The sequence below is a fragment of the Bemisia tabaci genome, chromosome 3 (assembly GCF_918797505.1).
Source record: "Bemisia tabaci chromosome 3, PGI_BMITA_v3".
Taxonomy (NCBI): Eukaryota; Metazoa; Arthropoda; class Insecta; order Hemiptera; family Aleyrodidae; genus Bemisia; species Bemisia tabaci.
In genome coordinates this window covers 48,392,641-48,636,433 of record NC_092795.1, presented here as the reverse complement: position 1 = coordinate 48,636,433, position 243,793 = coordinate 48,392,641, and the positions used below count along the sequence as shown (strand labels likewise).

General features: G+C 39.7%; 9 protein-coding genes across 20 annotated transcripts in view; 4 read left to right on the top strand and 5 right to left on the bottom strand.

Annotated features, from left to right (window-relative positions):
- Nucleotides 1-547: 547 nt before the first annotated feature.
- On the bottom strand, nt 548-106,996 carry LOC109030562 (uncharacterized). Of its 7 annotated transcripts, none has more exons than XM_019041578.2 (14): nt 106,837-106,996; nt 81,105-81,310; nt 78,898-78,945; nt 71,003-71,182; nt 69,077-69,238; nt 67,716-67,772; nt 33,307-33,421; nt 32,050-32,223; nt 28,201-28,292; nt 27,469-27,628; nt 25,962-26,140; nt 10,535-10,862; nt 4,674-7,589; nt 548-1,054 (listed from the first exon to the last, which is right to left on the bottom strand). In XM_019041578.2, exons 2-14 carry the CDS (start codon nt 81,201-81,203, stop codon nt 876-878), a joined length of 4,689 nt encoding a protein of 1,562 aa, XP_018897123.2. In that variant the 5' UTR covers nt 81,204-81,310; nt 106,837-106,996; the 3' UTR covers nt 548-875. The 7 variants fall into 7 exon arrangements, with proteins under 7 accessions (XP_018897123.2, XP_072154579.1, XP_072154583.1 ...); XM_072298478.1 differs by having other exon boundaries at nt 27,469-27,625; XM_072298482.1 differs by lacking the exon at nt 69,077-69,238.
- Nucleotides 24,654-138,124, top strand: LOC109030563 (cGMP-dependent protein kinase, isozyme 1). 5 transcript variants are annotated; one of them, XM_019041586.2, is made up of 18 exons: nt 24,654-25,089; nt 39,522-39,598; nt 69,919-69,971; nt 94,538-94,638; nt 117,058-118,422; nt 123,304-123,476; nt 124,159-124,301; nt 124,942-125,079; nt 125,819-125,988; nt 126,648-126,750; nt 126,928-127,066; nt 130,000-130,118; nt 130,722-130,938; nt 132,208-132,439; nt 133,113-133,276; nt 134,071-134,256; nt 134,828-134,894; nt 135,304-138,124. In XM_019041586.2, the coding sequence occupies exons 5-18, from the start codon at nt 117,250-117,252 to the stop codon at nt 135,397-135,399; spliced, it is 3,120 nt and encodes a 1,039-aa protein (XP_018897131.2). In that variant the 5' UTR covers nt 24,654-25,089; nt 39,522-39,598; nt 69,919-69,971; nt 94,538-94,638; nt 117,058-117,249; the 3' UTR covers nt 135,400-138,124. The 5 variants fall into 5 exon arrangements, with proteins under 5 accessions (XP_018897131.2, XP_072154584.1, XP_018897132.2 ...); XM_072298483.1 differs by lacking the exons at nt 24,654-25,089; nt 39,522-39,598 and adding an exon at nt 49,313-49,803; XM_019041587.2 differs by lacking the exons at nt 24,654-25,089; nt 39,522-39,598; nt 69,919-69,971; nt 94,538-94,638 and adding an exon at nt 111,266-111,969.
- LOC109030515 (ionotropic receptor 21a-like) lies at nt 91,684-95,718 on the bottom strand. Its single transcript, XM_019041512.2, has 2 exons — nt 95,291-95,718; nt 91,684-93,812 (listed from the first exon to the last, which is right to left on the bottom strand). The coding sequence occupies exons 1-2, from the start codon at nt 95,702-95,704 to the stop codon at nt 93,240-93,242; spliced, it is 987 nt and encodes a 328-aa protein (XP_018897057.2). The 5' UTR covers nt 95,705-95,718; the 3' UTR covers nt 91,684-93,239.
- A 1,386-nt stretch (nt 138,125-139,510) lies between the features above and the next one.
- On the bottom strand, nt 139,511-158,260 carry LOC109030542 (vitellogenin-like). Its single transcript, XM_019041544.2, is given in 21 exon segments — nt 139,511-139,830; nt 140,361-141,098; nt 141,641-141,922; nt 142,338-142,570; nt 143,151-143,448; nt 143,990-144,060; nt 144,063-144,159; nt 144,522-144,665; nt 144,953-145,110; nt 145,530-145,670; nt 146,291-146,522; nt 146,813-147,110; nt 148,056-148,302; nt 148,540-148,786; nt 149,195-149,411; nt 150,359-150,969; nt 152,488-152,656; nt 153,197-154,497; nt 154,982-155,524; nt 156,200-156,369; nt 158,195-158,260. Coding segments are annotated over 21 exon segments (6,375 nt in total). The 5' UTR covers nt 158,226-158,260; the 3' UTR covers nt 139,511-139,683.
- A 5,350-nt stretch (nt 158,261-163,610) lies between these two features.
- Nucleotides 163,611-170,422, top strand: LOC109030706 (uncharacterized). Its single transcript, XM_019041801.2, has 3 exons — nt 163,611-163,840; nt 165,647-165,819; nt 168,529-170,422. Exons 1-3 carry the CDS (start codon nt 163,775-163,777, stop codon nt 168,944-168,946), a joined length of 657 nt encoding a protein of 218 aa, XP_018897346.2. The 5' UTR covers nt 163,611-163,774; the 3' UTR covers nt 168,947-170,422.
- Nucleotides 170,423-174,986: 4,564 nt separating this feature from the next.
- Nucleotides 174,987-179,956, bottom strand: LOC109030673 (uncharacterized). 2 transcript variants are annotated; one of them, XM_019041759.2, is made up of 2 exons: nt 179,807-179,956; nt 174,987-176,164 (listed from the first exon to the last, which is right to left on the bottom strand). In XM_019041759.2, the coding sequence occupies exon 2, from the start codon at nt 175,876-175,878 to the stop codon at nt 175,270-175,272; it is 609 nt and encodes a 202-aa protein (XP_018897304.2). In that variant the 5' UTR covers nt 175,879-176,164; nt 179,807-179,956; the 3' UTR covers nt 174,987-175,269. The 2 variants fall into 2 exon arrangements, with proteins under 2 accessions (XP_018897304.2, XP_072154577.1); XM_072298476.1 differs by lacking the exon at nt 179,807-179,956 and adding an exon at nt 177,695-177,819.
- Nucleotides 179,957-186,739: 6,783 nt separating this feature from the next.
- Nucleotides 186,740-191,839, bottom strand: LOC140224275 (uncharacterized). Its single transcript, XM_072298475.1, has 2 exons — nt 189,896-191,839; nt 186,740-187,400 (listed from the first exon to the last, which is right to left on the bottom strand). Exons 1-2 carry the CDS (start codon nt 190,010-190,012, stop codon nt 186,837-186,839), a joined length of 681 nt encoding a protein of 226 aa, XP_072154576.1. The 5' UTR covers nt 190,013-191,839; the 3' UTR covers nt 186,740-186,836.
- Nucleotides 191,840-196,882: 5,043 nt separating this feature from the next.
- Nucleotides 196,883-214,343, top strand: LOC109030544 (vitellogenin). Its single transcript, XM_019041545.2, has 21 exons — nt 196,883-197,010; nt 198,808-198,834; nt 199,903-200,048; nt 200,797-201,339; nt 201,876-203,269; nt 203,679-203,847; nt 204,399-205,009; nt 205,363-205,579; nt 206,136-206,379; nt 206,698-206,950; nt 207,501-207,798; nt 208,157-208,388; nt 208,780-208,929; nt 209,333-209,490; nt 209,820-209,963; nt 210,318-210,488; nt 210,780-211,077; nt 211,468-211,706; nt 212,096-212,380; nt 212,794-213,567; nt 214,139-214,343. Exons 1-21 carry the CDS (start codon nt 196,980-196,982, stop codon nt 214,283-214,285), a joined length of 6,531 nt encoding a protein of 2,176 aa, XP_018897090.2. The 5' UTR covers nt 196,883-196,979; the 3' UTR covers nt 214,286-214,343.
- A 24,225-nt stretch (nt 214,344-238,568) lies between these two features.
- The window catches only part of LOC109030564 (insulin receptor), a 380,809-nt gene continuing 375,584 nt past the window's right edge, over nt 238,569-243,793 (top strand). Inside the window, exon 1 of the mRNA XM_019041589.2 lies at nt 238,569-239,926. Within this exon, the coding sequence (XP_018897134.2) occupies nt 239,410-239,926 (517 nt within the window). The 5' untranslated portion in view covers nt 238,569-239,409. The remainder of the gene's footprint in view (nt 239,927-243,793) is intronic.

The window sequence follows — 243,793 nt, the reverse complement described above, 5'->3', positions numbered from 1 at the left end:
CCCATACAGGGTGGCAAGTAGGTAAACCCGGCCCTGACTTTAGATTTAGATTTATTCATGATACCTACACAGAAAATCCATGCCTCCGCAGCTGCTCCTAGATTTGATATATATCATGCCAGGGTATCGACCAAAATCAGTGACATGAAATCAAATTTGAACTAAAATGTAGGTGCCAGGGTGCCTACCTATTCGCATCAAAGGAAAAATGACAAGGTGACTGTCTTCTGAAGAATACCTAAGTGATATTAATGTACCTAATCTCAAATACCTGGGCTCTGAGTTCAAAATTTTCCTGCTCTAATAGCTGCATGATTGTCTCTCGTTGGTCGAGTTAGTATTTCAAACCTGTCTTTTTCTTTCATTTTTCCTCATATTTTACTGGAACTGCATCTAATAAGAAAATCGGTCGCTTTGGAACTTGCCTGTGAGATCGAGTCAGGTACAAACCTGTGCACAGAAAACTAGCAAGCCAGATAGCTAATTAATCGCGAGATATGCTGTTTGCCCCTGGTGCATGTAAGAATAATCAAAATGATAGAAGACCTTGTTACATCGAATACACGACAATTTATTAAAATTACAATTCTTAATATTATTTTCCACAAAAAATCATATCTTGTCTGGAAAGTAGAGATACTTTGATCGTGGCAATTTAAATTGTTCACAACCAGTTTTTTTGCACAAGCAGAACGCAGTAAGTACTGCTGTTTGATGCAGAAAGCATTATTTATCATGATGGGCATGAAAGGGTCGATCTTCTTCAGGAAGCTTTTAGGGACAGAGTCACCAAGCATTTCAACGAGAGGAGTTTGTTGACTTTCTTACTATGGGAAATAGCTTGAAAAAAGTCAAAAAGCTCGCAAGTCGCGGGTTTAGAAGTCGGTGTAAGCGGCTTGAGAGTGCTGATTTCCGTTGACTAGAACCGGCCTGTAGTAGTCCATTTTCGGGGCCCAGCCCCGTGCGGCGGTGTTGTACGTCTTCATGTTGGAGTAATCTTGGAAGGTCATGCTCAGCCACTTGGGAGGCTTGTCCCAATTACATGTAGCCACAACTGAAAACAAAAATGAACTATTTTTAGAAAACTGGCGAAAACTTGTAGAAAGCCTCTCTACTGCAAACCGATAAAACAACTTACAAAAACATTTGAACTTTCATCATTATATCTATCTATTGAGGTATGCATTATTACTGGTACATATCGACGGTGTGAGTCAGCAATCACATAACTCATTTGCGGTGTCTGAAAATCTCCGCCTCTGCGTTATTTTTTTAAAGGAGAACAAGTTGACATCAATCCTTGAAGTTTATGCAGAATTTTCTTCGCTCAGAGGAGAAAAATCAGGGCGCAGTTTTAAAGAATTGCTGTTGAGTACAGTATTCCGTCTAAAAAATAAAGTCCCTGGTAAAAATTGGCAGTAGAATCTGTGTTCCAAAATACCATAGACCTACAGCCGGCTGTAAGAATTCCAATAGCTCCTATAGCCGGCAACACAATTTCTTACAGCCTTTTATAGCCGATGGCGATTAAGCAACAGCCTGGCGATATAGTGTGTGCTAAACGTTAGTAATTACGGATGCTAGGACTTAATGAGTTTTTGGACTACCGCTCTCTTTTTGGGCCGTAGTATCTTGATTTATTTTGCAGGTAAAGCTCCGTACTTTTGAAGGATGCCTGCCATTCCTAGTATGTTGAAGCGCCTTCAATTTCGTATGATACTGTGCAATACATCTGGTGTGAAATAGTTGCTACAAGCGCCGTGGTACGCAGCGGCGCGGCGCGGCGGGCGGGCAGCCAGCGCGAGACGCGCATTGGCGCCTACAAACCTAACAGGGATACTTCACGCATTGCGTAATGCGTGAAGTATCCCTGTTAGGTTTGTAGGCGCCAGTGCGCCGCCGCTCCGCTTTGTGTAAGGCTCTAATATTTAATCTCGTGGAGTCAGCGTTTTTAAACTCATGACTTTGAAATGTTTGCACACTCTGTATGGATTATTCTCATTTTAGTTGATGAAAAAAAATATGTAGTAAAGGAAAATATAAAGTGCGTTTTGTAAATATTAAGGTGATTTCGTACAAACTTAAGGATTTACAAAGCACACGAGTTTCTACACAATTTCTTATAGCCTTTTTTAGCCGATGGCGAAAAAACAACAGCCAGGCGATAAAGTGTAAAGCCCGGCGATAGGAACTATAGCCCGGCTATATAATTTTTCATCGCTTCCTGTAGCCCGGTCGTATGATTTTTTCCACTTTCTACAGCCAGCTATATGATTTTCTAACGCCTTCTTCAGTCGGCTATAAAAACTCCTATGGTATTTTGAAACGCAGCTCCTATTGCCAATTTTTACCAGGGGTACGACAGGAAGTCTGCGAGGATGCAAACCGAGCTATGTGATTGCCGACTTACACCGTCGATATTCAACTGAGGATTCAGACATTTTGGTTCAGTCAAATGAGTTCGTGGGAGTAGATTTTTTCATACGCGAGGGAATTAGAGGAAGAATCTATCTACCCCAGATGGCGGAGGAAGGAAAAGTGGTTGGGTCCAAAAAGTGATTATTCTCTCCCACCCTTTTTCTCTCTCTTTATTGCTCTCTTTCTTTTTACTCTCCTTAAGGTTTGCTGAAACAACAGAGACTAAAAGTCTTTTGATACTATCACCGATAAAAACATTTGGCATTAAAAAATAGAAATGGTCACGAAAAAATGCTAGGGATCAATTCACTCCGTTTCCGAAAAACGTTTAGTCTCAGAAAATTGTATTCAAAAACGCTCTAAAAAATTGCACAGGTCTCTTATAATTCGTGGCACAACCCATCTAGTAACCGAAAAAGGGTTGCCCCCTTCACTCCTTCCTGCTCATTACTAAGTGAACCTCACACTGTAGAATATCTCGCAAAAATTTTTCCTTAAATCATTTTTGTCTTCTTTTACTCCACTTTTTAAAAGAGAGTTAACGAAAACGTCACGCACAAACCGCTGAAAGAATTTTTTTCGTGATACAGAAATTAGACACCAAAAAAATTCTCGAAATCTTTGTTTTCTTTTATAAAAACTTTAAGAACTTGAGAGTAAAAAGAGGAGACAACATGTAAGTAAAAATACATACAGGGTGATCCAAAAGTCCCTTCCACCCCCTCTAACTTTTTACCTAATTGAGATAAAGATTTGAAACTTGGGGGATATTCCTAGGTCAATGGGAGCTACTTTTTGGCCCCCCTCAAATTTTCAGGGGGCCCCCCTTGGGGGGCAACGGCCCCCAACTTTTAATTTTCAAATGGGAAGACCCCCTTTGTGATAGCTCGTTCGCAAGAGCATAAAAAAATAAAACTTTTCGCGCAAACCCGAAGTCAATATCTCAAACCGTTTCAAAATGGCGGCCGGTTAAAGTTCAAAATGGCCGAAAATTCACACCGGTTATTTGTCGATGGATTTGCGCGAAAATCGGTGCGTAGGGGTATTTTGACACGAGAAAAACGAATTTGACGTTAGATTTTTAAAAAAAACCAAAATTTCCAAAATGGCCGCCAGTTAAAGTTCAAAATTACCAAAAATTGATTTCTTTATAAATCCAAGTTCAAATTTGTTTATCTTATGCCAAAATACTCTCAAATTCCAAGTTTTAGGAAAATCCATCAGGAAAAAACCGAGGCGAAAATTTTCGTCCATTTTAAACCTTAACCGGCGGTCATTTTAGAAATTTTGGTTTTTTTGAAAATCTAACGTCAAATTCGTTTTTCTCGTGTCAAAATACCCCTACGCACCGATTTTCGCGCAAATCCATCGACAAATAACCGGTGTGAATTTTCGGCCATTTTGAACTTTAACCGGCCGCCATTTTGAAACGGTTTGAGATATTGACTTCGGGTTTGCGCGAAAAGTTTTATTTTTTTATGCTCTTGCGAACGAGCTATCACAAAGGGGGTCTTCCCATTTGAAAATTAAAAGTTGGGGGCCGTTGCCCCCCAAGGGGGGCCCCCTGAAAATTTGAGGGAGGCCAAAAAGTAGCTCCTGTTGACCTAGGAATATCCCCCAAGTTTCAAATCTTTACCTCAATTAGGTAAAAAGTTAGAGGGGGTGGAAGGGACTTTTGGATCACCCTGTATAAGGACCAAACTGAGTTAAAGAAACTAAATTTGGAATTCAATTGCAGTGATTTTCAATACAACGAGGGATAGGTTACTCTAAATCAAGAAATGTTCTCTGAGAGTAACTTGAAACGTGCGATGCTCCCGTTAAGTCAGCTACTTTTAGGTTTATACTTAGAGTTTCAAAACAGTTACGATACCAAAAGGAATTAAACACAGAGAGGACACGAACACAAAACCAAACATCCAAGCAAATAATAACACTGACAAACTTCAGAGGGATTAAATCATAAAACCCATCAATCTTACCAAGACGACCTAATCTATACATGCACTGCTCATGAAATTACTACAGATGAGACATGATCCCAACGAGATGAACTAACATATATATGTACATTGTAAGGGCCTTTCGCAAAACGGAGGTTGGGTTTCAAAATCGTTCGCTCCATGCTTTGTAAGTAGGTACGGTCAGGAGTCCCCTGCAGTAAGACAGATTTCAGTCGTGTTAAGCAGGGCACTAACTCCCCGTCGGTTGCATAATTCACAGGGGTCACTGGATGCATGGAAAGGTAATCTTGCCTGGTGGCGGAAACGGCTCAACAGCAGACTCTCCGCTTTGCTGAGCCCCGCTTTGATCAGCCCCGCCTTGCTGGACACCGTCTTGCTGAAACCCGCTTTGCTGTGCCCCGTTTTGCTGAAGCCCACTTTGCTGTGTCCCGTATTGCTGTGCCCCATTTTGCTGTGCCCCGTTTTGGTGTGTCCCGCTTTGCTGTGCCCCATTTTGTTGTGCCCCGTTTTGGTGTGCCCCAACTCTATTGAGTCCGCTTTGCTGAACCGCGCTATGCTCAAATGTGTCGATAAGCTGCTTGATAGGTATCGGGTCAGGAATCTCTATCAATTTCTCCGCTACAAAAGTTTTCGGCTCCTGAGAAGTATTGCCGGCGCAAACACCATCATCCCGTCGAGAATCGTAAGCGGTTTGGTTCGGCGCTACAATCGGCTGAGTCGAATGCTGCTCGATAGCCCCGATCCCAATCTGATTGCTCCCCACATTGCTCCCGTAGACGCCACCATCTCCCTGAGGATCGGATGCGCTTTGGTTCGAATGCTGCTGGTTAGCGTCATTCCTAATGTAATTGCTGTTGACGTCCGGCTGGTAGGGTTGGAATCCTTCCTCCCGAACAGCCTCGCCCTCAGCGTTTGGATCGGCATCCTGATGGTTGGTGCTCCTCTGGTGTCCGGGGATAGGGAGCTGCTCTTGGAGCTGCTTGTAGCGCATGATGGGACGCGCGCTTTGCTCGAAGGTGCTGATGAGGTTCTTGACAGGGATCTTGTGGTAGGGTTCGCCATCTTCGTCCGTCTCCGACTGAGAGTACGACAGGTCTAATTGAGTCGGCGTGCCGTAACTGGGCGGCGGCTCCCTCTTAGGCGAGGCCATGTGCCGCGGATCTGCGTTCACCATGAAGTGGTTCGGAGGGGTTGCTTTGGGCACGTAGACGGCCGGCTTCTTGACTCCGGCCTCGGCTGAGGGTTGCGCCTTGGAGAAGCTGGTGAGGTCGTTGGGCGTGTAGACGCTCCCCGTCTCGATGGAGACCCTGCCGTTGTAGACGACCTCCTCGGTGTTGTGGTAGTAGGCGGACACGAACTGCTTCTCGCAGAGGTTCTGGACCTCCTCGTCGGCGGCGATGGACTGCGGGCGCTTCTGGATCTCGCGGCGCTCCTCCAGGTGGCAGCTGATGACGAGCGGTTGCCCCGCCTGCTGCTGGGGGTCCAGTTGGATCGTGCTGCTGATGTAAGAGCTGTTGCCGGCTCCGTTCGAGGACCATGTTTGTTGGACGTTCGCGTTCGGGTTCTGAGCGCCCTGGAACTGGGGGTTCTGGTACGTCTGGAAGCTCGTCTGGACCGAATGCGGGAAGCATCCGGCATTCTGATTGGCCGGGGGCTGGAACGAGGGTTGGTACACGTTCACTTGAGGCTGGGGGTTCTGGTAATTTGGTTGGTTCGGTTGAGCCTGGAAACTAGGTTGTTGGGGTTGGAATTGACCGGGGTTCTGGAAAGTTTGCTCGTAGCTCATTTGAATGACGTTTTGCGCCCCTTCATGATTGGCCGCTGGTCGTGGACAGGACTGCATTTGAATGACGTTTTGCGCCCCTTCGTGATTGGCCGCTGGTCGTGGACAGGACTGCATTTGAATGACGTTTTGCGCCCCTTCGTGATTGGCCGCTGGTCGTGGACAGGACTGGTTTTGAGGCACAGATGGATGCCACTTACTCCCCAGGTCCAAAACCATCGCGGTTGTGCGCTCGTATAGGTGTAGCGGGCTGTTGCGGGCATCGAACTGAGTTGTCGTCGACGATTTCACCGTAGCTTCGTAACCTTGTTGTGGAGGCTGTCGTTGCGCGGGTTGTGCGCTCTGTTGCTTTGGAGGTGCGCTTTGACGTATACAACACATCCCCGGAGTCTGCTGTGGCTGCTCTTGACGTGGCTGCTGCTGTCGATTGTTGTACTCCAGCTCCATGTTCAAAACCTTGGCGTTGGTCTTCTCGTACAAGTGCAACGGACTGTCTCTGGCCTCTGTCCTCGGCGCGCTTTGAACTACCTGTTGTTGATTCGTCGGTTTTTGAGCCACAGCCTGAGTTGGTGTGTACTTGCTTTCCATCGCTAAAACTTTCGCGGTTGTCCTCTCATATAGCGACAACGGACTGTTCCGTGACTCTGGGACTTGTCTCAGCATGCGTGTTTCAAGCGAGGGCTCGGAGGACTGCTGTGAGTAGGAACATTGAGATGTTTGTGATGGCTGTGGTACTTGTGATGGTTGTGGCACTTGTGATGGCTGTGGTGCCTGTGATGGCTGTGGTACATATGATTGTTGCGACGGCGGCGAAAACTGTGATGGTTGAGCCTGGAGTGGAGGTTGGTAGGTGGTCTCTATTTCGAGGACCTTCGCCTGTGTCTTCTCATACAGGTGGAGAGGGCTGTCCGCCTTCTCCGGCTGGGGTTTGTGAATGGGGTTGATACAGTTTTCGAGGGTGGAGGGCACGAAGTTTCGGGGGAGGTCGTACTTCATGGGCTGCGGTTCGGGCTCCGGTTGGGGTTCGTCGACCATGACGACTGTGGTCTCTATCTCGCGGACCTCCGCTGAGATCTCGACCATGTCGGGCGCGGGCTGCGTCTCGATGACGCGGGAGTTGGCCTCGATGTTGTGCTCGAAGGCCTCGGAGAAGAGCTTGTTCTGGACGAGCTCGCCGGAGATCATGCTTTGGTTGACGTCGGCGAACTCGTTGAAGGGGTTGTAGAAGCCCTCGGTGTACTTGGGGACGGGCGGGGTGGTGCAGGTGTTGGTGGGCTTGTAGGTGGCCGGCTTGTGGCGCGGGTCGTGCTTGGCGATGACCTGGTAGTTGTCGTCGGTCGGCGTCCGACGCACGATCAGGCTCACCGGAGACTGGGCGCAGCCCCGGAAGATCTGGTCCAGCTTCACTTGACCTCTAATGTACTCTGAAAAATGTCCACGCCGTTAGCAAAAACAGTTTTACATTTTCATAAAAATTTTGCCCTTCTAAAATTCATTAGTTTAATTCAATTGGTGTAAAAACTGACGATCTGATCAGATTCAATGCAAGTATCAGTGAAATTTAATCGATAGGTTTCGTATTAATACATCGATTCACATAAGCTAGAGATCGGTTTCCCCATTCAAACATTTGAATCATTTTTCTTCATTAATTACTGAGGAATTTGATTCCACTGAATCAAATGAAAAAAATAATTAAAACGAATATTAATATTCGTACCAGTAGGAGATGCTATACATTTTTCATAATTTTCCTTTTCTCGGTGAGCTAATTGAGTCATTTTGAGACATAGTTACTTTAAATTTGTTTTTGTGAAGAATTATAATGAATTTTTATGCGTTTCAGAGAAACTTTATATTTTCCAAGTGAAAAGAATGAGTCCAAATGCTTAATTGAATTTCAACTGGTTAATAAATTGATCAATGCGCTATAATTATTTAATTTAATAAGGTATTTTAAGGAAGTCTCTCTGATAAAGAGCAGTAATTTAACGAGACAGCTTCGTCTTTTCAAGTAGATTGGCTGACGAACGTTAAGTACGTACCAAACGCCTTATTCTATACATGCAACTATTCCTACTCACCGGCTGCCTGCGTTGCATAAACAAAAAAATGAAGGCGTTCTAACTTTATTTTTTTGGCTTCCTTGTCAAGCTCCAGTAAAAGTCGCTAACAAGAAGTTGCTCCTAACTTCCGTGCAAAATGTGTATCTGAAAGAACTTCTACTAGCTTCACCATCAGAATATTCAAGATATAATTTAACTCTCAAGCTTCTCTCTCATAAAATCAACGAATGTCCAAACTTTTGGTTATTAATATATTCACATACATCCGGCACGCATAGTTTAAAAAATAATTTTCTTAAAAAATTGCGTTTATTGAGGACAGATTTTGTTGTTTTGTTCCGTTTCACGATGGTTCCATTTACGAAGTTAAAACAGACGTATAAATTGCGGGACTTAAATACGGAATTAACACTTCCAATCAATTGCATTTTATTCAAGAGAAATGAAGTTTCCCCAAAAAGTATACGAGCACCTTTATCAATTAAGCACTCATGATTGCAACCCCTCCGGGCAACTTGACTTTAGGTATCAGACTCGGCTTCAGAATCCGAGGCTCTTTTTTCAAGATCAGATTTACCTACAAAAAAGCATTCATGTCATAGAACAGATGGAATCAATTAATCGCGCGATAGGCGTTTGAAAATCAGCTTTCCAAAACTTGCTCTACTTACAAAAACTAACTTCAAAATACAAAATGCGAAGCTCAGTCACAAGCGCCGTATTTATAAAATCAAGCTATGAAGCGAAAGCACTACGAGGCTGTATTCATAGTCATCCTTCAAAATGGAACCAATTTTTAATCATCCCGATTGTCAGAAATGCAACTAATTATTTGAAACTTTATATCGAAATAACACTGAAAGCATTTCACCAAATGATATAACCCAGCCAGGTTCTAAAGGGAGTTTTGCCAAAATCTCTCGTCATCTATGGAGATAATGAGAACACCATAAGACTGTAAGTAAAAAAATTGCGAAGAGTCCATATGGCTTTATTGAAAATGAAAAAATAGTATTTTCAGTTTGTTGGGGGTTTTTTGAAGGATAATTTGAAGTACGCCTTTAAAGTATATTTCACTAACTTACAGAAGCTTGAAAGCACAACGGAAGAAAAGCAGTACTTGAATGCGAAACGTAATTAGGGTAAGAAAAAAGTTTGACACCAAAGTCCGAACACGGGAGAGTCAGTAGTAGCCTGGTTCAAAATACGTTATTTTTCATTTTACAACAACGGTAAAACTTAACTAACGCAATAAGCTGTTGTCACACGCACAGTTCGAATGAGAGTCACGGAGATGACAGAGAATCGCCAGTTCTCCCATTGAAAAAAAAAGAAGGTGCAAGGCCATTTTACTTTTGGGGCCATCTGTATGAAGTGGAAGGGTGAAGCCAACAGTAGAGCGGTAGAGGGTGGGTACAGAAGCGGAAGGTCTGCGCGAGGGGTCAGGGTTTGTGACGCAGAGCGACACAAATGAAAAATCGGTCCCTTCCTCCGTTTTTTCTCGATGGTGGCTCACTGCCGATTTTCGATTTTAAGCGCACGCCCACTCGCACAGATTGCGCAGGCGGACTGCGCCGTGTGACAACGGCTTTGAAATAACATCATACTGATGTTCTGCCGTGACGGCAAAGAGAGCAGTAAGTGTAAAATTTTCGAAATTGAGTTTCCTTCAAAATTCGTCTTAACTCTTTTAGATAAAATCACTGAAATTGCTAAAACAGCAAAATTCATCTTAATTGTATAAAAACGAGACATAATGAGAAAGCTGTAGGTGCGCAAAAAATCTGTTTGAAAATTTGACTGAATTTTACCGGCAGCACGAATAAAATTCCGTGAAATTTTCGGACAGCTTCGTTGAATAATTTCTCCGTAAAAAAAAAACCAAAACGGCGGCGGAAATTTTGTAACGTCGCATGGCACTTGTGATACTTTGGCCGCAAGGTGAGTCTGTACCTCCCGACAACAAAGATCAGTGTATGTAATGATCGGCGCACAGTGGATCGACTCAATAGGCGCGGTCGGACAAAATTTGGAAATTTGAAACGCTTATAACTTCGTTTATACAAAACTTTGAGGCTCTAAGAGCTGTTCCATTGGTTTCCTCATGAACTTTCCTTCGGGAAGCACCCCTTGTAATTTAAAATGTGACGAAATCAACATCAAAACTTCCAGTTTTAGTCAAAAATTCAAGTCCGACCTATCTAATTGACTCGGTCCACTGTGCTGCGTGATCTCGTGTGTGATCGAATTCCCTAAAAATGTTTAAATGCAAGAAAAAAAGGATGGAGGAGGGGGTGGCTCACCGAAGTTCTGGGGCTCGTCCGGCCTCTGGTTGGGGTTCCATCCCCGGGCGCATTTGTTCTTGTAGGCGGGGCTGGGGGGCGCCTTAGGAGCGGCTCTGGGTTGTTGAGCGTTCGGGGGTACGTTCTCGCCATGGCCCGAGCCCGGATGAGTCGGTGTCTTTGCCCGGAATATCTTCTCCATGGTGGGCGGCGTGGGCGCCACTATGTATCCTCGCGGGGGGAGGAGGGGGGGTCGAACCTCTTGGAAGGCCGCCTCTACCGAGCCTGTCTCCAGCGCTGACTCCCATGGCGATTTTATTAGTCTTAACCTTGGTTGATTGAAACGCTCCTGAAAACAAAACGGTATTGTCATCATTATAGAATAGGGAACACGGAAAAAATAGGGTAGTCGACACAACCAGCGGCTGGTTAAAAATGCGCCAGCTACCGTGCGGTAGTTACGATAACTACCTCGATGGAGATCACTACTAACCCGGTAGTTACATCGACAACCATGAATGTTGGCCACCTACCGTGCGGTAGTTACGATAACTACCGCACGGTAGCTGGCGCATTTTTAACTAGCTGCTGGTTGTGTCGACTACCCTATTTTTTCCGTGAATAGATAAAATAAATAATAATGAATAACAGAATAAATAAAATAAAATAAAAATCGGACAGATGGAAACAGAGATATACCACTTCAAAGAAACGCTTGACCGCCATCTTTAACGGTCGCCATCTTGGATCCTGCACGAATTTTAACGTAGTTCTGTGGGCAAAAACAACTGTTTTTTCAACTAGTATGACCTATCGAAGTGGCAGTTGCCGATAAAAAATCGTCGGTTTTGATCGTACCCACCGCACTGTTGCAGGTTTCTGAGGTGTAAAACAGGCAAGTATGTAACTCCACACTAGAGGACATTTCGGGGAAAGAGACACTTAGATTTGAACCATTAGCAGCCGATAGTTTCCGACATAAACTGCTATGCTAGGTAAGAGCGTCGTATTAGCTTTTAGACGTTGCCATATTTCCCTAAATAAAAAACCAATTTATTGGGCATATTGTGATTTCCTTCGAATTTTTCGGACTATTTTGTTCGAACTTCAACAGGACCGAATTAAGGGGGTGGCCACATGGGCCGCGGCCCATGGCGGCAAATTTAGGAGGCGGCAAATTTTGCATTTTTTTTTAATTGTAGGTATAAAAAAAATCGGATTTAGAAAAAAATTACAAACAAAATCCCTCATTTTCTGAGAGTATGGTAATTTCTAATTTTGTCGTCTTTCGGTGATACAAGAGACAGCACCTTCAATTATTAATCGAGTTATTAAGAGAGAGACCAAACACGCAATTTAGCCAGGAACGGCGCGACTGAGAGAGAAATGATGACGAGGACTTGAGATGAAAAGGAGAGGCCCTCGGTGCGGCAATCGGTATATAACACATATTAGCGCCCACAAGACTGCAGGAATACTTCACGCATTGCATCAAACACAGAGCGATCACTGCGGTCAGCGTGAAACGGATAGCGCCTACAAGAATGCATAAATACTCCACGCATTGCGCCAAACACAGTGCGGTCAGCGTGAAATGCATAGCGCCTACAAGACTGCGTGAATACTTCACGCATTACGTCAAACACACTGCGTTCAGCAGCGGTCGTCGGCGTGAAACTTATAGCGCCTACAAAACTGTCGGAATACTTCACGTGACGATGAAAAAGTTCCCACAAGATCTGTCAACTCCGTCATGCGCCACGCGGGGCCTGGTTCGAGGTCATCTTTCGGTCATCGTTGCTCCGCTGACGTAAGGGCGTATTTTGATTCTCACGTGAGCCCTGATTCATATATAAATCTATGCTTTCTAGAGCTCATGCGAAAATCGAGATACGCCCTTACGTCAGAGGAGCGAAGTAAAGGTGAGCGAAAAAAAGAGTAAATCATAATAATTCATTAACAATTTTTTTCTACGTAGTGTATACGTATACTACTTCAAAGCTACTGAATTTCACATCCTGAAATATTTGGAGGTTGCTCAAAATAACCGATAGAATTATACTGTGATCACCCTCTGATACTAGCATACAGTCCCTAGCGTAATTGCACGTAACAGTCAGACCAAATACAAGAGGCAGATGTTAAGATATTATTTTACAAAATTCGTGTACTTCAATTTTATCACCTTATCGTATGTGAAAATCCTTATTTTCTCGATTGAACAATGACTCTCTATGGAAACTAAAACTTTCTCATTTCAAAGCTGAAAGTTTTCAATTTGACAGCATTTGACTCTATCAACGGATTCACCATACTCTGAACTATCAACCGCACAAGACCATAAAATCTGGTTTTAAAAACCTCTAAATTTACGCTTTTACCGTTTTTAAAGACCGAGAGCCTCGATTACAGAGGTTAATGTACTGCTTAAAAATATTATTCCGGTGCATCGATAGCTCTCTACTTTTTCACGGGCAAATCATATTAATTACTAGCCAATAAATAATATAGACAGTGCCAAGGGGACTCAAAAATTCGACGAAGGAAAGGGAGACGGAGGGGGCCGGGCATGTGTTGAGCCTCTTGGATTAGCAAAAAAAAACGATCAACTCTATCCAAAACGCCAAGTTTCTGCGTCCTCTTAAAACAAAATGGATGACGTCATTCACAGCATCAGTGTCTACCACGATTTAATCGGCCTCATCAACTGGTGATGAATAGTACTCTCGTCGGATTGTCGTCGTCCTCCTGACGGAAGGGCATACCTCTGTCTCTAAGTGAGCCCTTAAACGCATTCAGTTATATGTAGGACAGGGCTCATAAGGAAATAGGGATACCCCCTTACTTCAGACGGACGACGTTATGACGAACGTCGAGGTTGAATCTCTCACCTATCCCCTGACCTCGCGGTGCAGATCAATGTGTTAAAGCACATGTACATATTATCGCCTACCCTCTAGGGGCAACTTGCCAGGCGGCAGGAATACAACAATCGTGAAAGGGCGGCACAGCTAGGGCTGAAAGGAAGTCTACCACTATCCATCCGGGATAATATCGCCTAACTTCCGGGTGCAACTTGAAGGACAGCAGGATTACACCTATGTTGGAGGGAGAAGGGAACTTAAGAAGGTTTCACTAGGGGCTGGTGGCTCGAGAGAGGGATGAGGGAGGGAGGGAGGCTGTAGAGTTAAAAATTTGCTGCTCACCCTTTCCTGTTTGGGGATATCTTCCATAAACCGCTGGACGACTCAGTCTACTCGAAGGGCAGTGACTCCACTTCACCAACACGAAGTACTACTGGGCCAGGCAGGCGTCCCGGAATTGAGAAGGGACAGTCGCGTCGCGGCGCCCCACGGGGGAGGGGGGAGTGGGAGTGGGAGGGGGAAGAGGGGGCCACGGATGCCATTTGACGAGTCGGATAATCTGATAAGACGGCGTTCTCGCGGATTGCCGAGCGTTTGTCATCATGCCAGTAGTCGACCCAGGCTGCCGCTTTTACTCTCTCGAAGATTTCGCCATCTCTATCAGCGATATTTTCCTCGCAGGTAAGAGCGTGGTGTTCCTTCATTTAGGCAAATACCACACCTGAGGGACGGGCATAAAATTCGTGACGTTCTAGGGGGTGGAGGTTAGAGCCTACGTTTACGGAGGGAGGATTGACGTCCAGGGTCGCGTTACGTTTTTGACACGTTCCGCCGCACCTTTCCTTCGTCAAACACCTGTCAGGCACCTCCACCTACATCTCTCCCGATGACTGCAGGCGTAATTTTTGGACGAATTCAAATTGAAGAATGGGAAGGAGCACATTTTCCAGTATACGAGTCAAGATTGAAAAAATTGAGCATTTCGTCGACTTTGAGTCTGCTGCTCTCTTATGCATGTAACTGTAAATTTTATAATACTTGTGCATATGGTTGCTTCATTAACTGTTCTCCGAATTGAGTCAAACGTTGATGTAAGTGTCAATTACTGCCAATTGAGGGCCTGTATAATCGTGTGCTCCATCGTCCACTTAATTTTATCTTAAAATCGTTATCTGTAGGTACACATTATTCATCTGATCTCTCTGACACAAGCTAAAAGTTCTCATTGAAAAATATAAACCCTTTATAAATACACGCGATTGAAATTTAGTTATCCCATTTCTACCCAATCGCGATCTAAAAACGTTCTGCATACCGTGAATGAGCCTTTGAGTATGCTGGAAGGCAACGGGACAAGTTAATCGTGATGAGAATCATGAAGCTGCCAAAACTTTACTAACTCCTCATAAGCCACTTTTTGGCAACAAGGGCGTCAAGTGAGAGGGTATGGGAAGTAGAATGTCGCCTGAATTTTTAAAATTGTTGCTGCTGTTCATATTTGTATTTGCATCTTGCTCTGGTGACGACAGTTGCAATAAGCAAATACCGACATTGCGCACTATCTAGTTGATGAAGCTGCTAAATGACATTTCTGCAAAAATTGAGAAATTGGTAACTTTAAATAAAACTTGTTTCAAAGTGAAATTGCCAAAAAATGGACCTTTTAAAAACTCAAGTTTTTAGTTCCACCGCGTGTCAGAATCATTTTTCAGCGTCATCGGACTAAACGCAATTTTTAAACTCTTACGTTGGTTTTTTCAAAATTACAAAAAATGTAACAACTCAATTTCTCTAATGCAGTGAACTAAAATGGATTTAATTTTCAGCGATGCGAATCTAATCCGAATAGACTCTTCCAACATCCAAACCTATGTGTGATATGACCAAAAATAAATTTCGAAAAAATAGAGTTTTACCATGGTCTGGGTGACTCTAATTGTTGAGCATCCTTTGTTGAGTTAAAACTTGTCTACCATACAGGGTAAAAATTAGATAACGTTCAAAGAATATGTTACACTGGGCGAAACTGCCAGGCCGGACACCGGGCAACTTTTTTGTCCCGCCCTTGGACAGGTCACCTGGTCACCCCCATTGCCCAGTTCACAAATTTGCCGATGTTCTTACTCATCCCGTGAACTGGGTAGCCAGTCGCCGAACTGGCCAGTCAACAGTCTGAAAATTACACCAATGGGTCGGTCGTTCATTTTAATAGCAATCCATACGCTTATCGATGAATGTCCCCCACCGACAGACTTCCGACGAACTAAGCGCAAGATTTTTTAGGGGATCGGGAAGTTTGAATTGAAAAACACCTATAACGCTAATTTCTCACATACGAACTGAATCTGAACTTTCTGATTTTCCATCGAATTCCACGTAACTTCACTGAAAAAAAGAGGTTACGGGTTATATGGACATACCGCCCGTTTAAGGCCCAGATGCCGAAAGTTCCGGGTGCTGGAGCCGTAGCTTGGCTTGCTCCGGGTGCTGCACTTAAAACTTTCGGTCTCTGAGCCCGGAACGCGGACGGTATGTCGATATAGTCCGCTAGTACCAGGGTTGCAATTTTTCATGAAAAATAAAATATTGAAATGTCATGTGAAATATTTCATGACATTTTAGACGAATATGAAAAATTTTTCAATATTTTTTAAAATTAAATGCAAAATTAAATGAAGAAGACTTGGTTTTTTTTTTTTAATTTTTCGTGCTTTTTAGTGCGTGTTGCATACCGAGCCCCTGAAAATATGTTTCACATTTTCCCTTTTTTTTTCCCCATAACTTTTAGAAATTTCATAAAATATTTCACGGAAACTTTCCATATTTCATATTTTTCATTTCATCCGTGCAACCCTGGCTGGCACGGATATTCCACGTCCGAATTTAATTTTTCAGTGTTTTTGACGAGGAATCATGAGCTGTGATGTTCAATTTCTTACCGTGTATAGTAGTCCACTATCACACTTCTTGGCGATAAAGTTTTGTATGATGCCATTGTTCCCGCAACATCCGCGGAGGTTAGAATAAGGTGATCATAAAGATGCCCACCCATGTGGGAGACACTCGGGGAGCAGTGAGCGTCCCCTCTCGGTCCGCGCAACAAGTCGCTTGGAGCCCTTTCACCGCCAACAACCTCCGTTTGAATGGGCTGGCAGCCGGTGCCAGTGCCCCACTGCCCAATTACCTTCGGCTTGTTCGGATCACCGCCACCGCGTGTCCATTTGGTCAGTTTTGATTAATTTTCGGCCGCTTCGAGAGCCCGCGCTTTGTCAGCCGATATAATTAGCCCAAAATCCAGACGAGGTAAGGAAGGCCTCGACTTAAATTATGCTATTATACGCTGCGGAGCTCGGCCTTCCCACGTATTCGCTTCGTGCGATTTTTTCTCGATGTTACGAAATGTTTCTTTGCTTTTTTTTCTTAGCTGGTGTGTAATTAAAAGGTGGAGAGGTGGCTTTCTGGGAAATTGTTTCATCCTCCCCGCCAAAGCTAATTTGAGCCAGAGAATGGTTGCGATAAATAGAAATGTGAATAATTAGAATATGATAATTTGGGAGAATGAGGTACTTTGGCGGCTGAATGTCGCAGAGCGCCAAAGAGCGCTGTAAAAGCTGCTTATGTGCATGTAATAATAGAAGACCAACCTTTTCAACATCGAAAAGATACCTGTCTCCGTTGTAAAAATCCCTTCATCTAACCAACAGTCCAGACCTATTTTGGATTGCATTTAGTAGCATAGCCAGAATTTTGGGTAGGGGGTGGTAACATCAAGATTTACTCATACAGGAGGGGGTCAATTCATCAAATTTTCTTACAAATTGTACAAATTTACAATTTTGAAATGTTAAATTTATGCAAAAATGTCGAAATTTTTGAACGAAAAAACGCCCAACAGAGTAACACTAATCTTCTACATGTATTCTTTAAATCGTGACATTTTTTACTCGGCAAAAAAGTGTATTACATATCTACACAGTCGAGAGTGTGCATTCAGAATGTAGGTGTGAAGGCATCTCCTCTGTGGAACTATGCCGCATAGCGTGACAAATCCACCGATTGTTACCCGGCTCATGTCATGGCCCTCCTGCGGTTGTGCCGCGCTAACTCAGTGCTCTCTGAAGCCGCCGATTGGCAAACTGTGAAGGTAATGGATGAAATGTCCAATGATGACGCGAGAAAGTCACGCCAACTGAAGAGACTCGCTCTCATAGTAAATTTTGAATAATTGTATCACTCTTCTCACTTAAACCTTGAGGTTTTTAACGGTTTTCAAAATGTCTAAGAACACTTTAAAAAGTGTTTAAAAGTGAAGCCACTTTCAAAAGTCTCTGAAAGATCAATTCTCCTCACTCACATGGATTGAGGTTAGCGCCGGTTTCAAGAACCCGACTTTTCCGTGTCCACGCTACCCTAAAAAAAGTTCGCCTTCAACAATCGAGATGGCAATTTGAGCGGCTTTAGAGCACGAATAGTTGTATGCAGTAGTTTTGCTACTTAGGCTCAGTCCCGGCAAGGGACACACGTCTGTCGATAACTCATTTTAATGCGTGTTTCTCAGCCGTCGAGTTTGCCTTCAATAATTTGGATGACAATTTGAGCAAATACAAAATGCACAAGAAACGCAATACTAAGGGTTTTGCAAAGAAGCTACTCAACGTTAGTAAACGTTATAGAATAATTTCTTTTGTATCTTCTATTTTTTGTAGTTAGAAATGATAGGTGCAATTCCTTGCAAGGCTCTATTTCCAAAGATTCCTTGTTGAATCCCGCTAGGAACTCATTCACTGTCTTTTTTAAAAGTTTATGTTAAAGGTTTCTTCAGAAATCCGTGCATGAGGGCTATTTCAATTGCAATCTTCCGTCGCATTTCTAAGGCGCAATGATACAACTATTTGAACTCTCCGGAATGCGTGAGGTATCTCGCCACATTTGAAGGCGTTTTCAAATCCGCCAAGTTCCGATACCCGGATTATCGTTTTGCACAGTTCATATTCTTTTGTTATATTCCGTACCACTCGTCTATTTTAAATCCTCGTAGAAAAACCACCCATTTGCTAAATACAATTCTAGCTGGAGCGCACCTCAGCTATGCATTCACCAGTGCAAAAATTTCAGAGGAAATCGACAAGCCCAGCGTGCATGGAGGCTATTTCCATTTAAATCTTTCGTTACATTCTTACGGCGCAATGATACAACTATTTGAACTCTCCGGAATGCGTGGGGTATCACGCCGCATTTGAGGGCGTTTTCAAAACAGCCAAGTTCCGTTATCGGAATAATCGTTTTGCATAGTTCATATTATTTTGTTTCCATTTCTAACCACTTGTTTAGTTATAATCCTCCTATAAAATCCACCCATTTGCTAAATACAATTCTAGCTGAAGCGCACTTCAGCTATGCATTCACCACTGCGAAAATGTCAAAGGAAATCGACTCGCCCAGCGTGCACGGAGGATATTTCAATTGTAATCTTCCGTCACATTCTTATGGCGCAATGATACAACTATTTGAACCCTCCGGAATGCGTTAGGTATCACGCTGCATTTGAAGGCGTTTTCAAAACAGCCAAGTTCCTTTATTTGAATAATCGTTTTGCATAGTTCATATTATTTTGTTTCCATTTCTAACCACTTGTTTAATAATAATCCTCCTATAAAAACCACCCATTTGCTTAATACAATTCTAGCTGAAGCGCACTTCAGCTATGCATTCACCACTGCGAAAATGTCAAAGGAAATCGACTCGCCCAGCGTGCACGGAGGATATTTCAATTGTAATCTTCCGTCGCATTTCTAAGGCGCAATGATACAACTATTTGAACTCTCCGGAATGCGTGAGGTATCTCGCCACATTTGAAGGCGTTTTCAAATCCGCCAAGTTCCGATACCCGGATTATCGTTTTGCACAGTTCATATTCTTTTGTTATATTCCGTACCACTCGTCTATTTTAAATCCTCGTAGAAAAACCACCCATTTGCTAAATACAATTCTAGCTGGAGCGCACCTCAGCTATGCATTCACCAGTGCAAAAATTTCAGAGGAAATCGACAAGCCCAGCGTGCATGGAGGCTATTTCCATTTAAATCTTTCGTTACATTCTTACGGCGCAATGATACAACTATTTGAACTCTCCGGAATGCGTGGGGTATCACGCCGCATTTGAGGGCGTTTTCAAAACAGCCAAGTTCCGTTATCGGAATAATCGTTTTGCATAGTTCATATTATTTTGTTTCCATTTCTAACCACTTGTTTAGTTATAATCCTCCTATAAAATCCACCCATTTGCTAAATACAATTCTAGCTGAAGCGCACTTCAGCTATGCATTCACCACTGCGAAAATGTCAAAGGAAATCGACTCGCCCAGCGTGCACGGAGGATATTTCAATTGTAATCTTCCGTCACATTCTTATGGCGCAATGATACAACTATTTGAACCCTCCGGAATGCGTTAGGTATCACGCTGCATTTGAAGGCGTTTTCAAAACAGCCAAGTTCCTTTATTTGAATAATCGTTTTGCATAGTTCATATTATTTTGTTTCCATTTCTAACCACTTGTTTAATAATAATCCTCCTATAAAAACCACCCATTTGCTTAATACAATTCTAGCTGAAGCGCACTTGAGCGCATTCATGACTGCAAATATGTTAACGGAAATCGAAAAGGCCAGCGTGTATGAGGGCTATTTTAATTGCAATCTTCCGTCGCATTTCTAAGATACAACCATGAGCCATTGAAGTCTAGGATGCCCAGACTGGAGATTTAAATACCTACACGGCGTTTTTCCTCAGCACAGCACGGCAGCAGTAAGTTCAAACATTAAGTGCAGCTCTCTCGCAGTACAACATGAATCTCAAAATTATCGACATGTTCGCACCAAAGACAAGAAACCCCCTCCCCCCACTGGCATCTTGGCAATGGTGGTAAGCTTTTACTTTTGGGACTTCAACATTCAACTATGTTGTCCCACCTACTGGGTGGATAGTTGACAACGTGCTGGGAGTTTTGCTTCGTAAACAAGCCGAATTTTTGGAAACTTTTCCGGCTCATGACGTCACCGGAAGCTCGTCATCCATCTTGTATGTAAGGAAGTTGCATACTCCCTTAGAATTGTTCATAAGAAAGTGCTGAATCTTCGAAAGTAAAAGCTTCCACCCGTCGCCAAAAGGCCAGTGGACGACAGGAGGGTCCCTTGTCTCTGCCTGAATGCTCAATGACCTAACCCCAAAATTACCGACAAGTCCGGCTCACTCCATAGTTACTGTTGCCTCACTGGGAAAAAAGTTATGAGCTGTATAGACATATCGTCCGTTCCGGACTCAGAGGCCGAAAGCTTCGACTGCTCCGGGTACTGCGCCCAGAACTTCGGCCTCTGGGCCCGGAACGTGGACGGTATGCCTATGTACTGCCGTGCTAAGGAAAAACGCCGTATGCCTTCTAACGTATTGCCAAGTTTTCTCCGTTTAAAACCGAATTTACTGAGAACATTGTGAAACAAGCAGTGAACTCCAACACAATGTGTTGATAAGGCGCGTCATTAACTCGCACATATCAACCCCTTTAGTTTTCATTTACAGAGATTTCAAAAAAGGCAAGCAGCACAACAAGAGAATTTACGATCCAACAGTGCAAGGTCAACGACGCACCTTGACGAGACCGTGTATTGTGAATCTAGAAAGCTATTCGAAAAAATTTAAGTTTTTTGATCTGCCTCAAGCAAAATCTTATCAGATTCTTGAAGAAAAGTGCTATGGAAAAATTTAAGCGAAGAAAGGAAAAATTCTGTCGAACTCCTAGAAGATAAAGTCGATTTAAAGGTATTTTGGGGCTAAAATACCCAAATCACCGGTATTATAAATCCCGTTATATTATTGAAAACAGATTTACTCGATATAAATGCAATTGTATTAAATATGTCTTGATTTTTTTATTTTAAACGTCTTTTCATGCAAAGAAGCTTAACCATGTCCATGCTTTATTCATTCATGAATTGAAAGTAAGCAATCCACATCCCGAAAATCTACCGATTTGCCGTGAAAAATTGCAGAAACTTGATGTACCAGGTCGATGTACCCACTCTTTGAATTTACCAATCGATTTAGTGAGTGCACGTATGTGAAAGTCAAAATGCTATAGTCATTTTGGGTGCATTCATTTTTCATGAAACAATTGTAAGTAATTTCAATCCCGAAAAACCATACATTTTCCGTATAAAATCGAAAAAATCAAAATATGTCGACTCCCTGACGTGAAAATTAAATTCTACGTGTGAAAATACTTATGTATCGATATGCTGAACAGAATGCCCGCCTCTCCTCGTAATTTACAAACCGTTCCTATACTCATCTCAAAATTTTTCTCAGAGCTTTGTGTTATTATCAGCTTCCATTTAAACCCCGGTTTGATGGCCGAATCGGCTGCCCAAAAAGCAAGCCATTTTTGAAGGGCTCTATGAGAAATTCGTGATATTATCAGCTCTCAGGAAATCACCCCATGGGTAAAATTGCTGGTATAAATTTTCGAGAGCTTAAAATAATCGTATTCAAGAAACTAAGGCATTAAACTATGGAGTCAATTTCGTTTTAATAATGTAACGGGATTTACTTGTCTTCAGGTCAAAACTCATACAAGGAAGTCCCTTGCAAGAGGCTAATTTTTTGTAATTTCACTCAATTTTTTCTCCTTTTTATAATTGAATTGCTTGTCACATTCTGAGGTCAATCATATTAAATTGTAATTTATACATTTCTTTTTTTCCCCCTTCATTTTATTTTTTGTTTGGAGAAGTTTTGTTGATTTCTTCGGATTTCGAATACTGTAACTTCTCTTCTATTTGGCCGATTTTTATGAATGAGACCTCTTTTAATTCGTGTTTCAACGGAGAGTAAGGAAAAAATTGCTAAAAACTCGCGAAACAATTTTTTTTGAAAATTGGGCGAATCCTAGCGTGACGGTGAAATGGTTAATGAAGCGTAAGTAATTGGGCGAGGGGCTGAGGATCCCGGCCTAGCTTGGCGACCGTCATTAGCTATTGTTCGTCGAGACGCCGACGCAGTGATCAGGAGCGTGGGGAAGAGAGGGGTAAGTGGATTCCTGTATGAGCCACGTTTAGCTAATGGTCTAATGAGTCTCGAGGCTCATCACAGATTGCACTTACACAGATTGCACTGTATTTCTTAGTTTTAATAAGAAATAAAATATAATTCTGTAAAATTAGTAAATAAATACCAAGACAATTATTCAGGATGTCAAAGACTGACTGAAAACTTTTTATTAACCTCATATGATAAAAATATTATTATCAGCTGACACTGACATTGTTGTCAGATGAACAGCACTATCAGAGCACGGGTACCAACTTTTGAAAAGTATAACAGAGGTGTGGAGATCTGTCAAAGCAACGTTTTGAACAAAACGGAGGAGTTAAATTCTCATTCCGAGAGTGCCGACCTGCTCAGCCATCCTCGAATCAGTTCGCTTGATTCTGCTTATATATGCATATTTTAAATCAGCGCGTCGTACTCTTAGGCTTTTTTTAAGAAAACCAAGTAACGTAGACTCTTGGTATTCACTGCACATAAACTAGAGAGCCCCAGAATGAGAAACAACTTTAAATCATAATTATTGACGGATAAATAAACTTTTTACACGCTTTGGAAAATCTCAGAAGTTCGCGGTAGTCACTTTTCGGTAAGGAACTAAGGGACTCGGTTATTGTATCGAGCAGGGTTCGAAACGATCGCAAAGGCGGTATACTACGTATACGCGCCAAAATTATTTTCCCAAATTTTCAGACAATTTTGTACGCAATTTAATCTAAAATATCTGAAAATTTTAAGGAAAAATAATCATGAAAGTTGTCAAAAATACATGTTTTATCGGGTGGAATTTCGCAACCCTCGAATGTTCATACGGCGTTATTCCTTGGCACGGCAGAATAGCCCGTTTTTACGGCTTCCACGGCTGGACTTTTCTTTTCAGTGCTTCGATAGGACGAGAGATTAGTGAGGGAGTCCGACAACAGCGCGGCATGGCGTTTGCGGTCAGTTTTGACTCGGGTAGCGGGTCCGGCGCGGGTTGGCGCGAGCATGTGTGAGTGCTCGGACGGGGCCGGCACACACACTCACGAACGCGACTAATTATTATTTCGTCCTTACCAGTTACCGGTTGCGGGGTTTCGCGGCGAGGAACCGCAGAGCGAGCTCGGGGAGCCACGAGCCATCCGCGCGGCGCACCGCGCACGCCCCCTCCGCTCAGCGCCGCGACGCCGCATAACATATGTCCCAATCCGAGGCCCCCGTTGCCGTTTCCATGGAAACTCACGTTCTCAAGAGCTTTTCTTCCAAATACATCAAACAGATGAGATTGTATCGATATCGATTGGTTCAGCATGTAAACAGGCTCAAAAGTCAATTGAGTAAACTGAGGGAACGGGTTTCTCGTGATAGATTTTTGATTCTTATTGGTATAAAACGGCGATGAAAAGTGAAATGGGTAGAAGTATTCTCATGTTCAGTAGAGTACCTGTAATTTTCAGCTTTTCCTACTTAAATCCTAAAATTTTCGTTTGAGGTTATTGTTCTATTGCTTGAGCCGAACGGTACATCGAACCACTATCGATACGATCCATTGGAGGTATAGATCGTATTCGACAGTGGTTCGATGTATCGTTTGGTTCAAAACAATAGACAATAACCTCAAACAAAAATTTTAGGATTTAGACTGGAAAAAGCAGAAAATTCGAAAATTCTTATCAATTTCACTTTTGATTGTTATTTTATACTCATCAGTATCAAAAATCAATCATAAAAACCCCGTTCCTTCAAATTACTCAACTGACTTTTGAGGCTACGTGTACATGTTGAACCAGTCGATACCGAAACAGTCTCAACCTGTTTGATGTATTGAATACGATCCATTAGGATCCGTAGGGGTCTACCGATATGGGGGAGGGCAATCGATGTGTCGGCAAAAATCACGGCATCGCGGCAAAATATCGCATTTTCTTAAGAAGGAAAACAAATTTTCAGGACTTTGGAGGAGGAGGGCCCATTCCTCACCCATACATATGCCGCCACTGCATTTTATTTTATTTTTTATATTTTTAATCGTCCTAAAACGGAGGAAAAGCACCAATGATCGAGGTAGGCAAAAATCAGTCTTTCAGATGGGAGAATCGGCAACTCGGCGCCGAATCAGTCTTTTCGACTGTTTGAGTTGTTCCGCGCTGCGCGGGCGCGAGCTCATCGCGGCTGGTCGGCATTCGGTGCGCGTCCTGTTCGCGTCAGTGTCCCGTGAGGTCTGCGCCTGCGCTGTCGTGCGTCTCCACGTCCTCTCGCGCAGTCGCAGTCGCAGTCGCGCCGGCAGTTTTCGCTGGTCAAATATGTAGTGGGCCGTTAGTTTTGGCCCCGCACTCTCTTATTTCTCCGACTCTGCCCACCTGTTGATTTTTTCGGGACCCGCGCGGACTCCCTGTGCCTCGTGATTTATTCGCCGTTTATTTTCGAGAAACGAGGGGCTTTCCGAGCCCGTTTTCGGTCCTCAGCGATCACCGAGACCCGATTGCGTCATTTGCTCGTGTTCTTTTTTTTATGTGCCGTTTTAACATTTTTCTGTTTTAATTTTTGAATAAATTAACGTTGTTGAATCTGTGAATTTTTTGTGTGCTCCATTGGATTTTGGAATCTCAGCGCCGATCATCGTTTGTTTGAGGTGAGTATTTCATCATGTCTTCGTGGATACAATCTAAATAAGATGACCGATTCAATCATATGAAAAAAAAAAAAAAGAATGTAAGAGGCTTCTTGACTGTCTAGCGATGTATCATTTACAGATAATCTAGTCGTCATAGTTTAGTTCCTGACGGTGCTTACCATGCGCTTATTAGATCAACTCGACGCATGATTAACACTGTCAATGATCGATAGGTAATGCCGGCTACTAGATTCCCGGGAGCATGCGTATTTCAATCTAGTAGCCACAACCACTAACCACCCAATCGAACCACCACTCAAATCTTACAGCCATGTGGTCTCGAGGTTTCATTTATTTAGCTTGTTCATCCTTAACACTTTTGGCCGATACCACTGGAACAGTCCGTGTTTGTCGGTCAAAAATAGGTCCAAAAAAATCAGACGGGAGTATTTCATCTCGATGATTATAACCTTGGAGTCATTTAGATTGTTAACTAACTGAATGTGGGCTCCATCGGACTTATCTGTCAGAGGGTTCTCTGCTTTTCGTAATCCTTTTGATGGGTTAATTCCACTGTTATTATGTTGTTGCTACGCTTCATCCCATAACTGGCTGTCTGCAAGTTCTCCATACTTTAGACCCTCTTAAAAACGCGACCTCGAATCTCCAAACGATTTTTTAGTATATTTTATTAATGAGTATGTTACGATCTTTCAACAATTCTGCGAACGTAAAATGCATTCTTTTCCCTGTGCTTTCCGTCCGCTTCATGCTACATGAAAAAAGAAGACATTACTCGTATGAAACTGATCTTAAAATACAAGTTAGCCTGTTTGGAACGTCAAATTAATATTTTTATAGTTCAAAATGATTATAGCAGGTGATGTTACCTGAATTTCATTCATGCGATGAATGTTCTCAGTACGAACATGGGAATCATGGAGGTAGGTTGGCGGGGGTTGGGGTGTTGTGGGAGTACGTTGTTGGAACTGGTTGCTATTTTTCACATTGTTCTCATCCACTATAAACTGCTCACATTTTTTACGCCGTTTCGCAAACATTTCCGCTCCTGTAATCCGAACCACAACATTTAAAGGAAAATCCTAGTAGGCACAAGAGGTTTCATACATGGATACATACAAAACGAAAACAAGAATTGAAATCGGCAAAAATCACCCCCCAATTTCAGCACCTTTGACATAAGGTTTAAAAAATCAGTGCATTCAGCGTTCACTTTTTGGAATAAAACCCATTTTTCAATTCGCGTAATCGAACGCACAGTTAATGTAACCAAACTTCTTTCATCAGTTCTTTCAACCTCATAATTACAGTTATACGAACTAAGAGTTGAGTTTGACGAATCAAAAAGCTGGAATGATATGAAACACTGTGGTCTCCTTCATTGTGTGGACATGCAATTTTATTTTCTTGGGAGTCAAAAAAGCAGTATCGTGTGTTTCTCCCCGTCAAACTTTTCTACTCTGCGTTAAAGTCTCTGAGTCAGCCGAAAAGAGACCAAGCTCTTTTTTACTGTCGTGGATGTACAAGAAAGTTTTGCTGCTTCATAATTGGAAGCAGAAAAGGGACCAAGCCACATCAGCTATTGCCAAATTTAATCCGGCAATTTAATTTTTTACATGAAAACGGTTGCGAGGATTTTTGTGCAAATTTCAGTGAATTTTTTGCATAGCACGAAGCAAATCCTTTATAATTTTCCAAGAAATCCGCACAAACGTTCTCTTGTAAGAAATTAAAGTGCCTAGTTTAATTCGGCAATAGCTGAAGTGGCTTGGTTCTTTTCTGCTAAACGCGGTCGAACGAAACAATTGAGGGAAGCGCCTGCGAAACTCTAGAAATACTTCAAGCATTGCACCGTGTGCCCGAGCTGCGAGCACGCGATAGAATGCCTGGGACAGCGCGCGTATACAACTTCAGAGTACGTACGCAAAAATGAAGAGCATCTTGATCAAAATGAAATACCATCATTTCATACTATCCATTACTCAAGGTAGCCTACGCAATTTGTCCTCTGCCTAAGCAGTTCGCGAACGACCTATTGGTCATTGGTTTGTAAACATTTTTGCACCCTTGGACGACGTATGGCTGCCTCTAAAGCCCCCTTTAACACCGATGCATTTAAATTCGCTTGCTATTGACTCAAAATCAAATTATATATTTAATAACCAAAACAAGCATCTACTCTCTAATTTATCATGGATTTCAGTTCACTGAAAAACGAGAAAATAATAGTCTTCACTCACGTTATTCTATCCTCTGAAAAGTTCTCTCGGTAGAGCTCGTTTTTTTTTTTTTTTTTTTCTTACCGACTGGAATCTAGATTTGCCCAACATGAAATTGATCGTACCTTAAGATATAATTAAGGGAATTGGAGCATACCTTTTCCTGTAGGAGCATTGAGATGTGAGACAAGGTCAAAGGTTTGAGGACTGAGCGGCGGTGGCGAACCATGGTCAACCTCGTAGCCCTCCCGTTTCAAAGTCTCCAAGTCTCGTACCTTTCCGCGCGGGTCCATCACAAGATTCAAAATCGGCTTCTGCTGAAAACAGTTTTTTCAAAATTAATCGAAGCAGTCACGAGCGCCTTCCAGAGGCGTGGCGTGAATTGCGATATTTCGATTGTTATGCCATTTAAACCTATGGTAAAGAATCGATTGCTAAGGAGTTCGCTGCATGCGAACACCCTGTTTATCGATCCTTTTCCATAGGTTTTAATGGCATAACAATCGATATAGCGCAAAGCACGCCACGCCACTGGCACTGGCGCCTTCTAAATATATGATAACCAAGCCAGATGTAGCTTGATCTGAAGCATGACCATCTTGTTTTAATTTTAAATTTTAAAAGCATTTTAACCCAAAAATGGAAAAGTTTTACAGTAACAGACATCATATTGGATCAAAAAACTGTCTGAACTGTCAGGTGGTTTGAGAAATAGAGGCAATTTATTTGTTCAGTTAGTTTTTTTGGTTTCTTGTTTTTGTTTTTATTTGTTTCGCTCACGCAACTCACAATAAGGATCCAGATATTTTGTATTCTCATATTTTAATGAATGCTACAGTGGTTAAACGAGGAAAATTAACTCAATTATTTCGTTTAAAATCACAAGTACCTGACGATTTGAATAATTAGGCTCTATGTTTTCATTCTGCGTTGAGTAGTAGTTTTGATACCCATTAACAGATCCGTCATGCTCCGCTCCAGCTAAAAATGAAAATGAAATATAATATGGTAATAATAATTAATAGAACTTTCTTACAGTAATAATGCTACCTATTTTAATAATCTGTAAAATATGTTCATTTATTAGGTAGTATAGTATGTCAGTCTACTTGGTACTCTACTTTGGATTAATGGTTGGTACACATTATCAACTTTATACTACATTGAGCCACTTAATACTTTTTTCTGGGAAAACCCTTCAACTTGAGTGAACTCAAAAAAAGTTTACGTACATATGTGACTGTTAGATAATTTAAAGAATACTTTTTTATCTATCATGCTGTCTTTTTACTTCTTTAGATACAAACCACATGAAACTATATTTCCTAGCTGCAAACCTGAAACCGTTTTAGCAATACTACAGGTAGACATTTTTGAGCTATGTTTGTGCCCAAAGTGCCCTGATATCTTTTAGCAGTGGTGCCGGTACTTAAACTATGTTGAATTTTTTGGCGCTGAGGCCTCTATTCCATGGATGGGTAATTGGGTATATACGGAGGAGAGAAAATGGGCCTCGAAAGAGAATTTATACAACTTGACTCACGCAAAAGAGTCAATTATCACCTATTTTACTGCAAATGAAAGTAACACGTGACAAAGGTTGAAAAAAATCGATAGAGAAATTCGTGAACACGTCATTCAAAAAAGATGTTTTAAAATCTCCGCTTCAGCTTAATTTTCGAACAAATACATTTTCACAGAATTTTCTGAACAGGATAATGGAAAACATTACAAATTCCAATAAATAGTGCCCTTTGGTTTTCCATTGAAATCAAAAGTGGTCAGGAAACTGCAGTGTCATAAAATCGGTAAACGTATTTATCAACTTACACCATCAATTTATAGATTCTGTGTCCTTTTTCTGAGGTAAAAAGGATATTTATACTTAGGTGAAGCAATAGTTACTAACTGGAAAAACGCATCTCGCGTGCTGTTATGATAAAGATGAGGAAAAAGTATACCGAAACTCGCAAAATATGGTTGTTGAAGAATAATTTATTAGCTTGGATGCATTTCAGGCTTAGCCCATCTTCAGCAAGCAGTTACAAACACAAGACACAGCTAAAAAAGTTAATCAGAGAAACGAATTGGCAGTGTATGATGAAGAGGAATAGAACAAGAGACGAAACGAACTATGACGCTAGGGATCTGGTCAAAATTTGAAAAATGTTAAAAAATGTTTAAAACCCAGTGGGAATAGCTGATAGAGTATGGGTTAGAAGAAAAACATAGTAAACAGCAAAATGAAGTACAGAGTGAAAGTCGCTAATTTTAAATAGGGGTATGGCTACCTACCGCAGCTAGGCAACCATATTTCGCGTGTTTCGGTATACTTTTTCCTCATCTTCAATATTTACTCATTGGATATTTTCCTATTTCTGAACGGTTCCAATAGACCTTACATGATTTTTCCCTCCAGAGAAAAAGGTGTAATAATTTTCTTCACGAGTTGGGGTGCGTGTTTACTGCAGCTAAGAATTAGCCGTAGGCTCATTGCTATTACCGGTGGACTCACGGGGTCAACTACTCAACATTTGACACGCGACTCGTTTAACAAGCTGTTTGCGCCTCTTCGCCGTAGAATTTCGTCTCACTAATGGTTCTACGTACCACAGACCGTTTGTCATCAGTCAGTTACAGCATGCATGACAAGAGAGGACTCGTGGACCAACAATACTGATAGAGTAGCCAGCTCATAATTCATGTCTTAGCGGGATCCTCATTCAAAAATTCGGTGGTTCATTGACAAGTGTATTGTCTTCGAGGTTTCGAAGACGCAGAAGCATCTAGCGAAGGTTAGATTTCACTACGTCTGCATATTCAGATGCAATCAAGCCGCTTACGAAATGCAAATATTCCATTATGGTAGTTCGAACGAGCTAAAATTAGGCAACTTTGATATCTTGGTACGATGATTAATCGAGTTTTAAGTTCTGGTCCTTCTAAGTTGAGGTGATTTATAAGTTTCTCACGTCGCAGTGAAATTGACGGGTGTTACAGGACCTCATTTGTAACGGCCTATTCCGAAATTTTTTGGGTTCTTCATTTGTCTGAGAATTGAAGGAAGAACATAATTTTTCTTTTTGTGATCGGAAAAGTGAGTCTTGAAAATTTGACCAAGATTACTGGAAAACCCCGGGCAGCCAAAAGCATTTTATTTTGTGTCCAAGATTTTTGACAAAAATTCTCTGGTATCGGTGGTAGAAAGGCAATTGTGCAATCTATTAAAACGGTTGTTTGCACACATCAGTATGCCGTACAAGACCTCTTTTCAATAGGTTCGGTTATGACCATTTCATACTTACTTTCTTGGCACCATTAGAATATAGTGCAGATAACTATGGCACGTTTTATGCTTTACATTTTTTCTTTGTTCTCGCGTTTTGATTGGTGATATTACGCTCGTAGGCAAGGCATGCCTGACTGCCCGTTAGACCGAATTGTTGATTTCGGTCGTGCCGTCACGGTGTCATTCAAAATGATGGGAGATTATTATTTGAAACGTGTTTGTTTTGGCAATTTTCCTACATCGTCTCAATGGGAGGACTCAGATCCAGGCTTAACAACAATTGTATTACGGTGCTATAGGGAGCGATTTGGAATCGTGAGAATGCCGTGTTTAATTTTCGAACTAGCCCATGTTGGCTACTCCGAGCAATATATATTGCTGGTCGCTCAAAAGCTACATTATGCTAAAGACAGCGATGGATTTATTTTCGGTATTCGGTATGGACAGCGTTAATTTTACCGTTTGACCGATGCATGCGCCATGCTATCACTTAAAGCGTGTAAGAAGACGTGCTGAAGACGATCTTTTATCACAAAAATAGAATTCACTCAAAATATTTCACCAATAAAATGAAACGACACACTTTACGATCGTTAAAGGGGTGATGCAAGCGAGAACGCCTTCAAGTTCCCGATTATGCAACCCACACATCCATGAAGAACGAATAGTTGTATTTAGGCGCCGCGCCAGCGCCGTCAAAATTCATCACATTAATGTCTCGGCGATTTAGTGGTGGGTCGGTCAGCCAGTTTCAATAACTCAGTATGTCATTTCCATTATCGTGAAAAACATAATCTATTTTTCTATCCTCTGCGTTTTCTTCTCTTTTTTCTGTGTGCGAATTTTTGCGTTGCAATTCTTCGGAATAAATCTACATGTTTAAAAGTTAAAAAAGCAGGACTTCAATGGCCGTAGCGCAATCCTTCACTTGTGTGGAAACGTATGAAAACTTATGCTTTCTGGGGTTGGTAATCTAGATATGTTTTCACGTCAGAGGGACGACGATTTGCTCGATAGAAGACTGTCTGATTATTTTGATGTCTTTGTCTTTGTACCTACAAAACTTCCATCGAAAAAAAGGAAAATGATAGAGCAGATAGAAACGAAATCAAGAAGAAGGAGGAAAGGATCAAAGTTGAGAAGAATAAAAAGAATAAGAGAAATAAGGAGATGACAAAGCAGGAATAGAACTCGATAATTTCTGTCAAATTACGTAAATAAAACAAAACGTTATATCTATGTCCTGTTCAAAGGCGCAACTAGCGTTGAAACACTTTGATGCAATTATTCGTGTTCTACGGATGCCCGTGTTGCATATGCAAAAAATTGAAGGCGCTTCTTTTTTCACGCCCAATATTATGCTTGTCAAACAAATTTCTCGGTCGATAAATTTTTCAGTTGAAATTTTGATTAGCACAAAGAAAAGAACCCTGAAGTGTGAAGGCATACCTCCGTGGACCCACTTAACGGACCGTTTTTTACGGTTGACGTACATGGACTGCCCTTTACTCTGCTGGTTGCTGATGTCGGACAGTGAGTGAGAGATCCGCCTGGCTAACTCTACCTGCTCATCCATCGTCGGATGATGCGGAGAGTAGAAACTGCTCGACGAGTACATTCGCCCTGAATCAGAATATGAAAATTGTAAGTACCAAATTCGTTATCATTAGGCCTTGTCGACATGAGCGCGCGAACTTGTTTCAAAAACTTATTAAAACTTGGCTGACTTGTTCTGCGAAACCTCAGTTCGTGCGGAACTGATTCGCCCAAACTGCGCTCGTGTGGATAAGGCCTTAGGGATAAAAAATTACAACAACGAAAGTGGCGTTTATTCCACAGAATTCTTATCTCTCGAAGACTTCACAAGGAATTTTCACGGTCAACCCTACATAGACTTTTAGAGGTGCACTGAAGGAATTGCCAAACCTTAATTAAGATTTGCATTGTGAAACATGCAAACTCCGGTGTTTCCTGTCCGATCGTGGCTTTGAATTATCAGTTAAGATTAATTATGAATGTTTTTTGTCAATAGAATAAAAAATTCGTTCGAGTTCAAAACAAGTTCGGATACATTGTTAAAGTTCAGGATTTCTCTAGCTTTTATTTGTCTTTGAAGTTGCTTAATTCACATGAATTTTGTGAATCGGTATGGATACTTTGATGTCACAGATTCTTTCGAGGATTTTCACCATTTGACGATGATTTGGTTATGTATAATTTAAAAACAATTTTATTGACAACAAAGATAGTTTAACGAGTTCCTTCTGATTTTCAGCGGATTTTTAAAAAAAGTCATTGATAATCTGAAAGATTTCATTGGGTAATAGGAAATATAGAATGACGAGCAGGCTTTTTAAATGTGTAAGTATATAACATGACAGTCTAATAGAGAAAGGTCTATATCTGAAAATGATGAAGGCAAATTCCGAGAAATGACTAAAAACTGAGTTCATCATAGTTTCATTGCTCATATTTAGGGGAAAATCTTACTCTTCGGGATTATGTATTAGAACACAGTTAATCAGTACTATGTGTCTTGTCCAAAAGTTTGTGCTCGCAGTCAGAAATGTTTCCCGCGGTAAGAAACTGTGTGATTGATCAAAACATTCATGAAAAATATTGTCGAGAATCATGAAGCAGGAAAGAGGCCCTTGATGAGAAAATTGTTGAGAGAGCGTACGATGGGCTGACAGACAGCGGTCTTACTTTGTCTGGACGGCGTGACCTCGCCCGAGTCAGATGCGGGGGTGAACAGCTTCTCCAGGTCAATGGGTCGCGGGTCCAAACCATCATTTGTGTTGATTTTTTGACCGCTCGCTTCCTGTAACACACCGGAAACCACAAAACAAATTATTTAATCCAGTTTCTCATAGCAATGACCGGTACAATCTAAAATTCATCTTAGAATTTGTAGATCTGATAAAAGGGAAAAGTACGTACACAACAGGAAAAAAATCAGTTATTTATGTAAAAGGGGAAAATTATTTTGATAAAAAAAGCACAGTTTGCATACAGTTAAAATGCAACAAATATTCTCAACGAAAATTCAAACACATATATTTGATGTTGGATGGGTTCTCAGCAGTTAGCAGCTTTTCAAGCTCTGAATCGTGTATCATCGTCAGTGTTCTCAAAAATTCAAATATTTTTATTTTGTTTGTTTTTGAGGTTTTTGTTTCAACTATGATTGAGTTTTAACATGCATATGAATGACATCAATAATAATCTATAGAATACATTAGGTACATGAGACGATTCCGCGTTGATTTCCGCTTTTTGTAGGAACTTTTTACATGATATTGGGATGGCTCATTATTGTTTATATCAAAATTTATTATTGGCAATGATCCGAAGGCCAAAACAAATGAAAGTATTATGAGAATTGCATATATGAAAAGATTTTACATATTTTATTCCAGCTTCGACACATATTGGGATTATTTACACAATTTGAGAAAAACTAGAAAAGATCAATATTTCAATTTCTTTAAATTTTTTCTTTTTAAATCACAATCGAAATGTTTTGTAACAACCGAAGGAACAAACAAGTAATAAGCACTTATTTTACGTTGACCCTTGAAATACGCAATATTTAGCTTTTTCAAATCGTTCCCCGCACACCTCTACTAAGTTTGCCAAACTTATTTGTGGTCATACGTGGCGAACAATGGGAGAGGCGTGGGTGACTTACATCATTACAGTAGAATAAGACGTCTTGTGAATTCCTAATGAGGGCTTCACTCACTTTCGAGGTGCACAACGACCACAAATGGCTAGACGTCGAAATAATTACAGTGCTGGAATTAAAACCGTTAGAACATCATCCCTAGCTGCCTGTTTTCATCCAGACAAAAATACACAGCTTTATCGCTGAATCCTCTTCGAGCTGTATGCGCTCAAGTATTTTGCAATATCAAAGCTAGAATTCCTCCAGTATAACATTATTGGCAAAAACGCGCTGTTAAAGTAATTTTGTGTAAATTGACTCCCAACAGACCACATAAATGAGCAAAATATCAGGATCTGTTCGAAGGTACAAGGGCTCAGGGTACAAGGAACCCCCACAAATAGGTAACTTATGCGATCCTTCGAATAAAATTCGTATGATTTTTAAGCTTTTTGGTGCCGCTGATTTTGAATTAGTCAATCGGCTTCCGGGCGAACCTGAAAAAATTTATTTGAGTTGGGCTCAAAGTTGAATGCGGAGTCAACTTAGGCGAATATTTTGAAATAATCATGTTCGGCGAACGGAACATAGGATGAGAAGTACGATATAAAACATTCGGCGGATACGAAACAGAGCTCAATCCGAACAGGCGACATAAACAGAGCTAAAGCTTGCGGAAGCAAATAATGACGTAAGTTCCAAAAACCAATGAGCCCTATATTCTTTTTGTACTAGAAGCCATAACACTCACTGGTCTCCTGCTCTTAGGTCACCATTGACCTCATCCTTAGTTCCGCTCCGGAACATTTGAGTCGAATGTATTACGATTAAAACAACGATATTGCACGGTTCAGTCTCATTGGATTCAATTTCTAATCCAACCTCATCCGTGTTGATTGCAGCCAATAAAGTTGATTATGCCGTCGTATCGAATGTTGCTCGATGGAAAAAGGCTGCGTGTAAATTGGGCTTTATGGTGCTCACCGACTGCTCACCGTTTGAGACTCGTTACGAAATCCGTAAATGCCTCCTCGTGTAGTCGGCTGTATTGACGACGATACGAGGAAAGAGGCTCCGAAATGAGATCGCCAACCGAAATGAGATCTTCGACAACGTTTCTCTCGAATGTCAGCTATTCTAGTTTTAAGGCTAGAAAGCTCCTCCAAATTCATGGATTTTTAACAAATACGATTTTGCTTTGGTCCTTATGTTCCATGCATCATAACACGATGCTACGACTCAATTGATTTTTGCATTGATTTTGTGAATTCTAAAATCGTCGATTTTGTAAACCCTTCCTTTTCAAACAATATACATGTTCATTTTTTTTCACAGTTCGTTCTAAAGATCTGCTGGGCCGATTTTCATGATTTCCACGGCTTTCAATCGGAAATAGTTTCTAAATGAGCCCGAACTATCGAAATTAACCCACAGGGATCTCATATGAGGACTCAGGTACTTCGATTCTGTATGTTCGCAATTGGATTGGCACTTCTTTGGTTTCCCAAAGAAAATTTTCGACATTTTAAAGCGTTTAATTATATATGCAGTTGGAGTAAATCTCGTCATAAATAATTGCCAAATATGAGCGTCCTTTCCTCTACTTTTCTCCGTTCCTTCATGCCCTCTTCCTTCCCCCTTTTTTCCTCCTTTCTTTTGGGTCTTACATAGAAGCGCGCGCCCCCTAAGGCTTAGCCCCCCTTTGAATCCGTCTGAGAGGGCCTCGCAAAGCGGGGTAAGAGGCAGCGCAGCACCCGGGTTGGTCCGCCTAGTGGCCAGCGGGCTGATTATTGAAATTGATAGACAAAGAAGACAAAAGGGATATAAAGCGCCCATCGGTGGAAGCAGGTGCTTGTATAGACGAAAAAGGTAAATAATAGACAAAATAAGAGCAAACCAAGAGAGAACCTACGGTTAGTCCATCGTTTTCCCCCTTAGTGGCCCTCAGTCTGTAACAACCACCCGTTTCAACCAGTAGGATCGCTCCATGGCTCCTATGTCTTCTTTGTCTATCAAATTCTATTATCAGCCCGCAGGCGCACTCCCAATTAATCTCCTGACTGAATCTATGCTTGTTGTAGTGGGGAATCCCTACAATGACGTCATTCGAGAGACAGTCGATGATTTAATGGCGAATCCCTTGCGTGACGTCACAACTAACAAAGCCTGTAATCCGAAAGAAGAGCGCAAGCCTGGGTCGGGATAATTTGGGGAGCGCAGCGGGCGGACGGACGGGCGTCGTCGGGCGATATTAGCATATTGAGGACAGAATTGGACCTTGACGCTTGAACGCGTCGCGACGCTAGTGGCGCTTCGGACGCCACCGCCGCCACCGCCGCGCCGCTGTCGAAATCCTGCCGCCTTTCCTGCTGGCGCGCCTTCGCTCGGGTCGCTGCCGCGTCTTCGGCCTGGCATGTATCACTGCCACGTTACGGAAGAGCCGTAAGGGCGTAAGTGCATTCTAGGATGAGCCTCGAAACAAGTAAGATCATGTGCTAACCGAGGCTCATACGGAAATACAGATCAGTGCCGCATCCACGGGAGCATTCCCAGCTGCGGAAGAGGAGAGAACCCGAATGAGTCACCGCTGCGTCAAGCCAACGCGGCAGCTGCATCGCTGACCGCCGAACGAGAGGGGGGGGGTGGTGGTGATGTCGCGGTCCTTTGCAAAAGTCGTCGAGGCACGCGAGAAAGAAGAGAGAGAAAATTTCGCACTGAGGTGATTCGCCTTGGGCTTCGACTGAGGTCGAGCTGGCGTGAATTGGGTCGTATCGACTGGGTTAAAATTTTCGTTAATTTTGATTTTAAAAGAAAAAAAGAAAAAATTCAAATAAGAAAAACGCAATTGTGTATTTCCTTCGGCATTGGCGGATCCAGGAAATTGGCAACATTGTCTTTCCTCCATTTAAACCTAAGGAAATATATCGATTCTTGGAGGGGCCATGTGCTCCTCCAAGAATCGATTATTCAGCATGGGTTCAAATGGAGGAAATCCGGTATTGCCAATTTACTGAATCCGCCTCTGTCCTTCGGAAAATACACTAAAAATACAGAGAAATGCGAATAGCGATCAACCTTCAAGACTGAGACATTATGGTAACTTTTTGACAGGATTACGAAAATTCGAAGCCAGCCCGGTAATCTTTCTCCGGCAAGGAACCAATAAGGTACTCGATACATTGTATTGAGGGGGGGGGGGGGTCGTAACGACCACAAAGGTTGTATACTACGTATACGCGCCAAGAAACCCCGCGCACGAAATTTAAGAAGTAGTATACTAAAGATTATGGGGAAAAAAGAGATGGAGGAATCTGGTTACAAGTATTTCGCATTCGAAACGTCAGAAATTTTGCAGTGATACTTCAGTAAGAGAAAGATTTCAACTGACAAATCATCCTTGGCGCACACAAATCACCTATTCCCATAGAAGGAAATTTTTCAAGATTTGATTTGTTAACGGTGCTCACACCTGTCCGAGAACAAGGAGGAATCATTCAGTGGTTTTGTGTGCAATTGGGGACTATAATTTCCGGCTCATCCGTAAAAACACTTGTGCACGTTGGGAAACTAATGGCACATACGTCGTTTCTGAACTGAGCCAGGAATTACAGTTCCTGCTTGCAAAATGAAGTTCAGTTGATGAATAGTTTCTCAATTTTCTGCCTGTTGGCTGCATTGAATCCAAACACTTTACTCCTTCCACGAAAGAGGTAGTAGTTGGAATATGATACTTCACTCAGGCCGAGCTCTATTCGATCAAAATAGACATGACACGTGTTGTGCAGTTTGTAAAATAACACAAATCTCGACATTACACCGATGCTTGACCACATGGACGAAGATCCGAACCCATAAGCTATGAAAAACCGCTGAATCCTCACTGATCTATGCACGAGGTTATGTGCTTTCTGCTCGCAAGCATTTGGCCACCATCCAACAATCATCGCTGTAGGGAACCGGTTGCCCAGCCGCACAATGGTTCTAAATCATCGATGGTCGTATTCGTAGATGAAAAATATGTTATTTGATCGCAAGTTCATATCGCTGGTAAAATGTAACCGACTGATTCCGATTCGTATTTTTTAAAATTCGAACTGAATTCTGATATTTATTCCATGAGAAAATTCGTTTATTCCCGAGTTTCAATGAGTAGAGAGCCTCTATGGAGAGATAATGGGCTTTTGTCAACAATTTCTCACTCATGGAGCCTTGGGGGTCTCAAAATAATGACTACTTTGAATTATAGTACTTATATAGGAAAAGTGCAGACATATCGGTAATTTTGAGGTTGCCGGCCAGGTTGGCCTAGTGGTCAGCGCGTCTGACTCTAGGCCAATAGGTCCCGGGTTCGAATCCCGGTGGTGGCGACAAATTTTCATGGAACTGACGAGTGGATCTGCAGAAACACATTCCACTCGGCCTTAATCCCTGAAAATTTGAAAGCCTGCAGCATGGATGTGCCTAAATCCCATGATGTCTAAGGACAATAAATACTGCCTATCGATGGCTGTAGGTTCCAACGGAATATAAGCCACTAAACCAGCAAAAAAAAAAAAAAAAATTTTGAGGTTAGGTCATGGAGCTTTTAGGGCCAAAAAGGTAGCCAATTTATGAATTCAAATCGTTCACTGTGATTTATTATTACAATTTTAGCCCGTCGTTTGTAAAGCACATATCTGACTTAATTTTTGCATAAAACTTATTTTTGCGGAAAAATTCTCGTTTATGATCATTTTTGGCCATCTTGGTTCGATCGGAATCGAAAGATCGGCAGTGACATTTGTTGTATCCAAAGGTTGACTGCCTTTTTCAGCCCTAGGAGCTCCATATTCCAACATGCCCGATTGCCCGCGCTCTCTCTACATAGGTACTTTCAATGAGCACTGGAAAAAAAAAACACATTGGATCTAGAGTCCAGACTCTTAAAAACATCGACTAGAAAAAATACTCTTGATTCGATCAGATTTAAGCTTAAATCAAGAATCAAGCCAGTTAATTTGAGCGGATTTCCTTTTGATTTAAGCTTAAATCTGATTGAATCAAGAGTCCTTTTCCTTGTCAATGTTTTCAAGAGTCTGGACTCTAGATCCAATGTGTTTTTTTTTCCAGTGAGGAGGGAATTGGTGCCTACCTGTTACGTCTTACTGTACTCCTTACGATTCGCAAGTTTATACTTTTGAAGCTTGTATCCTAATCATGTAAATTTTTTATCAAAAATATAATCTAAAAAAATTGACCTCAATTTTTTTTCCAGAGAAAGGGGCCATTACACGATCGCAGAAACTCTCCAAAACACCTCACCAAGCGATGGACGCATAACCCGCTGTTTCGGTGAGTAATATCACCATACATTTTTCTCAGCGTATAATATGAATTCAAGTTTCGAAAGATCCTGAGCCCCTGGGCGTCGCGGCCAGTGGCGAGGCGTGAATGATCGATTATCGATATTCCCCATTTGAATCCGCGGTAAAGAATCGATTATTAAGGTGTTCGCTGCGAACACCCTGTTTATCGATCCTTTACCATAGGTTTCAATGGCAGATCAATCGATATCTCGCAAAGCACGCCACGCCACTGGTCGCGGCGCTTCGCGTCGGCTTGGATCAGATAAAAATTACCGTGAAAGAGACAGCAGCGCCCTCTGCCGCGCACGTCCGCCGTCGGAGCGCTTTTGATGGACGCTGATAACCAGCAGGTAGCTCTAGACCTCTACGCCAGGTAAGAACCACCTAACTCGAGTGAGATTCCGGATGTCGGTGCGCGGTTTTGGCCTAGCATGACGGGAGTAATAATGATGTTGGGCTGGAGCTGCGAGTCCCCGCTCGCCGCGTCATATCGGCGACGAGTATGAAAAAAATTGCACAAAATAGTGGTACACGTCGTGATTATTTACGCTCCGTGCTGAGGATCGTTGGGTTGCATGAGTATGGTGTCATGACTTCATAATTAGAGCCGCTTCCGTGGATGTTGGACGACCGGAATGGTATTATCAGACTGTGGTGAGTGGTTGTAGCGCTGGCCCTATGGCTAAGAGATCCTGGGATCGATTCCCGGCCAGCGGGCTGATTGTTGAAACTGGTAGACAAAGCTATAGACAAAGATGACAAAAAGTATATAGATGGATCCTATCGGTGGAAGCAGGTGGTTGCGATAGACAAAGGCGGTAGGTAGTAGACTAAACGGCAACTCACGAGGGATCCTTTATTAGTCACTCAGTTATTTTCTCCCTTGCTCTACAAGAACCACCCATTTCAACCTATAGGATCGATCCATACTCCTTATGTCTTCTTTGTTTATCAGGTTCAACAATTAGCCCGCAGAAGACCTGAATTTGATGATTTCAGGCAATGCTCACCTAGGGCTGAGGTAATAAGCATTGCCCCATGGGCTATTTGAAAAAAAAAATAAAAAAATAAAAGGATACTCCAATGAAATCCGGTGACACCGAATTTTTTCCGTTTGGAGGAATTCTTCAAAAATTCTATGCTGCCGCCTTGCGCATAACTGAAGAGACAGAATATACCTTGTCACATTAGGCAAGGGATTGTTCGTACATTGATAAAAATTTGGGAGTGAAATTCTATGCCCAAGTGTATATAGTACCTAGAAACTCCGAGTGATATGAATAGGAGGTGAAATTAGCACCCTAAGTGTATGACAATCCACAAAAAGAGTAGATAGTGCACCCAATTCCGTAACCACTGTCCTCCTATTGGCGGGAGGGAGGACAGTGCTTCTACTAATATCAAATTTTCTTATAGGGGGGGCGGGGGGGGGGGGTTGCCCCATTCAATGAGAATAGTAAAAAAACGTTATGCTTTATAAAGATCACCATTATAGGTACACATTTCCAACTTTCTGTCTATATAGTAGTAGGCGGCATTGTGATAAAAAACATGCAAATGCATAAGAGTGGGAGGCTCGTTTCCTTTTGGCGGTACCTTTCCAGTAAATTCCACCAACAATGGATTAAAATTTAATGCCAGCTATTAAATGCCTTGTTCCTCCTGGTCCCAGCAGTATATCCGGGTACCGTTAATCTGTAATCCTTTATCTTGCATCAAAAAACGCTTTCTCCATGAATAGATTCCAGCAAGAAAGAAGCTCTGAAACTATGACGAATAAAGTTAGATGAAACGACGACAGCTGATCGTGAGTCGGTCAGCAAGGATGCGGCTTTTTGCGAGCGATCGACGGGCAAATGAGCGAAAACGTATGTATTTACATGTAAATTGGCGAAGGAAGCGAATTGGCCAAGGCGGGACGGTTATTCAGTATCTTTTACGAGTGTTATGACTTTGTGATATCACCGAATCCTTAATTCAGTTGCGCTGCGATGTTGCCGCAGCTTCGCCCGATTCGTGTCGACCCCCAGGTTAAACGGGAAACCGGTCTTCGATGATAATTAAGTGCGGCTGATCAAGAACCTGTGCAAATCATGCCACGAATTTTGATACTCATTCCCTGCTTGACTGTTGAAAAAAGAAAAGAATGAATGGTGAACTTTCCGAAAATACCAGTTTTTTTGAAACCGCAAAACTATGAGATTTTTTGGAATCAACAAATTTTCTTTGATGGTTTTACAAATCATCTGTGCAATTACAAATAATTCAAGGTTGTTTTAGTTTGCTACTTTTACAGTATATGCTTTTATCTCGCAACATGCCTGCTATTAATTGGCTGATTTCTTAGGTATTTTTAATAAATCAGAAATTTTCCATTACACTCACATCCGAAAAGCTAAAAATATCATCTCAATTCTACATTTTTGGAGGCAATACTTCGTTCTAATAAGTCTGTATGAACCACATACATTTTTTTTTACATACATACATAAAAGCCGCTTTCATAGCGCTCTTTTGGCTCTCTGCAACACCCAGCCGCCAAAGTCTTCTATCCTCCCAAAGCCTTTCGGGGCAAATTTTTTCCAAGCAAAAAATTCGAACTTGGTTTGTGACTTTCAAAACTTCCTATCATACCTCTTATTTGTGGGATGACAGTTATGGTCTGGTTTATATTGCCCGTTTAAGAGTATTCTCTAAAAATTATGTACAAATATGTGTCAAGTGATATCCTGCCCAGAGAACAAAATAAAAACAGAAATTTTGAAACACAGCGACCAAGATCTATGTTTTTCTAGTTTGTTTCACCGTTGGATATGAAGTAGTACCGCGGAACCCATCCTCAGCATTGATTCACGAGAAGGCATTTGTCTGATGAAGGGTTCGACAGGTGGTTCTCGATTTGATTCCACATCCCGATCGTTCGGATTGATTTCACGGTGGCTCGCTGCGCTGGGAGTTATGCATTAATTTATGAGCTTTTCGGAGAGATCTGGTCGCAGCGAATATAATTCCACAGCGCGATGCATCGCAGCTTGCGTCGGCGTCCAAGTTGCCTAAAGCTAGAGCTCCATCCGCGGCACGGGTGCATTGCCAACTTGCCGGGATAAAAATGCACCGGCCAAGGCTCCGACTTAATGGAGCTCCCAGGGAAACAACGGATCAAAATTCAGAAAAGAAATCAGCCTCCAAGATTATCGCCAACATAAAAGTTATATGATCGCACGTTAGTGAAGATTTAAATGCGACTTTTTGATCGCTCATCAAACGGAAGGTGAAATACATAAGGCGCTGGCATTTCAAATGCGACGATATGGTCCCCTTCAGCGACGATTTTGATGTCCGTTCGATATGTGACATCATGCTCCTCGTAAAACCTTCAAGTACGGTCCAACTATAAAATGTATTAAGGAGCGTTATGAAGTGCGAAACTTTCTGCCGTTCTGCGCTTCTGGTCTCTGTTTTCAAACAGCTTTGATCATATTTTTTATCCAACCTGAGACGCCTTTATGGGTAAAACATTCTCAGAAAGGAATGAAATTAAAAAGCAAAACCACAATTATGTTTGGGAGCAGATGTTGGATTGACACAATCAAACTGTCGAATAATGTAGCGACTAAATTTGCAATATTTTGAAATTAGGAATGGCCATAAACTTAATTGCAACGAAGAAGTTCTTTTACAGCTCTCTAATTTTTACTGAAGTTGTAACTTCAATTGAATCCGCAAGTGCTCGCAATATTATTTTCCTTGTCGATCAAAATTCTTGAGCATCTCTTAGACGTATAGATCAGGTTGGTCGAGGTTTAGATATCTACCTTTGATTGAATGGGTCAGTTGCGCTGGTCACATAATTGTGTTTTGATGTTTGATTCTTGTAGATCAGTTGCAAGTAAAAATAATTCCCTGAACAGCAACTTTCTATAAATTCAGTATTAACCGAGATTTAGCGCTTTGAAAAATTCGGTTTATGACGTCATCCACCGCGGTAGTGACACCCTTGGTTTCTCCCACCTTGCTCTCATCAATCAGTGAGATTCACTTTTGCACTGGTTACTTAACGTGAAACTCGGATGAATGCAAATTGGAAGAAACCAAGTGTGTCACTACCGTTGTAGATATAACGTCATGAACAGAATTTTTCAAAGCGCGATATCTAAGTTAATATTGAACGTATGAAATTGCTGATTGAACGGATCGTATTATTTTTAGCTAATCTACGAGAATCAAGCATCAAAACACGATTCTGTGCCCAGGCGGTCAGACCAGACCAAACCAGCGAAACTGGACCATTAAAAAATTGAGAATTTTCTAATTATAATAATGTGCGTAGTAATTTAATTATTTTCAAATCTGTCTTGTTCTCATAAATGCTGCCTCTTAAAGATAAATCGCGCTAAAATTGAATATCGTAGGATTTTGCCCGAATTTTGGTTGAATGCAATGAGAATTGACAAAAATGTCAACTGCTTGATTGAGCAACATTTCGCTCGAAAAAAAACTAGAAAAATAGCGGACTTATTATCGGAGCCAAATTTTTCAACTAATCTAGCAACTCTTATTAATTTGTATTACTAATCAATGGCCGCATGCGTTGGAATAGGTCATAGTCTTCATTGAATGGGAGGGAACCCGAGAAGAATGAAATGTCAGTCGAGGAAGGAGTTCCCTCAACGCGCGAACGCCGATGAGTTGAGGTCACTGGTGTTGCGAAACGATATTTAATTTCCGTCGAGCGCGAATTGGCGAATTACATTTGCAATTCTCACGCATGCGTGGTAACGCTAGAATCAGCCCGGAATGGGGGGGGGGGGGGGCGCTTCAAAGGCCTGCCGTGCCGCTCTGTTTCTCACCGAAAATTTTGGTGAAGCCCCGAGGGACGTTTCGCAAGAATGCCTCGTTTCAATGCCGTCGCATTACGTAAGAAAAGAACCAATATAAGCTCAAAGGTAAAATGTTGAAACATGCAAATGAAAAAATGAAAAAAAGTTCAAAAATGAATGATTCGAAAGTAATTGTAATGTTTTATGCGCCCTTTCGTTTATTCACCTTTAGGATTTTCAGGCGTCATAATTAAAGGAAATGTCAAAATTGCCTCCTCACGACTTGAAAATTTGATGAATTTTTGGTCACTCTCAGACATTGACGACTTTAGACCGTCACGTAAGTACACGTACGCTCAAAATGGGCGTGTGAAGAAGCGGTGTGAGGGAACATGCCCTGTGATTCCTAAACTCGGAGATCCTCTCATTAAATTTTATAAAAAATGAACCTATCCTGGATGCTCCGACAAAAAAACCCGTTAAAATAATCGATTCAGGGTTCTCCTTCTTGTTCCAAAAATATGCAGTCGCCATGCAAAACCACCAATGATATTTAATCAATTTTTTTTTACAACATTTTTTCCGTCAGCACTATTTATCAATCTCGTCAAAGAATTTCACCCCCTAATTTTTTTAGGTAATGCCATTCTTCCGTTGCTCTAACATGTATCAAAACATAGAACTATCTGAGAAACCATGATAAACATGTAACATGTAACATGTATACCTCCACTTGATATGGTACCGTAGAATGTAGCAAAAGTGATTAGGCACGGAACAGCTAGGGCTTACAGAACTTCATTGTTGCGTGCTTATGGTTTAAAAATGTATGTATCGTAGCAGTACAGCAGGATCCAGGAAATATTCAGTTCTTAAAAGTCGCAGAGAGACACATTCAGGCGGTCTCCAAATGGTTTTGTCAAGACCTATTCCTCATCGTGAGATTAGTACATAATGCGATGAGTATATATTTTCAACAATGGAAACTGCATAATTCGAATCTATTGCGGAGTCCATGATTGCCACGGCGGCCGTGGCAATCATAAGCCAACAATAAAATCGCTTTTTGGCAAATTGTCCATATTTTACGATCCGTTTATTTTCATCTGAAAAATACCTATGGCAGTTGGGCAAAGAAATTCTTCTTTGCGCCCATGTTCTCAGAGCGTCTGAAATGCCTCCTCAGGGTCAGGTTATCCTATCACGCGTGCGAAATTATATTCACACGGCATATCCATGCAGCTCGTGGGATGTGAAGGCGAGCATGCATTGTTTCGGGAAGCGTAAATTTTCTAACTTCCAGTATATCAAATGACAAAGGCTTCGAATTTGAATTTTGCAACACTGGCGTGATTGAAGCATGCCGCCTATTTCATGGAGGATTTCAATAGATAATGTGTTCGTTAATATACCGCGCGATGGTCTTCGTCTCATGCGAAAAGGTCATAAGTGTGGTTAGAGCGATTTACGGGGGGTGCTCTGGCCCCCTTTTTTGCAGACGGGGTAACGGTGTGTTCCAATACGGAGAGGAGTTTTGTGGGATCTCGTCTCCTTGATGCACTGAGACTATTCTCTCGCAAAATGTAGCCGTATGTTAACTGAGATTGAGCTCTAATAATCATCTTCAAAATACATTTCGTCGTTTTCCGGACGGAGGAACCTAACTCCATTTCAAGGTTGCAATATTGACTAAAAAAAATCAATTTTTTTTTTACGAAGGTGTTTCTGCACAATTTTTGTCAAAACTTTTTCTGATTATTGTAAGAGATCAGAAGATAACTCAGTAAAATTTTCAGTTAGGAATGTCCAAATGTGCGATTTACTCTTTATAAATGCAATTTGCGAGAAGAAATTGCAGTTTGAAATGTACTTACGTTCTTACGTTAGGAAAACGACAATTTGTATAAATTTGTTTTCTTTTACATAGAACACTATGTCATAAAACGAGGAAATACCGTTTTTTAACTATATTCTTTTGGTGAGTTAACTTTTTAGGCGGAATGAGATGATACTATTCCATATTCCAAAAGGGTCTGGTCCGGCTCCTTATACGGTAACACGTTTTTCGAAAATATACGCGGTGAGACTGCTTAGTGCTCGTCGTACTGTACCGACTTCGAGGCAGTTTTACCAAATTCTGGCAGTCAGGTCTGACATACCTGGCTCTTCGGCTGCTGAGCTTGTTGGAGTGCGATTTCGGAGGAAACATGTTTCCCGTGCATTTTATCCAGGCTACCTGTTTTCTAGTGATATTTACAAATGACCTATTTTCCGCAAATAGAGAAGAAGAATAATCTTCACGGCAAAATATTATCAGCAAAAGTTACGGCTCTGACAGCGGCAGGTGCAGCGCGGGCAGGAGTTGTCAGAACAGACATCTTCCTTCTTGCAAGTTGTCACGACTAGGCGCTAGAATCGTTGAGTCTAGGCGCTCATTAACTTGAGAAATTATCACATTTCATGGCCGTCATAAAACTGGAGAGCTACCATTTGCCTCCTGAAGCATTCCACTAATAGTTCGGATTCCTGCACGGGACTCGGTTAATCACTTTATCTCTCAATCAAATATTTAGAATGAGATGAACTTATGGAGTGTGCGTGTTTTATGGCGCGTGGGCGTGAAATGTTTAGTGCTCCGTGCGAGAGGGTGAAATTAACCTGCCATAAACTCATCACACGAACGAGCGAGCGGCCAGCTCGCACATGGTCTATTTCTCTTCGCTTATTTCTTCAGTGAACACGTTTGGACGAACTCGACTGAATTACATCTCGTAGAGACGTTTCCGCATGACACATTTTTTTTATGGAGACATCTCTTTTCACATTTTTGTAAAGAGACTTAATTAACTTTTTCTAAAAAAATATCTACTATCTATGGGAATATGGAAAAATTGTCACTAAACTTTGACGAACAGGATAGAAACACCTGGAAAAGTGATCATGTTAAACTAATGAATTGCGGTTCGCTTGTTCACACGGTAAGTTTGATGGTATTTTTCTCGATGAGTTATACATGCCCCTTCGCACGATTTTGATCCAAGCTTCTCAAATGTTTAGAACATTTTCTTGAGTAAGTAGTAGATGTAGAATATCATAATAAATGAGGTATTATCGATAAAAATTCAGAAACATTTTTACTTGCAAGAATCCAAACAGATGATTGAAAATGAGAGTCGATTAGTTCGACAAACGTTTTATAGGATGGGATGAAAGACACTTGCAGTAAACATGGTTCCGCATTGAACTCGGCTAAATCAAAAGTTTACATCATCGCCGAGGCTCTTTATAGAACATTTCACGAGGCAAAAAGCTCGCTCGGTAAGTCAATTAAAGTTTGTTGATTCCCTAAAATTAATCAAAACGCTTTCGTGTGGGGGCCATTTGCCGGAAATCGAAGCGAAGCGTGAAGGAATGGACAAAATGATTGAAAGGTTAGCCGAACCGGGATGCAAGCCGCAGCGAAATCGTGCAGAGTAAAATATACGTATCCCCGTGATCATCGAGTCATTTCAGAGTTTACCGGCCCCACTTGGCGGTTGGCGCAAAATTAAAGAACAAATAGTTGGCAAAAGTCGGCGGGAAATCGCGGAAGGCAGAGGAATGACGTCATGAAAGTCATCTTTGTTGCCAGATCGTATCGCAGCCTCTGTCGTTTTTTAAACTAATTCACAATGGACTCGTCAATTGCGGCAACTGCGCTTGGTGTCTTCAGGGTTGCAAGTTTGATGGGATTTCTCGGGCATTTATTTCTCGTATCATTAACATAACAATGGCGAATCTGCAGAAATACTTATCTCGGATTGCGGCGTTGCAAACCTCCTGCCATATTTTATTCTCCACGGAAAAAATACTAATCGTCACTTCTTGAAAACTCCGGTGATTATTTTCCTTCTCTGTGTGAAGAATATTCTGTGCAAATTTCAAGCATGCTTTTTGTTCGGTCTCCTTTTCAAAAATAAAACAGAGGCGGAGATTTTGAACCATCGCAGCCAAGATACGCATTTTTGCAGTTTGACCGCAAATATGTGCAAACCAGTGAACTTTTAAACATTCACTGTCCGAGGATGGCGCTTTAAGGGTGGTGAGAAATGCATTTTTGAATTCAAGCGCTGGGTGCAGAAAGAGCATTCCTTGGTTGCGCCGAAAACTGAAAATTTCTGAAAATTCACCAAATAGTGTCCTCCCTAAAATATAAATTAGCAGTGGAAATTCTGAAACACCGTAACCAAGAAATACCCTTTCTGTACCCAAAGCCTCAATTACATTAACAATAACTGAGCACTGAGTCAAATGAAATGCGAGTTTAATGCACAAAATAGAAACATTTTAAGCATGATGAAGCATAGAATCACGATAAGGCAACCTTCATGATTGCAGCAGTATTAATTATCTGAAGGTGGTGGGGTGAGAGATTCTCGAGTCGAGCCGACGATGCATATGGTAAGAACCAAAGGGCAGGGAAACCTAAGAAAGTGCCTTCGATGTATGGTGTAGGCAACATTTCTTGCGTAACATGCACACGATTATCATCCGCTTGTCCAACTCTATCCACAATTTATTGATAAATATGGGAATCCGCAATAGTGTCGTTCGATTTAGGTTGCTTCCCTCCTCCTGATAAATCTTGTATCTTCACATTTTATTTTTATCGCGCTCCCTCCATGCACACTTCGCGGATATGGTGGAGAGAGAAAGTGGTGTTTTTAGGAATATTGCTGTTCGGCAACTCAGCTTAATGAGGGGCATATTTCCTCCGTTTTATTGAAACAAGCTGTTCAAGCTGCTACGATGGAGGCAATATTATAGGTGACGTCAGGTGATAGCGGAGTATCGCACCTTGATTTATTGCACGCTTTGAAAGTAACCAAAGCCGTTTAGGACGGCACCGCGGGCTCTAATACATATCTCGTCTAATTTTTGCAAACATTTCGATAGCAGTGACTAACGTGTGCGTGGTTTCAGTGTTCTAGTGCATTCAAATAGTTCATTTGACTCCTAATAATGTACATACTAGTTTAAACGTACCACTATTGTAACAAATTACAGTCGGTATAGATGTAGGTACTCGAGCATATTTTATTTCGACTACAGTAATTATTGATTTTCCTATAAGAATTCAAATTATTAGGAACGGCTGTCATTTTAAAGTTTACATTGAAGTGCTGAAAAATACTCTGATAATTGAAAACTTTTCACGATATCATAATGAAAAATAGTTCGCTAAATGAACATCATTCATCCTCGGTTGTTAAAATGATCTTTTGTGTTGTTAATACGGATTTCTTCACACATGCACTTTAGCCTGATTCATAAATGAAGGATGTCTTCAAAAGCCACTAAAATTGGATCAAAATATTAAAAATATGTGCTGGTGAGTACTGATAATCTATATTATATACATCATCTCTGTAAACTCTGGCAAGCGTCATTTAAACGCATTTAATGCTAAAGCTATGATTTTTTCTATCTAAACTCTAAACAGCGTAAATAAGGATGAGGCTTGCTCGACTGTATCAGTATCACCATTCTGTGGAAAAAACAATGTTAAGCGTAGGGTACAAGCGTGTGTTATTGCAAGTGAACCACACAAGCACCGGTTAAGATCCTTTTTTACCGAAATGATATAGAGTATACCTTTGGTTTAAATTTCTGTATCAAGGATTGTGGTCAAGATTATAAAATAGAGAGAGTTTTTTTGTCGAAAGACAGCGAAAACTGTCAAGACTGGTCCATTGTTCGTTAAAATAAATGAATGAATGAATAAAAATTGAAATAAATTATACCTTTTTTGCGAAATTGGGGAAATTGGGTCCTGCGTCGGAGCCTGGGAGGCAGAGTAGCCTCCCCTCCTCTATCTCAGACTAGATCTTATCACAGCGCACACGGCTTGGTACCTCGCGCTTGCTAATTAAGCTAATACGTGCCGGTGAGTGGGAACCATAATCAAAACGCCAATTTCATCCGGCCGTAGTTTGAGGACGGAGGGTCACGAACATAAATCGTCCTTTTATTTTGCGTAAATCCATTCTCGGCTCAAAGGAAAGGTATACTGGGAAACAGAGGGGGAGCTAGCTCAGGTGGCATTGTTCGGACACCCCGCAGAGCGCGTAATTGAACATTTAGAAACATTGGAAAGTGCAACTGTTGCGCGGGCTTTTGTCGAGGCTGAAGCTGGTTTCGGAGGTGACAGAGACTGATTTCAAATCAGCTCACTCGGGCCCTTTTAACCCGTTTTAGAGAGGATTAAACGACGACGGTTTTGGCCAATAGGTTGGGCCCACTGTCGGCCGCCTGGAGCGAACTCCGGACGTGACGACAAAGCGAAAAAACGTCATCTAAATTTCGGCATTAGCCCTCGAGCATACAAGAGTACGCTGATATTCAAACTCAAGAACGATGGAGTCAATGTAAAATTCACACGCTAAAAATGTAATCAGGTAGCGGCTTTCGATGTGAAGACCAGGAAAAGAAATTGACAGGAAATTAGTTATGGCTCATATTTCGGTTTTCTGGACTTAAATCATCAATGTTTATTTCGATTTTCGACTTTAATGCAGATTATATGTACTCGCAGATATCGTCATCAGCATATTCATGCCACAGGTCGTTTAATCTTCATGACATTCTAGTAAGGTTATAAAGTAGGTTCGCACATCCTTACAGATCAGGCGGTGCAATTTTACAATTTTCCCTGTCAATTACAAACTGAGAAAAAAGCTCGGTTATATGCGCACCGACCGTTCATTGTTTATCACCGTTCGTGCTATTCGCTATGTCAAACTGAACTTGCCAATCGTTAAACCGTAACTATTCCTTCAGTTCAGCTTCACGTGTATTTCCGTTCATACGACGAAAAGTTTCATTTATGTAAGCTGAAAGTTTGCATGACATCTACCGAAAGTTTGGTTTGACCAACGGAATATGGGGGGCATATTGAACTTGTTCAGTTCGCATGACCTATTTCCCCCACTTTTTCTCGGTTGATAATTCGTAGAATGAGGATGTGGGGGAGGGGGGGGGCGACGGCTTATGAATGCGGAGCAATAAATCCATCCTAATTACGTGTTTATTCTGACTTTAACGTCACTCCTGGAGTTTTATTTTACAAGATCGCGTTAATTGCATTATTTTTCAGAGTAGTTTCGGTAGAGAGACACGACATCTCAGCATCTTGGTATCATTTGATCATAACTCTTGTCATTTTGCTTTTTAGACAATGTAACAGAGGTCGAATTTCGTCGATCCTTTCAGGCTTCCACCGCACTAAGGACGACCTAAGTAGTATGTAGTCCTAAGTATGTACTTAGGACGACCTTTGACTGCACTTAAGTTCGGTTTAGCGCTTCTGATTGGCCGGCGATGCGGTTTGGATTCGTCGATGGATATTGCTCCTCCGTGAGAGAGAGTCGAAAAAATTCGGTTCCTGGAGCAATGAGTCATTGATATGAACTTTCAGTAAACTGACCATGGCCTAGTAGTAAAAATAGCTTAAAAAGTTTATGTTTTTCGATCAAAATCATGTCAGAAATTACTATTTCAGAGAATTCTGAAAAAAGTTAATAAAATCCTTCGCAAATTTCCTTTAAAAAATTTGAACACAGTGAACGAGCATGATAAATACTGTTCTAATCGTGTATTCGTGAGGAAAAATTGACAGATCAAGTCATAGACATGTGTTCTCGTCAAATATGAGCTCTTTGATCGTACGATTCTTGGCAATGAGCCAGTGTGTGTGTCGCTTGAAATTTCACCCGATAAAATCATCGACCGAAAATTGAACGCTCTTTCATGGAAAGAGGTTTTTGAACCCACTCTACAATCGTAGGGGTCAGCTGCTTCATTTTCTTACGTCATGTTCTTCCAAACACGCGTGGACGTAGAGAGTAAATACTGCCCTACGGGGACGGATTCGTATGTGTTACAAACTACCTTATTTATCTTCAGTAACTAATACGATTAAAGATCTCATATTGCAATTTTTCACGACGCAAAGTAAGACGTTGCGTACTCAGTGCAAAATGTCAGATTAGAACCGCTTTGTCGTAGTTCTCCTGTCACATCTTTTCCCACAGTGCTGAATTTTAAGAAGAATTTGAAGTTTAAATTCTTCAACTTATTACGGACTTCTCAGAAAATTTTGGAAAAAATCTTAGAATGTTTAACTAGACTTATTTTCTGTTTCATTCTCTCTTGGCAACCCTTAGCTTTTTTAATACTTCAAGTAGGCTAAAGAAGTAGTTTTTGTCATCCCAAAAGTTACGATGCTGTTTGTTAGGATGAAATATTTACCTCAAAAACTTCAGCTTTCCACAAGCCAATGAATACAAAGTACAAGTGCCGGTCATTAAAGGAATCGAAATATTCTCTGCGCGACACAATTTTCTAAAATTCTATGATTTTAATTTTTTTTTAAAAAAAACTTACATACCAAAATAAAACGACTTGAAAAAATGTATCATCGAAGGTTATGTTACTACATGATAAGCAATCCGTATACTCGATACATTCCTAAAGAAAAACAATAAACGCAACTCCGAACTTTTATCAAATCGTCCGAAACATTAAAGGATGTTGATTTAACAGCATTTAGACTACATAGGTATGTGTATAAAATCACACCAGCTACTAAAAATCAACAGTAAATTTTCTGATACAATTTTGTACGTAACAGGGAATTTAAATAAACCGGTCCTCTTTTCCTACTGTCATTGGCCTTAGTTGGCCTATTTTCAGCACGCAGCACGCAGCATGCATATAAGGAAAATAAATCGGGAAAAGTGATTAATTCAATAAATTTTCGTTAAATAGCATGTTCTTACCAATGAAACTCTCCACAGCTTATGCGACAAAGAGGTTAAGAACTCCTTCTTCTGAGGGTCCTTTCTGTCGGAGGGCTTAAATCCTCTCTTACAAATTATCTCGCTATTGCTCCGTTTGATCGGGTGCTGCATCGAATTACTCCTCTGGAACTGCTGGTTCTGCTGCTGACTCTGATGGCTCTGCTGCCGTGGAAAGTCATATCCATTTCCGTTCACAGCCGAGTACGAGTACTGGTAGTTTCCGGTCCCGTTGCCGATTTCCGTCGGGAACGGCCCGTTTCCAGTGCCACTCTCGTAGGCGGAAAAAGCCGAAAAAGAGCACGGCTGCCCGTTCTGGTAGGAGCTGGAAGAGCTCTCGAGGTATTGTTTGCTCTGTTGGTAGACCTGCTCCGCGCTGAACGGCTGCTCGATGTAGCTCATGCTTTGGCACTTGTTCAGGCCCAGCATTTCGAAATTTTGAGGTTATGCCGCTTTTAAAATGCGAGTAATGTCACTTCAACATCTGCGATTTGTATTCTGGGTTCGCGCACCGAAAAACCCCGCTGTTTCCCACGACTCGGCTCGGTAGCGTCCGATCATAACAAACTCAACAGGAGCGCGCGGAGGTGCTGTCAATCATTCGCCTGAAATTTCACCATTTTTGAGCCAAAAGCATTCGCTTAGAATGCGTTTGGAGGAGAGAGCCATTCCGGCTGACCAAATATCGGTGCATGTCTGGCTAGGGAAACTGCTCTTTGAATTCTAACGGGATTTATCGGACGTGATTTGCATGTCGTCACCTTCTGGCCGAAGTATCACAAGCGCCATGCGACGTTTCAAAATTTTCGCCGCCATTTTATTTTTCTACAGAGAAGTTGTTGGTTGAATTTGTTGGAAAATTTCACTGGATTTTATCGGCAACTGAAGGAAAATTTAGTGAAATTTTCGGACAGCTTCGTTGAATAATTCCTTTGTAAAAAAATAAAATGGCGGCGGAGATTTTGAAACGTCGCATGGCGCTTGTGATACTTCGGCCAAAAATATGAAAGAGAAATTGCAAGCGTGTATATATCTTCAGCCGGACGCGGCTTAGAAAAAGCCTTCAATTTTCATAATGCAACACGCACGTCCACAGAACACGATTAGTTGCATTCAGGCGTTATGATCACCTCGCTCTGCCTTCGTTGGCTTTAATGAGTTTTGATAGGGGTTCCGTGCGGTCCTATTCATATTTCGAAGGCGCCGTTGATTGGCACTGCTCCTTCGTGCTTTTGTTGAAGTTTTAGGGAAGCTTGAAAGTTGATTCGGGCAAGTAAAAATCGAGGACGAAAAGTTGCAGTTTCCCTAACAGCGTTTCCCTATTTTTCATCCATTTTATTCTATTCTATTCTATTCTATTCTATTCCTATTCTATTTCATTCTATCATCGTGAACTGTTCAAGTCAAAATATGCTTCGAGGCAAAAAGGGAAAATCATAACAGTACAGGTGTGCGCTGGTTATAACCACCTTACGATGGTCATAAAGATCAGCTTTCGGCTTACCATCGACCTCGTGATAATTTTTCAGAACAGGATTATTATTAATGATGAAGACTCTAATTTGTGAGGTATACTACGAAGCCACTCCGGTTCACCGACTGGCCTAACCGGCGAGGCGGCATTGGGACAAGTAAGTCGTGATTGATTATCTCCCGTCGCGAGTTAGGAGGAAATTATTGATAAAGTCCTAAATTATTTTCACAGCATCCGGATGTTGAGTTTTAAAAATGGCCCAGGCTCAGAGGTGTCTCAAGTGCCGTCCATTAGCTGACAAGACTTCGCGTTTAATCCGACCAAGCTCGCCTCTGGGATTGGTGTAAAAACTAGCGTCTTAACTGTCATCGCAATGCGCTGAGCCGTGTGCGCGCCACGTTGCCAAATTATATTTACTCTTATTCGTTGCCAAAATTTATCTTATCATTAATGCCATGCAATTTTGTTTTTAGTTTATTAATCAGTATAAAATACCGTGTTCTAGATCGGTAAAATCATTCGATGAAAATATATCGATCAAGAACTTTTGCACCCCCTCCAACCTTATGACATTTTTGTGACGGAGGTCCCTATCCTTTAACACGTATAACAAAAAATGGCGTAACGCTCTCCTCCTCATCTCTACCTTTAAAATGCGTATTTTATGAACGGCCTCTTATTAATTACAAATGAAATTTTAAGTCACCGTCACTTTACGACTTTACAATGTAAAGTGGGTCCTCATGAAACTTATTTCTGTGGGTGCACTCACCAGATATGAACTTTCTTCTCGCAATCCTCTGATAACGTGCCGTGGCAAAAGAATGCCGATGAAGCCTAATGCATGAACTCCAAATTTCAAATTCTAATTTCGAGGCTGAATTTCTTGTGGCATTGTATTTTAATGAAGAGCTAATAAAAGTCACCTTTTTTAATCATTTGATATTAACCCTCCTCGTGCGAAAAATGTTTTGCAGGACCTCCATAAGAAACTTACCTAACTAGCTTTGGAGAAAATGAAATCGAAACGAGAATTTCGGAACCATGCAGTTGAGAATGCATATTTTTAGCAATTTAAGCCACCGCGTTTAATACTAGTTTCTGAAGTCAATCGGCATACGCAGGTCAGGTTTTTTAGCTTTACTATGCAATGCAGGTGTCACCGCGTTAATTTTTATAATTTAGATTTCGGCCCGTATGATCCTCGCGAAGGACCGCATTTCACCGTAAAAATAAGCAAAGTTGCCACTTATAGAAGAGAAATCCACACGAACCAATGTTCAAACCTCAGTATATCATAATAAATTACTGTAAGAGGAAATCAACCGCGGTAGCCGTTGCTAATCTGTTTAGTCGGTGCCAATGTGGACGAAAGCTGCGCTGCCAACTCGTTCTTTAAAATATCGCTATTTTACATTTCTTCTTGGGAGGAAAAAAGGTTGATTTTGCAACCCTCCTTACAAATTCACGCGGTTTTAGAAATATCAGGTGTATTTTCGTGAGCGCCTGGTATAGTCATTAATCACGCGGTGTTTTCGGGAACATGGGATTGGAAAGGCGGCAAAGTGGCTAGCGTTCAAGGTTGGTGCAGTTCTTAGAAATTTTTGTTTACGGTTTTTAAAGCTAGGAAGTTTGTCACTTCTAACGGGGGACGTGGGGAAAAGATAATCCTCATGTAGGTTTTACAAAGGATGGTCTTGAGGTTAAATTTGACTGATAATGATGACCCCAAATTTTTATCCAAGTATTTCCTGAAAGCGATTATTTTCACGGACGAAGTAAACGATCCCGTTTTTTTTACTTTCTCGCTCCCCTAGTTTGGATTGGGAATAAGGCATGACATGGCGATTCGGCAAATCTAAATGGAAGAAATATGTTTAAATAATGACTTCTCGCGTAGAAAATTTTCCATTCGAAACCATAGAAATATCCCATGAATAATTCTTCCACTGCAATTCTCATTGGGACACGTGAAATTTTTGTGAACATTCTAGTCGCCTTAGCAAGAAACTAGGTTGTCTCAATGAAAACTGAATGAAAGTTCTTTTAATTCAAAGGAAAAGATTCTTTGTGAGTGGGGTTTTCCACTGTTAAAGTCACGAGGATTAATTTCCCCCTAGAAATAATCTTGTCATGTATTTTGTTGAACTCATGTTGCTACTAACATCGCACCACCGAAGCTCTTGATGAGAAAAACATGATACCATGTTGACACCAACATAGTATCAACATGGTATCATGTTTTTCTCATCAACATGTTTTTTGTGGCTTGAAACTTGCTGAAGTATTCCCCCAGATTTTAAGGGTCCTTTTTTAGGTAGGGATGAGTTTTGTATCTTTACACCATATTATTTCATAAAATCAAGCTGGAAAGAAAACTTTGCAACATCGCAATTGCAGTTGGGCTGATCTGGGCTAAATCTGCCCGTATACAACCAAGTATGCTGTCGTGCTCAGGAAGAACGCCGTATGAGCCTTCAGGCGTTGCCAGATTTGCTTCAATTAAATCAGAAATAATTGGGAAAGTTGCTCATATTTTTAGTCTGATTTTTTAGGCAATTTTGTCAGCAGTTTCATCTACATCATTTGGAAATTTCAAGGAAAAATATGCATGACTCTCCTACAAATTACGTGTTTTTCCCGAGGAAATTCGGCAACTCTCAAATGGACTGCATTTTGCAATTTGGAACTATAAATTCTAGCCCGGTTTAAAAACAACGTACGTGCCGTTAGTTTCCACATGCACATAGGTGTTTTTTCAGATAAGCCAGAATTCATAGTTCCAAATTGCAAAATGCAGTCCAAATGTTCATACGGCGTTCTTCTTTAGCATGGCAGTATGGACCAATAATTTCAAACGATTATTCGTCCGGAGATTTTAACGAGCTCTCAAAGCAAGACAAAAAGCTCACTCTAAACCATCGAGAGAACAAACATTAAACGAGCTATTTTCCGTCGCGGTTGCCCCCGAAACATCAGTCAGAGGAAGGGTGTCCCGGGGGGGGGGGGGGGGGGGGGGCTGCGGTGCGGTCCAGTTTTTCTCGAACGCTCAACGAAAGACGTATGTGTACCCGCGCGAAGAGTGATGAGTCTGAGCCGGGAGTCGATCGAAATGGGTCAGATATCGGAATCGCATCGTCGTCATCTGATTCTATCGATCGCGGAGACTGCCAGAATTTCGAGGATTGGGGTCCTTGCCAATGACCAGGCGCTGCGCGGAATACTTTTTATGAGTCATTGGTCGGCCGAGGGTTTCGAGTCGGCCCGTGAGTCATAAAAAAGGGGATTGATCTCCGCTCGAAGCTTTTCCCAGGTGCTTGAATAGCCTTCGCGTCGTATTCGATATGTCGGTGTATCGTTTGGTTCAAAACAATTGAACATAACCTCAAAAAAAATGTTAGGTTTAAGTTAGGAAAGCAGAAAAAGAGGAAATTCCCAACAATTTCACTTTCCATTGCGATGTATTACTCATAAGAATCAAAAATCGATTACAGAAAAAACCCATTTCCACAGATTACTTGATTGACTTTTGAGACTATGTTTACATGTTAAACGATCGATATCGATAGATCTCAGCGATAGAACGCCTGTTTGATGTATCGAGTGCGATCTATAATTATCCACTAACATTGAATCGGGAGCGAAAACTCTTAAAGTGTTTGGGAAAAATAACTCGTAAAATTTAGAGGCGTAACATTTGCTTGTCCGTAAGAAAAATAAACAAGAAAATGTACTTTTGTTTAGAATTGGAAACTTTCTTGCTGATTATTATTCATGCGAAAAGTGCATGAGGCTCGGTTTTTGGGCATTAAGTAAGGAAGCCTTTATTATGAATTTTGGTGCTCTAAATATCCATGTTGCTGAGGAAAATGTTTCGATTAGTATTCCTCGAAATCTAATCATTTTTGAAAACCTGGAAATCCTTTTAAGGCAATGAGAGTTCTTATTTTTGAACGATTGAAAGTCTGTCGTGGAAAATTTTTGATGAACGCTTCTCTCGCTTTATTTTTTCTTGGTGAGCCGTTTAGAGTTTTCAACAATTACCGTATCGACGAATTAATTTTGCGTCACTTATTGTCATCACTGAGAACGCCCGAAAATTCGAAAAATTTTGAGCTTAGACAAGGATGGTTAAATTTTTTGGTTAAAAAGCAGCTGCTCCAAAGCAAACTATGATTTTGTTTCACCGTAGCTCAGTTTTCAAAGAGTATTGTTCTTAGGTCTCTTCACGATTATATCCCACGTACCTGACAAATATTTTGGCACTGAAAATTTGAGAATGGTAATGCTGGTCCTTCTACTTTTCCGCTATCATTATACATATTTTCCGGGTGAAAAGTTTTCTTTCCTAAGCTATTCACGTATTTTTTTCTAAAGTTAGATATGTCCATAGTGGAGAAGTAATTATAGTTGAAACCTTAGTGTGGAACGTCATAAATAACGTTCTTTGTTATGATAACAACAAACACAAAGCATATCCGTGGATAATCTAAAGAGGAGATTTATATGATTCCGCGCTATTTTTAGTCTACAAATTATTTTTAGCAACAATATATTTCAGACCCAATCTCATGAAAATTAACCGCTTTCAAGGGCAGTGAATTTGGCCTGAGAAAGTGGCTGGTTTATGCTCAATGTTTGTACACAAGATATCGTTCAAAGTCCGCCACAATTGCCTTTGAACAACTTCTTTTGCGAGTTTTTTCTTTGGAAATTTTTCTTAAATTCATATGTTGACTCTCAAAAATCATGTACGCAAGGATTATAATACTATATAACAATGAAAACTTGTCACTCTGAGACAAACTATATCAGATGAAATATTTAAGGCGTTGAAAAAATTGATTGGCTAAATAACTTATAGGTATAAGACTGTCAAAAAATGTATACTTCTAACAAAACGTCAGATTCAAATAAATTAGTACAGCCAAAGCCTTGGATAACATGTAAGTAAATAAGAAAAATTGAGCGCATGCTAAGTTTTAAAATTTATGTCCGTGTGTTTCATTGTGGAAAGAAATTCATATAGACGCGCAGTTGATTCAATATTACAGTTTTCACTCATTCCAATGTTCTGATCTTAATTTTGACTGTTTTGTTATCAAGTCGAAAACATTGAAGCATGGTTGCACCCGAACCTTATCGAGGTTTTTAACTTAGTGATTATATCATTTGTATTGTTCAGATAGATTCGAATTTTCCATTACCAACATCGTAAAAAATAAACAAAAATGCCTAGGCTTGCTAGTCCTATCATCAAAGTAGGCAAATCGTCACGAAGCATTTGTTTTACGCGCCTGTATGCAAGTACCTAAGTTATAATTTGGATTCCTCTGAGGAGTTTTGTCCGATATTACTAGGTGCCCTTTATTTCTTATGCAATATTTAGTGAAGCCGTAAAAAACGTCTTGAATTTTGAATTTTTTTTGCCAGAGTTTGAAAGTTCAAAGTATGACAACGGCGAAAATACTTTTGTATTGATCAGTCACTGAGCATCAAACGTATTGATCAAATATTAACTTTTTAAAGTAGTGATAAAGAAACTTCTTTATAGTGCAATGTTCCGTACAAAATTGACCATTAAAACTATTCAATTTGGGCACAGTGAATTTTTCACGTTAAATTGAGACAATAAATAAAAAACGGAAGTACGACCGCCCGTAACTTGCAGTCATAATTCATTCAAAATTATTGTACACTTCCAGACTCTTGTAATCGCCCTCCCGGGCCAGGACTAATGAATTCAAAAAGCAGGCATGGCACCGGCACACAGCTCAAAGTTAAGTACGGAACAAGCGCACTTAGGTTCAAAGGAGAGGCGCCGACAATAGGGCCACGGAAGAAATGGATGAAAAATAGGGGATTAATTGCACATGCACCGGCTCCTCTTATCGCCGGCCGCTCGCTCTCTGCAAAAGCGCGTGGCCGCCGCTCGAAAATAAACGCGCAAAATTAGCCGCAGAATTTTGACGGACAGTGACAAAACGCACTTTTGACCCACGCCGCAGACGCACTCGCAGGGATTATGAGAACCTCACTGGACAGGACGCGCAACGCACACCCGGAGGAGTATTTTTACGCGGGACGGATGATCACTCCGGTCGGCAGGGATAAGACCGATTTACTCGGGGCTTTTCTCGTCGCGCGTTTTTCGAAAGAAAACTGAAAAACGCGCGCCGCGAAGCCCCCGCGTGGCAAGTTAAGCTCCGCCCAAGGCTAGGCCCCCCCTCCCCTGCCCCCGCTCCCGCAACTATTTCCTACTCCGTTTTAGCTGTGCAATAAGGCAACCCTGCTTGCAAGCCATCCGCAGCTTTGATCGGGATTTACGTTATGTCGAGATGGTGGCTACCGAAAGGCTGCGAGCATGTCGACTGTGCGCTCAAAGAACAAAAAAGAAAAGAAAAAAACTCGGCCCTGCTCTTCGAAAGCGAGTCAAAACGCTGGAGGGAGCAAACATTCTTCCATATACGAGGACATTTTTAAATAAAAATTTGGTCCAACTGCGATTTTGTAAAATTCGTCGATCGATCAAATTTCATTTAATAAAAATGACATTTTACCCAATTTTAAGATTTAATGAAAAAGGCACCCGTGTGAAAAATTGTACATCCCGATAGGGGCTTTCAAACTGACGCGAATGTTTCCATTTCTCGGCCGGACCTGCACAAAGTTCTTTGAAAATCTCAAAATTGGATCTGTGATGTATCCCAATTACATTGATTACTCTCAAAGATTCGGGGCCGAAAATTTTTGAAAGGAAACAGTCAGCAATCACATTGATGGGCCTCTCTTGTAGCCTCCATTTATAAATATATTAAATTAAACGATGCAATAACTTTAATTGGACCACATTTTTTTCAATAAGACTGAACGTTTCAAGGCTCATTTTAGACATAACGTATGTATCTTTAGTTTTCCCATGCAGATAGGTGATTCTACAAATGAGCCCGAAAGAGTAGTTCCTAGTTGCAAAATGTGGTACAATTCACCCTTAATCTGTTAGGTATTGACCCTTTAGCTTTAGGTGGAGGAACGTGCCTCGAGAAAATACGAGTTCGTTCGAAATTTGAATGTTCGTTTTCCAGGTGTTCCAGTTCAGCTTTCAGGTATTCCTCGTCCGAACACGGGAATAGACGGGTCAACTGAGGGCAGCTTTGCGCTTCGCCTCTGAAGAGATGATGTCCCGATTCCTGGCTTCTCGCTCTTTGGCTCCATGTCAAAGCGTTTTCTTTCTCGCTCTTCCTCCAGTCATCTTCCTCCTCCTAATCCTTTGTCTCTCTCTTTCTCTCTTTTCTCACATTTGTCCTGTCCGTTGCTGCCATGTTGAGCGTTAGAATATTTTCCCTGGTAAAAATTGGCGATAGGAGCTGCGTTTCAAAATACCATAGGAGTTCTTATAGCCGACTGAAGAAGGCGATAGAAAATCATATAGCTGGCTGTAGAAAGTGGAAAAAATCATACGACCGGGCTACAGGAAGCGATGAAAAATTATACAGCCGGGCTATAGTTCCTATCGCCGGGCTTTACACTTTATCGCCTGGCTGTTGTTTTTTTGCCATCGGCTAAAAAAGGCTATAAGAAATTGTGTAGAAATTCGTGTGCTTTGTAAATCCTTAAGTTTGTACGATATCACCTTAATATTTACAAAACGCACATTATATTTTCCTTTACTACATATTTTTTTCATCAATTAAAATGAGAATAATCCATACAGAGTGTGCAAACATTTCAAAGTCATGAGTTGAAAAACGCTGACTCCACGAGATTAAATATTAGAGCCTAACACAAAGCAGAGCGGCGGCGCACTGGCGCCTACGAACCTAACAGGGATACTTCACGCATTGCGCAATGCGTGAAGTATCCCAGTTAGGTTTGTAGGCGCCAGTGCGCGTTTCGCGCTGGCTGCCGCGCCGCGCCGCAGCGTGCAGGCGCTTGAAGCAACTATTTCACACCAGAGGTATTGCACAGTATCATACAAAATTGTAGGCGCTCCAACATATTAGGAATGGCAGGCATCCTTCAAAAGTACGGAGCTTTCCTCGCAAAATAAATAAAGATACTACGGCCCAAAAAGAGAGCGGTAGTCCAAAAACTCACCGAGTCCCAGCATCCGTAATTACTAACGTCTAGCATACACCATATCGCCAGGCTGTTGCTTAGTCGCCATCGGCTATAAAAGGCTGTAAGAAATTGTGTTGCCGGCTATAGAAGCTATTGGAAATCTTACAGCCGGCTGTAGGTCTATGGTATTTTGGAAAACAGATTCTACTGCCAATTTTTACCAGGGTTAGTATTAAATTTTTCAGAGAACTAGGGAAACATAATAAATAGATGAGATAGGCATGCAAGGCATAGATGAGGAATATTCCTAAGATTCGGTTTGAATGGAACGAGTTCATCAGAAAGGAACCAACCCAAAAAAATTGAGTTAAGGATGTTATTGAGTTTCACCAGCCGTTTATTTTCTCCTCCCAAAAACTAAAAGGCTAAGCACAAACATTTTTTTTTTTTTTTTTTTTTTTTTTGAAAAGAGGGGTTCAAGTTTATCTCTTACATTGAGCCTTATGCATGCAGACATAAAATTTCAAACCTCTTTGTCTCAGTTTCAACTTAATGCAGGTTGGTTCCTTTCGTCATGTGATCATGATTACGGGAGAATGACTGCCAAAAAAATGCTTGTTTGGGCTCTCCTAGAGCGAGACGAAGGGGATACCCAGTGAAAGGTTGAAAAAAAAATGAGGGAATGCCAGCTCCCAGAGAGGCTCTGGGAGGATAAGGGACTTAGGCGATATGCATTGCAGAGCGCTGTTAAAGTGGCTTTCGTATATCGTCACCTTCCAGGCAATATATCCCGGGCGCCATGCGACGTTTCAAAATTTCCGCCGCCATTTTATTTCTTTCACAGAGAAATTGTTGGATGAATCTGTTTAAAAATTTTACTGTATTTTATCGGTACCACAAAGAAAATTCAGTAAAATTTTCAAACAGCTTCGTCGAACAATCTCTCTGTAAAAAAATGAAATGACCGCGGAAATTTTTAAACGTCGCATGGCGCTTGTGATACAGTGGTCGGAAGATGACGATTTGTAACTCAATCAGGTCCAAAATTGAACCAGAGTTGCATTCGAAAATCGGGTAGGTCGTTTTTAATTGAATCAGTGAGAACGAAAACACATCAACTCGAAAAATTAAAATAACCAAGACCCACACAAAACTGCACAGTAAGTATTAGAAGTTAGTCTAAGAAAAATATGTTTGGTGTCGAAAGACAAGTGCAAAGGACACCTTAAAGGTGCAAGTTTGAACAGATGCCCTAACTTCGATGACCTGCATTAAAATTGATTGTTTTTAATTAAAATTGAGCATTTTCGAGTTACCGAGTTGGTGTGTTTTCGTTCTCACTGATTCAATTTGCGATTCTTCCCTTTTCCTTTCTCGTCGATTGGCGCACGATTAGGCAGCGTTCCTTAAGTGTTATTTCTGTTGAACGGCCGCTTTCCGTCTCCACTCACCGGGACCGGGCCGCTGCATGTGTGAACTTCGCGTTTTTTCGGGCTAAAAATAATCCCTCCTCTACGAGGCACCCCCTCCCCTCACGGGACCCCTCCCCCCCTCCGCCCACGCCGGACCTGGCGAGAAATCGTCGCGCTCGCGGGGGAGTTTTCGGGTTTTCGGAAACTCGGTAGACGTCGGGAGCCGACGCCGACGACGTCTGATTAATCGGCGACAAAGACGACGGGCAGAGCAGCTCTGACCGTGAATTCGGGGGCTATTTCGAGGCGACACAACGCAACGCGACGCAAGAGTGACAATGTTAGCGCATCTTGCACCTGCCGCATCGGCAACCACACGTGCACGTCGAGGTTTCACGGCCGACGCTTGGCTTTCAAGGCTCAAAGTCGAGAAATGCACACTTAAGGAACTGTAGGTAGTTCTACGGGCTGATTGTTGAAATTGATAGACAAAGCGATATAGACAAAGAAGACATAGGAAGTATGGAGCGAGCCTATTGGTTGAATTGGGTGGCTCTTTTAGACCATGGGGATGAATGATGGACTAACTATAGGGTCTCTCATGGGTTGCCGTTAGTTAGTCTGTTACCTTCCTTCTTTGTCCATTGCAACCACCCGCTTCTACCAATAGGATCCATCCTTATCCCTTTTGTCTTCTTCGTCTATAGCTTTTCCTATCAATTTCAACAATTAGCTCAGTCTACAATCAGTCCACGGTTGGGAATACTGAGAAATACCGGGATTCGTCATGAATGGACAGGTTTTTGGAAAAATCGTGAAATTAGATGGTTACGCTAATGGCATAGTCATGTTTTGATGAATAAAGCATAAAGATAATCAGAATTGAAGAAGATCTGTCCAAATGTCAAATTTCTATGTCCAGTATTAACGAAGATACCGCCCATCTAAAAACACGATGTACGACGGTAGTGTATACTGCGGTTTCTTCGACCTTGGTTTCATCCTTGTTTTAAGTTAAGCAATCCGTGCAAATGTGTGCATCATTGATTGATGAAACCAAGGCTGAAAATATCATGGGATGCTCCACCGTGGTTGATGACGTCATATACAGCGTTTTTCGTCGAGTGAAATCAATATTGGACGTAGAAACTTGACGTCTGCACTAAAGTTGTTACTTTTTGCTAAGGTAAAAAAGCTGAACCCATGAAAATACAATTCTGCGACTAGCGCAAAGGAACCCATTAATTTAGCAAAGCAGGAATGTCGCCTCTTTTCAGATCTGAAACAATGTGTAACTATGCTCAGTGCACGGGGTTTTACTTTATGTTGTCTGAAACTTTAAGCCCCAGGGAGCACGGAGATTCTGCTATGACTGACGAATCTTTTTGCTGTGACAAGAAAATCAAGAATCGATGTGAAAATCAAGAATTTCTTCTCTGATTCTCGATTAGACTTGTTGCGCATTGCCGCAGAAAAAACCTCTAAATTCACAACAACTCACATGGCGGTTAATGATACCAGATCATACCAAGGTGTGTTTCTCAAACATTAATGAACACCTAAAAATTTCGATTCGTTTATTCCGTTTTGCTAGCTTTACTTAAATAAACATAGTGTTAAGGGAAAACCATTTAAAAATCTAGGCTGCTATGTTCCGGGCACATAATAATTGCCAAATTAAAACGTGCCTAAGCCTTCTTTTGTTACAAAAATGAGTTAAACAGCTTGCCACTTATTCTTCAAGATACAAGAGAGTTTTCCGACGAAATCTCAAAATCTGACTATTACAACTGACTTGAGAAAAATTCCTTCACTAAAACTTTTGTCTCCGTGGACATTCGCAGGTTATTGAAACTTTTGCAGTTTGCATGTCTTCATTGTTTACGTTTAAGGATTAGCTTACAGATGGAACAATGTAGGTTTTTGTTTTGAGAAAAACCTATAGTAAATCTTAAGATAGTCTGGCGGAAAAAGAGAGGAAACCTCGATTTTACCCCCGGAATTCCGCCTCGAAATATTAGGAAATGAGGAAATACAAGAATCTTAAACACCTCACCTTTTCCTGTTCGAACACCGGTAGTTAGTTCACGGATTGATCTATTCTCATCGCGTCAACGTCAGCAGGTCGGATCATTGCATTTGTATATTTTCATGTTAATCTAAAGCTTTAGGTACGTTAAATTTCGGCATTTTGTCACAAAATCGCGATAAAATTCGGTTCAAATTCAAGGCGTAAAGTAACTAGATGTAGGAATCACTTGTTCAATGATCAAGTAAAAATTAATCTAACTGTTTCAAGGAGGAGAATGGAGAAAATTTGCTGAATTAAGAAGTTAAAACCTACTCAAACGCTACAGAAAGTGGGTCAGTGATCTAAGAAAGGAAACTATCGCGGTTATGAATATATTTGTGTATGCTTTCAACAATAACTGTGAAGCGAAAATTGTGTTTTTACTACTAAGATCGAAATATTCTCTCATAATAACCAAGTACATTGCGAGAGCTACGTGAAGGGAACTGAAGTCTGTGTTATTGGGCTTAAACGCAACTCATAACAAATGAGTCGTCAAAATAGAGAGGGCTCCACGTGAGTTTCGTTTCGAGAGAAAACGCGCGCAATGTATTAGTAACTCAACTTGAGACGCCTTTCCTACAACCGTCGACAACCAAACGTACACGGCTTACAGTGACACACTTTTCACGCTCCGTTCAGCTGCGTTTAATAATTTACTCGCTGATTATTTTCAATCGGATGATGTATACCGTTACAGACCAGGTTTTTTATTTCCTCGAAGTGGCCCTTTTGAGTACCGAGCACCTGCTTTGGATTGGGCAGTACAGGAGTCGTTGAATGGATAGGGGGATGAGGGGTCTGTCGTAAACTTAAGAGTATTACCGATACAACATAGCAGCACTGAACGTGCCGCAGAAACGTGTTTTGTTGCTCTTATTGTTAGTTTGCAAATCAGTCATAAATAATGGGTATCGTCCAATCTTTAATATTCTACGTCCAATAATATCGTCGATATCTCCCTTCCAGAATACTCGGCGGTTGATGTCATTATCTGTGGTAGTGAATCCCTCTATTTATTACGTTGAATTCATTACTGAGATTATTTGTCTTAGTAAATCCCTTAATTTTTTACCTTGAATTCATTACTTACAAATGCAGTTTGCTGCGAATCCCGCTTTGCTGGATGGACAATACCGATCAAATAAGTAGGAGAAAGCCTCGCAAAAGAAATACCCTGCATTTTCAAGCCATGAAGCTGGCTTGCTCCTATTCGAAAAAATAAAATAGGAACAAAGATTTTGAAACACCTCAATGTAGATACGTGGTTTCGCACTTTAGCCATCGATGTAAGTGAAACGCGCAACAAGCTTACGCGCAATGCCAATTCTGTTGATACGGCATTTTAAGCCTCCCCCGCCCCGCCCGCCAAGTTTAACACCCCCCCCCCTCCCAATTAAAATGTTTGAAAAATTAGTGTTTACTCACTTGGATTCCATTTTGACCTTCGCTTTCCTTGAGTACGTGCTTCAACTCACTTGCGATCTGAAAAGAGAAACGCAGATCTATTAGGTAACTTCCACACCTCGGCCAAAATGCCCATCATTCGCCCTCGGACATTTAAATTCTAAACGAATAATCGAATACGGTCAACAGGTCAGAATGCAGTGACATCAATCCTGGCATTCGAGTGACATTAACCCCACCTCCGTTACGTTACGTCGTAAAGGAACGTTCGAGTATTCCCTTGGTATTGGTACACTCATAGCATACTGATTGCCTTGCTATAATATGATTCACCCATGATATGATGATGAGGGTGCTTACAATAATATCGGCTGAATTTTCAGACCGTCATCAGGTCATCCAGTCAGCCAAAGGACGCATGATCTAGCTCCAGTCAATATAATCATGTAATCTTCCTCTGAAGATATTTCGACCATGAGATCATTATAAAATCTGAAGTCAGGAGGGGTTTTGCTCGAAATTTTCGCGTATTTAATTTTCTTTCTACTTTACGAGAAAATCGGAGGGTTTGTGGGAATTTTGGAATACCCGAAAAATTTAACGTCGCAAATAATACCCGCCCATTGCCTAGTGCAGTAAATTTTGATAGCAAAACTGAATGTATCTACAGGTATGTTGGTTCGCGGCGTTCGAATGCAGATTCGCTGTCACATTTTGCTTGTTCGAAGGATGACAAATTTGTGTTTTCCCATCCATGAAATTCATCTTGTTTTTTTTCGCTCTATTTCAAAACTTTCTTTGAAAAGATATAGTGCAATATTTTTTTTTCTCAAGAATAAGGAACATTTCCATGGTGAAACTACAGAAATGCGTACCTCGGTTTCCGGCGTTGCAAACTTCACGTCATACTTATTTTCTACATGGGAAACCACTGAACGTTTCTTGATAATTTCATTAATTTTTTTTCTGTTTATGAAAAATATTCTGTAAAATCTTTAAGTCATGATGTTGGTTCGATCTCTCTTAAGGGATAAAATAGGAACAGAGATTTCGAAACACCGCAACCGAGAAAAGCATTTTTGCAGTTCCACCGTCGATATTTGCAATTAGACTGCATTTTTCACTTTGGAACTATAAATTCTGGCTCTTCTGGAAAAACACTTACGTGCATAGGGAAGCAAATGGCACATACGATGTTTTTAAACCGGGCTGGAATTTATAGTTCCAAATTGCAAAATGTAGTCCAATTGAGATTAGAGTTTTTCTAGCTTCACCATGAATCTGTTTCATTTGGTCCGATCTTTTCATTGATTTACCCATTTCCTGTAGAGATATCCCGCTTTTTCCGGTTTCGCATTCCTCAATTAGAAATATTTTGTTACCTGTAAACTCTGCCAGAGATGGAAGAGATTGGCATCTGATGGGAGGGACTGAGGCCTGGGTTTGAATTTGATCTCCTCGAGTTGGGACAGGAGCCTTTTCGTGGGTTCCGTGTAACCGTTGCAGAGAGGTTCCATAGGAGGAGGTTGAGGTGTCGTCAGTGACTGTAACAACATGCTTCATGCAATCACACATCTCTAATTCACATTTAAACACTCCACAAGTTTTCACCAAGTATACGTGTAATAGTTTCAAAATCAAATTGCAATTTTATTAAATGTTTGTCTTGTCAAAATTTCAAGGTATTACTTACCTTGAAATTTGAAAAATTACTTTTTGTTTAAATCATTTTTGACACGAAAACACATTTCATTGTTAATTACGTAAAAATATTTACACATATAATTAATTGATAAATTATTGAAAACACGCAGACCTATATTTGTACAGGGTGTATCTAGGGGGCTCCGTGCATGAACAGACAAGTAACATTTTTGAGTTTTTAAGAGAAATACATAGATTTAAGGTTGAAAAATTAGCGCTTATAGTCCGGAAAACGCTTGAATAGATTTTTTTGCGACTAAAAATTGAGTTCTAAGATGATATCTTTCATACATCTTATGATAATTTGGAACCAGCTCTACTTGCAATTGAATATTGTATATTTTTCCAAAATGTAACTGAACATGGCCATGCATTGGGCCTTTCAATGACTGAACGTTGTTTCCAGCAGTGTGGATTTTGTCGCTGCCGGAGAAGTTAATTTTCACATTCATGAATATGGAATATTTTCACCTAGACTATTGAACTTTGTGTGTTATCTTCTTCTTTAACTGTGTTTCAGGTTACTGGTGATAAGTTCAACGCAGGCCTGGAACTTTTAACGGCCAAAAGAAGGTAAGAGAATTCATGCATTGATTAATTTATTTTAGTTTGAGCGGAAAATACAACAAAATTTAAAAAAGAAAGGAACTATACCAATAGGATATAATCTGAAGTGTTTCTGTCGTTTATGACACATAAATGAACACTGAACACTGCAAGAGGCGCTATAATCATTCTTGCAGTTCAAAAATCAATCAAGAAAATTGTTAACAACTGTATATTTTTACATGTCAAGCATCTAAACTATATGTACACTGTGTGTAGTGTTCGTATATTCAATACGGTTTGCTTCAAAAGAGATTCCCTCAAGATGGAGTCGTTATTTTTCGACTTCTGATGGTAAAGCACGTCTGCTTGGGAAAAGATCCCATTTTAGTGTATCAAACTCGCTCACTAAGAAGTGTGTATGAGTTTAATCTTCTTGGAAATCGAAACAGGTATATCACTTGCTTCGCCTAATCTAACTTTTCTACTCAGCGTTAAAATCTCCAAGTCATCCGAAAAGAATCCGCGATCTCCTCCATTTCGTGGATTCGCAATTTTACCTACTTGGAAGTAGAAATAGTTGTATCTCGCGTTTTGTCCCGCCCATCTTTTACCCCATCTAAGTTAATACGTACATCATCCATCATTCAAGGTCGTAGCCTACGCAATTTTTTTTCCCCACTGCTTACGCAGTCCGTGAACGACCGATCGGCCGTTGGTTCATGAACATGCCCCTGGTCCACATTCTTGCCTCAACTGGACGTATTTCTGCCAAACAGAGCCATGTACATTTATACATGAGCCCTGAAACCGATAAGAATATATGCATAACAAGGCTCACGTCAAAATGTACATAGTTCCGTTTGGCAGAAGTACGTCCAACTTATCGGTCGACTGCAAATCTGACTGATTACGAGTTCATGCTTTTAAAAACTACAGATTATCTAGTCTAGGATCCTATTTCGGTGTTAAAATTACTCAAAGTTCGTAATACCATCAAACCTGGGCAGTGACAGGGAGCTTTGCCCTGAGTTTATAATTGACAAGGTTATACTTACAGTATTTGGGGGTTGATTCTCTTTTTCGCTTGATTGGAGATGATCCACACCGTTGACGCCAACGTGTTCTTCAATTTCAGTTATGATCTCCTTCAGGGTGGTTTTGATGTTCTCTTGTTTGATTTCTTTGTCTTGTTTCTCTCCTCTCGATCCAGGCTCTTTTTTCACGCAAAAATCCTCCTAACAACAATGAGAAACGCGTTTCTTCGTGCATGAATTGCTCGGGGTAGTTCATATAATATTTGTAAATAAAGTCACGTACTAATACAGGATTTTTTACTCTCATTTATCGTTATATTCAGAATAAAAAAAAATGGAACAACTAGTCGGAATAAATCATTTAAAACCATGCAGTTTCTTTCTTTTATTTGAGCGCTCAGAAGTCTTATGAGATTTAAAATATCGACATCATTTTAACCACAAACAAGATGAGTATCTTAGGATTTCGCAATTTCGCCTAGAGATGATAGCCCTGCGCATTTGGATACCTAATAGTCATGGAGAGTCAATTTGAAAGTGTGACAGCCGTAAGGGGTTTGATTACATTGCAACGCTGCAAAGGTCAGTGGAGATGGTGATTTGACTGGCATAGTGCTTCGCTGCCATCATTTTCCCGACATTTGGTAGCGTTTGAAACGCCTTGAATTTTTTGTACTTTTCCAAAGCGGTTTTCTCCAGTATATTGGCTTCAAAAATACGCAATTGATCACCACGTGATCTACTCACCTGGTGATTTCAGAATATTAAATAAAAACCCTAGGTTTAGTCTGCCGTGATAGCGAAGAGAGCAGTAGGTGCAAAAATAAAGTTTTGAGAAATCGGGCTCAGAAGCATCTGACCGGAAAATTTTATTGAAAAAACCCTCCGTTCTTCGTCAAATTGCCACTAATCATCCGAAAAACTTGTAGAAATAGTTTGGAGGATTACAAATACATTTTCATGTTAGGCTAGTGTTAGGCTAGTGTTTGGCAAGACAGCCGTAAGTGCTACCTTCTGAATGCTTTCGTGGTTGCGCTTTGGACACATCCAACAAACACATTTTCAGGTTATGGAAATTGGCAGAAGAGAGCACTTTACTTTAAAGTACTGTTTTCATTGGCTCACTGGAGAAATCATGTCCCTTTCGGCTGTTTTGCCTGAAACTACGTCACACTGGGGAAAAAACCACAATGGATCTAGAATCTAGACTCTTAAAATTATCGACAAGGAAAAGTACTCTTGATTCAATCAGAATCTAGCTTAAATCAAGAACCAAGCCTCTTAATTTAAGCGGATTTCGTTTTGATTCAAGCAAAAATCCGATTGAATCAAGAGTATTTTTCCTTGTCAATGTTTTCAAGAGTCTGGACTCTAGATCCAATGTGTTTTTTTTTCCAGTGCAGTTTTTGCGTACTGACGGCTTTCTCACATGTCTCGTTTTCATAAAATTTGGATGCATTTCACAGTTTTATATAGGTATTTTGATGATGTCATCTGAAAATACGAGATTTAGACGAAGACTTAGACGAATTTTAAAAGAAACTCGATTTCAAAAATTTGACACTTACTGCTCTCTTCGCTATCATGGCAGAGTAGGATCGGATCCTACTTTTCGCGTCTACACGCGCGTCTAGCAAGCAGGTGTATCTGAAGCTTTAACAGCGCGGCCGCGTCTGATTTTTGAGCCGGCAACCCGTCCAACGGACGCGCCCGGGAAGCTGTCAAAACGGAAGACAAAATACGAGCGCTCGGAGCTATCCTCAGAGTAAGCTCACCTCTCCGCTAATTAGATTAATAATCTCCATATTCCGGGCTTCACCTTTTCGGCCGTAACTTCTCACGCCCGGGGAGAGTGGACATGGGCGTCTAATTAGTACTGCGCCCGCCGCCGCGGCCCGAGTCATCCTCGAAAGGTCATCTCTAATCGCGGAGATTCACTCACTCCTCCTCGCCCATTTAACCAATCCTGTCGTGTACCCAAGTGTGCATTAAGTGAATGAGACGTCGGTCCCGAAAAGCTAAAGGTTACTGTCGATAACGTCCGAGATAACCGAACCGGCGGTCGCGGGCCTTTGATGAGGCAACAAGTGCACGGGTATCAGATTTAGGTGCAATTTACTGCTGCTAGTATGTCAGGAACCCGGTGCATGTCAGCCGCTGTTTCGGGGGATTCGTAAATTTTATATTTTTATCTTGTACCTGAGGCTTTAAAAATTAGGACCTCCCATTCTGCCGTGCTAAGGAAAAATGCCGTCTATACGTGTAGGCGTTGCCAAATTTCCTTTGATAAATCACGAATTTGGGGGAATAGGTATATATGAACATTTTTCTTGCGATTTTTCAGAGAATTTTGTTCGTAATTTGATCCAAATAGTGGGGAAATTTCAAAGAAAAATATTGACAGCTCTCCTCAAAAATAAACGTTTTATCGGAGGAAATTTGGCAACTCTCGAAGGCTCATACGGCGTTTTTCCTTGACATGGCAGCGCTGTGGCCTTAATTGGTATGGACCGAGTTTAACAAAAACGCGCTGAGTCGTATTTTGGGGGAAACAGTGAGTTAAGAGTAAGTCATAAACTGAACTACATTTTGCAATTAAGAACTTTATGTCTTGCCCAGTTTTGAAATAACGTACGTGCCATTACTTTCCCTATGCACATTACTGTTTTCACGGATAAGCCAGAAAGTGCAGTTTCTAGTTGCAAAATGAAGTCCAATTCTCTCCTGTCAACGTCTAGGAAACTTATTCCCAACGAGAAAATAGCCGCTTAGCATTGTATGTAATATTGAGTCCTATGGAGGGATATAGGATTTCAAACGTATTTTATCTTTTTCTACACTGGATACGACTCGGCGCGTCTCTGATTCACTGAGTCTATGAAACGATGTTTGCTTCAACAAATAAATTGTAAATTTTCGTTCCCCAGACAATGCAAGCTTGCAAAAAATCGAGGAAAATTCTTTGTGGAAATGGAAGGAAAATATTTGAAAATTTTCTTGAAAATTCGTGATTTGTCTAAGAAAATTGGGTAGCGTCTGAGGGCTCATACGGCAGTGCACCTCTGATGGACTAGAATATTCAATTATGTAAACGTTTAAATTCTAAAAAAAAAAGCATGTGCTTTCTCGACAACTTAAATTAGCTTAAAAAATTAAGGTCCATTTACCTCTTCCAGTGTCCAAATCCTGAGTCCTTCCACGCCATGATCGCCATCTTCTCCACCGAAATCACCATCAACCATAATCAGAACGCAGTATGATCCCATTGATAGGACTTAACACTAAATCGCTGTCACTGCACTGTGATGAGACTATTTTCTGCCTCATTGCACGTTTAAGTTACACACAAACTTAGGAGTCACCTCAGTTTAAAAGCGGCATTGAACTGCCCCGCTGGATAATGAGAGAGCTCAAAACAGAATCGATAATCTCTCAGCCTGCTTTAATTTTACCACGTCAAATGAGTCTCAATTACTCCTACCGATACTGAAACTAGAAAAACTTGTATTTTCGATCGCAACATCGCAAACTTCCCAACAAATTTCATTCCAAGACAGGAAAACATCGAGAAATTCTTTAAATGATTTTAAATAACTTTCTTGCTAACTTTTAAGTAACCGAAATTTTTTGCTCATGAAAAATCAGGTCTCAGAATATCGTCTTTGTTGCATTAGTGCCTCAATTCAGGACAACGATATTAATTTTGTGGGTTCATGACACCCCACTTGATGAATTTTGTACATCGAAAACCAAAAATTGATAACTTTATCTCTCAAATTGTGGGCAAATTATTCCGCTTCCTCTTTAAAAACTGACCATGGATTTACAAACTTGTCAAGAAACGATATTTTTATCAAATACTTTTCTTTCCAAGCAACCAGTGTTTTAGGCCTGACCGATCAATTATACCGCCCATAAATTAAATTACGGGGTAATTTTAATCAAAACTGCTGGTTGCTATCTCGATGTTACGAATCTGACCTCATAAATATCCTGTTTGTAAGTGAGCACAAAATATCAAATTATCCTCAAAAACGTTTCGTCCTTTAAGTAATCTAGTCGGCATCTAATTTCCTTTGATGATCGTTCTTATCCTGCTGGTAGGGTATCGCCCAATCCATTATTTTCACCGTCCAAGCAAAAAACTACGGGCTGCCCATCAAGAGATGCGAACTTTAGCTCATCACTTTGCATCACTCAACATCATTACACTTTTAATGTTTCATTATTCAAATCGGCTTTCGGGGGTCATTAATGTGTCATCAATGGCCTCGGCGCACGCAAGCATGACATCCGCCATAAAATAGTTGGATGGTACCCATTGTTACCAAATTTATGCGAAAGAACTCCGATAGGATTCTAGTTATAAGACAATGATAATTCCATAATATTATCTAGACGGTCCTCTCTCCCCCTCTCATTCTCAAAACTGGCCAAAGTTAAGCGATTGGGTTTATGTGTCGCATCAGATTATTGTACTCAGCAATTTTCATATAATGATAAGTAATAGAAGTTTGATCATCTAAACCATTTTTGAATGATTTTAAAATGTTGCAGATGTAGGTATGCACGTATTGGTGGGAACTTTATGAAACATTCATAAGTACATATATAGTTTGACGTTGTTTTCTCATCTTTCAGAAGCACCATACTGGCGAATTTTCCATCAAATTTTATTTTTCTGCATTAGGTTCAGCCTACTTTATTATGTTCTGAAAAAGGCCCATGATACACTCTAATCAACCTTTAAACATTCTTGAAAAAACTTTATGGGGATACAGTTTTCATTGTGAAACTTCCTGAGCCAAAACACATTGTATTTTCACAATCTTTTATTTTTAATTCTAGTAATTTTATTTATTTTCAGAGAGCAGTGAATAAAAAGCGTGAAAGTGTTTTAAATGCCTGCTTTTGAAAGTAGATTTGACGACAATGTCAAAGTGTCGCTGCTTTTGTTCGGTAAAATTTACCAACAGTTTGCCTTGATGTGCTAAAATCTCATCAGTCATCAGATCGCGTCATTGTGTGGCTATGTCATGCAATTGTCTCCCTCTATTCCATGAAAGAGTTCTCAATAAGTTTGTTGCAGCCAATTAGTAATTTAAGAGGAAGAGTTTCCGAATCAATTGTAATTTTTTTTTGTTCGTTTTTTGTTTTGTTACGCCACGCACCGTGTGCCATTGCATTAAGAGTAACAAGACGACAAATAACTATGAGAAATATTTATCCATGATAAATACGCTTACGGGGACTATGACCCACTGCTGTAAATGAGTAGTCAATTCATTTCGTTGCATTAGTAGATAATTATTGTTCCGTATCTCAAAATGAACGGCATATATTTCTTTAGGCTCAACATAAATAAATTTTTCCTTGGTTTTGAAGGAAAACAGCTGGAATAATTTTATCATTTCCTTTGTTTTCGATTAACTTAAATCCCTTAATTGCATACATACGCCATACGGATTGCGTACATAATCTGGTACACATTTTTTCTTTCATTAGAGTGTCTTGAGATGCAAAACGTAGGAATTTCATGAACATTTGAGAACTGTGCCGAAATTCTTTTAGATTTTTAATATTCAACCTACTATTCATTATTCATATTTTTTAACAGATTTCCACTGGTTACTTTCACAACTATTTTTACTTTTTTACAAAAACGGTTTGTAAACTGATAGATAAAAGGCTCTTCCCCTCTGCAAAAATGAAACCAATGGACAATAGGCTAAAAGTGCAAAAAAGACTACAGGATAGTATAAGAATTTACTCCTGTCAAGGTAAAAGATTTAAGTCTGCCATATAGCTCTCAGAAATCATTCAATTCATCTCTTTCATAAAACTTTGTGATATCGTAATCTTAGCACGTATGCATAGTAAAATATTTTCTGTGCAGTCGTTATTATCTTCCAAAAATTGGGAATTTTATTGGCCACACGTCTCGTTGAAGTAAAAAAATGCACGCCATTTGCCAATTTTGAAAAATTGTAGAAGGTCAATATCTCTGCAAAAGACTGCGAAAGAATGTAGAATCAAGGGTGTGTGAGGTGTGTTCAAAATGTTTCAGAATTGAAATACCAGTTGCTGTTTTGTTGTGGATGCTTGGAGGGCAATCACTGACTTTCCTTCGTTTTTCGGTTGCTTACATCGAGAACGAATACGGATGTAAGAGCTGCCTGCTAAGAAAGGATATTATGTAAATCAAACTTGCTCAGTCGGTATGATTTTTTTGACTCGCAAAGAAAGTCAATGACCGACCTCTAGAGGAAGAATTTGGAAAGCAGAAAGGAAAGACCTAAGAAGATAGACACAAACATTTTTATTCGCAGGAATGTTTAAATTTGACTTAAAAACCGTCGCTACACAGACGGCAAGTCGTGTGCTTGGACTGTAGCTTTCTCGATACGCATCTTTAAGGAATCTCTCACAGTACCTATTGCGCTATTCATGATCTCTCCTTTGAGTAAAATCTTCATGATACCTAAAACTCAAAGCAACGTTTTAGTTTATGTAAATTAGAAAAATTACTCCAAGCAAAGTTTTGAGAGCCTCTCTCAAGCTTTTAATTTTATAGTTTGCATCATCAAAGGAATAAGTATTCTCAACTCACACAATGTCTGCTCATGTTTCTGCTGTCTGTAAAAATAGTCTTCTTGTTTATCAAAATTTATATAGGTAAGACTGTTCACAGTCTTAAATATTGGAACGTAATCATCCTTCTTTAATCAAATTAGAGTGAAGCAGATTTGAGATGGGATGCTATACAAGCTGTGCTCAAAGGAGAGATGCATATGAACGTATAAACATTTTCTGCCATTAAAAACTCAATTCCTCCGTGACACATGAAAACTCGATAGACCCTGGTATTGTTAATGATAGCAAATGATATTCAACTCTGAAACACTTTGAGACCCTCTAGAAAAGAGGAGAAATTACAAAATAAAGACGCATTTAGATTTGCTTTAAAAAAATGAGAATAGCTTTTATTTAAACAAAATTTGAAAATTTAATAAAACAATGCATATTTTACTTGTATAAACAAACTTTTTTTTTAGAAAAAATAAAAACAAAATGAGCAAAATTCACCTTGCAAAATAATTTCACAGCTGGGAATACATATAACATTCCATCGGATAAAAATGCTTGTGAAAGGGGGGTTGAAAAAGTTGCAAAAAAGAGTCGGGTGGGGGTCATGCAAGAGTAAGGATTGCACGGACTGCAAAGTCGCTGTGTATGGTTTTACGTTGTGTGTGTTGCTGTGTTTTTGTAGATTTGCGTTCATAGAAATTACACAATTTTTGGTGGTTCTGTTGTAACTGTCATTCGCTAACTTCCAAAAATTTTACAAAAAAATAAATTCGAAACGTTTGTAAAAACATTTTTAAAAAATGAAACTTTGAGCAATCCACAAATACAAAAAAACGTCTGCCAGAATCCTACGTATTAAAAAATGCCTCGAAATATTCGTAGGTATGATTATAAATCTGATAATCCACAAAATTTTGAAAATTTGGCCAAGGTTTCGTGCTCATTAATTCATTATTCTATCTTATTGTATTCCGTAAAAAAAACTTAAAATCTGTTATTTTGATTCATTGTGATAAGACTATGAATGTCCTTCCGTCAAAAGCGTATACATTTTTACTTAGACAACCTGATAGTTACATATCCCAAGTTTTATAGTATCCCATTAAGTGTCTCCAGCGTGGCTGACTTCCGGTTGAGTGGTGATCGGAGGCAAATGAGACAGATCACTGCTGAATGGACTTTTGGGTGATAGACTGTACCTTTTGGGTGGACGTGGACACGGAAGAGGAGGAGGACACTTTGGTCGAGGACACTTTCCGGATGACGTTTCCCTCTTGGGTCTGTTTCACGGATTGCTCGACAGAGCGCATGCTCTCCGCCTGGCTTACCGTGTCTTTCGTCTCCTCGATGTGCTTGTTTCCCTCGTCCTTGACTTTCTACATTCAAATCAAAGAAGATCAATGTTAAAATTACGACTAAACGGACACTACACACTGAAAAAAAATTCTCGGCGTTTTTACCAAGGGCCGTTGGTACCTTTACCATCCCACTTTTTTTTACCAATTATTGGTAATTTTACCAAGACAGACTGGTAAGCTTACCTAAAAACCTGTATTTTTACTGTTTTTTCAGGTAAGAATACCACTTTTATTGGTAATCAATTCCCGGTAACTTTGCCATTTTGTCTCGGTAATTCTACCACAGTCGATAAAAAATATTGGCGTTTTTACCAAGGTCCAGTAAAATTACCGAGAAAGTTCAATAATTTTACCTAAATTTCTCGGTAAAATTACCAATCCCATAAATGGTAATTTTACCAAGAAAAAACTGGGATCAAATAGAACCCTGAATTCTTGGTAATTTTATCCTTTTCTTAGTAAACACACCGAGATTTTTTTTTCAGTGAAAAATATAAAGGATCTTCAGAAGAAAAAATATCTGCTCGTTGATAAATCAATTTTGATAATTAGACGTGTTTATGATAAAAGGAACCAGAGACGGTTGGGAGTATGTAGGAGTGTGCTCTGTATTTGAGGGTAGTAAGAATGAATGGGAATTATAAAGCGCCAGTGACGTCAGCGGCGACATGGAGACGATCCGAGTCGTTAACGCATGAGCCCTATTCACAACGATCTTGTCACATGCCCGCGGCTCATGAGTTAGTATATTTTGGCACTTAGCTCCTTTTGCTGTAATGTAAAATCCCGCTTTTAATCAATTTCGCCGAAAGGAATCTCGCCCCTTTTTACATTGTTTCTGAAGCAGCTCCATCTTTCCCACACGTCTTTAGTTTGTTAGAATGATTGCTATACGAAATGAGAACACGTCTTCTAAAATCCTCCAAATTTGATAAAATAGTCACAATTTTCCTCTACGCCCTGACATTAGTCGAATAAATAGGTAAAACTTTTTAAAATAATTTGTAGCAAAGTAAAAAAAAAACGACATACCCTCGATTAATTGAACTTAAAAATAATTGCAAATCAGTAGAGCAATTATTATCAAATGATAGTGCAGTGCGATCAGCACTCCTTTGCTTAAGACCTGTTGCAATGAAATTCTAAGATAATGAAAAATCTCCGAAAATTTGCTGCGATGAATTGCTGACAACTCACAGCGTTAGTCATCCTTTTCTCTGACGGATGCATGCAGTAAAATCTGGAATAGGCAACTATTATGCCTCTTCTGCCGCTTATTGCCTACACGAAGTTTTGAAGGCGCCTTTCACGTCGGTAACTCATCGTCAGCGTGTTTGTGCTTGCCTGCCCTGTTACATACTGCTCTCCGAGAGTGCTGCAATGATATTTTAACTCGAGAGGCACTTGTTACACAAGGAGACGTTGAAGATCTTTTACCGCGTCTTTCCTCTACTCTTCATTATGAGAGAAAAATTATCGTCATTGTTCATTGAAACTCGTAATTTTGCTCTCGTTTTATCGAATTGACCTATGTTTGAATCCTTTTATTCACGACCTGACCATTGAATTCACTCTAATCTTTTCACCCATAAGATACTTTATACATAGAAAACTAGCCGTTAATCTTTTTAAATATTTTTGAACATAATATAGTTCTCAGCGTGTTTTTTTAGACTAATTTGGAGAATGTAAAAGTGCATTCCAGTTTCGTTCCTGCAAAAAAATAACACATCTACATTGTACTTCATCGTTGATTTACTGTTTTCTGGCTAAGGAGGGCCCCGTGGGGGGATTTAGAGGGGAATATTGCCGTGCTAAGGAAAAACGCCGTATGAACCTTTAGCTGTTGCCGAATTTCTTTAGATATAGTACGAATTTTCAAGAAAATATGTGGATATTTTTCCTCCAAAATTTCGGACAATTTTTAACGCAATTTACTTCAAATTATATTAAAATTTCGAGGAAAAGTACGCTTGACTTTCCTTAAAAATACATATCTTATCCATGGAAATTTGGCAACTCTCGAATGCTCATACGGCGTTTTTCCTTAGCACGGTTGAATAAGTCTTGAATGTTTTATCAATTAATATGTTTTAGATTATGTATGAAGAATATTGACTTCAATTACTCCAGTATTTTAGACAGAAGAAAAATGTTGGGCGAACTGTTAAACTTACCCTTGATTTTGATTCCTCTGTGCATGACATTTCTTCTTTGGCCATGACTGTTCCGCTATCTCGTCCATCGGTGGGTCCTTTGTATTCAGCTACCTCCATCGTGTTAGTCGCTATTTCCTTATCTTTGTACTTGATCACCCTTCCACTTATTTACGTTGTTTAAAAACTTTCGCGATGATGATTCAGTTCTTTTGCCGGCTGTTTATCTGTGAACAGATGTTAGACGTATATGAGACATGAGCAGCAAAATTGAAGAGGAAACATAAATTTTACATGCTCATGTGCAAGTCAAAAAAGTCATTGGAAAATTGTTGATCGTCAAAAATAGGAATGACGATTACGGTGATATATCCTGAGACATCCTGCAAACATTGTAAGGTAGCGTAAGGTACACATGTAAGATAGCGTGCATTTGAAACGATTCGTGTGACTGTGACCGACTTCTTGAATATTCTAAAATCGAGGCCATAAGTCCATTTTCAGAAATGATGTAGAGAAACTTAGCAAGCAAATTATAGGGCTGATTATGTGTTGCGATCAAACCGTTCATTTCGTAAACACTGTCCTTTCCAGCTTTCAAACTGAAAGAGACATTAAATTTGCAAAAATTCAAAAGCCCAGCTGCAAAAAATATTACGGAACTTTATACCTACGTCTATTAAAAGCTTTTTTCTTATCAAAATTAAATAAGAATTTTGATGCGGCATATTTCCTTTCTTTCCTTACTTTACTCTGCCCTTTCTTACAATCTTCCTCTTTATTTTGGGAAACGGGGGCTTTTAGGGACAACCATCCCCCTTCCATCCCTTTCCCCGGTGACCTCCACGGCCACAATTCAATTTTTGGGGTAATTTCGTCTCTTTCGGCGGAAGATCCAAGCCGAGGCGCAGCCGGGCAGGCCGTCGGCATGGATGGAACGTGCGGCAAATTTAATCTAATAATAGCTTAATGAAATAATAGATGCCATAACCTGCACCGGCTTGTAACCCATAACCCGGAACAGACTTGCCAATTTTACTGCTAACTGCCTCCTTTGGGAGGGGCTTAATGATGGAAATACGTATATATTTTATCATCATTTGGCACTTAAGACCTAAGTCCCTATATCTTCCACTATTCTGTCTTCTTCGCTCCAAGAGAGCGTTGGTCGTTGGTCCATCACCCAATCCCCCCTCACTCCGCCCCATTGCACCACCAACTCCCTACGTACATACTGCCAATTCTTCTCCCGTATGTATACTCCCCCTCCCTCTCATGCCCCCTATTGTTCTCTTACTACTCTATTTAAGCAGTCGCTCTTGTCTTCTCTTGTTCCTCTCTTTCTGCATCGCAGCATGCGAGCTCCTAATTATCTGGGTTCAATTTATCCCTGTTAGCAAGTCTATATCCGAGACAACTTGCTGGCAATATTCATTATGAAATTAATTGATTTATGTCTCTATGTCACCAGGCGAATCAATTACGCGTGACGATATATTACAATTTAGGCTCAACGAAAGTTTATTCGAGAAATATGCACTCTGAGAATCCGTTGGAGAAGATTCTGTGCCTCGTTTATTCTCGCAATAGTTTACATTCATTACATTGGTCACATAATGTAAGATCAGATGCGCTATTTGCTCGAGGAAACGTTCGAAAATATTAAATTAAAGGAGAAATAATTTCATACGGAACGGAGAAAATTTAGCGATTCATGCGTGAAAAACGGTAAACTATATTATAATGTCCACACCCGTAAGGACTGAAATTTTTTAAAATGAATCTCAATAGAAATATGACCATGCAAAAATATGCGGTTTTATGGCGAGGATAATAAATTAAGGGGGCTAAAAAAAGAACAGTTGAAAACTGTAAAAAAATACGAATTTGCATAGTGACCATGCGAACTGCTCAAGCGTGAAATTCGTCCTATAGGGATTAGGGTATCCATGAATAGGCTTGGAAAACAAGAAAAATGGAAAATCTAATTCAAAAGGGTTAAAATTTGTAATTTTGAGAAAACCAAAAAGGTTACAAGAATGCGCTCAACATTTTGAAACGCACCATATTTCAAGACTAATATGGGATTCAGAAAACCCGCAGAAAAGGACTTCAATTCCTTCAGAAGTCCGTGTTGTCCCCGAAGCAAAAAAATAAATTATCTTCATGGAAGAAAATCACCGGTCTTCGCTTTATTTCTAGCAACTAGCTAGAGAGAGCAAACTAGTTAGTTATGCAACCCCGACTGCCCCGCCGATCGTAAAAAGAATCTCTCCAGTCCGATTTTGGTGAAAAGGATGATTCTCAAAAATTTTCCTTGCAGAAAATCTTGAGACCGTTTAATGAATGCAGCGGCTCTGTCCTCGAATAAGGAGAACAACTATCTGGACTCGAACCCGAGACCCACGTTTAAAAATTAAGTGAGCTAAACTGGACCATGAGACTGAGTAATCGGTTTGTTGACGGGGCTAATTTTAGACAATCCGCGGGAATCTTAGGCAACGGCGACGTCGAATGCGATGCTTGTAGGCGGCTCCGGTTGTTTTTAAGTTCCCGATGTCCATTGTGACGTGAACTTATTCACTGGACATAGCTGTGGTTGTCAAATGGACAGAATGTGAAGTCAAGTATAGGAGAATGCTTGAATTACAGTGAGGAGATCAAAGAATACATGCGACAAAAAATCTGATGTGCTATCAATGTCGAGTGCAATCGAGCTCCCAGTTATGGGATAATTTATTGCATACTCGCAACATCGTGCTTTAATAGTTGAGTCTCATCTCATAGGTAGATTATAAAGGCGCTAAAATCCGATGCAGCTTTCAAATGTTTAACAACAACAGAGATACCAACTTATGAAAAGTAATGTAGATGTCGTCATCCACCCCTGTAGTGCATGATCTGACGGTGTCTCACATTTTGATGTGATCTAATTAATATGTGATGAATGACACTTATTGCGTCTTTTACGGGGCATTTTTTTCTTTTTTGAAATTTTCAGATATGTTCAATTTAATTGCCTGAAAAATCCCGGTAAAAAATTGAAGAATTTTTCACGAAATTGTATGTTATCAGAGGAAATTCCACAAAATTAAATGCTCATACGGCTAGTTTCCTTATTACGGCAGAATGTCGCCACAAGTAGCACCACTTAGGCGAGTACAGCACTCTTAACATAGGCGGATTCAGACAGTTCGAATCGAGGGGAGTGGGGAGGGGGGTGGAGAGCTTCTCCAGATATTTGTCGAAATTTCAAAGCATCAAATATGCATTTTGGGTTACTTTTGACATAAATAATTACCAGATATAATTGTCCTTCCTTTTTCTTTCCCCCGTTCCTTCCTTTATCTATCTCCTCTTTTTCTTCCCTCTTAATCCCGGAAGATTGCGTAGGAGGCGCACATCTCCCCTCCCCCCCCCGGATCTGCCGATGATTTTTAATCAATGGCTAGACGTAAATGCTCGATTATAGATATTTTCCCATTTGAAGCCATGGAAAAGAATCGAAAATAAAGGCGTTCGTAGCGAACACCCTGTTCATAGATCCTATTCCATAGGTTAAAATGGCGCAGATCAATCGATTTATCGCAAATCACGCCACGCCACTGTCTTAACGTCAATCATGTCACAAATATCTTATGCGACGACGTCACATTATCAGGGGATTAGACCTTATTTTGAGAAAGAGAATATGAAGGTATCGAAATTAAAAGCACAATCTGGCGCTGAACTTCGGGAACAAACGCCAGCAGTGATAAGCGTGATGCATTGGGGCATTAACATTCCGCTCGGATCCGGAATATTTTTATTTTCCACACTCGCTAATTACACTCGCATTCGCCCCGCCGAATCCTAGGAATGCTTCAAAATGCCCCAGTTTTTGCCCCCATTCCCTCCCCCTCCCCCGTCCCCCCACCCCCTCCTGCACGTCTTCGCGCGCGGAGCGAACTTCATGCTTATAAATCTTATGCTGCGTCTCCCAAGTGTATACAAATTGTGAATGTTTCCGCCGCTGCGTGTTTTTTTTTTCACTTATGAAGTAGTGACAGTTGTGGACAAATCTGCGAAGACCGCAAAAAAATTATTACAGCCACTGCTGCAGGGATTAAGGCAGGGGGGCTTAGCTGAAAGTAAGAACGTGCTTGAAACAAATTTGTTTCGGCTGCACACCGAAGGAAAGTGAAGTTGATTTAACATTTTGGATGTGAGAAAAGTGTGCGAGAACTCACAAAATGCTGCATTACCCGCCACAACAGTTAGTTTTACATCTTTACTTCGCTAAGATAACTGATGTAGCGGTTAATTCAGCGTTGTGTGAGTTCTCGCACACTTTTTTTTACATCCAGAATTTTGAATCAACTTCACTTTTTTTTCGGTGCTGTTTTGAAGAGGAGATGTGACTTCTGTTTTGCCTCGTTGCACAGTCGTGAAATTTAGTATTATATTTGCGACACATTGGTCGAAGTAGATAGAGCACTAATCAACCTGAATTATTTGCTTCCTTCTCTGAACGAATGAAAAAGAATAGGAAACTGTCGGAAGTTAATTCTAATCGGCTTACCATTAGGGGTGCAATTCACATATACGTACATTGAACTGAAAATGGCTGCTGTCGTTTGTGTGCCCTAACTGGACAAATGTACGATGAAAAAACTGCGTACCCATGAATGAAAGTTAGAGGGGAACTTCGAAGGAAGCAAATCATATGAGCAAAGTTCCTTCCGTTTTTAATTCGTTTGTGCATCGTTCTTTTTATCATTAGCAAGTTCAATTATCAATTTATTTTTAAACTTTACATCTACTACTACCAGGGCCGGATTTAGGTGGCCACATATGCCGCGGCCTATGACGGCAAATTTAGGGGGCGACAAATTTTGCATTTTTTTTAATGTAGGTATAAAAAAAGTCGGATTAAAAAGAAAAAAATTACAAACGAGAAAAGGCGAAAAAATCTCTCGTTTCCTGAGAGTATAGTAATTTCTAATTTCGTCGTCTTTCGGTGATACAAGAGACAGCATCTTTAATTAGTCGAAGTAAGAGAGAAACCAAGCACGCAATTTGGCCTGGAGCGGCGCGACGCAGAGATCAATGATGAGGAGGACTTGAGATGAAAAGGAGAAACCCTCGGCGCGGCGGTCGTCATGTAACACATATTAGCGCCTACAAAACTGCATGAATACTTCACGCATTGCGTCAAACGCAGTGCGTTCAGCAGCGGTCGGCGGAGAACGCATAGCGCCTACAAGACAGTAGGAATACTTCAAGCATTGCGCTAAACACAGTGCGGTCAGCGCGGCGCGGCGGCGGAGGAAGTTAAAATTATTAATCCACATGTATGTTTGTTCCTCCATAATTTTTTCGTTCATTTCTTATAAATGGAGGGCCTTGTCCACACAGAAATAGGTTCCCGGAACTTAACTTTCGCAAAAAGTTCCGTGAAATTTTGCCAGTAGTATGTTTACAGGGCTTTCGCAAATATTGTGTCCAACACGAGTGTTGGACACAATATTCGCGGGTACATCGTACATTGTCGTACATTTGTCCAGTTAGGGCACACAAATAACAGCAACCACTTTCAGTCTAATGTACGTATATGTGAATTGCACCACTAATGGTTAGCCAATTAGAATTAACTTCCGACAGTCTCCTCATGCATGATTATTATTTTTCATTCGTTCAGAGAAGGAAGCAAATGATTCAGGTTGATTAGTGCTCTATCTATTTCGACCCATGTGTCGCAAAAAATACTAAATTTCACGACTGTGTAACGAGGCAAAACAGAAGTCACAACTCCTCTTCAAAACTGCGTGCGAGAGCTCACACAACGCTTGAATGATTGAATTCCAGAACAATTTTGAGATGATATTGGGTCTCAAAAAGGTGGCAAGATATCTCTGCAACCGAAGAGATCGCTTCACACATGCAAGCGTAAGTCTTTCACATCCGGTGCTGGATAAAACTTTAAGAAATTAGGCTCGCTGCCATAGCGCGCGTCGCTTTTCATCACTGACCGCGTGTTACCCCGCACACAGTCGCACGATTTCAGTGCGTCTTGACGTCATTCAGTGAAAGAGCTTTAAAATTTCAGTTTGATTTTGATTTCCGCCCTGTTGCGGATTCGGAAATTATTAATTTATAAGAACGATCTCAAAACCTAGCAATCGAGTCCAAAAATGGAGCACTGCAGTCGCTTAGTTGTTAAGACTGGCCGTGCGAGCTACGAGCGTAAATACTATCCACGCCAATCCATAGTTGTGCATTCGCGAGAGGATTTTCAAATTATTCCAAGCCTCCGCGTTACAACATGTGAGGTTTTTTGACGAGTTGGAAGCACAGCTATCTCTGAATCAATTTAGGTTGTTTACATTCAGTTGTAGTATTTAGAGAGGCACTCTGCATCCGGTAACAAGGCGAGAATGTAGTTTTTTAGCCTCGAGTGTCAAAATTAAAATCAAATCGTGGAATGAAACGGTTGTAAGTAGTTTGAATACTTTTCTACGGATAAAAAGAAGTTTGTCCGGGTAACATGAGCTTGGGTAAAATATATCTTCTTTGCCAATTGTATCATCGGGGATGGTTAAGAAAATTTACCTCATGGTATCTCATATTGACAAAGACTTTAGCTACTGTGAGTGAGGGACAAATGGACGTATTTCTGCCAAACAGACCTGTGTGCAGTAAGACATGAGCCCTGAGGTCCATAAGAATATATACATGACAGGTTTCACGTCATGATGCACATAGTTCCATTTGGCAGAAATACGTCCACATTCAGGTGAGCATACCACCGTTCAGTCATCAATTTCATACATTACCCGAAAATAATTACCGAGCAGTACAATTCGACTGTTGTTGCTTTTGCACTTCATAGAGAGAGAAATTTAGGCGTACGTGGCACACCAAATTCTTTGATACTGGTAACACCAAATTCTTTCATACTGGTAACACCAAATTCTATGATACTGGTAACAGAAGTTTTTGGTCATAGAAACCAAACTCCAATTCAAGTAACAAACGTTTTTATCACCTATACTATGGCACGAACTTTTTACTAACGTCCTTAGTTATCTTAATTGACGTTTGGTTCCTGCGATCAGGAACTTCGGTTACCTTTAAAGCACAGTATGAACTTGTCTTTGGACCTGGCAACTGAGGTTCTTCCCCGCATGGGAGGAAAATCCGAGCAAATATAACGCCAGAAATGAAGGCCACGTACAACCATTTTCTTACGACGAAAAAAGGATATTAAATTTCCACCGATGGCGTGTGTGGAACGTAGATTTAGGAAAGTAAAATTGAAGATCAATAGATGAAAAACATGTAACAGACCATTTCGATCCTTCAGTGGTCACTTGAAACTTAAGAGGGCGGGGGGGGGGGGGGGGTGTGTTTGCAGGTGTACCATCTCATTACTCCATGAAAAGGCGTGCCGTCAGCAATATGTAAATGATCTGCAAGTATTTTCCGCGTAGAAATTATTCCCCCCCCCCCAAAAAAAAAAAAAAATTAAAGAAAACCTTTTATTTGAAGTTGTAGAATGATTAATGTCAAATACTACAGTATGAAATTATAGACGGCAAAATGTAGACTGTAGGATCTTCTCCTGATTTTCCCTTTCATTCACCAGAATAATTAGTTATTGCTGGTCGTAAAAAGAGAGAACGAAACAAAAATATGAAGAAATATGCACGTGTTTTATAATGGCATTGAACCGGCAGAGGAAAGTCTTATTTTCCCTCAATTAAATATTAAAGTATCAATGATTTGTTGAAGTGAAGATCCCTCAGCGAGGTTATTCATCGGCCTGGATGTTTACTACAAGCGTTTGTTGATGGTTGAAGATGCGCCGTGTTCGTATCCCGTTGAGGTCGCACTTTAATTTTAGCTGCCTCCGCTCGGTGAGTGGGTAGTGAACACTCTCTACGACTTTCAGAACCAAATCGGTCCTCGCTTCGAACCCCGGTGTCGGTTTCACTTTCTCTTCGTTATTTGCTACAGTTCTGAGAGACACCCGATTTTGACGATAAATTTTGCAGCTCGCAAATTGAAATATCTACAAAGCTGCTTTAAGTCTTGGTTTGCTAATTTTCGAAAAAGAATCCATTGAATTTACGAATCAGGGTGTTATCTTTTAAGTGATTTTTGAAAAGAAAAAAATCATATGAAAGTTTTGGTGGACCATAGAAAGCTCCATCAATAATAATTTTGTGCAGAAATGACTCCAGTGTTTTGTACCACGAGGATGGCGAGCGCATGATTTGCTTAGAGAAAAGTTTGGTTTCTTCTAAATTGCGTGGCATGAAATAAAATAGCCTGACGAGAATTGGAAATTAAGCCCCAGAGGAGGAGATGATAAAATAATTTATTAGAACTCACCGAGTGTAATTTCATGTTCCCAGGGTGTAATCAAAACTCGATATTCCTTAAATGTAATTTATTATATGCCAAGAACAATATCATGTCTAGATCTGAATTTCTCTCAATGGATATAGAGAGTTTAGGCGTGTAAAACATTTTGCAGACACTCCTTAGAAATTATTGAAGCATTCAGAGGAATCATAGTAAACTCGCGAAAGAATGTTTAATCATTAAAATAAGAAGTTTTAAAGTCAAAAATTAATATATATTGGTATACATATGTCAGTGTGATTGGCCTCATTGACCTGTTCTCGAGTCAACATTACTTTTCATTGCTGAGGGCCTGGGAGCGGCCGAAGAATTTTCTTCAAAATGCATTCGATGCAGTAAGAGGTAGGCGGTAGGTTCTTTAGCACTCCCTTCAAAATTGTGTGCGTCGCGAGGAAAAGCAAAAGAACAGGAGGATTTGAATTGGCATGTTACAACTTAAACCTTCTGTCATCTCATCCACAAGTTCCTTCTTAAAAATGAAAGATTGGTTTCGTCTGCCAAAACACCAACGCGAGAGTGTTAACAAGTTTGTGTAAACAGCCGGTGGTCAATTCGCAAAAGAGAGTTGTTTTCTCTCATCACGCGTTGTATACCATGAACCTTGATTGTCATAAGCTTTCATGTCTTTGTTTACGTGTAGGTAACAGTGCAAAAACTATGATTTGATTACTAGACAATGGATATTCTGTCAGTTAGGCTTTACCCAAATCAGACTAACTGCATTTCACAAGATTCAATTCCGTCTTATGTTTTATTTTCTATTTTTTTCCTTCAAGAAAACAAAGCCACGCGATGCCTTTAAAAAAGTAAACACATTTTCTTCTTAGATCATGAAAAATACATCCACATAAGTTCTGCTGCTTTGTTTTCTTTTGAAAAATAAAGCATGAAAAGAAATTAAGCTCAGTTTTATGCACTTACGCTGATTCTCTTGAAACCGTTCGTCGGCAGTAAGAAACCGCGTTTGAAGAGCGGCGCCGTCCACGGAGAAAGAATAATCATTGCTTCCACAATTCTCACAGTAGATTCCAAGTCCTATCTACAATTCTGATTGTAGTTACAATGCTATTTTTGTGGCAACAATTACTTTGGTTCCAGTAACAATGCACTATTGTTAGCTGGTCCGAACTATTTATTACCTCAAAAGTATCATCCTAACTACGACTAGAAAAGTAGGTTGGAGCTGAAATCCCCAATGCGTATTGTGAGAGCATGTATTCTTTTTCTGCGTATCAGCCGTGATTGCCGGAGAGTGGCAGCTTTATTCATATGAACCATGTATTCATAGCATAAGGATTACTGCTGTGGTCTTTTGCCCCTCTTTAAGCCTCACTCATTAACGAACGATTTCATGTGACACACTCAACTGACCCATCCAACCAAAATGACAAGGCTCTAAAGTTTCCAGGTTGTGCAAGGAATTATGGACATTTTGCATAGGTTTAAATGAGGTAAATGCTGACAAATCAGCCCTATCTGGCAACAATGTATCTTCCTTTTCCCAATTAAAGTCCATCTCGCGGCCGCGACGCCCGTCGCTTCGAATCCTCCTACGAGCACATCAAAGCGATGCGTTCGCCTATGACGAAGATGAAAGTGGAATGATGACATCGATGCGCTCATCACTGACGTTTAACGATATCGACTGCTTGTTCGCTTGTTCCTACGACGCTTAGGAATTTGGGGCGAATAAATAATTGTCAACGTTTGATGGGTTTCGAGCTGTTCGCTGCCGTTTTTATCAAAACAAGATTGGTCCGACATCCACTTTTGCTCCGAGTATGAGAAAAACAGCTTAAAAAAATAATCGCTCGAATAAGGATGGGATTGTGTTTTTTTGTGACAGGGGGTGACTGCGACCATCCGCTTTTCGTTACGCACCCTTTCAACCTATCTTACATCTAACGTCAACGTATCTGACAACTTATTCTTCCTTCCTGCGGTTCCCTTCTTACACGATGCCCGCTATGAGGCGATAGAGTATTATGTAACACGTTTGAGGAGGATGAGAATGTTAGTCGAATTTGCGGTACAGGAGAGAAAAAGATAACGCAAGGGTTACGTTAGGAACGATAATTTTTTCTTGGGAAAATCTACATACATATACAAAACATGTCAAGTCATTTTCGGGAGAGGAGAAAGAAAAAACTAAAGAAGTAGAGAAATAAAGTTTAGCATACCTAACCGTCAACATTTTATGAATATACAATCACAAACTTTAAAAACCGGAACTACCCTTCGCCATAGTTGTAGTAATTGTGTCGATAGAGGAAGCGCAACCTCTATCGGCTACCGTCTGTGCAATATCCATGATGCTAGTTTTGACATTTGACAGTAGCTTGTATCATAGTCTCCAACGATTTAAAAAAAAAAATGTATCTCATGATGGTTTTAAATAATGTTTATTGAATAGATTCTGTGTCTTACAAAAATGATACGCGGTCATATTAAGTAAAAATTTACATTAACTGCAACGTCATCATGTCAACACGGAAAAGAAGAGGTAGGGCTCAAGTCCCAACTTTTGGATGATATGGACATTTCAATTTTTTCGTGGTAGTACCCCATTTAGGTTGCTTACCCTGGTAAAAATTGGCGATAAGAGTTGCGTTTCAAAATACCATAGGAATTCTTATAGCCGGCTAAAGAAGGCTACAGAAAATCATATAGCTGGCTGTAGAATGCGGAGAAAATCATACGGCTGGGCTATAAGAAGCGATAAAAAACCATGCAGCCGGGCTATAGTTCCTATCGCCGGGCTTTACACTTTATCGCCTGGCTGTTGCTTTTTCGCCATCGATTATAAAAGGCAATAAGAAATTGTGTAGAAATTCGTGTGCTTTGGAAATCATTAAGTTTGATACGGAACTACCTTAATACTTACACAACACACGTTATATTTTCCTTTATACATATTTTTTTCATCAATTAAAACGAGAATAATCCATACAGGATGTGCAAACATTTCAAAATCATGAGTTGAATAACGCTGACTCCGCCAGATTAAATATTAGAGCCTAACACAAAGCGGAGCGGCGACGCACTGACGCCTACAAACCTAACAGGGATACTTCACGCATTGCGCAACGCGTAAAGTATCCCTGTTGGGTTTGTAGGCGCCAATGCGCGTTTCGCGCTGGCTGCCCACCTGCAGCTGCAGCACCGCAGCGTGCCACGGCGCTTGAAGCAACTATTTCACACCAGAGGTATTGCACAGTATCATACGAAACTGAAGGCGCTCTAATATATTAGGAATGGCAGGCATCCGTCAAAAGTACGGAGCTTTCCTCGCAAAATAAATCAAGATACTACAGCCCAAAAAGAGAGCAGTGGTCCAAAAACTCACTAAGTCCTAGCATCCGTGGTGACGTTTAGCACACACTTTATCGCCTGGCTGTGAGTTGCTTAATCGCCATCGGCTATAAAAGGCTATAAGAAATTGTGTAGCCGACTATAGAAGCTATTGGAAATCTTACAGCCGGCCGTAGGTCTATGGTATTTTGGAACACAGATTCTACTGCCAATTTTTACCAGGGTACCAAAATGTTGCGGCTCTACCAAAATTAATCAGATATGCCCAAATCATCCAACAATTTGGGGTAGTATCACAATTTCAGCGGGCAACCCCTGACACTTTTTTCACGTTTATTTGTATTCAATATTCAATCCTCTGTGTTTCTAATACAAAGAAGATGCGACGTGGAGTACTGCATCGAAAAATTCTCTTTGACCACGAACAAATCCACCTCAATGCAAAAATTCAAAACCGGTCCTCGGAGCAAGATCCTGTTTCCGCTCGTTCCTCTGAACCTGCAAAAACGTCTCATCTTCAGGCACTTTACTGTCCGGCACTAAGACCCGTTTAAATTTCCGATACCTCCAATACTGCAACAAGACCTCCCCGAGAAACACAACACTGGCGACGCAAACGCCGGCTCCCAGGACGATGAAGGACGCAGAGAGGTCCTGGACGGTGAAGACCTTTTCCCTCTTAGCGCGACGGTCCTCGACGGTGCGGTAGGTCTCCAGGGTGTACTTGATGACGTCGGCGGACCACTTGGTGACGAGGCCGGACTGGTCCATGCGTCCGATGAGGGAGTCGATGCGGGAGCGGTACGGCGAGTCCTTGATGACGATGTAGGCCAGGTAGTAGGTGATGAGGTTCTGCGAGAGGGTGTGGAGGGTGCGCGTGGCGTTGTTCTTGAGACCCGTGAGGACGACGTCTTTGAAGTACTTGTACGAGTGGACGTTGATCCGTTGGAAGCCCGCGTAGTACCCGTCCGAGTCGTGCATGTCTTGCTCCGACTTCCACCGGTGAACCTACGAAAGCTTTGGTTAAAACCGTTGTCCTCTGACGTAAGAGCGTATCTCTATATCTACATGAGCCACGGAAAGTATAGAGTTATACTGCCGCGCTCAGAAAGAACGCTGCATGAGCCTTCAGACGCTGCCAAATTTCTCTCGATGAAGACCGAATTTACTACGAAAATTGTAAATATTTTTTTCCAAAATGGGTAGACAATTTTGTACACAATATAGTCTAAAGTATCGAAAAATTTCGAGGGAATATATGCTTAAATTGCGTTAGAAATATATGTTTTATCAAGGGAAATTTGGCAACTCTCGAAAGTTCATGCAGCGTTCTTCCTTAGCACAGTAGTATGCGGAGAACGGGGCTCACGTGGAAATAGAGGTACGTTTTTACGTCAGAGGAGCGACGAAGTCGGCCACAGACGTCCAGAAGGAGATTTTGCTAGTTGGCAACACTGTTTTTACTCCATTTAAATCCATTGAAAATATCGATTGAAAACAGTGGAAAAACAGTTTTGCCAACTTTCAGGAATCGCCACTGCCGACTTCGGCGTAACGATTCGTCCAGAGACGAGAGACCCTCTGTTGCTGTCAGAGATGTCGGTGATCTCATTAGTGACACTTACGATACCATCATTGAAATCTATAATTTTACTTGTTCCTTCGCTATGATTTCATTATGTTTTAAAATTATATTGGTTTCATCTCAGCTGACAATACTTTTTCTTTTCCAGAAAAGGGCTGGATTTCAGAAAAGGGACGATCCACACAAAAGAAAATTCAAAAATTGACTTCTGAACGACGAATACTTTCACTCGGTTCACTCGAATCAAAGGTAAGCATCGTTTCTTTGGTTAATAATTGATGGTTTGTCGTTGATGATGTTAATAACTTTTTGTGCGGCGGAAAAAGAAATGAGGAGCCTTATTCAGAAACATTACAATATGGTTTGATCTTTTAAGCGAAGATATCTCTGTGTGTCAAAATAAGCAAATCCCTAACTCAAAACCATGGAGCACAATAGAGTCACTACATATTGGAACGCCGCTGAAGTCAATCCTTGATCGGTGCATTCCTAGCATCCGGTTCGCTAAAAGTGTAAGCCAAGTGTGAACCAAACGGAATTTTTGAACACGGGCGGCTTAAGAGAAAATCGCGGGTTGCGAGTGGTTTTCAGGATTCATTAATTTATATTATAATATCATTATTATAACTAATTTTGAGAATTTTGGCAAATTATGTTGACCGAAGTAATTTAAAATAAAAAAACTTACTAAATCCCGGTTTTTATTAAATAAATTTTATTCTTATATTTTCTAAGCGTAGTCTAGAGCTGAGACTCCGCTGAATCCAGTCCGCGGACTTCAGTCTCAAAAACAATAGACAAAACAGCTCCAAAACGTGACTTCATCATCGGCGCTTCATTACTTGGCGACTTCATTGTACTCTATAATGAAAACTACCAAGTTTCCAGTTCAAATAGTCACCTTTTTTGCGAGACCCCAAAGGATCGGGTCACTGTAGAAGATGTCCCTCCAGCTCAGCGACGAGGTCCAAATCAAGAGCGGGGACTTTTCCAACTGTTTGAGGTTATCGATGTCCGGATAGTAGACAGGGACGCTCAAAAATCTGACCAAATTACCCTGAAACGAGCTCGTTATCACGATAGTAAAGACGAGAATCGACGTGACGAGAATCCGTTCAGAGGTCGATCCGATGATAAGACATTTTGGGGGAGGCGATGATAAGAAAAATCTAAAGGTGTCAAAAATTACTTTGGGAATATCCAATTTAGAGGCCGGTGTCACTGACCGACCTCCTTTTGACCAAAGCACGACTTTTGAATGTGCAGAGTGAGCTGGTTTCATTATCGCAGAATTACCATGATCATTTGTCACCATTTGGCCCCAGAATATATGAAATAGTCGACCAAGTCTCGATGTTTTGCCGATGTCAGGCAACGTGGATGGCTCATTTTGCAAGTCTTTGGCATGAGGTGATAGGAATTCCTCGAACGGTTATGAAGCCCAAACTGGTTAGGCAGTGACCCTTCATCAGATTTTATGTGGCGTGCCATTTGCTTTGGGTTACCAAAAAGATATGCAATTTTTGGTGAGTTATCAAACCCTGAATATTTCCCATGACCGGACACGATTTGTTTTGGACCATCACGCGACCTGAATCCGATTTTAGGAAATTGCTTTGATCTTACACGTTTAGAAGTCCATGGATTTCTGGAGGTGAAAAATTGACCAACCAAGCGTTTCAACTTCCCTCCGATGGGGCTTTTAGAGGGCACTGGTTCTTCGACACGTTATTCGAGAACCAGTTTGAGTGTTTCGGCTGCTTATGAATCTGAGGCTGATTGTTAGGAGACTGGCTGCTGGAGGTCCAAGCCACTTTGTTCTGCGTTTCCAGTCCGTGGACTAAGGGTAAAGTGCCGGCGTCCATGTACTCGAAGGAGTATTTGAGGTAGGCGACGTAGACGAGAACGGTGGAAACGAAGGTGAGACAGAGCATGACCCAAACGGAGAGCTCGAAGCTGAGGAGGACTGTGATAACGGGTGGGATAACGCTGGCCTTGGGCGCCATGATCGAGACGTAGTCCAGGGTGATGGGCTTCACGAAGTCCACCCGCTTGTCCCGGTAGTCCTTCACGAAATGACCGTTGCTGCATAGCTCTGCCGTCCCGTTCAAGATCGGGTAGAACGTCCCCGTAAATTGTCCTTTAAGAGAGAGAAATTTCAGATCAACAGAGGGTGCTCGAATCTTTCAACAGTCAACAGTTAATATTTTGCAGAGATTCACTTTCAACCCTCTGTAGGTGAAGAAATGCATCGATGCTCTACGAGCCGATGTCTTTATTTAATTACTCAAGATTTGAATTTAAAGGACCTGAACAGAGGGGCAGGTTATCAAAGGCGGTTTGAGTACCTGAATAGTGTAGATTTTTGGTTTTTTAGCGCATTTGCACTGATTTTATAAAAATGTAAAATAGAGGAAAATTCCATCAGCCATCAGCATTCACAGTATTCAAAAAAGTTCTTCGTGAGCCCGTAAGTCCTGAGTAACATACCTATTCTTGTTTTATTATATTTTACAGTCGATCATTATGAAGTATACTTTTATTCGCTGTAAACCTTAGATGCCCAATTACCCACGGTCACGGGTTTTGTTTACGAAGCCTTTGAAGCAACAATATAAGTAAGACAAACGGAGGCAATACAATATAGAAATAGAGCGGGGGAAAAGTCGCGCGTTGATGACGGCGCAGAGATACAACTATTCGTGCTTGATGGATGTCCATATTGCATCTGAAAAATTGAAGGCGCTATGGCGCGAGGCGTAAACTCGTAATACTCCGCTCTATGATGCCGATGAGGTGTCTTTCGGATATGAGGAAAAGTTAAAAAACGAGGTCCGATTACGTCTCTCCTATGTTCAGCTGTGTTGGCACTCGATTTTTTTTTAATTCGATATTTGATTTTTCACGATATAATTTAGACTTACATAAAAAAAACGCACTCGTGACTAAGAGCTATGGACTTACGTCCTCAGACCTTTTTACACCAATGGAATTTTTTTTTTACATTTTTATAAAATCAGTGCTTATACGCTAAAAAACCAACGATCTACACTATTCAAGTACTCAAACCGCCTTTGATAACAAAGCATGGAAGACGATAGTCGTTTTTCTATAATTTATTTTTTTTAGCAGTAGTGTACTTTTCTCAAAACTGATGGTTCAAATTTTGACGAGGCAAGTTCTTTCACTCAACGTTGCTCATTTTCTTCGTGGAACTTAAAAACGCGCTGACATAGAAAACAGCTGAGCTTTTCTGTGATACGAACGCATTGGAGCTTTCCCGCTTGTTTTTTTTGTTCAAATCTAAGGAGATTAGAACAGTTGGTTCCGTTGTAAAGAAATGTCAACTTGCCTTTTACAACTTTGATGCCGTATTCCATGCGGATCCCTCGCGGCGTGAAGATGACGGGAGTGAAATTCATGCGTTCGATGAGCGTGTTCATGAACATGCCGTCTTGGCCTATGAACTTGGACCCCTCTGTGTCATTGAAGCGGTTTTCCTTGTCTACAGGGATTGCCGTCGGCACCCTCGAGTAGATCACCACGCCCATCTTGCACTTGTGCAAATTCCAAACCGTTTTTTCGATCACGTTCGGTAGCGACTTCAAATCAGAGCCCTTTATGTACAAGGTAACATTAGATAAGATTTGACCATAAAAACACTCATTATCGTCGCCTCTCTGACGGAGGAGCTTATCTTAATTTCCACCAAAGCCCTGATTCACGTATAAATTCATAATATCTGCGGCTCTTGCGGAAATCCAGATACGCCTTTACGTTATAGAGAAGTGACGGTATGTGAGCTGACTGGAAATTAGTCAAAACCTATTAGGTTTAGATTACAAGTGCAGGAATAAATCCTACCCACGGTTAAAAACGTTGAAGGTTCCTTAACTTTGAGCTAATAAGCTGCACTTATAGAACTGAAAATATATTTCAGAAGCCCCATAAAATTGGCCCGCAAGAATCTGAACATTATATTTGGAAGTCAACAATCGTTAGAGTCGTATGAGTCATGTGTCGAACAAATATTTTTTTATCAAACATTAATAATTAATTTTGAATTTGACGAAAATTTTATTGAATTATCCTCATCTTAAACTCGCTTAGTCATTAAGTGAAACATATCTGTAATTCATCAAAAAAATAAAAAATAAATTTAAAAATTTAAAAATCCTTGAAAATAATTTTGCATCATTATTACGTTTATGCTCGCAGGGAAAACAATGGTAGTGGTAACGTGTTTCCTGTCAGTATAAGATCCCCCGAAAAATCCTTCAGTCTAATATGATTGGACCATCCGTTCAATAAAAGTTATTGAATGTAAAGATGACACTACAAGCCACCTTGGCCAGGAGATTCCCGGGGATCAAATATAGCTATGAATCAAGTAACCGATGCCATTTTTTCACCCGTGACTGCTTAAGGTGATTCGATGGACGCCATATTTTGTGTCAGAACGGCATGCGATATATCGCATCAATTGGTTCCATTTTTTCAGCTACTCGTCATTTCTCTCCAATTTTTAGATCGCAATTCTGTTTTCAGGAGACTAAAGCACTCACTTACCAATTTTAACAAAGAAATTCAACGTAATAAAGAAGTGGTTTTTTCAGAGAGGAAACATCGCATTCGATGCTGATATCGAAACTGCACTCGAATGAGATATTTTCTCTCTGAAAAAACCACGCCTTTATTACGTTGAATTTGTTTGTCAAAATTGGTGAGTGAATTATTTAGTCTACTGACAACAGAATTGCGATCTCAAAATTCGACAAAAAAGACGAGTAGCTGAAAAAATGGAACTAATCGATGCGATATATCGCATGCCGTTCTGACACAAAATACAGCGTCCATCGAATCACCTTCAGTAACAGTAAAGTGTTGGGTACTCGAACCAGTTTGCCTGCAAACTTGACGTTAATTTACCATTTGGTGATAATAACTGTTACCTTGAATGGCTTGAGCACTCCGCCCACATCGCACTCAGGATAAGGGCTGAAATAGTAGACGAGGCCAGGTGTGGCCTTGGGTACAACGATGAATCGGAATATTTTGTACTTCTTCCAGAGCATGCGAATGTGGTTTTCCAGGTCGTCATCGGCGATGTCCACCAGGAGGATATAGTAGAAGCGCGGGTTGAGGCCCATCGCTGTCTTTTCGATGAATTGCACATCGAACTCGCTCGAATCTTTGTCACTGGTTTTGTTCGCCGGTTTCGATGAGTTGCCAACGGTCGCATGCGGTGAGCCAGCAAGTCGTGGTTTGGTGGAATTCGTTGGCGTCGGAGCGTTTTTGGAACGTGGACCACGTGATGTGTTATCAAACTTTGGGGTCTGCGTTGATGGTGCTGTTGGCTTTTTTGTTGGTCTTGGTGAGATTGATGAGTCAGCAAGGCTTGGGTTAAAGGTAGGCGTCGTTGTTGGCTTGTTTGTCGGTTTTGGTGGTTCTGATGAGCCAGCAAAGTTTGGGTTAAAATTGGGCGTTGTTGGCTCATTTGTTGGATTTTGTATGTTTGATGAGTCAGCGAGACTTTGGTTCGATTTTGGCGTTTCTGATAGCTTGTTCGTCTCTTTTAATGTGTCCGATGAGTCAGCGAGACTTGAGTTAAAAGTGGGCGTTGCTGTTGGATTGTTCGTTTGATCTGATGTATTTGTTGGGTCAGCAAGTACCGAGACAAGTATAAGGGTTTTTGGCTGTCCGTTAATTTGTTTAGGCATCTTAGATGAATCCACAGCCATCAGGTTCTTTGATGGCGTTGCTGCTGACTCTGCTGAGCGCTTTGCTACGGTCAGCCAATCAGGGAGCGTTGAGATTGTTGAACTTGGCGTAGTCCTTATTTTTGATACTACAGTCACCTCATTTTCAGGTTCGCCTTTGTTAATTCCATCAAATCTCGGATCGATGCTGTCATTCTTTACTCTCATTTCGACTTCTTTTATAGTATCCTCGTCTTCGTGTTGTGCTTGTAACTTTACTATGTCTTTGTAGGAATTAGACAATACTTTTGTAATAACCTGTCTGAAATCACTTTGCCAGTTCGTAGTGAGATGAGCTTTACTTGAGTGTTCATAGTTCCTCGTGCATACATCTGATGATCGTGAAAAGGTTAGGTTATCGAGCCTCATGGGACAACCTAACTTTGATATAACAGCGCGTTTCGAGATTGGTTTTGTAATTATGCTGCTCTCGTTCGCAGAAATATTTGTACTTTGTTGTTGCATTTCTGCTTGGAGACCACCAGGGTCTGATGATACTATATTTGTCCGACAAACTGATCTTTTGGACGATATAGATTTACATATTGTTTGATTATATGGTCCAGCGAATGTAGAGATAGGTGTTTCAGACTCACGTATCGTATCTTCGTCGTTGGAGTCGTTTACAGAGCCACCATTGGCTTCATTTAACAAAATTTTCGGCACGGTTGTATTTCGAAAATCGTTAAGAAATTCCTTATAACTGTCTCTTATGGTTTGATTTTTTCGCCTCCGATCCGTGGGATGTCGATCCCTGCCAGGGTAGACGGGTGGTTTTGTGAGGGTCCTGTTCCCAACTTTCACAGTTTTTAAAACGGCAAACTCCTGAGCTATTTTATAGTTGCACCAAATATTTACCTTCGTAGACGGTGTGATATAATCTAGCTTCCACTGATGATTCTGTACCTTGACAGTGAGATTTGTCGCGTACAGTACTGTCGTAAATTTATACAGATACTCGATGATTTCAATGCATTCCCTGGATCGATCAATGTTCAAGACTGTCAGGCTATTGGAGGTGGTAAAATCTACGAGGATCTTGCTCAGTCGCACGAAAGGTTTGATTTCGAGGGAGCTTTCAAAAAACGAAAATACGTAAAGAAGACCGAGTAAAGAAATCATGCTTTAGACATGTGTTTATGTCTTACATTTTTAAAGTATCAATTCCATGATTCGCAAATCGAAAACAACGAAACGTCAACTGCAAAAAGTTATGTGGGTCAGGCAAAAAGAAAGAAAGAAAAAGTTCGAATGTCCATAATGTTCAAGCCCATCATAAGTTGTATCCTTTTCATTCCTCTCATCATATTTTCACTCTCACATTTTTTAACACCATCGTAAGTTGAAAAATAATAGCACTTTCAAGCCGATCAATTTTTTTTTTTTTTTTACAGTGATGTACCTCTTAAAATATGTAGAAAAAACACCTCCTCAAAAAATTTTCAACCACGTATATAATTAATTCAATTCCATAAAAACTAGAATCGTCATCTTCAGAAAAAAATTATAATCTTAAAGCACGACTTTATCATCTCTGTCTCGGCGAGACTGTGAAAATGCGTGTAGAAAGAAAAAATGGATCCTGACTACTTAATCGATTATTGCCAACGAAACTTCCAATAAAAACCTTTGGTCTTCAAAACCGAGACATTCGCTTTGAGGTGTCGCTTCTTACTGTCACAAATCAAAACACGATTAACGTCCTCATCAAATTTAATGCCAATTCAACTGACCCCTAGCTCTCATCCACTTAGAGCCTTATTGTCGAGTTAGTGAGCCAATGGTTGCTTTTATTACAGACACCACATGTGAAGTGGCAAAATATGCCGTAATGTGGGGGACAATAAAAACGTGATTACTATCCCTCAACTCAAAGAGGTTATTTCTGCATCAGATGTCGGAAAGAACACGCAAAAGTCCCAAAAATTGACCCTTTGGCAGGAATTCAAAGGTTGAGGACGACAGACGAGATTTTCGAGAAAACTGCTGCAAGTTAGCCGACGGTGTTTCACTTAAAACGTTTTAAACATAGTTAATCATTAAAATGTAAAAAGTTGACAAATTCAGATTTTAACTTACTTGCGTGAAAAATTGTTCTTAAAATATTCGTTTCGATTTTTTATCAATTTTTTTATGCAAGTAAGTTATAATCTACATTTTTCAACTTTTTACATTTTGACGAAAGCTCTTGTGTATGGGGTTAAACTCCTGACCTCCCGCCAATAATTAATCATACAAATTATACTTAGATCGAATCTTTGACCCAATATTCTTGGTCACATTGAGACTTGTTAAGCACCGAAGACTGAAAATCAATGTCTCCGTTACGTCACATTTGGACGTATTTCTATCAAACGGAAGTATGTTCATTGTGACGTGAGCCCTGTAATGCATATATTCTGATGGGTCTCAGGGCTCATGTTTTAATGCACATAGTTCCGTTTGATATAAATACGTCCATTTCTTTAACAGTTCGAGTCAAATCCAACCAGAAACTGAGGCTCGAGTGTTAATCATCCCCCAGGCCCGGACACGTTTTTAGGAGCGCCGTTTTTCAAATATCGTCGTGTTTTTCCTCAAAATCCAAACATTTCATTCGACACCTTCATCCGTGACGCGCATGACATCCATCACACCCTAGACTAACGCAAAATGTTCGCACCCGCGATCCGATGGATGGCCTCGGTTTCGGTCTGCCTGCGACAGGTCAACCACTTTTTATTTTGGCACGGGCGCACTCACACCTGTCCCGACACCGGCCCACGTGACGTCACGTGACGTCACGCGTCACCAATCCAGACGCGACGAGCGAGTGATCTCCCGCCGTAGGTGATTCACATCGCGGCTGAACCTCGTTTACTCTGGCAAGTTTACTCACTCGATCGCGATCCAATGACACCTACCATCTCTTTTTAGCGCAATTTTTGTGAAAATTCACCGCAATTTTCAGGTACACTAGGTTGTATTACGAATAAAGTGCACCGAATGATACGCAGAAAATTGTTCACGAAATTTTCAGAGACCTTACGAATTTATCAGAAAAATTGGACAGTTTTGGAAAAATTATAAGGTACAATTCCGTGACATGGCCAACATTGAATCAATCGTGCATTTTTGTCCCCCATTATTCTACCAGCAAACTCCAATATCAGACAAACAAATGTATCAAGTTAAAAAGGGAGAAAAAATTAAATCTCATTAGCTCTAGTTAAAACAACATTAGCTACCTTTGCAAATGAACTTGATCCAACCAAACTGTACCCAGCTTTATATGACAGTCTATTATGACTGATCAAACTATTGGTACATTTTTTGCTAGTTTAGGGAGTATCAAGTATGTTCGATTGTGTGATCCAACGTGTAAGCATCTCAGAATGTACCTTTGACAACTAATTAATGCCAAAGTCAAACTAATCTCTCGGGTTTTGCCCCGCGTCAAATTTTATACAAACTACTAGTTCAGTCCGAAAATCGAGGTTTTTTGGTTAGAATGCTACATGATAAAATTATCCTCACAAAAATGGAATTTTGAAAGTTTCCTTTCAATCGATTTATAGGAAACCGTTTGGATTTTTGCAGCTAAATTTTAAGGAATCTTACACTGAACAAAAAAGAATGGTTACATTTACCAGTGAGTCTTTATGATTTTTTACACAGTGATAATATTTAGTGAAAATAACTAGAATGATAGTATTATTCTCCAGAACTTTAGTGATTCTTACCATAATATGGTGAATGTTACCATAGAGTCTGGTGTTTGTTACCATACTCGTATCACCGTGCCAGACTATGGTAAAATCTACTATAATTTTTTCAGTGTATGAGATATTCAATGTGCAGACACTGAATCTGAGAATCAGATCTTTGTTGCCGCACGAGGGATACAGAGAGATCGGTGAATCCGTCGGGGCAAACTGTTTAAGTTTAATGAGCAACTGGCTTCATTCCAGTTTCGCGTAGTTTTCAGACGCTCCGTGTTATAGTTTCTCACAATTTTCAGCTCCCTCCGCCCCGACCGCCTTCCCGGATTTTCGTCGGGCTCGTGTTTATTTATCGTCCGCTTGCTTAGCCCCTGTTTTCGCTTTCATGTTCCGATTTAATTTTTCCCTCGTTTTTTATGACTTTCTTGATTATTTTTCCACCCGACGCGGCACGGCTGAGCGACGGGATTCTGTGAAACCATTGTAAATACGGAAAAATGCGAAGGACTTTGCGAGGGAATGTCTCCTTCGTGTGATTTATCAATGATATGATCAAGTCAAAAGATCAAGATGAATACAAAAATAAAACCGGGAAAACATTATATTGATTTTCGGCACTCCGCGTTTATAGTCAAATTTTATTCATGATCTTATAGCTTAAGACAAAAATCGTAATTGTTGTCATAAAAATATAGTATGGTATCACTTGTTGCTCAACTTATTAAGTCTCGTTTTGAGAAAATTTGATTTACGTAAGTTTTGAAATTCTACAAAATGTATATGTTCCTCGTTGAAAAAATACCCAATGTATTATGGAAATTAAGTACACATTGCTAAACTAACGAATTAACAAGGTGGTGAAATGGTGCTGGGTGCACACCATTTTCGCGCTTAAAAACATGGCCAAAAAGTTCCAAAAATTTCAATTAGAGTCAAAAGTTTTGCGATAATGAGTACCAGTGCAAGACGGGGGGTAGAGTGTTAACTTAGGCTTTGCGTTGGAAACACCTTGTTACTACAGTTCAAGCCATTTCTAGTGTTGTTTCTAGCTATATAATATTTAAATAACTGATTAATATTTTTAAAAACAATCTAGGATTTTTTCGGAAGGAAGAGAACCATAGAGGAAATTTTGCATATTCTTGACGGAGTAATATCATTTTTTTACCATTTCTTATCCTTATATCTTCAGTAGTCAAGAAACTAAAAACTCCCACAAAGAAACTGGTACTTTTATCATTAACTATTTCGCGCGCAAAAAACGTTAGAATGGGTGATTTTACATTATTTTCTTACAGCAGTGGCTTCATTGAATTTAATGTCATATTATCATCAATAAAGGGGGGAAAATTATATTGCATTATCCTAGAGGAACCTTTACTCAAGAGATTTCGCGCAAATAAATTTAGCTTTAAGTTACTTGCAAAATAAATAAAGAAGAAAAAAAATCTCGTAAATAATATGAAAGAAAAATTCTTAAAATTCCTCTGTCAAAACACACAGGCCTCGAGAAATCCTCACAGGTGTTAGTTATGCATATTTCTGATTCGCCTTCAAAAAATCGGGATACCACAAAGCAGCACCGAGGCGCGAATAGTTGCTGCCCAAGCGTTGCTGTTGACTCCGTTCGAGTCTCGTTCAATTACATTGAATCCATCATTGAATATGAAGACAGGCCCTTGTTTTCTAAGTGTATCACGTTACGATTATTATAAACTCAGGTCACCATATTGTTTATCTTTCTCTCACTTCACTACTGACGACTTGAATCAAAACCACGAATCCTCGTGAGTAAGGAGGCTTCGCAAGATAAATCCTCAATGAAGTACCCATAGCTTTGCTACAGTACAAAAAATGGCGCATACTCATATTTTAATCAAACCACACTAACACTACATAATTAATTAAGCCAATAAACATATGTCATGCGGTGGACCAGCGAAATATCAGTCCATCAGAAAATGAAGGGCAAAATGTTTGAAGACATAACTAACACACGGCCAAAGTCAAAGTCAAGCGACAGGACGCGAGCGAGTAGGAGGTACAAACAAGATCTGCGAAAGAGCCACAATCACATGATCTCGGTTTGAGTGGCAATAAAGCTTGAAAGCACGGTAGCATACCAAAAAATGCAAAAGAATGACTGTTTTAGTTTGAGGAAGAATCTTAAAGGAAAATAGTGGTTAAGTTTTCTTGAAAAAATTAAAACTAATGAGTTGGAAAACTCCACATATCATGTACAACGACGCATAGAAAAATCCACACTTTAAATCATGTTGAAATGATTAACTTCTTGCGGAATGTAGGTCAACTTGCGTCTCAAGTTGCTGAATTTAGCTTTTCTGATTTTTCATTCTTCTCCCCTGCCCCCAAAAATACGATTGAGTATTGCTTAAAATTTTACAGACGAGAGATAATAAATGTAAACTGAATGCAATAAAATATCAACTAAATGCTCTCTTGAAAAAAAACGAAACGAATGTGAAAAGATTTGGCAACATCCGATACGGGTTATTTATTTTCTATCGTTTTGATTTATCCGTGTTGATGGTGGAACTTGAAACGAAAACTCCACCTCGTAATTTTTTTCTCCTTCACCAGAGATAGTAAAGTACAATTCGTAATGCCATTTACTAGGGCGAAACATTGAAACAGAGGCATTATTTACGGTGTGGTTTTTTTTTTTTTTTTTATAGATTTTAATTAATCCAGGAAAAATTGTGCATTTTCCTCGGAAAATACACTGAAGAAAGTAAAATTAACTGCTTAAACCCGAGATTTTTTCCCGCCGCATTCTTTAGTTTCATTATAAACGTGAGTTAATCAGGATCCATTACATTATCCCTCGTTTCACGGAACCTGCCCAAAAGCTCGAACACCACTGATTCCTACAACGTGCACTTCTCTGCAGAAAATAAGATTTATTTAATTTAGTAATTAAAAAAAACACGCGCACTTAATGCAAGCACACCGAATGAAAAACTTACACGAAAGCTCGATTCTGGATCCCGAAATGCGCGTGATGAGCACTGGAGCACTGGATGCGCCCGGACCGTGAGCTGAAGACGTCACGCGAAAAACTGAACCCAATTCGAAAATACGCGGGCTGGACCGGCCCCTGGCCCCTGACACCCCCCCCCCCCCTCGGGCTCGAAATTCATGGATTTTATTGAAAAATTCTCGCCCGGAGCGGGGAGGGGTCAAGGCGGCCATTGGTCGCGAATTCTGGGCACGGGGTGCCATCCCCCCCCCCTCCGCCATCACCTCGATGCGTCGAAAATATAAATAAAAAAATTATGAGCGTGAAACGTGGATAAGAGAACGTGGGTTCGCAAACTGCGACGGGAGAGGTTCAAGCGGACCGCGTTTAGCAGAAAGGAACCAAGCCACGTCAGCTGTTGCCAAATTTGACCGGGCGATTTCAATTTTTTACAAGGGAACGTTTGTGCTGGTTCCTTTTGAAAATGTGTAGGAATTTGCTGCGTAATATGCAGAAAATTCACTGAAATTTGCACAAAAATCCGCAGAATTGCTTTCATGTAAGAATAAAATTGCCCAATTAAATTTGGCAATAGCTGAAATGGCATGGTTTCTTTCTGCTTCACACGGTCCAAGTCTGAGGCAGAAAATGTTACGGGAGGAGGTACGGAACTGTCAGCGAATTGCGAAATTTCGCTAGATGCAGGTCTCGGTGCATTTTTGACAGCTGACACTTCGCGTTCCTAAAATACGGTTCAAGAAGTAAAGTTGATTCGCGAGAGTGGGTTATAATACGAACTACTAGAGCACGTAATTTTCATTGAAATGGCAACATTGCAAAGGACAAAGTCTTCGAGAGGGTTACAATTTTCTATGAAATTCTGCGTAGAGACTTTCTTGTAAGTTTTTGTGGCAACCAGAGGAGAGAGAAATCTTTGCCAACATATTCTGAATACGAAATTTGTCTACTGTATTGGTTGAATAATTTTTCAACTCACAATCAGTCGAGGCCCAGTTTCATGAGTCTACTTCTTTTCTCTGATGGAGGAGCTAAGTGAAGAACCGGAAGGGTTGGCGCAAATCGATAACTCAAAAAACAAGAACGAGATTACTTTTTAACCGAGTCTTTAAGATAAGAGGCCGCCATACCTTTACGTTCGCGATTTGACTCTTGTAGAGTATAATTCTTCTTGTGAGCGGACAAAGCCAATTTTCCAAAACCAATGCAACCTGAAAACGTTAATATTTTATTTTAGAGTTAATTTAAGCAATTTTCATTCTACAGAAATTTATTATAACGCTTTAATTCGTACCCTGTCTTGTCGGTCCATTCTGCTGACGAGCAGACCCGTGTTCCCCACAGATGGGACCGATCCGGCGCGATGCATCACTCCCTCGAAAAAACAAAACTTGTTGTTTTTTTGGAGACCCCTGTCCCCTTGCCAGGTCAAAAAGCCCCTGAAGAAACGGAGACAAGTTTATACCTAATTCATTATTAATAGTAATCCGTAATCCCCGTATCCTCTCACGAGGAGAGTCGGTGTGTTTAGCTGTCTCATTTCGTCCCCCATTTGTCACTTGAGTGCATATCCCCTCTTCATCTTCTCCTCCCTTTCCCTCCTCTCCTCTTTTTTCTCTCGCCTTTGGTATAGGCGCGTGGGTCTCTAATTAATCATCTTTATCAAACGTGTTATTCTTCTCACCTACCTTTCTCTCCCGCCAATATCCCCCTTGAATTTTATTCGATTCTTAAGTGTTCGGCTGTATATTGTCTAAGAATGATCTCTGTAGACTATCAGACAGTGGAAGGGGGGGGGGGTGGCTCCCGACGAAATTAGCCCGGGCAATGAACTAGGAAAAGTCAACTCTTTTCCGGAGTGGGATCCGCAATTAATCGTCTCCCGGACGAAGTAACGTAACTCCATTCCAAGGTTGCAAAATCTACCGACACAATTCAATTTTGTACAGGAATATACTTGTGCAATTTCTTACCGAACTTTTTCTGATTTTTGCATGAGACCGGAAGAAAAATCCGTTAAATTTTCAGTTAGAAATTCCCAAGATTTTCATAGTAAAAATACAATTTGCGAGAGGAAATTTGGCAACATTGAAATGTAGTTGCGTTCTTTCGTGAGAGAAACGACGAATTAATCGTTCTTTGAAAAGCCTTGTTATTCTCCAGAACATGAGTTTTGACTCACTTTCAGATGCTGTAAAATGAACCCGGAGACCTGAAGTCAGACGTTTTTATAGCATGTGAAACTTTCATTTCAAGCTCTTAGCTCGTCCATAGGGGTGTCTCGCAAGCACTGTTTTTCTTATATCTGAAACCATTGTGAATGTCGCTTCCAAGTGAGATAGCCTGCCTCCTTTAGAATATCGATCATTTTACATACATGTATATTTTAAAAAATATTTTTTCAGACTTACAAAAGTCGCCCATTATGCTTATCAGCGGGCTGATTGTTGAAATTGATTTGTCTTAGATTTTTCCCGTGTACGACAAGTATCTTGATTTATTTTGCGAGGAAAGATCTGTACTTTTAAAGGATGCCTGTCATTCTTAATACGTTCAATTTCGTATAATACTGTGCAACACCTCTCTGTTGTGAAATAGTTGCTTCAGGCGCCGCCGCACGGCGGGCGGGCGGCCAGCGCGAAACGCGCATTGGCGCCTACAAACCTAAGTGGATACTTCAAGCATTGTGCAATGCGTGAAGTATCCACTTAGGTTTGTAGGCGCCAGTGAGCCTCTCGCGCTGGCAGCACGCGCGCGCTCCGCTCTGTTCGGCTATAATATTTATACTCGCACAGTCAGCGTTTTTTAACTCATGATTTTGAAAAAGTTAGCACACTCTGCATTGATTATTCTCATTTAAATTGATGGGAAAAAATATGTGTCAAATTATCAAAGGAGAATAATAATATAATATTATTTATATTATATAATAATGTGTGTTTTTTAAATATTTGTGGTTCCGTGTCAAATTTAATGATTTCCATAATTTTTTCCTTTACATTTTGTGCTTTTATTGTGCTGCAGCGAGTGTACGCGCAACGAAACTCTCAAAAGTTGACGTATTTGACTCCAAAAGATCGATGTAGCAAATGGGTTAAAACTAAAGATTGCGTGCTTCTTGGTTTTTTTCCTCTTTTATTCATTTTTGCAGTTTCTGTCGGCACAACTGCGGCTCATTGAGATTAATGTCGCTTGGAAAAGGTTTTACAAATATTTGTCACGTTTTAAAAATATAAATTTTTTCAAAATGAAGTAATAATTTCGTAAAGAAAAAATAAAAAAAATAAAAAAAGTACCTAATACATATATAAGGTATATTGTACATTCAATATTTTAAGGATAGAAATAAAACAAAATATTCACCAATGACAATTCAAAAAGATGATTCAAAAGGAGAAAGTAATAACATTTCATTTAGAAAATGAGCAACCATAACAACACCTCCTTCTCTCACAATTTCTCATTTCCATATTGTCAATATAATTTTACATACCGACTAAAATATAACGCTTGGACCAAGTCACTGTTGCTTATTTTACGTGTGGGCGTAAACTACTGGACAAAAAATCGTTGACAAAATGTCCTGAAACCGAAAAAGTTGTTTTGAAAGCAATCTTTTCGGAAAAAAGATAATTTTTTGGGCAGATTTTGGTGAGTTGTAATTTTTTTATATTTTTTTTTTTAACTCAGCGAAAAAGAGGACCTACAAATCAATCAAAGAACCAGTATTACCACTTATACGGTGTACATTTACAGGGCTATGTTTTCAATGGTGTAATTTGTGTGATAAGCATACAAAAATAGCAAAGTTGTCGGTGGACTCATACGTGATATGACGTGAAAGATGCCTTAATAACTTCATTTCAACATTTTTAAATTTCACAAGAGCATGAAATATTGCGTTCACGCAATTTGAAGGCACTATAAGAATCTTCCGCTTGCTCTCAAGTCTTTTAACTCGAACAATATCTCTTTTAGTGGAAGGCGAAATGCTTCAGCATAAAGTGTTGCATAAAGCCAGTATTGAAGGCGTTTTGGTTTTCTGGCCCTCACACTGATTTGCACGGGTACGACTGTGCGTCGATACGAGTCCAACCTCGCGCTCATTATGAAAGCCGGGTTCCTCTCATCCAGTTTGATGGTTCTTGATTAAGATGATGTATTCTGGGATTTAAATTCTGTGTGCATCTCTCTCTATCCGTCGTTGAAACGCTGATTGTATCTGTTCTTGTCCATATCTACGTCTTAGACCATTCCTATGTCTATGTTTGACTGCATCCACTTACATACCCATGTCCATGTCAACTTCTATTTCTATGTCCATCCGTTAGTCCATCTCTTAATTTTCGTCCGTATCTTTTTCCATATCTTTAGTATGGAATATTCCGTATTGTGTCTATGCCTGTGCCTGTGCCTACGTATGTCCATAACTGTCAACAGTCCAAATGTTCGTTTATGTTCGCGTCCACGCCTACGTCTGCGTCTGTATGTCCATGTGTACGTCCTCATCCACGTCTATTACTTTGTTGATGTCTATATCTATGTAGATGTCTGTACCTACTCCTCTATATTTCTCTCTTCGATCTCTTCCCATTCGAATATCTGCTCTGCCTGCTTTCCACTTCATCCTCTCGTAAATCTCTTTGCTCGCCGGTCTTCGCGCATGGGTGGCGCGCCGCAGAAGCCCCACACGCGTGGGCGGACGTTCATTTGCTCTCGTTTGTCGGCACGAAATATGTTTTCGGAACCGTTGAACCGGAGTGAAAACACGAAACGATCAGCGTTTTCATCGTACTATTGATATTTTTAGTTTTATACGGATGGTGGCTTCTGAAATCCATCTCGCCAACACTCGGCGAATATCGACAGAGCAACGTGCTTCGACTTAGATTAAGGAATATTTCTAAAATTAACCGAGCGCACGGGAGTAAGTAAGAGTAATAATCACCGGTGCACTTTGCGGCGGCACCGCTCATTCCAGTGTTAGTTCGGTTCCGCTCTGCCCCGCGGCCACGGTAGATTAACTTTTACGAGTGCTTCTATTGTCTTGCAGATTTTGCTCGCCCGGGCTTTTTGATGCATCGCGTTGGAGGGATGACTCGCGACTCGAGCTTGCTCCAAGGTGCGTATCATGTTTGATCTGCTTAATGAGACCCGTAGATTGATTGTTGAAACTTCTTCATCCGACGAGGTTTAGATCTTGTCTTCTTCTTCCTCTTTTTCCTTTTTTCCTTCTTTCCCTTTTTTCCTTCTTTCCCTTTTTTCCTTCTTTCCCTTTTTTCCTTCTTTCCCTTTTTATCCTTCTTTTCCTCCATTTCTTTTTTTCCTTCTCTCCCTTCTTTCCTTTTTCCCCTTCTTTTCCTTCTTTTCCTTCTTTTCCTTCTTTTCTTCTTCTTTTTCTTCTTCCTTTCTTTCCTTCTTCCCTTCTTTTCTTTCCCTTCCTTTTTCTTCCTTCCTTCTCTTTTTCCTTCCTTCCCTTCTTTCCTTCCTTCCCATCCTTACCTTCCTTCCTTCCCTTCTTTTCCTTATTTCCTCCTTCCTTCTTTTCCTTCTTTTCCTTCTTTTCCTTCTTTTCCTTCTTTTCCTTCTTTTCCTTCTTCTACTTATTCTTATTTCTCTTCTTCCTTTCCTTCTCCTTTTCCTCCTTCCTCCCATGACTAAGGTGTAAACTTTGTTTGCCCAGCCTTCACGATGCGAGGTACGCATAAAATGAAGGGGAAAAAAAAAGTACCAGTCTATTCTCTAACGGTCAGTCCATGATCATGCTCATGAAAGCTAAAAAAATATAAGACACTCAATAAGCATCTCCTAGAGATGAGAGCTTTATCTAAGAGGAATATCTGTCATGCGATCGCCCAATTATCTCTAATACAAACAGGTGACGTAGCAAAAGAGAAGACGAGCGTTGATGACGGCGCAGAGATACAACTATTCGTACTTGATGGATGTCCGTGCTGCATCTGCAAAATTGAAGGCGCGATGGCGCGTGGCGTGAACTCAAACAAAATGTTCTTTTTCGGGTGTCTTGTCACTCGATTTTTTTCTCCTTTTTTTTCACTTTGACGTCTGATTATTTGCATAGGTATGTTTGCAGACTCTCATATGTACTGGTCCCACACAACCGGTTGGCGTGGAACCCAGCTTAGGGCTGAGTGTTAAGGGAAACACAGCTTTTGTCAGCCTTATACCAAAACTGGTGTTTCTACATATGACCGAAAACTTTAGTAAATTTTATTTACCGATTTTTTAAATTTTTTTTACCTTTTTTATTTTTTACCGAAAATTTTAGTATGTCAGATACAAATTGAATAATCGGGACTAGAGTCGCGGCGTATTTTCAGAGGCCCGTAGTAGTAGCGATTCTCGAAAGTTGGAAACACTGTGTTCCCTCCATTTGAATGTGTGTAAAACAATCGATTTTGGCGTGGCAGTTTGCCTCACCTGAAATCGATATTTTCAATGGATTTAAATGGAGGATAAACAGTGGACCCACCGTGAAAAAGCGCCACTAGTCGTTAGTGAAACCGCTCACGCTGCTGCGTGATTTGATTATTCTAGTGTATTAAAAATACACCTACAAAAAAACGAGGGAAATCCGATCGGAAGACACAGCGTGGATCAGAGAGTGTTTGACACATAACAAGAGAGAAGGTGGTCATAACAGATGTCGGGGGCGTGAAGCATTGCCAAATCTCGTATCATATGGTTCTGACTATGCTTTGATCATGTCATGGTATAAAATGGTCAGACAATTTGGCAAGACAATACACGACGCGTCTCGGGGGACCCCCTCGTCGCCGCGCCAAGATTAAAATAGTTCTAGTCACGTGGTGGAAAAAAGCAGGCGGAACTATCTGACGTCAGCAGTGTACCATCTGCCTCCATTAATTCCCCGTCCCTTAATGCCTTTATTTTTTATGGACTTTCATGTTACAAAACGGGGCGATGAGGATGCAGAAAAACGATTATAATCAACATTGCCATAAAGTCTTCATTGATTAAGAATTCTGCGTATTCTCGCGGAAAATGCACCTACGTGACGTGTGTGGCATCGCCCGTAACTTACTCGACCACAGTTATGTTGTGCCGCCAAATTAACTCTCCATCTACCGCACAGTAGAACGCATTGGCTAGTTTTTCGGATATCACGGTAGAAACAGTGCGAGTATGAAGCGATACAGGAAAATATTGATTCTAGGCATACGGTTCAGAAAGGAGGGATTCTAACTAGCTCCTTAGATTGCGAAAAACAACTTTTTAGACACGATTGCCGTTGGATCCGCATAATTGGACGTATTTATGCCAAAAGGAACTATGTGCATAGGGTTTGCTTGAGACATAGGTCCCTTGTAACATAAACACGTCCAATTGTTCTTCTGACAGAAATTTTATCCTCAAGCATATACTTTATCATTGGACAAGATGACCATTCCATGTTTAAACCAGGCTAGGCGTCATACCACTCTGATGTCTGTTTTTTTATAAAATTGTATTAGTATAGGTATAGATATTAAGGTGATTCGATGGACGCCATATTTTGTGTCAGAACGCCATGTAATATATCGCATCGATTGGTTCCATTTTTTCAGCTACTCGTCATTTTTCTCGAATTTTGAGATCGCAGTTTTGTTGCCCGGAGACTAAAGTATTCACTTACCAATTTTCACAAACAAATTCAACGTACTAAGGGAGTGGTCTTTTTAGAGGAAAAATATCGCATTCGACACTGATATCGAAACTGCCTTCGAATGCGATATTTTTCCTCGGAAAAAACCACGCCTTTAATGCGTTGAATTTGGATGTCAAATTGAATATGTGAATTCTTTAGCCTCCTGGCAACAGAATTGTGATCTTAAAATATGAGAAAAATGACGATTAGCTGAAAAAATGGGACCAATCGATGCGATGTATCGCATGTCGTTCTGACACAAATATGGCGTCCATCGAATCACCTTAACATTGAACGGTTAGGCGTTGCCATACGTATGCTCCCACCTCCCTTACCGCGAGGAATCTCAAACAAAATTACACCACAAATATTCGTATAATGTCTTGGAGAACCATCCATACCGTAAGTTCAGAGTGAAAATCATGGGTTGGGCGCTTCTTGCCGAATCTAACCCCACTGTGCGCATCCTTGGAGCTGCGGCCCGTCCCAAATCCACGGCACTCTCCCCCTCCTGATAGGTTCCCCCGAGCTCCCGGAACATCTGAAAGCACTTTCGATTTCTGGTAATTTTTCTCGTCATTTCGCGTGTACCGCTCATCTCCATTTCCGCCCGAATGTTTACGAGATTCGGGTGTCTCGGGCCATCTTTTTCGCTCGACTTATCACTAAGCCCGGGCGGCGGCGGCTGCGTTTGACCCAATTCCCTCGCGCCAGTCTTTACTTTGTCACACATTTCCCTCTTATCAGTGTTTTATTTTTCTCGCGCCCAAGTTTGCACTTTCGGCTCCGCGCCTTGTGACCTGACGAAAGTCGCGGATTTTCGTGTTTGACTTCGCGCGCTTATCGCTTTATTGCCGGGTACCGAGGCATCTGTCGGCATCTGTGAGCGTCGAAGTACGGATTAGGTCCTGGCTGTGCCATCCGTGTGTCGCAGTTTTCAAGTTCTTGGAAGTGTCGAGTCTCTTAACCGAAAGTGAAAAATATTCAACAAGTCGAATGAAAAGTTTATTCATTTGTTTATATTTATGTAATTGTTCAACCCTCTGATTGTCATGTGAGTACGATAGGTTAACACTCAAAACTATGATTGGGGACTAAACTTGTCTTGTCATTTTCTAGGATCAATGTCTCGGACCTTGATCTAAGTGCGTTGATTTTTTAAAAAGGAGGCGAAAAAGTTTATTTATTTGTTTATATTTACGTAATTGTTCAACCCTCTGATTGCCATGTGAGCACGCTGGGTTAACACTCAAAACTATGATTGGGGGACTAAACTTGTCTTGTCAATTTCTAGGACCGATGTCTCGGACCTTGATCTAGTGCGTTGTTTGTTTAAAAGGAGGCGAAAACAGTTTATTTATTTGTTTATATTTATGTAATTGTTCAACCCTCTGATTGTCATGTGAGTATATGCTAGATTAACACTCAAAACTATGATTGGGGGGACTAAACTTGTCTTGTCAATTTCTAGGACCAATGTCTCGGACCTTGATCTCGTGCGTTGATTTTTTTAAAAGGAGGCAAAAATGTTTATTTATTTGTTTATATTTACGTAATTGTTCAACCCTCTGATTGCCATGTGAGTACGGTGGATTAACACTCAAAACTATGATTGGATTTCTAAACATGTCATGTCGATTCCCAGGACCGATGTCTAGGACCTTGATCTAGTGCGTAAATTTTTTTAAAAGGAGGCCATTAGGAGGCAATTTGTTTATTATATTTCCCACGGATCGCTTCATTCTACTTCATTGGATCCCTGGATCCTTCCGAGCTCTGTACCTATTGCCGCATTTCAAATAGTAGCAAGATAAAAGAAATTCACCAGAACATAGAATAAAACAAAATCTATTTTTAATTGATTTGGGCGTTTCTTGGACGGCATATTGTCCCTCCTACTGAAATACATACCACCTGTAAACTTATGAAAAAAGACAACAGAGCACTGAGAGGAGCGTTTGCCCTTAAAACACGCCGAAATGAGTGAATTTTTTTGCGAGAGGGGTGTTTGAATGAAAGACAAAGAGAAGATTCATTTCTCACTTATAACGATATTTCTAAAATTGTCCATTTGATTACCATGTTTGACGTTAATTTTTAATGAAGGATTCTTAGTGATATTGAACTGTCAATCGGCCCTTTCCCTTTTTTCCTCTGAGAAATTTCGAAAACTGTCTTCCTGTACCCAGTAATGCTGCAATGACTTGCTCTGGACAAGCGAGTCAGAGTTGTAGAAAATTTTGAGTAAATAGTCGTCACATTCGTCATTCCAAAACACACATGTTGCAATATTCGGTAATATTGCTCCACCACCTTGAATGTTTGTCCGATCTAAAAAAGCAAGATGAATACATGGTCAGCTCACTCGGTACTTTTCATTTCTCATCAATTTTTAGATGCTTGTATACTTTCCGTTACTTTATGTGTAAGCATTTTTTAAGAGAAACTTCGTTTCTGCTACCATGCATACTTACATATGTTAATAGTTCTCCCGGCAGAAAATATGATTTGTAATAATGATTTGTGTTCATTGTGTTTCAGGTGATAATACTACCGGATGAACATCTGTCGCTCGGACCATTCTTCCAAAAGTGCTATTTGAGATTGAAGACAATATCTTTTTTACACTACATCATTTTCTTGCCGAAGCAGTCAGCAGATGAACTACACACCAGGCATACAACAGAATCATGACCTTTCAACTTTTGAGCTGAGAATAAATTTTTGGGTAAAATGGAGGAGCCTCTAGAAAAAGCCCAAGCCGGCAAAAATGGAAACCCCTCAGGAAAAGAGGCTGACATTAAAAACGCCTCGAACAAAACCCAAAAATGCGAAAAGCAATGTCCGCCGGAAGTAAAAGTCAAATCATCAGATTCAGCAGCTTGCTCCGAGAAAAGAGATCAACCTGAGAAAGCGAACAAAGTAGAGTCAACAAGCGGATCCAAAGAGAATACTCCGGCGAAAGAACAAAATTCCCACAAAAATGAGGCTCAAAAGAGGCCTGACAAGACAACACCGATCATCGTGAAAACATCACCGCCGGCCGAGCGGAGCTGCAAGCGAACGGAGGAACATACGGGCGCGAACCAATGCTCGAGGAAGGAACAAAACGGTGGGAAAACCGAGGACCGAGCGGGAAAGAACCAGGCGCCGGCTCCGAGCGAGAAATTAGTGGGAAAGTGCGATTCGGGAGCGTGTAAGGCCAGCGACGATAAGGAAAACCGGGTCACAAACAGCGATAACAAACTGGAGCGCCCGGGCCCGCCGCTAGCGCACTCCCACTCGCCGCTCCGATCAGGCCCGACCAGCTCGGGGAGACCGGCCCCCCCGCCCCCCACCCCGGCCCCGCGGGCCCACAGCCCCCATGCCCACAACCAGCACCACCACGATCCAGTCACCGGGAAACACGCGTGCGGGAGCCTCTTCTCCAGCTGCGAGAACGAGATCAAGACGAAACAGCTAGTCAAGTGCTTCTGCAACCACCGCAACAACTTCGAGGGCCGCCCGCGGGACTGCGCTGCCGGCGCCCACGAGCCCAGACCCCGCTGCGAAGCCCACGACGGGCCACGCGAGTGTCAGCGTCCGCGAGAGTGCGCTGCCGGGGCCCACGAGCCGCGGTCTCAGTGCCCGCGCATGCAGGGGCCGGCGGGGCCCCATCGCGGCTGCGCAGGCCCACGGGACGCAGGGATGGGTAACGATGCCGGGAAGTACGAGCTCGAGGAACCCCGCATGGGCGATGGCGGGGGCCCCAACGACGACTACTTGCGCAGCGTCATCCTCGCCCAGGAGAAACGACTCAGGGACTTGAATCTCAAGAACGACGAGGAGGTCATGATCCTCAGGAAGGAAGTTACCAAGCGGGAATACGAGATCATTCGCCTCAGGCATGAAATACACAAACTCAAGGTAAACATTTTCTCGTAAATACGTGCATGTAACCTAAGTAACCGAGAACTTAACATTGAAAATGTGGCCCGAACTGTAGTAGTCTAGAACTGGGTCCACACAATGGAGGATAAAAATGTCATTAGATTTGGCCAAAAATTTCATTAGATTAAGAAAAGTCCAATAATTTTCGTGCAAGACTGCATGAGCGGGATTGTGATCACTGTTCAGCGGACTGACTGTTGAAATTCATAGACAAAGCTATAGACCAAGAAGACAAAAGGGATTTGAAGGCATTCTATTGGTAGAAGCAGGTGGTTGAAATGGACAAAGGAAGTAGGTAATAGACTAACTATCGGCAACCTCCGAGAGACCCATTACTTATTCCATCATTTTCTCCCTCAGCCTATGAAAACCACAGATCTCAACCAAAAGGACCGCTCCATACTCCTTGTGTCTTCTTTGTCTATCGCTTCGTCTATAAATGTCAACAATCATCCCGCAGCTTGGGCAGAATCATTAGGGGTCATGCCGAGGGACCTATACAGATTCGCGTCTTCTTAGACCTTATCAGTGGATTACACGAGTCATTTTTTGAATCTTTTAGCCTTGAATTCCCCGGAGACTATTGTGGAAAGTACTATTCTACCATCTTGTTAATATGGTAGCTATGGCCTGTAGAATACCTGGGGTCAGTATGGACCCTGGGAACTCCATCTCTGATGGGCCTAGCCTTTTATTGCTCAAAGCATTCAGCTCTTCTAAACAGCTGTCAGATCCAAAACTTGGCAGACGTTGCGAGTAGTGGATAAGTTAAAATGATTGAAGTTGTATTTTTATCATTTACTTGTAGCGTTGAGAATTTTATTTAAACTGCATCGTAAGACGTGCTTTCATAGTTCTAAAACCATTTCTTTGTAATCACAGAAATCTTCGCACTTTTCCACGGCGAGCATCAAAATGCCACAATAAATTTCCCTTAATTTCTCTAAAAACTTCCTAACGGTCTGAATTCCGTGGTGTTTCCCTTGCTTCACCAAAAAATCTCTGACGAATGACAATGGGTATGTGTAGTCACAAATCTCTGACGATGCGCACGTCAAAATTTCCCGGCTCCCTTAAATTTACACTGGGGCACAGTCGAAGTTTCAGAGACGCCCTGAGTTCTGATATTTAAAAATCAAACTGTGATATCGTCACCCTCAGGCCAAAGTATCATAGGCGCCATGCGACGTTTCAAAATTTCCGCCGCCGTTATATTTTTCTACAGAGAATTGTTCAACGAGGCTGTCCGAAAATTTTCCTGAATTTTCTTCGTGCTGCCGATAAAATTCCGTGAAATTTTCAAACAGATTCAGCCGACATTTTCTCACTGAAATTTTGAAACGTCGCTTGGCACTTGTGATACTTTAGCCGGAAGGTGACGATATGACTTTTCCCACCTTAAGGAAAACCCGCCGTCGTAAGCGAGGAAATATTATTAGTTCCGAACTCGGAGGCCTTGGACGGGACTGCGGATGACACCGTGTTTTAACCTTGGAAATGTGGGAGAGTCGTTGGATGGCGGGGAAAAGAAGAGGGAACATATAGCCTAATTTCCGAGCCCAGACAATTCGATCCGTGTTCAACGAACAGTATTGTCGGATCCCCAGAAAAAAACTGACTTAAACCGCGTGAAGCGTAACTATTTAATAGCTGTGAAATTGTTAATAATTACACACAAATTGGCAATGCAGCAAAAAGAGTGTAATGGTTTAATCACTCGGACTCGGACACGCGCCGGTCTAGTTCCTTCCTCCTTCCTTCACTTAGAACATGATGTAATACGGTTTCTCGATCAACAAAAAGTGGAAGGTCCTCGTCAGTTTTCATAGACCATTCAAATATTGAATAATAGTTGGACTAATTCGACCAGAATCAGCCCGACTGTATATCCATGGCTAAAGTGCAAAACCACGTATCTCCATCAAGGTGTTTCAAAATCGCGGCTTCTGTTATATTTTTTCAAAGAAGGAAGAAGGCAATGGAGATGTTGCATGTGTGAGGAATTTGCGATTTGACTATTGATTCTTATGTAAAAGTTCGCGAGAATGGTGCCACTGATTTTCTCTGAAATCAACTCCCAAGCTCAAAAAAAGCTCTCAAGTTGAGGCCAAAATGGAGGGGATATCCCACGCTATCCTGAGAGTCCACTTCTACATCAAGACAAACTCTCCATGCATAGATAGGAGGCAAATACATTGACAGGGCTTCCACTATATTTGGGGACTCCAGAACTGAAAACACGGCATCATTGCTAATGTATTTGCTCCCTATCTTTGCATGGAGAGTTTGTCTTGATGTAGAGGTGGACTCTCAAGGTAGCGTGGGATATCCCCTCCATTTTGGCCTCAACTTGAGAGCTTTTTTTGAGTTCGGGAGTTGATTTCAGAGAAAACAGTGGCACCATCCTGTTTCTCGCGAACTTTTGCATAAGAATCAACAGTCAAATCGCAAATTCCTCACACATGCAACATCTCCATTTTATTGCTTGAAATGTATACAGAATATTCTGTCGGCAAAAAAGAAAAATCAAGGCAATTTTCAAGAAGTCGGGTTGACCAATTTGCCCAAGAAAAAATGAAGAATGACAGGAAGTTTGCAAAACGTCGCAAACAGAGATACGTGGTTGCGCTGGTTGATGTCTAATCGGACTCCATTCTACAACTAAGAAATGAGATTTCTGGCTCATCCGTAAAAAACTCATATATGCATAGGGAAGCGAATGGTACTTAAGTTTTTTTCTAAACTGAGGCAGACATTGTAGTTTATAATTGGAAAATGTAGTCCAATTTCTTCTTGTGTTTTATTTTTTGAACAAAAAACTGAGTGAACGTGTGTGTTCATTAATTCTACACCAAGGAAGATTCTCCGGAAGTTGCAAGGCAATATTATATAAATTTTCTGATAAAAAAAATAAGACACGGCAGGGAATTCAGTAGCATGAAATGCAGTTTGCATTATTCTCGTTGTTGCTATTCAGTTTTACGGATGTTGCTATTCTGCACGTGTGCTCTAGGGATTCTTGGTCTCAAAACCAGAATTTCTGAATACGTTATACGTTGTACGTTATTGCTTATTCGGCAAGTTGAAGTAAAAATTCAGGTGGATGATGGTTAAAAAAATAAAATTCAAATTTACTTATTTCCCGAAAATTTAACCACATTTTGCGTTGTGGAATGAAAAAATTAAAAGATTTACGTTGTGCATGAGCTTCAAAGAGAACACATAATACAAATGTGTGATAAGCGTATACTTGCGTAAGTTTGTGAATTTCCTTTTAATTTTTACACCAACGCACCTTGCTATCGGTCACACTTACCTACTGAAATCACCGACTGCAACAACTTACCCATTCACTTACACACGTAGCTCCTCATGTTGAGCAAACCCATTAATGAGAGTATCTTCATTTTTATCCCGAACTTCTCCTAGTTATTTCTGTTTTAAAAGAAAAATTCCGCTCAAAATTGTCAATGTAATGAAAACCGCCGATCCAATGACGAGATATATTCAAATGGGCTAAGTGTGTTGATATTTGGCCTTCCAATGGAGTTTTAAATATAAATAGGGTCTTGTTAATTAGATTTACGACAGAAATCAACTCGGAACTCTTTCGAGAGTCAATTAAACATTAATTATGGATATTTGTTCCAATTTTAATTTTAACCTAAGTGGCCGTTAAATTTGTGAAGACCGGACGTTCAGGCTTTCGCTGTAGATTTGCTTCTAATGCCCCGTGACACTGATGAAGGCATACTATCTCCAATAAATACGACGCAGACAGTTTAACAACAACCTACAAGCAGAAATAGTAGCTTTTACTAATGGCGATTTGATGTAATTTCAGCACGAAAGTAGGTTTAACTTATATTTGATGAGGTCAAATCACACGTAAACGGTTCTCAGAATTCAACATGATTTCGATGTCAACGATGTTTACTTTTTTTTCGTATTACCTACATTCAACTCGAATCCCCGTTAACAGAGTTTCATTATCCCTAATTCCTGGAAGAATTTTCTATTGGAAATCGGAGCCATAGGATCTGTTCTTAGAATACTCGTATACGTAACCCCTTAAGACGCATTCAACATTTGAATGGCAATGATTTAACATCAGCATTGGGTACGATTTGTCATGCTTGTGTAAGATGTTACATTTCCACGCACACCTAGAGCGAATATCTGAGGTGTTTTATGGTTCCCAGTTAAGCGCTCAAGAAAAAAATAAAAACGCAAAACATGTAGCCCGAATCGTAAGTAACAGAATGGTAGAATAGTGATTAGTCTGCACTATTCTGCCGTGCTAAGGAAGAACGCCGTATGAACATTCGAGAGTTGCCAAATTTCCTTCGATAAATTGTTTATTTTTTAGGCAAGTTATGCATATTTTTCCTTGAAATTTTCAGGAACTTTAGGTGAAATTGCGAACAAAATTATATGAAAAATTGGAAGAACAACATTAATATGTTTACCAGGAAATTCGTGTTTTATCAAAATATATTCGGCAACGCCAGAAGGTTCATACAGCGTTTTTCCTTAGCACGACAGTATTCTATGGGGGCATCGAGGGCAAGAAATTCCAAAAAATCAATTAGATACAACAATTTTGAGCCATAGAACAAGACTCGGAAGGGTAAGTGCTCAGGCAGGTGACCCTCCCCCCTTCTTCAGGCTTTCGCTGATATTCATTAGAGTTCAATTTTTTTTATCTAACGACATTTTTTTGGAATTTGTAATGCTTGTTTCCCCGCAAAGCAATGAGGGCCCGACACTATACTCTATCATTTTATTATTCTAAGAACTCACTCAATTTTTTTCAGTTAGTAATCCTATAATAATAATTTTATTTTTTGTCAACAGAGTGTACTGCAGCAAGCAACAAGTTTCAACCAAGACAATGTTCTACCTCCGATCGATTATGATCAACCAAACAATCAGGGAAAATCAGGGCGTCAAGGAGTGTCGGGAGAAAGTTGTCAGACTGGCAAGACATCCAATTCCATTCACATCCGTAGATATGAAAAAGATTTTAGGTAGTGCATCCTTTTTTATTTTACTACTAAACATGATCAGCTTAGTTTTTATGAAATAGAAGATCTCATCTTCGTAAGTCCTAAAGTCGTAGAGAATAGGGCGTTGTGTTTTAGGCCTTGTCCACACTAGCGCAGTTTGGACGAATTAGTTCGGCGAACAGTGGGTTTCAGGAATAAGTTATAGTTGATTTTTAACAAGTTCCTCGAACAATTTTACCCGAAGTTCCTGAAACCGCGCTCGCATGGACAAGACCTTATGCTTCAAGTTTACCTCTGTCCAACGACGCCTCTTCAACTGATTTCAACAATTTAGCGGAGATTACTCTAAAAAGTCTTAATTTTTCTCCTCTCCGGAAAAATTGGTTTGTTAAATTTATCAAAAATATTGAATTTTTATTGAATCTTCTGGTCAGATCGAAACACCACTAAAAATGACACCTAAGATTTTCCTTGAAAGCTTTAGGGTAAGGAATAATATACTTGGATGTACCTTGAATTGTAGGTAACTAAATATAGAATGCACCCTCACTCAATGAACATTTAGTGAAATTTGGAAGCTCCTCTTTTCTTCTCCGTCAGTTCTCAATTTTGCTGTTATTTTCACATTGCTCATACACCTACCAATCATTATCAAATTTTACGCAAAAATATCCAATAAAATTATTTTTTTGTGTGACTACAGGTCAAAACAGCTGATAAAGCAAGCAATAATGGGCAACGACTTTCTAAAAAATTTAGATCCCGGACAAATAAGGGAAATAGTTGATTCAATGTACCCCCAAAAGTACAAAAGAGGAAATTTTGTCATTCGTCAAGGAGACACAGGTAAAATTTTATGTTTTATTCAATTCGAAGGAAAATGATTCGATACTGTAGCACTACAGTAATCTCTCTCCATCTGTATGACGAAACCCGTTATCATAGAAATATTGTTAGATTCCTGGAACGTATTATGTTTGTTGAGCCCTGCTCGTTATAATTAAAATTTACCTATACCTAACGAAAAATCGTTCAGTCCCTTGCCAATTCCTTATATGAAGGAGGGTGGAGGGTGAGAATACTGGACCTTAAAAAGCAAAGGAGCTTCATAAAAGTTTATGGTGATCAGCTTGATTCATATTTTAACGAGATTAATCTTGAAAACTAGATGTTTGTCTTATCTTAATCGTTGCAATTTGAAGATTTAAAAATTTTATATTATCTGAAGCGTTTATGTTTTTCTTTCTCATCTTTTTTTTAAAAAAAAATGGGAATGATTTTGCAGAATAGTAATTTAAGCAGTGAGCCATACCAATGTTTATTCGAATACTCTTAAATGCTCATTTATAATACTATGGTTAGCTCCTAAACTCTGCTTGTGGAACATTAGAACAACCATCTTCACCGAACTAGGCACGGTTAGATTTTAAGACCTGTCTTCTTTACCATGCAGACATGTAACAATGACCTGGTTCATTTATTACAGGAGCACATCTGTTCGTGTCTGCTGAAGGCGAGTTTGAAATAATCAAGGACAATAAGATTTTGGGGCGAATGGGTCATGGCATTGCCTTTGGAGAGTTGGCAATTTTGTACAACTGCACCCGAACGGCTTCAATCAAAGGTAATTTTGAGTATCAACTACCGTGAATTGCAATTAATGAACTTTTACAGGAGCTATGCGATGGAACAAGCATTTAACTGCCAGAAGATCCTGCAGAATATTGGCATGATTAACCTTGACTTTTGAAAAGGGAAGTAAAATCAGTTAGGAAATTATTGCTCATCGATCTGTTTACTGAGCATTTTCAGTAAGATACCTTCCGTTTCATCCGAATCATCTGCATAATTTTGACTCTCTTACCGTGAGTCTTGGGGAAGGTGAAAATAGCTGCTTGTTAGCTATTACTAAAATTGTATGAAAAAAAGATATTAATTGATTTATTTCTAGTCAATACTTTCAATGTCTTGAACTTTTAAAAGTTCTAAAATGAAGAAGCGAAGTGTTCATTGCTTTGTCTTATAAGTTCTCCAAGGAGGTAATGGCTTTTTAAGTAAGTACTTAAAACAACTGTAGACACCTTATATGTAGTTCTACTTTCGGAGAGCTGCTACAAATAGTGCCTCCATGGTCCAAAATTGAAAAATTATTAAAACAGATAGGAATATGCAGATCTAAAAAAATGATTCTTACAAATATATGCAATGTACTTTTCGGTCCTTCACTTTTTTTCATTCCATGTTCATAAACACATATCCTCCGAGATAGGATTAAACCGTCTTCTTTCATAAAAAAATCTTTTGAGTTTTGATGCTCGTTTACGCAAATATATGTGTTAATGAATGTGCCTGTATTTTTTCAGTAATCGACGATGCCAAAGTATGGGTACTCGATCGGCGAGTTTTCCAACAAATAATGATGAGGACTGGACTACAGAGATTAGAAGACAGCCTTCAGTTCCTAAAAAGTGTACCTTTACTCCAATCTTTGTCACCTAATATTTTGGCTAAAATTGCAGATGTTTTGCAAGTTGTAAGTTTACATCAATTACCTCAGACGGTTTTTTATCAGTTATCCTCATATCGACACTAATAGCAGTGTTCTAAATTCACCCTAAAATTTTTGAAGATATTCCTTTAAAAGATTTTTGATAATACAAAAAGAAATTTTGATGGGTGCAAAAATGCATCAGAAATCGAGGCTGCATCAATTTTCTACAGGTCTCTTTTTTATTGACGTCAAGGTCTGATTTTTAGAAATCCCTCTCTATGGCACTCCCGCACTCACTGAAGTTGGAACACTAATAGATGGATGGCTCTTAAACAGTTTTTTTCGTATTCGTCTTAGCTATTTTTACAGAGTAACACTACAATTGAACCGTAATTTACCCTATCTTGTTATGTCTATAAAAGTGAAGTGAACAAATTCTCCGTAATTTTTCCAGAATTTCTACTGCTTTTTAGACGCCCATAAAACTGCCAGCAGAAGAGGTCTCAGTCTTAAGCACTTTCAGAATATTAGTCAATTTTTACTAACGCAAGAAATCCTTACTATACATCCTTTTGCATTGTTCAATTTCCTATCAAGAATGAGTTTTGTCCTTAGTTGAGAATTTTCACTTTTCACTGTCCAAATGTTTTATCGCTACTTTTCTTCAACAGTATTCAATAGCCTCTTATTACAATTTACAGGAATTTTTCCCCGCTGAACATTACATCATTCGAGAAGGCGCTCACGGTGATACTTTTTATATTATTAGTAACGGAAGTGTACGGGTCACAAAAAGAATACCAGGTATGTCTCACGAAGAATCATTTGCTTATTCCCAGTTTCCTATCATAAATATTTACCAAATCGTTCATTGGTATTTATTTAAATAAGGCAAAACAAATTAAAACACTCATTATCTACACACAAGCAAAACACTTTTAACTTCTTGATCTCAATTAATGTCATGTTATGTTATTGTAGGAACAAATAAAGAGGAGGAGGTGCGGACGCTGAAAAGGGGCGATTATTTTGGTGAACAAGCTCTTCTCAAAGAAGAGTGCCGCTCAGCAAGTGTGATAGCCACAGCACCTGGTGTTGAATGTTTGTCTCTGGACCGAGGGTAAATTTTCTCAAATTTTTCTTTAATACTATTTATGATTCTTATTGATAGGAACTGCAGACATTAAAGAAAATGTCAAGGCTCAAGAGGCATTCTATAGAATACTGAGCCAAAAAGGAGATCTAATTTTAATGTTTGGGAGAATACTTTGGGACAACTTAAAATCTCTTGAAGAATGTATGGAGTACATTTTGCAATTCGGAACTATACTTTTTGGATCAGTTTAGAAACAACGTATGTACCATTAGTTTCTCTATATACATAAGTGTTTTACGGATAAGCAGGAATTGTGGTTCCTAATTGGTAAGTGAAGTCCATATTTACTATCTCCATGGTAAGTTTATGTAAACATTTCATTATTATTGGTTGAGCAAGTCCGATACGCTTCAAAGATTTGCCTTAATTTTTCAATTCAGATGTTAAAAAGTTTTTGAACTCAATTATAGGTTTATGACAAATTTCAGCCCATTAATGCTTGCCGTATCCTGTATGAAGAAGTGGGGCACGTTGATCCTGAACAATTCAAATATCATTCAGAATTAAATTACCTTCATACTTCTCAGAGATTTATTTTAAAAGTAGGGGCCAAATACTAAAAGTTGTAATGTTTTTCATCTGTAGTGTGTAACTACATACTTAACATTTCCTTTTCTATTCATAGGTATTGCTTTTATTGATTTATTAGGTAAGTTGGTATTGCTTTAACATAAAAAGTTGTCAATGTTAAAAGAATCGTGCTGGAGCCATTATTTTTTTGAAAAAAAAGAAGAAAGTCATATCATTAAACTCCTCTGATCACTGAGCACTTTTCTATTATCTATTTAGCAGAGCTTTTACCCTTGCTTTCATTCAAGAGGAAAGTACGGAGGAAAATAAATTAATGTATTTGAAAACAATCCATATTTGTTCCAACCACCCTTCTCCGCTCGTCTCCTTTGACACCTCTTGTGGTTGTAGACATTTCGTCAACGATTTTTTGTCCGCGCACCTCTTGGTTCCAGTAGTTTATATCCACGCGTTCTTTCGGCAGTGGAGTTTTGGTCCGCATACCAATTGAGACCCAAAGTTCATTAGACCACATGTAAATACAAACAACAATTGCTCACAACGTTTTTGGATGAAAATGTACAATGTCTTGAAAGATTGAGGGTTTGCTCTTTTTTTTTTTTTTTTTTTTTTTTTTTTTTTTTTTTTTTTTTTTTTTTTTTATTTGGTCAAACAGAGAAAAATATACAATTGAGATTTTTAGTAAAAATGGGGGAGCGTCAATTCTATGAGGGACAATTCACTAAAACTCTCTACACCTCTTTGGTGCAATAGGACGTAATGACTTAATTTTCTCTCCAGAAAATCCCATCTTGCCATACCTGAACCAAATAAACTTTATGATTTGCTTCAGCAACAGGCTCTTAGATTGTTCCTGTGTACGATGACTTCGAGACGGTGTCGACGTGCCGCAGCGCTTCAAGCCACTATTTCGCCGAGGAGGTGTTGTACAGTATCATACAAGATTGAATGGCATCAAAAGCACAAAGTTCCCTCGCAAATTAAATCGAGTAATGACGACAAAAAGAGAGCAGTAGTCAAAAATCTTACTAAGTCCTAGTATCCGTATTCGATAACGTTTAGCATGATTTTTGAACTTCATTAGAGGTAAAAGTGACTTGATTCAAACAGATATATGCTCAAGTTTACCGCAGAGAGGATTTCCTTTTAAATCAAAAACTAATGATCGTTTCAAGAAGAGAAAATGCTTACGTAAAAAGAAAAGTCACTTACATCAAGCAGAAAACTGCTCTCATTCAGCGATTTTATTCTTGATTCAAAATAAAATCTTCTTGACAGCATAGTCACGAATGTTTCTGCCTAAATCGAGTCACTTTTTTCTCCAATGAAATTCAAAATTTATAGTAAACGTTATAAAATACCGATGCTAAGACTTAATGAGTTCTTGGACTACCTCTCTCTTTTTGCGCCGTTGTACCTTGATTTATTTCGCGAGGAGAGCTCTGAGCTCTTAAAGGATGCCTGCCACTCTTAATATGTTGGAGCGCCTTCAATTTCGTATGATACTTTGCAACACCTCTATTGTGAAATAGTTGCTTGAGGCGCCGTGGCACTCCGCGACGTGGCGGGCAACCAGCGTAACACGCGCATAGGCGCCTACAAACCTATCAGGGATACTTCACGCATTACGCAATGCGTGAAGTATCCCTGTTAGGTTTGTGGGCGCCAGTGCGCGTTTTGCGCTGGCAGCACGCCGCTCCGCAGTGTTTGGCTCTAATATTTAAACTCGCGGAGTCAGCGTTTTTTAACTCATTATTTCGAAATGTTTGCACACCCTGCATGGAATATTCTCATTTGAATTGATGGAAAACAAATATGTAAAAAGATGAAGTCATATTTTCATTTAAAAACAAGGGGGAAAAGGTATATAAGGTATACTTATATCAAAAATTTTAAGGATAGAAATAAAACCAAATAATCACCAATGATAATTTGAAAAGATAAATCAAAAGAAGAAAGTAAGAATTCATTTCAAAAATGAGTTACCTTAACGACGCCACTTTCTCCCTTAATTTTCTCATTTCGATATTTTCAATATAATTTTACATACATACTAAAATATAACACTTGGACCAAGTCATTGTTGCTTAGTTTACGCAAGGACGTAAACTACTGAACAAATCAGGTGCGATGACAAAAAATCATTGACAGAATGTCCTGAAACCCTTCTTGTTCCAATACTCATATTTTTCTTAAATATAATTATCTCAAGAGCCTGAACATCATTTTGGTATCAAGAGACTGGGAATTAAAAACAAAATTACTCACATTTTACCTAAGGGTTAATATCTCTCTTTAGCATCCTCTAGCAATTGACGTCACGAATATGTTTCTATTTACAACGATGACGTTTTCTGTTTATTCAGTCCCTTCATTCAACTCATTGGTGGTCTTAGTGAATTGAAGGAGAAACGATATGAGGGCGAAATTCCTGCCAAAAGAACAGAAGCCAAAGATACTCTTGACCGTGTGGAACTTGAGCCAGGTTAGTATTTAAACAGATTATCACATTTATTGGTTCAAACTTCAAGGGAGATTACTGAATCCTAAGTTTGTGTGATGATGTGCATGAACCACCCTCAATGGCATTTTCGACTTTTCTGGCTAATTTGATCATTACTCTCGTAAAAATAAGGAGCCAACTCTATTCTTTCAAGAAATCTCTGAAATTCGAAAAGGAGTGGCAATGTAGGATATGCTCAATTTCAAACATACAATTACAGTTATTTTGAATCAATAACTTGAACTTCTGCAAACCTTGCTTCTCAGTCTTACAGTTGCCAGAAAAAAAGGGGAAAAGTTCCTTTATCCTGCTGCAATATAGTTTTGACCGGAACCATATTCAAAAAATTTGTCGTGCAGTCTTCATACGTTCAAAAAACTTATGAATCTGATTTCAGAGAGCCTTTATCGTTGCTTAATCTGCCCAACCCCATTTTCTGGCTTCGAGGGATAGTTTTATAATTGAATAAAATAGGTTACTCTGTGAGATAGGAAATTACCTCATCATTCGCCTATTTTTAATCATCCTCAATTAATCATTTAATGTTTTTCATGTTAGTTAAGACATCTATTTTCTTGCCAACAGAGTTTAGGAACATAAAAATAGAAGACTTGACACCGATATCTACTTTGGGCATCGGAGGATTCGGTCGGGTTGAGCTAGTCCAATCTAAGTCAGACAAAACTAAAGTGTATGCACTCAAATGCCTGAAAAAGCAGCACATTGTAGACACACATCAACAAGAGCATGTTTACAATGAAAAACACATCATGATGGCATGCAGAAATCCTTTCATCTGCAGGTAATTGTTTGTGCCAGGATCATATATGCTAGTCATAAAACCGTATTATGATATCAGAATGAAGAGACCAGTTTTCAGCGTGCCAAAATAATCCTTAGTGAAGTATATTTTTTTACGTCGAATTACGAATTACTGCCAAAAAAAAGTCTATTAAATGTGAATTCTCTACCTTTTGTTCGGCACGCTCTAATTAAAAGACTAAGCTTCAAGTATTGTGACAATATAGTAGGGTGACAAGTGAACTTACTTCACACAGCGGTGCGAAATCAGAGAAAAATCAGGAAATTTTGCTACTGAACCTTGAATTTTCATGTCTATTAGAAAATTTTGGGTGGCTTCGATCATGCTCATCTCTCTTTTGATAGAGCTACTCGTAAAAAATTGCACGTGCTTTCTGTACAGTGAAACACATTTTTCTGCACACGATTTTTGGAAAGTTGGGCAATTTTTGGCTTGAAAATATTTTAAAATCATTACTAAAAAAACGTTTCAGCTCGCCATTGCGAAGTTCAGCTCCTTAATAATGTTATGTCCATTTATATAAACTCATACCCTAAACCCATCAGCTGTATTTATTTAGCTTTAAAATAAAGCTGAAAACATGAGCAGCTTAAAAGGAAGAAGTAATTTGAATGAGTTGAAATGATTGTCATGGATTAATTAAAAAAAATGTATCGATCTACTATTTCTGCAACTTTTCTCGCGTGCTTCTGTAGGAAAATATTGACTCGGCAGATCGTCCTGTATCGGCTCACGATAATTTTCAGGAAGAAAGTCGGGAAATTAATCCCTCCTTGTAAATTTAACGAAGATAATCCTTCCTTTTTGAAAATAGTTTGATGAAAAACGGGAAAAACGAGAAAAACGATGCAAGAGGAAAATCGAAAGTTGATGCACACCCGTCTTGCAATCAACTTCAAAATGAGACCAAATGCGAAAAAATCTGTCAGTCTGTCACGCTCACTCAACACACATTTAATTATAAATACAATTTCATGCCAAATTTGGCTGGCCAAGTAATTTAAGACATGGTAAATGATATATCATATTTACCATGTCTTCAATTATGAAAATACTTAAATTTGCACAAATAAAGGAGGCAAATTGTTAAACCCATCTGTATGAGTCAATACTGATGATTTTGACTCAATCGTATGTCTAGGTTTAATATGATGAAAAAAACTAATGCATAGTTTTAGTTTGCAATGACTAATATTTCACTCAGCATAATTTGCAGTCTCAAAACTAATGTTTCCTTGTAAATTTCAGATTATATAAGACATTCCGCGACTCAAAGTTTGTTTACATGCTGATGGAGCCATGTTTAGGGGGAGAGGTGTGGACTATCCTACGGGACCGAGGTTGTTTTGATGACAATGCTGCAAGTTTCATCGCTGCCTGTGTTATCGAAGCGCTACATTATCTCCACAGTCATCAAATAGTTTACAGGGATCTTAAACCAGAAAATCTGCTGCTAGATGCCAAAGGTTATGTGAAAATGGTAAGCATATTAAAAACTATGAAAAAAGAAGCAATTAAATCAATAGAGTATTGATCTAAGTAAATTAATAAAGCCGGTACATGCGAGCTTTGGAAGTTGGTCTACAAATACATCGTACGAAAAGAATCAGACTTACAATTGACAAAAAGGATCGAGTATCAAAACAGCCGAAGATAGGAGAGACCCTCTTAGGAGACGCCTTATCGGCAGCATAGAGCGGAGCATTACAAGTTCACGCCTAGCGCGATAGCGCCTTCAATTGTGCAGACGCAACATGGACATCAATCAAGCACGAATAGTTGTATCTCTGCGCCGTTATTAACGCGCGTCCTTTCCCTTGTTCTATTTTCATATCGCGTTTGTGTCTGTTTGTCTTATTCATAGTGGTACCTCAAGGGCTATGTGAGCAACGCAGTGGAAGATAGGAGAGATGTACATACTCGTGTCTCATATTTTTACTTTTTTCCCAAATCCGAGCGAATTTTTACTTAAAGCATATAGCAAAGCATTGTGAGTTCATGCCTCGCGCCATTGCGCCTTATTCAAATTTGATGGTGCAACGTACAGAGGCCATTTATTTTAGCAGCAAATGTTGTTTTTTTTTTTTTTTTTTTTTTTTTTCTGACAAAAATTTCGGTTTTGTAAGTATTAAACGCTAAAATTTCTATTTTAGGTTGACTTTGGATTTTCTAAACGTCTCTCATATAACATGAAAACTTGGACTTTTTGTGGCACCCCGGAGTACGTTGCCCCTGAAGTAATCCTGAACAAAGGACATGACAGAGCGGTTGATTACTGGTCTTTAGGAATTTTGATATTTGAACTGCTTAGCGGCTGGTAAGTGTTATTTAACATTGAAAAATACTTGCTTCTATCTCTTCCGCGATGACATATTCAGAGCGAATCAAATGTTTAGTGTGCAGAATAACTGGTTTCATGGTAATTTCGAAAAATTGGGGAGAAAATAGTTTGAAAATTGCTAGCGTAGGAAGTTCATGTAACTATTATGCGCCTTGAAAATCAAGAAATTTCACGGATTGATTCTGCATGATGTCACGAATTAAAGAAACTCTAAAGAAAACTAAAATTTAATTTCTTTCTCGTTTTATCAATCACAATTATGTCAAATCAACTTTTTCACATCTTTGATCACTGAGTACTCCAGCATACTGTATTTGGACGGAAAAAATTAAATTGCTATTTTAACCATTCAATTGTTGAAAAAAGTTACTGCAATGTTTCAATGTAGATTTTATAACAAAAAATGCTACTTTAACCATCTCCGTGGTTAAATTAGCTTTCCACTCTTGTAAAATGTACTTTTGAAACATTGCAGTCACTTTTATCAACAATTGAATTGCCAAATCAGCAACCCATTTTATTCCGTGCGTGTAAACTTTGCCTTATGTTTTCTTGCATTAGGTCGATCGGCTAATAATACATCCCAGATTACATGCAATCTGCCTTGAATGTAAAATCATTTCACTTTCGCTGTCATTTTAGTCAGTTTTTACTTTAATTTTCTCGTCTTTTGTGAGGATAGCAACGTTCTCTTATGATAAAAATTGATGACAATTTATCCATTTGCCCTTATTTCAGAGACACATTCTCCTATTTTTCGTTTGTTTCAGTCCTCCATTCAAAGGCCCCGATGCAATGAAAATTTATAATCTGATTCTTGAAGGAATGGACTACGTTTCATTTCCACGTCATGTCTCTAGAACAGCTCAAACTTTGATCAAGCGCTTGTGTCACGAGTGTCCTGCTGAAAGAATTGGATGTCAAAGGAACGGTTTGATGGATGTCAAAAAACACAAGTAAGTGCTGTATAGTATCCTTAAGCACCACATGCGTCGAATGGCTCCCCTTCTAGCAGATCATTCAAAGCGGAGCATGTTTCAAAAAATTTAAAAAAAAATTAAAAAAATTAACCCTAATAAATCATATGCACTTATAAAAGGTAGTGTGTTACCTCCAAAAAGTTATCCTTACTTAAAGATGCTACTTACCTACTTAAGGCAATTCTCCGTGATCCAGGGACGAGATCCGCCACCATGTCGCGCTAAGGGTTTGCGCTTTGAGAATGCAATAATTATCGTAATGTACAGGATGATGCAAGAATCTGATCCATAACGTGTAGTAGCATTAATACTGATTAGCATGACATCTTTGTGTAGGTTTATTGTAAATGTATACCTGGGACTACGATAACTGACGTCGCTTATTGACTCAATGTGTAAGAGAGAGAGTCATTATAGAGCTATTTGGCACTAAATTTGGCACTGAAAAAGCCCGCACATCTGAAGATGTACGGGCCCGCTTCGATTTTAGATTAATTTAAACATTCACTCACTAATCATTGGCTCTGATTTCTTTTTATCGATGCAGATGGTTCCAAGGATTCGACTGGTTTGGGTTGCAGAACAAAACTCTACAACCTCCAATCATTCAAGAGGTGAGATTTTCTTAAACTTTTTTCTATTGTTTAACCTTTTGAACCAAAATTCTCTTTTTCTCAGTTGCGGAAAATGTTTTTCTAAGTCTTTTTCCTGGGGTAAGCTGATACAACCCACTGAATTTTTCTGAGTTTCGTCAATTTTACCGAATTGCTTGCCTCGAAGACTTCTAATGAAGCTAGGATATATAGAGCCAAAATCGTAAGGGGTAGAATTAGGCTAAGAGAACTAGAATAGGGCAAAAACTTAAAAGAAACTCTTTCAAGACAACATTTTGGCACTCACGCCTTTTTTCCATGGACGACCTTATTTGTGTCATATTATGTAATCTTGACTATCAAAATAGGGAAGAAAAAGTGAGGAATTATTCAAGATAAATTTACAATTTTTATTATCTGGTGGTTTCAGGTAAGGAGTCCAACTGACACTTCAAACTTTGACTTCTATCCTCAAGACTGCAAAGAAGTTCCTGACGAGTTGTCTAACTGGGATATAGATTTTTGAAGGGATAACGTAGCATCACTTTTGTGGTGCCAAAAACTGTGTCCACTTTCTATGTATATGCAGCAGCTCCCTCAGTATTTATGGTTAAGCAAAAATAGTTCATTCAGCACCAAAAAATGTACGGAAGGAATGTATGAGGTTCTCCAGAAGGAACCAGTATGCAATAATGTGTGACCAGTATCTCTGCTTCATTTGAATTGGTCATTGAAGACGTACAAAACTTTTTGTTGCAATTGAAAACCTTTTTCAAGGCTTAATGGTTCATTTTTAAATAACACTCAGTGTCATGGCCAACGACCTCGTTAAATGAATTTTATTTTGGTTTTACATATGTATAATGTTGTCCTCAGTAAAATATTGATTCATTTGGATCATGATATACCCATCGCATACCTTGAAATTTCACGTTAACTATTTGCCTTCGATATGTGCCTACCACTGAAAATTAATTAAATATGCTAATTGTTCAAAACAGCCTCATATGTATTATGTACCTGATTTCTCGTTTTGCATAATTTCATTTCACTAAGTTCCTTCCTGCGTGTGGGACTGATAACGACTTGTTTTGACCACCTGTGCAATAGCTTGTTTTCTATCTATTTTTTTTTTAAAATTGGTAATAGTTCACAATTTATCTATTTTGCAAAGTTTTGAACAATTTTTTATATTTTACCAAAGATTATACAAGTTTTTAGTAGAAATAACGATTGTAATTGAATTCATGGTACATCATTTAACTATTTAATTCTACCTAGAAAGAAAAGCTCTTGTGGTCAGCTTATGTTATTCAGGTGCATTTTGGTTGAAACCCCCTCCCACCCGGCAGTCAATCATTTAAAATGTTGGTCCGATGAAGTTACACTATGACCTCTACGTTACAAGGACTGTATTGCCATTTGAAAATGTTTAATTACCTCCTGTCCCTGTTGCCGAATTGAGATGTGGAGGGGGGAGAGGATTCAAGACGATTAAAAAATATAATGTAAAGAACAGTCTTATTGCAACCGATAAACGGCATTCATACTAAAATTTCACCCATTATTCAGGTATTTTAGTTCACCTCGTGTACAAGGTGACTCAGCTTTAGTGATAAACTCCACTGCCAGTTCATTACATACAATTTCTTATGATTTTTTGATGTATTATTTTATATCATTTGTGCACATTTTTCCAATTTTACTTAATAAATTATTAATTTTGTTTTATTTATTTCCTTGGCTTTATTCCCCGCATGATTTTATTAAAATTGAAATAAACTCCGTTTGTCTTATATTAGTTTAAATCATTTAAAAATAGACTGAAAGTATGAGATATAGGACGACTGACTCACATCTCAGAAAACTTTCACAGAAGGAGGGTACTGTTTACATAAAAAGAAAAAAACTTGTTGCCATGTTATCGCAAGCTGAGATTAATATTCACGCTCAAATGGCTTTAAGATGAAATAGTAAAGGTAATAATTTTAAACAATTTCCAAAAATAAGCCAAACGATCACTTTAGTGAGGAAATTCCGGTGATACATAAAAAGAAATTGGTTTTCTGTAACTATAGTAAAACACGAGAGGAAATTGGCAACGCTTAAATCATTGGAGGTGTAACGTTTTTACCTTTAATAATCGATTCGAAATCATGAGGACGCCTCCGAAGGAAATTGTGGTTTCCTGAGATTTCATCTTTGCGAAGCTAACTTCCCGAAAACTTTTAAAACGTCATTCAATGAGACGCTTACTTTTCAATTCATCGCGCAAAAACCTAAGTATCTCTTCAACATTAACGCTCGAATTCAATGCTAAGCGTTTTCAGTTTTTAAGATTAAAAGTTCTCAGTTGATTTCCCAAAGCTTGCCTCGATTAAATCTCAAAATAATCGTGTCAGTACATCATTAGACGTACGTAGCGTTTGAAATCTAATGATCGTCTTGAGGAATCATAAGGTAACAATAGTAAAATATAAAATCAACGCACGACTGTCCCATGATTATGATAACGGTTCCGTTGTGAGAGGCGACTATATCAACAGGAGTTTAGAGCGCCTTCATCGTCCCGAGATACTCTACGCATTACCACGGAGTTGGTTTAGATGCCTAGCTGACCCAAACCCATGTTGGCACTCGCGAAAGATGTGTTCATCGTCCTCTTCTTACGATTTCACATGCGATCGCTCACTATTTTCGTATTTAATACTTTCTAGCTGCATGAAGCGTTTGCTAGACAAATCCTCACGGAATTGAGAAATTGTTTACGGGCTAAAACTGTTTACAAGATTTAAATCAAAGAGATCGTAGGGAGAAAAATGATAGGTATAGACAAGATGCAACATTTTCTTATGTTTTAGACCAAAGCTGGGCTGAGTGCAGACCTAATAAGAACTTTTTATCGTTAAGATCTCAATTACTCATATAAATTTTACTCTGGCAATTTTTTACTTAAACCAATGCGAACCACTGTTGCTAAATTCTGACGAGAGAGACAGGGGAAAAGGGGATTTTGCACTTTATTTCTTTAGCTTTTTTAACAACTTGGACTATGATGATGATGATGCTGGAATAATAATTGGTTTATACCACAATAGCTTCTAATCAATTAATAATGTCTCTATTCAATGTTGAAAGGCTATCTCCGCTATTGATGGCTACGGTCAGAAAGTGCTTATCTCCGATTGCGACGTTGTAAATTTCCATTCAAATTTTAGTTTTTTGAAAGCAACTTCCAATCAGTTTTTTTTTTTTTTTTTTTTTTTTTTTTTTTTTTTTAAAAAAAGAAGAAGAAGTCTAGGTATTTCCTTTACTTATTTAATTATATTCACAGAAAATGCCAAGAAGATATTCCAGCAGGTTTTCTCTTTACAAAATAGAATGTATTAAGAGATTCCGAAACATTGCAATGCTGTAGACGCAATTTTCGACTTTAACCATCATATCAGAAGCACAATGTATTGCATGCGTATGGAGCGGTTAAAGGCGAGATAGATAATGCAGGTTTATAGGCGTATGATGATTCGGACTACATTTTGCAATTAGGAACTATAAATTCCGGCCCGGTTTAAAAACAACGTATGTGCCATTAGTTTCCCAATGCTCATCAGTGTTTTTTCAGATGAGCCAGAATTTATAGCTCCAAATTGCAAAATGCAGTCCATTTGATGGCAGAACAATAATCCTGGAACTCGCTCTTTCGATTGAAATCAAACTAGCTTTCTTTGCTAATTAGACTGCATTTTGCAATTTGGACCTATAAATGCTGGATCATCCGAAAAACCACTTATGTGCATAGGGAAACTAATGGCACATACGTTGTTTTTAAACTGGGCTGGAATCTATAGTTCCAAATTGCAAAATGTAGTCCAATTGATAAAATTGATTTCTCCGCCATTTGATTGAAATGGAAAAGTTGGATTAAAAATTTGCAATTCGATTGGATACTTTCTTTTCTAGCTTGTGGCATTATAAGTAAATATTATAAGCTTTAATTTTGAGACCATGCTGAGCTGCTTATTTTAACTCAAATTCTCGAAAAATTTTAATGAAGTCATAGGAAGTTAATTGCAACACTATGTTGTTCATATTGCTGATTGCCTATGTTTCCATTCCAAGGAGCCGACTGCACTCGTAATGAAACTGGAGGAAATTATTTATAGTATAATGCTCAATCTGTGTTAGAAAATGTTGCAATTTCTTCCAGTGATAGTCATCCAGATAGTATACTTTAAATCTCTTGGTTCTTTCACTAAAATTTGATTATTTCACGAGCTTTCATTTTAATGTATAACATGATTTGACTGGCTTTGAAGGCCTGCCTATTATCGGACACATTAATTAACACAAGATTTCCTGCATCACTTAAATCTATTCTCGATTTTAATTTCTTCGATATCTTTTCTAAAGCTCCCTCAAAACGGGATCAGACTTTCAAAAAATTTCCAGGAATCATTCCCACTTGACAGCTCCACAGATTAGCTATCACACATTATTATTGATGAGTTGAATGAAAATTTCAAAATTGTTAAACTTTGTTTAGACCAGTTTAAATGCAAATGTTTGTGATTAGTTCTAAAGTTAGCATGTATTTCATAGGATAATGAGGACTGTTCTAAATAAATACCTCTGAGTGATTAATTGCTTGAAATTAATTTATTAATACTTCATTAATTTTTTTTTTTCTTTTTCGTGCAGAAGAACACAAGTTCAATCGTGAGAAAAAACCCGCGGTTCTCTGTTAATACAGAATACTAAACTACAGTGGAACACTTGTTAACACATACGTTTTGACTTAAAAAGTAAATTTTTAAGCAACACAGTATTCAGGGATGTTGACCTTGAATTGGTTGTTGGCTTTCTTGGAAGAAAGTTGGCTGGGGTTAACTCCCTTCTTCATGAGCTTCTCGAAGTATTGAGCTTCTTCGCTGTTTCTGGGGACACAGTAGAAGTCAATCTGAAACAAAAAATGAATTCATTATTAATGAGTTGATACTACTACCCGAAAAAGATGAATTTTTGGAGGAGCGTTCAAGTAGAAATGAAGGAGAGAATGCTTATTTCAGGGTATCGTTATTTCAAACACTACCTTCTCTCAGCATTTTACTAAAAGTCCATAAATAAAGCTAATTATTTTAGCAAAACTACAATATTTTGCACCCTTTTCTCTCGGTCGGCCAGGATGCATTGTGTATTCTGTTCGAAAATTCGGTTTTACTCGGATTTGACAATAATCTTCATAAGAAGAAAGACAGATCAACTAAATTATTAATTAAATAATTTAAGCCCAGATTTTTTAGCCAGTTTCAGGATGCGCAGAAGAGAAACTGGATTTTCCGAAAAAAGTACTGTGGAAAATGCTGTAACATGAAAACCCTGGAGGTCAGAAATGAACACACGCGTTATTGCGGTAAGTACAATTCCAAAGTTTATAGGGCAAGTATTAAAATTCTGTTTGTTCAGGTATGATTAGGGCAGATTCCTCACCTCCTTGTTGGCTCCACCTTGGGGCTTGTATGGGTATCTGCAAGTTGGGATGGAGTTGACGGAGAAGCAGGTCTTGTCTCCTTCGTTCATGGAGCGGTAAAGCTTGTGGATGGATGGTCCGTTTTGGTTTCTCTGTTCGTAGCTCTCCATGCTGGGGCTGGAGGAGGAGCTGCTGCTGGAGGAACTGCTGGAGGATCCGTTGCGGTTCTTGTTACGGTTGTTGTTACGGTTGTTGTTGTCGTTGTTGTTACCGTTGTTGTTGTAGTAGTAGGAGTTGTCCATGGAGGAGGAAGAGGAGGAACTGTCAGAGCTGGAGGAGGAAGAGCTGCTGCTGCTGGAGTAGGAAGCGTCTTCGTTGCGGGCGTACTTCTTGTTCTGGTAGTATGGGTTGTATTGGTGGTTGTACCTGGCGGCATCGTAGTATTTGGAGTTCTTGTAGGCGGATTCGTAGTACTTGTCGTTGTTGTTGTACTTGTAGTACTTGTTTCCGTTTTGTCCTTCGTTGCGGCTGACGTAGTTTCCGGCCAAGTAGGTCTTGTAGGCGCAGGAGCTCTGTTCAGCTTGGTCGCGTTGGGCCTTGAGTTGGGCGGGAGAGGAGGAGTCGATGAAGGCGTAGGCGGCGGTGAAGTATTCTGGGTTTCTCATGACGCAGTTCTTGGGGCTGGTGAAGTCATCGGCGTATTGGTTGGAGTAGGTTCCACAGATACCACGGACGGCACCACGGTATTGGCTGGCGGCCTGAAAAATTAAAACATTAAAAAATTAATTTAATTAAAACATTGAAAAATCAAGATATCCCCCATTTAAGTTCATGATTAACCTTAATTTAAGCACTTCCGCAGCAAAATCGAAAGTTTAAGCATATTGTGGGGAACGTCAACATTAAAAATCTTCCTTATCTCTAAAATTGAGTTGAGTTTCTTCTAGCGAATTCTGCCAATGCGGTTGTTTCACATGAATGTAGATAGTGAGCTGCTAATATTTGAAAACCAAAATTGATGAAATTTTGTGAAGAGCTCTTTTAATGCAATTGAGATCGAGCTTTATGCATGCCCCTCATACAGGGTTGGAGGAGACTGATGAGGGTTCAGACCGAATGAGTATGATAGAGCGACTTTTCTACTTGTTCCCATCTTCCGTCATTTTTAAATCGTCTTGAATTTGATAGCGGAATTTTCCCTTTCGTCCTGACGCCTTTCTCAAATTAACCCTAGATCAAAATTAAACGAATGGATGCTGAGGCAGAGAAAGATTGCTTTAAAATATCAACATTTACTCACTTGGAATTTGACGCGAGCACCATCGTAGAAGAATTCAAGACCAGCTTGAGGGGCGAAGAAGCGGATGGTTCCATCGGGAAGAGCGTAGAATTGGGCGAAGATCTTTCCGTTCTTGTCGAAGAAGTCGTTCATGTACTTGTATTGAACGTGTTGTTCTTCCTTGTTGAATTGGACCTTGGCGGCGGGGTTGCTAGCGGAGAAGGAGTTGGAGAATCCAGCGTTTTGGGAGGCGGGTTCGAAGTTGAATTCGTATTCACCGTTGTTCAGGACAACCTTCAATTCCTGAAATAGTAAAAGTGATTTTAGTATATTTAATCTATAATGGAGTCACAGAGGAAGTTCGATTGATCCGTCCATTGCGGTGTGACGAATCTTTCAAATTCACTGTTCTCACAACTTTTTCCCTCCATTATTCACGTTAAACCTCAATTTGAGTTCTTTAATCAATAAGAAAAAATAGAATTGTGCATATTACAAACGTAGCCATTTATAATAGTTAGATAATGTACTCATTATTCAAAGAGAAATTAACTAGGACTTCTGAGAAAATTACATTATAATTAGCATATATTTTCAGGCTGATCTGTAAATAATTATTCAGGTCTCAAGCTCATACCGAGAATCCCAAAGATCCGCAGATATAAGAATATATAAATAATGAATTTAAAGAAAACATATGATTTGAAGACATATTTACCTTTTGGCCGTGGCTGTTGTCTCTGGCGAGGACGGCGGAGTAGAATCTCTTCTCGTTGTAGTCTCTGTAGCTGTGTTGGTTCTTGTTTTGTTGGAGGTATTGGTTGAAGTTGTTGTTGTAGTAGTTGTTTCTGTTCATGTAGGCCATGAGGACGTACCAGTTGTTTTGGAAGTGAGCGGGGAAAGTTCTGTTGTCAAAAGTGGTGGCGAATCCCTTGTCAGCGACACAGGCAGCTAGAAAAATAAATATAATAATTTGTAACATCAAATTTATTTCGTTATCCATTACGCCTATACTTCGGCTATGGTGCTCACGCAGCCTTCGAAGCTCCACAAAAAATAAGAAAATTGGAAACAAACACAATGTAGAAATAGAGCAAGGGAAAAGAAGCGCATTGACGAAGGCGCAGAGATACAACTATTCGTGCTTGATGGATGTCCGTGTTGCATCTACAAAATTGAAGGCGCCATGGCGCGAGGCGTACCTTTGAATGAAACTTATTGGCACTCTATCTTTTGAAGGCACGTTATAATCCAAGAGGAAATACTTTTTTCCTTTTAACTACAAAGAGTGAGCAACTTTTAGCATTTTTACTGGCCCAACTTCCACAACAAAGGATGGAAAGCTTAACAGTGTAAGCGCCTAGTAAATGCTAAATTTTGACAAAAAATATTTAAATGATATGCCTTAAAAGAGGTATTCTCGACTGTCTTATGCACTAAAGACGTATACTCATTGTATTAAAATACATTATTGCTCTCCTTTCATATCACAAAGCTGTAAGAATAAAAGCACGTGAAAAGCAATATTTACCTTGGTATTTGGATCTGAAAGTTTCTTGCATGAAGAAGTCGAAGGCGGTGTAAGTTGGGTGGGGAGCGAAGATGGCGGCGAAGTATGGGTTTACGGGGACATTGTCGAAGGCGGCGGATAAGGCGGGGGAGGCGAAAGAGAAGTTGGCGTATCTGAAGCTGGGGGAGAACTTGAAGAATCCTTCAATTTCGTTGGGTTTGTAGTGTGGGTTGACGACGTTTTCGCTTTGGTATTGGTATCCCATGTGACGGGCGAAGGCGAAGGCTTGGTAGGTGTAGTTCTTGAAGTATTCAGGGATCTGAAAAGAGACGGAAGAACTTACTTCACTGAATACTCCTGTTACTATCAATGGCGACATTATTTTCCTCGAGTATTTCAATTGGCCACAGCAAAAACTTAAACTCATTCACTTCAAGAAATATTGAATGGACTACAGCTTGCAATTGGGAACTACAATTTCTGTCTCAGTGTAGAAACAACGTATGTACCATTATTATTCCTATGCACATAAGTGTTTTTACAAATGAGCAAGAAATTGTAGTTCTAAGTTGCAAAATGTAGTCCAAATGTGACGCTGCACAGTTACGTAAGAAGGAACTACGTAGGACAATTGTAAAAAAGAAGGACAGAGACTAAAGCGAAATGAATTATTTTAAATTGGCCCTCGGCTTAATGTTCATCAATAAAAGTGGAAAATCGAGTCATTGAGTGATCCTTATTCATATTTTTGGGGTTTGGGTGTAGGATTCGAAGTACTTATTTTTTGTTTCTTTAATGTGGCGATATCTCAAGATTGAAATTTTAGACATTTGTCATTATGAGCAGAGATAATGACTTACGTTTTGGAAGTTGAAGTTGTAGTAGTATTCGTTCATTCTGTTGTCAGCAACGGTGAAGTTACGGCAAGCGGGAGGAAGTATTGTCCACGTTCCATTTCGGATTCGCATTGCTTGTAGAGGGCGTTGTTGCGGAGGAATTGACGGCGTTCAGAGCTCTGCTTCAAGTTAGCCTGTAATTAAAATTGAAAAATGATTTTTATTCAAGATAATTGCAATCTATATTCTTGTAAACCATTATTTAGTAATTGAATTGTAATTATATTTGTTTTTTTCGAATGTGTAATTTACTTCGGAAGCAAGGTTGATCCGCATAAAATCAACCCAAAATTACAGAAAGCTCATGATTTAGAATTTGATAACTAATGATTGAATATTTAGTCAAGTATTGACCATTTGAAAAACAGTTAGTGGAAAGATTTTTCAAGTTTTCTGATCAAATAAGTATACAAATTCAGGATAAAATGAGAAAAAAGGAAGTATTATCAAAAAATGATTTCATCTGGGTTTTTGAAGTGAATGAAGAGTCACTTACGTTGAAGTGAACCTTGGCGGCATTTTCGAAAGATTCTCCGAACTTGAAGTTAGCGTAGATCTTGGAAGCTGGCTCAGCCTTCATGGCGGCAGCAGGGTTGGTCAATGGAACATTGGGCATCTCAGCGGAGGCGTGGAAAGCGCACTGTAAAAACCAAAAAATCAAATTTAGAAGAATGCAGAGTTAATTAATGTGATGTTTTAAACTACTAATTAAGAAATTCCAGCAATTTTTACACACGATTAAAAGATTTTAAACCCTCTTAAACCATAAACAAGAAGCGCACGTACTTTTGAGGGTTTTAATTTGTGAAAAAACACAGCTTTTTTACTATTGAACATACTACATACAAAAAATTTACTATAAGTGATTGGTTGACAGAATTTGACGTGAGCAAAAATCGAATCAATTAAATTGAAGGGAAAAAATACCTGTTGTTTCTTGTTGTTGGCAGTGTTGTAGTGTCCGTAGAAGAGGAAACGAGATTTCTCAGCAACTGGGCTGCGGGCGAAGGCAAAGGTGCAAACGTAGTCGGCTTCCTTTTGTCCAAGGAATTGGGCAGAGAAGTCGAAGGCGTTGACGAAGGCACCTGAAAAGTGAATTAATATATTATTAAGTGAATTCAATCACTGTTCAATATGCTACGCTTTTCTCTCTTCATTATTTCATCTAATAAAAGTTTAGTCCCATTCATCAAATTCGCAAATCAAAATTTACACTGAAGAAACATGTACAAACATATTTTCGAACCAGGCAGTTTAAAAGAAAAGATTGAGGACTGAAGTTATTTCTTAGATGAAGTTTACTTTTAATGAAATAATCTGTAAGTCTGAACTTACACGGAGGTAAATATTTTAGGTAGGAACCAACGATCCCTCTGAATGTAAATATTCATCAGCAGCTTGGGTTGCCGGTTGCATACACAATGAAATTAAGGCGCTTTTTTCGTTTCTCTCATAAATACGCGACAATACTAAAAAAATTCAGCTGTTGTAGTTGGATACTTACTGTTGATTCCGGCGTAGGATTTGCGGACGAATTCGTTCAATCTTTCTTCGCTGTCGGGCTTGTTGTTAGAGGTGACGGCATCGTTGGTGTTGGCGTTTCTGCTCTCGTGGTCGGCTTGTTCCTTAGCGGCGTATTTGGAGGCTGAAATCAAGATTGAGATAGAGAATTAATAAATAAATACGATTTGTGAATAAGGCATCAATGTAATGAAAAATAATATATGATTTCTGCTTGCATTGTCACCTGCAAAGTGTTTTCACTTCTAAATGCGAAAAAATCCACATTGAAGCACCTAGTCTAATAAGATTACTCTCTCCGCAATATTGAAGTCTGATCTAATGACCAGAGAATTTTTAATTCTTTTCCTATCGTTCATAGTCATTTTTTTCATCAAGCGAATGTCTTCCTGTGTCTCTGTCGATTCTCGTCATTGATTGGTCGTAAGTCCGATGTCCAAAGTGCGAAACCACGTATCTCTTTCATGTTTCAAAGTTTCCGCCAAAAAACAAGTCAACTTTATAGGTTTAAATTTACACAGAATATTTTGCCCACAGAGAAGAAAAATCAACGAAGTTTTCAAGAAATTACGTGGACTAGTTTCCGAAGAAAACATAAGGTATGACAGGAAGTCTGAAACATCGCAAACGGAGATACGTGGTTTCGTACTGCGGTCATCGATATGATTTCGTGATGCACAATCCTAATTTTGGAGAGGTTGTATTCTTTTTCGTTGCTAAGCATTGGAAACATTGAGTAATTACCGTAGTTGAAGGTGAATTTGGCGGCCTTGTTGTCAGAAGCAGATGGGTTGAAGTAGAAGTTGAAGTCGTTTTGCTTGATTTCTTGTTCAGCCCATGGGTAGAAGAAGAAGGTGACGAGGTCGTTGCGTTGGAAGTAGTTGTAGAAAGTAGCGAAATCGAAGTATTGGTAGTCTCCCTTGTAGTTGGCACGGAAGTTGAGTCCGAATTTGTCATTTCCAAAGGCTTGGTTGTACTGCAAAAGAAAGTGATGGGTATTATAACTGAATTTCTTCTATTGTGCTTTTGTAATCGAAATAGAGAGGGTTACTACAATTTGTTGATATATCTTTGACACCGTAAGGGGTTTAAATTAATTGGAATGATAAAAGCATCATTATAGCTTCTAGTCATGATCGCTGAATTTATATGAAACGAAAAAATATCAAGGATGTTTAGAATCTTTCTTATATACTAGGAAAATTAGCATCTAGTTAATGCCAGAAAGTTGTAACTTATGAACGTATATTAGTTAATATCGCTTACTTCGTTCTTGTGGTTGTTGGTTTGGATCTTCTTCATGTTCTTGTTGAATTGGACAGGAGCGAAGTCGAAGATGCTGTAGAAAGCGGTGTAGGGGTAGGAGCTGTAGTGGAAGACTCTTTGTTCGTGTTGGTTGTTCAATGGCTTGACGATGATTTCAGCCTTGGTGTTGTAAACATCGAGGTTGACGTTGAACTTAAGGGGGAGGTTGAAGTTGATGTTCTTGTCAACTCCGGCAACGTAGCGTTGGTGGTCGAATGGAGTAACGAATCCGAACTTGGTTTCCAACTTGGTGGAGTAACTGAAATATTCAAAACCAAACCATTATTTTTACACTAAATAACGGCGATATTTCGTGCATTTCTGAAAAGGTGAGAAAAGCGATAGTGCCTTCAATTTTAATCATACAACACGCACATCCGTGGAACACGAATAGTTGCATTCAGGCGCCACAACCAACTCCGATCGAGATACTTCGTAGGTCGCGATAGTCACGGATTTGAGTTGGTCATTCTAAAAAAGACTTAAGCGCCAGAAAGTATGATACTTGAAAAACAGTGAGAAATGTTTTAACCAAGCCAATTTAAATTTCAGAGCTCTGAAATATTGAAGCGATAGTTGATTAACGACGTTATTATAAAATGTAAAATTTAAATCAAGTCAATGATTACATTTCCTAAGATTTTTCTCGGGTTTTCAAATCAGTCGCTTTAGTCTTTTAAAGAATGATCGATTCAATTATTGGCCTTAGACACTCTGGCCTCGTGTCGCTAACGGCTAATATTCTCCATACATGTCTAGGTATTGTGTTATTAGAGTGATACGACTGACGACTCCATGCATCTTTGAAGATGTGAGAAAAGTGAAAGTGCCTTCAATTTTGAACACGCAACACGCACATCCATGAACCACGAATAGTTGCATCAAGGCGCTATGTTCAACTGGGTCTAGTCTTTGTAAGAACAAAAGTTTAGCTATTAGCCGATTTTACAAATAAATGCAATGATTGCGACTCAGGCCATGCTTTAATAAAAAAACAAGTGCAAGAGCACAATGTGCAATGTGCAATGTGCAATGTTGCATTTATTTGTAAAATCAACTAATAGCTCAACTCTTGTTTTCACATTATGAGTAGCCAAAAACCGAAAAATCTTGCTTTCGTAAGAATATTGTTTCGGCGATACAAGTCAGTAATTTTGTGAGCGGTAAAAAAATCCAATGACTAGAGATCTGTTTTTAAACTTACGTGACATCGATGGCAGCGGTGACATTGACGGCTTCAGGGATACGGAACTTGTTGTTGTCAGCCTTGAATCCTTGGACTTTAGCCTTAACTTCACCTCCGAAGTTGAGGAGAGTTGGGAGCTTGATGGTGTAGGAGAAGGGAAGACCGGTGGCGGTTGGGAATCCAATGGTAAGAGCGAAGTCATTGTAGAACTTGGTGTTGTTGAAGGAGTATCCGTTGGAGGCCTTGTTAAGAGCACTTTCCAAATCTGAGAAGAATGATAAAAGATATTATTAGTATTTTCTATATACACCGTAAATTTTCATTATCTATTGCCTTACCATTGAATCAAAAAAATAAAAACGGTTTTATAAAATCGGCCGTTACCCGTGGCCAACTCACAAAATGAGAAAATAACTGCTCTTCAAAAAAAGAAAAAAAAGAGAAAAAAGAAGGGAAAAAGTTTTAAGTGTTGAGTGTTAAAATGTATGAAAGAGATTATTACCTCTGGGGATTTGGTTGAAGATTTCTTCGTTGATGAAGGAGTATTGCTTGGATCCTAAGAAGTAGTATTGGAAGTAAGCTTCCAATTCCTTGGGGTAGTCAGCCTTGAAGTTGAAGTTCTTGAAGATTTCTTCGGCAGAGTACTTGGAGAATTTCTCGAAGGACTTGTCTTGGTATTGTTCGGCGAAGTAGAAGGAGTCAGCAACTCTGTCGTACAAGTCGCTAGCACTGGAGGCGAAGGCGTGGAACTGTATCAAAAATAAAATTACATTGTCAATCTGAGAGTTTTTATTAACACAAAAGCGAGAATTCGAATCTCTTCTCTCATATATTAATCCCCATATTCTTACTTTAACGCATAAAAAAACTTAAAATCTACTTTTAATGAGTGGAATTAAGAAAATAATTGGGTATGGTCATTAAAATCACTATGAATGTGGCATCACAGTTTTTTATTAAATTTCCATTTTTTTAAATTTAAGACTAACGTTTTGTTAACGTTGTTAACACTAGTAATTTACTCTAGTGTATATATGTACATTAAAAATGTTTTTATCGTTGAAAATTTCAGATACAGCATTAGCTAGTCCGAGTGATAAGAAACTAAAAATCGATCGGGAGATAATTTAAAAAATGGTGCTTCATGAAATACTTACGGAAGCAGCGCGTTGGTTGAATCCTCCGAAGTGACGGAAGAAGGAAGCGTAGTATTGGTTGGGGAAGAGAGAGTCGTCGCTTTGGATGGTGTCAGCGTAGTAGCTGTAGGCGAGGTTTTCTTCCTTGACGATGAAGTCGCGGAGCCAAGTCTTGGAGAATTGGAGTCCGTAGGTCTTGGGGTTAAGAAGATCGACGGCGGATTGGGCGGCTTCAGCGCTAAAAACGGAGAAATTCATAAGTCAAAGAACCAAAAAGAGCTATGCAAATTTGCTGATTTAAATTTACAGGTGTGTACTGCGAAGTGTAATTTCCATTGTAATACTCAGAAATCTTGATGCGTAGACCAAAGGGGTCAAGTTTAATACGAAGGCGGAATATATGTAGTGTACAATGAGTAGAATTAGAGTACAATTGGACTGAATTTTGCAATTTGGAACTATAAATTCTGGCTCTTCTGGAAAAACACTTGTGTGTGCATAGGGAAACTAATGGCACATACGTTGTTTTTAAACCGGGCTTGAATTTATAGTTCCAAATTGCAAAACGTAGTCCAATTCGTCGTCTCCCCCACAACAGAACGTAACTCCATTCCAAAGTTGCAAAATTGACCCGAGAAATTCGATTCTTTACAAGAACATACCTGCGTAATTTTTGTCCAAAATTCGCCTGATTTTGGCACGGGATCAGGTGAAAAATTAGTGAAATTTTCAGTCGGGAGTGCCCAAAAATTTACACTTAAAATTTAAAATCGCGAGAGGAAATTTGACAACGCTGAAATACAGCTACGTTCTTTCGTGGGGGAGAGGATGAATTGTATCCTCTCGTTTTTAAAACCTTTCCTAAATTATTAAATAGCTTTCAATGACATTATTGCAGGATTAGTGATCCAAATCTGACATTATTGCAGGATCAGTGATCCAAATCTCAAATACCAATTTTTACTTTGATTTTGATTTCAGTAGCGTGGCGTGCTTTGCGATGTATCGATTGTTATGCTGTTTAAACCTATGGAAAAGGATCGATAATCAGGGTGTTCGCAGCAAACACCTTAGTAATCGATTCTTTACCGTAGGTTTAAAAGACAGAACAATCGATATATCGCAAAGCACGCCACGCTACTGTTTGATTTGTATGTAATGTATCAAGGAAAAATTAGTACTCACAGTTCTTCGCGGATTCCAGCGGTTTTCTTAGCGGCGTTGCGGATGGCAGAGGAGACGGCAGCGTTGACTTGTTGGTCCTGGTCTTCGTAGGTGAATTGAGCCATACGTTGGAGGGTTTGGGCGGATGGGTTGGTGGCGAAGATCAAGTAGACAGCGGCGACGCGGACTTCTTGGTTTTCTTGGGTGTTCTGGTAGATCTTGAAGAGGACGGAGCGGGCAAGGTTGGGATAGACGCGAGCGAGTTCGTTGAGGGCGAAGACCATGTAGGTGCGTTGGTAGGTGGAGATTGGGACCTTTCCTTCGAAGTAGGGTTCGAAGACGCTGAGGATTTGTGGGTGAGCGAAGTTTCCGAGGGCACGGGTGTAGACTTGGATCTTGCGGCTGTCACCATTGGCGACGGCTCTCTTCAAAGCTTGCTCGAAGTAGGGGATGTACTTGCGAGAGACGGCCTTGGAGTGTTGGTCGAAGAAGAATCCGAAGCTGTGGACGGGGTAGTAGTTGTGGGCGCTCTTGAAGTCGACGGCAACGTTGCGCATCAGGTCGGCGAAGGAGAGGAGGGCAGATTCGTTAAGGTAGTTGGCGGATCTGACGTAGTCGTTGGTGGCGAATTTCTGGAAAAGGAGGTATAAAGAATTCAATTAGTGACGATCCTTGCATTACCTGATCTTAATTCTAATATCCGTCTAAGGCCTTGTCTCCACGAGCCGTTTCACGAGATTTGTCCCAGGGAAAAATCCCACTTACGAAGTTGGGAAAAATATTGAGTTAATCAATATTTTTCCCAGTACCAAGTATGGTACTTGTACCCCTAGGACCCACTGAGAGAAGAAGAAGAAGTGAAAACGAATTGTGCGATATTTTATTCATTACTACATTGTTAATGTTTGTTTAGTTAAAATAATGTGTCTAATTGTCAATTGAGTGCAATTATTATTTTAATCCCGGTTAAATACTCGACTTTAACCAATTTATCTTCCCGCGAAAACTAGTCGCAGGACTGTATGAGCCCCGTCCCGTGGAGACGGTAACTGGGAAAAATCCCAGAAGTTTCATTCCTGCGATTCGAACTTGGGACAAATCCCATGAAAACGTCCCGTGGAGACAAGGCCTAAGTTTCCGCACTGGAAAAAAAAAACCACATTGGATCTAGAGTCCAGACTCTTAAAAACATCGACAAGAAAAAACACTTTTGATTCAATCTTGATTAAATCAAGAATCTAACCTCTTAATTTGAGCGGATTTCCTTTTGATTTAAGCTTAAATCTGATTGAATCAAGAGTCCTTTTTCTTGTCAATGTTTTCAAGAATCTGGACTCTAGATCCAATGTGTTCGTTTTTTTTCCAGTGCGTCAGAAAATTCCACCTGATACTAATTTCACAAAAATCTATCGAACAAGAGCTGCAAAGCGTAAGATCAGTAGGACTATACACAGTGGTAAATGATGTCAGTCAATTAATTGAACCTATTTCTGCCAAACGGGACTATGTGAATTTTGAGATGAGACCTGTTATGCATGTATTCTTACGGGTCTCAGGGCTCATGTCTTAATGCACATAGTTCCGTTTTGGCAGAAATACGTCCAATTGACATACGCGTCAGTTCGCCTTCATTTTCGTCTGATACTATGCAACACTTCTGTGGCGGAATAGTTGCTCAGAGCGCCTTCAGCAGTGTCACTTCGACTATGTGGCAGAAGATACTCGCTAACTACCGCTGAAAATACACGCTAACTTGTGCGTAGTTACATATTTTGTCATCATTGACGGTAAGATAAAAAGCATCCATAACTTAACTTGTGGCGTTGCAAATTTTTCACTACCAATTTTACGTGGGAGGAACAAAATGAACACATTTGAATCCACCATGATTTTTCCAAAATTTAAATTACTTATAACATTAATGAATAAAACTGGCGAAGAAAAAAAAGAAAATCGACGCAAAACCTATAGAAAAATTGAGTCATAAAAATATCAGAAATAGAAATCGATCCGCATCCGTTTGCTTTTTGAGTCAACATTAATTTAATCGAGTAAATCGAGCATATTAGGTCAGAATTTCGAATGAGCAAATAATGAATCTATCTGATTTTATTAAAAGTGTGGAACTTGATATTTCAGGATAAACTTACGAAGAAGTAGTTCATGTATTCGGGAGTTGGCTCACGAGCAACAGTGGGGAGACGGTTGATCATGAAGGAGGCTTCGTATGGGGTGATTTCCTTGCGTTCGATGAAGTTGACGATGGCAACGAAGGCGGGTCCAGTTCCGGCTTCAACGAGAGCATCGCGGAAAGCCTTCCTATAAAGTCGGAAAAAGTACGTAAGTTTGAGAAATAAGCACACTGCCTGAACATTCGTCGTGAATATTCGTAGTTTTGTATTCAGCGAGTATTGCAAAAATTATGAATGCGTAAAACAGGAATTTTTCTCCTTTTTTTGCCCGCCTACAGAAAATTTTTAATCAATAAGCTGAATTTTACGTTTCTGATCTCTTTGATTGCGGCGTGGGATTCAAAACTCAGAATAGGAACTTGAAAATCTCATTAATTTATCTAACTTGCGTAGTACTCGCTTTTCCTTTTTTGCCCGGTGTGAAGTTTCGATTTTCAACTTAAAACTTAAAACACTTTGCGGGTTTTAATTTTGTTTGACTTTGCTAACGTTGTTTAAACTTTGCGTGTTTTAAGCTTTATGTCGGCAACCAAAATTTCACATCGGACGAAGAAGGAAAAGTGAGTACTATACTGACACAACCCGATAAAGGAGGAAAATGATACATATATCTCACTTGCTTTGAAAAGGTGAAATCACACGATTAAGAATAATTATATGTCCTTACCAGGCGTAGGTCTTCTTGTTGTCCTCTTGGCTGTAGCTTGAGGCCTTGTTGGAGTTGAAGTAGATTTCACGGGCGACTTGTTCGATTTGCTTGGCGTCCATGGTTCTGATGACTCTGGTCAACAGGGTGAATTTGGACAGGGTTCCCTTGGCGGGGATGTCGCTTGGGCTGCGCATGTCTTCGGCAATTTCTTGGGCGAATTTGCGGGCAAGAGCGACGCTGTTGACATTGTTAGCGGATTGGATGTTGTTTCCGTAGTATCCGACGAAGAAGGGGAGGAATGGGGTACGTGGGGCTTGGTAGAGCTTGGGGAAGGGTTGGTGTTCTTCTTCGCTGCTGGCGACAGAGGATCCGTAGGAGCTGTTGTCGTCAGAGGAGCTAGAATCAGAGGAGCTGGAGGAGCTGGAGGAGCTGGAAGAGCTGGAGGAGCTGGAGGAGCTGGAAGAGTCGGAGGAGTCAGAGGAGCTGCTGGAGGAGGAGGATCCAGATCCGTGGTGGCGGGCAAAGCTGGCGAATTTGCCGTTGTTGTAACGGTCGTTTTCCTCGGAGCTGCTGGAGCTGGAGCTACCGTCGACGTTCTTTCCGTTGTGGCCGTTGTGGCCGTTGTGGCCGTTGTTTCCGTTGTTTCCGTTGTGTCCGTTGTGTCCGTTGTTTCCGTTGTGGCCGTTGTGGCCGTTGCGCTTTTCGTATTCGGCGTCATTGTCGTTGTTTCCGTTGTTGTTGTTGTTTCCATTGTTGTATTGAGACAAGTCTCTGCGGGAACGGTTGCGAGAGGCGTTGGCATCTCCGTTGTGGTGGTTGTTTTCGTTCTTGTTGTTGTTGTCGTTGTTGTTGTGCTTGTTGTTGTTGTTGTTGTTGTCGTTGTTGTTGGCATTGTTGTTGTGCTTGTTGTTGTAGTTCTTGTTGCGGTAGTATTCTTCTTCGGAGCTGGAGGAGCTGCTGCTGGAGCTGGAAGAGGAAGAGCTGCTGCTGGAGCTGGAGCTAGAGCTGGAAGAGTCAGAGCTGGAGCTGGAGGAGCTGCTGGAAGCACCGTTGTTGTTGTAGTGTTGAGCGTATGCGTTAGGAGAAGCGGCCATGTAGTCGTAGACTAAGTTGTTGACCTTGCGGTAGTTGTTGACGCTGCGGGGAGATCCATTGGCTTGGTGGAAGGAAGCCAGGGTCATGTTCATGACACTGATGACCATTCCCTTCTGTGATTCGTACATCTGTGGACTGATGACGATTTTGTTGGTGGAAACAGAGGATTGGATGGTGTAGTATTTCACGTTTCCAGAAATGACGACACGGTTGATGTTGGAGCGCTGAAACATAAACAACCATATTCCGTTGAAATTCTCGTATCAGTCGAATTGAAAATTTTGAAAATAAGTTAAAGTTTCGAAATCATTTCACTAGAAAATATTCTATGGGAGCCAAACTCTTATTATTATGAGCACATATTAATGGTGATATCTGAAAATTACGTATCTTGATTGTAATTTTCTGATTTTCACATTCTCAATTTATTTAAGCCTCAATTTACCTTTTCATAGTATTTGCTTTAGAAAAGTTCAGTGGATTTCCTTAGTTCCAGTTTTTAAGACATTCACTGCATACTTTAAAATTCATAGACACAAAAGCAATTTTCATTGCTCATAAAATACTGCATTATACATTTTTACTTTCTTGCTCCCCTTTTAGATACTGGAAGTATTGTCATCGTCAAAAAGAAAAAAAAATTGAAATTGAATTTTTTTTTTTTAATATTTGAGGAGATTAAAAAACTAGGACCATAATTATACTTACGGAGAGGAATTGTCCCATTTGGTTGCTGGCGGGTTTCCAGTTGGTCAGACCAGTGATACCGAAGTGGTAAGCAGAACGTTCTTCACATTTGCTGTAGTTGGTGGTCTTGACGATGTCGATGAATTGTCCGTTTTCACGGAAGTTGGGGAAAGGAACCAACCAGGGTTTGGTTTGGAGGGTGATTTCTGGCAGAGGTGAGACATCGTAGAGAGTTTCACATTCACCGGTGACGGAGTCTTCCATGGTCTTGTAAACACCGTAGGGCTTGTTTTCCTTGGGGAGTTGGTTGTGGCTGGATTTCTTCAAGTTTTGACCTTGGGTGTCAACTTGGATTTGGCTCACAACAGCCTTGATGATGTTAAGTTCCCAGTCGGAGACATTCTTGTTGACGCGAAGGTTGGAGACGACTCCCTTCTTCAGGTAAATTTCGAATGGCTCGTGGCTGAGGGGCATACTCTTGTAGTTCAACTGGCTGGAGGGGATGTGAGATTCATATCCACTTGGAAGCTCAGCGTGAACTTGAGCGGTCTCGGCATTTTGGATCTGAAAAATCAGATTTTAAACATAAGTACCGACTAACCAAATCCACGAAAACTTCATAAGTGTTAGACACATGCAAAATATTTTCCAACACAACTAAGTCCAAGCAAAGATTATTCTAGGAATTTTGACTTCACTTTCACTAACTGTAAGGGATTTTATAAAAATTTTGGACTCTCTCATAATGCACCCACTGGCTAGTATTAGTGGCCACTTAGTTGGTGAGGGATGTCATTCACCAAAATTTTTAGAGCAGCATGTCATAAATGTTGAGCGTAAAAATTTGGCGTTTGGATGAATCTTTAACTTTTTGCTAGGCCAAAGGTATTAACCATCAAAACACGATTTTGAGATATGCGCAACAAATTCATGAATTTTAATGAAGGAACATGAATAGAGATGCGCGATGATTTATTGCCCTTATGAAACTAGAGCATTGGAGGATCCAGCGATTTGGCAACGTTGTTTTTCTCCATTTAAACCCATGGAAATGTATCGATTCTTGGAGAAGCCACGTGCTCCCACAAGAATCGATTATTAAATGTAGATTTAAATTGAGAAAATCCGATGTTGCCAAATTGGTGGATCCGCCTCTAAACTAGAGATGGATAGATTCCTCCTTCGAGAATATTGATAGAAAGAGATTGATTTTTGTGACATACTGATTAAAGAACTTACGTAGGCAGACAGTCTGTCACTGGAGAAGGGTTGGACGTAGAAGTTGGCTCTGAACAAGACTCCGGCGTATTGGTCGGCGACTTGGTTCAGGGCGGTCAGGGTGCGTCCGTTGATTTCGTATTTGTAGAGGTTTCCATTTTTCCACCCGTATTGGGCATTGGCGGCTGCGACTGAAATAAGAATTTTTTCGAATGTTACCACAAGCTCCTGTTAACGTGCACGATTAGGCGTTCTTCATATACCTTAACGAAACTACAAAAATACGTATCTCGAATGCGGTGTTTCGAAATTTCCGCTACTATTTCATTTTTTAAAAAGGTGACTGATCACTAGCAGATACAGCAATTTAGCGACATTGTTTTTTCTCCATTCAAACCAATGGAAAATTATCGATTCTTGGAGGGGCCAAGTCCAAGTGCTCCGACAAGAATCGATGAGTTAACATGGGTTTAAATGGAGGAAAATCGATGTTACCAAATCTGCCTCTGGCCAATATCATGGTTTGAAGTTTTCATGGAATATTCTTTCTAAAGAAAAGGAAAATCCCTGAAATTTTCAAATAATGACGTTCAGTAGTTTTCCATGAAGAAAATAAAGTATGACAGGAAGTCTGCAACGCTGCAAACTGAGATACGCATTTCTGAAGTTTCACCGTCGGTATACTCAAAATAGCTACCCCCATTTAAGTTCAATATAATTTAGGAGTTGTTAAAGGGGCTTGGAAGACAAGTTGGATTAATGCAGTTTTTTAAAAAAAAAATCAAGAGATCAATAAATTCAACCAAAGGCTGTCTTGAAATATATTTTGTGAATACATCACCACTAAAATTCAGTTTTTAAGCATCAAAAAGTGCGTTTGAAGTTTCTTCCCGAAGTCTACCTGCATTTTTAAAACACCAAAAACTGCACTTAACCCATTTGTCTTCAATGCCCCTAAGTTCAAATATCAGAGGCAAATTCCCAAAAGAGGAACATCAAGCCAACCCCTCTTTCAAAAAATCCTGCTCACCCTAAGAAAAAGAATGGTACCTTTTCACGAATGAGATACTCTAGGGTGAAACTTGTAAACATAATAATAATTTCAAAATTATTCTCTTAAATCCCGTTATAAAATTCTTATACTTATCACACACATTTTAAGTCACTGAAAAAGTCTGTACTATAATTTCACGGAATTTGCGATTTCAGCGAAACATCTTAAAGTCGCAAGAAACTGGGTATTTTTAAGATAATTTCAACGACAACTTTTTTTCTTCTTCATAAAACAGTGTGGAGAAAAGTAAAACTGTGACAAACTTACAACAAGCAGAAACTACGAATTGTTCAAAAATCAACCGAAAAAATCAATGATACGTTGAATGAAAATATGAGTAGAAACTCGTCTTTTTTCAATCATCGATTTACATTGACAAAATTGAATAAAAGACAAAAAGGCAATGCTCTATGTTTAAGTCTTTTCCAAAACTTTAAACCATTACATTTTTAACAAAAAAGGAAAAAATACTAATTGTATTGTCTCTTGATTAGTTGAATTACTCATTTGGACGAAGGAGACGCCCAGTGAAAGGGGGCGACAAGGGGCTTTGGAAGAAATGAGGAGTGCCAGCTCCGTGAGGGGCTTTGGGAGGATATGGGACTTTGGCGGCTAGGTGTCGCAGAGCGGCAGAGAGCACTATAAAAGGGCTCAATATGGACCATATTTTGCAATGAGGATTTACGATTTCTGGCTCATTTTAGAAACAACATATGTGGCATTAGTTTTCATATGCAGAAAGGTGTTCTTATCTACGAGCAAGAAACTGTAGCTCCGAATTACAAAATGTAGTCCATTCATGAGTTAAGTTATGCGATCAAAAAACTACTTTTTGAACTTTTGAAGAAAGTTTTGAGAAATAAATGATTAAATTTTCTAGCTAAGACCACTTATACCGTATTTTTAACAGCACTATGAAAACACACACGAAAAAGCAGAATGAATTTCAACGGTGAACTTACCCAGCAGGCACAATAAAGCGGGAGTCCACATGATGTCACAGAAGAGGAGAAGTCTCTTACTGGAATGACCGATGAATGCATTTCCACCGGTTTTATACTCCCGCTTTCCATGATGGATGTGCAATATTTTTTCAAGTTTTTGCATTCCGCATGTTTTCGTGCATCAATGAGAGCGTTATGCAGCGAGCGATAAGGCATTTTCGGCGAGCTCAGCAGATACGCGCTGAGAGGGCGACCGCACGAGAGCCGTTGCTGTAAACGGTCAAGTTCGATCAGCAAAGGCACGTGCCGGCCTTTGGCACGGACTCATTTGTGGAATGTATCATTGTAGTTTTTTGTATCTTAGCCGACCAAGGCTAGCAAGATAAAGGCTTTCTCGAGGCTACAATTCTGGTAGGAAGAAGTTCCTTAAGAATGAGTCTTGATGAGACATTTGGGGTCTTGATGAGACAATTGGGTCTTGATGAGACAATTGGGATCGGTTTTGGCAAATTCGAGGCCGATGGTATATCATGGATTCCTGCTAATTCATGAAAATTACCTCGCGTAAGTTTTATCGTGAGATAGGAAAGGAGAAAATTCAGGTTAGGAGAAGTCATGTGCAGTCCCTTCAGAGTGGGGTTTCGCTGAGACAGTTGGGATCGGTTTTTGGCAAATTTATGGCCGATGGTTTATCATTGATTCCTGGTAATTCATGAAAATTATCTGGCTTAAGTTTATTGTGAGATAGGATGGGAGAACAATTTTGAAGTTTTTCAAGGATTTACTGGTAGATTTTGGTTTAAAGTTTGTTGCATTCAGGCAAATTCGGCGTCAAAGTTGCTTAAAAATGACGTTTTTCCAGATCCATCGAGGACCATATTTTTGCTTAGGTATTACAAGCAAAAAAAATTATTTAAAATCTATGAAAAGATCCCTGGGAATAACTTTAGGAGAGACCCTTGGGACCCCCTCTTTTTGTTGCAGATGATCCCAAAATTCCTTGAGGTGGGTGCCAGGTCGGACCTACAAAAATGATCTAGCTGCGTGGCTATATGCGAAAATGATGGATTTTTTCGGAAGACAAAAATCAATTTGATAAAAATTGCTTAAAAATATACGAGGAAAATAAAAACTTTCCAGAGATAATCTGAGAGCAACAATGAAAAAATGTTTTATCGTCATTTTCATTTTTTTATCGATCAGGATTTTTAGCATGCCGCTATTTGGTCCCCCAATTCTGTTTGGGTGATGTGACTAAAAATTGCATTTATTCTAGCCAAAAAATGTAGGGCTGACTTTTATTTTACTCGTGGCGCTTTGTTGAACGGCAAAATATTATTAACGGGTCTGGTTGTTTCTCAAGGAATTTTTAATGCATGGATACATGATTAAACTATGAATACACTTGTACATGCGGCTATAATCGAGCCTTGCTATCATCAAATACATTTTTTGAGCGCTTAAAATTTGTTGGTAGATGGAGGAATTTAGTGTCACTTATCATTATCATAATGACTCAAAGGAAAATTTATACCGAATTTTATCTTGATCAATGGTAGAATAACAGGAACATCGGTTCGGTAGCTTCCTTTTGCATAGCTTCTTTTTCCCTAGGAAACTCGTCCATGTTTTGATGAGTACTCAGACCTCATCTTTCATGAAATAATTATTAAACGAAGCTGAATTGAGGTAGGAGAACGAACATAGGAGCTGCTTGGAAACTACCTACAAAGTTATGATTAACAATTTCATGAATGACTGTTAATCTTGCGCGCTAAGTTAGAGACGGTACAAAAACGGAAGGATATGGAAACAACTATTTAACAAACTGAGCCCTTTCAGAGTAAGTTCGGAAATCACGCCTTTGAGCAAGCTGGAATGAAATTCGCATAAATACGTACAATATTTCCAAGGGGAAACTTAAAGTTACTGAGCGGAGGGACACGCTCTTAAAACTTTCATTGAGAAACATTCCTCTCATAAACGAGGTTTGAATTTTCAGGTGACAGGCAGGTTTTGTCGCCTGTTCCTTCAGACTCCTTACTTAGTGGTATTTTATTTTGGTCGATTTGCTTTGCGTGAATAAATGTTTCTCTATTACTTCCAGATCTGACACCACCAGACTCTTTCTCCGTAGCAACAGGTGGAGCTGAAAGGCGGTTGAAAGAGAGAGGATGGGGCGCCAGCTTCAAAAGATTTGTTGCCAATGAGAAGGGGGATGGAGAGAAAAGAATATCAGACGGAAGCTAATATTAATGGCTTTTCGTAAGTGCATCAAGCCTTAAGGTTAGATAATTCATTTTCCTCTTCTATTTCATTTTGCAAAACCAAAAATATTACAAAGCATAGAGGGAAGGAGTAGTTGTTCGCTCCTGGGTCATATTCAAGCCCTCTTTGAACTTGTAGTTGCCAATCATTCACAATTTGAATTTACTCATATTTTGATCAGCAGCGAACGGTAGTTCGTAGTTATTTCATTGAATGAAACATACAAGTAAAATTCAAAGACTTTTTAGGATGCATTTTATCGACAGTACCGTACGTTCTCAACATATTTTTTGGAATCGAACGAGGCTTCCCAAGATGTGAGTTTGCAGACCCAAAGTTTGCAAAAAATATGCACACTTGTTTGAGGAGAAAATGCCTACATTTACCAGTGTAGGCAAAGAGTCAACTCGTAAGCAGTAATAGTAGTCTACCTGAGCGTGATCGCATATACCATACGTTGCCTTAAGGAGTGCAACATTGCAGCTCACTTTAAAATACGTAATAGTAGAAAGCAAGGGTGTTGGCTGATCTACTTTTACGTACGAGATTGACAAGGGTCCTCTCTGGCTACTGGCCCAACCTCCGACGAGAGTTCCGAGCAAATAGTCGCTCTACACTTTAAAAAAAAAACTTAAAACTAACTTTGATAAAAAACAACTTTGGTCATAAATCGAAAATTTGAAGATGGTGAACTATTTCTGAAATTATGATCTGCTGATAGCTGCTAGAGAGATTTTACTACGCACTACAAAATATGAACATTTGGTGAAGCCAGAGAGCTTAGATATTCCGATTTATTGTACCTGAAAAACCCAAAAAAGCTATGTGTATTAGAAGAAACTGGTATAATAGGAAGCTTTCGAGTTTCTCAATCCCACACGAAAGCAAAACTTGAAAGATTGAAATAAAGAATCAACCCTTTGCAACTTGCACAAGTGGTAGATTATCTTCAATTACGGTCTCTAACATGTGAATGTCCTCATTCGTTCGATTAATGACTCTGTGCTTCACTGCTTCTGATTACTTTCGCCGTAGAGTAAATATAGTCAATTTCAGATCCACATTTTATCTTTAGTATTTTGAGAAAGTAGGATGGATCTAACTTTGACGATTTGGGCGACAAAATATAATAGAGCAAAATTTTAATACTAAAATTATAGTGACCCAAACTACCTTTATTTAAAAACTAGAATTAAACTTTGACCGATATTTTAAAATTGGCCCGAAAGTAGCTGTGAGCATTCATAATTTCTGTGGGCTACAAGAATTTTCCCTCCGAGGTAACGTAGAATCTTGAATCATTGTCAATCCATGCATTTGCAAGAGATAATGAGAATCTTCGTGGTGTCAGCAAATTCAACCTTTATTGTTTTATTTTCCTGGTGACCGCTTGAAGTTCATCTATTGAGGTGATAAAAAATGCAAAAATTACTGAAGTGTTCCATTGAACATAAAAATACATTTTCCCACTCCCACTTGGGGGGATACTGCTGCGGTGTCAGCTGTGGGGCCCTTCTCCACGATTTTGCGGCTATGTGCATCTTGTTGGGTCTGAGCCACTCGTTACTCTACCTTCTCGATGAAACTAAATCATGTGTGCTGTATACGATATAAAAATACAGAAAGCCGTTTTTGTGAAATCTCTCGTTCTGATCTTTTTTCGTGTAAATCTGTGCGACTCGTTTTCCCTATTTTCTCTAGGTTCCCTCTAGATATGACCGAAAACCATCCTCTCGCTACAGGTGAAGCATTTCACTTCCGCGATTCCATCACTGAGTCCTTAAAATTATTTTCTCGTTGGCTGTAAAATGACCATTTGATCCTCGCTCGGAAACCAAGCCGTTGTCCAGTAAATTTGCAGGACATACTACTCAACTTGTGACTGTACAACTTACAAGAGGGTAGGATTATTGTTGTAGCCTTGAATAAAATCCAAGTGTTAAATCCCGGAGGCAAATGTCCCAATTGCCAGGCAATTAGTAAAGGATCATTTTTCTTTAAGGGGAATCGAGTTTCAGTTTGATGTCATTTTTCTTCGACCCATTAATTTAGCTTTCGCGGAGTTTACGTGGCAACCTCAACAGGTGTTAATTATTTGCTCATAAGTCAACAATTCTCAAATTGTCGTGTTATTTTTCGATCTGGAAGATGATTTACTTTGAAATTGCAAAGAGAAATGATTTTACTAATTTATCCATGATACCCTTCAAATGATGAATGGTTCATGATTACGAATTTTCTTTACTAAAAATCAATGGTTTGAAATAGTTGAAAATTATGGTCAATTCGAATCGAGGAGTTATCTTGAAATGTCGCTTTTTCAAAACAGTTCTGAAAAACCTCATTTTTGTATAATTTATCTCGTGTGATAAATAAATATCAACTGTACATAAACTCAGTAAGGCAAGTTGCGATAACCTCCTGGTCTTTTTATGAGGATTCATGTGCGGAGGTTTAACGACCATTCCATTAAGAGGGCAGAAATCGTGGATCCTCTGACGTAAGGGCGTATCACAATTTCCGGGTGAGCCCTGTCTTCCGTATGGACGTATTTATGCTAAAAGGAACTATGTGCATAGGATTTCCGTGCAACATATAGTTCCTTTTAGAATAAATGCGTTCATATGACCTTATGCTTTCTGGAGCTTTTGTTGAAATAGAGATACGCCTGACCTCAGAGGATTGCCGAAAAAATAGAACTTTTTTGCTATCAGATTTGCCTCGCGTTTTGAACTGGCTCTTTTTCAACGCATTTTCTATCAACCATATTGGACAAGTTATTTTTATTTGAAATATGACACTGAAAATTGTAGAAATATATAAAACTTGGTTTAGCGATATCGTAGACTACAAAAAATTTGTGCAGGGTTCGAGACAAAAATTAAAGTAACTTGGAGAGAGAGGGTTGGTTCAAACTTTTTAGGAAAATATTATTGATTTCGATGGAATAGATTGAATATGTTATTTTCTTTTTCTTTCCTGGATTCTCATCTTGATGTGTGAGGTGCTACTACGGATAAATGAGTCTAGTCAACTGAGCGTGATGCGTAAAGCATGGCCCTATAAAGTGAAACTCCATGTCAAGCCTTATCGTTCATCAGCCTCGTTTTCCTTAAATCTATTACAGTCATCTAATCACATCCTTTCATTTTGGATTTTTGTAGAGCTCAATGGCTACAAGTCCACTTTACATGATCAATTTTTCATTATATGTTCAAGTGTTTACACTGTGTTGTAATTTTGAAGGAGAGTCTAATAAAACAAATTCGTAATAAGTGATAAAGAGCTATTTACTAACAATTAACTTATTAGTTACAACTTTTATCAAAAATGTTTGAAAGGGATTTGATAAATAACAAAGGCTCTGCCTTTTGCTGTAATCTCCTCATTTTAGCGGTAATTTTTAGTAATTTCCACCATTCTTTCGCGAAGGTGTCACTTCAGTGCTTTTTGATCATGCGTTTTCTTATGACGCCTCATCGGGGTGTCTAAGATACTTATTTAGATAATTCAGGAACTGTTCATATCGATGATGAAACTGCAGAAATGCGTTCCAGTTGCGGTTTGCGGTGTTGTATACTTCCTTCCATGCTTTATTTTCTACATAGGAAACTACTGAATGCCATTTTTTGAACATTTCAGTGACTTTTCTTTTCTTCTTAAAAAATATTCCTTAAAAACTTCAAGTCATAATGTTGGTTCGGTCTTCTTTTGAAAATTATGATAGTACTTAGCGGAGATTTTGAAACACCGCAACTGAGATACGCAACTTTGCAGTTTCACCGTCGACGTACACCTCGTTGCATGCTAATCACACTGATAAGGAGAGATTATTATTGGCAGTCGATTTTGAGATTTTTCATTAACTCAATGGATCAAGATTCTTGTTCGTAAGTTGACAGGTAGGTTCTGACGGTATATAGAGGGACCTTTGAAAAAGGTAGGATTTGAGTGTATCCTTCTGAACAAATTGTCGACTCAAAATTGTGTAGTGGCTGGATCGTTCTTACCATTTAGATCACGTTTTAATGATTTAAGGGGAAATATTTGATAGGGAAGAATTATGAAAAAATGTATGAAGTTTGGAAAAGTATTAAGTATTTCCATAATGTGTTGCATCCAAATTTTTTTTCCACCGATTTAGAAAAAGATGAGTAGTTTGAATCGGATTTACTAATTCCTGTGCGTTTAAACACATATATAACTCCATTTAGGAGATTTATTGTTCTAAAAAAGAAATGCTATGCTATTGTTGATCTACGTTTACGTGATCTTCTTTTGTCTCTCTTTCAGGGCCGGATTAAGGGGGTGGCCACGTGGGCCGCGGCCCGCGGCCCATGGCGGCAAAATTAGGGGGAGGCAAATTTTGCAATTTTTTTATATGCAGGTACAAAAAAATCGGATGCAGAAAAAAATTACAAACAAGAAAAGGTGACAAAATCTCTCATTTTCGAGAGTTCATTAATTTCTAATTTTGTCGTATTTCGGTGATACAAAAGACTGCACACCATTAATTAGTTCAGTTAAGAGAGAAACCAAACACGTAATTTGGCCTGGAGCCGCGCGGCGCAAAGAGAAATGATGACGAGGACTTGAGATCAAAAGGAGAAGCCCTCGATGCAGCGGTCGGCATGTAACACATATTAGCGCCTACGAGACTGCATGAATACTTTACACACCACCAAACACAGTACGGTCAACAGCGGTCGGCGCGGCGTGAAACGCACAGTGCCTACAAGACTACATGAATACTTCACGCATTGCGCCAAATACAGTGTGGTCCTGGTCAGCACGGCACGGTGGCGGAAGTTAAAATTATTAAACCGCATTTATGTTTTTCTTTCTTAATTTTTTAGTTCATTTCTTACAAATGAAAGGCCTTGTCCCCACAGAGATAGGTTTATGGAACTGAACTTTTGCTAGTAGTATTGACAGGGCTTACGCAAAAAATGTGTCCAACACGAGTGAACGCGTCTTATGCACCCTTCTCCCTCCGACACGTTCACTTGATGGTTTTTATTGATGTTTCAAAATGAATGAGAAGAAGGCGGCAAAATGCAGGCGGCCCATGGGCGGCAAGTAGGTAAATCCGGCCATGCTCTCTTTCCTCTCTACCTTCGAAAAAGCTCCCTGAATACATATAATGACTTTCAAATACCCTCACAGATTTATTCGTGTTGAAGCTTCGTGTCCCTTTTTCAGTTAAGTTTTTCTGAGGTCAAGAGCAGAGTTGATTACTTTGATGAAGATTACTTAGGTTACAAGATTACAGACCTCAAAGCCGATGTAGTCAATTACCACCAAGCCCTGGAAAAGTTCGACAAGTCAAACAATAGCTTCGACGCCTTGTCGGGATGCCTCAGATACTTCTTTAGGTAATACAAGTAAAGGTAAATGTGGTTTGGTAATATTGTATTGAGTGTAAAGCATAGTCGGACAGCATTTTGCAATTTGGAACTACAATTCCTGGCTCGGTTTAGAAACAACGTATGCGCCATTAGTTTCCCTATGGACATTAGTGTTTTTGTGGATGAGTCACAAATTGTACTTCCTAATTGCAAAATACAGTCCGGTTGTCTCGACACGGCTTCCCTGTTAATTAACTCACAAAATTCTTTCTAAGTAACCTTATAGCCGTTTTTGTGGTCAAAAGTTGGATCATGTGCCACTTTTTCCATTAGCAAGGAGGAGCTACCTCGTAAAAAATATCATCAAAGAAACCTTTATTTTTCTACCAAGCTCAGTTTCCTTTATCGAATACTTAAAAAATAAAAGTACTATCACTTATCAAGGGTTCACCCATGACACCTTCGTGAAAGAATTGACACATGGATTCAGTTCGAAAAAAATTGTAAATGGAAGCTAGATTTTCTTATGGTATCACAATTGATTCCATTCTCTTAATAGCACAAGCTGAAATTTACATATTTTATGTACATGGTAAAATCATTGTTACTGAATTGCTCCGTTGTGTATGTCTATTACTGAAGGGGAGGAATATTGTCATGGGAACGGAGTTCCCCATGATATCGTTCCGTTGCTATCGCTATGGGATTCCCTATGCCTCTGCGACCTTGAGCGTTTCGCCCAGTCTTCGATTTTTGGTTGATTTTCCGATGTATCAAAAACCGTTGTATTTTTTAGCCAATCATGTCTCTACGTCAAGTTGTGTTGATTTCTAAAATTCGCTTTCAGCGAGTTTTTTTCCACCTTGAGATGTCGTGTCTGACTGGTAAATCTGCACAGAACCACGAAGTTCCGATTTTGGGCAAATTCTTTTTTTTGGGAGGTTCTGATTGGTTATTTTTCGCCAACAGTTTTCTGTTCGTTGGTGCAAAAGATCGCCTACCTCGGTGCTCTTGAGAAGCCGCCATTATCCCACCTCAAATTTGAAAAATAGAAGTAAAGAAATAATAACCATCGTACAAGGTGAAAAATTGTTCTGGAGGACTCGTCACGGACAAAGAAGTCAAAATCAGAGCTCGATTGATTTATTTAATTCATGGATAAACAAATATCGCCTCAGCTTACTGCCGCGATGACAAATGCATGTTGAGATGAACCCGAGAGACATGAAAACAGTGCGAACCATGGCTCCAACAGCAATGCGCTTAGCTCATTTCAAAGCGGCAAGGTCTCTTGTGATAAGTCCCGCCCATTGCCCGAGTCTTTTGTATGCTATTTTTACACCCCTACTCGTCAAATCCGTATAGCCTAGTTGACTAAACTGCCTCACATTTTTGATTAGGTGCGGGCAATGGGCGATCGGGAGTTCGATACCCGACGATGGGTGTTACTTTTTAATGGTTGTATTGAATGTTTTAGACTAATCATCAAAAAATAATTAATACTAGATGATAAATGTACGAACATTTTCTCGTGAATTAATATGTTAAACAAAAATACTGGAATATACCTCCTTCATATAATCAGCCACATGTTCCCCCAAATTAATGACGTTATTTTCTTTTTTCAATAAAGTTAATTTGCATTCAACGTTCGTAAGTTAAGCAAAAAGTACCTATTGATACAAATAGAAAGACATGAAAATAGTATGTCTAACATTTCAGTTGTTTTTTTTATTTATTTTTTGTTTTTTTGTTTTTTCAATAAAACAAATTGACTGGGACTAGAATCATTGTATCTCTGAAGACAAAAGCTAAGTTTTTTGATACAGAAATACTAATATATTCATCCTTTATATATTCAGGGAGATGTTGACCCAAATATTGATGTATATTTTCTCTGTTTGCCCAAATTAATGATGGTATTTTCTTTTTTCAATAAAATCAATTTACATTCCACGTTCTTAAAGCAATATTTTCTCCAAAATTCAGCAAAAAATAACAATTTATACCAACGCAAAAAGTAAATAAATAAATAAAGCAATGACATGAAAGTAGTATAGGTAGTACACATCTAACATTTCAGTTACATCTATTTGAATGAAAGAAATGGCAACTTAGGAAGCACATAGGTCACTTATGATGAGTATTCGGGCATATGCGTAGAGTAAAAATATCATACTTTACGCCGAAAAAACTAAACTGAAAGTTAAATGCGTTAACTTCCGAAAACCATACATAATCCAACGAAAATAAATAATTGGTAAATAACAGTTTTCTTGTATGCAAAGGAAAAAAATTAAAAATGTTAAAAAAGAGATGTAGACACAAAATTACATAGCCCCCTCAATTCTGAAGATACTACAAACGAACTGTACCTTAACATTTTCATATCCCAGAAGCAAAAGTTCCCATGACGAATATTGCTATCGCTAGCGATTGCAAAAACCAACTTGTTTATATATTGAAATCTGTTGCAATAAAATTGATATTAATTGCAATTTTTGGCTACATCGCAAATTACTTATCCTCTAAATACATGGAACTCATTCTCTCAATCGTTTGAAATCGGACTTTTTTACGAAATAGTCTAAAAATATTGCAATTTCATTTCAATGCATCATGTTGCAACTCCATTTCAATTTTTTTTATCCCACCATGCTGATTGAAATAGCTTTGACAGCCCATTCGAACGTTTAGGTATAACCTTAAATTCACTCCTGCATGTTCATTGTTCAGGTACGTGGACCTGACGCGACCGGACGAACTAACATCCTTCATTTTCTCATACTCCAAGCTGCGACCGGACTTGTTTCCTCTGGTTCAAGAGAGACGAAGCGCTAATGAGGGCCACGCTCAGCTAAAATCAAACCTGTTGATCAAAAGAAAGGACGGCACTTTCTTCATGATCTACCCAAATCGACCCAGCATCGATTTCCTGTCAGCGAGGCTGAAGCAAGATGAGAACGGGCTTTGGGCATACGATGGGGTGAACGAACCAATCAAGAATTGGGTGTTGGTAACCATGTACTGGCGCAAAAAGTACCCGCACGAATATTTCCGGAACGTGACAGTCGACTTTCGCTGGGATAAGCTCGATGATGATACTAACTTTGCGACAAGGGTACAGGCCTTTGACAGGCCAAAGTTTGAATAAGTTCTCCTCTGTAAGTGAAAAAACTATATAAATCCCTCCAACCATTATGTAAGCAAAGAAATCATACAGAATGGAGCAAAGCTGCAGGAGATCATTGATGTTCCAATTAATTGACTCAATGGACATCCAGGTGCATTCCTGTACTCGGCTCCAAGTTTTCATCGCGCTTTACAATGTCATAAGTAATTTTTATAAATCAAGCACATAGTGAATACCAATCAAAGTGTGACCCGATTCAATTTCTACTTCTCTGAAGCGTAGAGTAGGTTTACAAGTAATGGAGTCAGGCAAAATTTGCCTTAGGGTAAGAACTCTTTTTCTATATTAGCGGAAAAACTGGATAAGCGGTTAAAAAATTTCGATTTTTTTAATGCTTCATACTGTACGCTGAGATTCAATCGAAATGATGAGTTGCCAGACGAATAAATATGATAATAACTTGGAGCGATTTTCAGATGACGGTGTACATTGGTGATGTACATTTAGGTGCACATGCTATAAAATTCTTAATACAGGGTGGCCCAGACCTACCGTACCAGGCCTTTTTTTGGGTTAATTTGGGTCGTACAAAGTCCAGGATCGCGGGGATGAATAGGGAATTGACCCCAAGGAATCCGAATTCATGGTCCCAAAGCCCCCCTGACGCCCTTTGGGGGGTAAAAGGGGGGTTCGTACTTCAAAAGTCAAGGTTGATGTCAAAATTTTGAAATTATTCTATCGGAATCAGAACGTTCGGAAAGTTTTAACTTAAATCGACACCAAGAAATCCAAAATCGATCCATCCGTGTCCAAAATACCGACCCTTAAAGGTGGCGGACAGAGCCCCCTTTCAAAAAAATTCAAGTTCGTTAAATTGACGTGGAGACTCGGAAAAAATGTGTATTCATGGGTAATCGACCCCAAGGAATCCAAATTTGTGAGTCCCGTTGTCCTCAGAGACTTTTCTGATGGGGCACAGGGGTAACCTCAAAACCGGTTAAATTTAAAAGTTCAGAGTCCCTCTGTGCCCCGTCAGAAAAGTCTCTAAGGACAACGAGACTCTCAAATTTGGATACCTTGGGGTCGATTTCCCATGAATACACATTTCTTCCAAGTCTTTACGTTAGTTAAACGAACTTGAATTTTTTTGAAAGGGGGCTCTGTCCCCCACCTTTAGGGGTCGGTATTTTGGACACGGATGGACCGATTTTGGATTCCTTGGGGTCGATTCCATATTCATCCCCGCGATCCTGGACTTCGTACGACCCAAATTAACTGAAAAAAAGGCTTGGTACGGTAGGTCTGGGCCACCCTGTATAAAGAGAACAGATTTTTATTATTCTATTTTAACCTAATATCGGTTTTTCACACGCACAAACTTCCAATCGATTGACATTTTAATTCAAAGTTTTATTTAATATTTACGTAAAATTTGAGTCCCAGCATGAATCCATGTAAATTCGAATAAATATATGCAAATAAAAATACTTTCATGTTTTTTTGTTTTGCATACTCATTATTCTTCAGAATTTCTTCAGACAGGGATTTATTTTCTTTTTCGGGGGAGGGGGGTGGATTCCGTTTCTGCTTGTCTTAGCGTGGTAACTTTTGTCAAAAACCGTCCAAACTATAAACCGCAATTTGGTGGTTAATGATATCGACGTAGCATATTACAGCTAATTCGACATAGGTCATCGATAAGAGCCCATTAGATTAAATGTTAGAGCTATATTTAATTTTACAGAGTAAAAAGAAAGAGTGACTTGGATCACGATAAAACATAAAGCTGACGAATCAACTTTGAAGTAACGTTTCAGTAACGTCGAAATGTAGCTACGTTTTTCGTTAGGAAACGACGAATGGTAGAGAGTTTTCTCTTTTGGTACTCAACATTTACCAACGCCCTATGTTTCCCGTTTATTAGCAAAGTGTTGAGCAGTTCACTCCGGGTTTGTCAAGCTGTTCGTCATTTTGGCGAAATAAAATGCTCAATAAGTTGCTACGTGTAGCAAACAATTACTTAACTTTGTGAGTCTTATCCAAGGAACCAGGAGCGTAAAAGTTTCCATCCGTCGTCAAACATGTTGACGGTGTAAGTACCGAACCACGTATCTCGTTTGCGGTGTTTTGAAATCTCTGCTCTTATGTTAAGTTTTTTACGGAGGAAAAATCTACATATCCTTGAAGTTTACTTAGAATACTAAAAAAATTCACGGAAAAAAATCAAGGAGGTTTTTAAGAATTGCGAAAGAAAGAAACGCCGAAAAATCGGGAAAACTTTTTGAATAATTTCGATTTATTTATTTTTTAATGCTTCATGTCTAAACGCTGTATATATCTCTCAACAACAGCAAGTCAAAGTTTTCATCCATAGATCCCTTCAATGATTATGATATTAGCATCTTGACTGAATTGTTTCGTGACAGTGGCAACATTGCTGGAGAACTTTAACGCTTCATCTTCAAACTTTGAATTGCTGCCAAACGGTCAGTTTTTTTAATTTGTTGGATAATCTCTACGACAAATAATTCAACATTCTCCCATATAAGCTTGGAAATATTTGTTTTATCTTATCCCCATGTGAGACACATTTTGCCTGAATCTGTCACAAAAATTTAGTTTGAAAAAGAGACAGGCTTCATTTAACATCTAAAAATTTGATTGAATACGGTAGAATATATCAACTCTGATTAATCATTCTGGTCGAATGATAGTATTTTCCAAGTAAATTAGCTGATTTGTCGCTAGAATTTAAATCACCGATTTGCGTTGTTTGTGAGTAGAAAAGAAAATTTGCTTAAATTCCCATGAATCAAGTTAGATATATTATTTAGTTGGTGGAAAAAGAACAAACTTTAAAAAACGACATCTGAGGGGGCATGTCTTCTCCATATAATTTGTTAAAAATGAGGTTAAGATTAAATCGAGTGGAATAGTCGCTAAACCGTCGCTGCTCTGAGGTGAGGGCGTATCTGAGATTTTTACATGAGTACCGAAAAGCAAAGAGTTAAACTGAGGACAAGGCTCACGTGGAAGTTCAGATACGCCTTTCTACGTCAGAGGAACGACGAAATTATAAAACACGAGAGGAGGAGGAGGTCCACCAGCCACCAGATTGTCACTTTAAGCCTCCGATTTTCTAGGCGATTCGAGAAATCATTGACCGTGACGTTCTAATTAGATGGGCAAAGAATAGGCACATTATGCTTACTATGCTCGAACTCTCGATAACTTTTTTACTCAAGCGAGTGATTCACCAGCAAAATATTATCTTTCTCTGGGAGGGCACACGCGCTCAAACTAACTTTTGATAAACGGTTTCCAATGCGCCTTCTTCACTCGATACTTGCAAACCTCGCATATTTGGCACATAACGCAAGAAAACTTTGAACTGGTGGCTTCGTTAAACTACAAAACTTTCATCACAACGTAACAGTAATCTTTGCACAGAGAAAGACAAAAACTAGATGGTGACCCCTCCACCTCCAACCACCCTTCAGGCGACATCAATAGGGAATTAGTTGCATCCCACTTTAATTTTCACGAACCGACGACGGAACTAGAGAGCCTCGTACTTCGATTTCTGTGTTTCAATGTAATTTTTCTCATCATTTACTCGGAGCGAACTGAACTAACCTTGTTGCTTACAATTTTTGCATGAAAAACAGCATAAGGAATAAAAAACTAAAATAAGAGGAAATGAGAAAATAAAGAAGAAATTGGAAAAAAGAAGAAAAATAGGGAATTTTTGAAAAGCTGCTGTTGAATAATTTTCCATTTCAGGTAGGATGAGAATTTTTAGACGTTGCAAAATCCAATACTTGTTTCAATCGTTCCATCATCGTAAAAAAATTTCCTCTTGAGAAAAAAGTATGCAAGTTATCTTCATATTTAAAAACTTTTTAACTTTTAAAAGCTCACTTTACATTTGATTTTAAATTTGATTTGCCAAAGCGTTTCGTAGACTCCACCTGAAAGAACTAGGATCCACGTCAGTTTCAAAGAAATTAGTGTAATAATACGAGGGGCGTTCAATAAGTAAGTATCCCCCCTCTCTAAAATCAATAAGAATTGACCAATTTTAAAAAACTTGGGCTCAAAATCTTCCTTAGGATATACTGAGTTCAACAAAACAAACCGCAACAAAATCGGACCATGTGCGGCCGAACGCGAGCCGTTTGAACGCGCCGAGGTGCACGGCGCTCCCGCCGAATCCGCGGAGATTTTAAGTCCGCGACAAGAGAAGAGCTTCTCTGCCAAAGCCTCAGTCGTTCATCACTGACGAAAAATCAAAGAAGTTTTTGTAGAATAAGGGGCTTACCTCACCTCTCCACATAACCAGCTCGATCCAAGCAGGTCTGATACCAATTGTGAGACTAAGAGAACGGATACCACGCGTTAGAAGTCTTTCAACTGGCTGGGGATGAAAGTGTTGACGGCTTGTTTGACCTCTTCCACTGATTCAAAATGAACTCCCCCAAGTTCAGATTTTAGATACGGTAATAAATGTCGGTTTGTTTTGCCATTTATTACCGTATCTAAAATCTGAACTTGGGGGAGTTCATTTTGAATCAGTGGAAGAGGTCAAACAAGCCGTCAACACTTTCATCCCCAGCCAGTTGAAAGACTTCTAACGCGTGGTATCCGTTCTCTTAGTCTCACAATTGGTATCAGACCTGCTTGGATCGAGCTGGTTATGTGGAGAGGTGAGGTAAGCCCCTTATTCTACAAAAACTTCTTTGATTTTTCGTCAGTGATGAACGACTGAGGCTTTGGCAGAGAAGCTCTTCTCTTGTCGCGGACTTAAAATCTCCGCGGATTCGGCGGGAGCGCCGTGCACCTCGGCGCGTTCAAACGGCTCGCGTTCGGCCGCACATGGTCCGATTTTGTTGCGGTTTGTTTTGTTAAACTCAGTATATCCTAAGGAAGATTTTGAGCCCAAGTTTTTTAAAATTGGTCAATTCTTATTGATTTTAGAGAGGGGGGATACTTACTTATTGAACGCCCCTCGTACTTCTGTCCTAATTAAAAGTTTACAGTTTGCTCTGACAAATTAGACGAATCTTTTAAAAAGAGGGATTGAGACAATAAAGTATTCTTACGACAAATCGAAATTAAAGTATCGCCAACAGTGAGGATGGCTGAGGCAAAAGACTAGGAGCAAGAAAGTATGAAAAAGATATTGACGGAACAATCGCCTTCAAATAGAGGAATAGGCCAAAAACCACAGCTATTTGCGAATAGTTATCCTCAGGTCGCGGAGGGCTCTTATGAGGAACTGATAAGCGTGCTAATTGTAAAAAGTTCTTCCCCGTTTGGATTTGCGAGTCGTCATTGATGACCATTTATAGACTTATTTCCACCGCTTAGTCATTACTTACAATAAATTATAAAAAAAACTCAATGACGTTTAAATCCGCACTTATCGTGGAAACAATAGATACCCAGTCACTCTCTATAACTGCATACATAAAAAAAAGAAATTAATCGTCGAAAATTCATCAAAATAACTGTCATTAATAAAAAATCATCATTGGAAGGTTTCGTGACTGTACCCACTGAGGGCGACATAAACATGAAAAAATGATCATTTTATTTAAATACCGATTAGCTATACAGTTTCAAGTACAATAATGCACAAATATACATGTAAAATATACGACTAGTTTTGATTTTTGTTTTTGCTTTTGTCTCGAAACTTAAATGAAATTACAATAGATAAACATGAATGTTAACGCAAATATGGCGCAAATGACTCATTTTAGACTCATTTAAATGAGCATATTGCGCTGCAAGCTGGATTGTCGCTAATATTCTGCGACGTAAGTTCCAAATATTTATTTCGTCTTTTATCTTCGTTTTTCGTATGAAGGTAGTTGAGAAGATTTTTGTCTTTTTTTAAATAGTTGAATAGTTTTACAGCAATTGAATACCACATTTTCTCAGTCTATTATTAATTTAATAATACTGAAAATTCAAATTCAAAAATGATCTACTTCACTCTCACAGCGAGCTCTCACAGATTTCATGAATGAAAATAAATATAAGTTCAGAGAACGTCATGTTGTATATATGTTGTATTCTTATGCAAACATGTACTACAAAAATAGAATTGACAGAATTCATGTTGATGACACGAGAAAATCAACTGTTGTTAGGATAATAAGGAGGGTGTAGTATAATGCTCCATTTTTAAAATCAAAACACTAAACAGCTTCTCCCGATTGAAATTAATTTAAGTTCAAAACCTCAATTGAACTAAATTAATTCAAATAGCATTTGAATTCACTTAAACTAAAAATTAGTTTTGTCATTTGAAAAAGTGAAACATATATTTCAGAGTATCAGTAAATATTGTTAAAATATTCAATTCTTGCATAATTTCTATGATTTCTATGCTTTACCCTGTCCATTCTGTGAGAATAATTTGCGTCTCTTAATTCTTCCTCGCTACTGCTGCTACTACTCTCACCACTACTAGAACTACTACGATGCTTTTTATGATTTTGCCATTCCATCCTACCAGAATAGTTAGCATTCCTTAATTTTTCTTCACTACTGCTGCTACTGCTGCTGCTGCTAGAACTACTGCTGCTTGAGCTGCTGCTACTAGAGGCAGACCATGAACCACTCGACCCAGAAGATTTAGAGGAAGGAATCGTTGGACTGTCACTCGTTATATTATTCCCCGAAATACTATCGTATTTTCCGTTGATGTATGACTTTGAGTAGCTCTTTTCAGATTTTTTAGGGGTAGAGGTGACGTTTTTGTTTTTATCAGCACCGATAGATTCAAGGTCAATAATGAGGGAAGTGACTGAGGTTAGATCTCGTCGGTGAAGGTAACGAGAGTAAACATTATTACTGTCATTCCTGGTCCTAAGCCGCTTAATGGGGAGGTCCGTCATGATACTATCTGAAGTATGAGTGTTGAACTTTAAAAACTGTTTCATTATAGCATCATCAGGACGTTGTGGAATCCATTCAGACGTTTCATTGTTGCCAGAATTAAAAGAGTCGGGAGAAATAGAGGAATCAGAGAAACCGGAAGAGTGGGTCTCAAAATGTCCAAATGGTTCGCGATCAGCAAATCCAGCGACCAGATCGTTGTGGCCACCATCATTTCCTGTGGAGTTGCTGATGGTTGGAAAGCTGGTCAGATTTTTGTGGCTTTGCTGGAATATTGGTCCCGTTTATTAATGTTGGTGTCATGATTGTACTCGCAGTTAGTAGCTGCAACTGAAACAAAAACAATAAAAAGAAGGAAGTTCATAAAAAATGTATTTCAAAATATCTGAAAAGCAAAGAGGGACGCCAAAAACGACCGTTTTTTGGCACAATTTGGGCCAGACGGGATTTTTCTGAAAGCGGACCCAAACGATACCTTATGATACCCTAAAACTCTGGTAAAAATTTTAGCTTGAGTATAGGCACGGTTTTTGAGAAATGAGGGGGCAAAGTTGCCAAATCGCCATCATTCTGGACAGCATTTCTACAGCAAAAAGACGGGGAAAATGGACGAAAAAGTTACACCTTTGATGGGTTTCGGCTGTAAATGTTCTTTTTGGGCCCCCAAGCATTTAACTGTGTTCAGTTTCAAAAATTTTGATCGCACAGTGGTCCAAAAAGGGGAGAAATCGTCGACAAATCAGGATTCTTTGTCAAATTTTTAAAAATGGAAATAAAATTGTCGGTCTGCTGCAGTTTTCATGGCTAACAATGTTCTTATCGGTCCTCAATTCATGAAATTGTGTTCAGCTTCACAAATTTCCATCGCACAGTGGTCAAAAATGAGGGAATTGTGGACAAATTAAGATCCTCTGTGAAACTTTTTAAAAGTGAAGTGAAACTGTTGGTCCCCAGTAGAGTTTAGATCCCGGAAAAATTCTTTAAATTATTTTTTGGACTGTTTAAATCATTTTTTAATTTTTTCTCTCCATTTTTCCTTCTTTTTTTTAATTTCTGAAAGTTTGCATATTTTATTGAGATAATGCTACAAAGTCTATTCTATAACAACGTTCTAAAGACAATACGGTCTGACATGCAGTAATAATTGAGAAAATTAAATACATGAATTTTTCCGGGATCTAAACTCTACTGGGGACCGACACCACAATTCCCTCATTTTTGACCACTGTGCGATGGAAATTTGTGAAGCTGAACACAATTTCATGAATTGAGGACCGATAAGAACATTGTTAGCCATGAAAACTGCAGCAGACCGACAATTTTATTTCCCTTTTTAAAAATTTGACAAAGAATCCTGATTTGTCGACGATTTCTCCCCTTTTTGGACCACTGTGCGATCAAAATTTTTGAAACTGAACACAGTTAAATGCTTGGGGGCCCAAAAAGAACATTTACAGCCGAAACCCATCAAAGGTGTAACTTTTTCGTCCATTTTCCCCGTCTTTTTGCTGTAGAAATGCTGTCCAGAATGATGGCGATTTGGCAACTTTGCCCCCTCATTTCTCAAAAACCGTGCCTATACTCAAGCTAAAATTTTTACCAGAGTTTTAGGGTATCATAAGGTATCGTTTGGGTCCGCTTTCAGAAAAATCCCGTCTGGCCCAAATTGTGCCATTCTTGGCGTCGCTCTTTAAGGACGAGACAACGATGGTTTAATTGAAAAATTATTAAAAATAATTATGTAACGATAATAGAGTGGAGCTAATAGAAATTTGATGTCATCAGGATGTAACCTTGCTGAATTTTTGGCCGATAAAGCCGGCTGTGTAATGTTACATATCGTGGATAAAACTATCAAACCTCGTATCTCGGTTCGCGGCGTTGCAAACCTCCTGTCGCATTGTATAGTATTTCTTAAATGGAGAGCTACTTAACGTCAATTCTTTAAGACTTCCATGATATTTCTTCTCTGTGCGAAGCAAATTCTGAAAAAATTTCAAGGAGTGGTGTTGATTTGACCTTTTTTAAAAAAATAAAATTAGAGCGGAGATTTATAATACCGCAAACTACCATAGTGCACGTGGTTTAGGAGTTTCACCGCCTATATGGAGATACATTTCTCCTCCGATCAAATCTGTCGTCTAATTTATTGAAATGTTCATTTATATTATATCTAGATCGTCCGTCTACTAAACTCTTGTGGATTTTTGTTTGTTTGTTTGTTGTTGTTTTTGGAGGAGTAGGAGGAGGAGGGGTATAATGACTGCTGACGGGCTCGTAACAATAAAAAAACTCCCACAAAAAAAATTCCATACTGAGGAAAATTCCGTTAGACCCTTCCACTGAAATTCGACGTATCAGTGGCACTGACATATTGATGGCTAAAGTCTGAGACCACACCGACCTACATCTGTTTGCCATGTTACAGATTTCCTCTCATCATTTCTTTTTTCTTTGGAATACTAGTGAAAGTGCTTTCTTGAAAACTTCCTTGAATTTAAGGCCCTGTTAATAGAATATTCTTCATTTTCAAGCTATAAAGTTTGCTTGCTCCTCTTTCCCGCACAACTGTTTTCATGTAAAAAATTAAATTAAATTAATTTTGATTAAATTAAATTGGACCGCATTAAACAGAAAGGAACCAAGCCACATCAGCTATTGCCAAATATAATTGGGCAATTTAATATTTGACATGAAAACGATTGTGCGGATTTTTGTGCAAATTTCAGTGAATTTTCTCCATAGCACGGAGCAAATTCCTTGAACATTTGAAAGAAATCCGCCTAAACGTTCTCTCGCAAAAAGTTTAATTTCCCAGATAAATTTGGCAACAGCTGATGTGGCTTGGTTCCTTTCTGTTGAACGCGGTCCAATTTGGCAAAAGCTGCTGTGGCTTGGCTCATTTCTGCCTAGCGCGGCCCATTTGAAATTTGCTCCCGTGGTGTTTAAAAGCTCGACCAGAAACAGTCATAACCACCGTGAAAACCAACTAGTATCTAATTATTGACCTAGATTGAAATGCGGGCTGCATTGGATTTACTTTACAAAGTCCCACGCGCTTGGTCTGGCATCAAAGGAAGGCGGAGGCGGCTCTCTATAGGCGATCATTAGCAATCGATTCCCCCGAGAAATTAATTGGAACTCGCCATTACTTCCGACTCACCACCCCGTTATGTCGTCGCAAATTAGGCGCTGGGGTCGGATCCCTTCACAATTATTTTGTCGTTCCTCGGAACTTCCTCGAACTGAAATTCTCTCTCATTTTATTTGACCACGGTAGAATACCTTTATCGAGAGACCATGGAAATGCAGCTAGGGCTTTCATGTGGACTATTAGGACTCAGAAAAATGGTAGCGACTTTGATGGATGGGACACCTTTGTTGCCAACTTTTGACGATCCTATGAACGCATTTAAATGAAAGGGAACTATATCCATAGTGACATAAGCCCTGCCATGCACGTATTCTTATAGATCTCAAAGCTCATGTCAGAGAGTAGTAGATATAGTTAACCACCTAACCCCATAACCGCTAGGCTTCTTTTTTTCAACTATTTTTCACTTTCACGCAGAAAACCCTGTAACTTGATCGCTAAGTTTGAAAATTTCAAAAAAATAACCAAAAAATATTTTTGCATGAAATCCTTAGTCAAGACGTTGAAGGAAAAATGATTCAACTTTAATGGATCAAACATGGTTTCTATTTTTCCACTAATGTAAAATGAGGTAGTGAGTTCGCAAATCAATTGTTTCTCTTAGATTTATTTTCCGTACTTCAATATGCCCCGTGTTTGAAGCTCGCTGAATTTTATCATTTTTTTCTCCCTATCTACGTGAACGAAAATTGAGGCTGCATATTCGTTTAGTTTCGAACGGAAAAACGGATGCTGCTCGTGTGTGAAGATAATTAACCGTCAGCCTCGTTCACTGTGAGTTACGAAACGCAATAGAATTTTAAATCTTGAACACTCACCGAGCAAGCACAAAAGCAGAGGCGACCACATCATGAAGGGAAAGCTCACCACCTGAATCTGGCGCCCCCCTCTAAATTGGCTTTTATACCGGCGTCGTGGCCTCTAATCAGGTTAAGGTTTAATATTCCCCGAAAAGATAACTAGCGCGCTGCATCAGCAATGCCATAAATTGCACCATTCCGTGCACTGAGGTTAAACGTCGTAAGAACCTTCGGATATTGCCAAATTTATGTACTGATAAAGAACGAGCTTTCATTAAAATCGATGCATATTTTTGTTTGGATTTTCTATAGATTTTTATTCGCAATGTCGAGCAAAAGTCTCTGAAAATTTCAAATTAAAGTATACATAAGTTTTCTCAAAAATATATATTATATCAGAGGAAATTTGGCAACGTTCAAAAGTTCAAACGTCGTTTTACCTTAACACGGGAGTGCAGTTTTCTTAATTTCCGGGAGCGTGATAAGTTTCTAGAAAATTTTCATCAGACATATACGATCAAAATGTTGCATCAGCTTTGCAAGACCCAAGGAAAAAGAGCATTAAACAAGGGTGGTTCGAAACCAGAGAAGTTGAGGTTTTCTAAGTATCTGATCAAGAGACGTTGATCCACAGAAGCTCAAAATTGAAGAATCTGTTCCAGAGCAAAAAAAGTGTGTTCTGCGAACATTTAGGGACAAATAACAACCGATAATGTTAAAACAAACTCCGGTTTAGGCGTTTTGAAATTTGCAGCTCAAAAACTTAGTTTCGGGAGAACAGCTATTTAACATATCGGTGTTCCATCTTAACTGAAAACACGCGAAAAAATGACGTTTGAACATTCAAATGTTACAAAATGACTCTCCATAAGGCACTATTTTTAAGAAAAGCTATGAATATTTTTCTGTAAAAGTTTCAGATGACTTCGATAGAATTGCGAACAAACTTCTCAGATGAATTAAAGAATGACCCAGAAAACCTTTGTTTTATCAAGCATATTTGGCAACAGCCAAAGGTTCATACGGCGTTTTTCCTCAGCAAGACAGCATAGTTTTCGTCCCTAAACTACAAATTCTCCTATGCCGTGGAATAAGGATGATATATATACAATTATACAGCATACAATTGGAGCGCCTTGCCGCGTCGCGTCGCTAGAAACGAAATCGCTGTTAGTTCGCCTTCAAATTTGGCGATGCATCCCAACCTCACGCTGAGGTTAATTGAGGTGTATTCACCGATTGGCTGTGTTCTGAATGTTTCTACGTACCCTGAGGGCCTATTACCTCTATTTGAGAAATGATTATCATTAAACTGACGGACACGCATAGACATGCTAGGGAAAAAGGCCGTGTGAACATTCGAATGTTGCTAAATGTCTCTCAATAAAGTACTGTCTTTAAGGTTAGTTACGAATATTTTTCTTTGAAAGTTTCAGATGATTTCGATAAAATTGCAAAAAATTGTTTAATAAAGCATATCTACACCTTTCATCGGTACAAAAATGAACCAAATGTATGAAAGAGTATATTCGGTAATGCAATACCCTCGGAGAATTTAAAGATGCTCAATTGCTCATGATAATTTTTTCCGCCAAACTAACAATGAGTGGTGATTATCATCATGCGACAAAGTGACGTTAATTTTTAGATGTAACCTTCAATTCCTTGAATTTTTATATTTTTACCGTTTGTTTTAAAAAAAGACAGAGGACTATTTATCTTTTTCAAAACTTCTCTCATAGCTATAACTTTTTGTCAACTCAGAAGTCCTCTGATAACGTGTAGCAGAGGGAGCAAGTGCAACTTTCGACGACGTATAATTCCATCGATTCAAAGCTATCAGGGGCTAACGCATGGCTCAAATCTTTGTACATTACATTTGTATCGAGAAATAGACTAGGACTAAGGATATGATGTTTGTATCACTATAGCAGATACTGCGATTACTTGCGAAGTATTTTAAAAATGGCACATATTCCATACCATGCACAGGTGCATGATTTTACAACGTGAATTAGTGATATGTTGCATATGTGCTAAGTTTGAACATACTTGAAATTCTATACACTGAGACCAATATATTATGTCAAAATTCGCTGACAGTCGATGCCGTACCATTTTTGTTACCACATCGTGCAACAGCAAAAAACACTCTAGCTCCTCCTATCAGTCAAATCTCAAGATCTTTGGATGTCAACATTCATATTGTTGATGGTGTCATAAAAAGTTTCGAAGTCAAACACCTCTCCGTCAGAAATGTCTTGTTTCTCAACGCACAAGGGACATTTATTATTAAAAGCATTCCCTTCGGTCATAAAAGAGCGAACTTCTCATCTTAAGACAACAGAATATTAGCATGGTGGGTTCTTGAGTTGCTGTCCTTCTGTTCAAAGGGTGTTGAACGATCGATGACCGTAATAAACAAATTGGGGTGTGAAATTGTCAGGTCACCTTGAAAACTTCACACCAAAATGCGAAACCCGAAACAAAAAACAAACAAAAAACAACAAAATAGCGATGTTAATGTTGACGTGTAAGGCTGTAGTATGTATCAAATTTATTCATCGAGTTTCAGAGGAAAGAAAATGACCCATCAGCCGTTGCAAATGCTTCAATCACTTTATTTTTTAGAAATTATTTTTTAGATTTTACATGATAGTATTTTTTAATGTGTAGTTATTAGATGAATTAGCAAATAAATAACTAGGTACTAAAGTTTTAGACCCAATTTTATTCTCAAAAGCACCTAGAGGCAAGACACAGCGAGTGTTATCAGTATATCAGTTATTCGATACGTTTAGATTAACGTAAATAGCCTCCTCGCTGATCGTCTTAATTTATTAACTAACTACGTAATTAAAACAATTTTAAGTTTTAATTTAAATTTAAATCATAGAGGATTTAAATTTTTAGAAGTTTTGTGCCAAAAATAAATAAACTGAATGACAATTTAATGACGAAATCGATTCAATCATCATTGGCGAGCAGTGAGCAGCGACGATGTGAACAATGTAGACGTTGTGTTCATCCTCCAACTTCAAGAGCGTAACTGCTACGTACTTTGCCTATCCCCAAATTGCAGGCGCTTTTAAGGCAAACAAAGCCGGGAATAGATCATTGACGATGCATTGCAATTATGTCGCACCTTATGATTAAGACTCACATATTTTCCTTTCGTCATTCAGAGTCTTATGACGTCAGATCGTTTTGTATAAAAATACGGCCCATCAAAGAGGAAGCTAGTTAAGGGAGGCAAAGAAAACTCGAGAAAATTTTGAAATTAGCCTCATCAAATGAATAATTTGTTGAGAGTCCTAAATCAGCTCTAGTCTTGCCTGAGTTCATTTTCGTGTCGCACCGGTTGAAACAGAGGTCTAGAAACAGCGCCTCCATCATGGTGGCCAATTTACACAAAATATTCATCTGTGAATGAATAATTAATGAGAAGCCTGAGTGACGTTCACGTTCGTTGCTCCGGCTCATTTACCCCTTCGCCCCTCTTCTGTCCCTGAATACTCTTTCATATTTTATACAACTCTGAGGAGGAAAAACGAGAAATTGAGGAAGAATCATTGGAGTTGGTGTTATTCGTCTCCGTAATATACTCAAAACTGTTTTCTTTTCTCTTTATCGTTTCTTTTCTAAATTTCTTCTTTAACATTGAAGTAAAGTAAATGAAGAGGCAGTCAAAATATGACTTTAGATGAAAACTAAAATTTTTCAGCACAGGGAAATAACCAGTTTGGGTGTCAAAGATATCGATTTTTATTTTTCCATACGGAGCAATTTCAAATGGATCGTATCCGATAGTGGTTTGATGTATCGTTTGGTTCAAACAATAGAAGATAACCTCAAACACGAATTTTAGGATTTAAGTTATAAAAGATAAAATTCCTAACAATTTCACGTTTTATTGCCATGAGATACTCATAAAAGTAAAAAATCCATCACGAAAACCAGCTCACACGGATTACTCGATTGACTTTTGAAGCCCTGTTTACATGTTGAACCAAAATTCGATATCGATACAATCTTACCTGTCTGATGTAACGACCGAATAAGACCCATACTCTGAGTTAAAATTTTCACTTATCATTCGCTAATAATTATGTCTTAATCCTTTTTAAAACTGGCAACAGCGCTGGCAAACTTTAACAGCTTTCAAGTTTCAACTAACGACGGTCAATTTTTAAAGACGGCGAGCCATCTTCATCAAACATGTAACATTGCTGTAGTATACATTTCGAGGGTGGAGTCTTGAAAATGCTAAAATTTCTTACACGGATGTCAAAGTGGGGGAATTTCAAATTTTGCCCCCTTTCTAAGCTCCCTCGATTGAGCACAGGGGAGAATTTCATGCGGGCCGCCGCCCGCGGCGCACCATGGTCCAAAACTCAAGAATAGGAAGAAATAAGTCGGAAAATGACTGAAAAATCACGAAAGTTTCGTCACTGCTGTATATTGAGTCACTAATTTCGAATTTGGTGTCAAATTGCCTACATTTTAACACCCTGGCCTATTAATAGTGGGCAAGTTTATAGCATGCTGCGGCGCGGCACGGCGCGGCGTGCTGCTAGCTCGAAAAGCGCACCGACGTCTACAAACCTAAAGGGATACTTCAAGCATTGCGCAATGCGTGAAGTAGCCCTTTAGGTTTGTAGGCGTCGGAGCGCGTTTCGCGCTGGCAGCACGCACGCCGCGCGGTCTCCCGGCGGGTGTGTGGTGAATGATTTCTTGCGGGGAGAGCTCCCTGATGGAGAAACTCGTGTATCGTATACATTTTGTTTAAATTTTCGACTTTTAAAATTACACGCTGTTCGTGTGAAGTAATTAGTGAACTCTCAACGCTAGATGAAGCGTAATAATGAAAGGCGGGTCGTGCGCCATGCGTGCTGTTGACGGCTGGACGGCGCAGGGCGGCTCATGAAATTCTCCCCTGTGCTCTGTCGAAGCTCCCTGATTAACTCCTATAAAAAAACTTGAGTACTATTTCCAACATCTGATTACAGCGGGCTCATTAAGTGACAATCATCTGTCGATGACCGCAAATATCATGGCAATAGGCCCAGTAGAACGCTCAAACGAACTGTGACAAAAAATAAAAATTTACATTGTTTACATGGGAGAATTCGCAACTTTACCACGTAATATAAAAAACCCTGGGTCATATTTTCAAAATTTTAATATAGCGGGCTCATTTAGAGACAGTTGCCTATCGATAACCGCAAAAATAATGAAAATCGGTCAAGTAGAACAATTAAACTAAGCGTTACCAGATATGCTTCAGGAGGTCTCGGAGTTTATAGTGTAGAAAGACAGAAAGACAAAAAGATAGAAAGACAGACGGACCTAACATTTACCATTCAAAAGAACAAAACGAAAAAAATAAAAAAAAAATTGAAAGAATCACAATAAGTTTACAATTTTAAGAAATATTTTAATACTAGACTTTAAAACGCTACGCCCAGTATCTTGTAATTACTAAAAACATGGCAACTATGGTGGCGCATCAACGATGAAGTATGCTTGAGTCAGTAACTTTTCATTATCACACTGACCGGATTTCATCAATTTAATTTTCTCATTAAAAGCACATGCATCATAGCCGCAAAATGCTTTATCGATCTCGTGTTCGCAAATGCATCCCTCTCGTCACCTATTAATGTATGTTCGGTTCATTTCATGCACATCGACGGTGAAATTATGGGAACATTAATCTTGGTTTACCGGTGTTTGAAAATCTGCCATCCCTTCCTCGTTTTTAAACGAATATTACTGGACATTTTTGCGCAAAATTTTCAAAGAATATTCTTGAACAGGCAAAAACAAAATCAAACAAATTTGGTTTTAAAACGATGATCTGTTATCCCTTAAAAAAAATGAATCGTGTCGGAAACCTACGAGATCGCAAACTGAAATGAAATACGCGTTTTGGCAGTTTCGCCGACGATATTCAAAATTAGCAACCGTCCATCAGACTAAAGAAAAAGCATGCATGAATAATGATGCCGTTTTTCACTCAAAACTATACCAAATTTTCAAAAGCCAGCATTCTTCAAAATTCCACTTATCTACTTAAATTAACTAATTTCGCTAAAACGGAAAAGATCGTTTTAATATGTTAAAACAATGAGAAAGCAGTAATTACGCAATTTGTTGTCAATTTAGACAAAACAATAATGAGTTGACATGATTCTAAATTTTCAGCAAATATAGAATGAAGAACAACTGAATCAGCCAAAAAACACACAGTAAAGTAACTTTTTCCGGGGAAAGTCATGCGTGTGATCTTTTGTATTTTACAGCAACTCTCTCCCACTAGGGAGCTATACTTACTGTTTTCTTAAAGGCTTAAAGGTTAAATCCGTCGTATTAAGCTAAAAACAAGAGGTGTAATTCGTATATGAGAGAACAATAATCGCGCAAGTACGTGACGTTAATTCAGAAACAACAAACAAAGCAGTAAATCCACATTATTCTGTGCAATACTTACTGCTGCATGTCTTGGCTAAAATTTTATACTGTTTTTTTACCAATTTCCAACATTACTTCTTTGTCGTATGTTCAAAATGTAAGAGCGCAAGGACGAAGAGGATTACGCACACACAGCTTTTGAAATTCATAGGACCGATTTCAAACAGTCGAAGCTAAAATTCGTCATTTTTAATAATCCGAAAATATCTACAAGTCTTCTGAATGAATATTGACGATTTGAAGAAGAATATTTCATTTTTCGTACTTACTGCTCTCTCCTTCGGTGTCAAGACAGAGGACTGACTATTGCAAGGAATAGACAAAGAAGAGAAAGGAAAAATGGAGCGATCCTATTGGTGGAAGCGGGTGGTTGCAATGAGCACTTGATGGAAGTAATAGACTAACTAACGGCAACCCACGAGAATATCTATAGTTAGTCTATCATCCTCCCCCTTCAGTCTACATTAACAACCGGTTTCAACCAATAGAATCGCTTCATTTTCCCTTTGTCCTCTTTGTCTATCGATGTGTCTTTAAATTTTAAAAAATCATCCAGCCGCACTCCTCTTTTGATTTACCCAACAGGAGACGTATCGGACTTTTGACTTTTAGCCCTCATAGACCTCCTGAATGAGCGAAACAAGGGTGAAAATATCGACGAACTTCGGCCGGCGCTGCTCTTCGACGGGTTTCGAGACCCACCGCGTGATTTGCGAGACAGACGTCGTTTCGTCAGGTTACCTCCAGAAGTTACACCAGACTGACCATCGATCATCCCCTGCACATTCAGTTGAGCCCTCTGTTTCGCCTCCATTCGTTTTTGGTACCCTTCAAGGTCGTCCTGAACGCACTTAGACAAGTCCTTAGGCATTCTGTATGAAAAAGAAACCATACATTTCATAGGTTGCGAACACCAAGTTATGCCATATGTATCCACGCAACCCCAAACCTTGGCACCCTTACATCTGGATTCAATTCCTCCGTTGTATAACTCGGATGCTAGGTACAATTGTACGAGTTTGCCGCATAGATTAGCCGCCCTCTGTTGATTAGTTTTCGTCCATTGTACACCGTCAAAATAACAGGGATCTGCATGATCCAAATGGAACAGATCCTCCTCCACGGGCTCCACGATAGGCTGCGAGAAACAAAGGCATGTTAGAATTAATCAGTTTGTGCCAGTAGAAATTCTGGTAACCTACCATCTCTAGGCCTTGCCCACACGAGCGCGGTTTGCGGAACTTCAAGCATACTTTTACCCGAAATGTATTATAACAGATTTAACTTATCCCACGAAACCCTAAGTTCGTTGAACTTATTCGCTCGAAGTTCAGCGAGCTGCGCTCGTGTGGACAGTGCCCTAGGCATGTAGCCTCCATTTAAGGTATTGCCCACTTCACACACTAAAAATGGGTGCTAAAAATGGAGGTCACCGATGCATCGTTGAGTGGTGCCCTGAAAAGTGGACAACAACCCGAAATTGTCAGCGATCGTTTTAGGATGCTTTTTCCTTAAACACTAAGTCAACACAAACAGCCCAAATGCAGAGGAAGAAAAATAATAAGAGGACAAATTCTACCATATGTTTTCAATCTCGCATTCATGATTTTGACTTTAACAGATCCAATACTGTAGTTTTCGAAAGAACTCAGCTTGTACTATGTATCAACTCGATTGTATGGTCTAGCGTGTACGGTTTTTTTTTCCTCATCTGGGCCACGACCCGACTCACATGTTAAGCTCGTGACTACTGAGGCTGTATTACAGCGAGCAGATCTAGATTTGATTTGATTAGACTAGACAAGGCATTGGTAGAGTCTATCAAATTGTGGGCACATTCTAGTGCAATCCATAGATGACGTCAAGCACTTTTCCCAATTTTTATAATCATCCCTTATCCGTCGTCAGGTCCCCTCTGCCCTCCCATCCTACTTTGTAGAAATGTTACGATCAGTCAGACCCCCCCCCCCCCGCTCCCCCTCCTGATGGTATGCTTGACGTCATGCATGGACCGCCCCATATTGGTCTCGTTATGACGTTCTCTCCCAGGACAAAAGCAGTGATAACATTGAACGTGACGTAAAATCAGAGATACCTCACACGCATAACAGCAGGTTCACTTAAGAACGTACGCTACTACAGTTAGGTGATTATTTATTTTCATAGATCTTGGCGATCTATGGAATTTTCCTTTTTCCCTCTTTTCGTTTTTTCTTCTTCACTGACATGTGGCCTATAGAAGTATGCCAACTGACTATATTTTTCAAAACATTAAATTCTATAAAAAAATAAGTACATTTAAACATCGATGTAGAGATTGTATAAAGTGGTCTGCGATGTATCGATTGATGTCAATAGGTCAGGGTCTTTGAAAGTTTGTGTTTTAACACATTATTGAAATTGTACTTTGGTGGTTTGTAAAACGGGCATGCGTTTCACTTTTATCTCTAAAACGGCTTTAGTGACACAATGGGCCTGTTGCAAACTTTTGCTAGAGCAGAATGAAGAGTTGTTTGCTATAGATAATGCCTCAAAAATCACGATGAGCGCATCGGCAAAGTCTGAAATGCACTCATAAATTCACAATCTGCGTAAGAAATTTGCGTTATTTTGAGCTTCCCGCTTCAAAAACGATACTACTGCACAGGTGAACATTTTGTTAGAGGAGTCGCTCCATCGTCGGCAATATTCATCATGGCCGACGCTTGCGTGCAGTTCCTCGCGTAATTCGAGGAGAGTTCAAGGTCAATTAAGGCGGGCGAGGAAAATATGAACGTAAACACGCCGATTGTTATATGGTTTAATCCTGTTCAGGTGTTATCTCGTCCCATCACACGTGTTTTGGCGGACTGGCGTCGGCCATGATGAGTATTGTCGCCAATGGAACGACTCCTCTAACAAAATGTTCACCTGTACCGTAGTATCGTTTTCGAAGCGGGAAGCTCAAAAAACCGCAAATTTCTTACGCAGATTGTGAAGTTATGAGTGCATTTCAGACTTTGCCAATGCGCTCATCGTGATTTTTGAGGCATTATCTGCAGGAAACAACTCTTAGTTTTGCTCTAGCAAAAGTTTGCAACAGGCCCATTAATCGTTGTGAAAAGACGTAAGTCGTGTAACATTTGCATTATAATCTATATTCATTTCCGTCAAAAAAAGCGTGATTGAATTTCTACTTCAACTGAGTGATTTAGAAATAGATGAATAGGGATAAATAGGGATAGGAGCATAGCGAGAAAATAAAATTTCAAAACGATTGAAACCACTGTCAAATTCGGAAAACTATAGATTACCCTCGGATTTAAAACAGCCGCAACTTTAGAGGGCGCTAGAACTTGAATCTTTCGATATTTGTTTGAAATTTACGAATTTCTGTCGTATTGCTAGGAAAATAGTACAACGGTAGACTTGATTAATAACTCAATTTAACAGCGCTTGTGTGCTGTACAAAGTTGGCGAGAAGATTTAAATTATTCGCGAGAAATACCTAAACAGATATGAAGCTTATAACTCACAAAAGATGCTACATTGATCTGGAGGGTGAAATCAAAGAATCATCCCACTCAAACGAACAAAAATACCTTAGGAAAATATTGATACGTTTTGATCATAAATGGTTTAAATATTACTTACAGCAGATCGAAAGCATTTATGGCAAGTATGAGGCCTATCGTAACCTTCAGTTATACAGCAGACGCAAGAAAATAGAGCCATTTCCATAATCACGCACAAAAGCTTTTTAAGCACCATTTTTGAATTGCCGGAAATTGATTATGTAGTGGTAAAGTTTAGGTAAAGTCACCAGACCTTCAAAATTATGATGAACCAAACCCAAGGAGAATACGTGTGTTAGTAAATGCAACGGATGACTAAAATGAAGAGACGCATATTTTTTTCACAAGTGACGTTCATTCGGTTTTTTTTCAGTTTGACACGTTGGTGTCTACTCTAACAAAATCTTGACACGTTACTGTCTATTCTGACAAGATCTTGTCAGAGCTGATATCGCATGACGCATATTGAAGTTATACGCTGTCATCTACAGCAAAAACCAAGCACTGCATTCAAGATGTTCCATTCTGCTAAAAATAAAAATGAAAAAGGAAATAAAAGCAATATAAAATAAAATTGCATTGAACATATCAGAGTGGGATTCGGAAAGTATTTCACTTCAGGGTCTATTATATGTATGAAGCCACGAATAGCCTGAATAATGTAAATACAAAGTGTAGTTTTTTCCACAAGAGCACACTAAATTTTTATCGGGGGAGTCCATAAGGGACCAGCTGTTCAAGTATAATGAGCTTGGCTTACGGGACTTACAAAGTCGAAAGAAGACAGGCCCGGGCTGCCGTAAGCCTCCTACTTTTTTTTAAAAAAAAAAAAAAAAAAATGTTTGCAATGGGTCAGTTGCGATGGTGACAGATTTATGTTTTGATGCTTGATTTTCTTAGATTAGCTTAAAATTGTGAGATCTGCCCAAACAGCAACTTTCTACGTTCAACATTGACTGAGATAATATCACGCTTTGAAAAATTCGGATTATGACTTCATCCACCGCGGTAAAGGCTCCTTCCACCTTGCTTTCATCAGTCAGTGATGCACTGGTTACTCAGAGTGAAACTTGGATGAAAGCAATGTAGACGAAACCATGGGTGCCACTACCGTGGTGGATGACGTCTTAAAACGTATTCTCAAAAGCATATATCTCGGTTAATATTGAACGTAAATAGTTGCTGCTTAGATAGGTCTTAATTTTAAATTCATCTGCAAGAATCTAGCATCAGAATAATATTCTGTGACCAGCGCAACTGGCCCATTATAAAACAAAAATCTAGCGACTTTTTAGGATTTTTGTATTATTTGTAGAAAAATTTAGTGAGGGGGGGGGGGGGCGTTACAGTCTCAAGTAACTTAAAGGCAAGAGGGTTGAGGTTGAAAGGTTGACTTATGGTTGGATTATAAGAGGGGACTGGGGTAAAAAAAATGGCAGACGTAATACTGAACAGCCCCTGAAGGGAGTCTAGGGACTTAGGGAGTCTTGACCCTCTTCGCGACTTGAAATTTTCCTCTCAAGTAAGGCAACTCTTCACGATTCCAGAAATTTTTACTAACTATTCACCCATGACTGCACCATTACCTACCGTTACATCAAATGAAAAATCTGTACTGTGCACCCTCCTCATTCAGAAGATATCAAATGACGCTTGAAAAAAGGTCATTATCAATTCGAGCTCGACTCTCCGTCAATTTTACCTCATTATTTTACCTGTCAGCACTTATCATTCTTTTCTTCGCTAAGTATGATAAGAGAGCTGGTCAGCACGATGCCTCTATGCACTTTCTGCGGTGTAACCAATTGAGCCGCTCAGTTTTCAAACCACGTAAGCGCCCATAACTCATGAGCCTCACAAATCCTGTTTACAATGAGTTCCCCACCTTATGAGTTTATGGCCATCACGCTGAAAGAGAATTAAATGATTAAATGAGATGAACGATGATACCTTATGTAAAACACCTGCCCGACAAAAATTCTCTTAATTAAACTTAGGCAGCTGATACGAGTTACATTGAAACTTTGGAGATAGATAGTGCCGTGACCTATGAATTTTGGGATCAAAAGTGAGACACGGTTGCCGCATATCACCGAAGATCGCTTGTTGGTGCAGTTTTAGAGCCAGAGATTCAAAAATCCATGGACCAATCGCACATTTGGCCACCTTGCGCCATTTTACGGCGAAAACGCCGTCAAAATCTGCATGCGCTATCCTTAGATAGGGTGAGAAATCAAGCAATATAGCGCATGTTCACGAATCAAAATTTTACGCAGTGCATTTTAAACATATCAGAAGCTTCAAGAAGTTACTTAGAATTGGACTTAATTTTGCGATTAGGAACTACGATTTCTGGCGCATTCTTAAAAGCACGTATATGCATAGGGAAACTAATGGTACATGCGTTGTTTCTAAACAGGGCCAAAAATTTTAGTTCCCAAATGCAAAATGTGGTCCAATTGAGAAATAAGAAAGAACTTACGTAGTCAACATTATAAACTAAAAATTCAAACTTCCCGCTCGCGAAAAACCCTGATCAGCGTCAGTGGCGATTCTTAGAAGTTGGCAACATTTTTTCCCCCTTCATTTAAATGTATGTAAAACAATCTATTCTTGGTTGAGCAGCTTGATTCACCTGAAATTGACATTTTCAATGCACTTAAATGGAGAAAAAACAGTGTTGCCAATTTACAAAATCGTCACTAATTAAAATCGGCAAAATTATGCAGTGAAATCGACCTGAGCGTTACGCAGATAGCCAGTGCTCGATTTCGAAGACTTTTCATTCGTCCTCTGGCAAAACATACCAACTATACTGTAAAAAAAGTTGGCGTACAATAAAATTGTTTCATCAAAAATCAGTCTAGTCCTAGGTAGGTATGACCCAGGTAGATCTCGTTTTTGTATGTGTATATTAAGTTGGGCCAAAAATCGTTATCTTCCAACTTATTAGTTGAATTTGGGAAATTTTCAATGCATTCATCTACACCACGTAAAATTTCGACTAGAAAGTAAACTTTGAGGTGCGTAATTCCGGACTCTTTGGAGTGGTCCATATTACAAGTCAATTGATACCAATTCGTGGAGTTCTATGTCTTGGTCTCATTTCCTTCATATTTGAGCTAACTGCTGCTAGCCAGAAAGCTAGACCACTTATCTCCGTTTGCGCTGTCGCAGACTTCCTGTCATACGTTACTCTTTCTTTGGGACACTTGTTAAGGTAATTCTTTGATAACATATTTGGGTTGTCTCCTCTTTTATCAGAAAATTCTGTATATATTTCAAGGCAAAAAATTTGTCTCGTTTCTCTTCGAAAAGATAAAAAATAAATGGAAATTTTGAAACACCACAATGGAGGTACATTGTTTCGCATTTTTGCCATCGACATTCATGTCAATGTTACCCTAGAGGGAAATTTTATGTAATTTTTTGGAGGTTCGCAAGTCGCCCACGTGCCTGTGTCACATTTTCTCGTTTACATTGATTGACTAAACTCAACACCCTAATTTTCCTTAACACGATACCTACCTCAATTTCATTTCGTGTAAAATAGTGTTGGTTTTCAGGTTGTGGCCGTGTGCCTATTTGTACAGAATTGAACAGGAATGTACATTGTACATGTTAATAATTACGATTCTTCTGTTCATGTGGCAACAGAGACTCATGGCAAAGTGCATGGCACGCGCGCCTTTATCTCAACTTGAGAAAAAACTTGCATTTGACCACAACGTAACATGATTTTTCTGTATGAAGGTCATAGTTTGCTCGCCTTCGTTAACCCTTATCTGAAGGAAGGTACCATGCAATTTGCTTAATTATTGAGATATCATTAACAGTATCTTTTGCCTTGGTAATTGAAAAATTGTTCACAGGGTCTTGCAATGAGCTGATACACGATGAACTTAATCGAACGCAATTCGAATATTCGAAACTCGATAGGTAGGCAAGTTGATTTCTACGGGAAGTTCACTTGTTCAGCGTGCCCTAAGATAGTGCGAATATTCGTACTTCGAACCTTTCACAGCTTGAGGGTGGCTATGATGGTGCATCCTACTGGAGAAATATATATGGGGTATTCTGATTAACAACGTGTTACTAAATGATGGGCTACGTAGAAATAACAAATAATAATTACTTTATTAAAAACACTGATCAACACGGGTAGGTAAACTTGCCTGCAACATATTAACTGATTCTAGGTACACTTTTAGCGCTGATTCCGAAAATGATCTCCGTTTTTTCGGGTCAAGGAAAATTCCGATTTTTCCGGGGAAAATTGACCAGACACAGAAAACCGGAAGTCCTTTTCGGAATCAGCGCTAAAAATCTATTCAAAGTCAGATGACACATTTAAGGCAAATTTAAAAAAAATTAAAAATTTGCTGATCGGTGTAATCAACTCCTTGATGTAGAAAAACTCAACAGCCTTCAGCAGAAGGAACCTGAATTAGTGTTGCCTACAATTTAATAATCTTATAAGACGAATACATTTTTAAAGTCAAGCAAGGAAAAAGTAAAGTTGGAGAGTTCTTTCCCGCAACCGTGAAAAATAGCAAGGTGATTCATGCATACTGAGAAAGAAGTTCAATCGTATATGAAGTGTATCCTTGGCATTCCATATCGATCGAATTATTCGGTTTGTCAAACTGAACATTCGGTTCTAGAAAGCAAACATGATTTGACCCAGCTGATAGAAAAAGTTTGGTCATGCGATTTGGACCAGATTTTGCGATGGGAAACTACAATTTTTGGCTCATTTCACACACAACATCTGCATCATTAGTTTCGCCACGTAAATAGTTGATTTTGTTGATGAGCCAGCATTAGTAGCCTCCAATTGCAGCATGCAGTCCAATTGAACGTCCGATCTCACGAACCATTTACGAACGTTAATTTACCCTTATTCATTAACGTTGAAAGTTTTCCCTGTGTTCTACGAACCATACATGATATTTTAAAAGGACAATATGGACTGCATTTTGCAATTTGGAAAGACAGTATTTGGCTCAGTTTAGAAGCGACGTATGTGCCGTTAGTTTCCCTATGCACATAAGTATTTTTACCGATGGGACAGATAATATAGGTCCTTAGGGCAAAATCCAGTCCACATGTAGTTCGGTGCTTCATTTCTTGCCCCGTTCAGTAGTCCATTGGATCCAGTGACAATCTTTAAAAGTTGGCAACGCTGTTTTTTCTCCATTAAAATCATGCAGAACAATCTATTCCTGGTGAGGCAGCTTGCCTCACATAAAATCGATATTTTTAATGGATTTAAATGGAGAAAAAACGGCGTTGCCAACTTGCAAAATAGCCATTGATTGCATCACTTGGACTGCATTTTGCAATTTGGAGCTGTAAATTCTGTCTCATCTGAAAAAACACGTATGTGCATAGGGAAACTAATGGCACATACGTTGTTTTCCAACTGGGCTAGAGTTTATAGTTCCAAATTGCAAAATGTACTCCACTTGTGCGAAGTGATCTACTTTTTAGCTCGGATGTTTTCTATTGATCGTGGTCCATAGAAAAGGAAGGAAAATCAGAAATCTAAAAATGTTAATTATAAGTCAAGGATTTACTTAACAGCTTCTACAATGCGTGAAACGATGGTAGATGACAAACCTTTGATGGCATGTTACTGAAAAAGGCCTTTCAAATTAGATGTCCAAATTTAATCGTATGTTTTCATAGTGCACGCTCTCCTTTGAATGTCACGAACAGGCTTCTTTGAGATGTGGTACGGCAAACACCACAGCAGTCCATGAAATGCAAAAACGAATGTTTCCTCGCCTCCGTTCGTAGTTTGCAATAGAAACATCCTTTAGGCGGAAAATACCTGGAAGTAAATCAAATGTTAAAAAACCATCAATCAAATGTAATTCAGGCGTAAAGTTGGAGTACTCCCCAGCAATTTTGTACCTTGGGCGTAAGAGATTAGTAATTTGACGTATTTCTGCTTAACGGAACCAGAGACAGGTGGGAATGAAGGGGTGTGTTCATTAGTCGACGGCCGTAAGAATGAATGAGAATTATAAAGCGCCAGTGACGTCAGCGGCGACGTAGCCGCTGCTGCGGTCGCCCCTAGTCCTCTTTAACTCATGAGCCTTGTCCACGACGCTATTTTGCAATGCCCATGGCTCAAGAGTGCCGCGTGCACTTGGCGCTTGGTTCCGTTTGGTAGAGTGTAAAATCGCGCTTTTCCATTCCCTCAAAGGGATCAAGCCCACTTTAATGTTGGGTCTTATCCAGCTTTCTAGAGCACAACCCATCTTTCCCACTCGTCTTTCGTACCGCTTAGCAGAAACACGTCCAATTTAAATGCTTCTTTTTTCAAAACAGCAGTTTTTAAACTGCGGAGTGCAAACCGACATGCTTGCATCTAGTTTGATTTAATATTGGGGGGTTCCTTGTCCCAATTGTGTTCGTTAATACTGCTCTACATAGCGCTCTCGCATCAATGACTCAATTTTGAATTTTTGTACACTATGAAGCCTTTATATATTTTTTTTTTAAAAAAAATATGTAAGTTAGACATGGTTGCAAAAACAAATACAATATTTTCGCCACAAACGCTTCAAATGTTGAATTAATTGTCACTCAACAGCTTAAAACTTTAACTTTTTGAGAGTAAAGCTTTGGATGTAGATTTTCCGACTGTGTAGCCTAAATAAATCCTGAAAATATAAAAATCCGAGAGCAACGCGAAAAAATTCCAGTTTCGTTGCAACGAATTTTTCTTTTTTATGAAAATTTATACATTTATAAAGCTAAAAAAGAGCTCTTAGTAACGATGTATTCGACGTCAATTACCTAAATTTCATAGCTACTGGAGGAATAGAAGTTCATTTCCAATGAATGACTGCAGAGAAATTTCTAAGATACACAAAAAAATTCAATATTCGACGAATGCTTCATCAAAAATTAAAAGCCAATACCTCCCTCAAAAGCTCAGACTTCAAGCTTTTGGTGGAATGCTCGGAATTTTTTAAGTTCCATTGTTATCAAGAAAAAACTTGCTGGTTCCGCTGATTCGCGCGGAAAATGAATCGGCAATCATACGCTCGCGCAAGCGAAAATGCTTACTGATCATTTTTCAAAGTTGTATAAAAGCTCGGACTGGGGAGCTTCAAATCACTTCGAGTCAGATCCTTTCTGTGATCATCATGTGGACTCCAGCGCTGTTGTGTTTTCTCGGTGAGTTTCTCATTTTGTGACTTTTGGATATAGTGAAAAAGTGATCTTCTGTCGAAAACTACTTCAGAAGTTTCGGGTCAAAAATATTTTTCCGTGATTTGCCGCAGACTGATTTTCCCAATTCGATAATTGTTCTAGTTTCGCAAACTAACGATGATTCCGACTTTGAGTCGAAGTCATTCAAAAGCTCTCTAGTTATTTATCCGTATCAAAGATCGCGACGTGAAATAATCTGTTCAGCTATTCCAAATGAGGGAATCCAAAATTTGCGGACCCGCTTTAAATCTTTAATTTGTGGCTCTTATTCCACGCCTCCGTGATCGATGTTTGAGCTTAACTCTCTAATGATGATATTTCATGTCGTAAGGTTTACTTTAAATCTGAGGTCTTAATGTCCTATTTGAATGTTCAAAAGCTCTCTGTTCAGTGGTCTTTTCAAGTTTTCGAGGGTTTTTCTTGTCTCTCCTGTTACTTTACGTGCTTTACAGTGGTGTGGCGTGAATTGCGATGTATCGATTGGTATGCCATTTAAACCTATGGTAAAGAATCGATTTTTGAGGTGTTCGCTGCGAACACCCTGTTTATCGATACTTTTCCATAGGTTTTAATGGTCAATCAATCGATATATTGCAAATCACGCCACGCCACTGGTGCTTTAGATAGATCCCCTGGAAAAAAGAATTAATATTTGCCCCAGATATGATAATTAATATTAACTCTTCACGAAAGTTCGACTCCCAGGCCACGGTTGCAGAGTTTTCAGCGGTGTAATTTTTGTCGTGTTGGGTCACGCGATAGAATTTTTATATATTGGAAGGAAACGTCTTACCAGTGTCCTCAAGAATCAATCTCGTATAGTCAGTCTCGGCGGCGTGAAATGTGTCCCATTCTCGATTGTTGGAGATTTCTAAAGGCTTGACGGGGTCGCTACCGCTCCTAGTAATTTTGATCCTAAATTCCGTGCCCTGCAGGAGGTGGATTAGAATTTTATGTAACTTCATTTATCCTAGAAGCGCGTTTATTGATCGGGAAAATTTCATACTGCCATAGCTCCGGCTTCATTTGCATTTTTGACGCTGTTTCCTCCAAAATTTTAGTAGAGCCAACTATTATTCTCTTGTTTACTTCTTCTTGGAACTTGAAGTTTCCAATACGGTTTGTTGAAAATAAATATCTAATTGGGGGAAGTGCAAGGGGCTTCATATTTTTCTCCAGCACTTCCTATGATTGATACATTAGTGGATCCAGTAAATTGGCAATATTGTCATTTCTCCATTTAAACCTATGGAAATGTATCGATTCTTGGAGGGACCAGGTGCTCCGACAAGAATCGATTATTTAGCATAGGTTTAAATGGAGGAAATCCGGTGTTGCCAAATTGCTGGATCCGCCTCTGGATTAATACGTCATGGGATACGAAATTAACATCAAAGGAGGGCAAAAATTATATAAGAGAAGGAAATTGGATCCACGTGACACTTCAGGGCCGTTCCAAAAAATTGTGTGGCGGAGGGGGGGGAGGAGATCCAAAAGCTCATTTGATCAAGAAGCTCCTTCAAAATTTTATGCCTCCAAATCGGTTTGATCAAAAAGTAGGAGGGGGGCCAGGCCCTTTTTTGGCACTCTGTAGAAACGATATATGGAGCTGTTATAAATTAACTCTGATTTGAAATAAAAAACTTTGCGGCAGATTACACCTTAAAAATGACTTCTTCAAATCCTACAATTTTATTCGTGCCATTAATTACCACACTTTATCCTTGACTAATCTTGAATTTTTCTATTGTTTTGTTACAGTGGCAGCCGCCAGTTGCAGTCAATATGGTAAGTTCTGAATTCAACATAATTCCTAAAGTACTCAAATTTTAAAGAACAAAAATTATAATTTGAATGGGCAAATATAGTGCAATTTAGCGATTTCAAGTTAACCCTTTTCAATGTGTTCCGTAAAAGACTTACGCAAACACCTCATTCCTCTTAGCCGGGTAGGGGGGGGGGGCGGTAAAAACTTAATTAACTTTTATTCAATTTGTTTCATTAAACGTGATCAAACTTTTTATTTTTAAGTAACTTTTTACTAATTTAAACTTTTTATAACCGGATCAAACTTTTTGTTAATTTAATTTTTAGTGGTTGTTTTGCATGTTATTTTCTTTGAAAAGAGCCTCTCCATGATCATGACAAATATATCGAGGGGGGGGGGGGGGTCTGTGACTGTATAAAAGTTGTATTTATTGCTATAACAATCCTAGTAAGCTTGTTCAGTGATTTTTAATTATTGAATTTCTGAAAAATATAGAGTGCACATGGCTCTCAATAATTTTTCCAGATTTGTTGAGCACTCTCTGCTTTCCACAAATGCAAGAATCTAAAGTCACTGAATAAGCTTATTATGTATTTTGTACAGAAAAAATTTGAATTTATTAAGATCGTACTTTTGGATTTTGAAAAAAGTGATGTGTTGGTAAACTCACATGGTGTGGAAAGCTTTTCTACCATGCATCATCCTCATTCAATATTCGGTGCCAAAACAGAAACTACGCTGTGATTAAAATTGATACGCTGTGATCAAAATTGATAGTTTCCAGCCACACCACATCATGATTCTATTCTTTACCATGAAAGTCGACAGCTGAGTCATTTTCTTACAATTCTTAGGCTAAATTCTCAAATAAAAAGATTTCCTGATATGAAAAAATCCACGGGAGTTTTCATTTTGTGGAAATGTAGGAAATGGGAGAGAGCGAGATAGATGAGACACAGTCCTCGCTCGAAAGCAATCTAATTATTAAGGGACTCAACTTTTCAGAGACCTCTTGCGTTACCATAATGTGGAAAAATATAGAAGTTTTCTCAATATATTTAAATCATTGTAAAAATTATTCTTTTCAGGCTGGCAAAACGGAAACGTTTACAAGTACGACGTTAACGGACGCACCCTGACCGCCCTTAACCAAGTTGCCGACCAATATGCCGGAGTCCTCTTCAGAGCCAACTTCATCGTCCAACCTCTCTCCAGTGACAGATTATCCGCCCAGGTGGGTCTTACTATCCTCACATTAAACGGGGTTTCACTCTTTTATTTCTGCGTCCCTGAAATTGGGTTTAAGTACGTGTTAAAAAACCCTCTCTGTTGTAAGGCGTATAAACTAGAATGTTGGCAATCATTAGCATCTTCTCGTCTTTGTCTTCGATGGGAATAAAAAATCAATACAATGACTAAAAAATCCCCTATTCTCTTTACGGCGAGCGTTAAAAATAGTATTTAATTTACTGCAATTTCAGTTTTTTTACCATCGCAAATTTGTGTGGATGCAATTTTTCATCAACCTCGAGTTCTTATTTAGATGAGGTTAGTTTTGTAAAGCATAGAGTGGAGGGGGGGGCTACTGTTTCCTCAAGCCACTGAAAACCATCACACTCCTGTGAAGTATGGATAGACATCCCCCCTTCCCCTTCCTTTAAGGAAAATTTTTGTTAGTTTATGAAGATGTAAATACATTCGTTTTAGCTAATTTTGAAGTAACGGTTCCTGCGTCTTACATTCATTTTGGAACTGTAATTACGGGTATAAATCATGGTACCATCGCAACCTTCTTTTTCTTGTTTATCTTTTCTATCTTCCTCTGATTACGGGTTTCAAGGTTTTTCTCCAAGTCAGGAGTCAATAGCCATCTGAAGACAAATTAAGTGCTATTAGGATAGGTTATGGATCGTATAGGTTATAGGTAGTCTTAGGGGTACTATCACGACCCCAGTAATGATTATGGTTTATTTTGTTTCCAGATCCAAAATGCCGAAATCGCTCAAGTTCACACTGAACTCCCTGCTGGTTATGAATCTCACATTCCCTCCAGTCAGTTGAACTACAAGAACATGCCCCTCAGCGAACAACCATTCGAAATTAACCTGAAGCAAGGAGTTGTCTCCAACCTTCGCGTTAACAAGAATGTCTCCGACTGGGAACTCAACATCATCAAGGCTGTTGTGAGCCAAATCCAAGTTGACACCCAAGGTCAAAACTTGAAGAAATCTAGCCACAACCAACTCCCCAAGGAAAACAAGCCCTACGGTGTTTACAAGACCATGGAAGACTCCGTCACTGGTGAATGTGAAACTCTCTACGATGTCTCACCTCTGCCAGAGATTACCCTCCAAACTAGACCCTGGTTGGTTCCTTTCCCCAAGCTCCGTGAAAACGGACAAGTCATCGACATCGTCAAGACCACCAACTACAGCAAATGTGAAGAACGTTCTGCCTACCACTTTGGTATCACTGGTCTCACCAACTGGAAACCCGCCAGCAACCAGATGGGACAGTTCCTCTCCGTAAGTCTCAGCAGTTATTTTTGCGTTACCTTCTGGTGCCTTAAAGCTTGCGGATGCTTTAAAGTCAATAAATTTTATTTACCACTGCTTTTTATCATAGTTTTACATTGATTAAAAAAGAACCTTTGAGCAATTGATATAACACTCCTGATATGAGAAAAAGTATTAAGTAAAATGGACGCGTGACGTCTTCTCTGATGGTAATTTTGTTTAATTTAAAAAGAAAAAGGAACGCCATTCTCTTCAAAAATAATGGTGACTTTATCCATCCTTGTGCTACTACATGTTTGTGGCCAGTATTTGATCTCCAGAAAATTTGGTAATTCGAATTCTTAGTAAGTAATTTCAGAAAACTGAAATAATCATTTCTCTTGATTTTTGCTTTTTAATTTCAAATGAAACAATTCCCTTTTATTTTTGCTCATGGAACTGAATCATAAAATTTGACTGTAATATAATCAAATCTATTGTTACTACAGCACATCTCTTGCGTTTTATTAACGCTGAAAACACTAAAATTTATTTATTTTTTTCAGCGCTCCAACATCAACCGTGTCATTATCTCCGGCAATGTGAAACAATACCACATCCAATCCTCTGTCTCTACCAACAAAATCGTCATCAGCCCACAGATGTACGAATCACAGAAGGGAATGGTTGTCAGTGTCATGAACTTGACTTTGGCCTCCTTCCACCAATCCAACGGATCTCCTCGTATGGTCTCCAACGCCCGCAAGATCAACAACTTGGTCTACGACTACAACGCTGCCTCCCCAAATGCCGACGCTCAACACTACAACAACAATGGTGCATCTAGCAGCAGCTCCTCCAGCTCCAGCTCCAGCTCTGACTCATCTAGTTCCAGCTCCAGCTCTAGCAGCAGCAGCTCCTCCTCCTCCTCTTCCAGCTCAAGCAGCAGCTCCGAAGAAGACCAATACTACAGAAGACACAACAACAACAACCGCAACAACAACAACAAGAACAACAACAACAACAACCGCAACAACAACCACAACAACAACAACAATAACGCCAACGACAACAACAATTCCGCCAACAATAACAACAACAACAACAACAATTCCGCCAACAACAACAACAACCGCAACAATGACGAGAACGTCTCTCGCAGTCGCTCACGCAGAGATATCTCCCAATACAAATACAACAGTTTTGAAAACAACAACAACAACGACAACGAAGACGAAAAGAATAACAGTGGCCGCAACGGACACAACGGACACAACGGAAACAACGGACACAACGGAAACAACGGACACAATGGACACAACGGAAACAATGGACAAAACAACAGCAATGGCAGCTCAAGCAGCAGCTCCAGCTCTAGCAGCTCTAGCTCTGGCTCCAGCAGCTCTGAAGAAAACAACTCCCGTTACAACAACGGTAAATTCGCCAGCTTTGCCCGCCACAACGGATCTGGATCCTCCTCCTCCAGCAGCTCCCCCGACTCTTCTGACTCCTCCAGCTCCTCCAGCTCATCCAGTTCCTCCAGCTCCTCTAGCTCCTCCAGCTCTTCCAGCTCCTCATCCAGCTCTGAAGACAACAGCTCCTTTGGATCTTCCGTCTCCAGCAGCAGCGAAGAGGACTATGAACCACGTCCAAGCATGTACAAGGCTCCTCAAACTCCTTTCTTCCCCTACTTCATCGGAAACTACGGTAACAGTATCCAATCCGCTAAACAAGTTAACGGAGTTGCTCTTGCCCGTAAGCTCGCCCAAGAAATTGCTGAGGAATTGAACGACCCACGTCAAATTACTCAAAAAAGCACTTTGGCTAAATTCAACATGTTGGTTGAGGAACTCAGAACCCTGGACGCGAAACAAATGGAACAAGCTTCCCAAGAGCTTCATTTCAACTCCGCCCAGGCCTCCAGCCACAGCCGTCAAGATGCTCTGAAATCTCTCGCCTGGTTAGTATATCCTAATATATAAATTGATAAATAGAATGAAATTGTGAATTAACCTCTGTACTAATGGCAAGGGGCGTTGGACCATTTGAAAGGTGTTGTACTCAATGCTTCGGGAAAATTATAAATTATTTTCTGGGGTTTGTCCCCGATATATTTCAGATATTGAAAAATCTCCCTTGGGTTTGTCGTGATATTTCGAATTAACTTGGTTTTTTTTTTAGAATTAAAAACTCAATTGGAATCACAAACAAATTCTTGCCTTAGAACTTTCTCCTTTATATTTTTTTGGAAAGAGATGTTATCTAGTTCCCCGTGTATGGAGACTTTGAGTTTGAAGCGCTCTATTATCATTGGCTAATGTTCAGGAATATTTTTAGTTAACCCTCAATTTTTTTAACTTTGCCTGCAGGAAATCCTTCTGTGATGCCTTAGTTGAAGCCGGTACCGGACCTGCCTTTTTGCAAATCCAAAAGATCATTGAACACCAACAAGTCTCCGACGCCGAAGCCGCTCGCATGATCAGCCGTCTTCCAGTCACCGCTCGTTTCCCAGACAAGGAATACATGAACTCTTTCTTCGTAAGTATTACTTCTATCTTGATATTTCCCTACTCGGATTCGGATAACACCTTGAAGAAGCAACGAGTGACGTTGGAAACTTTGTCGGAAGACCGTAGAACGTTCCTTTTCTTATTTTCAGTTTTGAGGCACTAAAAAAACAATCCTAAATCATAAAGTGAACACTTATCTTGTATTTTGAGTGATTTTTTAGTTGAAAAAAATCGAATTTTTTAAACATGAAACTGTGCAACTCGCAATGGTCAAGGATGAAAATATTCTTCCAACGATCACAATTCCTTGATAAATTTATGAATCAATACTAATTTAGATGTAAATTCGATCCGTGAATAATGGCTCATAATGATCCGCATATCCGTTTATTAACATTATACCATTGTGGAAACTTTGAATTGAGGATCATTTTACAGTATAGTTTTCAATTTTTCATAAATAGAAGAAAAAGTGCATTGTTATGAAGTAATTTTAGCGTTGCGTCCAAAAACACATTTCATTTTGCATCATGCTAACAAAATTCTAATTTGCACAATTTTCTTTTTATTCCTTTCCAGAACTTTGTCAGATCCAACAATGTTCAACACCAGAACCAACTCAACGAAACTGCTCTCCTTGCTTTCGCTGAGCTTTGCCGTAAAGCCGATGTCAACGCCAGAAACGCCCACAACTACTACCCTGTCCACGTTTATGGACGTGTCCTCCCAGAGCATGCCAAGGCTGTTGCTCACCAATACCTTCCCTACTATGAACAAAACCTCAAGAGAGCCGTTGCCAACGGTGACAGCCGCAAGATCCAAGCTTACATCCGTGCCATTGGAAACTTTGCTCACCCCAAGATCCTCGAAGTTTTCGAGCCCTACCTTGAAGGAAAGGTCCCAATCTCCAACTTCCAACGCACTGTCATGGTCCTCTCCCTTAACGAACTTGCACGCGTCTACCCCAACCTTGCCCGCAATGTCCTCTTCAAGATCTACCAAAACACCCAAGAAAACCAAGAAGTCCGTGTTGCCGCTGTCTTCTTAATCTTCGGAACCAACCCATCTGCCCAGACCCTCCAACGTATGGCTCAATTCACCAATGAAGACCAAGACCAGCAAGTCAACGCTGCCGTCAAATCCGCCCTTGAAAACGCTGCCAAGGCCCACTCCGAGTCTCGTCAAGAACTGTGAGTATTATCACTACGTTTGTACATTTTTTAAGAAACAGTTCATTCATTAAGAAAGGATGCAGGAATCGAAGGAACAGGGATTGAGGAGTTGGGGTAACATAAATGTTCAACTGATTCCATTACAATGGTAATGGAGGTGTCCTTTGATCTCACGCGTATTAACGTGAAAGTCACAAGATATGATTTCTATTTTTCATTTTTATTTATTTTTTTATTTATCTATTTCATTTTCTATTGTTTTTGTGAAACCATGGTTACATTTTAAAATTGACTTCACAACGCATGAAATATGATTCTAAAAAGTGTACTTGTGAGAGGTAAATCAAAATTTTGTTTTCTTTTCATTTCAGCGCCCAAGCTGCTCAATCCGCTATTGCTCTCCTCAGCCCTAAGACTTACGGTCTTCAATACTCCAAGAAATGGCTCCGCGACTACATCGTCAAGGAAGAAAACCTTGCCTACAGAGTGTCTGCCGATATGATCCAGAGTGAGGACTCCTTAATCCCCAACCAAGTTTACGTTGCCCTTCACCGTTACCTCGGTGGATTCGCTCAACGTGTTGCCAGCGTAAGTCTCCTTAAATCTTTTAAAACAACAATTCCTCTCTTAAAAATGTCTTGGAAGCTCGAATTTACTTTACGCACTTTTCAATTCGCTCTCTTGAGACACAAATATCCGTGAGGATCTATTTTTTCCAAAATATTCAATTGTTCTACGCGTCAAAAAAAAGAAAAAGAAGAGCACAGTTTTGTATGAATGATACTTTCTCCTATCCTGTCGTGAAGCAAAATTAAATGTGTACACCATGATGTTTCCCTGTTGGAAATAGGATATCAAAGTCTCAGAAATATTTCAAATAATTTTGTACTACTGCATTAATGAGGAAAATCGAGGGGCTTGGATGACAAGGCGCATAAGTACAGTTTTTGCTATTTCCAGAAACGCGTGTTTGAAGTTTGAAATTACATGAATCCTTATGGCGGAAAGAAAGTACAAACTGACATTTTGATGCTTAAAAATCAGAAGTTGGGTGCAAATATGTCATAGAATATGAATTGAGACTGCTGTGATTACTGTTCGCTAAACGAATTGGTTAATGAGAATTCAACTTTTTCTTTTTTAGTTCAGAGCCATGACCTCCAGTGCCAGTGACCTCGTTGAAAAGATCCAAGAACAGTTCACCAATGGAGAAGAATACCAACAACAATCCGAAATGAACCAGCAATTCTCTGCCGAACAAATCTTCAGACAGTTCAACATTAAGCCTGACTACCCACAAGAAGTTGAAGCCCTCCTCCAATACACCGTTTTCGGAGCCAAGCGCTGGGCCTTCTTCGACGAAGAATTCTTCAACCAAATCCCAAGACGTACGTGACTCATTTTTCTACATCAAAATTGCGAGTCTCTCTCGCGGCCCGATATTTAAACTCTTTAAGTTTCGATTTATATCAAGGAGAGCAAATACAATCATTTTTAATTTCATTCAGCATTGTATTATTCTTAGAGAGTAAGTAGATCCGATGAAACATTAAAGCTGGAGAAAAGTAAATCGAGCGGCTGTTAAGGAAGTTGTGCCATGAATATATGTGGACTCACTCTCAGAAATTTTTCAATTTTGAGCTCTGATGTGTCAGACCCCTGATGGAGTTAACTCTTTAATGCATCCTTTAACGTTTTGTTTGTAGGTCTGAACGATGCTCTCTCTAAGGTTCAAAATGGACAATCTTTCAACTCCACCAAATTCTACAACGACATCTCTCTCTCCCTTGCTTTCCCCACTGCCACTGGTCTGCCATTCTCTTACACTCTCAAGGTCCCCACTCTCGTCCAAGCCGGTGGAGAAGTTCAAGCCAGAGTTCAAGGTCACAACTCCAACAACAACAACAACCTCTTCCGTATCCCTGAAGCTGTTAACGTAACCGCCGAAATTGAAATTGTGTAAGTTTTCGTTCCTCCGCAAAGTTCCTTAGATTTTCATTCCAGAAGAATCAAAACATTCAAACCTTGATAATTTCTAGAACATTCATTCCTGACCATATCTCCAATATTTTAACCATTCTGCAGTACCTGAAGTATTAGTTGGAGAAATTTCATACCGAAAAAGTTCGAAGATTCGTACAGATATTTTGCTGGATTGGAATTGGCTGGAAGTTGGCGGCAAAACTATACATATTTTCACACCTACTTTAGTCGGCTTTCACAGATAATTCAGTACTGCTTCATGTGTAAAGAGAAATGTTAGTACGTGGCATACTACAGCATGATTTAGGATTCTGAAATTTTTGGAAATAAGCTTTCAAGTACAACAAGTATTAACAGTTTGATTAATTATGAGCCAATTATTACGTAGTTCAATATGTTCCAGCCTAATTATTCACACTTTTAAGTGCTCAAGATGATATTTGCAATGGTGTTTTAATTTTGAGAAATTATCCAATAATTTTTTTACTTCTTTCGTCATCTTTTCATGCCTCTCTTTTTCAAACAGTTACGCCACTGAATTGAAATCTGAACTTGGATTCGTCACTCCATTCAACCACGAACGTTACGTTGCTGGTCTTGCCAAGAACATCTTTGTTAACATCCCAGTTAAGGTCGCCGCCAATGTGGACATCGCCAACACCAAGGTCGAATTCTACATGAAGCCCATGAACAACCAGAACGAACAAAAAATCTTCCACTACGGATCTTACCCTTACACCGCAATCCAAAACATCTTCGACTTCCGCCCCCTCCAAGAAAACGAAAACACTAAGTACATCTTCGCCAACGAGAACAAGAACAAGGTATGAAAAATTGCTTGGCTAAATTAATTTTATGAGTGGACATTACGAGAAAAACCAACAATTAAAGTAAGCGAATATTATCTCATCACACCAAAAAAACATCCGGTACAGGATGGCACGATGCACAATACTAGATGTATTAATGGAAAATACCAAAGAAAGTATTCGTTTCAATTAAAATTTGCATTAGCTTTTGACTGAAATGATGATGAATGGTGTATTTTTTGTCTCGATGGACAATGTAAAATTTCCGTGCAAAGAAATGTTCTGTGGCACGAACATTAATCTTTACAATCGAAAAAAATCTTCCAATTCTTAAGATAATGGGAATTTCAATTGATTCATGATTCTTTTCCAGTTCGAGAAAGTCTACGGTGAAGAAAAGACCGGTTTTGCCTTCCGTTGCCAATACAAGGGTGACCAACAAAGCTTCCAATTCGCTGACTTCTACAACTTCGCTAAGCGTAACGATTTCTTCTCCGCTGCTTTCTTCCCATGGGCTGAAAAGACCATCCAATACAACAACTTCGATGTCTACTATGACCCAGCTAGATCTGCCGCCAAATCCGCCAAGTTCGCCTTGAACTATGGTAAGTAAATTATTTCATTCTTTTTCACTGCCTCTAAGATATAGAACTTTGGAGAAATTGATTTTAATCTAATGACCACCTAATTAAAAGTAAAAAGACAATTACTCTTCGGTGAACATCGATATCAACAGTCTCCGCTTTTCTTTGAAAGTTTGTGTTATAATATATCTTGATCTTTCTAAAATTCAAAATATCATATTTTAGTTGCCACTACATACAGAAAGGTACACTCCTCGCGCCCCTCTTACACAAATGTAATATTTGATAAATTTACGTCATACTTTCTATAGCAAAATAAATTTAATCCTAGTACTTTTTTCAACTGTTTGGCGTGACTACTCTCTTTATGTACATGAATGTCACTACAGTATTTTTTCTCTGAATATTACAGCCAACAAATACGCCAACAAGGAAAACAACAACGAAGGTAACTCTAACAACCACAACAACAACCAAAACGATGCTGTTCCATCTTCCTACCAACCTGACAACGAACAGAGAATGAACCAATTCGCCAGCCGCGCTCAATCTGGAGTTCAAAGTGAGTAAAAATTGTTTTAACTACTTTCGAAGTATCAAAGTGCCTATCATTGTATTTCCTTGTATATGGGCAATTATAAAAAAAAATTGTTTTGTTCGACAACCACCCCATTTCAGCAGGGAAGAATTTTTAGATTATTGAATTAGGAGTGATTCTCCCCATGCAGCAATAGTTGCAGCTATCGGGTATTTGAGAATGTTTTATTTTAAAACTGTAATTTCGTTTTCAGTTTTAAAATAAAACATTCTCGTTCTACGTTATTCCTTTAATGTCGAGATAATGCCTTAACAATGCAATTGTGCATCTCTCTTTATGTTTTATTATCGTCACTCCATACTTGTCTTGTCTCTATTTTTAATAAAACCTTCCGTTAAATCACCTGTTGCTGCTTATAAAATTTCAGGTGCCAACATCGATGTTATCGACATCTCTGCTCAATTCTTCGGACAAAAGAACGCTGATTACGTCGCCACTCTTGCTTACGCTCGTAGCCCAGTCGCTGAAAAGGCTCGTTTCCTCTTCTACGCCGGTGCTAACAATGCCAACAACAACAAAAACAAGGTATTACCGGAACTTATGCAAGCAGTTTATTTTCAGTGCTCAAACTCCTCCAGTTTAGTTCTTTTGTCAAAAATAATGTTTTCTCAAAACAGCCTTTCCAGCTAGTTTTCATTACTTAGAACTCGCAACTGACGTGTCTGTCCCAATAATCGCATCAGTTGCTTACGGGCCGCGATAAAATTAATTTTTGACCCAAAAATTTTTTGTCCCTTGAAGTAAAAATTTACTGTTACAAATCACAGATCAAAACTTATGTGCACTCTCTTCTTTATTCAATTGCAAATTAGTCTTCGTTTTAGGTCAATAATTAATCCAATTTCGTTTTTCAGGTTGCTGTTGACGCCACCGCTTACATGCCCAATGTTCCTCTCGTCAACGCCGCTCAAGCTTTCAACGCCGACGCCAACTCCCGCCTCTACGCCAACGTTAAATCTGGAGAAAACCTCGACAATGGTGCTCAATTCCAATTCCAAGTAAGCTATCACGTTAAGGTTGTACTATTTCTTCGAAAAAAATTAATTGTAGCACTTTAGATCCTCATTAGTACTCCCCACTTTCCCTCTCAAAAGTACTTAAAGGCGTTGCGCCCCTTTGACATGAACAGCTACCATGTTTGGACAACTGAGATAATTGCTTTCTTCTTGATTTGAACAGTGAGTTGAAAATTATTGGATTTCTGACTCCTGTCAGGAAGTCTTACATGGAGTTCGAGATAACTTCGGATATTAATTTTAATTTCTTTCTTTTTGCGCAATGAGACATTTAAGTATTCTTTCTTCATATTCTTTTTTCCTCTCCTGCTCAGCAATTAATCTCTTGATTTACAGGCTAACATGAAACAAAGCCAAGAGTTCCGTGACTACTTCCGTCAAAGCCAAATGTACAAACAGTGCTCTCAACAAATGGAACAAGGAGAATATATGATGCCTGCTTGCCGTAACGCTACCGTTGCCGCTAACAGATTAAACGAAGCCCACTTCTCCATCAACTTCGACAAGGTGAGTGAATATACATGTATTAAACAGTTTCACTTCCATTATAAACAGGATATATTCCCTTGATATAGCTCGAAACTCCTGTAAAAAAGAGGAATGTAATACAGGCAAAAAAGTATCGCGATGTAATCAGTTTAAGGTCACCTAAACTAAGTAATCGAAGCTGACATAAAAATTATTTCAGCAGCTCTGCGTATTCTCCAGATTTCCTTTTCTTTTTACCTTTTTGTGCTTGTTTTCATCCAGATATCGTTACTTTATTTAAGGTAATTCAAATTTCCATATTTTCTGCAGGTTTCTGATGCCGTCAAGAACTACACCTACCAAGCTTTCGCCTACGCCCGTCATTTAGGATACCAATACCAGTCTGAAAACTTCGGAAACCCCAATGGCCAACACAACAAGATTGATGGTTACTTCAAGTTCTCCCCTAAGTTCGACTTCGCCCAGTTCTACTTCAACGCTCCTTCCGTAGCCGCTTCCTTCAAGAACGTTCCAGTTCACCAATACGTCGCTGACTTTTTCGCCCCCCACCCCGTCTACTCTGGCTTCGACCGTCTCATGCAGGACACTTTCCAAGCCAAATACCAAGGTAAGGATTATAGAGGCAGCTTCGCAACCATTCTCACCGTCATCATCAGTTTCATGAATTCTATAGACTTTTTGAAGCGTTACAGCAATTTTATAGTTCATACAATTACATTTGATTTGTGATTGAAATTGGTGAGATTTGACTTACCTACGGGAGATAAATTCCACATCACGTGTTAGAAAGTCATCTTGTAACGTAGAGGGACGCAATATAGCTTTTCTTCGATGGTTATTTTCATAATAATTTTATTATTGAATGACAATTATTGCGCATTAAAAATGTTATGAAACCCTCTAAATAAGCATGCCATCTTTCAACTTGAGCTGAAAAATACACTCTCTGAATTTACATACGTTCCATCGTCATGATCTTGAATTCCTATTATTTCAGCTGCTTGCGTTGCTGACAAGATGCACGCTACCACTTTTGACAACAAAACTTACCCCCTTCATATGCAACAAAACAACTGGTATGTCCTCATGGCCTACGTCAACAGGAACAACTACTACAACAACCAATACAACAGCTACTTTCAAGGAAACAACAAGAACCAATACAGCTACAGAGACTACAACCAAAAGAGATTCTACACTACCGTCTATGCTAGACAGACTAGCAACGGCCAAAAGGTAAGTGATCTTTCCAACATTCTAACTCTTGAATGACTCAGCATTCTAAAAACAATTAATAAAACGAAACCATTGCTGAGTTGATATAAATGTAATGCTGTCTTAATTTGATTGCTTCTATAAATGTTTGGCAATCGCTTTCATTCGACGTAACTCGTTCACTTGATTTGTATTGAACTGTTTTAAATAACTGCATTCTTGTCACTGTTTGGTTTGAATGAAAATACGTCAAAATTAACTAGGGAAAAAATACACAAATGAAAGCCTAATACCTAAATAAAACAAAATAACGACAAACAGAGAATTTTAGCAAATGATTCGAACGACTAGAGCAAAAATAGTTGATTGTTTGATTGCATTTGACAGTACCAACATTATCCATATTACAGGAATTGAAAATTGTCCTGAACAACGGAGAATACGAAATCTTCATGCAACCAGCTTCCTCTCAAGCCGGTCTCCACAGCTCTAACTCCGGAAAGAACAACGCTGCCATCAAGGTCTTCATCAACAAACAAGAACAACAATTCAACGACAAGCAATTCACTGACTTCCACGGACACAATGGAAAGATCTACGCTCAATTCTACGCTCTCCCTGATGGTGCTATCCGCTTCTTCGCTCCCCAATCTGGACTTCAAGCCATCTATGACGGAGCTCGTATCAAGATTCAAGTGAGTATAACCTCTATTCTTGCAGGCAATTGAAAGCCAGGTCCACTCTTTCGGTTGGACATCAAAACATTGGATCCGAAAAGATTTTTCCCGTAAAAATGGAACTTTTCCCTTCCAAAGCTCTAATTTGTACATTCAAACTCTCCTAAATAGTATTGTGACTTAATCTATAAGAAAAGAACTTACCGATGGCTGTGAGAATGTAGTGTTTTTTAGTTTAAAGGCCATTAAGACACTTTTTCTCCTTAAATGACATAAATGAAGGAATTTACAATTGCAAAATACGTACAAGGAATGTAGCCGTGACGTGTGAAGGAAAACTATATCATGTAAAATGAAGCATCGTTAATTACAATGCTCTGAAGTGCTGATTATCGTGCAATTCGGTAACTTTCACCTTTTACTGCTTTCAGGCTGCCAACCAATACAGAGGTGCTGTCCGTGGTATGTGCGGAACCTACTCCAACCAATACGCTGACGACTTCACCGCCCCTCAAAACTGTGTCTACAAGAACCCAGAAGACTTCGCTGCCAGCTACGCTGTCATTGACTCTTCTTCCCCCTCTCAAGTGAAATCCCAGAAGGAACGCGCTCAGCAAAACTTCTGTGCCCGCAAGAACAACCAATTCGGAAACTACGTTAGCCGCAGCGACGCCGGATACGGATACAAATACAACAACAACGACAAATACTACGAATCCGCCTACAAGAACACCAAATACTACGACCCCTCCAACTCCCAGTACAACAAGTACTACAAGAACAACAAGTACGCCAAGGACCAGGACTCCTCCTACTCTAGCAGCAGCTCTTCATCTAGCGACTCTAGCAGCAGCTCATCCAGTGACTCCAGCAGCAGCTCCTCTTCTTCCTCCCCCAGCTCATCCAGCTCTAGCAGCGACTCCAGCTCCTCTTCCAGCTCTTCCCAGTCCAACGACAACAACCGCAACAACAACAACCGCAACAACAGCAACAACAACAACAACCGCAACAACAACCGCAACAACAACAACAACAACAACAGCAGCAGCAGCCAAGAAGCCAGTTACGAACAGAGAAACCAAAACGGACCCTCTATCCGCAAACTGTACCGTGCCATCAACCAAGGAGACGACATGTGCTTCACCATCAACGCTATCCCAACTTGCAGATACCCAGCCAAGCCCGTTGGAAGCGCCAAGAAAATGGTGAGTAGCCAGTACTTGGCCGTTACATTCTTTGGGCAAGGCGAGCTCTATACTTAATTTTTAGCAGCACGCAGGAACACGTGTAGCATTAATTTTCAGGGCCCACATAACTTTTTCTGCCGAAAAGTAAATTTCCTAAACGGTGCCCATTTTTAATTCGTCTCTGAATTAGCCAATTGTTTACGTGTGGCAAACGGCTCATACTTATAAACTTATAAATTAATGCGCACATTTATCTTTTGACCAACACCAAGCCTCATACATATTTACGAATTAAAAAAATACGTAATTTCAAAACGGCATCAGTTGGTTAAATTTATCTGAATTTCATTCATACGCTTGCGACATGTTTATCAGCGCAAATCTAGGGCTCACGTCAAAAGATTCAAGGAAATTAAATCATTCCGACATTTTGAAGAAAATGAATCAGCATAATTTTTCAGAGGGCATGAAATGTACTTTTTTGTGCTAAAGAAGTACAATTAGAGAAGAAAATCATATCAACTTTATTAGATTTCTACCAGTAATAATATGTAACCGATATACTTATTATTTTATCTCTTCCTTTCAGGTTGACTTCTACTGTGCGCCCAAATCCAGCTCTGAAGCTCAACACTTCAGCAAATTGATTGCCAAGGGTGCTGCTCCCAGCCAATTGTCTCTCAAGAAACCAAACCAAAAGTTCGAAGTGAACATTCCCGAATACTGTGTTGCCTAAGCAAACATACAATGTCTTTAAATTAGTTTTTTAGTTATTAATAAATATTGCAAGCATATTCAAACTTTTTTCATTTACCACCATTTAATTGAAACACCGCAATATTGAGCCATTGAACATCCCAAAATTAGGTACTTTTAAAAGTAACTAACTCCTGGAAGAATGATATATATTCATCATATGCATAGTCATGTCACCAATGGTTTTTAAGTCACCAAAATTCATCATAGTACGTCAGTTTGTATGAACAATAACTGGCGACTTAAAGATGGAAACTTCAACCGCAGATGTCCGTGTTCGCCTAGTTTCGAACAAAACAATTGCAGTTCTTAGAACTGCTTCAACTAATCAAAGTAATATACTGAGTTATGTGACGGAATGTATCTGAGCATATATTATGCTAGAGTATTGCTTTTAAACCAAGCTTAATATTATACCATTCCATTATATACCATTCATACCGTTACATTAGAGCGCAAAAAATATTACTAAGATGTACAAATCAATCCTCCTCAAGCACCAAAATTAAAATACAATATACTGCTATCCATATCATTCGTTGAAAAAGCTCAAACTTTCATACATGATTGATAGTCAGAATAATATATACTTCAATTACTTTTTTACAATATTTGATTCATCTATATAATAATCTTTAATATCTATATAATCTGAGAGGTATATTTTTCCAAAAAAATTCAAACTTTGATTGAATCTAATGGCGATAAACCGTCTCTGATAATCTTATTGAAAAATATACAATTGTTTCTCGAAAAATTCATATTTCACAAAAAGAATCTGGTATATACTTTGACCATTTATGCGGCGTTTTTCATGAGTGCAATGGTCTAGATGAGTCATAACAGTCATAGAGTTACAGTCTTGAGAATGAGATGAATAACACTACCGATTTCAAGAAAAAATATTTCATAGTTTACGAATTATATCGAGTCTTGTCGTCTGTAAAAAATGGAGTTTTTAAAGTTAATTTTGTCATAAATTTATTACTTTAATAATTTGTAAATCATTGATGAGGACAAGCAGCCCATGACACATACTTAAAGGACCGTCCAAAAATTACGTAAGGCTCTCAGGGGGAGGGGGGTCTCTAATAACCTTACCGTGCCTTACGAGGGGGAGAGGGGAGGGTGGAGGGCTGAGCCTCCCGTAAGCTTTCTAGCCTACGTGTAAAGAAAATTCAAAAATCCATCTTTCGTCAGGTTGATAATACATTCAAGATGAAATGGAGGAAATCAGCACATCACCGATTGCTGACCGATCGGCCCATGCTCCTGTCATTTCCCTGGATTCCCACTTCTCCACTCCGTTGGATGATGAGTGGTCACTTCATCCTCATGTCAACTTTCGACTTTTAACTGTCCCAAAGACATGAAAAAAATCTTCAATTTTGCTCCAAGTACTTTTGTTTATTAAATTAATTGTATCATTCACACATCCTATGACCTTACTCCAAAAATGTAGTCTTACTACTTAAAATTTTGGCCTAAAAAATTTCATTGTTTTTCTAAAATAAACCGTAATGCATAGATCTACGACAGTTGAAAAAGAGAGGGGGGGGGGATCAGTCGAGCCTTACGTAATTTTTAGAGGAGGGTAAGATATGCCTGACGGTGCCTTACGAGGGGGAGGGGGGTCTGAAAATGGGGAAAAGTGCCTTCCGTAATTTGGACCGCATTTTGCAATTTGGAACTATAAATTCTGGCTCTTCCGGAAAAACACTTATGTACATAGGGGAACTATTGGCACATACCGACGGTGAAACTACCAAACCACGTATCTCGGTTTGCGACCTCGCAGACTTCCTGTCATACTTTATTTTTTAAATGAAAAACTATTTAACGTCCAGCCTTGAAAATTTCTGTGATTTTTCCTCTTCGCGCGGAGAAAATTCTGTGAAAATTTCAAGGAATGATATTGATTTGGTCTACTTCCAAAAAATAAAATGTGAGCGTAGATTTTTAAACACCGCACACGAGATACGTGGTTTGGTAGTTTCACCGTCGATACGTTGTTTTTACACTGGGCTAGAATTTATAGTTCCAAATTGCAAACTGTAATCCATTTATGGACGGCCCCTAAGATTAAACGACGCTAAAATGCCGGAAATAAGGTTAAAAAAAGTAAAAAAAAAACCAAACAAAGTCAGTCAATCACGCAGTCATATCGGTCGAACAAGAATAAACTAAAATTGAATTTTAAAAAACTCAACTAAAACCTGTATGCCTAGAGAAAATAATTTCAGGAAACACCTGAATCATTAATATTTTAATATTTTTAAAATGAAAACTGGCTTCTTGGGAGGAATCAATTCCTCGCTGTTTCATTCGCTCTCTGCAAAGATCACACGAAAAACTATGCATCTTTAAAGGTCTTCAACGATCAAAATATACTCGGTGAATGATTGTGGCGACGTCGACTCAAACCGGCTATTTATTGGGAATTTTATCTGTGTCTCGTTCTAAAGATGTGGGTGCGTGCTGAATGAACCCTCTAAAACTGCTGTTGGAAGCCACCACCCGCATACGTAAGATACAGCGGTATAAATGCGTGAAAAGTCTTCGTCGAAATTCATGGCACGCCTGCGTAATATATCTAAGCGAATGAGCACGAGGATGCCAGACCAACGGTTTCAGAGCTGAATTGTGCGGCTGAGAGCTGCCACCAGCGGGCTGATTGTTGAAATTAACAAATAAAGCGATAGACAAAGAAGACTAAAGTGACGTAGAGAGATCCTGTTGGTGGAAGCGGGTGGTTGCAATAGACAAATGAGGGAGGTAATAGACAAACTAACGGCAACCCACGAGAGACCCTGCGGTTAGTCCATCATTTCCTCCCTTAATCAATAGGAACCACCCATTTCAACCGATAGAATCGCTCCATACTCCCTATGTCATCTCTCTCAATCGGTTTGTCTATCAATTCCAACAATCAGCCAGCCGTTTTAAAAAAAAAAAACCTGGAAAAAATTTTGATTATGGTTTCAAAAAAAAAAAAATCGCGGTATCTTGATGATAAGCCGGCAAAAAATAAACGAACGTATACAAAGTAGACTTATTTTGCATTTTATGGGAGCTTTTAGAGACATCTATATGAACGCAGTTTGTTAAATTTCAAAAATCCAATTTATACATGAAATTCGTCAATATTAAAAACTATTTAGAATCTCATTTGAAAGTTGAGAACAGGCCCTGAATAGAATGCGCTGATTCCATGCTTTGTGTCCTGCCTTGAATTCATTTGATTTGATAATTTCTCTGCTCCATTTCATTCAAAATTCCAATTATTTGGCATTATCCGTCCTCAAAATGTAGGCAATGAATAGGGAGGAGTTTTTTGCACATTTACAACCTTAAAACAACAACCGGTGTACTGCTTGAGCATTAATACCTTTTCCTTTTTTCTGGCGAATCGACAACATGAACAACAGCGTAACTTCACATCTAGATTTCTGATTGAAGGAAGATGTTGGCTGATTTTAATTTTTATATGAAGAATGTTTTAAAATTTTGGTCGAGTTAAAAGAGTAGGGTTCGAAGGGTTAATGTGGTATGTATATAACAGCTCACGGAGAATAAATTATGAATCACTACCACAAGGAAAGTTGTTCTTTTCGTGAAAGAGTAGAGGGACGTATGAGTCCTCAGCAGAATTTTATTACCTTCAAAATCATTTTTCTTGTCATGATTATCATTGCTCCTTCTTTTATTAGTGACAAAGGAAAGAAATACCTCAAGAACTCTTTTCCTAATCACAAAAAAATTATAATAATGACCAGAAATTATTGTTAAAGTAAAGCAATTTTATTACGTGTTCGTGTTATTCTTTCCTTTTATTCCTTTTTTTTATGGTGAAAAACACAATATTCCTTGAGATAGTGATTCAGTACTTTCCGTGCATTTTTTTAATGTTTCTAAGTAAATTTTGACCGAAATATGACAGATTTTAATTGTGAAATTTGAAAAACTGTTACTGTGACGAAGCACACTCCGTTAGGTTTTATAAACTTGAAGTACCAAAACAATGAACTCCTCGTATATTGCTGTAGGTGTATGGACTGCTTCAAGTCATTAGCAAAGAAGATTGTAATTTCTGCCTAATTTTCTACGCGAATGACACCTCAAGATCTTTTCGAATTCTTGGATTTACCTTGAGAATAAACATTGAACTTTAAAACGGCAGATTTTTGTTAAAAAATAATATATCTGGCCTTAAACTATGCCAATTTTTTATGAAGACAAAAACAAGTCAAATAATTATGGACGGTAATATTTTGTGTGCACAAGAAGAAGTTGAACACAACGGTGCATACATTCAACTGTTAGAAGAGGACACTTTAGTCGCACGTCTGATGAGGTCTAAATTAGATTGAATTGAATACAACGAGTGTGAGACAAAGTGGAGAACAACTTCTACTGCCTGCAGAGAGGAAACTTACAGTGACGGCAAAGCGTTAGCGTTTTGACCATCAAACCGTTTGCGCCTTCAACTCGGGGACTAGGCCAAAGATCATACTCCACTGGTATAGTCAGCCCTCCACTCATAAAAAACGATGACCGTTCTCCGCTTTTTGAAATCAGAAGCATTAACTAGATTGCATTTTGCAAAAAGGAATCAAGAGCATTCTCACTAAGATTGTGCAAATTTTTTTACGTTGCAAACCTAAACTGTTAATCTAGACAAGTATTATCTTTACTCCCAATAAACCATAAATTCAAGACTAAAATTACCTGTGTAAATTCAATTTTTTGCATGACTTTAGTAATTTTCTCGAAAAAATGTAAGTTGCACAATTCCAGCAACATTGGAATGCTCTTGGTTCCGTTTTGCAAAATGCAATCCAACTCAAAGTATAACAGATAAATCTATTCTAAATAGTGAGGCCTCTATGCGCCATCTTATTGGTGAGCCGAAGCGTCATTTGAACGCATTCCCACTAGTATAGAAGAATTCTATAGGCAGGTCGAAATGAAAAAGCGCTCCCTATCGGCTGAGCGCTTAAAATGGGCTCAGATGTGATGTTGCATAGTATGCCTGACATGCTGTCAAACACGGCTAATGGATCACTGAGTTGCACTCCCTCGCCGCTTTTCCGCTTAGCTCATTCGAAAAATAGGACAAGAAAACGTCACTCTAATTCCTTCAGTTTGGGTAGGTTGAGCTTGTGCCCCGAGGCCGCACCCCTTTGCTGTCAAATAGTGCTCCTCTGAAATTTTTAAAGAGCGGCAGCAAAGTTATAGAACATTTCAATAGTGGATCGTATTCGATACCTAGTGGTTCGATGTATCGTTTGGTTCAAAACAATAGAACATAACCTCAAACCAAAATTTTAGGATATTAGTCAGGAAAGCTGAAAATGAGAAATTTCGTGGCAATTTCACCACTCTTGGCCAATTAGTACTCATACGAATCAATAATCCATCACAAAAAACCCGTCCCGCCAGATTACTCGATTAACTTTTGAGGCTATGTTTATGTTTGGAATCAATCGATATCGATACAATCTCACCCGTTTGATGTATCGAATATGATCTATAGAAAACCGAAAACTGACCCATAGGTGGATCGAGACCAGAGACAAGAAACCCTCCACTGGCCTCCTAGCGACAGGTGGAAGCTTTTACTTTCGGAGTTTCAACAATTCCTTATGGACAATTACTAGGGAGCAACAGTCATCACCCTAGTTTCGGCTGCTGACTTACCTACATGGTCGATGATGAGCTTCGGATGACGTCATGAGCCAAAACAAGTTTCCGAAACGTCGGCCAGTTTCGGCTTGTTTGCAAAACGAAACTGCCAACACGTTGATGTAGGTAAGTCGCAACAGTGGAGTGCTGATGTCCCGAAAGTAAAAGCTTCCACAATGGCCAAGATACTAGTGGGGGGTCTCTTGTCTCTGATCCAGACACTTCGAGTGGAAGGGGATTTGCGGTCCGAAGAGGGCATTCCCTACGAATTTTTCGTAATTGTGTTGTTGGGTGGGGGTGAGGTATTTCTTGGTTGAGGAGTCTTAAAATCGTCGCTGCTGACTTATATTTTGGAGAGGAAATTATTCAGTGAATTTTCTGTAATTTATCGTTTTCAGCTTCGTAGGTATCATCCTGAGGGAAATTCAGTGAGTGAAAGTTTCAACGAGCTTCATACAATTTGCTTTAACTATAATGGATGAAACGTTAGCGGAGATGCTGAGAAGTGCCCATTCTGCACCCTGTGCTTCAATTGTAAAGGATCTTGATATGTAGTTTGAGTCAATTTCAGTGTTGCAAATTGTTTCCTCACATTCATTATCTTTGCTGTGCGTAATGACACCTCGTTGATTATTTTGTATTAAGCAAAAATTGAGCCGAAAATGGAATTTTTAAAACGGTGCAATTTCTAATGCATAATCCTTCAGAAACATCAGTATATTTGTTTTGTAAACGTAACGAAATAACCCGATGAACCCACGGTAAATTATATGAGAATGCGTCAAGTAGCTTTGAGTAAACGCATTGTCCCTAGGATATCCCTTGGCATGGTTTAAAACCATAATATTCTCGGTTTGTTTTACAATTTTAGTATTGCTTAAAAATATTCACAGAAAAAAAATATTTGGGGTCATTCCCTGAAATTGTGGCACTACCCCAATTTGTTGGATGACATGGGCGTTTCCAATTAATTGTGGTTGTGCCGCGACAGTAATTTGTGTTAGTAACCTAATTTCTTATGGGGAACTATTACAATTAATTTGTGTACTACCGCAATTAATTGTCAGCCAAAATCATCCAACAACCCCCATTTCTTTTTCATTCAGTGTTGAAAGATAAAAAATGATAATATGAAAATTTCCTCTGAACTTGAAGACCATTCATTTCTTGTCAATCGTCGAACCGTGCACAACTATCCACCGGGAAATCTTACCCATAACTTTGAGTCATTAAATATATGTATGGGTTTCCTTTACGTTCTCACGTTGCAATATTCAATTTAACTTTGGCAACGTGGGCAATAAATCATGAAAAGAAGCGGCGGAAAATGACGGGGAAGCGAGAAGATGCTCCATTGATTCTGAATATGATTGGATGGATTGAATGAAAAACGCCCCTTCCGTCGATTTGCGGCTCACCCCGTCATCCCCTCGTCGAGCACCATATCAATTAGGTTTTCATTTTGTAGTTCGGTGTTGGCTCTTTTGATTGTGTAGACATTCAACGCTTTGGACAAAACCAATCGGGCTTTTGAAAAAGAGGCCGTGAGAAAAAAAAATCGATATTGTACTTTCACTATCATGCGTGAAAAATAAAACAGAATATTATTGGGTATGCGCGAATTGTTGAAATGAAATTGCTTTCTCTTATATTTGAGGCATTAGACAGAGTTAGATTATGGAAAAATTTCCATGCCGTCCGCGCAAACGAAAACTCACAACCTTTTTTTAGCCATATTTTCTACATATGTGAAAACTGTGGAATAAAAATTCTGCAGGGGGATCTTGAATAGGAGAAATTAAAAATAAATATTTATATCAATAAAATGAAAAGCAATAGTGCAAAAACGTATGAGCTACGTACGCTTTGCCTCATCTACCTCGAAATTTAAAAACTTAATGTCCTAAAATCTGTTTTGATAGGTATGATTTCATGAGCATAATGCAAGGTATCTATGAAATACTCCGCCGCGCCAGTCTTCTTTCAAGAAATATATTGTTCGTTTCGGTTGTTTACTTGGTTTTTTCCCCCTTTCTTTCTTTTTACTAATTTGAAGTAGTAATAATAAGAGGCAGTAGTCTGGAACCTCAAGTGGGTCACCTAAACAGTAAATGACCTCAAGGGCAAGCTCGTCCTTCATTTTTTATTATAGATTCCACCTTCAGCTCGCAATTTTATCGACAAGACAATTTCTCATTGGTGAAGTTTGAGGAGCAATTTACGTGTGTTTCAAAAACTACTTATGAAAGTATTCACGGTTACTTCTTTTAACACTGCTCCCCAAAGTTTCTCGGACGAATGATTGGAGCATTAATGATCACCTCTACAGTCTTATTTGTTTCATTAAAATATCTCGATGCTTTTCATATAACGTTGCATCCTGCACATCGTCTATTTAATCTTGAAATAATCTTAGGCAGCAATAATTATTACGCAGGCCGAAATGCTGCGAGAACCAAATCAAGCCCCTCACATTGCCTATCAAGATATTGAAGGCGAGCTGTTCGGAACGAGTGAGAAACAATCAGAGTGAAGTATAAAGCGGATACAGCCATGAATAATCCGAGTGATCGTGGCTGACCACCGAAATGCGGCGAGCAACTATTACTGCTTCCAAGCCACTCACATTGCCTATCGAGATATTGAAGGCGAACTGGTATGAACGAGGAAGACATACTGTAAGTGGAGCATTACCTACTATGGCCACGAATGATGTTTGGGAAAAGACAAAAGAGAAAAAATTGAAGAAGAAGAAAAAAAGCACAAGAGAATCTCTCTAATATTAACCGAATTCATAAAAGAAACACGAGAAATGGTGCCTTTACGATTGGATCCCTTTCAGTTGATGCCCCACGCACAAGGATACTATATATGTGCCCCTCGAGTTAGGACGGACCTGAAGACAATACTTGAAAGATATTCCGAATCTCACGCTCTGAAGGCGGAAGGAGGCATTTTTTGATCTGCGCGATTAATATCTATGATTAAATTCAATAATGATCAGAGCGCTGAAATATATTCAAAGTGCCGAATCTGATCGGCGCCCGCGTGTCGAGACGCAGAGGAGGTCACTGACCGCGCCCAATCAGATTCGACCGCCGAATTTTGGCGGCGACTTCATTCAAGGGCCAGACAGGGTTAAGGGCCAGAATGAAACTGTTGTGTCTGGTCCTGCCTGATTTTTACTGGCCGCCGCTGATTTTTCGTTCCACTACCCGCGGAGGCTTCACGCCCTTCTCCCTCCCTCACACCGTCCTTTTTGCATCTCCCAGGATGGCTCCTCATCTTTGTACCCAAGTCACTTTTCCTGAGCATTCACAAAACTCACCGTACTAAAACCAAAGTAGCATTTTTCAATGTAAAAGTTGCAACTAGTTGAAACAATGTTGGTATTAGTTGCAGCAAAGTTGCAATTTTCGGTCAACTTTTGGTCGATAAGTGCCGATTTTCGGCGATCTGATCGGAAGACAAAGTTGCAACCTGCTGACATTGCAAAATTGCTGAACCAAAGTTGTTTAAAATCTCGTAAAAATTGTGTTTTGCGCATAATTTTTCACAAGATACATTTTTGAATAACACTCTCACCACAACCGATTGCTAAAGCTAAAATATCACAAATATCACTTGAATCTTTAATTTATGTCACTCACTATTTTTATTGAAAAGATGTGACCTGACCTAAGCTCCGACTGCTGTCATATTTCTTTTCTTCAAGGCTTACCTGAATAGCGACTTATATATCCGGAAATTCAGACGTGAAAAAAGGTCAAATACGTGAACTTTGAACGCTCTGTTTTCCCTATAACTCGCATTTGACATGACTGTCTAGTTCTCTAACATTAAAAACCACCGATGTCACGTTAGTAAACGACGTAACAGCATTTAACGAATACACAATTGCTCAGCAAAGCCAGCATCGTTCAAAGAAGATGGACCAAACACCTAGACTAGTGCGCTTTTCGTGAACGCTTTGAATGCCATACACTGGAAAAAAATCACACTGGAGTCCAGACTCTTGAAAACATTGACAAGAAAAAGGACTCTTCATTGAATCAGATTTAAGCTTAAATCAAAAGGAAATCCGCTCAAATTAAGAGGCTTCGTTCTTGATATAAGCTTAAATCTGATCGAATCAAGAGTATTTTTTCTTGTCGATGTTTTTAAGAGTCCGGACTCTAGATCCAATGTGTTTTTTTCCAGTGTAATAATGATAAAAAAAGGTTTTAAACGAAGAGCCCAGAGCCTGAATTCCTTGTAAATATCCAGGAAACCTTACTTCAAAACATGTTGCGTCATCTCTTCCCGACGTTCTCATTCACGGAACTGAAGCATACAAATGTTGCAAGATTTAGCTAGATCCAGATGTTATTTCAATGTGTAAAAATTAAACTCTGATAAAAATGGCAACACGGCCGATCCCTCCACCGCGCCCCGCTTCCGTAGTGATGCGGTGAGCAAGGTTCGTCCTTTGTTCGTCCTTTGTTCCTCCTTCCACGTATCTGGGGTTGCGTCATGAGGTGCCGCGCAAGAGCTTCCGCGGCGCGGGCATTTGGGGTTGTTGGGCAGGGGAGGCGGACTTTTTCGTAAAGGCAAAACGCGAGACGCAGACCTTTGCGAAGACTCGAGGGAAATTATTGTTCCTTGCGCACCGATGCGTGCCAGATGTGGCACTCCTGCCCAGGGCCAATTTCTACATCTTCGCTTCTCCTCTGACGTAAGCTTTCATGATTATTTGACGCATTTGACCTCGTTCCTCAACAAATATAGCGAATATGTTTCTTCGTAAACTTGTATTATAATTATCCTCATGAGAAAATGTCGTAGATTGACAGTCAAATCAGTTGTATCTTAAGACGTTCAGCTGAACGACTCCAATGTGAGTTTCGAACACTATATAGATGTCGTCCTATGAAAAACATGTATGAACATTGAACAACCACGTCATAATTCACGATGTTTCTGCCTGCCATAAAGTTATCTCCTTACCTTCATTATAACGCACTTCATATTATAGTGACGCACTGTAGAAAGAGAATGACGTCATGGATAAAATTTGCCCAAAAAGACGAGGAGGAGTTTGAACATAATCCTGTTACGTATTTTATGGGCGCTTGTTTTTCGCATTGTCTCAAACCTGTCTCCAGAAGGAGGAGTAAGTGGAAGACTCCCCTTGGAAACAGTGGGGCCACTTTATTATGTGTGCGGCTAGATTGCTAAATGAATCGCCGTTTACTTCTGCAGCTGCTCGGTTCAACGACCTTCGTAGCCCCCCTCCCACCCCCTCCCCAATACAAGCGCGTTCAACACTAAATGAAGTCAGGAATTTGTACGTGAAAAATCGCCGATCCTGCTCGATCAAGAACCTCCATCCTTTTCTCCTCCTCCCTTTTTTCTCCCGAATAAAAGTTGCGTAACGTCTGGACTTGAAAGCTTGGAAATCCACGATTTACACTGCCATGCTAAAGAAAAACGCCGTATGAGCATTAAAGAGTTGCCAAATTTCACTTGATACAACATGCAGTTTTGACGAAATGTATGCATATTTTTCCTCGAAACTTTCAGATGTTTTAGATCAAAGTGCATACAAAATTGTGTGAAAATTTGGGAAACAAATATTCAAAATTTTCTCAGAAAATTCGATGTTTATCGAGGGAAATTTGGCAACTTCGGAAGGCTCATACGGCGTTTTTCCTGAGCACGGCAGCACAGATCACTACAGGGTGAAGATGGCTCTCGCTTAGAGTAAACATTTCGTAAGAGCAGCATGCGGTTTTTGTAAGAGGTTAGCAGAATCTGGAATTTTCAATTTTATACGAGTTGTTTTCAATGACCGTTGTAAGATATTGCTTTGAGGTATTTTTCTAAGAGAGGCATTGAATGTATGTAGGGTGATTGTGAACCTGTATTCCGTTCTCTTATAGAAAGAATATCACGAGTCATGCAACGGTCATGGATATTTTCTGGTACTTTATTTTTTTCGCATGAAAAATTGTTTGACCAGTTATTTGTGGATTTTTTTGGACACATTTCCTTCCTGTCATACATGTCGACGGTAAAATTTTCAAACAAAATCGTTCAACGATTTTTTTTTTGGAGATTTGATACATCGTTCCATGGCGCTTGTGAATCGTCTTCCGAAAAAAGACTTATTTATTGAAGGGAAACACACCCATTTTCAGTAGCTCTACATATTGCTTTATCGTTACAGATCTTGTCTGAAAAATGCACTTGGTCCTTTTAAATTATAACGAAACAAATTAATATCAGCCTACGTGACATACACGTACGTATTTGACGAAACATGAATTTATTTTACTATTAAAATGAGTTCTGGTGTACCTCTATTGACAAATCTAGAAATATTGAAAAAGCTGCATAAAAATTTGTTCCATTCTGTAAGTGATTTAAAAGACTTTTTAAATGGTTCGGATTGAAAAATATATAAACTCAATTTGTTCGAAGGGAACTTATTATTTCTTCAGATTGGTCTGTAATTAGAGCTAAAACGGGAGGGCAAAAGATATTTTGTACGAGGCAAAAAAGTCTAATTACACTTCATTATTTCTGTACGCATCTTGTAAGGTAAGATTCGATGGAACAAATAATTGCTGAAGGAGCATCTTCATTAAAGATATAATTGATTGACATAATGATATAAAGCAAAGGAGGGATTCCACTTCCAATCGATTCCAGCACCTGTCACGGCATCAGACAAACGCAAATATGATAATGATCTCTTGAAGTGATGATCGAAATTTCAATTTTCTGATAATTAATTGAGCTACCACTCGTCTTGCCGAGCTTAGTAATGATTCATCTCTTATAAATGGGTGAATTTCTAAAACTAATACAATCCCATCTCATTATGCATGAAATATTTCAGACCGCCGGGTTTTTCGTCGTCCCTCAAGCCGCTCGCGATTAGGTGCCAGCAAGATTATCGTCGTTTGCATATCAATCGATAATCGATAACAAAATCTCCTCAGCGGCTCTGACTTTCATCGGAACATTATTATTATGTAATGAGAGGTTCTTTCCCGTCCTCTCCCGTGGATTGGAGGATTTTCAAGGATTGGAATAAGATATATCTACCTCAGGAAAAGCGTCTAAGAATAGAATTGACGTTTGAAATTCGAACGCTTCTCATACGTATTAATACCAAATACATGAAGACGTAGCATTCGTTTCTGAAATCACGGGAGACAGCGTAAAACCACTCTGGCGCTCTGCGCTTGTGTTCGTCTAAATGAAGAAGGGAATACATTTGCGTCAAAAGGAAATTTGATTTGAGGTAGTACTCTCGATTAGCCTTGATAGAGAGATATTTTGCTGCTTATATAGTTTATAGGAAAGTTTGCACGTGAAATTGTATACAGCCGACAATGAAGAGTAAGTTGTGGTTGCGAATGCCGCATGCAAATATAATCAAATCAGGCATTTTGTCAAACATTCTCACTCAGATTGAAATTCTGCCTCATCTGATTATTTTGGACAAAATAACTGTTTTTCTTCCTACACAAAAATTATTTTCAAAAATATGCATCATCGTCTGGTTGCTGTAATAATGTGCAGCCCAGAAATGAACATTCATTTCAAAAGATGCTTATTTTTTGAAAATGCAAAGTTTTTAAATTTTCGACGATTAAAAGTATATGAGGAGCACTTTGATAAAGAAAAATATCCTACTTTCAAAATATTGAAAATTCGGGTGCTCTTCGTAAAAACATACGAGACATTGTAAACTTTCAAAATTTTACAATCTGCCCGGGCATTTTATGAATTGCCTGTTGTGGCCGACGACATAAATAATAGAACATTAAAATGAAATTCAAAATGACAATTATCACAAGATTTTATATCCGAAAAACTTTGAAATTTTACGATCGCTCCTGGTTCATTTTAACTTTCAAGTTTATGTCTTAATATCCTCAATCAATTGGAAGCGCAACTGCTTCATTTTCAGCTGCTAACGCTCTGTCCATATTTATGATTCAAATTGAAAATTTCAGACCCAAAATTTCTTCATTTTCGCAAAATGCGACATCTGCGCGCGCGTAGGAAAAAGAACAAATTAATCGCAATGCCGCCTCCGTTTGGTCACGGGGTCAGATTGGTCAAGTTGGGCACCTGTTTGACGGCGCGACCAGACGCGGCACCGCAACTCCAATTTAACAAATTAAGCCCCCTTGCCCCTTCCCTCCCTTTCATCTTCATTACCCTTCGCTCCCTCTTCGCCATCAAGAGGTGCGCAGTGTATAAATCTTGTGTCCGTTGTTTCAGTGCGGGGTTCCCTTTGCGATTCTTCAATACTTTAAAGTCCATCGATCTCCTAGACAATAATACGCTTTTCAAAAATTGTATCGTTCGGATAACATATTTTTGATTTAGTCGATTTTATTCGACACAGTAAGAACTTATCATTTATATCGTAGGGGTGACGCTTGAGGCATACCTACGATTTTGTAGGCGTTTCATGCGCGTTATTCGTCAAGATACATATGGATTACACTTTGCAGTAGGAAACTACTATCTCTAGCTCTTCCATGAAAGCACGTGTCTGCATAGTAAAACTAATGGCATTACGTTGATTCTAAAATGAGCCAGAAATAGTGGTTCCTTATTGCTAAATGTTGTCGGATCATCGCATGATTTACGTATTTTTTCAAGAGGTTCCCGTGGTTCTCTAGATATTAGAATCATTATAGTAGGAGTGAGCTTACGATTTGTGAAATTGTCTGATCATCCCTTAAAATTGGATAGACGCAAGTTGTAACATTGACTATAGTGTAGTGAGAAGTAGACCGACAAACAGACTAATAGAGCAATAAACTGACACATATACCAGCTACAGTCCTAACTGCAGGCAGACTGTAAATTCTGAATATATAAACGGCTAATATTGAGTTAGGGTATTTTTTCAAAAATAAATTGATTTTACAGTCCAGACAGAGTCGCGAAAGGACAGATAAATTCACACAATTACATTCACCCGCACCCAAACGGCGAACGAATGTTATGCTCCAAGTCCACGTACACTGACCTCATAGTCAAACTCACCCGGCCGTTTATTCTCGTGATTTTCCCGTTGATTTATTGCAAGTTGTATAGGAGGAAAATAGCAGCAGTGCGAAAATAAAAATGTGAATTCTTGATGGTGAGCGAACCCGAACCTCGCCAAACCCGCGGCCAGATCCGCGGATTTTCAATGTGGCGCCATAAAACGGAACTTACGTAACCCCGGAGAGGGGGAAACGTGCACAGATTGCAAGACTGTGCCAAAAAAACACGGAAAATATTCGAGAATGGTGGCAGCGCATACGATGAACTTGACCTAAAACCATTTTAATCGAGTTACGGGATTCGAAAGATAGAATATTAGTTGTGAGTATCGACAGGAATGTTTATTGATCGCAATAGGCTAGTTCTGTTATAGTGTCAAATCACACACGAAATACTACCGTTCTGAGGAAAAACGCCGTATGAACTTTCAGGCGTTGCCAAATTTCCTTTGATACTACTATTAAGTCGCTCTTATATAGCGCTTTTGCGCGCTCTGCGACACCCAACCGCCACTGACAGCGATCTTGCAAGAGCTCCTCCGGCGGATGAATCTCCTCATTTCCTGCCTCATTCCCTCAATCCACGATTTATCGAATTGTGGATTTCCTTTGATAAAATACGAATTTATTGAGAAAGTTGTAAATATTTTTCTAAAACATTTTTAAATAATTTTGTTCGCAATTCAATCTAAAATATCTGAAAATTTCAAGGAAAAATATGCGTAAGTTTCCTCCATAATAAATGTTCTTTTCGGGGTAAATGTGGCAAAATTGAATTGTTCTTACAGCGTTATTCCTCAGAATGGCAGAATAATTATCTTAAAAAACGGAAAAATTGAGGATTCTAACGCCCTCTAACGCTGCGCTCGGGTCAGATGGTGAACCATCCTGCGTCTATCGACCTCGGTTCAGTCTATGTATTCGTTATGTAAAACGTTCTGCTCTTCGGTTTTCAGTATTTTTCCTCATTCCAATCTAGGCGTTTTATCAAGTGAGATCACTGCGATGTAGAGCTGACTAATTTGGGGTTAGCGGGATTAAAGTCTAATTGCTTGAAATGAGGAGGCGCGTGCAACTGGTGGTAAAGAATGAAGTTTCAGAGGATGAGAGCCTATTTGGTGGAAGTGGAGAAGTAGAGGGTACAATGACATAGGTACATACATATGTGTAGTGATAGCTGATAATTGAGGACGAAGGAGTCAAAGTCTTAACTTCTAAATGGCCACATGCTCCCTAGCTCAGTATTTAGATATATACTTAAATTTTAACACTATTACTCACAAGGTGGTAAAATAGTGGTAGGCTTAAACTACTTTGCGGGGAAACCAAAGCCAAAAAAAATTGTTTTAGTGTTAAGGAAGAAGTAAGAAAATCTAGGAGAGGGAAAATTACGGAAAATCTCTGGTTGTGACTACTTTATTTTTTTTTTTCAATTTGTTCTCTTTCTTCACAAGAATAAAAAATTAATGATGACATTTTCGGGAGCGGCTAATATAGCACGGTTTCTCTCTGCTGACAGTTCGATCATTCCTAGAGCTATAATCACAACACAAGATGCAAAATGAAGAAAAAATCGTCGATAAGGCATAACCTGAATACAGCGATACTCATATCTTTTTAATTTATTACAGTGCAGACTGATCATTTCAGCAGAAGATATTATCTGTCCACGAGAGGCTCAAAACTCAATTCGGTTTCTCAACGATGAATTATCGTCGTTTCTCTGACGTAAGCTCGTATCTCTCTCTCCACATGAGCCTCGGAAAGCATGCGTAGGCTCATATGGAGAACAGGGCTCAAGCAGAAATTGAGATACGTTCTAACGTCAGGAGAGCGACGTGATAACAGATGTCCAAAAAGTAGCCCATAAATCCATCTCCCTGCACGAATCACGTATCTTAGAACGGATAAAATCCAATAATGCCTTCCTCGCAGCTGGTGATAGTCAACGCGCGACGGGAAGAACGTGCAAATTCGCGGATCTCGGACAGGACATCAGACCCGTGAAATAAAGCTCCGGGTTTTGCTGTGCGAAGGGCGAATACTAAGTGAAAATTTCCCTCGGGTCTCTGTCGGTATTGTCGTGAAATTTGCACACAAAAAGGATGCAGTTGAGCCGTGTAAACCGTGACCATATTCCATATTTCAAGTGCATCCAACGTCGCTCAGTCGGATAACAAAAGATGCAAATGCGGCATGTTAAGTAGGTCTGTTGCGCAATGTGAATATGAGATGCAATCAACCGACAATGAGTAGACTTTGCACAGGTAAAATCACGAGGAAACCACGTTGGGTACGTCAGAAATGACAAACTGAACCCCAAGACGCTTCGTTCAGGTAGTCCACACAACACATTTTCAAATTCACGGGGGAATTTTATTTCTCGTCACTGGCAGAGAGAGCGCCTAACCTCGATGTCCAGACTCTCCATTTAAAGGTACACTCAAAAGAGTAGGTGCGCCTTTGAATGGGGTAAGTTGGGGTAAAGTTTGTTTCACGTTATTTCCTTCATTCAAGCTTTTAATTATAAAGCAATTTATTACGCTACCTTAGTACAGTTAATTTACTGCAGCTATTTAACTTGGTCATTGAGCAGAAATTATCTAAAATTTTTTTCGTTATATCACGGAAATTAATCGGTCAAAAGCCAAAAATTTAACTTTTGTAGGGAATTTTAAATTTTCATCTATAGAACTTTGAAAGAAGTACTACTTTTGACTAAAAAATTTCATAACTCAGCAACAGAAGAGAGAGGTGGTTTCAGCAGTATTCCGAAAAAAGTACCCGACAGCTTTCAAATACGTACATTCTTCAGGCTCTGACGAGTTAGTGCGTTTAAAATGTCACAGCTTCCATTCATGAACAGATATTTCAACCAAAATAGAGACAAAATCTTTACGATCCAACTTCATAGCATTCCAATTTTTATAAATGTAATGCAGGCACAGGTTGCCTACAGGTTGCTGCAGAGCGCAGTTACGATACGCTCATTTCGGAAAACGGAACGCTCCGTGATAAAATCAGGCACTGTAAGCGCCTCAACAACACCATCGAAGCACACCGAAATAGAGTTCGTTAGCGGCCATCCATAAATTACGTAACGTTCAATTTAAGGTTTTCGAACTCCTACTTGTGCCATATATCGCCTCGTTAACCTAAGCTAGACACGGCCCCATGTAAATTACGTAACTCTGACTTTGACGACCCCCCCCCCCTCCCAGTTGCTCAAAAACGTAAAAACGCGGTAAGTAAGTCTGATAGATAGGCGAATCTTGATGTGAAAGAAGAAGAAAGTATTGAGAAATGAAAAGCAGAACTAGAATTTACGTTTTTTTGTGTAAAATTACGTGATATTACGGGACACGAAAAAAATTTCTGGAGCACTTTGCTGAACACTTGCATACCTCTCCTTAATCCCACTTAACAATAGCTACGACTTAACACCCTAGGAATGGATAGTGTAAATATTCAGAAAAAATTAAGTAAATCAGTCAATTTTTAACGCTCAACTATTTCACAAATCCTGAACCGCATTTCTTGAAATTTGACCTTTGGGGAATACTTTTAAAAAAAATTTCCATGAAAAGCCCCCCCGCAGACCTCCCTCACATTGTCTATTCTACCGGACACCCTAGTCAACACCACGAAATGGCCCCATCAATAATGTCCCGCAAAATCCGCCTTTGCCCCTCCTCTCCAATGACCCGTTAATGAAATATGTTACGCTAAATTTCAGATTTCTCGACTCTTTTCCCCGCCCCTCGTAATGCTTTTGTGACGTAGCGTGGGTCTCCTTCTTCAACTGCCACACTTCATACCAAAGGTCATTATAGGCTTGACAATCGCGATGTAAATTCTCTCTTCTCTAATCCGTTAACGCGTAAAAACAAAATGGCGTAACGCTCTCTTCGACCCCTCCTCTCCCCTAGAGCGTTACGCATTTTGTGAACCGCCCCTAAGTACTTACTTTAGGTCATTTATGTTCAGCCCCTTCAAAACCAGCGGGCTGATTGTTTAAGTTGATAGACAAAGCTACAGACAAAGTAGACAAAAAGGATATGGAGGGATCCTATTGGTGGGAGCGGGTGCTTGCAATGAACGAAGACCGTAGGTAATAGACTAACTAACGGCAACCCACGAGAGACCCGATACTTATAGTCCATCATTTACCCCTTTTGTCCATATGAACCACCCATTTCAACCAATAAGATCGGTCCATACTTCTTATGTCTTCTGCGGGCCGATTATTGAAATTAATAGACAAAGCTATAGACAAAGATGACAAAAGGGATATGAAGGGAACCTGTTGGTGGAAGCGGGTGGTTGCAATGGACAAAGGCAGTAGGTAATAGACTAACTAACGGCAACTCACGAGAAACCCGACAGCTAGTCCATCATTTTCTCCTTTAGTCTATAAGAGCCACACATTTCATCCAATAGGATCGCTCCATACCCCCTATGTCATCTTTGTCTGTATCTTTGTCTATCAATTTCAATAATCAGCCCGCTGTGTCTATTGCTTTGTCTATCAATTTCAACAATCAGCTCGCAGGGACAGTCGTAAATGGAGGCTTAGCGCCGACCAAATAGGGTCTGCCACTCTGTTGTGGCCCGGTGTATTTCCAGCCCGAGATCGAGAGGGGTAAAAGAAAAGAGATGAATGAACTGCAGCGTTATTTTGCCCTTGCGACGCACAGGGAAAAGAGCACGAGGAAACGGAGATGCCGGTCGGTCACGAATTTGGCAGGGCAACGCACTACTCGCGGACTACACTCGAGCCATGACCCGAGCCCCCCCCCCCCCCCCCGGGGGGGGGCGAAGGGTGGGGACCGGTGCAAGGGGAGGAGAGGATTTATGGAAAGAAACCTTCCGCCGCACCACGGGATCGTTCGCGAATCAGCGGGAGGGAAAAATCGTCTTTCGAGGAGTCGTGCGCTTTTGAAACGTTTAAATTGGATTCAATAAATAAAAAGGAAATCATCTTCGTAAGGAAAAATTGGGTTATCGGGAATGCAAATAGGGGAGTCGATGTTTAATCAGCGTCACAACTTCGTTTTGAAGTTCGTTTGCGGCGCAAAGCGTCAAAGCGTAAAAGGTAATGCTCAAAGCTCCGGTGGCGTGGCGTGCTTTGCGATATATCGATTGGTCTGCGATTTAATCCTACGGCAAAGGATCGATGAACAGGATGTTCGCAACGAACACCTTAATAATCGATTCATTACCATACCTTTAAGAGGGTAAAATTGAAAATCGATCATTCACGCCTCGCCACTGCAAAGCTCGGATGCCCCGATATTTGGAATTAGTTCTCGGGCAATTTTATTGTGCGACAGGGTTGGCTTTTCTTTTGAAATTGTCTCTATTTTATTGTACGTAAGTACATATGTATGCAGAAAGAAGGAGGGGTAACTAGATAAATACTAAAAATTAAATAGAAAAAAGGGTGAAATTGACTGCTCATTGAATGATAATCTACATCCATGGGGATTTCCTGCCCCCCCCCCTCCTGAAAACCAGCAATTTTACCGTATTTGGTAATGATTTTATCATTTGACCGCAATCCCACAAAACCCGCGTTTTTCGCCCCAATCGGCCGTCAGACCCATTTTTAGAACAGGATTGGACCCGAAAAGAGAACCGGAAATGACCAAATCATGATGCAATGATATGCATTTCGTAAAATCCAGATCCCTAATGGGCAAAAAATTGTAGAGTTGAGAAAATTTAAGGTAAGCCAAAACACTGCCTTTATCGATACCCCTGTTTTCTTCATATCTCTTTCATGCAGAAACAACTGTACATTGACTAAAATCGCAATAGGAATTGGTGAAATCAGTAACTACATCTCAGACTCGTTTGTAAAAACACATATGTCTATAGAGGACATTAATTGTCCATACGTTGTTTTTAAAACTAGCCGGAATTTGTAGTTCCTAGTTGCAATTTGTAGTCCAATTTACAATTAGCTTACGAAAACACCCCACATCTGGGTCTGGGTGGGTAGCCTTTCGACGCTACACGACCTCCCAATTGGGGGGATGGAGGACAAGGCGCATGAGTGCAGTTTTTGCTATTTCTAGAAATACGTGTTTAAAGTTTCAAAATGACATGGAGCTTCTTGGCAGAAAGGAAGTTTAAACTCACTTTTTGATGCTTCAAAGTTGAATTTTAGTCGTGAATTTTTCACAGAATACACTAAAAAAAGTATGGTGACATCTACTATACGCGTTTACTTGATTTTTTTACACGGTGATAACCAGAACCACGGTAGTATTCACCAGAACTCTGCAGACACCATAATATGGTAAATATTACCATAGATTCTGGTGTTCATTACCACACTCGTATCGCACTGTGTCAGAGTATGGTAAAATTTACCGTATTATTTTTCAGTGATGCTCTCTGACTAGTTTTAGTTGAGTTCATGAATACACTGGTAAAAAACGTAGCTTGGATCTAGAGTCCAGACTCTTAAAAACATTGACACGAAAAAATAAACTCGATTCAAATGGAAACCCGCTTAAATCAAGAGGCTTGGCTCTTCGATTCAAGGAAAAATCCGATTGAATCGAGAGCACTTTTTCTTGTCAATGTTTTTAAGAGTCTGGACTCTTGATCCAAGCTACTTTTTTCACCAGTGTACCTCAATTTTTTTTTTTTCAGAACTGCACTTATGCGCCTCGTCCTCCGAGCCCCTCAATTTCGGTAACCGCAACGAACGATCATAAAAATGTTATTTTGGCGAGCCGAGCTTGTAATTTTCCACGCCCGACTGAGAAGAGCCCGACAGTGCGACGGGGCCGTCGTCTGCCCCTCCCCCCCCCCTGCCTGCCCTTGGATCCCCGAATCTGGATCGGAGGGGGCCCGCGGATAGTGCCAAATTCCAAGTTCAGGCGTCGATTCGTTGACCGCCGTTTAGACGTTGCCGCGCGGGGCCGACCTTGGCGCCGTCCACGTCGCTGCAACGTTCCCGCGATCAAAACAACGAAGACTACGATACGTCATCACGTCTTGCGCGGGCCGTGGAGTTATTGGAGGCTCCAGCGGAATAGCAACGCAATAAAATTTGCCCAAAAGGAGAAAGAGGGAGAGCAATTGAAGGAGAAGAAAAGACGTCAAAACAGAACAGAACATGAGAGGCGCCCAATCCAGGCAAACGACATGTATAGAGCGGATGAGAGAGGTCGTAAAATTTTATTTGATGGTTGAATGAAGTGGGGGTGAGAGATGTACGGAGGAGAATCGTTAATTGGGAGGCAAGGGGGGCTCTGCTCAAGCTCGGAAATTTTATACGTATAGTCAGGCCCGCCACATCCCATCTCGGGCCCTGGTACCAATTTTCTGGCCCGGGCCCCTAGCACAGGGGGGGGGGGGGTCCGGGGGGCCTCCCCCGGGAAATTTTTGAAATTTTAAATCTATTTGGACGCATTATGAAGCTCTTATGATGGAGATTTTCCATCGATTTCTGCAGAATAATTACGCCTTTTTGTTTACTTTCAGCACCAAAAACTTTCGAATTGTTGCATTCAAAACATCTATAAATTTTTTTTTGAGGGGGCAGATGATACTTTTCAATTCTAGGGGGAGCCGGGCCCCCCTGAACTCCCCTTTCGCACGTCTATGGTAAGGGAGTTGAGCCATTGAAGTCGAGGATGCCCAGACAGGAGCCTCTTAGCATCCGACAACGAAAGAAAATGAAACGCAGTTACTAAAAATATCATTCTACATATACTCAAAATCTTGAAAATAGATAGAAATCTCTAAAAAAGTAAGGAAAATTTTATAGTGCCCTAGCGTGTTTTTGAAACTTTATTCACCTTTTGCGGAATTTTAAGGGTAATTTTTTCACTTTTCCCTACGAGACAAGGGTTACACATGAATTCGTAGTGGTTTGTCACCTGCGTCACGGGCCCCTCCAGGGCCCGGGCCCCGGTACCAAGGACCCAGTATCCCCCCCCTTGTGGCGGGCCTGCGTATAGTTATGCAATTTTGGTTTGTTCTCGGGGGTCTTTGGCCTTTTTCGTTCATTTGTTTCTGCTCTTTTGGTTTGTTTTGTTTTGTTGTTCACGCCTATTTTAAAACTCTGCAGTGAGAATTAGCTTAAGATGCAAATGCTTATATTTGTGACGAAAACTGCAAGACACGTATTTCGATTTGCGTTGTGACGTTGGGTATGTTTCTCATCCTCAATTTTCATGAAGAATATCTGACTACTGTTTGTTCAGTTATATGCAATTTTTCCTTGCTAATATCTTTCCCTTGATTAGATAGAAGTGATAGAATAATCACATTGAGGCAAAGATCGAAATATCACCGGGGTTTTAAGCTTCCTGAAGTTGTTTGTATGCGATGTATGCCCGCCGCGCCGATGCGCATAGAATCGCGCAATGTAGCGATTGTTGCAGTTCTGAAATCTGAAGGCGAATTGATCTGCCGTGGACGCGGCAACAGTTAGGTGCGTCTTATTGTAATAGGTGATCAGGATCACATAATTACCTTGTTACGGTTCAATAAAAATATGCGAGGAGTGGAAAAGGCTTAAAATAATTATTTTTTACAGTTTAACTCCTATTATAAATATTCATTCATATCGTCTGACAAGATTGTAAATACTCGTAGCACTGGGCGCAAAATTCTTCGATCCTTTTCGGACTCACTTCACGTGATGTTAGCAGAAAAAAAATGAAGAAATAAAATACAAAAATACAAACTAAAGAAGAGAAGATATAATTATAATAACATAGAAAGAGGTAAGACGCAATACATCTATTTACACCTGAAAATGGTGCTACTGGAAAAAACACAAAATTAAACCATGATTATTTTTCGGAATTTCCTTCTCCTTCAGTGTGACTACTTGTACTGTATTTTCCCCCGTAAAATTATATATTCTTTACATCATATTCATTAAAATATTTTCAAAATCAAAAATTATTTTTTATACCCACCTGCTTTGGTTCACATTTATTTTCCCCAGAACTTACCACAAAAATTGATAGGGGTTAAAAAAAAAATAAGGCAATACTCAAGAAGAAAAAGGCTCCGTGTAATTTTTAAAATTCAACCTTTCCAACGAAAAAAAAATTAAATAAAACAAAATAAATAGTGGAAATTTGGCAACATCTAAAGTGGGCCGATTCCTCTCCATCGAATTCGATCCATTTAAACCGACCCGTCGAATTAATTCCGCGAAGCGTTCTCATGCTCGCAATGGCGCAATTTCGCCCGCCAAGACTACGCCTCCCGCACAGCTCCTCAAAGCCCGCAGGAAAAAACCAAGCGCAGCGGAGACGGGAGGAGGCTCGGAAGGCATACCCAAAACATTGATTAAGCAAAATAAAAATAAAAAAACGTAAAACGCCGCAAAGCGCAACAGCGCGCGCGGCGCCGGAGGGGGGAGGGCGTCGCGGAGTTATGAATGGGCAGTAGTATACGACGCGCAAAGCTGCGCGCAGAAAACTTGCACGAAAACAACGCAGCGGCTGAGTTGAACCCGGACTTAGAGGCCGAGCGCGCAGACAAAGCTAGACAAAGCAACTCCCGAATCCACGCCGATAGGGGAAACGGCGCGTCGGGAGAGGGGATTACTCAGTCCCCTCTCCTCACGCTCACCCCTTCCCCCCTTCTCGCCGCGCCGCTGTCTGCAAGTTAGCCAATGTTTCCCTTCTGTTTGAAATTCAGTTCGCTTCACGCCGTTGTCCGCACGGTCCACGACCCTCGCGTATTCCTCCCGTCTCACCACGTGCTGTGAGACCTTCGCGTTCAATTTGTGCTTTTGAAAGTTCTAACCCCGCTTGTTGTGTTTCGATTTTCGTTTTCCATCTCTCGGCGGTGTGTGCTCTTCGCGTTTCGGGCTGCGTGCGCTGTGATGGCTGCGATGCCTAGGGGTTCGGGCTTGTTTTGATGTGTTATGTGTACCCTTCCACGCCTTGACGTCAACGTCAGTTGTGCGGCTTGCAGTGGCTTGCGTTTGTGTTCGTGGCGGCGGCGGAAGCGGAAAAAATTCGCCCTATTTCCGCGAGTTATCCTGGCGTTTGATTGACGCGACGAGGCCGCGAAAACGCAGGTGCATCTGTTTGTTTGTGTTGGCGCAGCAGTGATCTCTCCGAGCGCACTTGTTCCCCAATTCGCTGCCGGCGGTTGTGTCGTGTGATGCGTTTCCCTCAACAATGTAAGAGTGTTAATTTATCGTTTCTAACACTGCAGCGCAGTTAGTGTTGATCATGCTTTCAAGCCTCCCAGGCTTCGACGCAGTTTGAGACCTACTTTCGTAGGTGCTTTTTATTTGTTTTTAAATTGTGATTTTTGTGAAAGGGTTGAGTGTCGGGTGCGAGGTTGTGGTGATGGCGTTCGGATTGTCATGACCAGCGCGAAAATGCGATGCCCATTCCTCCTCGTGATGGCGATGTTGTGTCTGTGCGGGAAGTGTCTCTGTCTCCAAGAGACGTGTGTCGGCGCCAACGGGTCCGAAGTGCCCTGCGGGGAGGCGTTGGCGGCGGCGCCCGCTGGGCCGCCGCCGCCCGGTAAACGCTGCGTCCAAAGCTTGGACATCTGGAATGTGAGCGACATGGATCTGCTACGCAATTGCAGCGTCGTCGACGGGTTCGTGCGTCTCCTGCACTTCGAGAACGTGTCGGCGGCCGTCTACGAGAATTATCAGTTCCCTGAGTTGGTGGAGATCACGAATTATTTGGTGATGTACCGGGTGTACAACCTCACGTCCATCGGGAAGTTGTTCCCCAATCTGGCCGTCATCGGCGGCTGGACCCTCTTCAAGCATTACTCGCTTGTGCTGCTCCACACGGATTTGAAGGAGGTTGGATTAACGAAGCTTGTCAAAATTCATCGAGGAGGTGTTTGGATCTCTGGATCACCAGGTAAGATCATGTTTCACCCTTTAGCTTAGCCTCACAGTGTACCCTTCGTTGACGCGGGAATGGACTGTATTAACGATGGAACTGCTAAAGCACGCATCTTGTTTGCGTTGTCTGATAAGCTCTGTTCCCTTTCTATTTCATCAAAGATGGAGGAAGAAAACTTTTCTCGAATTGTTTACAGAATTTCATCTTACAGAGTAGGAAAAGCAGGGGAATTTTCAAGGACTGACGTATTGCAATTTTTCATTTACTATATAAATTAAGATAAGCAATCTGTGTCGTTGGAAATTGAGACACCTACGCGGTTTTCGATACATTGCAATTTAGAGCCTTTCCTGACGTCATTTCGTCGCCTCCCTCTCGAAAGGACGTAACTACATCTCAATGTTGCCAAATGTTCCCTCGCATATTGAATTTTTACCGGGAAATTCCTGGACTCTCCCAACTGAGAATTTCATTGATTTCTCCTCTAATCTCGAGCAAAAATCCGAAAAAATTTTGGTCACAAATTGTAAGAGTTCATTCATGCCAAAATTTGAATTTTTCAATCAATTTTAGAATCTTGGAGTTGAGTTACGTTCCTTCGTTCGGGAGACGACGATTTGTTGACGTTCTATAGGAACAACTTTTTCCACATCCATGACAGCACCTAAATCTGCATGGGAAAACTGTTGTCTTATATGGTGTTTCAAAATTAAGCCAGAAAAAATGGTTCTTTATCGTAAAATGTACTCCAAAGTTTCCAAACAAGGTCGTAGGAGAACGTGAACTACCGAACGTGAATTTTTGACTCGCCACGGTCGTTATGGGAATCAACGTTGCTTTTATCGTGAACAGAATTAATAACACATGTCCTGATTGTCGGTGGAAAGTATTCAGATGAGGACTTCGCGCCTTTCTTCAAGTTGTTACTGGCAACAGGGTTGGTTAGCACAGCCCTGAAGTGGGTAGAAAGCTCCGAAGAACTAATCCCATTACGCAAAGTGTCCGCTTCAGGAAAAAGTCGCGGACAATTCAGGTCACAGGTTTCTTGAAGTGGCTTTGTGCATTTTCGATTTTCTAGGAATTTCAAGGAAATGAGAACTTTCATTTTTTTAAGAAGCTATTTTTCCGCTTGCGAGACATCAACAAAAAATTTCGAATTATAGGAATCACACCTCCACGTCTGTCGTCTGAATGAGCGAAAAAATTCCAATTGTCTTGCAAAACAACTGAAAAGAATTGTCGAAACGAAAGTTGGCAAGGCAAAACATTTTTCCCAAACGAATGCACCTATGAGAGCATTACACGGTAATGCTACAAATTATGCTCTAGTTTCTCAAGAAATTCGGGAAATATCGGAGTATATTATATTTGTAACTCAAAACCCCAGAATGACAGGAAAGTTTGAAAATGGAGAAAAGTCAGCGTGAGATAGTTCCACACCTTTAATTGCTTTTTTATCGGGTTTTCCGCCTTTTTTTGTCTTTTCAGAGAAAGGAACGTATATCTCATTAGTTTTAATGAATATAGGTAGATGATATTTTTTGTAATACCTATAATGAGAAAAGTGTCTTTTCAAGAGGAAAAGTACTGTTAATGTCATCCAATTATTGCTTAAACTCGACTTTATCGATCAAGCGGGAGTCTGGACACAGAAAAGTGCCGGAGATTTTTTCCATGCCATGCCGTCTGGAACAGTGCATGTCCCAGTATTGGTTCACATCTGAAATTCAATTGGACGTAGTTCTACCAAACAGACCTATGTGGAAGTGAGAAATATGGGGTGTGCTCGTTAGTCTCTGGCCGTAAGAGTGAATGAGAATAATAAAGCGCCAGTGACGTCAGCGGCAATGATGACGCCCGCGAGTCGGGGAGATGGTCGTCGGGGCACTTTAACTCATGAGCCCTGTCCACAACGCTTTCTTGCCATGCCCGCGGCTCATGAGTTCCGCACTCAGCTGCACATAGGTCTGTTTGATAGAATGCAATATCCCGCTTTTCCAATTCTTCAAAAGGAACCACGCCCACTTTTACATTGCTTCTTATGCAGATTTCTAGAGCACACCCCACATTTCTCATCGCCACATAGGTCTGTTTGGTAGAAATACGTCCAATTGAGAGGATATCACATGGCAGTCTGACGCGATCTAATCAATGATTGGAACCAAAACCAAAAAGAAAAGGATCCCTCTGAGAGCAGGAAAACTCGCTGCTTCAAATTGATGTATTGCAACACTAATTAAAGAGAGTCCCTCCCTGGACTTTTTTCAATTCCACCCTTTTTTTTACTCTCGACGAGTTCAATCGATCGACCCCTTTACAACCCTGTCAATTCTTTGTGGTGGAAATTTAATTACCTACTCTTTCCCCTCTGACTCGAGTATTTTCTGTGGCATTTTCTCTAAAATTGAGTCGATATTCCTCAATAATCATCATTTTAGGGGCTGTTCATAAATTACGTAACGCACTTTTTGACCTGCTGCATTTTTTGACAAACGGAATCCTTAGTTCAGTAGAGTAGATTTCTCTTAGACGAGACACCCCTGTGACTTCTGAGTCCAGGACAAATCCACACGGCCATGTGTATAAATTTGTCCGCGATGTTAGCGGAAATTTTCAATTTTTCTCACACAATTAGGTATACTTTCTGAAGGGAAATCGATATGGTGACCTTTAAGCCGATAAGTATCAAAAACTGTGCGCCGACACGCAAGACCGTTTTGATTTTGATTCTCGGCACAATCCCGGCACTTTGTAGAGTGCGTGCGTGAGCGAGCGAGCGCTAAATTAATCTCCTTCATACTCCATACTGCCGTACGTATGAAAAAAAAGCCGTATGAACCTTCAGGCGTTGCCAAATTTTCTTTAATATAACAGGAATTTCCTGATGAATTCATGAATATTTTTCTTCCAATTTTGCAGATAATTATGTTCGCAATGTCACCTAAAGCTCTTGAAACTTTCCAACCAAAATTTTCATAACTTTCCCACAAAATGAACATTTTGTCGAAGGAAATTTGGCAACTCTCAAATGCTCATGCGGCGTTCTTCCTTAGCACGGTAACATCGTGATCGGTTATCGATACCAAGTATCAACCTGCGCAACTATATTTTGCTAGGATTCCGCACTGATCATCCATCGGCATCCGCCATTCGGATGAGTAATGTTTCCTTTGGCGGCCCGTTTCACGGAATTCGAATGTTACTCCGAAGTCTCTTGTCGCACTCGATCAATTTTTTTTTCGCCACTTAATCGGTGTTTTCGCCGAACTCATCCCGTGGTTGTGTAACGCGAATTCAATGTCGGTTCGCCTATCATTTGTCATTGCGGTCACTCACGGGAAGGGGACCCTTATCTCGCTTGAGGTCAAAATAACGTCGCGTTGTTTGTTTAAATATCCAGCCGTTTTCCTCCTCCCGGATAGAGAAGAACCTCAAAGTGGAATCAAAGCAGAGCGAGGTGATTTGTGCCAGCGACGAGTTCCGAACTTCCAACTGACCGTGAATGTAGCACAAAGTTTGGGTGGTCGTGGCTCTTCTGTTACCATTCTGACAGCAAACGTCCACACCGAAAAAAAAAGTAGCTTGGATCAAGCATGATGATTCTTGAATTTGCCGCCAAGAATTTTTTTTCCTTGCTTTAAGCTGACTTTTTCTTGATACAAGAAAAATAATGCTTAAAGTAGCGTATATTAACCAGAAAAATTCTTGATTTAAAAAGAAATACTTCTTGGCGGCAAATTGAAGATTCTTTTTTTTCCAATGCATGCTTTGTTTAGTTCTTTGAAAAAATAAAAAAATAATAATACAACTGAAACCTATATTCTCGGAAAAAGAAAGATGACTTTTTTAGAGCCTACACGTATAAATTACCACGATTTTACG

Bases quoted from the DNA above. Each gene is read 5' to 3' on its own strand.
- LOC109030544 (XM_019041545.2), top strand. From the start codon at position 196,980: ATGTGGACTCCAGCGCTGTTGTGTTTTCTCG. The intron at 197,011-198,807 runs GTGAGTTTCTCA...GTTTTGTTACAG, and splicing joins AGCGCTGTTGTGTTTTCTCG to TGGCAGCCGCCAGTTGCAGT. The intron at 206,951-207,500 runs GTAAGTTTTCGT...TTTTTCAAACAG, and splicing joins ACCGCCGAAATTGAAATTGT to TTACGCCACTGAATTGAAAT.
- LOC109030673 (XM_019041759.2), bottom strand. From the start codon at position 175,878: ATGAAACAGTTTTTAAAGTTCAACACTCATACTTCAGATAGTATCATG.
- LOC109030562 (XM_019041578.2), bottom strand. From the start codon at position 81,203: ATGGAGGTAGCTGAATACAAAGGACCCACCGATGGACGAGATAGCGGA. The intron at 71,183-78,897 runs GTAAGCCAGGCG...CATTGTTGTTAG, and splicing joins TCGAGGAGACGAAAGACACG to GAGGATTTTTGCGTGAAAAA. The intron at 26,141-27,468 runs GTATGCTCCAAT...TTCGGATTACAG, and splicing joins CAATGCTCCTACAGGAAAAG to GAGCGGAAATGTTTGCGAAA.
- LOC140224275 (XM_072298475.1), bottom strand. From the start codon at position 190,012: ATGGTGCTTAAAAAGCTTTTGTGCGTGATTATGGAAATGGCTCTATTT. The intron at 187,401-189,895 runs GTAAGTAATATT...TGTTTCTCGCAG, and splicing joins ATAAATGCTTTCGATCTGCT to CCTATCGTGGAGCCCGTGGA.
- LOC109030706 (XM_019041801.2), top strand. From the start codon at position 163,775: ATGTTTGAAAGGGATTTGATAAATAACAAAGGCTCTGCCTTTTGCTGT. The intron at 163,841-165,646 runs GTAATTTTTAGT...TCCCTTTTTCAG, and splicing joins GTAATCTCCTCATTTTAGCG to TTAAGTTTTTCTGAGGTCAA. The intron at 165,820-168,528 runs GTAATACAAGTA...TTCATTGTTCAG, and splicing joins TGCCTCAGATACTTCTTTAG to GTACGTGGACCTGACGCGAC.
- LOC109030563 (XM_019041586.2), top strand. From the start codon at position 117,250: ATGGAGGAGCCTCTAGAAAAAGCCCAAGCCGGCAAAAATGGAAACCCC. The intron at 123,477-124,158 runs GTAGTGCATCCT...GTGTGACTACAG, and splicing joins AGATATGAAAAAGATTTTAG to GTCAAAACAGCTGATAAAGC. The intron at 124,302-124,941 runs GTAAAATTTTAT...CATTTATTACAG, and splicing joins CATTCGTCAAGGAGACACAG to GAGCACATCTGTTCGTGTCT.
- LOC109030515 (XM_019041512.2), bottom strand. From the start codon at position 95,704: ATGGTGACAAATGATCATGGTAATTCTGCGATAATGAAACCAGCTCAC. The intron at 93,813-95,290 runs GTGACTATTTGA...AAGCTTTCGTAG, and splicing joins TTTGGGGTCTCGCAAAAAAG to GTTCACCGGTGGAAGTCGGA.